General features: G+C 43.7%; 2 protein-coding genes across 7 annotated transcripts; both read right to left on the bottom strand.

Moving 5' to 3' along the window:
- Positions 1-62,544: 62,544 nt before the first annotated feature.
- On the bottom strand, positions 62,545-114,582 carry LOC122935249 (vesicle-associated membrane protein 3-like). The gene is made up of 4 exons (XM_044291011.1): positions 114,518-114,582; positions 91,486-91,558; positions 70,179-70,337; positions 62,545-62,604 (listed from the first exon to the last, which is right to left on the bottom strand). The coding sequence occupies exons 1-4, from the start codon at positions 114,580-114,582 to the stop codon at positions 62,545-62,547; spliced, it is 357 nt and encodes a 118-aa protein (XP_044146946.1).
- Positions 114,583-136,248: 21,666 nt separating this feature from the next.
- PIK3CB (phosphatidylinositol-4,5-bisphosphate 3-kinase catalytic subunit beta) lies at positions 136,249-278,753 on the bottom strand. Of its 6 annotated transcripts, none has more exons than XM_044289237.1 (25): positions 278,678-278,744; positions 277,508-277,568; positions 230,643-230,758; positions 190,959-191,140; positions 189,994-190,219; positions 179,673-179,896; positions 178,515-178,697; positions 176,920-177,087; positions 174,524-174,607; positions 172,802-173,050; positions 172,238-172,337; positions 172,025-172,155; positions 171,425-171,478; positions 167,069-167,257; positions 160,014-160,135; positions 157,814-157,957; positions 154,053-154,152; positions 151,408-151,586; positions 150,865-150,974; positions 150,334-150,412; positions 146,442-146,609; positions 146,185-146,308; positions 144,191-144,336; positions 142,857-142,989; positions 136,250-137,792 (listed from the first exon to the last, which is right to left on the bottom strand). In XM_044289237.1, exons 4-25 carry the CDS (start codon positions 191,103-191,105, stop codon positions 137,655-137,657), a joined length of 3,198 nt encoding a protein of 1,065 aa, XP_044145172.1. In that variant the 5' UTR covers positions 191,106-191,140; positions 230,643-230,758; positions 277,508-277,568; positions 278,678-278,744; the 3' UTR covers positions 136,250-137,654. The 6 variants fall into 6 exon arrangements, with proteins under 6 accessions (XP_044145175.1, XP_044145172.1, XP_044145176.1 ...); XM_044289241.1 differs by having other exon boundaries at positions 172,238-172,334; XM_044289238.1 differs by lacking the exon at positions 277,508-277,568 and having other exon boundaries at positions 278,678-278,753.
- Between the last annotated feature and the right edge of the window lie 9,605 nt (positions 278,754-288,358).

The following is a 288,358-nucleotide window of genomic DNA, read 5'->3' as shown; positions in this document are numbered from 1 at the left end:
TTGCACATCAAGAATATGTTGGGCCCACCTACCAGCAACCAGTTGGCTTCTAACATTTGGGATGTACACTAAGGGCTCATGCACACAAACATATTTTCTTTTCCGTATTTTTTGCGGACCGTATGCGAAACCATTCATTTCAACGGGCCCACAAAACCCCCCCAAAAAACGATGTTACTCCATGTGTATTCCGTTTCCGTATGTCAGTATTTCCGTTCCGCAAAAAAAAATAGAACACGTCCTATTAATGTCTGCATTACAGACAAGGATAGTACTGTTCTATTAGGGGCCAGCTGTTCCGTTCTGCAAAATACGGAATGCACATGGACTAGGGATCGACCTTTTTTTTTTTTTTTTAATAGAGCCGATACCGATAATCTGTGAACTTTCAGGCCTATCTATAGCTGATAATTTATACTGATATTTTATATCTAATAATATATATTTTATTAGTTGGTAGTCACTGAGGTGGTGGAAATTTGCATTTGGCACTAGTATATTATAAATGTAAATTATAAATTAATAAAGCCCTTAGTTGGTAGTCCATTTATAATTTACATTTATAAATCTCAATTTCCACACCATCCCCCCCTCCTCACTGACTATATTAGCGGGCCTGATCAAAAAAGACCAGGGAGGGTGAGTATCGGAAGTGCTCACTAGTATTCGCTTTATATGCATTATCGGTATATCGGCAAGGTTAGATGCCAATGATGTACAAAATCCTGAATATAAGCCGATGATATCGGTTAGGGATCGACCGATATTGATTTTTTTAGAGCCGATACCGATAATCAGTGAACTTTCAGGCTGATAATTTCTACCTATATTTTCTACATTATATTAGTTGGTAGTCACTGAGCTGGTGGAAATTAGTATTTGGCACTAGTATATTATAAATGTACGGTAGATTAATAAACCTCTTAGTTGGTAGTCAATTTATAATTTACATTTATAATATACTAGTGCCAAATGCCATTTTCCACACTATCCCCCCCTTTCTCACTGATTTTATTAGCCCCTATCAGACCTCAGATCAGACTTTAACCCCTAACAGACCTCAGATGAATAAAATAAAACAACTCCTCACATCTCCTGTGCCGCGGCTCCTCTTCATCTCCGGGTCCGGTGTCGCGCTCCCCTGCGTTCTCTGGCCCGCGCTGCACTTGTCACGATAGGTAGGTAAGCGGGGAAATAACCAAACACAGGAAAACAAACAGAACAAACGACTAGGCCCAAAAGCTAGGGAGAAAAGGGTCACCTCCTAGAGATCCCTAAAGCTTTCCCTAAACTTCTGTGCCCATGTGCATACTCTTAGGGTGGATATGCACATGCCCTCGTGCCTAATCCTATACACCCTGGGCAAATCCTAAGCAGCAGGGAAAAGGGAAGAGGCAACCTGCTTCTTCAAACCAGGAGGAAGCAAGCGTCTCCCTAGAGGCCTAGATAAAACACACAAAGGGAAGTAACGGAGAGGACTTATCTTGAGCAGAGCTGGAGCAGACGATCCACCACAAATCAAGAGCTCCCAGGAAATAACTATAACCCGCACAGGCCACTGGGGGGAAGGAGGGATAAATAGCCTCACTAACAATGAAACCCAGTACACCTGAGGGAAGGTGGATCCAGCTCAAACCCAAATCAAACCAAACAAAGAAGTCAGACATGTGCAGCCTGTTTGACAGATCTCCGCACATTCACAGGGCAAAGCGTGACAGCACTGTTACCTGACAGAGTGCAGCGTCAGGTCATAGTGCATGCACTACGTCCTGACGCTGTACGTGGTCAGGACAGTGCAGCGCGGGCCCCATCAAAGAAGACCAGGGAGGGTTAGGATCGGAAGCACTTGCTGCGATTCGTCCCTGCTCCTGGCACCCGATGCATACTGGTGAGCGCTTCCATAAGCGCTCACTAGTATTCGCTTTATACGCATTATCGGCAAGGTTTGATGCCGATACCGATAATGTGCAAAATCCTTAATATCGGCTGATAATATCGGTACTTCCGATAATCGGTCGATCCCTAACACGGACATCATCCATATTTTTTGCGGACCACAAAATACGGTTGTGTGCATGAGCCCTAACAAACATTTCTCTCCTGGACTTTTAGCCTACAAAAACTCAGAGCAAAGTAGAATCCAGCTATGAGATACTGTGATTAAAAGCACTGGACAGATGGGCAGGAGAGTGCGATCTAAGGGCTCATGCACATGGCCGTTGGTCGGACGTTCCATGCATTGAGGACCTCAGTGGGTCACTTTTGCTTGAAACAGCAGAAACCTGACATATTCGGCAGCGGTTGCAAAGGGGTCAAGAGTTTTTATGGCGTTCCCTATGCAGAAAAACTGAACTGTGACCTTCCTTCTCTGCGTCTAGCAATACCATATTTATATAGTTTTTATTGTGTTTTGATACTAAAAAAAATGTAGAAACTGTAGAAATAAATTAATTATTTTTATCACCATATTCTGACCCCCATAACCGGTCAAAAATCTTGAAAGCCCTTTAAATATCTAAACTGCTTGCGATACAGACATTAGATTTTTTTTTTTTAGCTGTATTGTAACTAAAAACACAGGGAAGAAAACAATTCTAAAATGTAAATGAGACAATCATCAACACTCCGGAAGTACGAAAAGGACCATATGGGGCGTACGCACGTCACTGGTGTGACGTGCTTCTCCCAGACTTTGACAAAAGGACCATATGGGGCGTACGCACGTCACTGGTGTGACGTGCTTCTCCCAGACTTTGACAGCCAAAAATAATGGAGAACATATTTTTGGCATTGCAAGGGAAATTGTTACCATAGGAACTCCAGGTTGATCTCAATATTATTAATTCAGCTTTGAATGAACATAAGAAAGGTAACTTTAGAAATTCTTTCAGGCCTGGCTTGATAATTAAGCACATATGACTACTATCAGAGACTGGCTGTCGGAGCTGGAAGCTCCTGGGAGTATGAGGGTAACAGGGGGGTGTCCACAAGTGTTGACATCTGGGGGATGTCCACTTGCAATGACAAGTGCAGTCTATAGACATGAGATAACCTGAGACAGCTCCTGACTCTATCATTAAAGGGCATCTGTCACCAGGGAAAGTGTTATCAAACAGAGCAGTCTTTTCAAATGATTTGCCTACCTCGCTCGCCACAGAGAAAAGCTTATGCAAATTAGTTCCTAAGTGCACTGAGGGCAGGTCTGAGCTCCTCCGCCCTCCTTTCATAGCAATAGCCCCTTCCATTTATTTGAAATGATGAAACTTCTGGATCATCCTCTCGCCTGGCCCTGTCAATGAAGTGAAAGGGGGACTGGCTAGGAAAGGAGAGCAGAGGAGTTACATAGAAACTTAGAAACATAGAATGTGTCGGCAGGTAAGAACCATTTGGCCCATCTAGTCTGCCCAATACACTGAATACTATGAATAGCCCTTGGCCCTATCTTATATGAAGGATGGCCTTATGCCTATCCCATGCATGCTTAAACTTCTCTGTATTTGCAGCTACCACTTCTGCAGGAAGGCTATTCCATGCATCCACTACTCTCTCAGTAAAGGATATTACTTTTAAACCTTTGCCCCTCTAATTTAAAACTATGTCCTCTTGTAGCAGTTTTTCTTCTTTTAAATATTCTCTCCTCTTTTACCTTGTTGATTCCCTTTATGTATTTAAAAGCTTCTATCATATCCCCTCTGTCTCGTCTTTCTTCCAAGCTATACATGTTAAGGTCGTTTAATATTTCCTGGTAAGTTTTATCCTGCAATTCATGTACTAGTTTAGTAGCTCTTCTCTGAACTCTCTCCAAAGAATCAATATCCTTCTGAAGATATGGTCTCCAGTACTGCGCACAATACTCCAAATGAGGTCTCACTAGTGCTCTGTAGAGCGGCATGAGCACCTCCCTCTTTCTACTGGTAATTCCTCTCCCTACACCCAAGCATTCTGCTAGCATTTCCTGCTGCTCTATGACATTATCTGTCTACCTTTAAGTCTTCTGAAATAATGACCCTTAAATCCCTTTCCTCAGATACTGAGGTTAGGACTGTATCACTGATTTTATATTCTGCTCTTGGGTTTTTACGTCCCAGGTGCATTATCTTGCACTTATCAACATTAAATTTTAGTTGCCAGATTTTTGACCATTCCTCTAGTTTTCCTAAATCCTTTTCCATTTGGTGTATCCCTCCAGGAACATCAACCCTGTTACAAATCTTTGTGTCATCAGCAAAAAGGCACACCTTATCATCGAGGCCTTCTGAAATTTCGCTGATAAAGATATTAAACAATATGGGTCCCAGAACAGATCCCTGAGGTACCCCACTGGTAACAAGACCATGGTCTGAATATACTCCATTGACTACAACCCTCTGTTGCCTGTCCCTAAGCCACTGCCTAATCCATTCAACAATATGGGAGTCCAAGCCCAAAGACTGCAATTTATTGATAAGCCTTCCATGTGGGACAGTATCAAAAGTCTTACTAAAGTCTAGATAAGCGATGTCTACTGCACCTCCGCCATCTAATATTTTAGTCACCCAATCAAAAAAATCAATAAGATTAGTTTGACATGATCTCCCTGAAGTAAACCCATGCTGTTTTTCATCTTTCAATCCATGGGGTTTTAGATGTTCCACAATCCTCTCCTTAAGTATGGTTTCCATTAATTTCCCCACTATTGATGCCAGGCTTACTGTCCTATAGTTGCCCGATTCCTCCCTACTACCTTTTTTGTGAATGGGCACAACATTTGCTAATTTCCAATCTTCTGGGACGACTCCTGTTGCCAGTGATTGGTTAAATAAATCTGTTAATGGTTTTGCTAGTTCACCGCTGAGCTCTTTTAATAGCTTTGGGTGTATCCCATCAGGCCCCTGTGACTTATTTGTGATAATTTTAGACAGCTGACTTAGGAGTCAGGACCTCTTCCTCTGTAAAGACACATGCATCAAAAGATTCATCAGTCTTCCTCCCGAACTGAGGTCATTTTCCTTAATTTTCCTTTGTAAAAACTGAACAGAAGTATTCATTGAGGCAGTCAGCTAGTTCTTTATCTTCTTCCTTCCTTCCTTCCTTCCTTTATCTTCTTCCTTCCTTCCTTCCTTCCACCTTCCTTCTTTTGTTTTTAATTTTGTAATTCCTTGTTTTAGTTTCCGTTTTTCATTTATGTATCTGAAGAATGCCTTATTGCCTTTTTTCCCCGACTGAGCTAATTTCTCTTCTGCCTGTGCTTTAGAAGCTCTTATAACTTGTTTGGCCTCTCTCTGCCTAATCTTATAAATTTGTCTAACATCCTCGTTTTTTTAGTTTTTTTTTAATAATTCCTAAATGCTATTTTTTTGTTTTTAATGATTTTGGCCACTTCTGCTCAGTACCACAGTGGTCTCTTCCTTTTTTTGCTTTTACTGACAAGCCTAATGCAATTTTCTGTTGCCTTTAATAGTGCCACTTTTAAGTAGTCCCATTTCTCCTGGACTCCAATGAAACTGTTCCAATCTGATAGGGACTCATATACCACTAATCTAGTTTTAGAAAAATTAGTTTTTCTAAAATCTAAAACTTTTGTTTTTGTGTGGTGTGACTCGGTCACTGTACTTATAGTAAACCACACTGACTGGTGATCAATAGATCCTAAGCTTTCCCCTACAGTAATATCAGATACGAAATTCCCATTTTTATCAATACTAAATCTAAAATGGCCTCCTTCTGGGTTGGCTCCTCAACTACTTGCTGTAGAGATAATCCCAGTAGGAAATTTAGAATATCTGTACTCCTGGCAGAACTAGCTATTTTGGTTTTCCAGTTGACATCAGGAAGATTGAAGTCTCCCATAATGATAATTCCCCCCTTCAAAGTCATTTTAGCTATTTCCTCAACTAGTAAATCATCTAAGTCTTTGAGTTAGGGTGCACCGAGCGACTTGGGCTCGCTCTCTACAAAAGGATACCTCCCAACCATCCCAGATCCAGTGGGACAGTCACAGATTTCGGGGTTGTCCTGGGACAACCGAGGTATGTCCTGATTTCAAGAGTATCTGAATCCTGAGAACGCTAATCCAGTCTCCAATCCAGTGATGTCATTGCACCTACTGAGCTGAGTGGGAGACAGCAAAGGCTGCAGAATTATCCGGCAGGCATCACCACTTCTGAGAAGAGTACAATGTTCTCTCTTCATCATGGGAACTGGGCTAGGTAAGTATTTTTATTTTATTTTTTAGTTATTTTTATTACCCCTACAGGGGCTTCACTACTGTGTGGGGACATAAAGTGGCCTGGGCAGGATTGGGCATGTATAAGTTGGAGGCTTAGTGTAAAGAATAAAATTTTGTCCCTTAGTCTTTTTCAGTTGGGAGGTACAGTAGTGTTTAAATAAAATAGCAGTGAGTTTAAAAAAAAATCTTTATAATAACTTTTTTTCAATAAATGTAAATGTACTGGAAATATAAAACATTCAATTCCAAATCACAAAATTTATCCAGTTTGTGTTACTCCTTTACAGAAAGTAAAGAAAAAGAAATATTATATATCAAATGTAAAAATATGGTAACAGCGCAGGAAAAAAAGACATGAGGCACAATCATATAGTATTAAATACCTGTTCAGCCAAATATGGGTTTGAAAATGCTCCTAGTATTGGCTCAATCTTCATAGCACTAAGCAGTGCGAGATGGATAGCAATACTTCGTGCTCAACTTCAAAAAAGACGTGCGCGTCGCTCCGGGCGGGCAGCTGGCGTGCGTACGTACGAAGGAGCGTGTCGGTAAGGGAATCCGAGAACGTAGCGTGTGACGTGACAGCTGTTGGATGGATACCTCCGTGGGCGAAAAAACAAAGCCTACGCGTTTTGAAGGCTTTTTCTTTTCTGAAAAAATTCAAAAACCGAATGTATAAAAGGAAAAGTATTTGGTGGCATAACCATTGTTTCTAAGAGCTGCCTGGCATCTGTTCTGCACAAGGATAGTTGTGTGGTTGGGGCAACTCCCTGGTAAGTCGGTGGCTGCCAGATTGGCACTCACCCCCAGTGCACACGAGGATCAATTTTATAGGGGGCCAATTTATCTATTTTAGGAGTGTGGGTGGAAATCCACGCAAACATGGAGAGAACATAGAAAATCCATGCAGATGTTAACCTTGATCAGATTCGAACTCAGGACCCCAGCATTGCAAGGCTAACCACTAAGCCACTGTACTGCCACTTCTAGCCCCTCTGAACAGATATTCCAGTCTAGGATGATTGGACTACATTCCACAATTTTAAATTTTTTGGTTTTGCCTCAAAAAACACATTTTTTATGTCATCCCACAAGTTATCTATGGGATTGAGGTCTGGGGATTGGGCTGGCCACTCCATTACCTTAATCTTGCTTGTAACCAAGATGTTTGCTTACTGGTGTGTTTGGGGTCATTGTTGTGTTGAAACGCCCATTTCAGGGTCATTTCTTCTTTGGCATTAGGCAACATGATCTCCATTATTTTGATATATTCATGATACTTTGTATGCAATAAATATGCCCAACATCATGGTATGAGAAACATCCCCAGATCAAGATTTTTGCACCACCATGCTGTATTGTCTTCACAAAATATTTCAATTCAGTGCTCGGGGGTTATCTGACATAGCGTCTTAGGCCACTAGACCCAAAAAGAACATTATTCGTCATTTTTCTCAACAATGCAGGCAACACAGATGCCTTTAGCTACAAAAGTTGTGCGTTCCACAATGGTGCGCAATGGGAATTATATGCTTCATGATTGGACCCATCGAAGATTGTTAGGCTGAAATGCTAAGACTGAATCCTAAAGTATGATGCGTTAATAGGGATAAATGTAAGTGGAAATTAAAGGTGAGAACTAGGGAGCAGATGATAGAAATCATCAAAAGAACCAAGGAGGGGACTGAAGGAATCATCAAACCAATAAAAACAATAACATATTCAAATACATTTTAGAGAAGCATAGTGTCATGAACCAGTGGGTATGAACCCACTGTGCCATGTGACCAACCTCCTCTAAGGGCATTGTCTAAGTGAACCCCTCATTCTTCACAGTACCCCTGATGGTGGGGATAGACTTTCCGGAGGAGAACACCAGGTGCTACCTCTTGAAGTGGATTGGTACATGAGGTAGCTGATCCATGCGGACCAGGGAGTACCAAAGATACAGATGTAGTCAACAGGCCGAGTCGTAACCTGGGGCAACAGTCCATGACTAAGGATGAGGTAGAGGCGTAGTTGTACAAGCAATGGGTCAGGGCAGGCGGCACAGGTCAGGCAATCTGAGTCAGTGACAGGAGAGTTGAGACGTAGAAAGCAAGGATCAGACAGGTGGCAAAATCCAGACACTCAAGCACAGACAAATGCTTCCTTTTCAGGACACAAGGACCTTTGATACTCAGGCATCTGGGATTGGAGCTGGACCACTTATATAGGTGCAGGATGGCTGGGATTGGTCGCACAGGTCATGTGTGCAAAACCCTTAAATCACAGGAAGTGACGCATGCTGGCCCTTAATCAGGCGCTACGGGAGCAGACTGGAAGGTATGCTGTGTCCAGGGGTAGAAGGAAACTGTGGAGCAGATTCCAAGAAGCGCAATGTCTGTTAGAACAGAGCCTAGCACCGTTGCGATAAATGGGAAGACACCAGCAGCTGATCACCACTGCTACCTGCTCCGCAATGCAGCTAGACGAGGACAATGACTGAGGCGGCCAGGGAGGAGAGTTTCTGGCTGAGCACAGAGCCGGGGACCGCGGTGGTGAGTAGGGGAACATCAGTGGTCAGCTGTTACACATAGATAGACCAACCCTAAAGAAGTGGCGGGACAGAAGAAAAATTAAGTTCTCATTTAGAAGGTTTCTTGGTCAAATAGCAACTATTTTCTAAAGATTAATTAGGCCTTGTGGGACCAATTAGCTAAAACTAAAACATCTCCTTCTGACAGAGTTGTTAAAAAGAAAGTAGTATCCGTTCAATGGGATAAGTCTAAGATGGGTCAGGTCACTATTATGGGATAAGGAAAAATGTTTAGATACACTGTGGGTCATTAGCTTCTTCTTTGTTTGATCAGTGTTGGTTTAGCCTTTCTCTTACAGTCTGTGTCATGCGACCAATATATTGTGGGCCACCTTGGAATTGCAACATGTAAAATATATTCAAAGATCCACAGTCCATCCGATGTTGCAATCTTATCACCTCCCCTCTGCGTTTGTGATCATTACCTCCTTAATGTTGAATGTGATACTACAACAATACTTGTACCTAGTGGATTTTTTTCGTTACCTTGAGATGGCAGCTGCATGTAGGCTTTTGTTTGCTGCAGGGACTGGGATCTGAGGAACTGGTAAGCTGTTACGTTTGGGTGTGGGAGGGAAAAACCACACCGAACATAGGAGGTAAAGGGGTGAGGGAAAAAGGCCTGGAAACTAGGGAAAGGAGATGGACACCTCCTAGTAAAACCCTAATCAAAGTCCTGACTAACTACCAGTATAAACAGACCCCAGAGGTAGGTGAGTTCATACACAGACAAACTACATGACAAAATAACATGGTCTTAAGAGCCGGGAAATGCTCAACCCCATTTCCTGCCTCTTAAGACTACGTTATTTTGTCATATAGTTTGTTTATGTATGCCTGGAGATGTATAAAATCCAAATTTCAATATGCCTTGATTTCCATCCATAGGCAGTGGCGTACCGCCCATAGAGGCAGACCAAGCCACTGCTATGGGGCCCGCGACACTGGGGGGCCCGTAGCGCAGAGAAGGCCCCGCCCACACTATTTGGCCCCACCCACTCATGACCTGCTGCTATGCGGCTGCTTTTCTCCCCAGGGCCCAGCCCCAACATCAACTCATCTTCCGCAATCGCCTCGCCGCACCCCCCTTCCCCCTGACCTGACCTCCTCCTGACCGTCTGCCGGAATCAGGATCAAACACCAGCCTGCATGTGGCGCTCATGCCGCTGGCCAATCAGCACAAGGCAACTCTGTTGAGGCAGCTGCTGATTGGCCAGTGGCGCAAGGGGGCGAGCGGGAGAATCGGCTCGAACTTCGCCGTCGGCCCTTCACCAGTGCCTGCCCTGAGCTGAGGAGAGAGAGGGAGTCCAGAGGAAGATTCTGAACTCTGAAGCAGTGAGTAGTACTGTGAGTGAGCACTGAGCAGTGCATCGGTTGTGTCCCTGGCTGGCTGGCCTGAACTTGAGTCTTGAAGTAAGTCACTCGTCTCAGACTCAGTCAAGTGAAGTACCGTTTGTTCGTCCCTGCCGTGTCACTGCCGGCTGCACTCCCTGCAGCAGTGCCTGGCCCGGCCGACTAGTCCAAATTCCAAATATATTATAGCACAATGTACACAGAGATATTTACCACTACTGACTCATGGAACCCCAGAAATAGTGCCCCGGCCCCCAACCATCATGGCTGATGTCCCATGTGACAGGTCCCAAAAATCTAGCAGATGTCCCAATTAAAGGGAATCTGTCACTAGCAATTTACCAATTTTTTTTTTCATGAATCCATGTTTAACAGAGTACCTTTTTTCCATCTGTCTTGTTCTTTTGATTGTGAGTCTTATCATTTCTTAAAAAAATCGATTCTTATGGTATGTAAATGACGCTGTAAGGAGCCCAGAGGGGCGTTATTCTTTCTCCACGGTGCCCAGGAACGCCCCTCTGAAGTGCCGTGCCCAGCTAAATTTGAAAACTAATAACGCCTCCAAGACAAGATAATCTAAATCACCTCCCAGAGGCGCGACTAAGTGCTCAACACCCGTCCTCCTCAGCACCGCGCTCTGCTGCAAACACCCCGATCCTCCTCTCGCCGGCATCCTAAATCCCGCGCAGACGGGAGCTGAGCTGAGCTGCGATTGGCCAGCGCTACAGCATAGGAGAAGGAGACCGCGGCAGGTTCCTCTGGGTGGAGCCTAACTAGGAACATACCGGAGGCTATAACCAGAGAACGGAGCGGCGCCCGGGGATAACAGTAAGTGCAGGGGGATCCCTGGGCGCCGCTCTACACATCTGTATTGTCAGTTTAGATACTTTTTTCTGCTGAAAGGTCCTCTTTAAGCCTCTTCCCTCAGTTGGGCTTGGGCACTGGTACAGCTCCTCTCCAGTATTCTTTAGGTGGGTTCTCTATTGGATTCTGCCTTCCACAGTTAGGCTGGTAATAGTATGCTAATACTTCAAGTTTATATTTCAGTATGTTCAGTGTTACTAAGTTATGGTTTAATAGTCTTAACATCTGTCAGTGCTTGTGTTAGATACAGCTTTGCTTACTCTTTCAGCGGCTGTAGTCCATCCCCCATAATCCACCTGGCCTTCTGGTGCTTCAGAGTCAAGAGGTAAGTTCTGTCTGTGTGAATTCGATCAGGGTAGTTTTTCCACACCCTCCTACCATAAAGGGGATGTGCAACCTGGTTGCTCCTGACCATTTGAAGTACCTAATGCAAGGTTTTAGGAGAGCAGATTAGCGATTCCTAGATTTAGGAGGATCGTTCTATCACTTATTTTCTCTTATAACACTGTTACCAGTATGCATCATCGTGGTGAGGTGCATAACCTCATAAGATAGTTCTAATTGTGGTAGCACATATGCTAAAGCTTTGTTCAGCTGGTCCCTCCGAAGTGCCGTGCCCAGCTAAATTTGAAAACTAATAACGCCTCCAAGACAAGATAATCTAAATCACCTCCCAGAGGCGCGACTAAGTGCTCAACACCCGTCCTCCTCAGCACCGCGCTCTGCTGCAAACACCCCGATCCTCCTCTCGCCGGCATCCTAAATCCCGCGCAGGCGGGAGCTGAGCTGCGATTGGCCAGCGCTACAGCATAGGAGAAGGAGACCGCGGCAGGTTCCTCTGGGTGGAGCCTAACTAGGAACATACCGGAGGCTATAACCGGAGAACGGAGCGGCGCCCGGGGATAACAGTAAGTGCAGGGGGATCCCTGGGCGCCGCTCTACACATCTGTATTGTCAGTTTAGATACTTTTTTCTGCTGAAAGGTCCTCTTTAAGCCTCTTCCCTCAGTTGGGCTTGGGCACTGGTACAGCTCCTCTCCAGTATTCTTTAGGTGGGTTCTCTATTGGATTCTGCCTTCCACAGTTAGGCTGGTAATAGTATGCTAATACTTCAAGTTTATATTTCAGTATGTTCAGTGTTACTAAGTTATGGTTTAATAGTCTTAACATCTGTCAGTGCTTGTGTTAGATACAGCTTTGCTTACTCTTTCAGCGGCTGTAGTCCATCCCCCATAATCCACCTGGCCTTCTGGTGCTTCAGAGTCAAGAGGTAAGTTCTGTCTGTGTGAATTCGATCAGGGTAGTTTTTCCACACCCTCCTACCATAAAGGGGATGTGCAACCTGGTTGCTCCTGACCATTTGAAGTACCTAATGCAAGGTTTTAGGAGAGCAGATTAGCGATTCCTAGATTTAGGAGGATCGTTCTATCACTTATTTTCTCTTATAACACTGTTACCAGTATGCATCATCGTGGTGAGGTGCATAACCTCATAAGATAGTTCTAATTGTGGTAGCACATATGCTAAAGCTTTGTTCAGCTGGTCTGATAAGCAGATGGAGGATCACGTTTTCAGTTATTCTTAGACATGTTGGAGAGGCTTCACTCCTTCCTACATAGAATCAATTATAGGCTTTTTATCAGGAACTCAAAATGGGATCTGTAGGTCCAGGGTTTGGCCCCAAATATTCAGATGATCTCCATTGAGACCTCTGTTCTCCTACATGTCGGGATCTTAGATTACCTGACCTATGATTGAATTCCTAAATAAAAATCAAGTGTATAGTTTACATTATGTGAAAAAGAAAACAAATTCCAGCTCTTCACAATAAAATGCTTCTTTATTCCACTTTTTTAAAAACAGACATCAAGAGCAGAGTAGTATGCTGTGACGCGTTTCGGGCTGTTACATCTTAGCCCTTCATCAAGACAAATATACAAACTTAAAATCTCCTTTTTATACACAGTGAGGAACAACCCCTCCCACTTGATTGGTCGGCTCCCATGCCCTAGAATAGTTTCAGGTGTTCCTGACCTGTTAATCTCAGGAAGAAACAATTCCAATCAGGTGGGAAGTAATCCACAGTTTCAGGAAAAAACACTTCATTTATATTGTAAACTTAGGTCATGCTTCCTATTCAATCCTTTAGGTATACATGTCCCTAAATTAAACATCCAGTATGTTTCACGACTGTATAATTTTTGCCTACGGTCTCCTCCTCTAACTGGAGCCATGACTCTCTCAATTCCCTGCACACAAAACGCAGAGGTATCGCCCTTATGTACTATCGCAAAGTGCGATGTAGCCGCTGAAACATTGCGTGTTGCAATATGTGGGATGTCGCTCAGATGCTTCCGAATTCTCGGATGTACCATCATAAATGCAGAGCTTACCTTCCTTTCAGAATCAGAGCCTAGCATTTCTCAGGCTTATCCATTATGTTTAATGAGCAATTCTCGAATAGTGGGTTCAGATATCTTTTCTAGCTATTGCAGGCAGGAGGTTCAGTCTAGTTGAATCTTGCCAAGGACACATTGTCTGTTTAGACATTGACCTAAATATGGACCAAACAGTAATGGTACATACATATATCACAAGATACCCAAGTAAACCTTCAGTAATCATTAAAGGCTCTGTACACCTTCGGAAGCAATATTTGTTTATGATTGCATTTTCCTAGTTTTTGCTAAGAAAACATTTTTTCAATTGGCCTTTATTAAAAATATTGAGCCATTCTGTCACAAAGAATTAACTCTTTTTCTAGCTGTGTGACTGGTACTTTCACTTTGTGCTGGTCATCTAGTAAACCTTATCTCAAAACTACTAAGAGGTTATAAACACGTATTTAAGCCACAGTCTTATCAGTAAAATAAGAACTGAGCTATAATGAGTGTTTCTATGTCAGAGAGCAGAGATCAGGAGCCCGTCAGCTCCCCAACTGATGGAAAAGAGAGAAAATCCAGAGGCTGCTACTAGAGAAACTCAGCTCTGTACAGAAAAAAAGGCTCCATATTTTTTAATAAAGACCAATTAAAAACATGATTTTAAGCTCAAAATAAGTGCAATGCAATAATAAGAAAAATTGCCCTCAAAGGCCTTTAATGGCTCAAAAAAAATCTACCAAACTTACAATAATAACACCATAAACGGTCTCTAGTTCAAGAGGTACACTCCTCAAAATTATGAATTTACACACACAGAAAGGAGTGCAACCACATCAATTTTCAGGGATTAAAACAACAATATTTTATTTATAACTAGTAAAAGACACATGTATTCAGAGTACATAAATATGTGTACACGGGGACAAATCACAGATATGAATCACCTATTCCACAGACCCATAGCACTAATTATGCCGAGACCAGCCCCCTTGCTTTGTGCTCTCTGGAAAACTCCCGGCAAATTGGATCATGCTGGGGGGATCTGGATCAAGGCAAGCAGTTTGATTGCACGCATGCTGTCTATGTGAAACTATGCCTTACTTATACGGCTCTAATCTGCAGATTTAAAAGAAGCCGAAAAGGTGCACAACATAGCGATGTTACCTACCAAATGCAGGGGCTGCGGGCAAGGTGAGGTTGCTCCTCAACGCGCGTTTCGCGTATCGTTTGCTTCCTCAGGAGGAGTTCTGTGGAATAGGTGATTCATATCTGTGATTTGTCCCCGTGTACACATATTTATGTACTCTGAATACATGTGTCTTTTACTAGTTATAAATAAAACAAACTTACAATAATGTAAATACTAATATATCACCCGTAGGTGATATTGGACATCAGCGCTGGGATTACAAACTAAGCAGCTACTGCCCTTTAAGTAGGTTAGATAAATAGTTAGATGGCACTTAGGAAAAAAAAAAAAAAGGATTGTATGGAGTCACAGTGTGTCAGCCGACTATCTGTGTTAGAAGGTATGTATATATGTGCAGTGATTGCTGGCATGAACATCGGATGCTTAGAAATAGCAATGCTATCTGTACCTGAAATCCTTCTGCTTTACTTTATGGATTTATGGTGTTCCCCTTCCTTCCTTGTCACTTCTTTATTCTTCCTTAACCGTTTTCCTTAGTCTGTATTTGAATAAGAACGTCCTCCTTGCTCACCTACTAGCACGGACACTGCCCCGGCCAGAAGCGCGCGCGGTGCGAGGGAGTTTGTTGTTTTGGTTGCCCGGGAAACCGCTTCGGTGACGTCACCTCTGAAGATACCGTAGCCTCAGTGGGACTAAAAAAAAACTCCTACGCGTTTCGGGGCCTCTCGGGCTCCTTCGTTATCTAACCTACTTAAAGGGCAGTAGCTGCTTAGTTTGTAATCCCAGCGCTAATGTCCAATATCACCTACGGGTGATATATTAGTATTTGCATTATATTTTTATCTTGAGGAGGACAACAACTCCTTTTTATGACATCTAGCCGCGGAATCTCCCTGCACAGGCTGATTTTTTACACATCTAAACAATAGGAGCGCAGGGAGGCCTATCCTTTTATTGTACAAACTTACAATAAACCTGAGCCACTATACTGTATATCAAAGGTACAAATATCTTTTTTGAAAAAATAAAATAAAAATACAACATTCTTAATAAAAAGATGCATAGGATGAATAGCAGGAGAATAGGCAACATCTCAGCTAGCACAGACCATAGGATTAGCCAATCAGCTGTTTAGGAAGCCAGTGGCACACCTGTGAGTGCTGCGCAGCCTTCTCTCTGTTTTCCCTAGGCCAGTGATGACACGTTCATCAATCACGTGGCCTAGGAGCAGCTCAGCCCCGTTCACTTGAATACCAATTTAAACATGTGCTCCATGAATAATGCTACTAAGTGTGTGTCCTCTGCAATGTATGCGTGCCTTGAAGAGCGATTCGAGGGTGAATACATTTGCAATAGATGCAATCATGTTGCATATTTGAAAGCCCAGATCTTGGATTTAAATAAGCAGCTTGAAATACTTAGGGGCATTGCAAAACTGGAGAGAGGCTTAGACCTCACTGTGCAGGCACTGACTGGGGTCAGTGAAATGGAGGTGGGAGGAAGAGGGCAAGATCAGGACTATCAGATCAGCAGTTGGGTTAATGTAGGACGAAGGGGTAGAGGAAAAAATGCCAGGGAGGCTAGTCCTTAACTGGAACGCCCTACTAAATATGCCTGTTTGGCTGATATTAGGGATGAAAGCCCAGGGCCAGCAACACTGCAGCAGGGTGTTTCTCCTAGCAACCAGGAGGATGACGCTGCAGGAAGGATGGGAAAAGGAGTGCAGCATCGGGGTTTGGCATATTGTGGATTGACAGATTGCTGGGTGGGGCTGGGGAAGAACCGGGGTCATGGTACACATTGGCACCAATGATAAAGAGAAGCTCAAGTCCAGGACCTTCAAGGTAGTGTTTTCAGAAATACTACCAGTGCCACGAGTATCACCAGAGAGACAACCGGACCATAGGGAGTTAAATAAGTGGCTCAGAAGCTGATGCAGGAAGCAAGGGTTTGGGCCGGCTTTTCTGTCGCTTACAGTCTCTACAGTAGGGACGGGCGGCACCTTAATGGGGAGGGTGCAACTGCCCTGGGGGGAAAAATGGTTAGACGGCTGAATGACCTTTTAAACTAGGATCTGGGGGGAGGGTAGGGGGTCATATTAATAAGGGGGTAGATGGTGTAGATAGAGAGTGGGATATAGGAAGGGACAGTGCGGATTTAGTAGGTGCTGGGGTTAGTGAGGAAAGTAGGGAGAAGACTGGGCAGAACTGTACACCAATTAAAAATAGAACTGGTGGTAACAAGAACCTGTTACATACAAACATCAACCAAGGTAACCCAAAAATCCCAGATATTTACTTTCCAGGTCATAGTAATTTAAAATGCATTTTCACAAATGACAGAAGTCTAGCTAGCAAAATGGGCTATGGTACTAGAAGAATACATACATATATATATATATATATATATATATATATATATATATATATATACATATGTACATATCAAATTTGTGTTGTTCCTCTAAAAAAAAAAAATAAGAAAAGTGAATATTAGACTGTTCAAAAAAATAGCAGTGTTTGAATTCTTCTTTACAAACTCAAACATTCACTATATAAACTGAAATATGTTTGAAGATTTTGCTTTCCTTTGAAATCACTTAACTGATATTTAGTTGTATAACCACTGTTTCTGAGAACTGCTGTCCATCTGTGTTGCATGGAATCAACCAACTTCTGGCCCCTGTGGACAGGTATTCCAGCCCAGGATGATTGGACTACATTCCACAGTTCTTCTCTATTTCTTGGTTTTGCCTCAGAAACTGCATTTTTTATGTCACCCCACAAATTTCCTATTGGACTAAGATCCAGGGATTGGGCTGGCCACTCCATAACGTCGAACTTGTTGGTCTGGAACCAAGATGTTGCACGTTTACTGGTGTGTTTGGGGTTGTTGTCTTGTTGGAACACCCATTTCAAGGGCAATTCCTTTTCAGAATAAGGCAGCATGGCCTCTTCAAGTATTCTGATGTATTCAAACTGATCCATGATCCCTGATATGCGATAAATAGGCCCAACACCTTAGTATGAGAAACATCCCCATATTATGATGTTGCGCCACCATGCTTCACTGTCTTCACAGTGTACTATGTTTTCTGGTCGTCTGACAAACTGTCTGCGGCCACTAGACCCAAAAAGAACAATCTTACTCTCATCAATCCACAAAATGTCTCTTCAGGCCAGTCAATGTGCTCTTTGGCAAATTGTAACCTCTTCAGCACATGTCTTTTTTTCAACAGCGGGACTTTGCGGGGGCTTCTTGCAGATAGCCTGGCTTCACATAGGCGTCTTCTAATTGTAACAGTACTCACAGGTAACTTTAGACCCTCTTTGATCTTCCTGGAGCTGATTGTTCTATCCATTTGAATGGTAGTTTTACGCTTTCTTCCATGTCTTTCAGGTGTTGGTTGCCATTTTAAAGCATTTGCGATCATTTTAGCCGAGCAGCCTATCATTTTCTGCACTTCTTTATATGTTTTCCCCTCTCCAATCATCTTTTTAATCAAGCTACGCTGTTCTTCTGAACAATGTCTGGAACGACTCGTTTTCCTCAGAATTTCAGAGAGAAATGCACTGTAACCAGCATGTTCAGCATTTGCTGCCTTCCTTCTTCAAATAAGGGCAATAATTGCCACCTGTTTTTCAAATAATTAATGACCTCACTCATTGAGCTCCACACTGCTATTATTTTGAACATGCCCCTTTCAATTAGTGATTCAATTACACAGAATCAGCGGCATGCATGTCATGACTGTTGGGTCTGTTGGATTTCTATTAATTTACTAGCAGGTGTAGTAGAGTATTTGCAATGTAGAAATTTCATTTCTACCAAAATCAGTGATTGATCAGGTTAGTGATGTCTGACTGCTATTATTTTGAACACAACTGTAGATGTAGTTGTTGTGGCTGAGACATGGTTGAATTCCTCGCATGACTGGGCTGTAAATATTTACACTATTTAGGAAAGACAGGGTCAATAGAAAAGGTGGTGGCATGTGCCTGTATGTGAGGAGTGATCTGAAGACAAGTGTGAAAGAGGCAATTGTGGGTGAGGATGGTAAGGGAGGGGAAACCTTATGGGTGGAAGTTAAAAGGGATATAAAAACAGAAAAAATAATACTTGGTGTAATCTATAGACCCCCTAACATCACAGAGGATATAGAAACGCAACTGTATAACCAAATAGAGCGGGCTGCACAGGCTGATACAGTGGTCATAGTTAGTGATGAGTGGCATACGCAATATTCGTTGCATAATATTCGCAAAAATTTGGGAATTCTAGAATTTGTGATCTTCAGTCATTATTTCCGCGATTGCGCAAATCGGCACTAATGATGCGCATATTTTTTGCGCAATACATGCAATTTCACATTTTATCAGATCGGAGTAGTTGTTACTGATTGGTGCACTAAGTTTTGTTGTGACATCACAGCTCTATGTCTGTAGCATGTATGTATGGATAGCAGAACCTATCAGCTACACTATATCACTATCTAACATACACTGACTGTCTCCCACTATCTGTATTACTGTATATATATGAGCTATCTAATGTAAGTGGATAAGAAATAGGATCCAGATGAAAGCACAGGGCACAGCAATGTCACTGCTCTCTCTCTCTCAGAACTGCAAAAAAAATAAAAATGCAGAAAATGGCTGCTGGGGAGTTTCTTATACACTGAACAAAAATATAAACACAACACTTTAGGTTTTGCTCCTATTTTCCATGAGCTGAACTCAAAGATCTGAAACATTTTCTACATACACAAAAGACCCATTACTCTCAAATATTGTTCACAAATCTGTCTAAATCTGTGTTAGGGCCGTTTCACACGAGCTCATGCCGTGCGTGGCATCCGCTCCGTGAAAGAGTGCCAAGACCCGATGCAGACTGCAGAGGCACGGAGCATTGACATGACTGATAATGCTCCGTGCCTCTCTGTGTCCTCTTTACTACGAAATCACAATGACAACTGTGATTTCGTAGTAAAGAGGTCACAGAGAGGCACGGAGCATTATCAGTCATGTCAATGCTCCGTGCCTCTGCAGTCCGCATCGGGTCTTGGCACTCTTTCACGGAGCGGATGCCACGCACGGCATGAGCTCGTGTGAAACGGCCCTTAGTGAGCTCTTCTCCTTTGCCAAGATAATCCATCCCACCTCACAGGTGTGACATCTAAAGGTGCTGATTAGACAGCATGAATATTGCACAGGTGTGCCTTAGACCAGGCATCCTTAAACTGCGGCCCTCCAGCTGTTGTAAAACTACAACTCCCACAATGCCCTGCTGTAGGCTGATAGCTGTAGGCTGTTCGGGCATGCTGGAAGTTGTAGTTTTGCAACAGCTGAAGGGCTGCAGTTTGAGGATGCCTGCCTTAGACTGCCCACAATAAAAGTCCACTCTGAAATGTGCAGTTTGATCAGACAGCACAATGCCACAGATGTCGCAACGTTTGAGGGAGCGTACAATTGGCATGCTGACTGCAGGAATGTCTACCAGAGCTGTTGCCCGTGCAATGAATGTTCATTTCTCTACCATAAGCCGTCTCCAAAGGTGTTTGGCAGTACATCCAACCGGCCTCACAACCGCAGACCGCCAGCCCGGGACCTCCACATCCAGCATGTTTACCTCCATGATAGTCGGAGACCAGCTACCCGGACAGCTGCAGCAACAACATTCAAAAAAGGATCAAGGTCCTCCACAGGTAATTATAGACCAGTTAGTTTAACTTCTGTTGTGGGAAAAATGTTTGAAGGACTTGTCACGGATGATCCGCGAGAATATTGAACTGTCCTCCCAATATTATCAATATTACTCTGCCTTATTAAACAGTAATTATTTCCCTAGGCCCCAGAACCTACAATTTGATTATTCAGAGCGTCTCCTTCTGTTGTACCCAGAGAACAACATAGTCCTTTTGTTCAAGTCAGTCAATAGATGCCCAGCAGATAACGCAATTACAGCTGGCTTTCTATGGTTGACAAAAGAACTTCTCTTCCTGAGGAGATATCACAGCTAGGTGTGAAGACTGCACCTGGGGGGGGGGAGACATTTGGTGTCGCTGCCATAAGGGGTCTGTAAGCTGGCTTGCTGCAGACAGTCCGGCACCAAGGTTTCCCAGATTGCAACATGAATCTGAGATATGATTTTTACCTTTTTAAGAGAGCCCATGCATCTTACGGACGTAAAAATTACATCATCGTGTCACTCAGAATTCACTGGACGTTTACATAGGACAAACATAACTCTAAGATGTACCCAGGTAAAGTTATGGTGTTACCCCATCATAGAACCAGTTATAATAGTAATATTTGGTATCCCTGAACTCCATATTTTGTGGGGAATGTGAATATGTGCTTGTTACTTGTGTACAGCGGAGACATCCTGCGATATGGCACATGCCATATTTCAGAACTGACATTCACCTCAGGAATACAGCCGGCCCCAGCAGGCGGACTCTCAATTCCCCGCCTTGTTTCTGAGACCCTTTATAACAAAGACCTAGAATCTGCTAAAGGAGTTCTCCACTTTTAACAACACCTAAAGAGGGCCTCAGCCAGAGAACCTGTGGGCTGTAGGCATATTACACTGGACAAAGGCTTCTTGGACTTTACCCCTGCAACGGACTATTTCACCAACGGACATCTTTTCTGCGGAAACTAAGTATTTTCTTTCTTTTCTCCCTTTTGTTTATTGGACTATACTTTCCTTTATTATTGTGTTAATAATTCCTGTGCATCTTGATAATTTGTATTGTATATAGATATATAATAAATGACCTCCAAGTCATTTCTCTAGCCATATGCCTGTTTTCAAACACTGCAAAAACTTACCCTAGCCCAGGGGTAGGCAACCTTTGGCTCCCGTAAATATAAGTTCCTTATGGAAATCCTAAACCATTGGGATCACAGACCAACTTTGCAACCTTCTGTCGGAATATTTATGCTGTCTCCGATTGACAGTCTATATGATTTATGTGAATAAATTAAAATCGGTAATAAAGGAGATTCTAACTTATTATCATAAATATCAAGCTAAAACAAGCTCGTGATCTGCGTTGAATTGAAGACAAAACCCAGTTACAGACAAAATATATATGTAATTTATTAATACAATTTATAGTGCAAAATAATATATATAATAAAATTGGCGGTAATAAAATTCACTCAATGATATGCAAAATAGTGGTAAAGACAAAAATAATTGAGAACATATATATATATATACACACAATTATGCCTTCTTATAATAATACCCCTCACTTATTTTAAAAGTCAATTTAATACTTGATTTCTCTCAGCCGACAAATGTCCGATTAAACCCAAATCTGGTTTATCTTTTATCTATATAAATATATATATATTATCAACCATACTGGTCTAGAACTGAATTCAGTTCCTTGGAGATAATACCGTGTTTTCACTAGTATATTTTTAATCTCCCTGTATTGGATTAATTTTCAGGATGATGCTGCAGGTACACCCCAATCTTATTCCAAAACAGATACTATACACAAAGTATGGTTAATTTAATATATCTATAGATATGTATTATATTAATTAATTATCCTATAAAATATAGGTAAGGTTATACTATACCAAAATGTCAGCTAGCAGAAATCAGTTTCAATGGTTCTAAGATGGCTGCCTCCAATGACTGGCAAGATGGTCAAGATGATGTTCAGAGAGAGAGCTCGATTGCCTTCTGTCAGCCCATACCATCTTTTTATCCTCTCTTAGAAAGGGCTTGGCCAAGTTTTATCATTAACTAGTGACCTCACTTTATAATTAATAGAACCTCCCTCTAGGGAAAAATATACCCTAGATCTTTGTTACCCTAACACTAGATGGCACTAGTATTCCATACAAAAATCGAAGCATTAATTTATTTCTCTTTTTCATATACTAGCAATAAAATTTAATCTAAGGTTTCAGACGAAACCTTGAGAAGATCTTAAAGAGACAATGAGTTTTATACTTGGTCAACTAACTTGTGTATCCTTAAGTCTTTTGACCAGACTTGATTAAATCAAAACAAATATGGCTATCTCAATTCATTGTTCTTGGATGAGACAGGGTTTGTTCATGATCACCTGTGTCCACATCCATTCCAGGAAAGAAATAATTAATTCGTGTGTTCCACTGAGACAGATTCTAAACATGACAGAGGAGTTTATACCTCATTTCTAATCTTACAATTGAATATATCTATGAGGACTATACTCTTATATATATACTATATATTCAGCACACCTATTAAAATTGATTATATAAAATCAATCTACTCCTATATTGATTAATATAAAAATCACAAAGAAAGATTAGAGTCTTTCTATTTACTAAAATCATCAGAATTCAAATACATTGTCTTATCTAGGCCATCACATTTCATTAGACCTTGGGACATCTCCTTCTCACAAAACAGACTTAGGTAAACACTTCGGTATATATCGTAAACCTTAGGTTAGCAATTTCAGAGTAAAAAAAAATCCTGAATTCACTCTGCCTTAAAATAAGACAAAATGGTTGTCCCTTAGGCTCATGTCCATTCACTTATATAGGCCTTATAATTATGGACTTTATTCATACTCAATAGTTCTGACAAATCCCCCCCCTTCTTCCCACGTTAGTCAAGGATCCCCTTAAGACCTAACTGGGAGAAGGTCGGAAGAATTTTTATTATTATTTTTTATGTTGGAATAGATTGCCCCCTTTCTACCCATTCTGATAAAGGAGTATTTTTGTTCCTTTTAGGATTTAACTGGTAAATCTTCCTTGATAAGATGATCAACCAAATGAACCATCCTATTGCGAACACGTGCAACATGATTTCGACAATATTAAAATTAAAATTTGATGATAATAGTTGATGATCTTGCAATGAATATCTGACAGTATTTATCGTTATATTATCTTTCTTTACTAATAATTCTATCGTATGGTTAGGTTTATTATCCAGTAGAAACTTTAAATCTGGATTAATGGGAATTTCTTTTCCCTGAAAAGCATCTACAATCAAAACCTCACTTTCCCATACATCATTATCTACGGGATAAAGGGTAACATCCCCAATAACTACTTTAGCATTCTTAGGTACTTGAACTAGAATAACTGAAGTGGGTAATAAGATCTTTCTATTCTGTATTAGTTCCTTATAATACACATTAGCTTCCTTTTCATTGGTACTTACTAACCATTTGTTTCCTACTAAAATGGCTCGTACACTCTTTTCCTCAGTTTTACTAATAGTTACTTTACATTTTTCGGATCCATATTTTACATAATCTAATCCACATAATGCTTGTGATGCATCATACACAAATGGCTTCCCATCACATTGAAAATTATTATCTTTAAATTTTACACATTCATTTAATATAGGTATGGAAAACACCTCGGGTTCGGACGTTCGATAAGCAATGATTTCCGGAGTTTGTATTTTTAAATATAAATCATTTTGATACGTCCCTACATTATGAATGTATTTCATCTGGAATATGTTTTTATCATCTACAACCGGTATTGATAATAAAAAACAAATCTCCATTCTTTCGGGATCGATATATAATGGTAATGCACTTCCCATCTCAAAGGATAAATTAATGTGGAATTCTTCCATGGCTTCTTCACTTAATTCATTAAACATTTTCCTTATCACGTCCCGTGAAACAAAATATAATGGCACACGACCCTGAATTAAGTCACTCATCCCGGTTTGTATTTCATTCAAAAATGATAATGTGTGGAACATAATTGCATCTTTTATAAATAAAAGTTCATATTTAAATCGTTCATGATTCTGATGTAATTTAGTAGAATGTGAAATTAATTCGGAGTGAAGATTTGAGGTCACAATAATATTATTTACGACGTCCATTAATTTTCCCATGTTCGCCTTTTGGACCTCAATCTCCTGATATAGGAGTTCAATATTTTCCTTCAAATTTCCCACTTCTGCTTGTAAAGTCTTAACGGAAATTGAATTAACTGCTGAGGTTGTAGTAGCCACCACCATTCCTAATGTAGTAAAAACAATACTAGCAATTAAAAACCCAAGGAATCTTTTGGGTCGTTCATTCCGGGACATAGTTTGTAGAATAAAGGGTTTCCTTGCATGTTCCAAAATATCCTGTACTCTCATTTGAGCTCGATTCATATGGACCTGGTACCATTCTTGCATCTCTTCCAACTGAAATTGTGAAGTATTATATCTTCTCTCAATAAAGGTTCTGGGATCCAAATTTACAAAAATTTTCTGTGATAGAATCTTCTTTTCTACCAATAAGAATCCCGGAGCATCTTGTAACATTATTCCCGAGGATGGTCCCGACTTGATGATAGGTTCCATCCGAAATTGGTCGCCAAGGATTAATATCATCCACACAATGGCTGTAGTCCTGGTATTCATCATTACTTCAGGGAATCCACGCCTCAGTTTCGCCAATTACTTCCTTTTTCTGTAAAAAGAAATTAAGAGTATAAATATATAGATATCCTTGTCCATTTAAACATGCGGTTTCCTAACTTTATTATATAAAATACTTTGTAAAAAGACACCAGAACTGGAACATCTGTGAACTGAGAGAAATCAGATTAACGCATCCTTATTCATTCTCTTATTCAGCGTCATCTTCTATGATTCTCAATTCTGATCTTGGATGACATACTCGCAGTTGATTTACATGGACCCATTTCTCGATGAAACCATCTTTGGTATTAATTTTTACCTTATAAACTACAGGTGATATTTTATCAATTACATCATACGGACCTTTCCATGATGGTAGAAATTTTCTTTCTTTTACCCGATCCCGGGCAAAGTTATAGAGATACACTCTATCTCCTACCTCATATTCCTTTTTGGTCGTTTTCAAGTCATAATAAGTTTTGTTACTTACGGCGGCTTTCTCAAGATTCTTCTGCGCGAAAGCAAACGCGTGTTGAAGATACTTACGAAGGTCCTCCACATACTGATGTGTCGTGGCTGCATTGATCAGGTTATGATCTGATGTGCGATACAACAGATGTTGAGGAAGTACCATTCTTCTTCCTGTCATCAGCTCAAAAGGTGACATCTGGGTAGCCGTACTTGGAGTAGCTCTAATGGCCATGAGTACTAATGGTAACCTTATATCCCAGTCTTTACCCGACTCCTTAACATATTTCTTAAGGATGTTGACAATAGACTGGTTATAGCGCTCAACGGATCCGCTAGATGTTGGACGATAAGCAATGTGTAATTTTCTCTTCACACCCAACATCTTCCACATCTTCGCCATTACCTCACTTACAAAGTGTGATCCACGATCTGAATCAATCCTTAACGGTAACCCAAATCTGGAAAATACATGGTTAATCAACAAAAATGCACAGGTCTCGGCTGTGTTATTGCGGGCCGGTAGACACTCTACCCATTTTGTAAACACACAAGTGACGGTTAACATGTATTTATTTCCTCGGGATGACCGGGTAACAGGACCAATAAAATCGATTTGGATGTCAGACCATGGTAATGAAAAACCTTTCTTCTGAAGTGGAGCACGATGTTTAGGACCTTGCGGTTGAAATTGCGCACATACCAAACAACCTTGACAATAACTTTGGACATCCTTTAACATATGAGGCCAGTAGGCATAATCACGTAGTGACTCATATGTAATCTTTTCTCCACGATGACCAGCTGTAGGTGCATCATGGGCATGCTGTAACATTAAACCTCTAAATGTAGTAGGAACTACCCACTGCTGAATACCATTTTTAGAGGTTCTCATTAATAACCCATCCTGAATACTAAATTGGGATTTGGATTTCATAAGTAATCGGAGGTCTTCTTTTTGGGTATAATTATCCTCCGATATGGGATTATTATTAGGATCCTCAATATGTTTATAGAAGATTCCCAATATAACATCTTCCTTCTGGCTTTTAATCAGATCCTCACTAGAAGATTCTTGGCTCCATTGAACTATACTATTTTCAGTTTGGGCCTTAGCCTGTTGTCTAGTGATAGCGTCAATGGGAATCATCTCTAGTAAATGATCTATATTCACATGATCACCACTTATGGCTCCTTGTTTAGCTAGTTTATCAGCTAGGTCATTACCCTCTTTATCTTTATTTTGGGTTTTGGAATGACCTTTAGTCTTTTTCCAATAAATGGTTAGATCATTATGTCGGACTAGCTCATCTATGGCACAAAACAACTTGGCGTGTTTCACTGGTTTGTTATTGGACCGTAACATATGACTCCTCTTCCATGTGGGCATATATTCTACAAAGCTGTTCCGCACATAATTTGAATCAGTAACAATGACGAATTCCTTTATATTGTGCTCTATAGCAATTTTAACGGTTTTGTAGACAGCTGCTAATTCGGCTACCTGGCTACTCTTAGCACCAATACTATAACCTATTGAAATACTCGGGCACCCATCTATCCACGTAATTCCAATTCCTGCCACTAGTTTTCTTTCATCCCCTACAATGGCATGGTAAGCACAACCATCTATGTACGCACAGGGGAGTAGAGAGCAATAGTCGTCTTCATACACTTTGTAAGGGGAAGATTTTTGTTCCTCTAGAAAATCATCTATCAGTTCTTCCGTTTGAGAATTAGCAGCGCAATTATGCAATTCAGCAAGTCCTTGGGCTACTGGACACTTTTTATTTTGCTTATACTGAACTTCCAACGGCCATCCTTGTAAAGACAAGGTCCAAGCAGTGATCCTGCTGTTAGACAAGTTACCATCCCTAATTTTATCACTCTGTAGATATTGTAGGGGTTGATGGGCCGTTTCAACAATGATTTTCTCACCCTGTACAAAACTTCTAAAGTTTTGAAGCGCCCAGACTGTGGCTAGTAAAGCTTTTTCACAGTTGCTAAACTTTATTTCTACTGGTGACAGTGATTTACTTGCATAAGCTATAACTTTATGCAATTTATCTTGTTTTTGGCATAGGACAGCACTAATACTAAGATTTGTAAAACCAGTTTCCAGATAAAAGGGTTTACCCCCCTCGGGATAAGCTAGACATGGGGCTTGGGTGAGTCTCCTTTTAAGCTCAGACATAGCTTGTTCCTGATCCTCCCCCCATGTCCAGGGTACACCTTTCTTTAACAATGTCAGCAATGGTTTACTAATCTCAGCATAGTTATCAATGAATTTGCGGGAGTAATTCATCATACCCAGAAATGATCTTAATTCACTAATGTTGGTAGGCGTTTTAGATTTCATAACAGCCTCCACCTTTTTCTTCTGGGGATTCAGGCCTTCACAGGTAACCTCATGTCCAAGGAAATTTACCTTAGTTCGACACCACTGGGCTTTCTGTAAAGAAATTTTCACACCTGCCTCTTTCAACTGATTCAATACATGCCTAATTTCTTGAATATGCTGGTCAAATGAAGTACTTTTCATCAAAATGTCATCTACATAAGTTAAATTTCCTCTTTCTGTGGCATCAGGCATAGCCTTATGTAAAAATACAGCAAATTCATGACCTGAATTTATGTACCCAAACGGTAGTCTAGTCCAGGCAAACTGTTCTTTACCAAAAGTAAAGGCTAATTTGTATTGATCTTCAGGGCTTACTTTGATGGTCCAATATCCCTGAGCGCAATCTAAGGTGGTAAAGATCCTAGCGCCTTGCATTTGTACCAAGCATTGGTCTATATACGGCACGGGCCACCCGGACATATATACACGTTTATTTAGCTGACGAAGATCAGCACATAAACGCCATTGACCATTCGGTTTAAGAATTCCAAGAATAGGATTGTTATAAGAACTGTGCACTGGTCTTATAATACCTCTCTCCTTGAGATTTTGGATTATTTCCGCTAGCGAGTCGTAACAAGCTAGTGGAAGACGATATTGCTTGATATAAACGGGAGGTGCCTCAGGATCAGTCTGGATCCTGGCCATGTGTATGTCAGTCAGACCACAATCAAAGGAATCTTTAGCAAAGATATCCTTGAATTCTAAGAGAACTTCCTTTAGTTGTTGTCGCTCTGGGTCATTGGAGCATCCATCAGCTAATGAAATTTGTTGCTGGACCATTTCCATAAACCCTGGAAAAACTTCTGGTTGACCTATTTCATAGGTTTCCTCCAACCTGTCAGTGAGGTCATGATTTGACTTACCTGCTTTTTCAGCAAACTCATGATATTCCTGGGCTTCCTGCTCATTGATTGTATGATCAAAGGTAAGAGAGGATTCCTCTACCTTACAGGTACCTTCTTCAAGATTAAAAGGATATACTGAACTAATGGTGAACAATCCTTCAGGAGAAGAATAAAATGTTTGTTCAACCAATTGTTCTTCTGTTAGATACGATTCAGGTATTAGGCCAATAATTATATTCTGAAACCCAAAAGTATAATAATCTGAATCTAATGCCATACCAATGATAGTGTCTTTAGACAAATGAACTTCATTTGGCATCCCATTATTCACAATTATTTGGGTTTTAAAGGTTTGTAAATTCACCATAGGGGTATGATTTACTGAAATACCTAATAGTTGCATTCTGTTTGACAGGCATATCAATGCATCACCATTCTTTAATTTTTGGCCTTTTGATACCTGAATGGGTAACAGGAAATTATTAGTACCTGGAGGGATGATTATATCTCGTGGCACTAATACACTGACTGCATAAGGCAGTATCTGGGATGACTTGAGTGCTTCATGTTCATCCATAAAACCTTCAGGATTCCCTTTTAATCTTGTCCACAATGTGGAATTCACTATATCCACATGGATAGCAAAACGATGTAAAATATCATTGCCAATGTACATAGGATATCTGGGTTCATCAAGCACCAGGAATAAATGAGTAGCCGATTTTCCTGCAATAGAAATGGTTAATATACATTTTGCAATTATATTATGATCATCAGAATCATTATCTAAGTCATGTATCCAATTATCTTGTGGATTTGGATATCGAATCACTTTAGAATTGGCCACTTGATTTAGTAGATCCCTACTAATATAACTGTTTTCATGGCGCAAATCCAATTTAGCCCTCTTAGTTCTTCCTAAGTCATTCACCTGTACTGGGAAGAACATCTCATCATCCACCTTTTCCATTCCCACTAGGAATTGTTCGTGACCATTAAACCCAATAGGGTCAGTAGTTTCTGGGTGTAGGTGGATTGTAAGAACATCCCCTTCCAAACAGACATCTTTTACTCGTTCAGGAGACACACATATGGTGTTATCTTCCTGTTCACCTATAGTGGAATTTGGAGTGATTTGCAGGAAAGAGACATCAGGGACTTGGCTATTTCGGAAATGTACCTCAATGGAATCCGGCCTTTCCTCTATCACATGGCAGTTACGCCTATTGTGATAGGATTGTGATTGTTCATAATTAATGGGCATCCTCACTTGAGACCATATCACCTTATTAATAAAATCAATAACTGGACTTAATCTTTTCAGGAAATCGATGCCAATAATTAATCTATCAATGGGCATATCCACGATCAATGTAGGATGGCTAATTACTTTGTTTCCTACTTTAAAATCCAGCCAAGCTTTACCTAAAACCTTGAGGGCATTGCCTGAGACACTTACCAGGTTAGCATTAAAACTTTTTAACTTATACCTGTTAGAAGATACATCCTGCAATTGTTGGAAGTATTTTACAGATAATAAAGTTGCTTGGCTACCTGTATCTATCAAGGCTATTATTGGCGAGAAATTATCAAATAATTCAACTTTCATATAATATCTATTATCTATTTCCTGTATGGAACAAAGATATTTGGCATGATTATTGAAATGGTTTTCCTGCTCAGCAGTTAGACTTGTCCTCAACTCCTCCTCCTTCCTTTTATGAGCAGGATCGCATGTCTTCTTCTGTGCAGCTGAAGACTTTGTGTGCTGTAAGACAGAACAAACAGGTTTCCCCCTCCCCCTTGCCATGTGGCTTTGTAAGGGTTAAATTCCTTTTAAAGGGAAAGACAGTTATATTAGATTGCTCCACTTTACATACATTTAAGTCATCAACCTCTGCAACATTTGACATACTTACCTGCTTCTCCCCCTTTATATTTGGGGAGGATTCTCTATAGGAGGGGTTACCCCTAAAAAAGGATTTTTAGGGTTAGCAGTGATTGTTTTAGACAATTCCTCCATCCGCTGCATCAACATACCAAACTGATCTTGGATTTGATCCATTCGATCATATAGGTTACTTCTCTTTCTCCCATAACCTTTGGGAGATTGATTTTGGTACCGATATGATTGTGATCTCCCAGAACCATCTGACTCAGAACCACTTTGAGCCCTTTCTGGCCTACGTTGATATCCCCTATAATAATTATTCTGATATCTTTGAAAAGGAGGGAACCGTCTATTTCTAAACTCCTTCTGGTGGTTTGGGTTCTTTTCAGCAACATTTGGACCCTTATTCCCATCTGGCCTAGGCTGAATTTTATTTGGCTCGGAAGGTCTAGGAGTTTTTAACACATCAGCATAACTTCTTTTAGGGCTTTCAAATTTTCCCTGATCTCTTTTTATGTGAGTTTCTGCTATTTCCTCACTCGCTTTTTTAAATTTTCTATCAGGAGACTCATCACAATTTTGTATTGCAGCGTACAGAGTTGTACTCTCAGTGAGTAACCAATCCAGAGTCTTTCTGGGATGGTAATCCCTGGCCAAAATAAATTTTATTTTATTGGGCAAAGCGTCATAAAATAACTGGATAAATTCACTACCTTCAAAATTGGGATCTTTTTCAGATAAACTATAGGCATTTTTGAGGACTGACAAAAATTCCCTGGGACTTTGATTATGTCTACATTTCAGGGTAAATAAGGCCCTCCTTGCAGCAGTAGTGGACTTATAGGGACCAAATTCAGTTTTTATTTCTGCGACTACATCTGACCAAGAATCCCTACCCATATCTCTAAGGGAATTAAAGAAATACCGGTGTTTTGGTTCGAAAACCCAGGTAATAAATTCAAGTTTCTGTATGTCCTTTTCTAAATGTAAAGTTTTCATGGCCTCCTCATATATTTCCAAATGACTTATTATGGAGGGTGAACCCTTTTTTGCAAATTGACCCACAGTTTCCTTGAGAAATTTGATCACTTTAGTAGTGTCTATCATGGGCTGATAAGATCTCTGTACTGAACTTTTAGAGGACCTAGGAGGTGAAGTCGGTCTTAATTTAGGAAGAGAATGTTCTCTCAGAGCCAATAATTCTTCTCCATTAAAGGGGTTGTCATATTTACTTTCTGCATCTAATTCCCCCCTGGAATATTTTACCTGCACTCTATTAGAATCCTTAGGCTGTCTGAATTGAAGAGGGTCAAGATCCCGGTTATCTAACTCTGTTTGTAAATTTCTATTGTCCTTATACAACTTTTTACATTCCTCATCTAGATCCACCATAGACAATTGACATTTAGACAATTCATTAGTAGCCTGACTTAATTTCCATTCCAGAGTCCTAATAACTTCTTGCTGTTGACTGTCTCTGTCATTATATTCTGATAATTTAGCAGACCATTGTGCTAATTCACCAGAAACCATGGCCGCCTTATTTTCCATTTCAGATAAATCTTTTTGAAATTTATCAATTTCATATGCCTGTTCAACATTTTTATATTTTGCTTTTTCTAATTGCTTTGCTATTTCAATAACTAAATATACAAATTCAGGCCAAGATTGAAGGATTAATGAATCCTTATCTTTCTTATGTTTAGCTTGGGAAATGTGACAGAGATAATCAGCAAATCGGGATTTATCAGACCAGATATCATCTGCATATTCTACAGCTCTCTTTTCCAATTCAAACCTCCAATCCTTTAACTCTCTCTTAATATCCAACCTGTCATGCATATGACCCAACACAATATATTCAATTAATTCTTGAGTCTTTCTATCATGCATATCAGTCTTTACCACTGCAGCAGCAGCCTGCATGCCTTGGCTAGCCTCGCCATTGTTATCAGACATTTTTTTACTTGTTGCACTACAAGTACCACAATAACTTTATCAAATATATATTTTGCACCCCAAAATTTTGTTTCTATTACAAGCAGATCTCGGTGGGACCTCCAATTTAATGTCGGAATATTTATGCTGTCTCCGATTGACAGTCTATATGATTTATGTGAATAAATTAAAATCGGTAATAAAGGAGATTCTAACTTATTATCATAAATATCAAGCTAAAACAAGCTCGTGATCTGCGTTGAATTGAAGACAAAACCCAGTTACAGACAAAATATATATGTAATTTATTAATACAATTTATAGTGCAAAATAATATATATAATAAAATTGGCGGTAATAAAATTCACTCAATGATATGCAAAATAGTGGTAAAGACAAAAATAATTGAGAACATATATATATATATACACACAATTATGCCTTCTTATAATAATACCCCTCACTTATTTTAAAAGTCAATTTAATACTTGATTTCTCTCAGCCGACAAATGTCCGATTAAACCCAAATCTGGTTTATCTTTTATCTATATAAATATATATATATTATCAACCATACTGGTCTAGAACTGAATTCAGTTCCTTGGAGATAATACCGTGTTTTCACTAGTATATTTTTAATCTCCCTGTATTGGATTAATTTTCAGGATGATGCTGCAGGTACACCCCAATCTTATTCCAAAACAGATACTATACACAAAGTATGGTTAATTTAATATATCTATAGATATGTATTATATTAATTAATTATCCTATAAAATATAGGTAAGGTTATACTATACCAAAATGTCAGCTAGCAGAAATCAGTTTCAATGGTTCTAAGATGGCTGCCTCCAATGACTGGCAAGATGGTCAAGATGATGTTCAGAGAGAGAGCTCGATTGCCTTCTGTCAGCCCATACCATCTTTTTATCCTCTCTTAGAAAGGGCTTGGCCAAGTTTTATCATTAACTAGTGACCTCACTTTATAATTAATAGAACCTCCCTCTAGGGAAAAATATACCCTAGATCTTTGTTACCCTAACACTAGATGGCACTAGTATTCCATACAAAAATCGAAGCATTAATTTATTTCTCTTTTTCATATACTAGCAATAAAATTTAATCTAAGGTTTCAGACGAAACCTTGAGAAGATCTTAAAGAGACAATGAGTTTTATACTTGGTCAACTAACTTGTGTATCCTTAAGTCTTTTGACCAGACTTGATTAAATCAAAACAAATATGGCTATCTCAATTCATTGTTCTTGGATGAGACAGGGTTTGTTCATGATCACCTGTGTCCACATCCATTCCAGGAAAGAAATAATTAATTCGTGTGTTCCACTGAGACAGATTCTAAACATGACAGAGGAGTTTATACCTCATTTCTAATCTTACAATTGAATATATCTATGAGGACTATACTCTTATATATATACTATATATTCAGCACACCTATTAAAATTGATTATATAAAATCAATCTACTCCTATATTGATTAATATAAAAATCACAAAGAAAGATTAGAGTCTTTCTATTTACTAAAATCATCAGAATTCAAATACATTGTCTTATCTAGGCCATCACATTTCATTAGACCTTGGGACATCTCCTTCTCACAAAACAGACTTAGGTAAACACTTCGGTATATATCGTAAACCTTAGGTTAGCAATTTCAGAGTAAAAAAAAATCCTGAATTCACTCTGCCTTAAAATAAGACAAAATGGTTGTCCCTTAGGCTCATGTCCATTCACTTATATAGGCCTTATAATTATGGACTTTATTCATACTCAATAGTTCTGACACTTCACTGGTATGGAAATCTGTGGTATAGAAAACGCACTATGGTGTAGCGAGTTCAGACATCAAACGCACCATGTGAACAGGATATACTCACAAGATTCCAGATGGGTGAGTGCCCGTAGAGATCTAGACGATGTTTCCTATAGGGCTCTGCTAAAAAGAAAACACTATGGTGCAGTAGAAAAGGACACGGTGCACGCCTGCAGGACAAATGTACTTACAGAACTTCTCTGGAAAAATGCAAAAGAGATCCTGACGGAGTCTTCACAAGCGGCCGGGCAGATCGAACGGACAGAAGTCCAAAGACGTCAGCATAGGATTTTTCAATCGACCGATTGAATGCTCCCTTGCCTGGATGGTGACGAACCACAGCCTTCAGAACGCTCTCAATAGAGGAATCGCATGTATAATACACACCAAAGGGTCAGATGAAAAATATTTTTTAATATACTAGATAAAAACAAAAATCACAGCATGAACTGCATATAAAATATCTAAAAAGCCCGACCCGGGTTTCGCAATGCTGCTTCGTCTGGGGCATTGATTGGTAACAGGATACCGCTGAGTTTTAAATTAGCAGAAACACCTCCCCCATCCCACATCATTGGATTAGTAGAAGGGGCATGTAACACACATAGAAACAGACTAAAACTGAACAAATAAAATACAGCAAAAAAAAACAGAAAAACAGAAACTGACAGGGTGGCGAAAATAAATAAATGCGAAAAATACACCTTTACAAATACATTTACAATAAGCATTTAAAATAAGCAAGCATTAACGTCGCACTCAATGTTTAACCCTTGCGGTTGGATGGTGCCCAAAAGGAACATCCATTCCACCTCTTTTTTATTTATCAAGGCAATATAATCCCCTCCCCGAATTGGGTTATGTACCAATTCTAATCCAAAAAACCGCAAACCTTTGGGGTTTTTATTATGATGGATCTTAAAATGCAATGAGACACTACAGACGTGGACAAAATTGTTGGTACCCTTTGGTCAATGAAAGAAAAAGTCACAATGGTCACAGAAATAACTTTAATCTGACAAAAGTAATAATAAATTAAAATTCTATAAATGTTAACCAATGAAAGTCAGACATTGTTTTTCAACCATGCTTCAACAGAATTATGTAAAAAAATAAACTCATGAAACAGGCATGGACAAAAATGATGGTACCCCTAGAAAACACAGAACATAATGTGACCAAAGGGACATGTTAATTCAAGGTGTGTCCACTAATTAGCATCACAGGTGTCTACAACCTTGTAATCAGCCATTGGGCCTATATATATGGCTCCAGGTAATCACTGTGTTGTTTGGTGATATGGTGTGTACCACACTCGACATGGACCAGAGGAAGCAAAGGAAAGAGCTGTCTCAAGAGATCAGAAAGAAAATTATAGACAAGCATGTTAAAGGTAAAGGCTATAAGACCATCTCCAAGCAACTAGATGTTCCTGTGAGTACAGTTGCACATATTATTCATAAGTTTAAGATCCATGGGACTGTAGCCAACCTCCCTGGACGTGGCCGCAGGAGGAAAATTGATGACAAATCTAAGAGACGGATAATCCGAATGGTAACAAAAGAGCCTAGAAAGACTTCTAAAGAGATTCAAGGTGAACTTCATGCTCAAGGAACATCAGTGTCAGATCGCACCATCCGTCGTTGTTTGAGCCAAAGTGGACTACATGGGAGACGACCAAGGAGGACACCATTGTTGAAAACGAATCATAAAAAAGCAAGACTGGAATATGCCAAACTACATGTTGACAAGCCACAAAGCTTCTGGGAGAATGTCCTGTGGACAGATGAGACAAAAATCGAAGTTTTTGCCAAGGCACATCAGCTGTATGTTCACAGACGAAAAAATGAAGCATATCAAGAAAAGAACACTGTCCCTACTGTGAAACATGGAGGAGGCTCTGTTATGTTCTGGGGCTGCTTTGCTGCGTCTGGCACAGGGTGTCTTGAATCTGTGCAGGGTACAATGAAATCTCAAGACTATCAAGGAATTCTAGAGAGAAATGTACTAGCCAGTGTCAGAAAGCTTGGTCTCAGTCGCAGGTCATGGGTCTTGCAACAGGACAATGACCCAAAACACACCGCTAAAAACACCCAAGAATGGCTAAGAGGAAAAAATTGGACTATTCTAAAGTGGCCTTCTATGAGCCCTGACCTCAATCCTATTGAGCATCTTTGGAAGGAGCTGAAACATGCAGTCTGGAAAAGGCACCCTTCAAACCGGACACAACTGGAGCAGTTTGCTCATGAGGAGTGGGCCAAAATACCTGCTGAGAGGTGCAGATGTCTCATTGACAGTTACAGGAAGCGTTTGATTGCAGTGATTGCCTCAAAAGGTTGCGCAACAAAATATTAAGTTAGGGGTACCATCATTTTTGTCCATGCCTGTTTCATGAGTTTATTTTTTTACATAATTCTGTTGAAGCATGGTTGAAAAACAATGTCTGACTTTCATTGGTTAACATTTATAGAATTTTAATTTATTATTACTTTTGTCAGATTAAAGTTATTTCTGTGACCATTGTGACTTTTTCTTTCATTGACCAAAGGGTACCAACAATTTTGTCCACGTCTGTATGTGTCTCAAGACCTTTTTTGATATTGCGGATGTGCTCCTGCACCCGAGTTTTTAAACTCCTTGTGGTTCTGCCAACGTATTGGAGCCCACAAGGGCATTCCAACAGATAGATTATACCAACATTGTTGCAGGAAAACCGGCCTCTAATTTTCAAAGTCGTATCTTTGGTTCTTTTAATTACAACAGTGTCTACAGATCTCGCTCGGTCTTTTAAATTGCGGTTTTTACATGGCAGACAGAAGCCGCACCATGTGAACCTGCCTTTATTAGTACTAGTAAGATTTTTATTTTTGCTAGTAGCAAGACTGGCACTACGAACTAGTTTGTTGGTAAGATTGTCCGCTCTTTTGAAAACTACAGGAGGCCTTGCTGGCAGGTCTTTTTTCAAAATTGGATCATTTTGGAGGATATGCCAGTTTTTTTGGATTATATTTTTAATACAGCCTATTTTGCTGTTATATTGGGTCAGGAATGTATATTTAAAATCCTTATTAAATTCTTTTTTCTTTATTGCCTGTGGCTTCACATTGCTGCGTTTTAGTTCTATTTCATCCTTACACTGATCTAAAAAATCCTTTTCATATCCTTTTTCCAGGAACCTGTTTTTGACCATCTGTCCCTGTTCTCTGTAGTCCTCCACCTTACTACAGTTTTTTGAGATGCGTTGGAATTGGCTTTTGGGAATATTTTTGAGCCATGATGGATGATGGCAACTTGTCAGCTCAATATATGTATTAACGTCCACGCTTTTGAAGAAGGTCTTGGTCTTAAACCTACCCTCTTCAAAAAAGATGGTCAGATCAAGGAAATCTATAGCAGTGTCATTGATATTGCTAGTGAATTTTAAATTATAATTATTCACGTTAATGCTTGCTATAAAAACGTCTAGACCCTCCCTCTCACCAGACCAAATGAGAAGGCAGTCATCTATATACCTTCGCCACACTAACAGTCTCCCCCCCTCTTGATCCTTTTTGAGGATATGGTCAATCTTCTCCCTCTCCCACATAGTCATAAAAAGGTTAGCGAGGCTTGGGGCGAATTTCGCCCCCATCGCCACGCCTGAGTGCTGCAAATAAAAATTGTCTTTATACAAAAAATAATTATGAGTGAGACAGAACACTACACACTCCAAAATAAAAGTTTTTTGTTCTAGACCCATCTCTACATCTTGATCCAATGCTTCCTGGACCCCTCTAATACCCAGAGCTTGGGGAATACAAGTGTAGAGTGATGAAACATCCACGGTGGCTAACCATACCGGTCCATGCACCTCACCCATGTCATCCATGAGATCAATGACATCAGTAGAGTTTTTAAGATAGGAGGGAGCCACTGTCACGTATTTTTGCAAAAATAAATCTATATACTCAGATACCCTACTGTTCAGGGAATTAATTCCTGAAACAATAGGTCTCCCTGGTGGATTGATGGGATCCTTATGCATTTTTGGCAAAAAATAGATGACAGGGGTAACAGGGCTTTTTAGGAAAAGGTATTCAAATTCTTTCTTGTTTAGCACCTCTTTCTCCAAACCCTTCTTTAAAATAACCTCCAGTTGTCCTTTATACAGAACAAGTGGGTTGCTTTTCAAAACTAAATAGGTATCTTCATCAGAAAGCAGTCTATCCATCTCTCTAGTGTATTGCTCGACATCCATTATGACAACCCCTCCCCCCTTGTCAGCCGGTTTAATCACTATCCTATCATTTTTTTCAAGCTGTTTAAGTGCCTCCTTTTCCCCTCTAGAGAGATTTTGTTTTCTAGGTTTATGATCTATTTTCTCTAATTCATTTAGGAGGCTACGTTTAAACGCATCAATGCACTCATTATTTTTATTTTTTGGGCAAAATCTGGATCTATTACGTAGACTGGTGTGTACGACCCCTATACTGGTCACACTATTTGCCTGCAAAGACGGTTGTGAACTTAAATGATACTTAGCTAGATTTAATTTTCTAATAAATCTGTGTATGTCGAGAAATAGACTAAACTTATTAATGCCATTACTGGGCGCAAATTTTAATCCCTTTTGTAAAACCAATTTTTCTTCTTTAGATAATGGATGTCTGCTTAAATTGAAAATTCCTATTGGCTCCCCTTGCTTTTCTTCCCTCCTGGGATGGGATTTCCGTCCCCTGCCTCTACATCCTCGATATAACTTCTTTTTTGAGGTGTTCTGGTTGTTTCTTTGATTAATTTCTCCTGGGGGTGGTTTCTCTGTATCCCCCGTATGCCCTGGTGGGGAAAATTTTCGCTCAGGTCTCTCTCGTGTACATCTGCTATGACTAATATCTTATCCTTACCATCCTCTATCACTATTTGTTCAATGGTATTCTGCCGTGTATTTTTAATCATCCCACATGTTTCCGAAGGAGTGGATTGGTCTAATTTAGTGGTATTTGCTCCATTGATTTTTTTACTATTGTTAGCTATATTTTTTATTATCGGACTCCTACAATTATTAAAGCTAAGTTGATCCCTGGTAGGGTATGTAGGAGCATACCCAGACCTGGGTGGCTGTTGTTGAACTCCACTATTATATGGACGCTGTCTATATGTTTTATGATTGTATTTATTAAAATCACCCTGATGGTAATAAGGTATATGTTGATTTCTACCCCCATAGGGGGCATGATAATAACTATCTCTGCGTTCATCGGGATTATAGCCTTGTTGCTGATATTGTTCAACAAATCTTCTATTATCGTAGGTGTCCCAATTTTCATAAGATTGTAGTGGGTGCTGTAAATTATTTGTAGTTATCTGTTTTCTATTTACTACTTGTGCAACAGATATATCCATACTCTTATCATTAGATCCTTTGTGTTCCAAACTGGTTGGCGACTTCCATTTATAGACTCTATTTTTCTGATAGTCTTCACAAACTTTTAGGAAGAACCAAAGATACGACTTTGAAAATTAGAGGCCGGTTTTCCTGCAACAATGTTGGTATAATCTATCTGTTGGAATGCCCTTGTGGGCTCCAATACGTTGGCAGAACCACAAGGAGTTTAAAAACTCGGGTGCAGGAGCACATCCGCAATATCAAAAAAGGTCTTGAGACACATAGTGTCTCATTGCATTTTAAGATCCATCATAATAAAAACCCCAAAGGTTTGCGGTTTTTTGGATTAGAATTGGTACATAACCCAATTCGGGGAGGGGATTATATTGCCTTGATAAATAAAAAAGAGGTGGAATGGATGTTCCTTTTGGGCACCATCCAACCGCAAGGGTTAAACATTGAGTGCGACGTTAATGCTTGCTTATTTTAAATGCCTTTTGTAAATGTATTTGTAAAGGTGTATTTTTCGCATTTATTTATTTTCGCCACCCTGTCAGTTTCTGTTTTTCTGTTTTTTTTTGCTGTATTTTATTTGTTCAGTTTTAGTCTGTTTCTATGTGTGTTACATGCCCCTTCTACTAATCCAATGATGTGGGATGGGGGAGGTGTTTCTGCTAATTTAAAACTCAGCGGTATCCTGTTACCAATCAATGCCCCAGACGAAGCAGCATTGCGAAACCCGGGTCGGGCTTTTTAGATATTTTATATGCAGTTCATGCTGTGATTTTTGTTTTTATCTAGTATATTAAAAAATATTTTTCATCTGACCCTTTGGTGTGTATTATACATGCGATTCCTCTATTGAGAGCGTTCTGAAGGCTGTGGTTCGTCACCATCCAGGCAAGGGAGCATTCAATCGGTCGATTGAAAAATCCTATGCTGACGTCTTTGGACTTCTGTCCGTTCGATCTGCCCGGCCGCTTGTGAAGACTCCGTCAGGATCTCTTTTGCATTTTTCCAGAGAAGTTCTGTAAGTACATTTGTCCTGCAGGCGTGCACCGTGTCCTTTTCTACTGCACCATAGTGTTTTCTTTTTAGCAGAGCCCTATAGGAAACATCGTCTAGATCTCTACGGGCACTCACCCATCTGGAATCTTGTGAGTATATCCTGTTCACATGGTGCGTTTGATGTCTGAACTCGCTACACCATAGTGCGTTTTCTATACCACAGATTTCCATACCAGTGAAGGTTGCAAAGTTGGTCTGTGATCCCAATGGTTTAGGATTTCCATAAGGAACTTATATTTACTAGAAGATTTTTCTCCTGCAGCGCAATCCTCCTCCACATTTATCTACATAGCGGACTTTTCCCACATCGTCTTTTGGATTTGCAGCGCTAGAGAGAACAAGTATTTCAAACAGAGACTCATATCTTTTTATCTCTTGAACCTTTGGCTCCCAGCTGTTGTGAAACTACAATTCCCAGCATGCTCCATTCATTTCTATGAGAGTTCTTAGAAGAGCAGAGCAAGTATGCATACTGGGAGTTGTAGTTTCACAACAGCTGGGAGCCGGAAGTTGCCTACCCCTGCCCTAGCCTCTCCGAAGAGAAAGCTACTCGGTTGTGTTATCTAGATAGTGGGTTCCTCGCTCCCATAAATTGTGAGGTGGTGGCAGTTAAACTACCCTGTGTGTAGTTCCGGTCGCAGTTCGTCGCACGCTTACTGGCGGTCAATCGGAGGTCCACTCCCTGCGCTTTCAGCCTATCGACTGTACGGACTCAAGTTAGACTGTCGGTGTGCTGAAAGTGGCTGGGAGGCCTGTTTGCGGATTGACCACTAGGGGCGCTGTGACGGTTTTGTGACGTATTGTGGCCGCGGCGGTCGCAGTTCGTCACAGGACTCTTAAGGGACTATATACAGGAATATGTGACTATAAATATTATTATAAGTGATAACCAGCATGGGTTATCAGACTAACCTGATTTGTTTTTATGAGGAGATGAGTAGTAGCCTGGACAGAGGGGCGGCTGTGGATGTAGTGTTTCTGGATTTTGCAAAGGCTTTTGATACTGTCTCTCATAGACGTTTAATAGGCAAAGTAAGGTCTATAGGCTTAGAAAATATAGTTTGTAATTGGATTGAAAACTGTCTGAAGGATCGTGTCCAGAGAGTTGTGGTCAATGATTCCTATTCAGAATGGTCCCAGGTTATAAGTGGTGTACCCCAGGTTCAGTGCTGGGCCCTCTATTATTTAATTTATTTATTAATGATATTGAGGACAGGATTAATAGCACCATATCTATTTTTGCAGATGACACTCAGCTGTGTAGAACTATACAGTCTGTGAAAGATGTCCATAAACTACAAGCTGACTTGAACACTTAGTGATTGGGCATCAACTTGGCAAATGAGGTTCAATGTGGACAAATGTAAAGTCATGCATCTTGGTAGCAATAATCTCTGTGCTTCATATGTAGGTAATGTAGTACTAGGAGAGTCACTTATAGAGAAGGATTTGGGTGTCCTTATGGATGGTAGATTAAATTACAGCATACAATGTCAATCAGCTACTTCTAAGGCCACCAGGATATTGTCATGCATTAAAACGAGGCATGGACTCGCGGGGCAGGGATGTAATATTACCACTTTACAAAACGTTGGTGCTGCCTCATCTGGAATATTCAGTTCAGTTCTGGGCACCAGTCCACAAAAAGGATGCTCTGCAGCTGGAAAAAGTACAGAGGAGAGCGACTAAACTGATAAGGGGCATGGAGGGTCTTAGTTATGAAGAAAGATTAAAATAATTTAGTTTATTTAGTCTTGAGAAGAGACGTCTAAGGGGGGACAAGATTAACCTGTACAACTATATAAATGGGCCATACAAAATATACGGTGAAAAACTGTTCCATATAAAATGCCCTCAAAAGACAAGGGGGCACTGCCTCTGACTGGAGAAGAAAAAGTTCAGTCTCCGGAAGCCTCAAAGCTTCTTTACTGTGAATCTGTGGAATAGACTTCCTCAGGACGTGGTCACAGCAGGAACAGTGGACAGTTTTATAAAGAGCTTAGGCTACTTTCACACTAGCGTTCGGCTGTCCGCTCGTGAGCTCCGTTTGAAGGGGCTCACGAGCGGACCCGAACGCCTCCGTCCAGCCCTGATGCAGTCTGAATGGAGCGGATCCGCTCAGACTGCATCAATCTGGCGGCGTTCAGCCTCCGCTCCGCTCGCCTCCGCACGGACAGGCGGACAGCTGAACGCTGCTTGCAGCGTTCGGGTGTCCGCCTGGCTGTGCGGAGGCGTGCGGATCCGTCCAGACTTACAATGTAAGTCAATGGGGACGGATCCGTTTGAAGATGCCACAATATGGCTCAATCTTCAAGCGGATCCGTCCCCCATTGACTTTACATTGAAAGTCTGGACGGATCCGTCCGAGGCTATTTTCACACTTAGCTTTTATATGCCAATATAATGCAGACGGATCCGTTCTGAACGGAGCCTCCGTCTGCATTATTATGATCGGATCCGTTCAGAACGGAAACACAGGGATTCAGCTCTCTGTATGAGATGAACAGACCTTCGGTCCCTTATACTTTAGGTTAATAACACATTTTAATTAAAGGGTTTCTGTCATGAGAAATAACGTTATGTAGCTGACTGACATTAGCGGTACATAACAGTATGCTCTATAACTCCCTGCTGCCGCCGTTCTCTTAAAATAAAGACTTCTAAAATATGCTAATGAGCCTCTAGGTGCTACTGGGGCATTGCTTCAGCACCAGAGGCTCGGTCTACGCACCCTTAGGCACGCCCAGGTCCAGTTAATTGACTTTCGAGTTCTCTTCAGTGTCCTGTAAATCCCGCACCTGCGCCGTCCTGTTTAGTATTCGGCGCAGGCGCAGTGAGTGAAGGATGCGCTCCTGCTGCCGGCTACCTCACTGCGCCTGCACCAAAGGAAGCCGGCAGCAGAAGCACATCCTTCGCCGAATACTAAAAGAAACGGCGCAGGTGCAGGATTTACGGGACACTGAGGAGAACTTGAAATTAAATCAAGTGTACATGGGCGTGCCAAAGGGTGAGTTTTTTTAAAGTCTTTATTTTTTTGTTATATATTTTTTTCTGTGTTACACAACATCTGTTCATTTGTAATTGTTACCTTTTTTTCATTTATTCCTGTATTTTTTTATTTGTATTTTTTGCTAAAGTAACCTTCTAAAATGAATAAGGTTTTCCAGGAGTTCCATATTTATACCCCATCCTCAGCATAGGTTCAGTGCTGGGCCCTCTATTATTTAATTTATTTATTAATGATATTGAGGACATGATTAATAGCACCATATCTATTTTTGCAGATGACACTCAGCTGTGTAGAACTATACAGTCTGTGAAAGATGTCCATAAACTACAAGCTGACTTGAACACTTAGTGAATGGGCATCAACTTGGCAAATGAGGTTCAATGTGGACAAATGTAAAGTCATGCATCTTGGTAGCAATAATCTCTGTGCTTCATATGTAGGTAATGTAGTACTAGGAGAGTCACTTATAGAGAAGGATTTGGGTGTCCTTATGGATGGTAGATTAAATTACAGCATACAATGTCAATCAGCTACTTCTAAGGCCACCAGGATATTGTCATGCATTAACACGAGGCATGGACTCGCGGGGCAGGGATGTAATATTACCACTTTACAAAACGTTGGTGCTGCCTCATCTGGAATATTCAGTTCAGTTCTGGGCACCAGTCCACAAAAAGGATGCTCTGCAGCTGGAAAAAGTACAGAGGAGAGCGACTAAACTGATAAGGGGCATGGAGGGTCTTAGTTATGAAGAAAGATTAAAATAATTTAGTTTATTTAGTCTTGAGAAGAGACGTCTAAGGGGGGACAAGATTAACCTGTACAACTATATAAATGGGCCATACAAAATATACGGTGAAAAACTGTTCCATATAAAATGCCCTCAAAAGACAAGGGGGCACTGCCTCTGACTGGAGAAGAAAAAGTTCAGTCTCCGGAAGCCTCAAAGCTTCTTTACTGTGAATCTGTGGAATAGACTTCCTCAGGACGTGGTCACAGCAGGAACAGTGGACAGTTTTATAAAGAGCTTAGGCTACTTTCACACTAGCGTTCGGCTGTCCGCTCGTGAGCTCCGTTTGAAGGGGCTCACGAGCGGACCCGAACGCCTCCGTCCAGCCCTGATGCAGTCTGAATGGAGCGGATCCGCTCAGACTGCATCAATCTGGCGGCGTTCAGCCTCCGCTCCGCTCGCCTCCGCACGGACAGGCGGACAGCTGAACGCTGCTTGCAGCGTTCGGGTGTCCGCCTGGCTGTGCGGAGGCGTGCGGATCCGTCCAGACTTACAATGTAAGTCAATGGGGACGGATCCGTTTGAAGATGCCACAATATGGCTCAATCTTCAAGCGGATCCGTCCCCCATTGACTTTACATTGAAAGTCTGGACGGATCCGTCCGAGGCTATTTTCACACTTAGCTTTTATATGCCAATATAATGCAGACGGATCCGTTCTGAACGGAGCCTCCGTCTGCATTATTATGATCGGATCCGTTCAGAACGGAAACACAGGGATTCAGCTCTCTGTATGAGATGAACAGACCTTCGGTCCCTTATACTTTAGGTTAATAACACATTTTAATTAAAGGGTTTCTGTCATGAGAAATAACGTTATGTAGCTGACTGACATTAGCGGTACATAACAGTATGCTCTACAACTCCCTGCTGCCGCCGTTCTCTTAAAATAAAGACTTCTAAAATATGCTAATGAGCCTCTAGGTGCTACTGGGGCATTGCTTCAGCACCAGAGGCTCGGTCTACGCACCCTTAGGCACGCCCAGGTCCAGTTAATTGACTTTCGAGTTCTCTTCAGTGTCCTGTAAATCCCGCACCTGCGCCGTCCTGTTTAGTATTCGGCGCAGGCGCAGTGAGTGAAGGATGCGCTCCTGCTGCCGGCTACCTCACTGCGCCTGCACCAAAGGAAGCCGGCAGCAGAAGCACATCCTTCGCCGAATACTAAAAGAAACGGCGCAGGTGCAGGATTTACGGGACACTGAGGAGAACTTGAAATTAAATCAAGTGTACATGGGCGTGCCAAAGGGTGAGTTTTTTTAAAGTCTTTATTTTTTTGTTATATATTTTTTTCTGTGTTACACAACATCTGTTCATTTGTAATTGTTACCTTTTTTTCATTTATTCCTGTATTTTTTTATTTGTATTTTTTGCTAAAGTAACCTTCTAAAATGAATAAGGTTTTCCAGGAGTTCCATATTTATACCCCATCCTCAGCATAGGTTCAGTGCTGGGCCCTCTATTATTTAATTTATTTATTAATGATATTGAGGACAGGATTAATAGCACCATATCTATTTTTGCAGATGACACTCAGCTGTGTAGAACTATACAGTCTGTGAAAGATGTCCATAAACTACAAGCTGACTTGAACACTTAGTGATTGGGCATCAACTTGGCAAATGAGGTTCAATGTGGACAAATGTAAAGTCATGCATCTTGGTAGCAATAATCTCTGTGCTTCATATGTAGGTAATGTAGTACTAGGAGAGTCACTTATAGAGAAGGATTTGGGTGTCCTTATGGATGGTAGATTAAATTACAGCATACAATGTCAATCAGCTACTTCTAAGGCCACCAGGATATTGTCATGCATTAAAACGAGGCATGGACTCGCGGGGCAGGGATGTAATATCACCACTTTACAAAACGTTGGTGCTGCCTCATCTGGAATATTCAGTTCAGTTCTGGGCACCAGTCCACAAAAAGGATGCTCTGCAGCTGGAAAAAGTACAGAGGAGAGCGACTAAACTGATAAGGGGCATGGAGGGTCTTAGTTATGAAGAAAGATTAAAATAATTTAGTTTATTTAGTCTTGAGAAGAGACGTCTAAGGGGGGACAAGATTAACCTGTACAACTATATAAATGGGCCATACAAAATATACGGTGAAAAACTGTTCCATATAAAATGCCCTCAAAAGACAAGGGGGCACTGCCTCTGACTGGAGAAGAAAAAGTTCAGTCTCCGGAAGCCTCAAAGCTTCTTTACTGTGAATCTGTGGAATAGACTTCCTCAGGACGTGGTCACAGCAGGAACAGTGGACAGTTTTATAAAGAGCTTAGGCTACTTTCACACTAGCGTTCGGCTGTCCGCTCGTGAGCTCCGTTTGAAGGGGCTCACGAGCGGACCCGAACGCCTCCGTCCAGCCCTGATGCAGTCTGAATGGAGCGGATCCGCTCAGACTGCATCAATCTGGCGGCGTTCAGCCTCCGCTCCGCTCGCCTCCGCACGGACAGGCGGACAGCTGAACGCTGCTTGCAGCGTTCGGGTGTCCGCCTGGCTGTGCGGAGGCGTGCGGATCCGTCCAGACTTACAATGTAAGTCAATGGGGACGGATCCGTTTGAAGATGCCACAATATGGCTCAATCTTCAAGCGGATCCGTCCCCCATTGACTTTACATTGAAAGTCTGGACGGATCCGTCCGAGGCTATTTTCACACTTAGCTTTTATATGCCAATATAATGCAGACGGATCCGTTCTGAACGGAGCCTCCGTCTGCATTATTATGATCGGATCCGTTCAGAACGGAAACACAGGGATTCAGCTCTCTGTATGAGATGAACAGACCTTCGGTCCCTTATACTTTAGGTTAATAACACATTTTAATTAAAGGGTTTCTGTCATGAGAAATAACGTTATGTAGCTGACTGACATTAGCGGTACATAACAGTATGCTCTATAACTCCCTGCTGCCGCCGTTCTCTTAAAATAAAGACTTCTAAAATATGCTAATGAGCCTCTAGGTGCTACTGGGGCATTGCTTCAGCACCAGAGGCTCGGTCTACGCACCCTTAGGCACGCCCAGGTCCAGTTAATTGACTTTCGAGTTCTCTTCAGTGTCCTGTAAATCCCGCACCTGCGCCGTCCTGTTTAGTATTCGGCGCAGGCGCAGTGAGTGAAGGATGCGCTCCTGCTGCCGGCTACCTCACTGCGCCTGCACCAAAGGAAGCCGGCAGCAGAAGCACATCCTTCGCCGAATACTAAAAGAAACGGCGCAGGTGCAGGATTTACGGGACACTGAGGAGAACTTGAAATTAAATCAAGTGTACATGGGCGTGCCAAAGGGTGAGTTTTTTTAAAGTCTTTATTTTTTTGTTATATATTTTTTTCTGTGTTACACAACATCTGTTCATTTGTAATTGTTACCTTTTTTTCATTTATTCCTGTATTTTTTTATTTGTATTTTTTGCTAAAGTAACCTTCTAAAATGAATAAGGTTTTCCAGGAGTTCCATATTTATACCCCATCCTCAGCATAGGTTCAGTGCTGGGCCCTCTATTATTTAATTTATTTATTAATGATATTGAGGACATGATTAATAGCACCATATCTATTTTTGCAGATGACACTCAGCTGTGTAGAACTATACAGTCTGTGAAAGATGTCCATAAACTACAAGCTGACTTGAACACTTAGTGATTGGGCATCAACTTGGCAAATGAGGTTCAATGTGGACAAATGTAAAGTCATGCATCTTGGTAGCAATAATCTCTGTGCTTCATATGTAGGTAATGTAGTACTAGGAGAGTCACTTATAGAGAAGGATTTGGGTGTCCTTATGGATGGTAGATTAAATTACAGCATACAATGTCAATCAGCTACTTCTAAGGCCACCAGGATATTGTCATGCATTAAAACGAGGCATGGACTCGCGGGGCAGGGATGTAATATTACCACTTTACAAAACGTTGGTGCTGCCTCATCTGGAATATTCAGTTCAGTTCTGGGCACCAGTCCACAAAAAGGATGCTCTGCAGCTGGAAAAAGTACAGAGGAGAGCGACTAAACTGATAAGGGGCATGGAGGGTCTTAGTTATGAAGAAAGATTAAAATAATTTAGTTTATTTAGTCTTGAGAAGAGACGTCTAAGGGGGGACAAGATTAACCTGTACAACTATATAAATGGGCCATACAAAATATACGGTGAAAAACTGTTCCATATAAAATGCCCTCAAAAGACAAGGGGGCACTGCCTCTGACTGGAGAAGAAAAAGTTCAGTCTCCGGAAGCCTCAAAGCTTCTTTACTGTGAATCTGTGGAATAGACTTCCTCAGGACGTGGTCACAGCAGGAACAGTGGACAGTTTTATAAAGAGCTTAGGCTACTTTCACACTAGCGTTCGGCTGTCCGCTCGTGAGCTCCGTTTGAAGGGGCTCACGAGCGGACCCGAACGCCTCCGTCCAGCCCTGATGCAGTCTGAATGGAGCGGATCCGCTCAGACTGCATCAATCTGGCGGCGTTCAGCCTCCGCTCCGCTCGCCTCCGCACGGACAGGCGGACAGCTGAACGCTGCTTGCAGCGTTCGGGTGTCCGCCTGGCTGTGCGGAGGCGTGCGGATCCGTCCAGACTTACAATGTAAGTCAATGGGGACGGATCCGTTTGAAGATGCCACAATATGGCTCAATCTTCAAGCGGATCCGTCCCCCATTGACTTTACATTGAAAGTCTGGACGGATCCGTCCGAGGCTATTTTCACACTTAGCTTTTATATGCCAATATAATGCAGACGGATCCGTTCTGAACGGAGCCTCCGTCTGCATTATTATGATCGGATCCGTTCAGAACGGAAACACAGGGATTCAGCTCTCTGTATGAGATGAACAGACCTTCGGTCCCTTATACTTTAGGTTAATAACACATTTTAATTAAAGGGTTTCTGTCATGAGAAATAACGTTATGTAGCTGACTGACATTAGCGGTACATAACAGTATGCTCTATAACTCCCTGCTGCCGCCGTTCTCTTAAAATAAAGACTTCTAAAATATGCTAATGAGCCTCTAGGTGCTACTGGGGCATTGCTTCAGCACCAGAGGCTCGGTCTACGCACCCTTAGGCACGCCCAGGTCCAGTTAATTGACTTTCGAGTTCTCTTCAGTGTCCTGTAAATCCCGCACCTGCGCCGTCCTGTTTAGTATTTGGCGCAGGCGCAGTGAGTGAAGGATGCGCTCCTGCTGCCGGCTACCTCACTGCGCCTGCACCAAAGGAAGCCGGCAGCAGAAGCACATCCTTCGCCGAATACTAAAAGAAACGGCGCAGGTGCAGGATTTACGGGACACTGAGGAGAACTTGAAATTAAATCAAGTGTACATGGGCGTGCCAAAGGGTGAGTTTTTTTAAAGTCTTTATTTTTTTGTTATATATTTTTTTCTGTGTTACACAACATCTGTTCATTTGTAATTGTTACCTTTTTTTCATTTATTCCTGTATTTTTTTATTTGTATTTTTTGCTAAAGTAACCTTCTAAAATGAATAAGGTTTTCCAGGAGTTCCATATTTATACCCCATCCTCAGCATAGGTCATCAATAGCTGATCTGGAATGCAAAACTACAACTCCCAGCATGCCCTAATAGCTGCAAGCTGTGCAGGCATGCTGGGAATTGTAGTTTTAAAACAGCTGGAGGGCTTCAGGTTGGACATCCCTGCTCTAAACAATCCCTTCCGTATGCCCTCTGGGAACATATGGTCATCAAGGAGGTAGGTAGCTCCAGATGCCCCTCAATGTTTAGAGCTGCTATGAAAGAGCACCTGACAGACTCTGTAGAACTTAGCCCAACCATGTGTTATATGGTCCCCCATATAAACACCGTGATCCTCTGAACATCAGGGTTTTCTATGTGAGACAACCCCTTAGTAGGATTTATTTCATGTTTACAGAGTGATTGCAGTCCCATATCCTTGGTCATGCAGTGTCAGTATTGATTAATTCTTTCAGCCCTGTTTTCTAGATGATTCTACTATATGTTGAGGCTGTAGGGGTGGATCCTTTCTACTGCAGCTCTCTTCCTATCACAGCTCAGGGGTGGGTCCTTTCTACTGCAGCTCTCTTCCTATCACAGCTCAGGGGTGGATCCTTTCTGCTGAAGCTCTCTTCCTATCACAGCTCAGGGGTGGATCCTTTCTACTGCAGCTCTCTTCCTATGACAGCTCAGGGGTGGGTTCTTTCTGCTGCAGCTCTCTTCCTATGACAGCTCAGGGGTGGATCCTTTCTACTGCAGCTCTCTTCCTATGACAGCTCAGGGGTGGGTTCTTTCTGCTGCAGCTCTCTTCCTATGACAGCTCAGGGGTGGATGCTTTCTGCTGCAGGTCTCTTCCTATCACAGCTCAGGGGTGGGTCCTTTCTACTGCAGCTCTCTTCCTATGGCCCCTTTCACACAAGCATGACTGATTAGGTCCGGATGCGTTCAGTAAAACTCGCACCATTTTGCAAGCAAGTTCAGTCAGTTTCGTCTGTGATTGCGTTCAGTTGTTCATTTTTTTCCGCGCAGGTGCAATGCCTTTTGTTGCATTTTTCACGCGCATGATAAAAAACTGAAGGTTTACAAACTAAATCTCTTAGCAACCATCAGTGAAAAATGCATCGCATCCACACCTGTTTCCGGATGCGATGCATTTTTCACTGAAGCCCCATTCACTTCTATTGGGCCACGGCGGCGTGAAAAATACAGAATATAGAACATGCTGCGATTTTCACACAGACCCAACAAACAGGTAATAAGTGAAGATCCAGCCATTCAGGGTAACAGATATTTTTTATTTCATATTCATTACATTTCCCGTGTATTTTGTCTCTAGACAGCCACACATCTCACACATTTTTGATAAATGCTGAACGATGTGCTGTCACTGTCTGAACATAGCTCTATAATAAATGAAGTCACTATATCCCATCAGACGGAGGAAAGCTGAGGACTGGGAGGGAACGAGGGAGAGGTTCGTTGTACGGAGGATACAAGAGCAGATAATCCCAGCATCAAGTGCAGAAATAAACTGGAAGAAAGGGAAAGATAAGGTTAAGAAAAGGACTACAAATGCACAGTCCATAGTACATAAAGGGCCCGTCCCCTCTCCTGACAGCTCTATTTTAGTAAACATTTGTATGCCCCATGTAATAACAATTTTGGGGATCTTTCCTTATGTCTGTATGTTGTGCCATTCTTCTGTTACTCCTACTCAGATACTGTCCAATCAGTGCTCCCAGCGGAGATCAACCCCCTCCCCCCACACACACACACACTGGTAACACCCGGTTCTTCATAAACCTCTAAAAAAGTGGAACGGCACAATATGAATCATTAGAAAAGATGCTCCAGAATTATTTCAGTCCCCCCCCGCCAATCTGATATTTGGGGAAAGAAAAACCCCTTTAAGAGCTGAATCAGACGACTGTGATCAGCTTGGGAAATACAGTCCATGTTTCGGCCTCATCTCCCCAGGCCGACTGTGGCTCTCGTGACCCCAACTGACTGTGTCATAGTAATTTATGATACAGTCAGTTTGTACCTGATCGTGGGGGTATTGCCATGTACTTACCTCATAATGGGAGTATACTGCAATAGTGCTGTGATCAGATAGAGACTATGATGCAGTCAGTTAGGGTCAGGGGAGCCACGGTGGGCCTGGGAGATGCAGCCGACATATAGACCATGTTTTCTAGGCCGATCACAATCATGTGAATGGATTTCACAGCTCTGAAGCTGGCCTGATAACTGGAGAGAGAGAAATGGATACCTGTGGCAGCGTCTTGTCTTGTGTGAGGAAAAAGAGGATTGGAATCAGGCATGTTGAAATACAATAGACCCATTCCTATCTCTCCTGACATTTGCCTTTGGGAGGACCCAATACATATAACATGGTAGGCCAGTACCTCCAAAATTGTCAGAATCGGCTGACATACTTCTAATGTGTGTAACTCGCTTTAGGCCTCGTTCACAGTTCCAATTTTTACTGATGTGTGCTGTTCGCAATTTCCATGGACAGCACACCTACCCTTTGATTTAAATGTGTCTGTTCACATTTCAGTATTTCTTTACTGACCGTGGGTATTGGAAGTGCTGGTGTGTGGTCTGAGTTCCTGCTCGTCCATTTACTTCAGAAGTTAAGTGTTTCTTCCCTTTTGTATTTTGTTGTTTCCCCTCTGTCTTTTGTTACTAGGCCTCAGAGAGATGCTTGTTCTTTCATATTGGAAGGAACAGGTCATCTCAAGCCCTGTCACTATTCCAGGGCAATTCAGGGTTTCCTGGGTCATAGGTTCCAGTGTATGAACATTCCTACCCTCAAGGTCTGTTCACACGGATAGGAGTCAGGGCAAGGATTAGGGTTTCTATAAGTGGAGTCCGTTTCCATTTCCTTTCCCTCCGGTTGTTGGTGTGGTGTTCCCTCCCACATCACTACGGGACATTATCAACCGCCGAAAACCATCATTTTTGTTTGTCAGTGAGGCTATGGAGTCTATTGCTGCACTGGCTAGACAATTGCAAGGTCTGTCTTTGGAGGTAGCCGACCTCCGCACGCAGATCCAGGGATCAGAGGCTGCTGGTGCCATTAGTAGTTACCAGGCTTATCCTGAACTGCACTTCTGGACAGATTTTCGGGGGGAAGCGATAATTTAATTCGGTTCAGAGATCCATGTAAATTGTACTTTAAGTTACGTCCGCTCTCATCTGGGGATGAGAGTCGAAGAGTTGGTATTATCATTTTGTTCCTTAAAGCGGACGCTTAGTCTTGGGCTTTTTCTCTATTGCTCTGAATTTAGGAGATGGGCTATGGATACGGTGTGGAATGATTCAGCTCTCCGTAGCCAATCTCTGTCAGGGATTATCCGAGAGGCTAAAGGACGCGTTGGCCTTTCACAAAAATCCTGAGTCATTGGAAGCGGCTATGTCCTTTGCCGTACGTATTGATAGTAGACGCCTGGGTGAGATATAAGGTCCCTCCCTCTCAGGACGAATCACTTTGGGTAGAGAGACTCCTGAGTTTATGTCTTGTGACGAACCTATGCAGGTAAGGGGAGCTACCCCTGGGCCTGCTTGCAAGAGTTTTAGTCATAAGAAGCTATTATGTTTTTCCTGCGGAAAAAGGGGACATTTTGTTAATATTTGTCCTTACGTTCAGCGTCAAGGTGAAAAAAAAACGTTTAATCCCCATCTGGTGGCGATGGATACTGACCATTACCAACAGATGTGTCTTGGTCTGTTATCTGAGAAAAAATGCTATAGGACCCTGAAAGGGGACCCTAACGAATCCTTTCTGGTGATTTTAAAGGAAATCCTTGACCATGCACTAACCCGTAAAATAATTGGTTATATGGAATATGAATTTATGCTCCCTAATACTCCTAGCATTGCTACCTTTTATGGATTGCAAAAATCCATAAAGGGGTATCCCTACTAAAAGGGAGGCCCATCGTATTGGGAAGTGATTCATTGACTCGTAACTGTGGGATCTACATTGATAGAATCCTAGGCCAGTTTGTATTGTCTTTGGCGTCCCACACCAGAGACACTATGGACTTTTTGAGGAAAATAGAGACCCTACATTTTTACTCTGATTATATGTTGGCAAGTATAGATGTTGAATCTTCTATATAGTTCTATCCCACACGTCGAGGGCCTGAGGGCTACCTCCCATTTTTTGAAAACCCGAGATGTTCAATTTAATAGCCACAATCAATTTGTGGTGGATTTGTTGGAGTTTGTGTTGACACAATTTTTTTCTATTTGACGGTCGCTTCTACCACCAGCTCAGGGGGACCGCTATGGAGAGCCCTTGGGCACCCTCATATGCAAATCTCCTCCTGGGCTGGTGGGAGCACACTTGTGTCTTTCCAGATAGTCTGGTATGGTGGACAGAGAAGATAGGGTTTTGGACGTGATGTATTGATGTTGTTTTTCTGATATGGAAAGGGAACCTTAGTGAACTGAAGGAATTTGTGAATATCTTAAATATTATCAGTATTGCCCTCTCCTTTACGCATGAACATAGTGACCATAGAATCACCTTTCTTGATGTGGAAATGACTAAACAAGCCGATAGGCTGACCACTACAGTTTTTGGAAAACCTACGGCTACTAACAGTCTGTTACATTGGTCTAGTTACCATCCCCGGGCCAAAGGGTCAGTTTTTAAGGAGGCAAAATTGCTCGTACTTGCAGGGATTCTATCAGGAATCAAGAAAACTTCAGGACAGATTCAAAGATGGGGTTATCCAGCATCTGTCCTGAGAAAAGCATTTAAATATGCAAGGGATCAGGACCGAAATGAATTGTTAAGTCCAAAAATCAAATCGCGGGGCCAGGATAATAACATTATTTGCATTATTTCTACCTTTGATACAGTAAATAAGGAGATTAGAAATGGACCTAGATCTCATTGGTGCGATCCCTCCACGACCGAGCATCACTTTCTGTAAAGGGCGGAGCTTGCGGGACCGTCTGGTGCATAGTCATTATTCCAGCCCTAAACAGGTGGGCACATGGCTTGATTGCAGGCCCTTAGAAATGTTTAAATGCGGCAGATGTAGAGCCTGTAGCTTTATTTCCAATACCAATACCAAAACCAACATTTGTTCTACCACTGGACGTAAATATATAATCAAGGACTTTATTAATTGTAGAAGCAAGCGAGTGGTATATCTGTGCCAATGTTCATGTCCAAAGTACTATATAGAGAACTGCGACGAAGAGTGTGTGCACACGTCAATGATGTCATTAAAAAAAAACAATACACCAGTGGCTAATCATGTGTTAGAAGTACATGGGGGGAAACCTGAGGTCCTCAGGTTCTCGGCATTGGAACTCGTCAAGGAATCCCAGAGGAGGGGTGATTGGAATCGACGGATTCTACAAAAGGAGTCCGAATAGATCTACCGTTTTAGATCCCAGTTTCCTCTTGGTTTAAACGAAAGACTAACTTTTTTGTGCTTTTTGTGATAATATTTTCCAGGTGTTTTTGGTGTGGGAGTGACTTATTTTGGCCAATTTTTCTTCAAATCTATATAGAATGGGGTGCATAATCTGGTCATTCATATCGGCGCGAGAAGCGTCTTGAAAGCGCATTTGCTTTTCACCATTATTGTACCTCAGAAGACGTCTTCACGTTTGTTTTGCGCCCTATCTGGTTTACCCTTTTTCTTGCAGAACGCACATTGCATTCATTTTTTTTGGGAGCGCAACTGTTCTTTCCGTTGGTGGAGCGCAGTTTGCGTTCCACTGACCGGATGTCCAGGATTGGAGCTGCACGTGTACCAGGCGTGCGCTACACTCACCGGATGTTCCACATGCCCATGCACTATAAAGTGGAGGTACGACCCGATATGGGTTGTACATCCATATCGAGGTGGACCATGCCGCAATCGCCATGGCAGTCTAACATCTATTGTACACGTGAGAGGTCCTTGTGACCATCAATTGTAGTTTGAACATCACTTTTCATGTACCGGACTTTATTCATTGCAGCTTTCTAATCAGACCTCCGGTAACCTTGTGATGCATACATATTAGCCGGAGGGTGATTCTATTTGTTTAAGGCCAGCAATTGGATTTATGTTTAGAGCTTTGATATGTACCGGGTTTTATCTATTTATACAGTATGTATTGAGCTTTTATATGTACCAGGCTTCTTGATTATACCCCTATACTTTATTTGTCCCGGGCTAGCAATCTAATATATGTATCCAGCTTAGTGATGTACAGGGCTTAATTGATTGCAGCTTTTTTACTATACCTCAGGTTACTTGATATTGTATAAACATAAACCTGATGATTTTTCTCTCTGTTCTGGGCCAGCTATCAATTATATGTGTGTACCTTTGATTATTGATGTCTGAAACCAATATCTGTCCTTCTCACGTATGTGCTCTAACTGCCTATGGAATAACATCTATATGATCAATCCTAAACTGGTTGATTACACAAGTATTGATAACTGTCTATTGGACTGGGAACTGTTACAACCACTTTTTCCCGAGATTCAGGTTTGATCATGTGTATCGATTGATGTGAGTGTTGATAAACAAATGCTTCAGGTACTCATATGCTAGCAATCAGAGGTATTTGTATCTTCAGCTTTTTTGCGGTTCAATTACCAGTTAATAACCGTGTAGTTCTTCTGGACCAATTGTTGTTTATTATTTTCTACTTTCTGCTCCATATGTTTTCCCCTGATGAACCAATAATTGGGGAAACGCGTTGGCAGCATTTAGGGCAATGAGAGGGTGAGATAGGGCAGGCACGGGACACAGGCCACCCACCATCAGGGTGTTCCTGTGGGTTGAGGTATTAGTTAGGGATTTATTAGGGACATCTCTCCCTAGCGTGTTGGTGTTTTTGGTCCATTATGAGCAATGTTTGTCATATTTTAGAGGAATATGAAATGATTTAATATTAATGTGGTGATTAAAAGTTAAGTTTTATTCCTAGCTTTCTGTTAATCCCCATCTTACTCTTGGTGGTGTGGGTGGGGAGTCAGAGAACTTACTTTTGTCATTTACTGATAGTGGTGGTGTGGGTGGGGAGTCAGAGAACTTACTTTTGTCATTTACTGGTAGTGCCCGATTTCTCCTGTCTGCCGAGGTGGCGCTAAAGTCCAAAACTGTGGGAATTGAGGTATTTATTGACAGTGGGGTTGATTGAGGTATGATTGTCAGTTAATCCGTTGCATGGGTTAACAACAAGTGCATTAGAAAAAGATATTTCGGTGTTTGCAATTGACTCTGTACCACTTACTCACAAATGTTTGTCACAGATGGTGCTGGACATCCGTTTAAGAGTGGGTGATTTTCATCAGGAATCCATTTCGTGTTTTGTGCTGGAGAGTCTGCCTGCTCCGTTGGTTCTTGGTTTACCTTGGTTAAGCAAACATAATCCTACCATTGACTGGCGAGCGGATGATTGTCCTATCAATCTTATTCCCGGAGAAAAGTAGCCCAAATCTAGATTATATAACCTTTCTGAACCCGAAGGGGTATATTGCCGAAAGTTTGGCTAAGGGACATTTGGGTGATGATATAATTTTCATTTCCTCTGATCTGATTCACACCACAGGATGCTACAGGTATAAGACAGATACTGTGCCCACTCCGATACATCTAATGTTTGTATCTTGCTTCTTTCACCTACCTGCATATTAATGGTTTCTCCTAATGTGCATTGTTAGTGGTGCGATTCCATTATGATATGTTATGATGTGATAATAGACGTCATCCTTTAATCATATCACTTTGATATGTGTCATCACTCCAATTTAGAACGTAGTGGTCACCATGCCTTTGTAGATTGCAATAGCACCGCTATGGTTATGTTATGAATGCCTTATTTGCACCTATCCTGTTCCATACATACCTTTTACAGCTCTCCATCAGGTTTCCTGCTTAAGATATTCCTGTTATTGTTTTGGTGGGCAATTCACTGTGTGGGGCGGTGAAACACCGGCGAATGACCGCGCGTTTAGCTCTGCCTCGCTCGGCTCTCATTGGCTCCACCTCTGCCCAACCCCCTGGGGGAGGTGTATCTATCCCCTATTTAATCCGGCTCTTGGCACGGCCATTTCACAGCCGTCATAGCGCCGGACATGCTGTCACACACCAGTAGTGTGGCAGCAGCTGCTATTATTCGTCACTTGCATCTTACACTTAGCTCCTGATTAATCTTTTGATGAAACGCGTCGAGCCTTTTAGGAGACACTCGATGTGGGAGTTTTAGCATTGTTTTGCTCTGGCTGGCAGTTTTAGTGTTAGTGTGTTTGTTTGGGTCACGATATGTGACTATATATTCTTTTGATACGAGGTGTGCACATTTTTGTCAGTTCCCTCTGATCTGGACATATTCCAATGAGGGCAAGATATTGACCACCTCTGTATACACCCTTTACGCTACTGCCTTGGCCATTTATTGTGTCTGTAGTTTAGTCGCTTTATGGTGACAGCAATTTTAATCTATTTTCAATGAAGTATAGATTTTTAGCTCCTTTTTCCTTCCGTAATACTTAATACTATTATAGACGCATACCTATTTCTATCATTAGTTAGCAGTTATTAAGGGACATATTAGACCTTCCAAATCCCCACTGACAGCATGTTTTTTCTTTGTAAAGAAGAAAGACGGAACTCTTAGGCCATGTCTGGACTTCTGTGAGCTCAATCGGATTACGGTCCGTGATCCGTACCCCCTTCCTTTGATTCCTGACTTGTTTAATCAGATTGTTGGTGCCAAGGTGTTCTCTAAGTTGGACTTAAGGGGGGCATATAATCTGGTCAGGATCAAGGAAGGGGGTGAATGGAAGATGGCGTTTAATACCCCAGAGGGTCATTTTTAGAATCTGGTCATGCCATTTGGGTTAACTAATGTTCCTGTGGTTTTCCAGCATTTTGTTAATGATATCTTTCATCATCTGGTGGGGAGGTTTGTTGTTGTGTATCTGGATGACATACTAATTTATTCTTCAGACATGGAGACTCATCAGGATCACGTGAGACATGTGTTACAGATCCTAAGAGAGAATAAGTTGTATGCTAAGATGGAGAATTGTGTATTTGCAGTTCAGGAAGTGCAATTCCTAGGTTACTTACTCTCATCTTCAGAGAAGATCCATGCTGTATTGGACTGGGAACGACCCGAAAATCTGAAAGCGCTTATAAGGTATTTGCGGTTTACCAACTACTACCGTAAATTCATTTTGAACTACTCAATTGTGGTTAAACCTTTAACAGACATTACTAGGAAAGGTTTGGATATCTCAGTCTGGTCTGATGAGGTATTATAAGCCTTTTTTCAGCGGTGAAGGAATGTTTTGCTTCTGCTCCTATACTGGTGCAACCGGATATGTCACAGCCATTCATTGTGGAAGTTTATGCATCCGAGGTAGGGGTAGGAGCAGTCTTGTCGCAGGGTCCTTCACCTAGTAAATGGTGACCATATGCATTCTTCTCTAAGAAACTCTCGGCTGCAGAAAGGAATTATGACGTAAGTAATAGAGAGTTGCTGGCCATTAAGTTGGCTTTTGAGGAATGGCATCATTGGTTGGAAGGAGCAATTCATCCTATTACTGTGCTTACTAATCACAAAAATCTGCAGTCCGCTAACCGACTGAACCCAAGGCAGGCCAGATGGTCGTTGTTTTTTACAAGATTTAATTTCATTGTCACCTATCGCCCTGGGGTTAAGAACATCAAGGCTGATGCTTTGTCGCGTAGCTTTCCTGGGGGGTGATTCGGAAGATCCTGGACCGATATTGTCTGAAGGAGTAGTAATGTCCGCCCTATATCCCAACCTTGAGGCAGAGGTGTTGGAGGCCCAGGGAGATGTGCCAGATTCTTGCCCTCTGGGGCAGTTGTTTTTTCCTTCTGAATTATGTCACAAGGTGTTCAAGGAACATCCCTGTACAGTTCTCACAGGACATCCTGGGAGCAGATCCACTGTCGATCTCATCTTTCGTAGATTCTAATGGCCGGGGTTGCATAAGTGTGTTGAGGACTATATGTCAGCTTGTAGTACTTGTGCATGTGCTAAAGTAACACATACGCGGCCTTCCGGATCTTCACATCCATTGCCCATCCCGTCCCGACCTTGGACACATTTATCCATGGATTTTATCACAGATTTACCGAATTCTTCAGGAAAAACTGTGATTTTGGTGGTTGTTGAAGACTTTAGTAAAATTGCGCACCTTATAGCGTTGCCAGGTCTACGTAATGCTAAAACCCTTGCATAAGTGTTTGTCGCTAATATTCTGAAATTACATGGTATTCCTTCTGATGTGGTGTCTGATAGGGGGCTCAGTTTGTTTCCAAGTTCTGGAAGGCGTTCTGTACTCGTCTGGGGTTACAATTGTCCTTCTCTTCAGCCTTTCACCCTCAGTCGAACGGACGGACTGAATGCACTAATCAGAATCTGGAGACTTACATGAGATGTTTTGTCTTGGAGAATCAGAAGGAGTGGTCTTCATTTTTGTCTTTAGCCGAGTTTGCCATAAATAACTGTAGACAGGAGTCCACTGATAAGTCACAGTTTTTTGGGGCATATGGGTTCCACCCGCAATTCGGCACATTTTCTGGTACTGAGACTTCTGGTATACCTGAAGAGGAACGATTTTCCTCTTCTTTGTCATGTATTTGGTGGAAAATTCTAAATAATCTGAAAAAGATGGGCAACAAGTATAACCGTATGGCTGACAGGAGACGTATGAATGGTCTGGACCCGAGAGTGGGTGATTCTGTGTGGTTGTCCACAAGAAACATTAAGTTCAAAGTACCTTCTTGGAAGTTGGGCCCAAGGTTTATTGGTCAATATAATACCACTGCCATTATTAACCCGGTAGCCTTTCGTCTTGAACTTCCTCAGGCTTTGAAGATTCATAATGTGTTACATAAGTCGTTGTTGAAGAGATATGTCAAACTTGTTGAACCGTCCCCCTTGCCTCCCGCTCCTGTCTTGGTGGATGGTAATTTAGAATTTCAGATCATCAGGATAGTGGACACCTGAGTTCTCCGTAGATCCCTTCAGTACCTCGTTCACTGGAAGGGTTACGGACCAGAGAAGGGGATGTGGGCTCCAGCGGCCGACGTTAAGTCTTTCACAGAGCTCATCCAGATAAAGTCGTCCTGGGTATTCCGAGGCCACCCGTAGAAGTATGGGGGGGTACTGTCACAGTCTCTAACGTGAAAGGTGTCATAAGATCTAAGAGACTGGCTGCACGTGACGTGATCTGACAGCCTCTTTGGTTTTACTTGTTTTCAGTGTTGTTGCTAGTAATGACCACACCTCTTGTCTCAGGTGTAGCTTAGTGGTCATTCCAACTCTTCTATTTAGTCTGGCTTCACCCATCATACTATGCAGTTGATAGCTTCAGTTTGGTATTTGGAAGTGCTGGTGTGTGGTCCTCTTCTGAGTTCCTGCTCATCCATTTGCTTCAGAAATTAGGTGTTACTTCCCTTTCATAATGTGTTGTTTCCCCTCTGTCTTTTGTTACTAGGCATCAGGAAGATGCTTGTTCTTTCATATTGGAAGGAACAGGCTGTCTCAAGCCCAGACACTACTCCGGGGAAATTCAGGGTTTCCAGAGTCTTAGGTTCCAGTGTATGAACATTCCAACCCTCAAGGTCCGTTCATACGGATAGGAGTCAGGGCTAGGATTAGGGTTTCCATAGGTGTCCGTTTCCTTTTCCCTAGCTTTGAGGCCTAATTCCTTTTCCCTTCCCTCCTGTTGTCGGTGTGGTGTTCCCTCCCACATCACTACGTGACACACACCCATTGAAGTCTATGGGTCCGTGAAAATCACTGATACAACACGGATGGCATCCATTTAGTGTCCGTTTTGCATCCGTTTTTCACTGAATACTGATAGGACATTCTTTGGAAATTAATTTCAGCTGAGCAACTTCCGTGCATTACGGATGACACACGGACCAACCATGGATCCTTCACGGACATCTTCACAGATGAAACACACGTACTTTTTTCATGGATCTGACATGGAAATGTGAACAAGGCCTTAGAGTGAACATTTTTGGGGGTAGTTAGTAATGAAATAATTCCATTTCCCATGAGACAATATCTTGCGCCATCTTTTCACTGAAGTGCTATGATCAGTGAAACCCAAGGCCACATTCACATCACTGTGTATTATTCTGATCCATAAGAAGAATAGAAAAAAAACTATCCTTTATTTTGAGCATCCATTGTGATTACTTTGCATCCGTTTTTGTCAGTTCCGTCAGAGATCCGTTATTGTAGATTGGAGAAAGAAAAAGTCCTCCACACAAGATTTTCTTCTGATGGATCAGAAGAACGGAAAACTAAACGGTGATGTGAATGTGGCCTTATTCTACATTTGCAATCATCTGCACTGCTGAAAATGGGAGTCATCCCCCTGTGCACATAGAATTCTATTGGAGGTATCGTTCTGAACCCTGCAGAATGTTACATGAGTGCCGCGGCCTGTTACCTCTGCAGGCGGCAGATTGGCATTGTGTTCTTTACTTATTAATGAGGCATTTACTTACTAATGAGAATGATGAACATCAGTGCGCCGACCGCTCCCATAACAAGCGTCATCTGTAAAGAGAGAAAGCGGTACCATCACTAATTCTTGTCGTCTCAGTTTGACTCCCTTATCACGCAGATTAGGTGTTTGTAGGGGCTATGCTGTGAGTCAGAGGACTTTCCACAGTTCGTTAAGGGGTAAATGCTTTGCATAATTTTTTATTTTTATTTTTTAAACAAAGGTTGGTGCAGAGGCTAATACCTGATGATATTGGTGATTAAAGAGTTAATGATATATCTGCAGTTAAGGGTGGGTTCACATATGCATTGTATATTCCGTTAAAATATAGTCAACAGGACTTTTTTTCCTTCTTACATAGTGGAACAAGACGGAATCTTTTATTTGTGCCCATGAAACTCTATTAGGACGGTGTTCTAACAAAAATCCTTACTTCGTGAATATACCTTACCCTTCGTGATTTCCGTGGGTGTGCGCCTCAGCGTAAGCGCACTACCACGGCACGGGTAAGCTAAAATTACAGGGAGCGCTGACTCACAGACACCGCGTGTGCGCCCTCAGGGGTAAGAAGATCTGACGGTCTTTTCTCCTTACCCTCACACTGCACACGCGCGGATTGTGAAATCTTCTTTTGCTCCCAGCACTCTCAACTATCTAGGGGGTGGGTGGTGGGTGCAGTAAATTGGGGGGGCATAACTCTAACCCGGGTAAGGAGATTTCACAATCCGCATGTGCGCAGTGTGAGGGTGTCATGGAACCATGAACCAGACGTACAACAAGGAATAAGTGGAAAATAAGAAGGTTTTATTGAAGAGCAAGCCGTAAGCAAAGTCCGAACGGATGGCTAAACCGAAGCAGGGTCTTGCGGAGACAGAGGTCAGGAACCAGAAGGGTAGTCAGACGAAGCCAGGAACAGGAACCAACGGGGTAGTCAGACGAAGCCGGAATCAGGAACCAACGGGGTAGTCAGACGAAGCCGGAATCAGGAACCAACGGGGTAGTCAGACGAGGCCAGGATCAGGAACCAGAAGCAGCAGCAGTCTTGGAAGCATGTGAACACAGGAGGACCAAGCAAGGAACTGAAGCCACAGACCTCCTATATATATGAGCTAGGCATCCAGCTCCTCCCAGTGGGAAGGAGGAGCCGCAGGGTGGGAGGCTACAAGAAAACCCAGAAACCAAGATGGCCGCCAGCACATGTCAAACGAAAGGAACAGCAAGGAGGTAAGACCATGACAGTACCTCCCCCTCAAGGGCCCCTCCTCCGCGGAGTAAGGAACGGTTTCTGAGGGAAGCGTGCGTGGAAGGCTCGGAGCAAGACAGGAGCATGGACATCTGCGGAGGGAACCCAGGAACGCTCCTCTGGACCATAACCACGCCAATGGACCAAAAACTGCAGCCGGCCGCGGACCAGGCGTGAGTCCAAGATATTGCTCACCTCATACTCCTCACGATTGCCCACTTGGACCGGACGAGGCCGAGGAATCGAGGAAGTGAAACGATTACACACCAGTGGCTTCAACAGGGAGACATGAAACACGTTGGAGATCCGCATGCCAGGAGGAAGCGCAAGGGCATAGGCTACCGGGTTTACCCTGCGAAGCACTCGGAAGGGACCAACAAAGCGAGGCGCCAGCTTGGGAGTGGGCACTCGAAGGTTGAGGTTGCGGGTGGACAACCATACGCGGTCTCCGACCTGGTAGGAAGGAGCGGGCGCTCGTCTGCGATCAGCCTGGAGTTTCTGGCGCTGCGCAGAGACCTCAAGGGACCTCTGGATCTGTACCCAAGAAGCACGTAGGACGGAAAGGTGATCCTCCACAGCCGGAATATCCTGGGGAGAGAATACCTCCGGTAACACGGCAGGTTGGAACCCATAATTGGCCATGAAGGGAGACGTCCCAGAGGAAGAGTTCACCGCCGTGTTCCTGGCAAACTCAGCCCAAGGCAGGAGGTCAACCCAATTGTCTTGGTGATCGGAGACATAGCAACGAAGGAATTGCTCCAAGGCCTGATTGGATCGTTCTGCGGCCCCATTGGACTGAGGGTGGTAGGCAGAGGAGAAAGAGAGATGAATCCCCAACTGGGAGCAAAAGGCGCGCCAGAACCTGGACACAAACTGACTCCCCCGATCCGACACAATCTCCTTGGGCAAACCGTGCAACCGGAAGACCTCCCTGGCAAAAATCGAGGCCAACTCTTGTGCAGAGGGTAACTTCTTGAGAGGAACACAGTGGCACATTTTGGAAAACCGATCCACAATCATGAGAATGACCGTATGGCCTCGGGATGCAGGGAGGTCCACAATGAAATCCATCCCCAGGTGTGACCATGGACGCTCCCCGGTGGCTATGGGTTGCAAAAGGCCCAACGGAAGGTGCCGAGGGGACTTACTCTGGGCACAAACGGAGCATGCCGCTACATATGCGGCGATGTCGGAACGTAGAGAAGGCCACCAGAACAGACGTGAAACCGCCCAGGACAGCTGATTCTTTCCAGGGTGCCCCGCGGCCTTGGAGTTATGGTAGGTTCGCAACAACCGAGTGCGCAACTCCTCAGGCACAAAACATCTGCCGTTGGGTCTCCCAGAGGGAGCACCAGATTGAGCCGCCAAAATCTGCTCACCCAGAGGAGAAGTCAGGCTGGTGCGAATAGCGGCCAGGATCTGATTCGGGGGTATGACCGTAGTCGGAATCGACTCCTCCCCGGACAGCTCGGAGTACTGCCGTGATAAGGCATCCGCTCTGATGTTCTTGGAGCCGGGTAGGTAGGAGACCACGTAATTAAAACGTGACAAGAACAGAGCCCATCTGGCCTGACGTGGTGTCAATCTCTTGGCCTCAGAGAGGTAGGTCAGATTCTTGTGGTCCGTCAGGATGAGAACCGGAACCACCGAGCCCTCGAGCAAGTGCCTCCATTCTTTAAGGGCCTGCACGATGGCCAATAACTCCCTGTCACCAATCTGATAGTTGCACTCCGCGGAAGACAGTTTCCGGGAGTAAAACCCACAAGGAAGCAGAGGACCCTCTGGTGTTCTACGCTGAGACAGGAGGGCGCCTACTCCCGTCTCAGACGCGTCCACCTCGAGGACAAAAGGCAACCCAGGGTTGGGATGCGACAGAATCGGAGCCGACACAAAGGCGGACTTTAGAGCCTCAAAAGCTCGGATGGCCTCGAGCGGCCAGACCTGAGGATTACTGCCCTTCCTGGTCAGATCCGTGAGAGGCTTGGCTAGCATGGAAAAGTCCCTGATGAACTTCCGATAATAATTGGCGAAGCCCAAAAAGCGCTGCAGGGCACGAAGCCCACTGGGCTGGGGCCACTGTAAGACAGCCGAAACCTTCTCAGGATCCATGGAGAACCCCTCAGCGGAAATGATGTAACCTAAGAAGGTTACCTGGGATCGGTGAAATTCGCATTTCTCAAGCTTACCGAACAGCTTGTTCTCTCGTAAGCGTTGCAACACTCGTCTGACATCCAGAATGTGGGCCTCCATGGATGCAGAATATACCAAGATGTCATCCAAATAGACCACCACACACTGCTGCAACAGGTCACGGAAAACATCGTTGATGAATTCCTGGAAGACTGCGGGCGCATTGCACAACCCAAAGGGCATAACCAAGGATTCATAATGACCGGTCCTGGTGTTAAACGCGGTCTTCCACTCATCGCCCGCCTTGATCCTTACCAGGTTATATGCCGCCCTCAGGTCGAGTTTGGTAAAGACCGTGGCCCCTTTGAGGCGATCGAACAGCTCGGAAATCAAGGGTATCGGGTAAGCGTTCTTGATCGTGATGCGATTGAGACCCCTGTAATCGATGCAAGGCCTCAACTCGCCGCCCTTCTTTTTCACAAAGAAAAATCCAGCCCCTGCCGGGGACGAGGATTTGCGAATGTGTCCGCGTGAAAGCGCCTCCCTCACGTACTCCTCCATGGCCTCATTCTCCGCTACCGACAGTGGATAGACTTTGCCACGAGGAGGAACGGCACCGGATTGTAACTCTATGGCACAATCGTATGGGCGGTGCGGAGGTAGGGCAACCGCGCGCACCTTATCGAATACATCCCGGTACTCTTCGTATTCAGGAGGCAACAGAGAGTCCGAGGAAGTACACAGCAACTTGACAGGCCCATGGATGCAACTAGCCCCACACTGCGGTGACCACGAGAGGATCTCGACCGATCTCCAATCGAAAGTCGGATTATGCTTCTGGAGCCAGGGGTACCCCAAGACCACCGAGTAGTGTGGAGACGAAATAACCTGGAGACAGACCGACTCTCTGTGAACGGCACCAATGGCTATCCCCACTGGAAGGGTCTCATGAGTCACGTGTGGCGGCAGAAGGGGTCTGCCGTCTATCGCCTCAAGAGCCAGTGGGGAACCTCGAGGCTGCAGAGGAATGGAATTGGCGGCAACGAACACTCTATCAATGAACAAACCACCAGCACCAGAGTCCACCAACGCCTGGGTCGTCACCGAGCCCCCGACCCAGGAGAGGACAACCGTGATCAGTGGTTTGTCAACACGGGAAACCGGGGACGAGGAGACTCCACCCAAGATCTGCCCCCGACAGGACCTCAGGTGCGAGCGTTCTCCCGGACGGTTCGGACATGCCAACCGAAAATGCCCACCGAGACCACAGTACATGCATCGGCCCTCGCGTCTCCGGAGTACCCTCTCCCCCTCAGACAGGCGAGCAAACCCCCGCTGCATGGGTTCACCCCCAGACAAGTCATCCCCAGGAGGCGTGGGAGGAGAGGGAGGCACGGGTGGGACAGCAAACGTAGGCGCCAATCTGTTAGGAGACCTCCGCAGGCTCTCCTTAAAGGAAGGTCTCTCCCTGAGTCTGGTGTCAATCAAAATCAGGAAAGAAATAAGAGACTCGAGCTCCACTGGTAGGTCCTTAGCTGCAACCTCATCCTTCAAGGCATCCGAGAGACCATGAGAGAAAGCAGCGACCAGAGCCTCATTATTCCAGCCCACCTCTGCTGCCAGGGTACGAAACTCAATGGCGTATTCAGCTACGGATCGTGAACCCTGTCTGATGGACATAAGGAGCTTCGCAGCAGAGGCAGCACGAGCCGGCACATCGAATACCTTCCGAAGAGAAGCAACAAAACCGGAAAACTCGGCAACCACCGGATTGTTGTTCTCCCATAAAGGGCTGGCCCATGCCAAGGCCTTGTCCGAGAGCAGCGAGATCAAGAAGCCCACCCTTGATCTCTCAGTAGGAAAGGCATGTGGCAGCAACTCGAAGTAAATGCCCACCTGGTTAAGGAAACCTCGGCACTGAGTTGGCTCTCCCCCAAAGCGCTGTGGAAGGGGGGCAGAACCGGTCATACCCTGAAACACCACAGGCGCAGCAACAGGTGTCAGGGTAGACTCTGGCGCAACAACCGGAGCGGCAGTAGGAGCGGGCCCAGGAGCGACAACCGACCCATCGGCAACGGAAGCTAAATGAGCCGTGCGTTCAAGCAGGGTTTGCAACGCCACAGCGAACCGACCCAACAGGTGATCCTGCTGATCAAGTCTGGCAACCAGCGTAGGTAGCGAGGGTGGCCCTGTACCGTCAGAATTCATGGCTTGGTCCTAATGTCATGGAACCATGAACCAGACGTACAACAAGGAATAAGTGGAAAATAAGAAGGTTTTATTGAAGAGCAAGCCGTAAGCAAAGTCCGAACGGATGGCTAAACCGAAGCAGGGTCTTGCGGAGACAGAGGTCAGGAACCAGAAGGGTAGTCAGACGAAGCCAGGAACAGGAACCAACGGGGTAGTCAGACGAAGCCGGAATCAGGAACCAACGGGGTAGTCAGACGAAGCCGGAATCAGGAACCAACGGGGTAGTCAGACGAGGCCAGGATCAGGAACCAGAAGCAGCAGCAGTCTTGGAAGCATGTGAACACAGGAGGACCAAGCAAGGAACTGAAGCCACAGACCTCCTATATATATGAGCTAGGCATCCAGCTCCTCCCAGTGGGAAGGAGGAGCCGCAGGGTGGGAGGCTACAAGAAAACCCAGAAACCAAGATGGCCGCCAGCACATGTCAAACGAAAGGAACAGCAAGGAGGTAAGACCATGACAGAGGGTAAGGAGAAAAGACCGTCAGATCTCCTTACCCCTGAAGGCGCACGCGCAGTGTACGTGAGTCAGCGGTCCCTGTAATGTTAGCTTACCCATGCCGTGCTAGTGCGCTTACGCTGAGATGCACACCCACGGAATTTGAGGCGCACATCCCGGAAGCCACGAGGGGTAAGGTATTTTTTTGTTAGAACAACGTCCTAATAGAGTTCTATGGGCACAAATAAAAGATTCTGTCTTGTTCCGCTATGTAAGACGGAAAAAAAAGTCCTGTCGACGGAATATACAATGCAGATGTGAACCCACCCTTGACTAAAAAGATATTATTAACTCTTTAATCACCAATATCATCAGGTATTAGCCTCTGCACCAACCTTTGTCAAAAAAAATAAATAAATTATAAATAAAAAAATTATGCTAAGCATTTACCCCTTGACGAACTGTGGAAAGTCCCTTGACTTACAGTACAACGGAATGGCTCTAAAGGGTTCAATTTTGCATTCCGTCCTTATATTCCATAATAACCCTGTTATAACGGAACGTAATAGATAGGGCATCCTAAAAAGGGTCTTCTGGAATTTTAACATTGTCAGTTCCGTCAGATGTGCTGGGCACTGAGTGCCACCACCCTCGCCAATCAATTGTTTGTATGGGTGTCACAGGAGAAAATTATCATGAGAGAAATTTTTAAAGTCAGTTTTGCAGGAGCCTGCATGTATGCCAAACTCATCAATGGGGCATGAGGTCTGATAACTTTGGTGCAACTGTTTGCATTTTTATAGTGCATTTCTTCTTACTACTCATTCTAGCGATTGGTGGGGGTGTCAGCACTCAGACCCCTAACAATCAAAACCTTTCATATGTGGCATATGACATATCAAAGATTTTTCTCGAATGTACAGGGCCACTTGGGTTGTTCAGCCTTTTTCCAAGCAACGTGTTGCACCTAGTGAAAAAACTCTACTCAACTACTACCCACCACTCCGTTCCAGTTCCCTGGCTCTGTTCTGCAATCTTCCAGTCCCTGGCCTGTGAACTTCCAGATGGGGTCACTTGTGTCACTGCAGTCAGTGATGAGCATCTATGGTAATGTGTCCCCAATTAAAGACCGGAAGCTTAGAGAACAAGGGTGCCAGAAGCAGGTGCGTATTATCATCCCCAATAATTGGTCCGAAAATCGGGCAGTGTAATAGGGCCTTAATAGGATGTATCTGCGTCTCGTATGGCCAAGCACTACTCAACTGAAAGGCAACTGCTTCTCAACTGCTGCAGAGTGGCTGCATGTGCTTGTCCCCGAGTAGTGTAAAAATACTAAATGTTGCATAATTTTTGTGCAAATAAGCCTAAAAAGCCACAAAGCCCTATTTTGCAACTTTTTGTAGCAAGTTGTTGTTCATCCAGGCACGCAGACTGCCAAGGCACATGCCTCATCATACATTTGTCGAATCCTCCAGCAGAACAGGAGGGAAACAAAGCCGGCGTAAAAAGCCGGTCTTTAAAAATGTATGTTTGTTTATTGCAGTTACTTGTACAAGTGGACCTCACCTTACAGTTCTTCCACCAGTGTTTCCTCTTCAGTTTAGCTGCACTGGTCTCAAACTGGGATGCTCCTGCCTGCAAAGCATCGGCCCTGTTGTCCAGCTCTGACAGCTTCTGATCTCTGTCCAGCACCTTGTCTACATTAACACGCATGATGTCCACCACCTGCCACCACCATTAACATCCACAAAAACAAAGACATGGCAAAAAACATGAGTATATAAAAGAAGTTAATGTGGCGCAAGAAGCCGAGCAGCATAACAAGAACTGTGTGACCTGGAGCGTTCATGTTTGTTGTGTGCCATATGTCAGTGGTCCCCATAACACGGGATCACTACTGTACATTAGGGGAAAGGTGTCAAACAGTCTAAACGTTGTGCTATAAGAAATGTAGTAAATTAGATATTTTATTTTAAAAAGCACCCCCCCCCCCCCCCAAAAAAAATGTTGTTCAGCCATTTATCTTGGTCAACCTTATTCAAGATTTCCAAAAGTGACAACCACCAATGGCAGCTATTACAGTAGTGTTCTGCAGTCCATGTAATTATGTTAATCATGCTTACCAACTTTTCAGGGCTGGGGACACATTGTTCCACCAACATTTTTGGGTTATAGCTTTGACATAACATGCCTCTTATACAATAGTTTTTGCCCCTTTACTAACGACTCTCTCCAGCCATGCCTCTTTTTGCTGTAGGTCCCGCTTCAGTGTATGTTTGGGACTGCTTCTGATCTGATATCCCAGCACTTCACACAATTAAGGAATTTTTGTTTTTGTTTTGGGGGGTGCTGATAGACTCTCAGGAGGTTTGCCAACTCTTCCAGGAGGTCTCCACTTTTCCATGGAGAGTTGGCAAGTATGCCGTAAAGAGTTTTTTCAATATATTTTTACTAATGACCTATACTCTGGATACCCTCTTCCCCTGCTGATCTACTTTTTGGGAAGGCACTGGTGCTCGTAGTAGCTCCGTGGCCTTCCTTTTAGCAAACCAAGCACAGCGCGCCATACATTGTACAGTGGCTATACTTGGCATCACAACTCAGCCCCATTCACTTCCAGGGGTTGAGTTGCGCCTAGGCCTCGTGACCGATGAACATGATGTCACATGGAATAGGCTAAGCTGTGACAAGGCAGTGAAACCTGTGCCTTCTCATACACCTGATAAGCGGGGGTCACTTGGTGTCGTACTCCGGATATTGTAGGTACGACAGGATAGGCCATCAGTATAAAATGCTTGGAAAAACAATTTAATGGAGGGGAAAGGGGGGTCATAAAATTAAAAGAAGCGTTACTTACCTATTTATCCCTCACCATCTTATTGTTGTCAATCTGGCCCATGCTGACAGTTTCTCTATACTTGTCTGTAGCAGTGACATGCTCAGATACCCATATGACCTCTGTAGTGAAGCACTGGTGTTATACGCAGGGCCGTCTTTAACATTGATCGGACCCTGGGCAAGAATTTACTTGAGCCCCCTGGATCCCGCCTTCCCCCACACCCTAGCATGCAATCACGCCCTGCACCACAACACACAACCCCCCCCCCCCCTCCTTCTCCAACCACCCAGCACCCTTACTCACATAAAACAAGTAATATATATATAGCTTACAGTGAATTACTGTAAATACTTACAGTTCTGAAGACTCCAGCAGGCTCAGGACCAGTGCTCTGGGCAGCTGGGCTTAGGGCTGGAAGTGGGTACTGCTCTGCAGTTCAGGAAGGAGACCGGGGCTCGGCTTACCCTAGCGTTGCAGTGCCTCAGCAGGACGTCACTGCGCGCGACGTACGCAAAGGGCAGGGGAGTTCGGGAGGAGCAGCAATCAAGTAAGTCCTTCACTATGCAAGCCATGCCGCTCGCATAGTGAAGGATAGGATCGGGACACGGAGCCGGCGGAGCGGAGGCAAGATATTTTAAGACAATGTCATTGAATTTGTGGGCAGTGGCCAGCGGGGCTCAAGAGGCAGCTTCCCCTTTTGCCCTGCATTAAAGACAGCCCTGATGGGGGATCTATGGATGACACAGTTATGGGGGATCTATGGATGACACGGTTATGGGGGATCTGTGGATGACACACTGCTATGGGGGCATCTGTGGATGACACTGTTATGGACATCTGTGGATTACACTGTTATGGGGGCATCTGTGGATGACACACTGTTATGGGGGATCTGTTAATGAAGCACTGTTATGGGGCATCTGTGGATGACACACTGTTATGTGGGATCTGTTAATGAAGCACTGTTATGGAGCAACTGTGGATGACGCACTGTTATGAGGGCAACTGTGGATGACGCACTGTTATTGGGGCAACTGTGGATGATGCACTGTTATGAGGGCAACTGTGGATGATGCACTGTTATGGGGGGATCTGTGGATGATGCACTGTTATGGGGCAACTGTGGATGACGCACTGTTATGGGGGCAACTGTGGATGACACTGTTATAGGGGCATCTGTGGATGACACTGTTATAGGGGCATCTGTGGATGACGCACTGTTATGGGGGCATCTGTGGATGATGCACTGTTATGGGGGCATCTGTGGATGACGCACTGTTATGGGGGCATCTGTGGATGATGCACTGTTATGGGGGCATCTGTGGATGACGCACTGTTATGGGGGCATCTGTGGATGACGCACTGTTATGGGGGCATCTGTGGATGACACACTGTTATGGGGCATCTGTGGATGACACTGTTATGGGGGATCTGTGGATGACACTGTTATGGAGGGGATCTGTGGATGACACATATACATCTTTTGCCATATATGTGTCCTTGACCGGAAATTGTGGTCCCTAATGCATGGAACAGATGCCCAACATTCGTGTGCAAGAGGCCTTAGAGAGCTTTTAATGAGTTCAGCTGTACCTATATAAATCTGTATTAGTGATGCGCCCCTAGTGGCAGCTGTCAGAATTAGCAAGGTACTATCCATTCCTCCATATTTACAACATGACATTTGGATGGTTTATCCCTCGTTCCTTGCATGGTCAGATCTCACCAACATCATAAAACCCGGACAGCCGCTCAGCAGCAGACTAATTCCATGTTCAACCCCAATTCCACCAAAAGGTCCGGAAGGACTACAACAGCATTTCAATTATCTGCAAACATTCAATTTACTGGATGAAATATGGGATTCTACCAGTTTTTTCTTCAGGTGATCAATAAATAAATTGCTCATATTTTTGAAAATTGTATCCCTAGTATTCAAGCACCATTTCTATAGAAACATGTTGATATAGGTCAAAAAACACTAATAGCTCGTGCTCCGATGGCAGAGAATGAACTGGTCTTTGTCACCTGTTGTGCTACATTAAAATGAATGGGAGTTATGAAAGTGCTGTCAGGAGTAAGGCAGCGTATTAGTGAATGGCTGTATTTCTGTGTCAGGCAGGTGCTGCACGAGCAAATAGAATCACTGGTTGCATAAAAAGGGGCATTGATGGACCACAGACACTGCAGAGCTGACCTAAATTATTTCTTCAAAGTTACTAATGGAAAATACATTGATCGGGAGGCATCTGCTGCACCTAGACAGATGCTTTTTTAATTGCGGTCAGAAGAAAACTGGCATACACTGTCGAGGGGGCTTGTAAGGGCAGACGCACCAGGAGAATTAACAGCAAGCATTGATAGCTTTTTTTTTTTTAAAGGAACCTGTCATAAGACCTCCAACCCTTCTTTTCGGCATAGTACAAAAATTCCCGTTTAGGTTTAGCTCCATTGAATGGAACTAAACCGCAATTATCTGAGAAAATTTATAATCTGTCCTGTAAACTGCAAGGAACTCAAATCAGGTAAGTCAGCACCACATTTTTTTAAGGCTATGTACACCTTTGGGGGCATTTTTTATGATTGCATTTTACTCATTTTGGGCTAAAATAATTTTTTTATTGGTCTTCATTAAAAATATTCTGCTGTTTCTGAGATACAAGCGTTCATGTCAGTCTCAGAATGTTTTATTTGAATTCCATCATCTGAGGACCCATGTGTAGCTCTGATCTCCTGATCTCATAAACATGTATTTTAGCTATAATGAGTGTCTATGAGGTCAGGACATCAGAGATAAGATCTATGTATCAGCTGGTCAGATGATGGGATTCAGAGAAAACTGACTGTGACCCTTGTATCTCAGAAATAACTAAACATTTTAATAAACACCAATTGAATTTTTGGGGGGGGGGGGGGGGGTGTGTGGCTGGATGCTGAACAGGACAGCTGTGTTAGTTTGTTCCCCGCTCCTGACCTACTACACAAACGGCTGAAATCAGGCTAAGACAACCAGCAACTTAGCCCTCAGGCATCTCTAAGATTGGCTAACTCACCCCAGCCTGCGACCATGATATGGGGGAAGCAGAGGAAGACGGAACCTGTTAAGATGACCACGTACTATCAGCTGGCGTCCAACGCCCAAGATGATGCCCGCTCCATGCACAGTACAGGCGACACAGACAGTGGGATGGGTCTGTCCTTTATCTCGGCCACTGCAATTGCTGTGAGATTGCCACATGAGATGCCGAACGGAATACCAAAGCCTGGTAACTAGAGATGAGCGAACACAACGTTTTCAGGTTCGGTGTTTGGGCGGTGGAGGAATTCCGTTATGTATTCCGTTAGCACAGAATAAAACGGAATTCTATGACAGAATACAAAACGGAAGCCTTTAAGACGCATTTCGACATAATAGAGGTCTACGGGCAGCATAACGGATCCGGCTGCCCATAGACTTCTATTATGATGGAATGCCTCTTAAAGGCTTCCGTTTTGCCTCCCGTTATAGAATTCCTCCACCGCCCGAACTCAAAACTGAACCTGAAAACGTTGGGTTCGCTCATCCCTACTGGTAACTCACCATGCTCTTCTGCATCCAGGTCAGTCTTTTCATCACCTAAGTTCCCTGTGTCTATGACTAAGCAGGTTCAGTAGGCAGAAACAGATCCCGCCATTACTGAATCCAGTATGAAAGCCATGTTGCAGGAACTGAGTAGCTCCATCCAGGCAGACTTTCAGGTTACTGTGCAGAATATCTATAAAGAGATGGGTGATAGAGCTGCACATTTGGAGGGAAAAAATGGATGAGTTTTTCAGGGCGCACAACTCATTAGTGGATGTGCAAAATGAGCTATATGTGCAACATTCAACAGTGGCAAGGGGTCCCTTTAAGAGGGATACGTTTTTTCTCACGCCAGTTGCAGTGAAGCAACAATGGGACAAAGTCCCTTTAAGGAATGGTGTTGTTGGTGGTACCCAGGTGTAGCAATGGCCGAGTGGTATAGGGTGGCCTAAAATGTCCCTTTAAGTGTACTTGTGTCATGGTGCTCCTACCTGGATATGCTGGACCCCAGGCGTTGTCATCCGAAGCAGACAAATAGGGTGAATAATTGAGGGATTTGGAGAAATGATTGAGTCCAGACCTTGTGATGAAGTTCAATAACAGATTTACTTTTAGTAAAGGTTTCCACAACAGTTTATAGACTTTCTCTTGGTCCCAGCAGGATTTAGCATATATACTCTGGCAGGCAAACACAACTCTGCTACATCTGTGGCTCTCTGGCTCTACTGTACTGACAGGCTTGCTGTGTAACTTTGCTTTTGCTGTATGCTGCAACTTCTTTCTGTGTAGTCTGTTTCTAGGTTTGTGAAGGGAATCTCCTCCTGGCTTCGGAGGCTTCAAGCTGTGGCCTCTATGTCCAGCAGAGCTGAAGGTGCTCTAGCTGGCTTAGCTTGGGCTTGGCGTTGCCACATCAAACGGTCACGTGCTCAGCCCTTGCTTCCTTCCCCTAGCAGGGGGTAAGCTAGACTGCCTTCTAACTAACTAGTCCCCTTCCCCCCTTAGAGGGAGAGTTTGAATGGAAAGAAGGGTTCCATTCTCTGTAACTATAGCTCTGCCGTGTTTGCTGCCACCTTATGGTGAACCAGGTAAATTACATGAACAATAACAGTTACAAGAAATAAATATGCACAATGTATAGGACCTGAAATAAATGCATTAGATGACACTATATTAGACCATAGGAGATAATAGCAGGGTGCAAAGGTGGTAATGCCACTCTGGGGCGTTACATATGATGATATGGGGACCCTTAAGTTGAAACTGGTAGACCTCAAGGGAATTTTTGACGATGACTTCTCTATATTGCTCCCTGACACTGAACAAAGCGATATGATAATAGATAGGGTGCATATAACCCCCAAACTAAAGCAGTCACACCCATCTGTCCCCAGGGATGTATTGCTGATTTTTATCATTTCAAAGAAACTGTTATGGCAGCTGTTAGGAAAACTAAAGAGTTGCCTGAGATATTTGCTAACATTTCTTTATTTGAAGAACTCTCCGTTGCCATGCTCAGTAGAAGGCGGAAATTCTCTACCACCAAGAAGCTCCTCAGAGAAAAGTGCATCCCATACAGATGGGGTTATCCAGTAAAGCTACAGAGCCACAGAAATAGGACAACTGATGTTTTGTACTCTCCTCAATCAGCTTCTAAATTGATGGTCACATACACACTACAGAAAATCTACTAGCCTGCAAACAAGAAGACTCCAACCCTGACCCCTCAGTGAACCACCGTTGGATCTCCCAAATCCATGCAGAATCCACCTGATTGAGGTCATCATCATCAAGGATTGTTATGGCTACCTCACACTTATTGCCTTGTGAGGCAATTATGAACCAAGCCAACTTCTAGCCAAGTTGCTCAATTGTTATAGTTCCATTGTTTTAGCCTTTATTCTACTTATAACATGCAGGCTAGGTGGGATCCCTGGGTGGTACTCACTCAGAGATGATATCCAACCCCCCAGCTGTACCAATTGTCTGAGTTATGGTGGACTAATAAAGACACTTACTTATTTACTATTAGTTTTAATTGGTCTTTATCTATTTCTAAACCCCTATTCAAGAGATGTAGGCATCATAGGCATGCTATCCTCAGGTCAGGAAAATGTCAGCAAATATGTTTATCACTATTTCAATATGGTGTTCACAGTATCTTCTGTCTTCTAAACAGCCCTTTCAAAAGATATTTCTCGTGGAAAGAAGCTAAATCACTTAAATATTATATCCTTTGTGTGCAGGAGACCCATTTGTACAAGAAATACTCCCATATAATGAAACATAGGCCGAATGCACACGGCCGTGGAACACGGACATCAGTGGTCTGTGGTATCCCGGCCTGGCCTCCTGCTGACAGCAGGAGCGCACCGAGTCATTGGTTGCTATGACGCCGTGCGCTTAATGCCGCCGCTGCACTACAGTCATACACTCGTATGATCTATACGAGTGTATTACTGTAGTGCAGCGTCGGCATGAAGCGCACGGCGTCATAGTAACCAATGACGCCGTGCGCTCCTGCTGTCAGCAGGATGCCAGGCCGGGATACCACAGACCGCTGATGTCCGTGTGCATTCGGCCATAAAGGGGGAGATTTGCCAAACTGGTGTTAAGTAGAACTGGCTTAGTTGCCCATAGCAATAAGAGTCCGCCTTTCATTTTTCACAGCTTCTATGGTAAATGAAAGGTGGAATCTGATTGGTTGCTGTAAGCCAATTCTACTTTACACCAGTTTGATAAATCTTCCCCCAAAGATTTTCATCACATTTTCACTACACCCAATATTGGTGTTCAGTGCAGATATTCTATATAGAGAAATGAAAGATGGAGATGTGGGGTGCCCGTCAGTATCTTCCTATTATAGAGCCACCATCCTAGATCAGGTAAAATCTCTCCGGCTACAAGATACTTTCAAACTCTGGTTTACCATTGAGATGCAGGAGCTGGGTAAACATAGCACAGCTGATAGGTTGACTTTGTTTTGGGGGTCGTTTATGGACTCATGGGGCACTTCGGTTTTTAACCCTTTCACTACCGAGCCACTTTATATGTTATATCCCAGGCCGATTTTTGCAAATCTGACATGGGTCACTTTATGTGGTAATAACTTTGGAACGCTTTTACTTATCCAAGCCATTATGAGACTGTTTTCTCATGACACATAGTACTTCATGTCAGTGATAAATTCACCTTTATTTATAAAATAATCCCAAATTAACCAAAAATTGGGAAAAATTTACAATTTTCTAAATGTGAATTTCTCTACTTTTAAAGCCTCCTGCACACGACCGTATGTATTTTGCAGGCCGCTAAAAAACGGATCTGGAAAAAATATGGATGACGTCCGTGTGCATTCCGTATTTTGCGGAACGGAACAGCTGGCCCCTAATAGGTACTATCCTTGTCCGTTATGTGGACAAAAATAGGACAAGTTCTACAGTATCTTTCAGCGGAACGGATATATTGAAATATGGAAACGGAATGCACACGGAGTGCCTTCAGTTTTTTTTGCAGGCCCATTGAAATGAATGGTTCCGCATACGGTCCGCAAAAAAAAATAGAACGAACATGGAAAGAAAATACGTTCGTGTGCAAGAGGCCTAAGGCCTCTTTCAGATGGGCGTTGCGGGAAAATGTGCAGGAACAGCCGCGATTTTTCCGCGCGAGTGCAAAACATTGCAATGCGTTTTGCACTCGCGTGAGAAAAATCGCGCATGTTTGGTACCCAAACCCGAACTTCTTCACAGAAGTTCGGGTCTGGGATCGGTGTTCTGTAGATTGTTCTATTTTCCCTTATAACATGGTTATAAGGGAAAATAATTGCATTCTGAATACAGAATGCATAGTAAAATAGCGCTGGAGGGGTTAAAAAAAATAAAATTTAACTCACCTTAGTCCACTTAATCGCGTAGCCCGGCATCTCTTCTGTCTCCTTTGCTGAACAGGACCTGTGGTGAGCATTCATTGCAGGAACAGGACCTGTGGTGACATCACTCCGGTCATTACATGATCCATCACATGATCCATCACCATGGTAAAAGATCATGTGATGGAACATGTGATGACCGGAGTGACGTCACCACAGGTCCTGTTCAGCAAAGGAGACAGACGAGATGCTGGGCAGCGCGATCAAGTGGACTAAGGTGAGTTAAAAAAAAATGTTTTTATCCCCTTCAGGTCTATTTTACTATGCATTCATTCTATATTCAGAATGCTATTATTTTCCCTTATAACTATATATATATATTACTCTGATTCTGCAGTTTACAGAAATACCCCATATGTTCCAGCAAACTGCCCTATGGGCACCTTGCAGTGGCCAGAAGGAAAGGTGCACCATATGGATTTTGGAGGCAGATTTTGCTAGAATGGTTTTTAGGCACCATTTTGTATTTAAAGAAACCCTGATGTACCCCTACAGTGGAAACCCTCAAATAGTGACCCCATTTGGAAACTACACCCCTTAAAGAATATATTAAAGGAAATCTGTCACTGGGATAATTGCTATTGAAGTAAAGCCATAGCCTAATAGCACTTAGTACCTTATTTCCTGATGTGCCTTTTTTCCAGAAATAGATGTTTTTTATCCTCTGAAAAGCCAGTTTATTTGGTATGCAAATGACCAGTAAGGTGCCCAGAGGGGCGTCACTGTTGCAGGAAGGAGCTCAGGCACGCCTCCTGCCACAATGTGTCCACCCACCCCTCCTACATCACATTCAAGCCATAACTCTGCCCCCCACTTTCCCTGCTCCCAGCATGAGGGCTGGCTTGGGCACTAGCAGGAGGCGTGCCTGGGATCCTTCCTGCAAGAGTGATGCCCCTCTGGGCACCTTACTGACTCATTTGCATACCAAATAAACTGGATTTTTAGAAGATAGAAAACATTGATTGCTGAAACAAAGGCACAACTCGAAATATGGTACTAAGTGCTATTAGGCCATGGCTTTACTTCAATAGCAATTATCCTGGTGACAGATTTCCTTTCAGGAGGGTACTGAGCACTTTGACCCCCTAAGCGTTTTACAGAACTTGGTAACACTTGGTATTCTTCCAATAAATGTTGCTTTAGCCCCAAATTTTTCATTTTACAAGGGGTAACAGGAGAAAAAGCACCCCCTAACTTGTTACCCATTTTCTCCTGAATACGTCAACACCCCATATGTGGTGGAAAAACTGCTGTGGGGGCACATGGCAGAATTCAGAATGGAAGGAGCGCCATAAGGCTTTTGCAGAGCACATTTTGATGAATTGGTTTACGGGTGCCATTGTTTTTCTTTTTTGGAGTGATTGTCTTATGTGGGGGCTCATTTTTTGTGGGATGAGGTGACGTTTTCATTGGTACCATTTTATACTATGAATCCACAAAGACCTGTCTTATGGTTGAAACACGTCGATTTTATGCAGTAGGATTACTTGTACTCTCCTCTTTCACTATTACATAGGAAATGTTCCTTTTCGATCAGCTTCTAATATGTGCAGGTCCTAATTTTCTTACATACTACAAGTCAAAATGGGAGAGGGACTTCCAAACTACCTTTTCTGAGAAACGATAGTATACAGCCTTCACCGCAATCTCAACTATTTCTAGATGCACAAATCATATTGAGCTCTCCAGAGAATTACTCTACCAATGGTTCATGGTACCTACCAAGCTTTCTCTTTTTAGTGACACTCCTGATTAGTGTTGAGCGAATCGTCTTTCAGATACAAGATCTGAAGTTGATTTGCTTAAAACTTGTTTTGATGCTGTGCGGAGATTCGTCTCTAAACAGCATTCAAATGTATAGGCTCCAGCGTGGGAAATTAGTTATCATTGAAGTCTCGCGAGACTTCAGTGAATAACGTCCGGACTTGATTTTTCAACTTTAAAACCATTTTAAAACAGGGATCCGAAGTCTGCTTTGGTACCGAGGTACAAGCCAAGATTGAAGCTGACTTTGGATTCCTGTTTTAAAATGGTTTTAAAGTTGAAAAATCAAATCCGGAAGTTATTCACTGAAGTCCCGCGAGACTTCGATGATAACTAATTTCCCTCGCTGGAGCCTATACATTTGAATGCTGTTTAGAGACGAATCTCCGCACAGCATAAAAAAAGTTTTGAGCAAATCGACTTCAGATCTTGTATCTCGCAAGACTTCGTGATAACTAATTTCCCGTGATGGAGCCCATACATTTGACTGGTCTACAGCATTCAGACGAAGCTTTGAGCAAATCGACTTTGGATCTTGGATCCGAAGATCGATTTGCTAATCCCTACTCCTGATACTTGCTGGAGATGTCAAGAGACAAGCTTCTTTTTACATACAGTATATGGTGGGAGGATTCAGGTCTTTTACAGTTCTGGAGGAGAATTGGTAAGCTGTCCTACATCTGTGGATTCACTATTCACAATATTAGATGTCCACTAGCCTTGATGAATATTAGTTGTAAGAGATCGTCTCTTTTCAGGGGGTCACACTCACAGATATCTCACCAGACAACGGATTTTCATGTCCAAACTGTGCATTTATTTTGACAGTCTTCTTATAAAGGATAGTCCAGTTATACATCACCTGGTGGGGTGAGGTTCCCGCACCGCCAACACTTAAAACACAAATAAACTCCTGCCCGTCTAGGCGCTACCTAAACACAATATGTCCCTATCTCACTCATAGAGCTCAGTTCACACATGGACATTATATGCGGCTTTCCTCAGCCAACATCAATACTGCAGCCTCAAGGCTGTGGCAACTCCAGTACCTTTTGGGGGAGTGTGGCCCAGTAGTCCTCCAGACGCTGGGCGTGCAACCCTCGTTCTCTAGGTGTCGCTAGGTCCTCCAAACCTCAGGCTATTCAAAGCCTTGTGGCCCCTCAGTCCTCCTGACTGAGACCACACACAGAGCCTCTGCTTCACAAAACAGTCTCGCTCTCCCTCCTCAGACTGACCTACTCTCAGGTGCTTTATGCCAGCCTGATTACAGCAGGCCTCACCTGCGATCACCTCAGGTAGAAAGGAAAACCCGTACTGGAAGCGTGTGGACTGGGAACTCCCTCTACCAAGCCTAGCCACCAGTCCAAGTAAAATCCAGCCCAGAAAATGTATACAGAAATGTCTCAGCAAACTATGCTTTGCTGAGACTACTGCCACTCTCTGGATTTTATCTGTCTCACCCATCTGAGGTACCTGAAGTTGGACAACACACCTTCCAGCACTGCTCACATTACCACATAGTGTTGAGCGAATCGAAGTCCACGAAGTTGCTTGAAGATCTCACACGAAATCCTGTGCGCTCTGACATATGATATCATCAGGAACAGTGCAAGAATTTGCACCAGATCTTCAGCCAGTATGATTTTATTTATTTTTTTACACTATTTCAGGTCAAATTGATTTGCTACCACGAAATTAATTTGCTATCCTGAAATTCAGATTGCTGCCCTTGCACCCACTACTATCTTCCAAAATACTTACTGTGAGTATGTGAATGTATTTATCTTGGACCAATGTCTGACTACATTGTACTTTCTTGTGGTGAGACACTACTTTGTTTATTTCCCTTAAGGCGCCCATAGCCTTTAAAGCAACCTCAAAAATGACATGGAAGATGGTTACCTGCTAATTACTTTCCTCAGATCTTACTCCTTGGATGCTTTTTAGCTTGGCTCCTTTAGAACAGTACTTTGATCCAGCTCTCGCTTTAAAGATGTAATAAGTTAGGTCTTCTGAATTTAGGACATTGATAATGCAAAAAAAATGTTTATTTTAGTTACCATATTTTTCGCCCCCATAAGACGCACTTCCCCCCCCCCCCCCCCCCAAAGTGGAAGTGCTAATTAGTACCGGGGGACCAGGAAGCGGTGAAGGCTATGTGCTCACCGCTTCCTGGTGCTTGGCTGTGCAGGGCTGCGCACAGCGTGAGGGTGCTCTGTGACCTCATGCTGTGCGTTCCGGTTCACAGAGCACAGCCGACGGAGGAGGAAGACAGAGCGCAGGCAGTGAGCAGCGTCCAGGAGCAGGAGAGGTAAGTGATTTATATTTTTGTGATCTGAGGCTGGGGGCTGCTGAAACATGGCTGGGGTCTGATCAAACATGGTTGGGGGGTTCTGAAACATGGTTAGGGACTGATCAAACATGGTTGGGCTGCTGAAACATGGTTGGGGGCTGCTGAAACATGGTTGGGGCTGCTGAAACATGGCTGGGGGATGATCAAACATGGTTGGGGCTGCTGAAACATGGCTAGGGACTGATCAAACATGGTTGGGCTGCTGAAACAGGGTTGGGGCTGCTGAAACAGGGTTGGGGCTGCTGAAACATGGTTGGGGCTGCTAAACCATGGCTGGGGGCTTCTGAAACATGGCTGGGGGCTGATCAAACATGGCTAGGGGCAAAGAAATATGGCTAGGGGTTATGAGATATAGCAGGGGGCTGATATGAGGCATGGGGTCTCATCTGAAGTCTGAATGGGGGGGTATTCTTTATATTGGGCTCTGATATGAGGTCTGATCGGGGTCTTATTAACATTGGAGTCTGATCTGAGGTCTGATTGAGGGTCTTCTTAACATTGGGGATCTGATTGGGGCTGTGAGCTGAAGTCTGATTAATATTGGGGGTCTGATTGGTGGTCTAACCTGAGGTGTAATGAAAAATATTTTTTCCTTATTTTCCTCCTCTAAAACCTAGGTGCGTCTTATGGGGCGAAAAATACTGGTAAATTTTTAATTATATTTGAAAAATTGCTGCTGAACTTATGGCCAGATATTTGCAGCTGTATGCCCAATGTCAAAGATACACGGTGCATATCTGTGTGCAGAAAATCTGCAAGAAATGTATGCCAAAACCGCTCAAAAAACACACATAAATCCACACTATTTACCATGGTTTTTGTGTCATTTTTGTGTGGTTTTTGGTGCTGATTTTCTGTTTCTCTAAACAGTCCCATTGAAGTCTATGGGGAAAACCACTCTACATAAGGTGCGGAATTACATGAGCAATTGACATGCTGCAGGTTTCAAAATCCACAGAACACATAAAATTTCCGCACCTAAGGAAAAAAGCAAAATGTGCATATGCAGCCATCCACACACGGGGAATACGCACGTTTTTTCTGAGTGGATTTCCATGTGAAAAAAAATGCAGCGTACTATAGTACCAGCAAAGTGTATGAGATTAGATATATCTCTTTTTTTTTTTTTTTTTTTTTTTTAATTCTTTATTTATGTTTCAAAAGAATTACAAAGCTTGCGACATGTTACATCACATATCACAAATATGCATAGCCGAAACCCGTCCAGCATACTAATACAGGTGACACACAGGTATCCTGACAATATAATCTTAATATACATTGCCGACGGCAATCATGAAAGCAACCAAACAAAATAATAAAGGACATGGCGGACAAATAGAGACTATACTCCAAAAGTAGCTAGTCTTGAAGAACACCTATCAAGACCTGAGAACAGTAATCAGACCGACAAAAAGGAAAAGACACACCACATACGGAAAAAAGGGGGGGGGGAGGGGAACACACCAACAAAGGGAGACTGCATAGACCAAACAAGCATAAAGGACAGCTCAGGTAAGTAACGACTTGTACTCCGCTGAATCTTGGAAGGTGAACCAAGGGGTCCAGGACGTAACAAAGGTCTTATTGTTGCACCTCAAGGATGCCGTGAGTTCCTCCATTCTCCGGATCTCCTCCACTTTTTGAATCCACATTCCAACGGAAGGTGGAACAGGGGATTTCCACTTCACCGGGACGCAAGACCTAGCCGCAATGACCGTATGTCGCAAACAGGAGCGTCTGAGTAAGCTCATGGGCAAATCCGAATGGAGCAGTAAGAAAAAAACAGGCGAATTCGGAATGTTGAAAGGGAAAATGGAAGATAAAGCCCTATGAATTGAGTCCCAGAAGGGCCTAATTTTGTCACATTGCCAGAAAATATGTAGAAGCGAACCCTGAGACGATTCACAACGCCAGCACAGAGGGGACGCTGTCGGAAACATCCTTTGGAGACGTGTCGGAACATAGTACCACCGTGACAGAATTTTGTAACTAGCCTCTTGATATTTACTGGCAATGGAAGACTTATGAGCTAATTGGAAGATTCTAAGCCATTGGTCAGAGGAGATATCCAGCTGCAGATCCTGAGTCCACTTGTGTACGTAAGAAGGGCAGAAATCCTTGTCAGGCAGTACCAGTGTCTTGTATACCTCAGCGAGAGAGTGGCGATAGACACCTGAACCTATGCATATTTTCTCAAAGGGAGTGAGGGCTCTATCGAGATTAGATATATCTCATGAAGGCCACCTGCATACAAGTGTGGGTGAACGCGCCGTGCGGATTTATGTGTGTTTCTGTAGCATATCCGCACCAAAATCCACAATTTTTTTTATGTGGATTTTGGTGTTGATCAGATGCGGTTTTGCCGCAGCTCTCACCCTTCCGTTGAAAAGGGGGAAATCTGCAGCTAAAACCACAAACATAATTGACATGCTGTGGATATGGATATCTGTAATGCAGGTCAATTTGCACACGGAAACAGAAACTTGGATTCCAATGGAAGCTCCTACAACAGAGCTGCTGAGATGTGTGCTGTGTTTGCTGTAGAACTAGAAGTTTCAGCATGCCTTGATGTCTAGTGTATTCCCACAAGAGCTGAGATACAATATGTTCCTTTCACAGTGTCTGTAATGAATTGAACTCTTAGTAAGGGTCCAGCCACACACTCAGGTTTCCTGATGCAGTTTTGGAAGCCAAAATCAAGAGGGAATTAAAAAAAGAGCAGAAGACGTGCCCGTCCGTTATACCTTCTCTCCTTTTATGATCCACTCCTGATTTTGGCTTCCAAAACTGCATGAGGAATCCTGACTGTGACCGGACCCCAATACTAGCTATAATAACATTTCTGCTCCTCTGTGTAACTAAAGCAGCACATTTTGCAATCCTCTATGTTGGTGCTTTGTCTGATCCATTGTCCAGGTACATTTTACAGTATATTCACGTTTTGCTATGAATCCATGAAGAAGACCTGTCTTATGGTTGAAACGCGTTGATTTTATGCAGGAGGATTACTTGTTTATACATTTTTTTAAATGAAGAAATAAAGAATCATTGATTTTACTCGCTGGATCCATTTGGACTTTTTTTTGCTCCATTTTACAGTATGTCTGGATCTGTGTAAAATTGTGGGTAATAGGGTCTGGCCACATGTGGCAGGTCTGCAGCTGGTTTTACAACAGCTGATTTACTAGTATTTCTGCAACACAAATTGTCTTGCTGGGGATTTAAAATCTGCACCGCATGTCAAGTGTGGCAAATATCCACAGTGTGTGGATGAGAATTGTGCAAATGTCCTCCAATTTTCTACTACTGTAAACACTTTTGATTTTCTACATTCAAATCTGCTGCAGAAAATATGCAGCGAATACGCCACATGTGCTCGTATCTTAAGGTTTTCTAAAGAAAGCGTCAATGGCAAGGATATGGCGATGCCCTAGTGAAGTTATTGGTGGACAAATAAATGGGACTTCAGAAGTGAAACATTTACCATAAAGCAGCCCCTGGCTTATCAAAGCTGCTGATTTCAACTCACGTGGACTTTGCTGCCATCTAGTGGTAAGAGGTTGTATTACCTGACCAGAGATGTCCAGAAAGCAGAACCTAATGTGGTTGCTACTCTGCTATAATGATTAAAGGGGTTCTCTTGGATTTTTATATTGATGGTCTATCCTTAAGGTAGGTCATCAATATGTGATGCTGATCAACTGTATGAAGAGGCTGCAGCGCTCCATGACCGTCTAGGCCTCTTCCTAGGCCATGTGGCCATCTGAACAGTGGAACCAACTGACAGAATTCACTGAATAAAATACACGCAGCATTTTTTTGTCCAGCCGAAAGCCGGCTTATATTCCGAAAGTGGCCTGATCCCTGCCATATCCCATTACAGTTAATGGGAATCTGGCGGTGAACTGTGGTATCCGCAGATGTGAACCCAGCCTAAGCAGATGGCATGCAGGTAGACAACCCCAGGTAAACAATGAAGGCTGCATCGCTTGCACAAACCAGCAGGGAGTGCCGACAGTCAGACTTCAGAATAGGCCATCCATATCCTGAACATGGAAAACCCTTTTAAGGCTTAGAAGAAACAAGTGTGAGCAGAGGTCGCAATAACGCCTGTACAAGCGTCATGGATGCTTGTTCAGGCCATTTTACTCCCTGAAAAAAAGTCTGTCTACTTTCACACTGGCGTTTTGGCTTCTTATCTCTGAGATCCGTTCAGGGATCTCACAAGCGGTCCAAAACGGATCAGTTTTGCCCTAATGCATTCTGAATGGAAAAGGATACACTCAGAATGCATCAGCTTGCCTCCGATCCGTCTCCATTCCGCTCTGGAGGCGGACACCAAAACGCTGCCTGCCGCATTTTTCTGTCCGCCATGTGGTGCAGAGCAAGACGGATCCGTCCTGGCACACAATGTAAGTCAATGGGGACGGATCCGTTTTCTCTGACACAATCGAAAACGGATCCGTCCTCTATTGACATTCTATGGTGTTCATGACGGATACCTCTTGGCTATTTTAAAGATAATACAAACGGATCCGTTCATGACGAATGCATGAGGCTGTATTATTGTAATGGAAGCGTTTTTGCAAATCCATGACGGATCCACAAAAAAACAATACGTCTTACACTTTTCTCTGCTTTTCATAAGTGCAGGGTGCTCTGTGAACGGCACAGGCAACACAGTAATGCTGCCCGTGCCTGCAGTAACCAATAGCAAAGCACTGGACAGCAAGCTCTGCTATTGGCTCAAGCTAGGAGTGCCGGGCGCGCTGTGCAAGGACCCCGAGAAGCATGGCGGCTGAGGAGCTGAAGCCTGCAGCCCAGACATCAAGATGGACCTGCAGAAGAAGGTGACAGGGCAGGGTGTGATGTATCGATGTGTGTAATGTATGTAGTGCAGTGTGTGATCATCACATACTGCACTACATACATCACACACATGTATATATCACATACTGCACTACATACAGTACAGACCAAAAGTTTGGACACACCTTCTCATTCAAAGAGTTTTCTTTATTTTTATGACTATGAAAATTGTAGATTCACACTGAAGGCATCAAAACTATGAATTAACACATGTGGAATTATATACATAACAAAAAAGTGTGAAACAACTGAAAATATGTCATATTCTAGGTTCTTCAAAGTAGCCACCTTTTGCTTTGATTACTGCTTTGCACACTCTTGGCATTCTCTTCATGAGCTTCAAGAGGTAGTCACCTGAAATGGTCTTCCAACAGTCTTGAAGGAGTTCCCAGAGATGCTTAGCACTTGTTGGCCCTTTTGCCTTCACTCTGCGGTACAGCTCACCCCAAACCATCTCGATTGGGTTCAGGTCCGGTGACTGTGGAGGCCAGGTCATCTGGCGCAGCACCCCATCACTCTCCTTCATGGTCAAATAGCCCTTACACAGCCTGGAGGTGTGTTTGGGGTCATTGTCCTGTTGAAAAATAAATGATGGTCCAACTAAACGCAAACCGGATGGAATAGCATGCCGCTGCAAGATGCTGTGGTAGCCATGCTGGTTCAGTATGCCTTCAATTTTGAATAAATCCCCAACAGTGTCACCAGCAAAGCACCCCCACATCATCACACCTCCTCCTCCATGTTTCACGGTGGGAACCAGGCATGTAGAGTCCATCCGTTCACCTTTTCTGCATCGCACAAAGACACGGTGGTTGGAACCAAAGATCTCAAATTTGGACTCATCAGACCAAAGCACAGATTTCCACTGGTCTAATGTCCATTCCTTGTGTTCTTTAGCCCAAACAAGTCTCTTCTGCTTGTTGCCTGTCCTTAGCAGTGGTTTCCTAGCAGATATTCTACCATGAAGGCCTGATTCACACAGTCTCCTCTTAACAGTTGTTCTAGAGATGTGTCTGCTGCTAGAACTCTGTGTGGCATTGACCTGGTCTCTAATCTGAGCTGCTGTTAACCTGCGATTTCTGAGGCTGGTGACTCAGATGAACTTATCCTCCTCAGCAGAGGTGACTCTTGGTCTTCCTTTCCTGGGGCGGTCCGCATGTGAGCCAGTTTCTTTGTAGCGCTTGATGGTTTTTGTGACTGCACTTGGGGCCACTTTCAAAGTTTTCCCAATTTTTCGGACTGACTGACCTTCATTTCTTAAAGTAATGATGGCCACTCGTTTTTCTTTACTTAGCTGCTTTTTTCTTGCCATAATACAAATTCAGTCTATTCAGTAGGACTATCAGCTGTGTATCCACCTGACTTTTCCACAACGCAACTGATGGTCCCAACCCCATTTATAAGGCAAGAAATCCCACTTATTAAACCTGACAGGGCACACCTGTGAAGTGAAAACCATTTCAGGTGACTACCTCTTGAAGCTCGTGAAGAAAATGCCAAGAGTGTGCAAAGCAGTAATCAAAGCAAAAGGTGGCTACTTTGAAGAACCTAGAATATGACATATTTTCAGTTGTTTCACACTTTTTTGTTATGTATATAATTCCACATGTGTTAATTCATAGTTTTGATGCCTTAAGTGTGAATCTACAATTTTCATAGTCATGAAAATAAAGAAAACTCTTTGAATGAGAAGGTGTGTCCAAACCTTTGGTCTGTACTGTACATCACACACATGTATACATCACATACTGCACTACATACATCACACACATTTATACATCACATACTGCACTATATACATCACACACATATGTATACATCACATCACACTGTACTGCATACATCACACACATGTATACATCACATACTGCACTACATACATCACACACGTGTATGTGGCTCAGCCTGTGATGTATGTGGCGCAGCGTGTAGCGAATGCAGGCTATTATAGCCAAGTGATAAAGTACAGGGAAGATCCCCCATATTGGACTGGACTTTATCACCTGGCTATAATTGCCTGATGTTAGACCAGTAATGGTCCCCCTGCATACCCTCCTCTCAGGCCCCGTTCACATCAGCGCTATTTATTTCTGTTGTTCTGCTCATCTAATGGAGCAGAACAATGAAACTAACAGAAGTGGGTTTTTGTCATACATTCAACACACAACAGATGCCATGGAGATCCATTGTAAAAACAAACAAAAAGAAGTATCCTTTTTTTTGCAGAACTGTGCAGGATGGGAAAGCCTAGTGTACCACGTTTTTCCATCCTGCAAAGTCCAGCAAAAAAAAAAAACATGTAGCCTAATGTATAATATATATATATTTTTTTACAATGGAACAATGGTGACGGATGCCACAGTACGGTGTCTGTCTGAGGCGTCTGATAACATATATACGTTTTTTGTGTGTACATTAAATGTATGAAAAAAACGTGGTGTGAACCCAGCCTAGCTGACAGGGAAGAAGCTGAACAGTCTCCGCCGACTATGATGGAGACCGTTCAGTTTCCGTTCGGGTTTTGTCTTTTTACCAGACAAAAAAGTCCTGCATATAAGGCTTTTTTGTCTGGCCTTTTTGACAGAATCTGCAACAGAGGCTCCAAACGCAATCTTCAACGCAGAACCAAGTATAGGCCTATATATCATGTGTCTGAATTACTGCAAATTTCGTACTCCTCCTCGGGTAAAAATACTCAAAAATGGTCAGAGGAGTATTTTTACTCTTCTGGAAAAAATGTAGTGCGACCACTGAGTGTGAGTGAACAATACATACTGTATTTATTGGTCTGGATTCACTTTTTGGCAGAGTTTCACTGTATGCGCAGTGGGTGCAAAAAAGATGGGATGTATTAAATAATTAATGTAATGTGTTATGTAAAAAGTCTTTCCTCAATAATTTTGCTTCTTTTTTGCTGTATTTGGTGCAAAAACTGCGACAAAAACTGCCTATGCAGTATTTATGGGCTGCCATGTAGTGGCCAATAGTAATATTTGTTACTGAAACTAAAACCTGGCAGATCAGCAGAAATCTTTTTAGTGAAGGATCTCCCATAGTTAACAATTAGCTACACAAGAAAATCATCAAACCATCACCATCAAATACCATTCACTTAGTTCCAGATGCAATTACCATTTGAGGGCAATGTATCAGTAGTGTTCATTTATAGAAAACATATGTTTTAATATCAATGACTTTGCAAAATATTTCTGATACCGTCCTTGTACCCAGGGGCGTAGCTATAGGGGGTGCAGAGGTAGCAGTCCCTACCGGGCCCAGGAGCCTGAGGGGGCCCAAAGACCCTTGTGCCACATAAGAAGACACCAGTATTATAGAAAGTGCATGCTGGTCAAGTTACACCTCTGGCTGGAGGAAATGGGTTAGGTCAAGAATTTGGCATGGGGAGGGTTGCCGGTAAAATTTTTGCCTCAGGCAGCAGGAAGGCTATGTGCTTCCCTGCCCTGACCACAAAGCACTGAGGGATGGGGGCCCAGGATGAACTCTTGCACCAGGGTCCATGACCTTATAGCTACGCCCCTGCTTGTACCCATGATTTACCTCATTGACTTGCGCCTGTGTTTGAAGGAGTCTGCGACTGCTGCTTTGCGGAATACCACCAGCTGAGCCGGACCTAAACACAAAAAAAGGAAGGGTCACAAATGTCTCTACTCTGTTAAAAATATACAATTGGAAAATGAAAAAAGAACACCTAGAAGGAGTTAAGGTCAAAAACCTTTTTTAAAATATGTCAGTATGACAATATGGAGGCTGTTACATGTAGTGATCAAAGTTCCAAGATCTTTACTTTTCTTACAAATGGTCCACAGACTTTTTTTTTTGTCTGACAGCACTTTTTTTCATCTTCTCTCTGATCATTTGTGAAATTAATGGATTTTGAATAGGGCCAAATAGTAGGACTCCATCAAGCTGTGTGGTCCATCAATCAAATCTCAAAAATAGTTGGTCAAGAAGTTTCTGAAGTGCAACAGTGCCAGAGGTGTCAACAGTGGTCAGAGGAGGGCACACATAGATAGAGTACTGGCCATTCAAGGCAGACAGATACACCAGCCACATAATCGCAGATTAGTTCTGCAGTGGACCCTGCTGTGACCACCCAGACCATAAGAAACCATCTACTGGAGGCAGGGCTGCATTCATGTACTTTTACCTTGCTATCCACTTACCTCTCATTAAGAGACCCTGTACTGGCGTTACGAGAGAGTCCATTGTAGGCATGAATAGCAAACAAAAGTGTCCAGTGATGAAAGCAGGTTCTGCCTTGGTACTAATTATGGCTGTATGAGGGTTCGTAGGAAGGCCGGAGAGTGCCTACTGCCATAGTGCAGAGACACCAAGTATGATGGTGTGGGGCACTAGTAACAACCATGGCCGTTCCCATCTGGTGTTCATGGAGGGAAGATTTGGCCAGCCTTCAGTATGTCCAGAACATTGTGGAAACATTCATACTCTTTTTTGACTCAGGAGACGTGGTGTTCCAAAAACATAATGCCTACCCACACACTGCCGCACTACACACAACTTCTCTGGCTAGTTTGATCACTAGATCTCTTCCCCCATCAAGAATGTCTAAGAATAGAGGAGGAGATGGATGTCCCATGCATAGCAGCCAACAACCACCTTGACTGAACTACGGGTCCAAGCTGATAGACCTTGGAATGACATACCACAGGAGGAGAACCAGCCTGTACCAAAGCAAGGGAAGATGCCACCCAGTTTTATTGTGTCCCTGCCATAAACACTGCTGCAGAACCCAAAATTATTAATAAGCTCTGGCTGAATGTTTAGACCTGAAGTCTATGGAGGTTGCCACAGTGAGAAGAATAGCTTTCCTGCCAGATACCCAATAAGATTGGGGAGCCATCTTACTCAAGTCATTTGAAGAAAAAAAAAGATATCCAGAATTCTTTCCACATTGGACATTTATTGCATGAATTGACAGTTTTGACAATGTACATACTATTTAACATGTTTATGATGTGCATCAGATAGGGTAATCTATTGCTTGAAGCCTCTCATACCTTTTCAAACCCACCCGATAACTAAGAGCTTGCACAATATAATACATATTAAACACTAATGTAAATCTAAATAGAGCTAGAAATCTATGCTGATGAATTTCTTGATATTTCTTTATAATGCTGCACATATCTCCATTTTTCTGATACACAGCTCCAATTCTTCCTCTCAGACACAGATTTTTTTTTTTTTTTTTTTTTTTTTTTTTTTTTTTTTTATTGGGAAAACTACATAACGTTTACAATAAAAAATTTATTACAATCTCTCAATTCTTAGTAACCCAAGTAATTATATGTGCGTATATTCCACTCATCTTTTCAAAATATTTAGAAAAACCCTCCCCTCCCTCCCTCCCAGTTTGTGGTGCGTCAAAGTAGGACCCCTTATAAATAAAACAACTTGATCTCAGCTAACCAGACCTCCAACCACCCCATATCCTGGTCCATTGGTATTCATTTTCCCTCCGTCTATATAAAATTTTTTCGTAGTTCTTTACCTTATCGATTAAATTTATCCATGTGTTTTTATTTGGAGTGGATCGGGCAAACCAGGTGCGGCTGATCAAAACTCTAGCCAACATGAATACTCTACTCAAGAAAATCTTTTGATAACTATGAATTTTTAATTTGGAGAGATCATTGAGAATAAATACTTGTGGTTCAAAAGGGATTAGAATTTTTAATTTATACATAATATAGTTATTGATACCGTTCCAGTAGTTTATAAGTTCTGGACAGGTCCATATTATATGGAGAAAGTCTGCTCCTACAGTGTCACATTTGGGACAATTGGACGTGTCTCTTAACCCACATTTGTTCATCCACAGTGGAGTAATATATAATCTGTGGCAGATATAAAATTGTATCAGGACATGGTTAAAGTTCTGGGATAGTGAAGATAGATTCCCAAAAATATTATCCCACCCTTCTATTTGTACATTCGGACAGTCCGCCTCCCACGCTTTTTGTCCTGGAGAGTGTATATCACTAAACCGTGCTTTAATTAATAACTTATATATATTTGAGATTTTTATTCTAGAATGTGTACCTCCTACCCAATCATTCAGAAAGGAAACATTATCTATATCCAACAGCCGCTTATCATCCAAGCTGGATAACACAGAACGCAATTGGAAATACCTAAACCATGAAAGATTTTTTAAATTTTGTGTCATTTCCATATAGGATTTAATTTCTCTATCTTTAGCTACCTGTGAAATATATAAAATTTTATTCTTCTGCCAAAATGTGTCAGCTGCAATTTCATCCAGCCTTTTTAAATACAAATTGTGCCAAAGAGGCGTAAATGTAAGTGAACCCTTAACTTTCAACCATGTCCTAGTTGTAGCCCACACCTTAAGGAGTAGTTTTATAGTCTCTCTATAGCCTTGCTCATAACTCTTCAATAGGCCAGATTCCAACAAGGAAAAAATATTATTGTGGGCATGACTAGTTACCAACTTCCCCAGAAGTGCGCTATGCTCTGATTCATAGCACCTCAAGAGCTGGGCTGCAATAAAGTATCCCTTAAAGTAGGGGAGATTTAAACCCCCACACTCCACTGATCTATACAAATACTCCAACTTAAGTCGAACTCGCTTTCTTCCCCATATTAAATCATTAATTAGACTCTCTATAAGTTTAAAATGTTTGTCTTGTATCCAAATAGGTGTATTCCTGAGCACATAGAGCAATTGTGGTAATATCACCATTTTAACTAGTGAAACTCGATCAGCTCTAGATAGGGGAAGTTTCAGCCAAATTCCTATTTTAGCTCTAATCTTTACCATGATGGGAATCAAATTAAGTTCTACAAAATTTTCGACCCGAGGCGATATCGTCAAACCCAAATATTGGAAGGTATCAACAATATCCAACTGTGTAACAGGAATCTCTTTCTGTGGTAGGGGGTCTATTGGAAGCTAGACTAGAAGACGTGATGACGTAGTGGACGTCACGCTCCCGGCTCTCCCCGCTGCTCTGCTACCTCGCTGCCGCTTTGAGTATGCCGGCGTCTGTGTGCCGAATTCTACATCTACCTTCTCTGTGACCGGGACCGCGTGATCTGCGCTGCTGCTCTTTGCCCAAAGCCTGCTACGGTGCCGATATCGGCTGTTGGGTTCAGGCTGCCTCCGGTTCCTTCTTGACTGTGCCGTGTCTGATGCTGCCGCTCCTGCCTCCTCTCCTGCTCTCCATTTCATTGCAAACAGTTTGCTGTCTGGAGGTTTTCTCTCCTCTACCTCCATTGAGTGTGCCTCCGGTTCCTGCCTGATCCGTTACCCCCCCTGGTTCTGATGTCAGTGAGTAACCTGCTGTTCCCTCATATTTTGAGGAAGCTATAAGTTTCTCTCCTCTAGTGATTAACCTCCCCATGACCGCTGACTCCAACTAACCTTGAATGGACTTTGAGTAAGTTGTGTATGTATGGTTACATATGATTATAAGCTGCACTTGATCATAAGATCACAAGAAAGCTAACTTTAAAGTCTAAAATATAAGCTGGAGAAGGGGAAAAAAAAAAAAAGGAAATAAGAGGAGAAAGAGTATAAAGAAGAGTGGACATAAAAAGAAAAATAAAAAAAATAAAAAATAGGGAGGAGCGAAAAAAAAAAAGGGTTTAAAAAAAAAAAAAAAACAAGAACTAAGAAGAAGGCACTGAAAAAAAAAAAAGGGGGGATAAGGAAAAAAAGAAAAAAAGGAAAAAAAAGCAAAAGAAAAGGAACAGAAAAAAAAAAAAAGAAAAAGAGAAAGAAGGAGAGTAAGGAGAGTATAGGAGAGTACAGGAGAGTAAGGAGGCGGAATAAGGGAAAAAAAATAAATAAATCAAAAATCAAATAAATATCCAAGAAAAAAATATTTAAAGAAAAAAATTTACAAAAAAAAAAAAAAAGGAGGAATAAGATATGGGCCCAAAAGCCCCAAGGCGTTCGACCGATCTATCAGGTCAGAAACAGGGGTCTAGAACGGCTGAACCAACAAAACTTGACCAGTTTCTGAAATCCCCAAGGGTCAATACGAGGGGCGGACAAAAGGAATTCTCTGAAAAAAAGAATTATGAATTGGAGGTAACTGAGCGAGAAATACAAAAAGGCGCTAGTTACCCTGAGGAGGAGGATGGAATAATGGGGGAAGTTATCCCTGATGACAATTCGTCCCCGCTGGAAGAAATACTCCTAGCGGTTAAACAGAACGGAGATTTGATACAGGTGGTTACAACCCAACTTGGATCTATTCAAGTTGATGTGGGACTAATAAAAGAGGAATTGACCAAAATGCGAGTCAGACTCAACACCCTTGAAAGCTCTGTTACTTTTATACAGAAGGAATCCAAAAAAATAAATACGGAAGTTTCTATACTTAAAGTGGAAAATAATCTCCTGAAGAAAAAGGTAGTGGACCTTGAAGATAGGTCACGAAGATATAACGTGAGAATAATAGGCATTCCAGAGGGTGAGGAAGGAAAAAATCCAACTGAATTCGTACAGAAATTAATTCTTGAGAACTTTGGTAAAGAATCATTTTCTCCTCTTTTCATGATTGAAAGAGCTCATCGGGTCCCAGGAGGAAAACCAATTCCAGGGAGACAACCTCGGACAATTCTTGCTAAGTCACTGACTTCAGGGGACAGAGATGTCCTCTTGAGAAGGGCGAGGGAATCCTCACCGGTTGTTTATAATGGGATTAGACTGGCCTTTTTTCCTGACTTTTCGAAAGAAATACAAGAAAAGAGACGCACATTCATGATTGTTAAAAAGAAGTTAAGAGAGAGGGATATTAAATATTCTCTTATATTCCCGGCCAAACTGCGGATTATTTTTGAGGATAAAACTTTTTTTTTTGATACCTCAGAAGAAGCCGCGGACTGGATTGACCGAAACAATCAATGACTCAATTGGGTTATGAAATGACGGGAATAACTAGTAATATAGGGGGCTCACACCCCTAAATGAGTCTTCTTTGCTTCAAAATGGCGGCGGGGGGGTGGTTGACTGGGGGGAGGGTCGAGGGTTGGTCTTAGGAAAGAAATCTACTACAATATGTGGTGGGTTGCCTGTGGGAGAGGGGTGGGGGGGGGGGTTGGGTTGTGGTGCGTCAAAGTAGGTGTGGTTCCCTTTTTTTTAGTTTATTATTTTCCCTTTTCATCTTGTCTTCTCCTTTTTCCCTCTCTCCTAATCTTCCATTTAACCACTGGTGATGACGATGATTAGAATTTTTTCCTGGAATGTACGTGGTTTGGGGGAAAGAGGTAAGAGACAAGCGGTTTTTGACTTGACTCAGGTCCATCTACCAGCAATAATATGTTTGCTCGAGACCCATCTTACTGAGGAGACCACTAGAGTGGTCGACAGGGGATGGGCTGTGCATACGTATCATTCTACCCTCTCCAATTACTCGAGAGGGGTTACGGTGCTGATACATAGACTTATTGACTTCGTTTGCGAGGCATCCTCTGTCGACCAACAGGGAAGATTTATTTTTCTATACTGCAGGTTAGGGGGAGAGTTATGTATTTTGGCCTTTGTCTATATTCCTCCGCCATTTTCTCTGCTGGTTCTTAATTCTCTTCTAGTATTCATGGATAAATGGCCAGAATGTCCAACATTGATTATTGGGGATTTTAATTGTGTCATCGATCCTTTACGTGATAGGGTCTCTATGAGTGCTAAGGGGGACAGTACGGTTCAGGGGTCCCCCCTCGCACGATTCTGCCTGGAGGCTGGATTTGAGGACGCTTGGGAATATCTGGGACAGGGGAAAAGGGTTTTTTCATGTTCTAGTAAAGCAGGTAAATCATTGTCTAGAATTGACCTAGTACTGATAAATAGCAAATATATGAAATTGATAAAACGAATGAAATATGAAACAAGGTCAATATCCGATCACTCCCCGTTAGTACTTGAACTATGTTTCTCTCAGGTTAGATATATATCAAAACCTCCCTTTAGATTAAACCCCTACTGGCTATCAGTCATAAAGACACATGAAATAATTCGAAATGAAATAGGCCGATTCTGGGATATCAACGACGGCTCGGCAAAAATTCAAGTGGTATGGGATACCTTTAAGGCCTACATGAGGGGATTGATGGTTAGTAATATCACGAATCTTAGAAGAGAATATGGGAAAAAACAGAAGAATCTAGAGAAACATGTGATCACAGCGACAGAATCCTTTCATATAAATAAGACGGAGAAAAATAGGGAAAATATGCAAAAAGCTACACAAATATATGCTAATTTTTTACTGGATAAAGCTCAACAGAATCTTTTCTTTAAAGGGCAAAAATATTTTACAGAGTCTGGGCGACCCGGTAGGCTACTCTCCAGAGTAATCTCCAATCAACAACCTAAAAAACATATAGAGAGGGTTCGAGTGAGGGATGGTAGAATAGCTATTGGTCAGGGTCCGGTGGAGAAGGCCTTTTTTGATTATTTTCTTGATATGTATAAGGCTGATTCTAATATTACAGACGATAAGATAGATCTTTACCTAGATAGGATCAACTTTTCAACTATTAGTGAGAACCAAAAGAAAGCATTAGAACTGGAGGTCTCAATTAAGGAACTTGAGGGAGCTATTAAATTATGTTCACCCAATTCTACTCCTGGTTCAGACGGGCTTCCATATGAATTTTATAGCAAATATGGGGACTGTATTTTTCCTAGATTACTGGAGGTCTTTGCTGAATCAGTGGAGGATGGGAGGTTGCCGGATTCAATGATGGAGGCTACAGTGATATTAATTCCAAAAAAAGGCAAGGACCCTCTAGATTTAGAATCTTACAGACCAATTTCACTGCTTAATGCAGATGTAAAACTTTTGGCGAGGGTCCTCGCTACAAGGCTCTCTGGGGTCATCTCCTCCATAGTCCATCCGGATCAGAGCGGTTTTATGAAAAATAAGGGTACACATTATAATCTACACCGGCTCTTTTCTAATATCCAGGCCCCTGGGGGGACCGCCCGCTCCATCCTGTCATTAGATGCCTCTAAGGCCTTTGACAGGGTGGAGTGGCGCTTCCTCTGGAAGGTTCTTGCTAGGATGGGCTTTGGAGAGAGGTTTATACGCACTCTTAGGTTGTTGTATGGATCTCCAAGGGCTAAATTGAGTCTTAATGGAATTTTGAGTAGCAGTATCGAGTTAAATAGAGGCACCCGTCAGGGTTGCCCACTATCTCCCCTACTATTTGATATATATATCGAACCCCTTGCGATGGCCATTAGGCAGGACGATCAGATCAAAGGATTTGGTACGCTGGGAACACAAGATCGTATCTCACTATATGCAGACGATGTTCTGTTTTTTATAGACCATACGGAAACCACTCTCCCTAGGATTATTCAAATGGTTAAATTATTTGGTGAGGTGTCTGGTCTTCTTATAAACTGGATCAGACACAGATTTTAAAAGAAAACATGAAGGTTGCCTGGAGAAGCCACTAGAGGGAGCTACTGCATACTGTGATACACTGTACCTAATAAACAACAGTAAGCTCCTATACTCCCTCTAGGGGTTACTGCAGGCAGCCAGATTATCATCTATAGTGGTGCTTAAAAGTTTGTGATTCCTTCAAAAATTTCTATATTTCTGCATACATTTGACCTAAAAATCTGATGTTCACAAAAAATCCTAAATGTAGATAAAGATAACCAAATCAAACAAGTCAAAAAAAATATTAGACTTGTTAATTTATTTATTGAGGAAACCGATCCTATATCACATGTCTGTGTGTGGCAAAGGTATGTGAACCTTTGGGATTAGGAGATAGTGGGATGACAATCAGGTATGTGTGGGTAACCTGTTTTATTTAAAGAAAAGGGAACTTCTATCAAAGTCTGAAGTGTATCATAAAATGAACACAGAAGATTCAGAACAAGAGTTGTTGATACTCATCAGGCTGGAAAAAGTTGGTACAAACAGAGGAAATTCAAGACCATTATTTCCCCCCTCCCCCCCCTCCCCAGGATTGGTCAACCAACAAGGATCACGCCAAGGAAAAGGCATGTATTAGTCTGCGAGTCACAAAGGAACCCAAGGTAACTTTTAGGCAACTAAAGGCTTTTCTCACTTTATTCTTTTGTAACCCTTCTTCGATAGAACACCTTGTGTGTTTAGGTTTGTTATCTTGCTGTGTGACCCTTGTTCATTAGTCCATCATCAGAAGGACACTTAGCAACAATGGTGTGCATAGTTGTAGGGAGAAAACCACTTCTCTCTCAAAAGAACATTGCTGCCTATCTGCAAGATCACCCGGACAAGCCTGAAGGCTGTTGGAACAATATTTTGTGGACAGATGAGGCCAAAATATAACTTTTTGACTTAAATAAAAAGTGCTATGTATGGAGAAAGGAAAACACTGCATTCAAGCACAAAAACCTGATCCCATCTATGAAACATGGGGGTGGTAGCATCATGGTTTGGGCCTGTTTCCCTGCATCTGGGCCAGGATGGCTTTCCATCATTGATGGAATAATGAATTCTGAATTATACCATAAAATGCTAAAGGAAAATGTCAGGACATGTGTCCATAAGCTGAATATCGGGTGAAAGTGGGTCATGCAGCAAGACATCGACCCTAAGCACATAAGTAGTTCTACTGTAGAATGGTTAAAGAATGAATAAAGTTAAAGTTTTGGAATGACCAAGTCAAAGTCCTGACCCTAATTCAATAGAAATTTTGTGAAAGCACCCGAAGTAAGCAGTTCATGGCAGGAGACCCACCAACATAACAGAATTGATGCTATTTTGTATGGAGAAATGGGCTAAAATTCCTCCAAGACGATGTACAGGACTAATCAACAATTACCAGAAATGTTTAGTTGCAGTTATTGCTGCTCAAGGAGGCCACACCAGATACTGAAAGCAAAGGTTCACATATTTTTGCCACTCACAGACATGTGATATTGGATCGTTTTTCTCAATAAATAACCAGGTCTAAGCATTTTGCTTCATTTGTTTGATTTGGTTATCTTTATCATCTTTTAGGACTTATGTGAAAATCTGATGTTGTTTTTGTTCAAATTTATGCAGAGATAAAGAAAATTCTGAAGGGTTCACAAACTTTCAAACACCACTGTATGTTTATGCAAGGGATTTGGACCTCTGACTGCTGTAATGATATTAATCAGCACAGAATGCTGGACCTTAAAATCATATGAGGATTAAAGATGGAGATTCATGCTAAAAGGACGATATAATATATAAATGTAAGTTTTGCATTTTGCACATATTGATCAATAAATAAAATAATGTTTGTTCATGATTTCTTTGATTGCTTTGAAGCTTCTATGCTTACCCTTTGTATAAAGTAAACCATCTTCCTGGGAACTCTACCTCATCTCCGTCCTTGTCTAGGACCTTCCTCCTACAGCAGGGACCAACAACCTGCGGCACTCCAGCTGTTGTCAAACTACAACTCCCAGCATGCTCCATTCACTTTGAGTTATGTGAACAGCAAAGCAAGTGTGCATGCTGGGAGTCGTAGTTCCACCACAGCTGGAGTCCCAAAGGTTGCTGATCCCTGTCCTACAGTATAAATACATTGCAGATATTGGCAGAAAAGCCAGGCAAACGACACAAGAATAAATCTGACACCTACAACTAAACCCTCTAAGGATCCTTCATCACACAGTCACACATTTTACCAGGTGATGATGAAGTCTTCAGCTGAGCAGATTTTTTTTTGGAGAGTTCATTATCAGTCTGTCTAGAATTATAAGCTGGAATAAGTATGACGGAAAATATGAACGCTCTAAGAACGCTCAACACGTATACCTTCTCTTCACTAAATGCTCATACTTCTGACTTTTTATAAAATGCATGCATCTACTGAATTAGAGGTGTCAGTGTACAAAGTGCATATCAACTGGGGCCCAGAAAAGACATCGGGACAATGAAAACACCAGTTGGTTTATAAGGTCTTTGGGTATCTGTCCCAGTACCCAGACCTTACCATAGTAGGACTGATATCTCAGTAGTCACAAAGGCCTGCTCTTTCTCCCCATACATGGTCTCACGTTTTGGCCATTTCATCACTGAAATACTGTGTTGTATATAGACAACATCAATATGGCTCTAGAAATAAGGTATCTGTCACCCAAAAGCTGATTTAGATGATAGTTATATTCCAGACCCTCTATAAACATGCATGCTTGGCTCATTGATCTGATTCCCCATTATGTCATCATTCTGGCCCCTTGGGTGCAGGGTTATTGTCCGTCGACATCATTTCCAGATGTCAGAGTCTGGTCTAGCGGCTATATCATAGAAAGTTGTGTTCCTTGTCATCCAGCTTTTCAGGCAGTAATTTGGATGAAGGGCAAAGTGGGGGCACCAGCCCAGCCAACATTCACAGTTTCTCGCAGTGTCACCTTCCCAGGCCGCCACACAGTGTGGAGAAGAAGGGCAGCCCCATTACCCTGCCAACAGCTAATTCCCACCCAGCTGCCCGACATACAGGGCGCCTCTGTCAGCAGCCATCATCTGTTTTCATGGGCCGGAGAGGATAAGTAAGACGCTGCCGGGGACTGGGCAGACTGGTGGTTACTGCACGCCTCGCCCTGACTCTGGAGCACAAGCTGAAGAGTCAGGCTGGGTTCACACGACTAAAACCCATGTGTAGCTAAAGCAGAGACCAATAAGCTGATCTGCCTCTGAGAGCAGAACGTTTTTAGTGTTGTAAATGCTGACAAAAAAGCCCCACACTAGCTATCTCAGCCCTTATCCATTGACTTCAAAGGGGAAAGCAGCTAAAATCCACTTGAAAAAAGTAGTCACTTCTTTAGCAGATTGGAAGTCAGCAATAGAAGGAAACACAACCTTGTGCGCATGCCTCGGTGGATTTTAGCTGTTTGAACCCAGCCTCAGACTAGGGCCCTACAGTGCTGCTTCCAGATGTGGCCAAAAACCACCTTGAACAGCATGATGGCATGGTTTCCAAGTTGGCTGGCAGTGCAGTTTTGTGGGCGAAGCTGCTTTTTACCTGCAAGATTGTTCAGGCCCCCCAGAGCGTTTTGCTTGGGGGACACATGGGGGCAATGACACCATTAATATGTGTTTTTTTGTATGGTTTTTGCTTGTTTTCTCTCTCTTCCCCCCCTCCTTTTTCTTGTTTTCCCGCTTTTTTATTTCAGGTTTTATGAAAGGGTTAAGTCCTGTCAGAATCAGCTGGTTTTATTTGGTCTTACCTGAACCTTGGATGACATGCAGGGATCCTCTCTGATTGGTGCAGCTGGTTGCTGGGGGAGATTTCTGGACAGCTGATTGGTGTGGATGCCAGCGGCGGGAAAGTTTAGTCCTTAAAATGAGGGTTTCGGCGGCGCTTCTGGGCCAGTTTTATCAAGACCGGATCGTCGCCCTCCCTCCCTCCCTATTCTTTTGCTTATGTTGCTTTGCTTTATTAGAGGGGCTGTATCACCAGGCTATTGCTGAGTGGATTTCGGTAATTATTGGAATTTTTTATGGTTATTTATTTATGAATTTTGAAGTTTTAATTATTTATTAATTTATTTACCCTTAATAAAGCATTGCGGCCATTTTTATTCCAACACAAAGTGTCATGTCATTATTTTTAGTATTTATTTTGGATAAGCTAAGTCAGAAATGGGTTATTTGCCTCCATGAGCTGCAGTTAATGAATAGAATAAAACAAAAATTTTACCTATAAAACCAATAGCAATCAATTTTAAAATAATGCAGCAGAACATTTGGAATTTCTGGCCGCCCAGAAGCTGTCCCGTGGGGCCTTGCGGTCATGTACAGATCCTGACTATGAAAACCCCCCCCAAAAAAAGTTTGTTACATTAAGGGCTCATGCACACGACCGTATGTATTTTGTGGTCCGCAAAAAACGGATCCGCAAAAAATACGGATGACATCCGTGTGCATTCCGTATTTTGCAGAACAGAACAGCTGGCCCCTAATAGAACAGTCCTATAATTGTCCATAATGCGGACAATAATAGGACATGTTCTTTTTTTTGCGGAACAGAAATACGGACATACAGAAACAGAATGCACACAGAGTAACTTCAGTTTTTTTTTGCGGACCCATTGAAGTGAATGGTTTCATATACGGTCTGCAGAAAAAAAAAAACGGACACGGCAAGAAAATACGTTTGTGTGCATGAGCCCTTATTGGTGGACGGAGGGGAAAGGACCTGCTAACTAAGCCTCTCCATGTAACTAGTACAGGACTGAAGAACTGATAGCATGGTGATAAAAAGACCCAAGAGCTCATGGGTCCTGGGGATTTGATCTGATGTTAGAGAAACTAAAGATGTTGGTTTCTGGGAATGTTCCAGTCTCTCCTTGTTACATACACACATTTAAAATGAGCTGTTATAACCACTAAAAATATCCTGATTTGTCAGCCTCCAGTGGAGTTCGGTGTGAAATTTTAATTAACATGCACTTAAAGAGAGAAAATATTATCATGCACTTAGGGAGGGGAAGTAGGGACGCTGTAACCTGCAGAGGCACACAATGAACGGATGCAAGACATGATCTGGATCTGGATGGTGACTTTGTGCACCTCAATTCCTAGTCACGTAATGGGTGTAGTATTGCATTTAGCAACACCAAAAAGAAGAGATGGGATTTCCACCCTGCGGGGCTGCAGCCGTGCCACACACCTGGGTGATTGGTAATTGACATTCCTATGTTGCCCAGGTCAAAAAGTCATTAGACGTATAGGAGGGAATGTATCAAGACTGGTGTTTCTAATGGCATTCTTAATCCAAACTACAAAAAAATAAAAATAATTGTTTTAAATCCCCTGGAAAACTTAATGCGATTGAGCCGAGATTGACAAAGTATAATCTGCTAGGGGTGCTTGGTCAATGATCAGACAAGCAAGGTGGTGCAACCTTTATTTTGGGTTGTGCAGTAAGGTATATGTTGAGGCAGGGTTACATTAATACTGGGTGGCATCTCCACTCTCTGTGGTACAGGCTGCCACACTGGTATGGTGACAGTCATACAGATGCTGATATCCTCCTCTGGTATGTAATTCCATGCTCTTTCAACTTGGACCTGTAGTTCAGCCAAGGTGGTTGATGGCTGGTGATCAAGTTCCAGGGGAACTGCTGGATACCCCCGAAGAGCACAGGCCGTGTGTGGCCATTTCTCAAAAAAAGGCAGTAAAGACCAGTTCCAAGATGTCTTGGACATACAGAACGGGCAGCATGGTGTGCTCAGTAGTTATTACTGGTGCCTTGCAGCGCTGGGGTCCTAGGTTCGAATCTGACCAAGGACAACATCTGCATGGAGTTTGTGTGTTCTCCCTGGGTTTCCTCCCACACTCCAAAGACATACTGAGAGGGACCTTAGATTGTGAGCCCCATTGAGGTCAGTTAGATGCTTATGTCTGTAAAGCGCTGCGGAATATAGTAGTGCTATATAAGTGCATAAAATAAATAAATACAGAACGATGGTCAGTTTTACCTCCACAAATACCAGATGGGTATGGCCGTAGTAGCTAATTGTGTCGGTCCTGTGTGTCTCTGCACTATGCATGATGGCAGTAGGTTCTCTCCAGCCCTCCTGCTAACTCTGATGACAATGGCAAACAGTAGTGTTTAGTAATGAAAGCAGGTTCTGCTGGTACTACTGATGGAGGTATGAGAGTTCAGAGGAGGGCTGGAGAGCACCTACTGTGACCTAGTGACCTGCCTCAGTCGGTGATTGGAAGAGCAGAAATTTCCTGCATGTCGAGAGGAATCAGGGAGCGGACTCCACCGACGACACATGGGAGAGGTGGGGCATCTTTGAATATCACTTCTGTCGGGTTCTTAATGCTATTCTCATTAAAATAATTTCTTAAAATTATTTTACCAACCAAACAACCCCTTTGAAGACGTCACCAAGACATTCTCTGTTACAGATAATGAGAGGAGTGATGGGGTGTCAGAACTGAGTATACTGGAAGTGGGAGGATTGAGGGGTTGTCAGAAGTGAGTATACTGGTAGTGAGAGGAGTAATGGGTTGTCAGAAGTGAGTATACTGGTAGTGAGAGGAGTAATGGGTTGTCAGAAGTGAGTATACTGGTAGTGAGAGGATTGAGGGGTTGTCAGAAGTGAGTATACTGGTAGTGAGAGGATTGAGGGGTTGTCAGAAGTGAGTACACTGGTAGTGAGAGGAATGATGAGGTGTCAGAAGTGAGTGTTCTGGAAGTGAGAGCAGTGATGTGTTGTCAGAACTAAATATACTGGTTGTAAGAGGGGTGATGGGGTGTCAGAACTGAGTACACTGGTAGTGAGAGGAATGGGTTGTCATAAGTGAGTATACTTGTATTGAGAGGAATAATGGGGTGTCAGAAGTGAGTATACTGATAGTAAGAGAAGTGATGGGTTGTCAGAACTGAGTATACTGGTAGTGAGAGGAATAATGGGGTGTCAGAACGGAGTATACTGATAGTAAGAGAAGTGATGGGGTGTCAGAACAGAGTATACTGGTAGTGAGAGGATAGAGGGGTTGTCAGAAGTGAGTATACTGGTAGTGAGAGGATTGAGGGGTTGTCAGAAGTGAGTATACTGGTAGTGAGAGGATTGAGGGGTTGTCAGAAGTGAGTATACTGGTAGTGAGAGGATTGAGGGGTTGTCAGAAGTGAGTATACTGGTAGTGAGAGGATTGAGGGGTTGTCAGAAGTGAGTATACTGGTAGTGAGAGGATTGAGGGGTTGTCAGAAGTGAGTATACTGGTAGTGAGAGGATTGAGGGGTTGTCAGAAGTGAGTATACTGGTAGTGAGAGGATTGAGAGGTTGTCAGAAGTGAGTATACTGGTAGTGAGAGGATTGAGGGGTTGTCAGAAGTGAGTATACTGGTAGTGAGAGGATTGAGGGGTTGTCAGAAGTGAGTATACTGGTAGTGAGAGGATTGAGGGGTTGTCAGAAGTGAGTATACTGGTAGTGAGAGGATTGAGGGGTTGTCAGAAGTGAGTATACTGGTAGTGAGAGGATTGAGGGGTTGTCAGAAGTGAGTATACTGGTAGTGAGAGGATTGAGGGGTTGTCAGAAGTGAGTATACAAATAATTTAATAATAAGGGTAGCAGAGATGAGTCAATAAACAGGGGATGGGGCGCTCGGTGCATAACTGGGTATATAAGGAGAGCAGAGAGATTCCACTGTCAGCCTTACAAGTGCAAAATGTAATTCTAAACAATCTAAATGTGTTCTGAGTAGAAAGGCAATGAGTGGGGATGTAAGCTGTACGAGGGTTTGATGAGGTTTCAGTACTGTGTATAACGATGATGAGGGGCTACCATCAGAAGAAAGGAGTGATGAGGGTACTGGTGCTTATTGCCATAGCTGAGAAGTATATGTAGGAATATGCATTAGAAAAGATGATATCACCCCTGCCTCCATCAGTGGGCGACAAGACAATCAGCAAGGAGTCAACAGGGTTGTCAGCTGGATCTCTGACCATAGGAGTAGAAGACGAGAATGCAACGGGTGATATTTATAGAGGTGTTCCCAGTAAGGCTAATATACAGTAGCATTGAGTATTATATGGACAGAGTAGGGGGATGAGAGTATCATTAGGGAACTTTAGTATCAGTTCTGAGTATGTTAGGGGTGTGACAAGAGCATTAATACTGAGTATATGGAAACAAGAAGCAGATAAATGAGATTATTAGTACTCAGAATACAGACAATCCATACAAGCTAGCATTGGATGCACAGGGTAACAGCACTTTCCCATAGTACAGATCAGCACTGAGGCAGTGGACAGCTCCCCACATCTACTACTCACATGATCTCCTGGAATCTCTGCAGATCTCTTGTCTTCTCTCCTCTGGAGCTCTCAGGGATCTGTCTGATGTGTGATGGTGCAGGCAGCACCAGCCCTGGGAGTGTCTGAGTGAGGAGGTGGGAGAATACATGGGGGCTCCCCAGCTCATGTGTGCAGGTGGAAGAAGCTGGGACTGGAGGAGTGATGGTTATGAAATGACCCTCTACCTTCATAATAGATGCTGGTATCACTGAGGAGCTTCTGTGCAGGTACCTACCTGCACCTACCAGGCATTACTGTCCTGTGTCCTAATAAAAGGAGCTAACAACTTGTGTTTTCTGTGGCAAGACCATTGTACAAAACACTGTGGAAAATGACATTAAGCCATTACACTGTAAGCAGCAGAACGTGGGGGCAACAAGTAGCAGGAGCCTGGGTTGGAGGAGAATCCATCCTGGCCAAAATACAATTAGTAAATTACACATTCCTACTTAGGCCAGTAATTCGATTATAAAGACTGAATGGGCAATTATATCTGAAAATAAGGAAATGAAGACTGATCAGTGAGGAGGACAGGAGGTTGTGCTGGAAGCTCTCTGGACACTTCTGTCTCTTCACTGGAGAACCTGCTGGCAGTCAGATCTGACCACTGTATCCACACAGAGAAGGCTGAACAGGTCAACCACAAAGAAGGTTTGTACTTCTGGGACTTGTCAATTCCTTTGGACACCAGACCGTATGTGACATGACACTGACCGCCAACTGGCCAATTATTTAGTGTAGGGACTTCAGAGGGTGTATTTGTGTTTCCTTGACCTGATGACATGATTGACAGATTACCATTAATGTAGAATGAGAAACTTGTGAAGAAAAAGGATATTATGGCTGGACTAGAAAGAATCATCAAAAAGCATGTGGTTCCACTGTTACCAGATTAGTGGGCAATATAGAGAAACCAGATTAATGACGGAGATTCAAAGAGGGACAGAAAGAACTGATTGATTTCGGGCATTTATAGGTGGTTACCACTATAATACTATGATAGAGGTACTTACTATAGGACTATGATAGGGGTGATTACTATAATACTGTGATAGAGGCACTTACTATGGTACTATGATTGAAGTGTTTACTGTGGTACTATGATAGGGGTGATTACTATCGGACTATGATAGGGGTGGTTACTATAATACTGTGATAGAGGCACTTACGATAGTACTATGATAAAGAAGCTCACTATAGTACTATGATAGAGGTGCTTAATATACTACTACGATAGAGGAGCTAAATATAGTACTATGATAGAGGTGATTATTACATAGAGCAGATTACTATACCACTATGATTGGGGTGATTACTGTAATACTATAATAGAGGTGCTTACTGTAATACTATGATAGACACACTTACTATAGTACTATGATTAAGGCGCTTACTATAATACTATAATAGAAGAGCTCACTATAATACTATAATAGAGGCACTTACTATAGTACTATTATAGAGGTAATTACTATAATACTATTATAGAGGAGACTACTATAGTACTATGATTGAGGTGCTTACTATAGTAGTATGATAGAAGTGATTACTATAACACTATGATAGAGGTGATTACTATAATACTATGATAGAGGTGCTTACTATAATACTATGATAGAGGAGCATACACTAGGACTATGATAGAGATGCTAACTATTGTTCTATGATAGAGATGCTTACCATAGTATTATGATACAAGGGCATACTATAATACTATGATAGAGGTGCTTACCATAGTACTATGATTGAGGAGCTTTCTACAGTACTAGGTTATAGGAGCTTATTATGGAACTATAACGGAGGTATTTATTATAGTACTATGATAGAAGGGGTTATTATAGTGCAATGATAGAGGTACTTACTATAGTAGTATAATAGAGGTGCTTACTATAGTGCTATGATAGAGGTACTTACAGAATATTTTCTGCGCTTAAAGGGGTTGTCCCACGAAAAATATTATACAGTTTTCAAACTAGCACCTGGATCTGAATACTTTTGCAATTGTATGTAATTAAAAATTTAGCATAGCCACTGAGTTATTCAATAAAACCTATCTGTATGGCGCCATCTGCTGTTTGTTTTTATACTTATTTCTTTGTCCTGCTCACTGAGATGGTCGCACATGCTCAGATTGATCCTTCAACTGCCTCCTGAGCTGTGATAGGGAGAGCTGAGACACGCCCCCTGAGCTGCAGCAGAAAAGACACCCCCATGAGCTGTCTGCTTGATATAAATCTAGCAGACCAATGAATGTGGAGATTCATGTGAGGTACAGGGCTGGTTCTAGCTTTGTTAGAAAGATATTGTCATCTACTATTAGTGTTGAGCGCGAATATTCGAATAGTGAATTTTTTTAGCGAATATCGGCACTTCGCTAATTCGCGAATATTTTGAATATAGCGCTATAAAATTTATTATTTCGAATATTCTTTATTTTTATTGTTATATGCTTTTCTTTCCCAATTCCCAAAAGTAGTTCTTACCTGTTCTGAGGATTCCTGGCTTCCTGGCTGCTCCAGTCAGTGCCCGTTGCCGCTTCTGCCGACTTCCGTGCTCATGGAGCGTCCCCATCACCATGGGAACGCCTCCATATACTAGAATGTACTGTCGGATGTGAGAATTAAGTTGAAATCGCAATGCGATTAATATAACTTGAAGTAATCGCATTGCGATTTCAACTTAGACCTGGTTTACTATGGTTGGCTTGGTAGACTTAGCGAAGATGACGAATATGACGAATGTATTCGTCATATTCCTCAAAACGAAGATAACTAAATATTCTCCATCTTCGTTTTAGCTCCATATTCGTCAACTTCGCTAATTCTAGCATTCAAATAGGAAAGTTGACTATAGAGACAGCTAAGTTTAATTCGCTATGCGATAATATTACTTTGCTTTTTTTAAAAATAAATAGAATAATTATAATTATCAAGTATTATAATTATTCTATTTATTAAAAAAAAGCTAAGTAATATTATCGCATAGCGAATTAAAAACTTAGTTGTCTCTAGTCAACTTTCCTATTTGAATGCTAGAATTAGCGAAGTTGTCGAATATGGAGCTAAAACGAAGATGGAGAATATTTAGTTATCTTAGTTTTGAGGAATATGACGAATACATTCGTCATATTCGTCATTTTCGCTAATTCTAGATATCAAACCAATAGGAAAGTTGCCTTAAGTTAAAATCGCAATATGCGATTATTTAAATCGCATATTAATCGTGATAACTAGAATAATGACGAATATTCGATTTCGACGAATATTTTAGCGAATATTTGCGAATTTCGTTATAATCGAATATGGCACATCCCGCTCATCACTATCTACTATATGATGTCTGACTTTCATTTTTTACATCAATCATGGGATAACCCCTTTAAAATAAAGATTTTGAGTTTTCAACCACAAGTGCCAGAAGATTTGTCCAGGATTCGCAGCATAAATTGTAACAGAACACAGAAGTATATAATTATATCAGAATATAATATAGAGAGATGGTCAGGAGAGTTTGCTGCACTGTAGGGGAATGATATTGGTCAGGACAGGTTGTTGTACTGTAGGTGAATTATATGGTCAGGACAGATTATTGTACTGTATGGAATGATATGGTCAGGACAGATTATTGTACTGTATGGAATGATATGGTCAGGGCAGGTTATTGTACTGTATGGAATGATATGGTCAGGACAGATTATTGTACTGTAGGTGAATGATATGGTCAGGACAGATTATTGTACTGTATGGAATGATATGGTCAGGACAGATTATTGTACTGTATGGAATGATATGGTCAGGACAGGTTATTGTACTGTATGGAATGATATGGTCAGGACAGGTTATTGTACTGTAGGGGAATGATATGGTCAGGACAGGTTATTGTACTGTATGGAATGATATTGGTCAGGACAGATTATTGTACTGTATGGAATGATATGGCCAGGACAGGTTATTGTACTGTATGGAATGATATGGCCAGGACAGGTTATTGTCCCGTAGGGGAATGATATGGTCAGGACAGGTTATTGTACCGTAGAGGAATGATATGGTCAGGACAGGTTATTGTACTGTAGGAGAATGATATGGTCAGGACAGGTTATTGTACCATAGAGGAATGATATGGTCAGAACAGGTTATTGTACTTTAGGGGAATGATATTGGTCAGGACAGATTATTGTACTGTATGGAATGATATGGTCAGGACAGGTTATTGTACTGTAGGGGAATGATATGGTCAGAACAGGTTATTGTACTTTAGGGGAATTATATGGTCAGGACCAGTGGCATGCCTAGGGTGTTTGCCACCCGCAGCGGGTACTTTCTCTGGCACCCCCCAATACTTAAAAATGTACCCCCTGACAGTAGTATTGCCCTTATTGTACAACTTTCACTGTAGTTTTGTACAGATGTGTGCCCTCTCACAGTAGTTATGCCCACATTGTGCCTCCCTCACAGTTGTAATGCCCTCTTTGTGCTCCCTTCACAGTAATAATCCCCATTGTGCCCCTTCATAGTAATAATCCCCATTGTGCCCCCTTCACAGTAATAATCCCCATTGTGCCCCTTCACAGTAATAATGCCCATTAATAGTAGTAATGCCTACTGTGCTAGTAATTCCCTCTGTGCCCCCCTCCATAGTAGAAATCCCCATTGTGCCGCCGTCACAGTAATAATGCCCACTGTGCCCCCTTCATTGTAGTAATGCCCTTTGGCTCTGTGCCCCCTTCATAGTTGAAATGCCCATTGTGCCCCCTTCACATTAGTAATGCCCTCTGTACCCCCTTCACCTTGTCCCATTTCTGAAACTCACATACCTCTCTTCCCTGCAGGCACAGATCGCTCTGCAGCTCTGTGTGGTCGTCCTGAGGGAGGGGAAGAGTTTGGGGAGCTGAGCGGTGAGTGACAGGACCGCAGCTCCCAGCGCTCCCGCAATGAGTGCTTCCATCTGTATTGATAGACGCGCTCATTGCTTCTGGCAGCCCCCTGAGAGCCACCACCCGGGGCGGATGCCCCCCTCCCCCCAGTCAGCCACTGGACAGGTTGTTGTACTGTAGGTGAATGATATGGTCAGGACAGATTATTGTACTGTAGGTGAATGATATGGTCAGGGCAGGTTATTGTACTGTAGGTGAATGATATGGTCAGGGCAGGATATTGTACTGTAGGTGAATTATATGGTCAGGGTAGGTTATTGTACTGTAGGTGAATGACATGGTCAGGACAGATAATTGTACTGTAGGTGAATGATATGGTCAGGGCAGGTTATTGTACTGTAGGGGAATGATATGGTCAGGGCAGGTTATTGTACTGTAGGGGAATGATATGGTCAGGACAGGTTATTGTACTGTAGGTGAATTATATGGTCAGGACAGGTTATTGTACTGTAGGTGAATGATATGGTCAGTACATTTTAGTGTACTGTAGGGGAATGATATGGGCAGGGCAGATTATTGTACTGTAGGTGAATGATATGGTCAGGACAGGTTATTGTACTGTAGGTGAATGATATGGTCAGGGCAGGTTATTGTACTGTAGGTGAATGATATGGTCAGGGCAGATTATTGTACTGTAGGTGAATAATATGGTCAGGACAGGTTATTGTACTGTAGGTGAATGATAAGGTCAGGGCAGATTATTGTACTGTAGGTGAATGATATGGTCAGGACAGGTTATTGTACTGTAGGTGAATGATATGGTCAGGACAGGTTATTGTACTGTAGGTGAATGATATGGTCACAGCAGATTATTGTACTGTAGGGGTAGAATATGGTCAGGACAGGCTATTGTACTGTAGGTGAATGATATGGTCAAGGCAGATTATTGTACTGTAGGGGTAGAATATGGTCAGGACAGGCTATTGTACTGTAGGTGAATGATATGGTCAAGGCAGATTATTGTACTGTAGGGGTAGAATATGGTCAGGACAGGTTATTGTACTGTAGGTGAATAATATGGTCAGGGCAGATTATTGTACTGTAGGTGATTATGGTCAGGACAGGTTATTGTACTGTAGGTGAATGATATGGTCAGGGCAGGTTATTGTACTGTAGGGGTAGAATATGGTCAGGACAGGTTATTGTACTGTAAGTGAATGATATGGTCAGAGCAGATTATTGTACTGTAGGGATAGAATATGGTCAGGACAGGTTATTGTACTGTAGGTTAATGATATGGTCAGGGCAGATTATTGTACTGTAGGTGAATAATATGGTCAGGGCAGGTTATTGTACTGTAGGTGAATGATATGGTCAAGGCAGGTTATTGTACTGTAGGGGTAGGATATGGTCTGGACAGGTTATTGTACTGTAGGTTAATGATATGGTCAGGGCAGATTATTGTACTGTAGGTTAATGATATGGTCAAGGTAGGTTATTGTACTGTAGGGGTAGGATATGGTCTGGACAGGTTATTGTACTGTAGGTGAATGATATGGTCAAGACAGGTTATTGTACTGTAGGGGTAGGATATGGTCAGGACAGGTCCACAACTGAGAGCTAATGAGGGAGGATTAAAATGCTACAAAGTGATTCAAAGTACATTTTCAATTGACCGGTCTGCAAATAATATTTGTATATCCTTCATATTCTAATGTCAGAACCTGATGATTATACAGTGCTACTGCACAGGCGCCACTTTTCTCCCACAGAAGTAATCTTTCACCTGTGCCAACCACTGACTGACATTCTGAGCCACTTCTTGCTTTAATAATGGGTTTTACAGCAGTGACATTGTATTATATAAACCTTTATGTCTCAGCTGCTGCCACACAACCGTATACACACCTGAGGTGCCGCAGAGCTTCTTTTCCAAATGGATGAAGTTGTTCTGCAGCACTGGAGTTGTGCATTACAAAATATAACCTACCCTTTACTACAAATGATAAAACATGCAGCAGGCCTGTACTTTTCTCGTTACTTAATTTCTTGGTGCCTTGTGAATATTCTCATAGATTACAGTAGGGGATACATATACAAAGTGAACTGTTGTACTGTAATAGAGAGATATGGTCAGGGTAAGGCATTCTATTTTGGCTGAATTGTAGATTGTCCATAGGGAAAAGCAGTCAGGAGACCGATGTACATATACAAAATTAACCCTGTTTCTGCTGGCTAACAGGATTATCACCGGATACTTGCTGCGCTGGATATGAGCAATCAGAATAAGAAGAAGAATCTTGAGAGAGAAAAGGAGGTGAATGCATCCTTGGACAGGACTTCTAGAAAAAAACGGGAGTGGCTCCTGCGCAAGAAAGTGTCTTCCATCGCTGCAGTCTGTGGATCATTGAAGAATCACAAGTATTATTTCCACGTCTAATAAATACATTCATCATATTGTCATTGGATTAGGCTAATGTTGTTAGCTTTGTGTACAATAACATTGGTAGCCTCTAGATGGGCATGGGTCCATGTCTTCTGATCACATGTACACAGTCCTGCTGTACCTGGTCACTTTTTGGCACCTCATTGTGACATGAAATTCAAATTATGTGACCACTGAGGCCAGTGATTGGCTGCAGCAGTCATGGGGCCAGGTGGTATTCTTTAACATAGCATTTTATCAATTACATAGACTGGTTTCCTATGAAGGCCTTTTTTATATATACATATATATATATATATACAAAGGAAAAATGGCGGCACTGGCTGCACTAGGAGAAAAACGGGTGCACGCTCCTGGGGAATCGACCTTACCCCAACCAATATATCCAGAAAAAGGACGGCACTCCAGCAGGATGAAAGTGAAAAGCTTCTTTTAATCGACCATACGGTGCAACGTTTCGGCTCAACTGAGCCTTTCTCAGTTGAGCCGAAACGTTGCACCGTATGGTCGATTAAAAGAAGCTTTTCACTTTCATCCTGCTGGAGTGCCGTCCTTTTTCTGGATATATATATATATATATATATATATATATATATATATTTATGTATAATTGGACCTCTATGGTGATAGATGCCAATGTATAGCATCCTTCACAGGCTTATTTTGCAATAATTAATTCTGTGTATACACCCAATGATAGGCTCCAGCACCTTAGTCATGATGATCTCTTGGGTGTAGGAGTGCAACTGTAAGGGTCAGTTTACACTGGTGGATTTTTTGCCACAATTCCGTGGCAGAAATTTTTGAGATTTTGCTTTGGATTTGTGGGTACTATAAAACTCTGCAGATTTGCCACACACAGATCTGCAGTGTATACAGCCCCATAACTCTGCTCACGTCCCTACTGCCAGGATTGAAGATAATTTCAATCCTGGCAGTTAATTTCTTTATCATGTCCTTGAAAAGGTAATTTCTGGTCTGGTGGGATAACCACCAAGCTGGTTTCAAATGTATAACAATATTTCATAATATTTATATATATTAGGGATGAGCGCATTTCATATTTTAAAGTTTGTGTGCGGGTTCGTGTTGTGGTATTTACTGAATTGCGTTATGGATTCCGTTACCACAGACCATAACACAATTCCATGATGGAATGCTTTAGAGGCATTCCGTTATTCATTCTGTCATAATAGAAGTCTAGGGCCTGCATAACGGATCCGTCCGGTTTCCGTTATGCTGGAGTCCTCTCCTGCATAACATAAACCGGATGGATCCGTCACGCTCGACTTCGCAAATAACTAACTTCGGCTCATCGGATCCTCTATATTCTAATATTGTACGGAGATGGATCTCCATACAGTATTATTCTGAAGTTTTGAATGAAGCGACTTTGGGTGAAGCATCCGAAGCTTGCTTCACTCATCACTAAATTCCCTTCATTAGAAAGTAAGGCCAGGAAAATCATCCCCAGACCTACTCAGCCAAACTACTGGTGCCACACACTTGGTGAGGAAGCATTTTCATAGCAAGTGCCAATTAAAGGTAGTCTGTCACCTATAAATTCACCAGTTGAATGTAATCGTTCATTTCTAACGATAATTTGTTTTCCCTTAGTCCTAACAGCAGCACAACCGAGGTATTACTGCCCCTGTGAACAATCAGGACAGGTGGAACTTTTATTAATTAAGTCAAACTAAGTGGTAATTAACCAGGAGTGCCCCCTATAAAGCCCACCTCCAACACACAGACTGTGCGAAATAGTAAATATTACCAACAACAAAAATCTAGAGGAGGGATATGCGTGTGCTGCTGTTAGGACTAAGGGAAAACAAATTATTGTTAGAAATTAACGATTCCCTTACATCCAAACAGAAGCACAACTGGAGATTTAGCAAGAAGAAACCCTATGAGGGAGGGTCCTCTAGCTGAACTGAACTCAGGACAGACCTGCCAAAGGCGGCATGTTCTGAACTTCTTAGATGAAGCCTATAATGGCTTACATATGTAGCATGGGAACTCCATGAGGCCGCAGCGCAAATGTGCTCCAATGGTACTAGGCTTCTCTCAGACACCGAGGTAGCGACCGCTCTCGTAGACTGAGCGTGGACAGAATTTGGGGGAGTCAACCCCTGAGCGACAAAAGCTACTCTGTAGCTATCCGGTAAGAAGAGTGTGTATGGCTCCAACGCGGCCAAGGCCTGCAATTCTCCGATTCTCTTTGCGGACGTAATAGCCAGCAAAAAACAGGTTTTCCAGGATAGGAACTTTGAATCCACGCTCTGAAGGGTCCAGAGAAAACGGTTTTCCCAAATTTGCAGACAAAGCGGAGGTATCTACCCTTAAGGTCGATGGTCTGAGACCTTTGTCTAATCCATCTTGTAGAAACTGGAGTATGGACAAAACAGGGGGATTCCCAGAGGACACCATATTTAGGTCACACCACTGCCGAAAAATCCTTCCGATTCTGGAATAGGTTCTGTTGGTAGACTCAGCTCTAGAATGAGATAAAGTCCTCAGGACCCCTGCTGAAAACCCTCTAGATTCTAGAAGGGGGCGATCAAGCTCCAGGCTGTCAGGTTGAGACTCTTCAAGTCTAGGCAGGACCCAGCTAGATGAACTAGGTCCTCCCTCAGGGAAGCTTTCGATATTGTCCCTGGCTCATCTGTATGAGCTGGGTGAACCAAGACTTCCTCGGCCAGAAGGGTATTATGGCGATCACTTAGGTCTGGTCCTGCCTGAGTTTCATCAATACTGTTGGCATCATGGAAACTGGAGGGAATATGTAGGCCAGCCTGAACCTCCACGGAATGGACAGAGCATCCATTGCCCAGAGATTTTCCTCCCTGTATAGGGAGCAAAACTTGGTTATCTTGGTGTTGAACCTTTTTGCCATAAGATCGATCTCTGGCGTCCTCCACCGTTGTGTAATCTGACAGAAGACCTCCTGGCTTAGTGACCACTTGCCTGTAACCGGAAGGTTTCTACTTAGGTGATCCGCCACCACATTGAGAGCTCCTCTGATGTGAACTGTGGTCAGGTGGGTAAGGTTCTTCTCTGCCCAAGCTAGGATCCATCCCACTTGTACTGTAGGTGAATGATATGGTCAGAGCAGATTATTGTACTGTAGGGGTAGAATATGGTCAGGACAGGTTATTGTACTGTAGGTTAATGATATGGTCAGGGCAGATTATTGTACTGTAGGTGAATGATATGGTCAGGGCAGGTTATTGTACTGTAGATGAATGATATGGTCAAGGCAGGTTATTGTACTGTAGGGGTAGGATATGGTCTGGACCGGTTATTGTACTGTAGGTGAATGATATGGTCAAGACAGGTTATTGTACTGTAGGGGTAGGATATGGTCAGGACAGGTCCACAACTGAGAGCTAATGAGGGAGGATTAAAATGCTACAAAGTGATTCAAAGTACATTTTCAATTGACCGGTCTGCAAATAATATTTGTATATCCTTCATATTCTAATGTCAGAACCTGATGATTATACAGTGCTACTGCACAGGCGCCACTTTTCTCCCACAGAAGTAATCTTTCACCTGTGCCAACCACTGACTGACATTCTGAGCCACTTCTTGCTTTAATAATGGGTTTTACAGCAGTGACATTGTATTATATAAACCTTTATGTCTCAGCTGCTGCCACACAACCGTATACACACCTGAGGTGCCGCAGAGCTTCTTTTCCAAATGGATGAGGTTGTTCTGCAGCACTGGAGTTGTGCATTACAAAATATAATCTACCCTTTACTACAAATGATAAAACATGCAGCAGGCCTGTACTGTTCTCGTTACTTAATTTCTTGGTGCCTTGTGAATATTCTCATAGATTACAGTAGGGGATACATATACAAAGTGAACTGTTGTACTGTAATAGAGAGATATGGTCAGGGTAAGGCATTCTATTTTGGCTGAATTGTAGATTGTCCATAGGGAAAAGCAGTCAGGAGACCGATGTACGTATACAAAATTAACCCCGTTTCTGCTGGCTAACAGGATTATCACCGGATACTTGCTGCGCTGGATATGAGCAATCAGAATAAGAATCTTGAGAGAGAAAAGGAGGTGAATGCATCTACATTAAGCCGCTGCATCAAGGAGGCAATCAGAGTAGCTTTTGTCGCTCAGGGGTTGACTCCCCCAAATTCTGTCCACGCTCAATCTACGAGAGCGGTCGCTACCTCGATGTCTGAGAGAAGCCTAGTACCATTGGAGCACATTTGCGCTACGGCCTCATGGAGTTCCCATGCTACATATGTAAGCCATTATAGGCTTCATCTAAGAAGTTCAGAACATGCCGCCTTTGGCAGGTCTGTCCTGAGTTCAGTTCAGCTAGAGGACCCTCCCTCATAGGGTTTCTTCTTGCTAAATCTCCAGTTGTGCTTCTGTTTGGATGTAAGGGAATCGTTAATTTCTAACAATAATTTGTTTTCCCTTAGTCCTAACAGCAGCACACGCATATCCCTCCTCTAGATTTTCTGGAGGAGAGGTTGGGACCTCGTTCCTCCCTGTCGGTTTATGTAAAACACTGTCGTCATATTGTCAGAGCGAACCTTCACTGCTTTTCCCTGGAGTTGAGGTGCGAAGTGCAGGAGTGCCAACCGGACTGCTCTAAATTCTTTTAAGTTCGACGACATCTGGCTGTCTTGGGGAGTCCAAGTATCTTGTACTGGAACTTCTTCCAGATGGGCTCCCCAACCTACAAACCGGATTCCCAAAAAGTTGGGACACTAAACAAATTGTGAATAAAAACTGAATGCAATAATGTGGAGATGGCAAATGTCAATATTTTATTTGCAATAGAACGTAGATGACAGATCAAACGTTTAATCCGAGTAAATGTATCATTTTAAAGGAAAAATACATTGATTAAAATTTTCAAGGTGTCAACAAATCCCCAAAAAGTTGGGACAAGTAGCAATAAGAGGCTGGAAAAAGTAAATTTGAGCATAACGAAGAGCTGGAAGACCAATTAACACTAATTAGGTCAATTGGCAACATGATGGTATAGAGGTATAAAAAGAGCTTCTTAGAGTGGCAGTGTCTCTCAGAAGCCAAGATGGGTAGAGGATCACCAATTCCCACAATGTTGCGCAGAAAGATAGTGGAGCAATATCAGAAAGGTGTTACCCAGCGAAAAATTGCAAAGACTTTGCATCTATCATCATCAACTGTGCATAACATCATCCGAAGATTCAGAGAATCTGGAACAATCTCTGTGCGTAAGGGTCAAGGCCGTAAAACCATACTGGATGCCAGTGATCTCCGGGCCCTTAAACGACACTGCACCACAAACAGGAATGCTACTGTAAAGGAAATCACAGAAAAGGCTCAGGAATACTTGCAGAAACCATTGTCAGTGAACACAATCCACCGTGCCACCCGCCGTTGCCAGCTGAAACTCTACAGTGCAAAGAAGAAGCCATTTCTAAGTAAGATCCACAAGCTCAGGCGTTTTCACTGGGCCAGGGATCATTTAAAATGGAGTGTGGCAAAATGGAAGACTGTTCTGTGGTCAGACGAGTCACGATTCGAAGTTCTTTTTGGAAATCTGGGACGCCATGTCATCCGGACCAAAGAGGACAAGGACAACCCAAGTTATCAACGCTCCGTTCAGAAGCCTGCATCTCTGATGGTATGGGGTTGCATGAGTGTGTGTGGCATGGGCAGCTTGCATGTCTGGAAAGGCACCATCAATGCAGAAAAATATATTCAGGTTCTAGAACATATGCTCCCATCCATACGTCATCTCTTTCAGGGAAGACCCTGCATTTTTCAACAAGATAATGCCAGACCACATTCTGCATCAATCACAACATCATGGCTGCGTAGGAGAAGGATCCGGGTACTGAAATGGCCAGTCTGCAGTCCAGATCTTTCACCTATAGAGAACATTTGGCGCATCATAAAGAGGAAGGTGCAACAAAGAAGGCCCAAGACGATTGAACAATTAGAGGCCTGTATTAGACAAGAATGGGAAAGCATTCCTATTTCTAAACTTGAGAAACTGGTCTCCTCGGTCCCCAGGCGTCTGTTGAGTGTTGTAAGAAGAAGGGGAGATGCCACACAGTGGTGAAAATGGCCTTGTCCCAACTTTTTGGGGATTTGTTGATGCCATGAAATTCAGATTCAACATATTTTTCCCTTAAAATGGTACATTTTCTCAGTTTAAACTTTTGTTCCGTGATTTATGTTCTATTCTGAATAAAATATTAGAAGTTGGCACCTCCACATCATTGCATTCAGTTTTTATTCACGATTTGTATAGTGTCCCAACTTTTTGGGAATCCGGTTTGTAGAAGGGATGCATTTGTGGTCAACATGATCCACCGGGGTGGAATCAAGGACCTCCCATCTTTTAGCTGCTTCCACCACCTGAGGGAGCGGCGACTCCGAGGAGACAGGGAGCATTTCTTGTCCAACCCCGTAGGGTTGCGGTTCCACAGGCCCAACACTTCTGACTGAATATGGCGCAAGTGTGCTAGGACCCAAGGGACTACCTCTGCAGTTGCTGACATGTGGCCCAACATCTTCATCAAGGTTCTGATGGAAACCACACTGGAGACCATTAAAAACTCTGCGGCTCTGATTATCTATTGGAGTCTCTCCGGAGTGAGGGAAAGAGTCATCCAAGAGGAGTCTATTATGAATCCCAAAAATCTTCTTGATGTTGCCAGGACGTTCTCGGATTTTTCCCAATTTATTATCCAGCCTAACTGCTGGAGACAAGTGAGAGCTCGATGAAGATGGTTCTGCACGACGTCTAGAGACGCAGCCTTTAGTAGCCAGTCATCTAGGTATGATCTCTAACCCTTATAACCTCAGGGCTGCCACTACCGCAACCACAATTTTTGTGAAGGTGTGGGGGGCAGAAGAGATTCCAAAGGGCAGGGCAGCAAACTCAAAATGGACTTCGATTGTCATCAAGTCTTCTCCAAAAGACGACGATCTCTTAGGAGAACTCTGTATAGGTCTCTTCTGGGACAAGCATCAGCATCAGCTATGGACTTCCCTACAAATTCCTTTACCCAGGATATCATATCCAGAGACTGGGTCTCTTATTATAGAAATAATCGTCAGGCAACGGAGTCTCACATTCCCAACATGACAGTTGTCTGCATTTGGAAGAAGTTTTGCGTCCCGAAGAGGGCATTTTGCCAGAGCCTGGAGAGGACATCTGTAAAAAATAATGGTTGAATGCTTACAGCAGCAGAGGTGGCAGGACGATTTAATGGGGAGTAACCGCCTGTAGTACTCACTAGACTCCACCAACGTGTTAGCTACTCTCAGCACAAATGTGGCTGAGAGACAGCTGAAGGGAAGGGCTACTTAAATAGGTAAGAGGGAAGGAGCCAACTTTTACTGCCGCTTCAAAGTTCAGACTGAAGAAGAAAGAAAAATAGAGCCTACAGCTGACCAAAGGTGTAAAACCTCCAAACTACCTGTTAGTAGCTGGAACTAAGGATAAGGGACTCCTTAAACCTTTGTGCCGCTCCGCTTCCGGTCCACTGCGACCGAAAGTTGGAGGTTCACTGGAGCCCGACGCCGAGAAGGAGGATGTGGACCGACCTTCTGGATGGCGCGACTTCACCCTATGGCCTACGGTCCTAGAGACACACCGGAAGTATGCACTAAAAGATCACCGAGGCGATGTTAGAGGCGCACAGAGGCACCTTCCCCCCTCACCCCATACCAAAAAGGCTACGGTCGGAGCCAGACAGAGGAGTACCTGATCGTCTCCAAACCCGACACGGGGTAGGGAGAAAAAAATGGGGGGGGGGGGGGGAGCAACGCACAACGGACCCCTGGACTGCAGAAATAAGGTAGAAATTGGTCTCAAGAGACTACCGCAGGGCAGAAAAAAAACACACAGTCTGTGTGTTGGGGATGGGCTTTATAGGGGGCACTCCTGGTTAATTACCACTTTGTTTGACTTAATTAATAAAGGTTCCACCTGTCCTGATTGTTCACAGGGGCAGTAATACCACGATTGTGCTGCTGTTTGGACGTAAGGGAATGATAGTTTTCACTTAGCAATCCGGAGAAATTGTTGTTTTATTCCATATGCAAATGAGCAGTTACGTGCACCGAGTGCTGGCCCAAGCCACACTCTGCACCATTGCTCCTCCTTTCTCTGCCAGCCCCTCCCTCTCCTTCCTGATTGGTCAGGTTCCTGCATAGGCATCTCACCTGGCCTTGTCAATCAAGGAGGAGGGGTTGGTAAAGGAAGCAGGAAGAGCAAAGAGGCATAAAGTAGTTTGGCACCTAACTGTGTATTTTCATACGCGTTAAATGTAAATTTTTCTCCAGAATAAATAGATTTATTCCTAGGTCTTCCCCCTTTTTCAGATGCTCCCCATAGTGACCCCCCACCTTTCTCATACACTGGTCCCAATGGTGTCCCTCTTCTTTCTCACATACTGTTCCCGAAGTTATACCCCTCTTTTACACAGAATGATCCCTATGGCTCTGGTGACCTCCTCCTCTCCGGTGCTGGAGCAGGCAGGACACCTTTATCATATTCTCTTTTGTTGCTTTTTTTTGCCATGACTTGTGTACAGCTGTGTAATGCCTAGAAGTCAACAAGATCCCCTCCAGACTATTGTGTCTATGGACCATGATGCTGCCATAAACCAATTTTCTTAATGCTTTCTATATGCTGTTAAAGGGCACCTGTCAGCAGATTTGTACCTAAAAAACTGGCTGACCTGTTACATGTGGGCTTGGCAGCTGAAGGCATCTGTGTTGGTCTCGTGTTCATATGTGCCCGCATTGCTGAGAAAAGGGAAGTTTTAATACATGAAAGTGAGCCTCTAGGAGCAACGGGGGCGTTGCCGTTACACCTAGAGGCTCCACCTTGTTTGCAACTGCTGCACCCTCTGCAATTTGATTAACAGGGCCAGGTAATGAAAACGTTATCACGCTTCGTCCTGTCAATACATAGATGACATTATTGGTAGTAATCAAAGACAGTAGCAGGGTTAAGAAATGGTAATGCCACTCTGGCGTATTACACATATTATGAATATATCGGACTCTTTGCTGGTGTCGCTGGTCACGCACTGTGAGAAACCCCTATACATTAACACATAAGTAGCAAACTGCTGAAATCAGTATGTGTGTCACTACTTTACTGCACTCAGGCAGGTTCCCTTTAAAGGGTTATCCCTGCAAATGCATCTTCTGACATAAAATTAGTAGGGATTCAAGCAATTGCAATTCTCAATCTATGTTGATGGAAGGAGTCCCTGTGTTCGTCATCATTTTTTATAGAGTTTATTGGAAAAATTAGAAGTTTGAGGGACAAGCGGGCATAGTGTTCAGTCATAATAAAACATATACTGAAAATTAATTTTATGTTGTTAGCAAATCCTAACTAAAAGAAAATAACAACCAAATCTTACCTTCAGAGTGAAGAAACGTTTACCAGAAGATGATAAAAAGAAGCCAATGAGAAGACCTGGACCCAAAGAACCAAAAGTCTCCCATGAGGAATCCTGCTGCCACCAGCCAGGGCGTTCCAAGACAATGTGCCCCAAGTGTGAGATTGTCACTTGCAGAAAATGTGACACTTTGCATGCCAACTCGCTCTTTGTGGCACACAGTTTACTAGATCACTATGATTACTGAGATTCCTAGGGATAGCCATTCCTGGAGACCATAATACATTAGGCTATTTGGTTTAAAGGGTCTGTGCACCTTTGTCACAGAAAAAAATATTTTTCAACATACACTCACCTAAAGAATTATTAGGAACACCTGTTCTATTTCTCATTAATGCGATTATCTAGTCAACCAATCACATGGCAGTTGCTTCAATGCATGTAGGGTTGTGGTCCTGGTCAAGACAATCTCTTGAACTCCAAACTGAATGTCAGAATGGGAAAGAAAGGTGGGCTACAACAGCAGAAGACCCCACCGGGTACCGTTCATCTCCACTACAAATAGGAAAAAGAGGCTACAATTTGCACAAGCTCACCAAAATTGGACTGTTGAAGACTGGAAAAATGTTGCCTGGTCTGATGAGTCTCAATTTCTGTTGAGACATTCAAATGGTAGAGTCCGAATTTGGCTTAAACAGAATGAGAACATGTATCCATCATGCCTTGTTACCACTGTGCAGGCTGGTGGTGGTAGTGTAATGGTGTGGGAGATGTTTTCTAGGCACACTTTAGGCCCCTTACTGCCAATTGGCCATCGTTTAAATGCCACGGGCTACCTGAGCATTGTTTCTGACCATGTCCATCCCTTCATGACCACCATGTACCCATCCTCTGATGGCTAATTCCAGCAGGATAATGCACCATGTCACAAAGCTCAAATCATTTCAAATTGGTTTCTTGAACATGACAATGAGTTCACTGTACTAAAATGGCCCCCATAGTCACCAGATCTCAACCCAATAGAGCATCTTTGGGATGTGGTGGAACGGGAGCTTCGTGCCTTGGATTTGCATCCCTCAAATCTCCATCAACTGCAAGATGCTATCCTATCAATATGGGCCAACATTTCTAAAGAATGCTATCAGCACCTTGTTGAATCAATGCCACGTAGAATTAAGGCAGTTCTGAAGGCAAAAGGGGGTCCAACACCGTATTAGTATGGTGTTCCTAATAATTCTTTAGGTGAGTGTATATCTGTGTACTTGGATATGTTTGATTTGCACTATATCGTTACTGCTTTCTGAATTTATTTTTTCCCTTTCAAGGCATGCTTTCTGTAACCTGTCTATTTGTGGAGCTGCAGGCTCAGAGCTCAGTGGGCCTTCCCTGTGAGGCATGTTTTTTCTCTACTTTTCAATGCTTTAGCCTTTGAACAGGGGTGTAGCTAGGGAAGATGCAGAAGTAGCAATTGCAACTGAGCCCTGGTACATGAAGGGGTCCAAACACTCCTCTGCCACAAAAGAAGACACCTATATTATACATGGCACATAGTAATGGAGGGCCCTATTACTCATTCTGCACTGGGGCTCAGAAGCTTCAAATTACATCTCTGCCCAGGGGTGTAACAAATAACCATGAGGCCCCGTAGCAAAACCTGGAATGGGGACCCACACAACCATACCACTTTTTAGTAGAGAGAGTTCAGGAAAGCTATGACTTCCCTAATGAACACAATGATGTCACAGTGCATGGATAATGATGTAATAGTGGGATGATGCACACTGATGTAATTATAGTGGCAAAATGCACATAGTGATGTCACTGTGCAGAAATAATAAACCCAATGATGTCACTAAGCACAGGGTAACCATGGGAATAAAAAATTTTAAAGGTTTTTTTAATTTTTTTTTTTTGAATTGACAGTTTTCTATGCTACCTTAGTCTACTTTCACATATGCGTTTTGGTTTCAGGTATAGAGGATCTCAAAACCTGACCAAAATGGTTCAGTTTTGATTACACATCAGGATGCATCCGTTCCGTTAGGACTTGGCTTTGTGAAATCGAAATGGAACAAACCGGATCAGTCACTAAATATATTGAAAGTCAATGGTGATGGATCTGTCACCATTGACTTACCGGTATATTGTTTTTAGTGACGTATCTGGTTTGTTCCGTTTCAATGACCGGTCACAAAACGGAAGGCATCGTGATACATCCTGAATGGATCTCTTTCCATTCAGAATGCACGGGAACCGTTTTGGCCCGGTTTTAAGATCCTCTGCTGGATCTCAAAACGCATATGTGAAAGTTTATATATATATATATATATATATATATATATATATATATATATATATATTACCGGCGCTGGCATACAGAGAGGGTAGGGGAGGGTGAGAATTATTACATGTATATACAGGACACTAATTACGAGATCTCTACCTGTATCTGGTGAATAGTCGTTCCGTGATGTGGTGTGATCCCGTTGTTCCAGGAAGCGCTGTATAGATCTGATGGGATGCTTCTTGCTCTAACTGCTTGTGAAGTGCAGATAAAATTCATTTTTATTTAAGTTATCTAAAAATTGGTGCAAGCGAGATTCCCCTCCCTTCCAAATAAAAACCACATTATCAATAAATCTTTTCCAGAGGACTAGATCCGCACCGAGTCCGCCAGATGGGTAGATGGCAAGCTCCTCCACCTACCAACATATAGATTGGCGAATTGAGTCCCCATAGCGGTCCCTCACGTCTGGAGGTAAAATTAATTGTCGTACTTAAAATAATTATGCGTTAAAATAAAGTCAATACATTGTCCTATGAAGTCCACCTGTTCATCGGGTATATTTCCATTCTTCCTTAAAAAATATTCTGTTGCCTCCCTACCCTTTGTATTTTCTATGACCCTATATGACAATGGGCTGGGATAGCATAAAGTGAATAGTGGTGTGCCCCTAGGCTACTAACCAGATACTGCAGGAAAGATTATGGGAATGGAAAACCTATTTAATCCCCAGGACTTGTACCATGAACTATCCCTGACGAAAGAACCCGTAGATTCTGAAACGCGTTGGGTGGAAATTTGTCCCTTGGAGGCACCCAGAGCGAAGTTGTGATGTCACACGAAGACGCTCCTGAACTCATCCCTGCAGGCTCCTCCACTTGTGCGCTAGCTACCGGCCGGGGCAGCACTCAAGGTGAGAGTTAGAGCAAGAAGCGTCTCATCATATCTATACAGCGCTTCCTGGAACAACGGGATCACACCACATCACGGAACGACTATTCACCAGATACAGTTAGAGATCTCGTAATTAGTGTCCTGTATATACATGTAATAATTCTCACCCTCCCCTACCCTCTCTGTATGCAAACGCCGGTATTATATACATATATATATATATATATACAGTCATGTGAAAAAATTAGGACACCCTTTGAAAGCATGTGGTTTTTTGTAACATTTTTAATAAAAGGTTATTTCATCTCCGTTTCAACAATACAGAGAGATTAAAGTAATCCAACTAAACAAAGAAAACTGAAGAAAAGTCTTTTCAAGATCTTCTGTAAATGTCATTCTACAAAAATGCCTATTCTAACTGAGGAAAAAGATAGGACACCCTCACATGTATTCCCTCTTAAATTGGCTCAGATCTCACACAGGTATATCACACCAGGTGCACATAATTAGTAGATCGTTACTCTGCATGTTGAATGAGGCTTGCCCTATTTAAACCTCAGACATGTAGTTTGGTGTGCTCCTGACTGTTGAAGTGAGAGTGAGCACCATGGTGAGAGCAAAAGAGCTGTCAGAGGACTTCAGAAAAAAGATTGTAGCAGCCTATGAGTCTGGGAAGGGATTTAAAAAGATCTCAAAAGATTTTGAAATCAGCCATTCCACTGTCCGGAAGATAGTCTACAAGTGGAGGGCTTTCAAAACAACTGCCAACATGCCCAGGACTGGTCGCCCCAGCAAGTTCACCCCAAGAGCAGACCGCAAGATGCTAAAAGAGGTCTCCAAAAACCCTAAAGTGTCATCTCGAGAACTACAGCAGGCTCTGGCTACTGTTGATGTAGAAGTACATGCCTCTACAATCAGAAAGAGACTGTACAAGTTTAACTTGCATGGGAGGTGTGCAAGGAGGAAACCTTTGCTTTCCAAGAGAAACATCGAGGCCAGACTGACATTTGCCAGAGATAAAGTTGACAAAGACCAGGACTTCTGGAATAATGTTCTTTGGACAGATGAGTCCAAAATTGAATTATTTGGACACAACAGCAGAGGACATGTTTGGCGTAAACCAAACACAGCATTCCAAGAAAAGAACCTCATACCAACTGTGAAGCATGGAGGTGGAAGTGTCATGGTTTGGGGCTGCTTTGCTGCAGCAGGACCTGGTCAGCTCACCATCATAGAATCCACGATGAATTCTACTGTGTATCAGAAGGTGCTTGAAGAACATGTGAGACCATCAGTTAGAAAATTAAAGCTGAAGCGGAACTGGACCATGCAACATGACAATGACCCAAAACATACTAGTAAATCAACCAAAGATTGGCTGAAAAAGAAGAAATTGAGAGTCCTGGAATGGCCAAGTCAAAGTCCAGATTTGAATCCCATTGAGATGCTGTGGGGTGACTTGAAAAGGGCTGTACGTGCAAGAAACCCCTCAAACATCTCACAGCTGAAAAAGTTCTGCATTGAGGAGTGGGGTAAAATTTCCTCAGACCGATGTCGAAGACTGGTAGATGGCTACAAGAACCGTCTCACTGCAGTTATTTCAGCCAAAGGAGGTAACACTCGCTATTAGGGGCAAGGGTGTCCTATCTTTTTCCTCAGTTAGAATAGGCATTTTTGTAGAATGACATTTACAGAAGATCTTGAAAAGACTTTTCTTCAGTTTTCTTTGTTTAGTCGGATTACTTTAATCTCTCTGTATTGTTGAAACGGAGATGAAATAACCTTTTATTAAAAATGTTACAAAAAACCACATGCTTTTCAAAGGGTGTCCTAATTTTTTCACATGACTGTATATATATATAGCTATTAGTCATCTACTATCGGTGAGAGCAGGTTGGACACTCACCCCAATACTAGGCAGCGCCAAACATGGTGAAAACATTAGCCTCAGAGCTATACCTAACGGCAGCGCAAGTGTCTCTGTTCCTCATAAGCATATGTGAAAGTTGCCTTACAAAAATTTCAGCACTAACTGCACATTTTATATAGTGAACCCCAAGTTGTTGGGCCCATAGTAGCTGCTACGTCTGCCACCCCGGTAGTTAGGCCAACCCCCCTGCGTATGTGTGCCTAACCTCCTCCTTCTCCACCAGTTACATGTGGCTCAGAAGTCTCTTTGGAGATATGACATAGTGCGCCTGTATTTCACTGACCTGTCCTGACTACAGCAGTAGAATATAAAGAAGCAAGGTGTAATAAATGACCAAAGGATCAGACTACAGGCAGATGACATTGTCACCTTTATTTTAGCAGCTCCAACATATTCCACAGTGCTTTACTGCTCGGGAAGTATAATGACAAACTATTAAAAGATGTGCTGATGTCATAAAGGTGGTGACATCATAGAGGCGGTGACATCCTAATTAGTGTTGAGCGAAGCGAGCTTTGTATGCTTCATCCGAAGTCGCTTCGTTCAAAACTTCGGAATACTACTGAACGGAGATCCGTTTCCGTACAATATTATAATGTATTGGCTCCGATGAGCCAAAGTTAGGTATTTAGCGAAGTTGCGTGTGACTTCGTTGAATAACTTCAGTTGATTTTTAAAGAGGAAAACCACTTTAAAACTTGAAACTGAGCTCGCCTTCGGTTCCTAGGTACTAGTCGGAATCAAAGCAGAGTTCAGTTTCAAGTTTCAAAGTGGTTTTCCTCTTTAAAAATCAACTACCGAAGTTATTTAACGAAGTCACACGCGACTTCGGGAATAACTAACTTTGACTCATCGGAGCCCACACATTCTAATATTGTACGGAGACGGATCTCTGTACAGTATTGATCCAAAGTTTTGAACGTCTTCGAATGAAGCCTCCAAAGCTTGCTTCTCACAACACTAATCCTAATGGACAATGTCTGTAAGTGGTGACCTCACCAATGGTGCCGCTGACCCAATAAAATGAGAGCTGGGATTTACAGCTGCCAGGTAGATATGATAGTTACATTCCTCGAATGGGTGTCTCATGCTTTTAATGCCTTATAGATGGTGATAATGCTGTGGGTATTACATTGTAATACCACATTTCTCTATTTTCTGTTTTACTACATTTGCCAGAGGCATACCTTGTATGGAGGCAGACCACACAACTGCTACGTGGCCTAGTGCTGAACTCCTCCTCCTCAATGGGAAAACACTGCCATTTCATTTAGCCATCACTAGGGAGCTCAGTGCAAATAGATTATTTAATCTTGTATTTCAGTAAATGGTAACTGTATAACTCCCTATGCACTTAGCTCCCCCTAGTGGTGGCTTCAGGCAGCCAGTTTTATAATAGGTGGGAAGCTGGAGATTTATTAATGTGTATGCCGGTCGTCTGGTGTAAATATATTGAGAAATATGGAGGTCAGAATTAGTCACCTTTTCCACTTTTTCTGATGTAGAAGTCAGGTAAAGTGGGTTAGATGGAGGGTGATTTTTTTCTTTTATAAAAATTTTTTTTCAATTAAAATTTCTTCTGCTTAATAAAAAAAAATAATACATTCTGCAAAAATCTTGGGCATTGTGCTTTGTGTTGCCTGGGAGTGATTGTTGCACACATATTGGAAAACTGGGTGCGGCAGGGGGTCCATACTAAGCTTTACTAGGGGGCCCTATGACATCTGTGTACACCCTGACATTTACACAATAAAAACTATAAAAAATGTGTTATTGTGTTGTTTAATTCTGAGATCCATTACTTTTTTTATTTTTTAGCCAGGCTTCACGATGGCTGATTTTTTGCAGGATCAATTGTACATTTTATTTTTTACTTACGCCTTTTGCAGTACAAATTGAACTTTTGATTTATTTTTTTTTAAGTTGTACCTTTTTATTAACTTTTTACATTTTTTTACAACAAAGAAAACCAAAACAAAATCCCTCTCCCCCTCTTAACACGCAGGAATATTGAAAGTGCACCAAATTCGTAAGAGTCCAGAAAGGCCATCTTGCCATCCACCGCTGATTTCAATCTAAGCTGCCCACCTCCAACAATGCTACCCCAAACAACTTTAAAGCATAAGGATGAAAATACCACAGCTAGTAAACAATAAATGTTGCCCCCCATTATGGCACCTGTCCCTTCCCATTACAAAATTAAACTTCGAACGACGGATCACCGAACCCTGCCCTAGTCCCACAGATGGTATGGGAGAGAAAGAGAACATTAATTTCAAACTAAGTGTGGAATTCCTAGGAGGCCAAGCCTGAGAAGTCAATCCAAAGTGACCTAACCCTCTCAAATTTTGCTTGTTTCCAGTTTGCTGCCAAAAAGATATGATTGGTGGGGGTGAAAGGTGTCAGACCTCACCAATCTGATATTGATGAGGATAGTCATCAATATCTAGCGAATAAAGAACCCCTTTAAGGTTCCACAGTGGATGCCACAGTCACAGGAGCTGCACCGAGTGCCATTAGTGGGAGGTGTCAGCTGTAATATATAGCTGACATCCCGCACCAACGGCCAGCATTGGGGTTATCAACAATCAAACATATCCATGGCATTTATGTTCAATAAAGTGAAACATAAAAAAAGCTCCTCCCTCCCCAATAAAACTAAAGCATTTTTCCATCATTTTTTTTAGCAACAGTAAAAATAAATTATATAATATCGTCACAATTGTAAAGACTTATAGAAAGAAGTTTACATTATATAGAATGCATTTCACAAAATGTTAAATAAAAATGAAATAAAAAAACTATGGTGGAACTGTTTGCTTCCACATTCCCCTTGTAAAAGAAAATTAAGTTAAACAATAAATTATTGTATATACAGTACCTTGAAATACATGTTGTGCAAAAAATAAGCTCCTAAGAAAGTGATGATATAAAAAAAATATTTTTTTCTCAAAACAGTGTTATGCAGCAAAAGTATTAACATAAAAAAAAACCATAAAATGTGGTATGACTAATTGTAGAATCATAGAATAAAAATTTCCAACATTAATCTTTCTATTATCCAACCCACGTCAACACTCCTTGAAAATTTCAAGTGAAACATCAGAGGGGTTCTGATGTACTGGGCGAACAGAGTTATCTTTCTTAGGCTATGTTCATATGGCTAAATTTCACATGGAGTTCAGCATTTATCCCATAATGAAATGTATCCCATTGACATCCATATCAAGAAGCAAAACGTCACTAAATAGGGCTTTTTATCTGCAACTGGTCCAGGTTCTCAGGTGTGTCATGACACCTGCCCAGAGCTGTAGTAGGGTGGAGGAACAGTTAGCAAGAAGACCACAAGGGACCTCCAGACCAAAACAGAACAATTACACTAAATTTCAGGAGTTTTATGCACGTTTTACCACTTCAAGTGCTATCAACAATAATTAGGCAGTGGCTACGTTATTCTGTTATAGCCCCCATGAAATGCTACAAGAGGGAAGCGATCTATTGTTTTCTATAGATACAACAGGACTTTTCTTTATTTATAATTTAAAATCCACAACCAAGGTTCCAGCATAGTCATCCTGCCTGCCCTGTCAATAAAGAAAGAGAGGGAGAAGCAAGGGTGCAAAGTGGTTTGGTCCCACCCATGGTGCACTTAAAGAGGACCTTTCACCACTCCGGACATGCCTGTTTTAATAGCGTCATGCATTGCCCATGTAAGAACGATTCTGGAACATCTATTCTTATGGCTCTATGTTGTGCCATTCCTTTAATATTTCTGCTAGAAGATATGAATGAACTGCTAGCAGTCTGCAGTAAGGGTACAGAGGGGAGGTAACCAGTTGGGGGCGTGTATTCCACCATAGTTTATTAGGGGTCATTTTTACATCGTTCCTTATGTGGTAAAACTAACCTGTTGCCTTCATTCTTCTGTCAGTATGATCACAGAAATACTTAATGTATTTAGCTTGTGAGAGGGCGCCATCTTTAAAGACCAGACGTCTGCCGTACAGCAAATTTTTTTATTTTTTTCCCCCACAAATAATGCTATCTCACCATCAATATTCTAGCAGTATCTTCTATTTCATCCTAACTCATCACCTGTTGAACCTTTTAATTACAGGTGCCTGGTCATGTGACCTCCAGTGTGACCACCAGTCCGGTGCATGCTTTCCTCTGTAAACAGGTAATGAGTCTCCTCTGTGTAGCCTACTTCCTGTGAACCCATCCTGGAAACTCTAGGACACCTACCTTCCCCATCAAGCACTGCGTTCCTTTTTCCTCTGTATGGGCAAGTCAATATTCACAAAAAGGATTGTTTAGCCTTTTGTAAGTGATGGCTTATCCTCAGGATAGGCTATTGGCGGGAGGCCGGCATTCCTGCTCCCACTGAAGTCAATGCCGGACCCCTGCCGATCAGCTATTGATGGCCTATCCTGAGGAGAAGAGAAGTTGTTCAAACCCTTTAGGCTTCATGCACATGATCGCTGCTTGAGTCCGCATCTGATCCACAATTTTTGCCCTTTTCCATGGGTCCGTAAAAAATGTGGACAGAACTCAGATTTCACCCATATGTTGTCCGCATCTGCGCGGCCGTTATTATAGAACATGTGCTAATCTAGTCCGTTTTGCAGACAGAAATAGGCAGTTCAACTATGAAAATGTGGCGTGCATGCAGCTAGTATCCGTATTTTCTGGCTACTTGTGACCAGTGTGTATGTAAGATGGCACTAATATAGTCTTTGTTGATATCATGTGCTGTTTGCTATAGGTCATAAGTCATGCCCCCTGTGCTGTCCATATAGAAGTTCTGTCTACAAGATGGCCGCTAACGGAGGGTCATGTGACCAGGCAGATCACTCAGCCTCCTCCATTCTAATACACTGCACTAAACTCCCAACAGTGCAAGTACAGGTGACAGGTGCACTGTATTGCCTGGTCACATGACCCTCCATCAGCAGCCATTTTATGGACAGCACAAAAGACTTGGCAAACAATGGGGCATACCTTATGAAATATAGAAAATGCTGCAGAATTTCAACAAAGGCTGTATTAGTGTTATATATTCATCTTACAAACAAACTAGTCATCAGTAGCCAGGAAGTGGACAACCCCTTTAAGTAAACAACTGAAAACCTTTTTTATAAATCAACCAAACAAAAAAAAAAGAAAGACACATCAGCCACTGACTACAGAACATCGGTTATGTTTATTCGGCATCTGAATCAGATTTGTGTCCTCTTTACAGTGTAAAATCAACGCGGATACATTCTCATTAAAAAAGTGGAATATTCTGTCTTATGTACACAGACTTGTTTTCCAGTGTAAGACGTGTGCAACAGAAGCATTGAGCAGTCCTGGCGCCTCCTGTGCGGTGCTTGGTATAAAGGAGGACGGTGCCAGGTACACATTCTGTACAAAATAGAACATTCTACCACTGGGAAAATCACAGCAAAGCCGCAACTCCCGGGCTTTAAATAAATAGAGGAGTCGTGCGACAACCGTCAAATCATTATAAAATAGTCTCTTCTCCTTTATAAAAAAAAAAAAAAGTGGAATAAATAAATCTCTCTTTTCCATTATAATCTGCCTTAGGCTACATTCACATGAACGTATTTTGTTTCTGTGCCCGTTCCGTTTTTTTTTTGCAGATAGAATGCGGGGCCATTAGTTTTAACGGGGCCACCAAAAATGCAGACAGCACACCGTGTGCTATCTGCATCAGTATGTCTGTTCCATAGCCCCGCAAAAAAGAACATGTCCTATACTTGTCCGTTTTGCTGACAAGGATAGGCAATGGATCTGCAAAAAAAAGTGCGCCATACGGAACGTCATCCGCTTTTATTTTATTTTTTGCGGACCGCAAAACACATACGGTCCTGTGAATGTAGCCTTATGTAAATCTTAGTCACATCACATTCAGTCTCTATTCTCACAAACACAATAAACATACAACTGGCAGCAGACATGACTCAAAACTTTTACATTGCATATTCATATGAATTGCACATGATCTTCTCAGGCTTTCATCTTTGCAAAAGAACCCAAAGTCAAGCACATTAGACTATGCTCATATATATAAAACTAGATCTCAGTGTGGAACTATGCAGCAATATCCGTCACAGGGAGATCCTGGAGAAGTGCTGCTGCAGAGGTCTTCAAAGGGTTTTCCCCGGGACATAGATACTGATGACCTAGCCTCATGAAAGATCATCAATATCAGATCGGAGGGAGTCCGACACCGCCACTGATCAGGGAGCCGCAGCACTGGAAATTATACAGTGTATATAGCAGTTGAAGAAGGCTCTGTACACTGTGTAGGTTCCAGCGTCTGTGTCGGCTGAGGTGCAGTATCCAGGTACTGCCATTACGCAGTGTATGACGCCGTCTGCTTCCAGCTCTGTACACTGTACAGTTTGCATGCCACGACTGACCCAAAACAGCGGGTCAATGGAGGTGCGGGGTGTCGGACCCCCACTGATCTGATATTCATGACTAGAGATGAGAGAAGCGAGCTTCGGATGTTACATTCGAAGTCGCTTTGTTCAAAACTTTGGATTAATACTGTACCGAGATCCATATTAGAATGTATGGGCTCTGATGAGCTGAAGTTAGTTATTTGCGAAGTTGCGTGTGACTTTGTTGAATAACTTCAGTAGTTGATTTTTAAAGTGGAAAACCACTTTAAAACTTGAAACAGTACTCTGGTCTCGACTGGTACCTCAGAACCGAAGCAGAGTTCGGTACCAAGTTTGAAAGTGGTTTTCCAATTTAAAAATCAACTACCGAAGTTATTGCTTCAAGTCACGCGCGTCTTCGTGAATAACTAACTTCGGCTCATCGGAGCCCATACATTCTAATACTGTATGGAGACGGATCGCCGTGCAGTATTAATAAGACTTCGGATGTAACATATGAAGCTCGCTTCGCTCATCACTATTCATGACCTATCCTGAGGATCCTGGAAAACTGCTTTAATGACAAGACAGCCCCCTCGTTCTCCAGGGCGTGACAGCAGCAGATGATACTATTACTACAATGTGGCACCTAGAATTGCACATTGCAAATATTAGAGATGAGATGCGGAAATGTAGCCCTGGGGGAATTTTTTACCATCTTATTAGTCTGCTTTCTCAGCAATATTAAAATGGCCCATTCTTACCATCATGGCAAGTCGAAGCTTGAGCAAAGCGGGTCTGTGTTATCCTTTTCTAGTAGTCACTAAGTTAACACTGGTTCTCCAGGTCCGGGACAGCCTGCATGGAAGAGCCCCCTTACTAAGAAGGTACAAGAGGTATCGATTTCAGTGTAGTAAGGAAGCAGACTATAAGAACATGTAGTGATCATTCTGCTAAGAGAATTCATAAATGAGCAGAAACCCCAAAATACTGGGAAACACATCCAACAAATTGCTGTAGGCCACAACGGATATGGAATAATGAATGGAAGACATTCATAATCAAGCTCTAAGCACCTGACATAATCCCATACGGCAGTGCAGAGCTGAAACAGTTACCAAGTTTTCAGGAAGACGTCAAATAAAAAATAATCTAAGATCATTTGTAAGGGTTGAGCCACACGGGCGGCACAATATCATAAAAAAAAAAAAAAAAAAAAAAAAAAGTTGATTAAAAAAATTGATTATCAAACAAAGGGCTCAAGTAGGATATCAAAACTGAAAGTGTGCAAAACCACAGACTTGCTCAGAGGCAAGGAGATTCTAGGCCTCAACTCCTGTTCACCAAGCAATCATTGTCCTATCCCTTTTACGTCCATCAGAAGTGTCCTCACCAACCTCTACTGTACAAATATTGGCATTAATGTCTTTGAATTGAACACGTCTGGTCTCACATTCAGTTCTTTCTCACCAGCTGCTCTTTTGCAGTTTCCCTCAGTCAGGAAGAACTACAAGGACTGGTAATGACCTCATACATTCAGGCACCATCAACAATTGGTTACGACATCATACATTCGGGCACCATTTCCCCCATGGTAGCTGCCGGGACGGCCGTTCCATAGTACAGTTGCATCTTTCCAGGACCAGGATACAAACGTAGAGCCAGACCATTACAGACATAGAACAGGCCATCAAGGAGCCGCTAGGACTTGTAATCCTTACGCACAGTGTGTGCCATCCAGTTGACTTTGGTTGACCAGCTCTCCTTCAGAGCCTCATCAAACTTCTGTCGGAACTGCTTAAGTGCGTCTTCTTCTGTCTTTCCCAGAGCCAAGGAGTCCTAGGGGGAAAAACGAGAAGTTTTGTAACAAAAATCTGATGTCAGAGGACATCTCCAGACATAAAGCTAGCTACACTAACAGTTTATGTATCAGACTTCATGCAGTGCGCGCAGAGCGTAACCAGAGGTTAGCACTGTTGTCTTGGCCCTTTTGGGGGCTTGGATCCAGCCAAGTGTCAAAAATATATGTATAACTCTTGTGCGCGAGTTATTAGACAATATCAATGTCGTACTGTATTTCTATTTTATTCTGTTCTTTACACTGCGCTGATGAGCAGACAATTCTTAGGAAGGAAGCGTTCCTTTCCGACAGTTGCATTGTTACTGGGAAGCAGGACGCTGATTACACAGAACCATCTGCTGCCCACAAACGATGATTCGTCCGCATGAAGGATTGTTTCACCCAATGAACAAGAGTTTTGCCCATTCATCAGGTGACCTGCAGCACCTTTAGATGGGCAGATTATTGCTTGTTGGTACGTTTGTTCCTGATGATTGGCCTGAACATTGGGCGGCATAAATTCAGTTCCTGGGCCCCATGTACCTTTAATACCTGAGGGGGCTTCTTATATGTTAGGCTCCATTCACACGTCCACAAGTGTTGTCCGCACCCGTTCCACAATTGTGCGCAACAGGTGCGGACCCATTCATTCTCTATGGGGACGGAACGGATGTGGAGATCACACTATGTGCTCTCCGCATCCGCATTTCAGGAGCGTGGCCCTGATCTTCCGGTTCGCAGCTCCGGAAAAAAAATTCGGACAAGAATAGGCAGTTCTATGAGGGTGCCGGCCGGGTGTATTGCGGATCCACAATGCACTACGGACGTGTGAATGGACCCTTAGAAGGATCTTTGAGTCACCTCAGGCACTAGGGCCCAGATGCAACTGCTACTTCTGTATCCCATATAGCTACGCCCCTGCCATATGTACTAATTACTAATGTTGGCCACAGCGAAACATTGTTGTTACTGCCCCCATCATCCTGCATTTACTCAGGACACTGATCTGTATGGACGGAGGAGGTCTGGGCCGCTCTGGATACTTCTGGAGCTGCTCGGCCAAGGAGAAATCAAGAGCTTCAGCAACTAAAATCCAAATTCTCTAAAAACGAATGAGCAGCAGGATCCTATGCATCGGGCTGACCATAGACTTTAGATAGGACTCTAGTCCCCGACTGTATGACTGCAGTTCTGCTATCACCTCAGAGGCTGGAGAAGCATCAGAAGTACACAGTCCTAACTTTCCGTTGGCTACAATCAATGTCAGATTATCCAGTTAACCAATGTTGGTTTTACAGATTAAGGCTCGATTCACACATCCGAAATTGCGGACCCATACATTTCTATGGGGCCGCAGGATGTGCGGCCCCGATCCGGGACTGCGGACCCACACTTCCGGGTCCGCAATTCCGATCCTGAAAAAAATAGAACATGTCTTATTCCTGTCCGCAATAGCGGACAAGAATAGGCATATCCTCTTAGTGCCGGCAATGTGCGGTCCGCAAAATGCGGAACGCACATTGCCGCTGTCTGTGTTTTGCGGATCCGCAAAATACACACTGATGTGTGAATAGACCCTAATGTATATGACCAGTTCATGGCCAGGGGTGAAACAAATCAGTCATAAGAATTACGTCCGTGTTCGCCTTTAGGGTTTAAGCTTAACCCACAAAATACATAAAAAGGCACAAAATGACCACGTCCAGACTATGATTGAGTTATTTTCCTGTTGTGGTGGGGAAGAGCGGGGGCGAGATGCGTCACAGGACTCCTCTCTCTTGCAGCGCTGGGGCGTGCTGTGATCTGTGGCAGGTCAGTACTGTACAAGTACAGAATGCCATCAGCACTATACCGCCCTCAGTCAGGGTATACAGGAGCAAACATGTTCCCTGTAAATAGGTAGCACGCACAGATGTCTTACACTTTTGCCTCAGAGCAAGCAAACCAAAACTAAGTGCATAAAGGAAACTGCATTGCACCGCGCTCTGGGATCAGCAGCTGAGAGCTAACGGATTTGAATCACGGTGGGTTTTTGGCAGTGGTGAGCCGCAAGGCCAATTACCAACCACATGTGTTTGGCTTCACTGTTTTCACAGGTGAAATGTAAAAAAAAAAATAAAAAAAAAAAAAGGGCCTTGCCTGGCACACTACTGCTCCATGTACACCCAGCATGAGAGGGCGAGACGAAGCTGCAGCTGAAGGCAGTGACGGCGTGTACTTCTACTGTAAACCAGCAGGTGGCTTGGGGCTGCACCTGAAAATACTGTACAGGTTGCATTTGCTGACTGTGATAGGGTCACTCCTCGGTGCGTGGTCCCACTCACAAGGAGAAAATCATCTTGCAGGTTTTTCCTAGCACAGTGTTTCCCTGTCCAGTCCTACAGTAATCCCAGACGGTCATGTTTTAAAAATTTCTTTATTATTTAGATTTTTTTTTCCTTTTGTAAAACTAATTACATTATCATATTTCTGGTATCAAACTGACAGTTTTTCTCTGACTTGTCATTGCATATTGGGTGCTTTCACACTATTTTGCTGGCGTTTTCTGCACTTTTTGGTTTTTGGAAAGTTTTTTTGCAATAATAAAAAATCAGCTCGAGAGGGTCTATGGGAAACGCGGGGACTCCTTGCGGGGAGCTTATTGCACACAGACGTGTGCGCCCCGTTACCGTATTGTAGACCACATTTGCGGATCCGCAATACACGGGCACCGTTCCGTATGCATTCCGCATCACGGATGCGGACCCATTCACTTCAATGGGTCCGCAAATCCGGAGATGCGAAACGGAAGCATGGAACGGAACCCTACGGAAGTACTACGGAATGCTTCCGTGGGGTTTCGTCCCGTACTTCCGTTCCGCAAAAAGATAGAACATGTCCTATCTTCTTGTGGAACGGCCGGATCGTGGACCCATTAAAGTGAATGGGTCCGCGATCTGCTGCAGCTGCCCCATGGTGGGTGTTCGTGCATTGCGGCCCACAGCATGGCCACAGGGCGCACACTTTCGTGTGCAAGAGGCCATAATCAGCGTGAGGAGACTTATAGACCATACATGCTCCTCTGGAGTTCTGGGAAGAAAGGGATGCAAATGAGCTCTTAACAAGCTCTACCTCTGATGCCACCAGATGGAAGGCAGCTATCCTATAAGGCCTCATGCCCACGACCGTTGTGTTGACTTGGGCCTCTCACCCAGTTAAGGGCTCATGCACATGACTGGTTTTTGTCGGCATCCAATCTGCATTTTGTTTTTTTGCGGATCAGATGCAGACCCGTTTGCTTCAATGGGGCCGCAAAAGATGCGGACAGAACACTGTGTGCTGTCTGCATCTGTATGCCCATTCCGCAGCCCCGCAAAAAAAAAAAATATAGAACATGTCCTATACTTGTCCATTTTGCGGACAAAGAGAAGACATTTGTGAAGGAGTGAAAAAAATGTTTGCAGGCTCTCGGCTGGAATCTGCATTTTGCGGATCTGCAATTTGCAGACCGCAAAAACTGCAACGGCCATGTGCTTGAGCCCTAAGCCAGTACTATCTACTCTGCACTGTTTCACTCCGAAACAGCCGTCTGCAGATGAGATACCGGCTTATTATCCAATTCATGTCTCAAGTCAAACACTGACTATTAGGATAGCTGCCTTACATCTGGTGGCATTAGAGGCAGAGCTTGTTATGAGCTCATTTGCGTCCCTTCTTCCCTGGTTTCTTTACAAAAAAGCAGCATGATGTAGCTAATTTTGTCAGGCATCTTCACATCATCTTATGTACAGGGAAAAAACGGCAAGAAAAAAAAAAACGTCAGTGATAAAACTGCAAAAAAATTAATAAAAAAAGCACAAAAAATGCTTGCACTTATGCTGGATTTACATGCCCGATAATAGGGAATGAACATTCCTAAGAACACTCGTTCCCGAATTGCTTGTTCATTGGGTGCAATGATCTGAGGTGCGTTCCGGGGCAGTAGATCCTGCTGTCTATACAGCAGTCTGCTACCCAGGAACAATTATTTTGTATGTGGAGGAGTCAGAGCAGCAGCCATCACTCGTCCTCATACTGAGGAGGTGATCGCTGCATATAAAAATACAAATACATCGCTCCCCCCCCACTTAATGGGCAGCCGATTGTCGGGAAGGAACGCTGCCTTCCCAACAATCAGCTGCGCTTTGCAGCATCCAAATGCACCTTTATTCTTGGCCTTTTTTTTTTTTTACTGGTAAAAGAAATAGATTTTAATCTTTCAGCATAAAAGTACAGTTCTAAGGTAACGCACACTACCTGTGAATAGTATGTTTATAGTGTGATGTGTATTGGTATCTGCTTCATCTGGGCACTGTGCACATGCTGGATGCCACCTGGAACTGGCCTGCAAGCCATAATGGCATGACTATTCCCGAGACTGGGACCTCCCACATATTTATTCACAGGCAGTTAGTCTGCCCACTCCATATAAACTTTATATTTTTGCGAAAATGAAATAAATAAAAAAAACACATCTTTTCAAACCTTTTGCCATCCTGTACAACATAGGAGCGTCATATGTGATCAAAGGTTCCCTTTTTTATTTATATTTGTAGATGTTCTCTATGTAATTGAGAAAGTTACTTATATGTCAAGAGATGTAAAGTTCTTAAGGGCCCTTTACATGGACCAAGAATCCCACAGATAATTGCTAACAAGCGTTCATAGGTGTAAACGTGCTGCCAATTACCTGATGAACGAGCAATGAAGATCATTCATGTGGTCACAAAAATCGTTTGTCAGCAGCAGATTGTGCAGTGTAAACAGCATCTACTGCCAACAAACTAGTCAGTATGGGGACGAGAGATGGCATTAGCGATAAGGGGAAAGGGGGGGGAAGATTGATGCATGAAAATGCAGTGGCCGTTCTCACCGACAAGCAGGCGCTTATCAAGAAGGAATGCTTCCTTCCCGACAATCGCCTGCTGTGTCGTCCCGTGTTAAGGGACATTTAGGAGTGATGGCAGTGTCTTATCAGATTGGTATATGCTCTACTTTGACAGAAGAAAGCTTTGTATTGTGGATTAACACATTGATCAGATTACCTTGACATACTGAATATCTTTTACAGAGCTAAGTTCTGGCAGTCCAGCGGTCAGCATGAGTGCAAAGAGTGTGATGATGAGGTTTCCATTCCTACGCAGGATCAAGTACGCATCCTCACAGCACTGTCGAAACCTGTATGGAAGCAAACAGAAACCAGAGAAAGCCTTGAACACTTTGCAAAATACTGAGACAGAATGAATACAGACGAGGCAATAACACATTTGCCATGTCAGACCAATTCTTATTAAGTTTTATTGCATGGCACTGTTTTCTCACATATATATTCTTATTAGTATAGCCAAATTTACCACCCTAACTCCTCCCACAGTTTTTACACTACATAAATAGTAATATACCGAAACGTGCGCATTGTTCCCAATTGGTGTGCTATTACTTTGTGGGACATTTCGCCGAATGGTTCAAGAAATATCGGCGTTTTTGTGGCGAAATTGGTCCCATAGGAATGAACGGCGGAATGTTCAAAACTAGAGTGGGAGCTGAAAAATCAGGACATCATTTCCAAACTATGCATCAAAATGTAGGTCTGGGTGTTGTGATTCTCCCTTCGCTGTAGGATTTATAATTTTTAAACTACAACCGTTTAAAGATGGCAACCACCAGTGAAGTGAACAAGTTGGAGCAGTTTGTTTTTAACCGCTCTTCTCTGCCCTTGCTGTAGAGTGAGTTGCCATAGGAACCCAGGTGTGTGAGCAGCCAGCAGAGTGACAAAAGCTAGAGTGTGAGCTGAAAAATCAGGACATGATTTCTAAACTGCCACCACTCCATCATATTCAAGCCCACCTGCACAAATCGGCTGCTAATGTTTTTAAAAATGTATGTTTTAATGTAACTGTGAAGCACTTTGGGCAACAACATTGCAATTAAATGTGCTATATAAATAAATAAAAGTTGAAATGCATTTCTCACTATCAAGCTTGCCATGCGCACTTTTTAAATTTGATCAATCAATTGGTTAGTGTAATGTTAACTACCTTTACTCTGCCCACTCCACACAGTTACTCTGCCCAGTCCAATCTTTCCATAGTTACTCCAGCCACTCCAACAGTTACTCCAGCCACTCAAACCACACAACAGTTACTCCAGCCACTCCAACCACACAACAGTTACACTTTTCCTTTTCCCAGAAATTGTAGATTTTCTAGTTCACTATTGACTTCTCAAAGACATTTCATTTTTTGTTCAATTCTCGCTCAGCATCAAGATGCATCCATTCTCCGTCATACTTCACAATGGAGCAGGCGGCAGGGTTTTTGTATAATATAAACTCGTGGTTAAGAAGTCTTTATTTGTGCTGAATTTTTTGCACACTTACCTGCCAAATTTTTCCGTGTTCCCTGGCTTCCCTTGTTGGATGACATGGATGAAGTCATAAGTAAGAATAAAGGGGCCACGCTCCCTCTTAATTTTAAACTTGGACTTGAAGTTCCCCAGAATGTGACCAAAGTCAATGTGGAACAGCTGAAGGAAGACAAGACAATGATTTCCAGTAAAAATGCATTTATCTGTATTTGTGTCTATTTTCCATATCGGTCTACAATCTTAAATAATGCTGCATCTGCAGATCGAGCTCTTTATTAACAGGGTGTTCCAGTACCCAAACTCAATTATTAAAAACTGCCCTATCCTACCCCTAATCCCATTCTGAGTTACGCCAAATAACGTTATCAGTGCTGTAGGTGGACTTCCTGGTTCTTTTGTTTCTTACTTCCCAACCCCATTAGGCTTTGTGCTGACTGTTCATCCAGCACTAGCCCCCCCGATCCATTAAACCCCCGCTAATTCTACTCTAAGCTTCTGGCCTGCGATGGACATGTAAATTATGATGCCCCCACAGTGCTCTAACCAGAGGACAGCAGACTGGGGTCTTGAGATACATATATATATATATCTCAAGGTTTTCTTTTTTGCAGCAAGCTGTCTTCTAGCGGCACCAAAGTAGCCTAAATTCCTCAACTTTTCCCAAACTCATCATCACAATTGTATATGGGGGGCAGGAGGAAGGAAAGACTATAAAGCTGCCTCATTTAGCTTATATACAAATTTTCTATGTTTCATTTTTTCCATGAATGTTTAGTAAGGGTCTCAATCCTTTGAAGAGTCCAGCCCTCAGCACCCCCACTGATAAGCTGTTTGCGCTGTCCCCGTCATTGTTTAAGTAGAAGTTGCGTCTGGCATTCTAGCTTCGTCCCATTCAAGTGAATGAGACTGAGCTGCAATACCAGGCACGGCCGCCACAAATAGCATGGAGCTGTGCCGTACAGAGCAGAGGACATGGAACTTCCTGGAAGTTCACTTCAAACAGCTGATCAATAGCGGTGCAGAGAACTGAACCCCCACTAAGCCAATATTGATGCCCTTACCGTGATGGCTAACCTCCGGCACTCCAGCTGTGGTAAAACTACAACTTCCAAGATGCACACTTGCTTGGATGTTTTCAGAACTCCACAGAAATAAATGGAGCATGCTGGGAGTCGTAGTTTCACCACAGCTGGAGTGCCGAATGTTAGCCATCACTGCCCTAACCTAAGGGCAGGACATACATTTTAAAGAACCGGAAAACCCCCTTAACAGTACAGCTCTCTCCTGTGAATACCAGTTTATATTCTGGTACCTGTTACATCTCTGTAATGTGACATTACTGTGTGACATCACTCCGTTATCCCTGTGCTTACCAATGTGCTGTGACATCAAAGCAATCACTGTATATTATACTTGTCCTGTGACATCACTGTGTGCATTATTCCTACATTATATTACTGTTTATTATACTTGCACTGTGTCATGACTGTGTGAATCATCCTTACATTATACCGTTTATTATACTTCTGCTGTGACATTACTGTGTGCATCATTCTTACATTCTAAGTCTGTTTATTTTACTTTTACTGTGACATGACCGTGTGCACCATCCTTACATTATTATTATACTGTTTATTATACTTGTACTGACATGACGGTAGGCGTCATGCTTCCATTATTATACTGTTTATTATACTTGTACTGTGACATAATGGTGTGCATCATGCTTCCATTATAATTCTGTTTATTATACTTGTACTGTGACAACGGTGTGCATCCTTCTTACATTACTGTTTATTATACTTCTGCTGTGACATCACTGCATGGTCCTTACATTATATTACTGTTTTTTTGTCCCCGTTCTGTGACATCACTACGTGCATTATTTCTGTACAATACCTTTCACAAAAGCAATGTGGGTTAGAAATACTTGGCCCATAAACGCTGGTGCACATGTACATCTCACTGGTCAAATAACTTCAGCTAGAAGATACCTCAATGTCTTACCTGTCCTGTTTTTCTGACCATTATGTTGTCATTGTGCCTGTCCCCGATCCCAAGCACGTAAGTAGCTACACAGTAGCCGGCGCAGGACAGGGTGAACTCCTCAATAGCTCGCTCCAGATCATCTCTGTACCGAAAAGCAAGAATAGCATAATGAGGGTTAAGGGGGTTGTTGCACGTAACAATATTAAATGATATTAGAAATTGATCTGAAAACATAGTGCACTGACAGCAATGAAGATCAGAACCAGAGAACTTACCCTGCAGTGCACTCCTTGATCCAGTTCAGAAGAGCGTCTTTGTTGAAGGCAGCTGCTGCCGCCAAGTTGCTGGAGTCAAGCTGGATATCTGCAATGGTCTCTGCTGCGGACACCACTTCTATCATGCCACATCGATCTCCTGTTGCCAGGCATCCATAAGGTATTATCCTGAGACACAGATGTGTATTGGTCGTAAATAATTAATCTCAAGAAGCATGCGGTTGTGAATGGCATATATAGCCACTGCTGCAAGTATTGTATGTGTGACATTCTATCAGCCACCACCAGGGGGCACTGCCGCACCAGGTGTACAGGGGATGGAGATGATCAGAGCACTCTTCTCATACATGTAAGTGGAGACGGCCGATTTAGGAATTTACTCTTTGGCTTCCTTGAAGTTGTGCTTGAAGTTGAAACTGTAATGCTAACTGAACACAAATCATTCTAGTCTATCTTGTGTCTTGGAAGGTAAAGGGGTTGTCCAGGATCAGAAAAACATGGCTACTTTCATCCAGAAACAGTGCCACGCCGGCTTATAGGTTGTATCTGGTATTGCAGCTCGGCTCTATTGAAGTGAATGGGCCTGAGCTGCAATACTGAACACGACATGGGTGGTGCAGTTTCTGAAAGAAAGCACTAATTCTGGACAACCCCTTTAAGGGTTATACTACCGGTAAACATTACATTTCACTCACTACAGCTGCTATATAGGCGACAATATGGCTGTTCGTGGTGCGCAGAAAGGAAGAAGATGAGAATTTGCCAAGTTCCCTTTTTTGGGATAACGTTCTGAGAACAAAAGGTGTCAGCGCAGCAAGCATGAGACCGTGCTCTGCAGGGGTGACAACCCGGGGCTAAGTGTGGCCAGGGTCATTGGGTGACTTGGCCTTATTCCACAGTCATTTGTCACACCCACACTATGGAGGTTGTGGGCGTAAGGCCAGTTACTTCCCGTCCAGCGGACGAGCGCTGACAGCCGGGCTCCCAAGAGAAGCAGCAGGAGGGGAGTATAAAAACATCCTTGTCAAGAGCAGCTGACAGGAGTCAGCGGGAGGGCAAGCCATACACGTGGGGGTGAGAAGGCTGAATGGGCTGAGGACACTTCTCACCTGTCAGGTTATTACAGACTTGGAAACTGCTCTGTGTGCATGGACAGCATGTGTCAGGCTACGGAGAATGCAACTGATAACCTCACTGTATAAACAGCAAAACAGTAAAACTATTATGACCCTTAAATATGTCACCAATCACAAAGTCACCTTTAGGCTACATGTACACGACCGTATGTGATCCGTTTTTTTTTTTTGCGGATCCATTGTTACAATGCCTAAAACGTAGGACATGTATAGGACATGCTCTTCTTTTTTTTTGGCGGGGCTACGGAACGGACATACTGATGCGGACAGCACACGGTGTGCTGTCCGCATTTTTTGCGGCCCCATTGAAATGAAAGGGTCCGCATCCTATCAGCAAAAAAAAACGGAATGGACATGGAAACAAAGTTCGTGTGCATGTAGCCTTATCTGGAGAAAAACACACAATACGCAGTGCACACAGCCCGGACTTATTAACACTTCCTTGTATTCAGTATAAACCACTTTTGGACTATGACATCTGTGAGTTACAAACAGCATGCAAATCATTGACTCTCCAAGGGAGTCTGTCCCCAACAAAATTGGTTTCACAGTAAGCATAACGCCATGCAGGTAAGGTTCAGAACGGATCCGTTTGCATTATTCATTAAAGGGTTTCTACCATCAGAATTTCTCTTATGTAGCTGACTGATATTAGCGATGTGCTGATGTCAGTACTACATAACAGTATGCTTTATAACTCCCTGCCTGCCGCCGTTCTGCTAAAATACACACTTTTACAATATGCTAATAAGCCTCAAGTTGCTATGTGGGCGTAGATTCAGCACCTAGAGCATGGATGTCAAACTCATGACCCTCCAGATGTTGCAAAACTACAACTCCCATCATTCCCTGATAGCTGTAGTATGCCCAGGCATGATGGGAGTTGTAGTTTTGCAACAGCTGGAGGGCCACGAGTTTGACATCCCTGACCTAGAGGCTCCGTCTACTCACCCTTTATCCCGCCCAGGTCCTCCGTTCTGCCTGTCCAAGTTCCATGCATCATTGAGGAAATCCCGTGCCTGCACCGTTCACTTCTGTATTGCAGTGAGTGAAGGCCGCGCTCTTGGTGCCGGCTTCCTCACTGTGACGTAGTCGGCGCAGGTGCAGTGAGGAAACCGGCACCAGGAGCGCGGCCATCACTTACTGCGCCAAATATAGAAGTGAACGGCGCAGGCACGGGATTGCCTCAACGATGCTGCGAACTTGGACATCAATCAAGAGGAGCGGGGAGGGCAGAACGGAGGACCAGGGCAGGATAAAGGGGGAGTAGACGGAGCCTCTAGGTGCTGAATCTATGCCCACATAGCACCTAGAGGCTCATTAGCATATTGTAAACGTGTGTATTTTAGCAGAACGGCTGCAGAGAGAAAGGTAAAAAAACACACTGTTATGTACTGCTGACATTAGCACATCGCCAATGTCACTCAGCTACATAACAGAAATTCTGATGGTAGAAACCCTTTAAAAAAAAAAAAGTCTAAGTCAAAACAGATCTGTCTTGACTTACATTGAAAGTCAATGGGGGACGGATCCGTTTTCAATTGCACCATATTGTGTCAGTAAAAAACTGATCCGTCCCCAATGACTTACATTGTAAGTCAGGACGAATCTGTTTGGCTCCGCATCCTAAGGCGGACACCAAAACGCTGCAAGCTGCGTTTTAGTGACCGCCTCAAAAATGCAACGGACACCAAATGCAGCCAAATTGATGCATTCTGAACGGATCCTTATCTATTCAGAATGCATTGGGGCTGAACTGATCCGTTTTGGGCCGTTTGTGAGAGCCCTGAAACTGATCTCACAAGCGGACCCAGAAACGCCAGTGTGAAAGTAGCCTTAGATAAATCTGAAAAAAACAAAACACACCTATAACTTTCTTGTGAAAATCTGGTATCTAATCCTGAGAAATGCTTCTTTTATATTCAAATAAAGTTTTTGGGATACAGTGGCTAAGGCCACTTGGCTTGGTGCACCAACGCTCCGCGAGCAACCCCACCCAGAACCTGCCCTTGTTTGATTGACAGTCCCTTAGACTCCAGAACCAGTAGAGATGACACAGGGGAACGCCAGGTGCACCGAATAAAACACCCTACCCTTATTTGCATTAAAATTAAAAGAAGCATTTCTCAGGAGTAGAGGCCTGGATTTTCACAAGAAAGGTGTGGTTGTGTTTTGAAGCACCTACACGTTGGTAGGCTTACTTTAATACGGATTTTGGAGGTGCCAGACTCCTGATCAGCATATATATTAATGCCAAGAATGGCATAGACCCATCTTGACCCAGGTATAATGTGTGTATTAAAACTTCACTTTTAATTTGACATAAGGATAAAACGTCTGTGAGCCATAACAAACAATTAAAACACTTTGTTTCCACCCCAAGGAGTTGACGACTTAGTGCACATCTCCCTCACCTTGGCAGCAACTATCTCCTGTTCACCACAACTATATCTGCAGAGCTTGAACATAGGGGGGCAATGTGTGGATGGACTAATGTAAGCAAACTACCTCTAGTTGCCTGCAAAAACTGATTAAATGGAATGGGTAACTGTGCTCCTGCACACAAAGGTTCACTGCACAGCACACTTGTCTGACACTATGTCAGTAGCTGTCAAGACGCATTCACACACTGCACACACGCTGCTAAGCGCTCCACCTACACAAGGACTTCTAAGCTAATAAGCAACATTGGAGTGGACAACAATTGTTTAAAACAATCAACTGCCCCCCCCAATCGGGATCAGGAAGTAGCTTACCGTAGATCCAGCCCAGACTCCTTCCACAGCATGTCCATCAGTCGAAGTAGCTGGAGAGTGAGCATATCCTGACGCAGATCTGTGCAGAGACACACATGTAAAATTAAATCTACGGTGGAACATCTGTGCCGTAAATGGACATGCTCTGGGTATAAACCCACAATGCATGTCAATGTCCGTGCAGACTTTGCAGTTCATCTCTCATGCACTTTGCTGCTACTGTAATATGATGTACTTCAGGCTACACTAAAGGCTGTGCATGGATTTAATCAAGGAACACATACATACAGTATACACACAGGGCCGAATTTATCGCACATTGGTGACTTTCAATGGTACTTGCGCAAATATTTTTGCGCAAGTGGCGTTACTCCCGCCACATTTACCATTTATTTCTCCAGTTTTCTTGTGAAGAAGAACACTGAAATCGATGCCAGCCAGGAGCTGGCGTAGATGGATGAGGTGCAGCATCTGGCAGCACACCTGGTTATCATTGCCCATGATAAATCTGTCTTACAGTCTTTGGCTCACCATCTCCGTTTTTGAAAATGATCCCTGTATAGTCTCCTCCAAAGCCTTTACTGTTGTATACAATCCAGAGAGGTTTCATCTTGGAGTCCATGTACTTGCACTTGTCTATACTGTCCATGTTAGAGAAAAGAGATATGAGCAGCAAATATTAGGAAACTCTGCCAATGGTGTTGTCTCCACCAACCCAAACATGATAACTATATACGGGTACAAAGTGACAAAACGTTACTCATCTCTACTACTTACTGATTACTAATTCAGAGAGAATAATGTGGTTGCATAAATCTATGCAAAGAGAAATTTATGTCTAAACTCATTTTCATTTGTGGCTCTCCAGCTATTACAAAACTACAACTTCTGGGAAATGATGGGAGCCATAGTTTTGCAACAGCTGGAAAGCCACCGGTTGTAGACCACTGGTCCAAACCATAAAGAGATGCACAAAACATGACTTCCCATAGTCAATACTCCAGCAGATGCTTATTTACTCCCCTGGGTCTACTTCTGTGAATCCATCTACGCTAGAAGAAAGTGGGCACTCACACGAGTTCAGAGAGGGTAACGCTGGGGTTGAGGGGTGACTGGAAATTACTGAGGGCTTCCCTGTATGCATTTTGCTTCAAACAGGCATGCATGGTTTCCTTATTCTTCACCTTGCTTTGCTTCATTGCATTCAGCTTAATCAGACTGTTTAACGTGCGCAGCTTGTTCAGAGCTTCCACCTAAGAACAAAAGCAAAATGACATGTTATCTGAAGAGGGAACAGGTCAGCCAATTCCTTCCATGAAGGAGAGATCTAGTAAAATGTGCCGGCCATAGAGAAGTGAATACAATGCTAATGTGTCGGAGGGCTTTGGCTAAAGATGCAATGACAATATTAACATAAAATACAGTGGCTATAAAAAGTCTACACACCCCTGTTAAAATGTCAGGTTTCTGTGATGTAAAAAAATGAGACAAAGATAAATCATTTCAGAAATTTTTCCACCTTTAATGTGACCTATAAACTGTACCACTCAATTGAAAAACAAACTGAAATCTTTTAGGTAGAGGGAAGAGAAAATATAAAAATAAAATAATATGGTTGCATAAGTGTACACACCCTTAAACTAATACTTTGTTGAAGCACCTTTTGATTTTATTACAGCACTCAGTCTTTTTGGGTATGAGTCTCAGCATGGTACATTTTGACTTGGCAAGATTTGCCCACTCTTCTTTGCAAAAACACTGCACATCTGTCAGATTGTGAGGGCATCTCCTGTGCACAACCCTCTTCAGATCACCCCACAGATTTTCAATCAGATTCAGGTCTGTGCTCTGGCTGGGCCATTCCAAAACTTTAATCTTCTTCTGGTGAAGCCATTCCTTTGTTGATTTGGATGTATGCTTTGGGTCGTAGTCATGCTGAAAGATGAAGTTCCTCTTCATGTTCAGCTTTCTAGCAGAAGCTTAAAGGTTTTGACTGGTATTTGGAATTGTTCATAATTCCCTCCAGCTTAACTAAGGCCCCAGTTCCAGCAGAAGAAAAACAGCCCCTTGGCATGATGCTGCCACCACCATGCTTCACTGTGGGTTTGGTGATGTGCAAGTGTTGTTTTTGCGTCAAACATATCTTTTGGAATTATGGCCAAAAAGTTCAACCTTGGTTTCATCAGACCATAACACCTTTTCCCACATGCTTTTGGGAGACTTCAGATGTGTTTTTGCAAAATGTAGCCTGGCTTGGATGTTTTTCTTCGTAAGAAAAGGCTTTCGTCTTGGCACTGTACCCCATAGCCCAGACATATGAAGAATACGGGAGACTGTTGTCACATGTGCCACACAGCCAGTACTTGCCAGATATTCCTACAGCTCCTTTAATGTTGCTGTAGGCCTCTTGGTAGCCTCCCAGACCAGTTTTCTCCTCATCTTTTCATCAATTTTGGAGGGACGTCCAGTTCTTGGTAATGTCACTGTTGTGCCATATTTTCTCCACTTGATAATGACTGTCTTCACTGTGTTCCATGGTATATCTAATGCCTTGGAAATTCTTTTGTAACCTTCTCCTGACTGATACCTTTTAACAATGAGATCCCTCTGATGCTTTGGAAGCTCTCTGTGGACCATGGCTTTTGCTGTGGGATGCGACTAAGAAAATTTCAGGAAAGACCAAGTAGAGCAGCTGAACTTTATTTGGGGTTAATCAGAGGCACTTTAAATGATGGCAGGTGTTTGCTGACTCCTATTTAACATGATTTTGAATGTGATTGCTAAAGGCCTCATGCACACGACAGTTGTTTTTCTCGGCCTCCGTTCCGGTTTTTTTGCCGATAGGATGGGGACCCATTCATTTCAATGGGTCAGCAAAAAAATGCTGATAGTTCATCCGTTTGTGTTCCGCGTTTCCCTTCAGCAAAAAAAAAAAAAAAATAGTGCATGTCCTACTTTTTTCACATTTGCGGACAAGGATAGGCATTTATTACAAGGGAACTGTGGGAAAAAAAAGGATCCTACCAAAAAAACGGATGCCGAATTTTTTAGCGGACGCACAATTTACGGTCGTGTGCATGAGGCCTAATTCTGAACACAGCTACATCCCCAGTTATAAGAGGGTGTGCACACTTATGCAACCACATTATTTTAGGTTTTTTTCTTCCCTCCAACTAAAAGATTTCAGTTTGTTTTTCAATTGAGTTGTACAGTTTATAGGTCACATTAAAGGTGGAAAAAGTTCTGAAATGATTTATCTTTGTCAAATTTTTTTTTCATCCCAGAAACTGGACATTTTAACAGGGGGGTGTAGACTTTTTATATCCACTGTAGGTGACAATTTTCTTGGGAGGTTTGAGGAAATTCAGCAGAATTTAGGAACAAAAATTGAGGTATGGAGCCAGCACGTCCTTCGTGCGAAGTTTATTTCAGGTGCAACGTTTAAGCTTTTTTTCAAGCTGGCTTATTGCCGAAACGTTGCATCTGGAATAAACTTCACATGAAGGACGTTCTGTCTCCATACCTCAATTTTTGCATATATCAATTTCCGGCTTATTAAGGGAAGCTCCCCACTTCCCTTGTAGATGCGCACCCGCTGCTTTTTTCAAACAGGAGTGCTGTCTATTCTTTTATTTGGATTTAAGAACACGACACACTATGTGGGAGTCACAGAGGTGGAGCTGATTGTATTCTGTACAAGCACTCCTCGTGCTGGTTACCTGCTTGGACAGCACCTTCATATGAGCTACGCTGCCCCGGCAATAAGCTTCCAGCAGCAAACCAAACTGCACGGACACAGCGGGGATGTGCATTTCAGCCCTATAGCCAGGAATATCAAAATGAGAAAGACTTAGAAAAGCAAGTACAAGACCTGATATCCTTATGGCTATCCAATAATATCATACCCATGGGCCATGTTCTCTGTTTCTAGCTTCACACAGGTTATATATGCAGCTCCATTTCATCCCTTTCCCATGTGTGCTAAGAGGCTTATATGTCCTGCCAAGTCAAGCACTAAGAGGCATTTCTTGAATTCCTTGTACAATGATTATGTGGGCTTCCTATAGGGGTCTATCCATCAAAGTCACAGGAATAAACTGCAGACTACATGGTGATGGGCACACTTCGGTTACATGTGGGCTGCTGCAATAATCTGCAGCATTTATCAGCCATTAAATTTGGATATGCAACGCAAAACAGGCATGTCAGATCATCTCAACTTAACCTTCAGAAGGCAAAGAAAGAACAGAGATAGGGATGAGCGAACTTGTGTTTCAAGTTCGGTGTACAAAGGTTCAGGTTCGGGTTATCTAAGAATTCCATTATGGATTCCGCTACCACGGTTTATAACGTATGGTCCATGGTAGCGGAATCCATAATGGAATTCTTAGATAACCCGAACCTTGAAACACAAGTTCGCTCATCCCTAAACAGAGACCTTCAACAGTAGTTAAGACAGGGGCATGTATATAGGGGTACCTAAAAAAAACTGCTGCCACATAGGCGGGCACTATTATAAATGGCACATGGTAGGTGCAGGGGTGCCCTTTACATTGGGGCCTGAGCTTCAACTTACTGCTCTGATTTCTGGCTATAGTAATAAAAACTTGGCTGGACATACAAGTCTCTTTGCACACACGGGAAAGGGATGAAATGGAGCGGCATAATAGTAATTTCATATAAAGATGGCGAATCTACGGAAAAAAAAATAGCATGTAATGCATAGCAACCAGCAAGAAACATATACACACACAGGCATTGACAAAAAACAAAACAAAATAACATAAATCTCACACCAAGAATTTAATGAAACGAAAGTAATGACGATATATGTAAGTGACCGACACCACTGCAAACAAAGGTGACGCTGTCAGACAAGCGCGGGAAACGCAATTGGCACGGTGACTCCAAATGTCTTTCTACTAAGAGGCTATGAATGGTCCAGGCAGAGACAGGGGTATGTAATGAAGTATCTGGATGATGGACAACAAGACTGTGGGAACTGCTCGTGATGTCTGGCCCATCGCCGAGTCTGTTCGCTGTGTGCGTGCCCAAAACACCTGCTAACAGCTAGGTTACAATGGCCTAGATGGCGGACAATTCGTTAAAATGGCCATCCCATTTTTTTCTGTCCAATAATGTCTTTCTGTTGTAGAGGTATGTCTAGCAGTAAAAAATCTCTCACCAAGAGGTACACTACCTAAAAGTAGCCTCTGAGAGCCTTTTTTATAAAGCAGTGGAACAAGCACATTTACGCCCACTTGTGGCAATAGCTAGGGTCTAGACCACACCTGGAACCATTTACATATCTGCCGGAGACCTAACTGCATGCCGAGCTTTGGAGTTCTTCTTCTGAATGAGTGAATGTAAAGGAGTAGTTGGCAGAAATAGTTTATATCATGTGTCATTTGGATATAACAGCAGTGTACATATAAGTGAGGAAGCAACATATTCAACATCAAAATGAGCTCCTATTATACTGCTATAGCTAGATATATGGTCAGCAGAGGCCTAGTCCATGGAGAGTTTTATGTCTCTCCATTATATTGCCAGTCATAAAAGAAGTATGTTATAAATCATAGACCCTTCAGTATAAAATAATCCCATCTGAGCAAATAGACCATTCTATTATATAACGACAAGATCACTGGATATAATAGTCATTCTGAAAGGTGGTTTTCTTATAAATTCAGAGAAAATCAAGACCAGCCGCTGCGTTTCCTTCCCAAGGCACTACAATAACTACATCTGCGTCCACAAATGATTCCATATTTATACTGCCTGAGATCTAACCTCTCATCGTATCCTCAGAGGAATGGCTAGAGGCAGAGGAACCCCAGCTCACAGAAAATGAGCATGTCTGAGTGACTAAAACCTCAGATTTAAAAAGGTATAAACTGGTATTTTTACTCCAGTATGTTTGATACCAGACAATTGCTTTGACAAATGCTCTATTGGAGAGCAGCTACAAATAACATCTCCTTCTGGAGGACCTAACACATGCACATACTTCACAAAAAGCTGGGGGGTTTAAATGAGAGGGGTGTAATGCTTCATTTGGTCTGTGATGGCGCTGCAGGAGAAGCGAACATTTGCTTTTAGATTCCCTACAGATTACAATCGATTGTGTGGGGTCCAAGCTGCAGGACACCCTGTGAGCAGCTGAACATCAGGACAACCTTCTAATAAAACTGGATCATCCAAAGCAGAAACCCCTTGGACTATTAGGCAATGCCTATTCGACATTTCCCAACTACTGCACATAGCCCCCTTCTGTCTTAAAACAAGTACTGCACATACTTCATCATACAGCACCCAGTACAGCTCTTTCTTTAAAATTATACATTATTTAAGTTTGGCAGAAATACAGATTAAGATGGAAATAGGGATGCAACTATAACAGGAATGCCTTGAAAATATTAGAGAAATCAGCAAAGACTCATTTTATAAGATTCCATTGTGGTGAACATTTGACCTACCTGGAGAAACTTAAAGAGGCTATCCAGTTCTTTAAAACGGATGGCCTATCTTTAAGATATTAGGGGAGGCAGGCCTGGCTCAGTCATTATTTTCTACGCCTGTTTTAGGTGTAGAAAATGGTCTAAATGTAAGACCGCTCGGAAACTGTCTTACATTTAGAACTGGTGGAGGATCTGCCCAAGTTATGTAGAGGCCGGAGCCTCTTGATAACTTTGGCGGATCCACAGGGGTTATTAAGACCGGCATCTAAAATGCTCGTCTTAATAAATGTGCCCTATAATTTATAAGACTGAAAAAAAGACACCTGTCCACCCCGGTTCAGCCTGTTATCCTGCAAGTTGATCCAGAGGAAGGCTAAAATCTACTCGAGGTAGAAGCCAATTTTCCTCATTTTAGGGGAAAAAATTCCTTCCCGACTCCAATCAGACAATCAGAATAACTCCCTGGATCAACGACCCCTCTCTAGTAATCTAATAACTATAGCCTGTAATATTATTACACTCCAGAAATACATCCAGGCCCCTCTTGAATTCCTTTATTGTACTCACCATCACCACCTCCTCAGGCAGAGAGTTCCATAGTCTCACTGCTCTTACCGTAAAGAATCCCAGTCTTTTCTTTTAGTAGTGGCTGCGCCTGGTATTGCAGGTCGGTTCCATTCAGTAAAATGGGATGGGGCTGTAGTAAACTGTAATACCAGGCACAGCCGCTACTAAAAGCGCAGAGCTGTGCCTGGTAAACAATGAAGGGAATGTGACGTCCCCCCTTCAAACTGCTGATGAACCCTCACAATCTAATAATGATATCCTAGGCTTTCAATCATTATAAAAATCCATTTAAACAAGAAAAAAAAAACAACAACATAAAAGACATTAAATATTGCAGCACAATATCAATTACAGCTTTGTGACTAGGTTGTGTGCATAACCCAATCCATCATTTCACACTGGCTATGCTGCGATGGGTAATAACTACATTGTAAATATATATATAAACCAACCTGAGATGCCAGAAAAGGAACTGCCCGATTCTGCGATTAGCCAGCGCCCGCTCAAGCAGGAAACGCGAGAGTGCGCAGTCCAGGAAAGGCTCATACTTGAGAACTTGGACCAGCTGCAGCAAGTACTGGGATAATTCCTCATCACTGATAACACACAGGAGGGTGTAAGAAAAGGGACCGTCAAGTTCAGAAAGTGGAGCATAACAATCCATGTAACATACAGGGCCCAGGCTCGCTGAGATGTGGGTCATGAGCTACTCCTCGCAGACTTGTTTTTTCCTCTCAGTAAATGCATATAATCTGTAGTCTATTGCTAAGCAGTGGTTGAAGGGTAACTTTAAAGGGGCTGTGCAGTGATTTATATTGATGACCTATTCTCAGGATAATTAGTGTGAGTATAAAGCTTGGCCTGCTCCCCCTCACTCACTGGAAGCCATTTGGCACCAGGAGAGGTATAGTGTGGACTCTCATTGCATTCATTGGTGGCCATTTGGCACCAGGAGTGGTGTGCAGTGGGCCCGGCATGCATGTTGGTACCTGCATTCCCTGGATATAATGGAGGCCATTTTGGCACCAAAGATGATAAAAATTAAAGCAGGCCCAGCATGAATGTGGAACCTACACTCCTTGAATTGTATAGCAGCTGTCATGGCACATAACAGGTAGAATTTAGTGTTAGGAACCCGTCTTACAGAGATCGCCTTGACGTGTGGCAGACGGGCTCAAATAATTTTGTACTAAACGATTTGCCAAGCATCTCAAATTTATAAGCATAGAAATAATAATGCATTTTTGTACTTTATTTGGTTTGCAGAGAGCTGTTGCATTGCATGTTCTATTCTCAGGATGTCATTCATACCTGATCGGTAGGGGTCCGACAGCCAGCACCCCTGCGGATCAGCTGTTCGTCTCAGAAGTGCAGTGTAATACTTGAATTCACTTGAATGGCGTGAGTAGTGTAATGACACTACGCCGTACCCCCCTAGAGGAGACAACAGGTAATGTAAAGACCAGGAAGCGAGCTTGCATGGAGTGCCGCCTCCTCGTCAAACATATGATCGGCGGGGGTGTCAGGTGTCGGAACCCCAACGATCAGATATGGATGACCTATCCTGAGGATAGGTCATCAATATCAATTGCTGCACAACCCCTTTAAATGCTGGTGCACGAAACCTAGAAAGTAAGGGCTTACCTACAAAAGCATATCTACGGCTGTCTAGCTCAGGCTTTTGTATATTCCCGAGGCTACTGATATATGAGTGACACAGATCTTCTATCAAGGTAAAAGGCTCTTGTTAGGCGGAGTTCAGACTTCAGTTATTTGGTCAGTTATTCCCATCCGTTATTGTGAGCCAAATCCAAGTGCGGGTGAAAATACACAGAACAGGAGCAGATCTTATCTCTGAGTGGGCTTCACAATAACTGGTGGAAATAATGGACTAAATAACTGAAGTGTGAACCTGGCCTTAAAGAGGACTGTTTTAGTAACTACTTGTATAAGAACAGATGCTCCAGAATTGTTATTACATGGGGGTTGCAATTAGTTACTAAAACAGGTACTGTAGTATATGGCAAGTCTGTCATGGCATGTTATAAGTGGAAATACCCAAAATGATACTATGCAATACAAACCATGATCTTGTATGGTCTACATTGGTCTGACGGCTGGTACTGTTAAATATCACACACAGGCAGTTTCCATATACAAGGATATGTGGACCAAGAAAACAATTTCCTTTGCTATAACTTGCAGATTACCACCTGGTAAACAAATGGAAACTTCCATCCGTGGTAAGCATTTTAAAGGAAACCTTGCACCATAATCTGCAGGCAGAATGTTATAGAGCAGGAGGAGCTGAGCAGATTGATATATACTTTTGTAGGGCTTTGAGTGAAGGAGGCGGTCCCATCAGTGATTGACAGCCTGCCCTCTATGACTGTGTATATCTGTCAATCACTGATAGGACCGCCTCCTGGACTTCAAAAGCCCAGAATGAACACGGAAATAATTGGAAAAATTACAAGTTATACTGAACCTTTTCCCATACAACTATAAGTCAATCTGCTCAGCTCCTCCTGCTCTATAACATGCAGCCTGCACCTCAGACATCATGTTCAATGTGAAAGGTTCCCTTTAAGATAATAGAGAGTATCTATTGATGAACTGCATGTATATATCTCAGACTATGAATTGACCTACCTCATCAACCTCAGACAGTTGACAGCGTATTCCCTTACATACTGGTCAGGGTAGTTGAAATCAAGCAGCTCTAGAGCATCTCTGGGAGGAAGCTTGGACCAAATCTGCAGCAAGGCCTGAAGCTGCAAGGAGAAAATTACCGATTAAAGGGTTATTTCACTTCGCAGGTAACTGGGAGCAAACCATTCCCAATAAATGACCCCTTAGGATGGCATGGTCACAATTGACCACAGCACCTGAGGGGCTAAACATCAGAGAGGAGTTCATCGTCTGTATGAAGAAGGGGTTTACCTCCAAAACACGTCACAGTTTTGGAATTAAAGTTGACGTTATTCACAGAAACTTGGAGTCCAGCGCTGGTGGTTATTTTAACCATTGGTTTGAGACATTTTTGTGCCGCGGACCTCTGATCTGCAATTACTTGACGCCTGGCTTCTGCCTGGTGAGGATCCATAACCTGCAGTCATTGTGACTCCGTCTGTGCACTATGGGGCACATTTATTAGGACCGGCGTTTTAGGCGCTGGTCTTAATAAAAGCCCATAGCTGGCGGTGAATCGAAATTATGAAGAGGCGCCAGCTTCTCCATAAATGACCCCTTATATGCATATCTAGCGGTGGGCGACTGTTCTCAAACTGTAAAAGGTAACGCTGACCAAGTGTTATTACGCCTGGCTTTACTGTACTACCCTATGTGGTGCTCGGAGTTGCATTTTTCTATTAGTTTTGGCAGAGAAAGGACTTGTCTCTGATCATGGACACTGGAGGTGGGTGTCTTCTACGTAAGGCTACTTTCACACTAGCGTTAATATTTTCCGGTATTGAGATCTGTTATAGGGTCTCAAAACTGGAAAAAAATGCTTCAGTTTTGTCCTCATTCATTATCAATGGGGACAAAACGTAACTGAACAGAACAGAATGTACCAAAATGCATTCCGTCCCATTCTCATACTGGAGAGCAAACCGCAGCATGCAAAAAATAGAACATGCCCTATTATTGTGCACATTACGGACAAGCATAGTACTGATCTATGAAGGGCCAGCTGTTCCTTTCCGCAAAATACGGAATGCACGCGGATGTCAAAATGCATACGGTGGTGTGAACAAGCCCTTACTCTGGCGTGCCAGTTCAACACGGAGTTAGAGCCAATAGACATCTCATATGTAGGAAAGTTATGGCCAAGATACACAAAAGACTGCAGAAACTACATACAGCCTAGAAATGTCTACCATGTATTACAGATGTAGTAAGGTGGCTCAGTGGTTACCTTGCAGACCTGGGTTCGAATCTGACTTGGGGTAACACGTGCTTAGAGCTTGTATGTTCTCCCTGTATTTGTGTGGGTTTCTTTGGGTATTCATGTTCCAAAAACTTCACCATGCACTACAGCCATAGCCTACATGTCCCCATCAGATCCTACCACCACAACCTTGGTATGTCCATTGTGTACCAGTGCTAAAGTCCCAATCACATATTAATGCCAATATACCTGGCCAGGTTTTAGCCTAGATATCCTGCTATATACACCACGTTGCACTGGTTCCTGAATATGCTAAATGTACTATGGAGTCCTGCTATGGAGCGGAGGGAATTTTCCAGAGAAAAGTTGATTGACCCCATTCTGCGTCTTCTAACTTCCCTGTTTATCGGTTCATTGTCTGGATGTCTAATGGCAGCCCGGTCAGGAAGTTGTTGTGTATGAAATGTGGCCACACTTTCCTCTCATTGCACCTGGATATCTAGATATAGAACCACGCTGCATCTAAAATAGGGCACAATATTCTGGTCCAGGTCACCGCTAACCGTTCCAACTGAACAAAATACAAAGCAATTTTCTCTGCAAAGAAGGTAAAAAAATAAATAAAATCAATGCGACATACAGACAAAGGCTGCGCGCAGCAATCCAATAAGAGAATGACTAGGGTAAACGTTATCGAGTTTCAGATCAAATAAGAGTTACAAAACTCTTAATCCCACCAGAAGGCGGTCATGAAACCGTAATGTATGTTAATCATACTTCTAAAAACACTTAAAAGCTTCCAAGGAATTGAAATGGGTCTATGGTTACCTTCTACACCCCCCCCCCTATACAAAACTGAGGCAAATTGTGATTGGAGGAAATGGTTTCTTACGTCTTTTGGAAAGCAAATTTGCAAGCCGTGGTTTGGAAGGAAGCAGAGGTCTAAGTGACCTGACAGGCGCGAGGAAATTCCAAAAATACAGCTTGCAACATGTTTACATTCCTCTTCTGCAAATCTGGAAGGGAAGTGAAGGCTACAGAGGAGCTCTGTGACCAGCAGAGATAATCAGCCATCAAAACGCGACGCCCAGAGACCAAAGGATGTCTAAAAACAGCTCTGCACCCATACGACCTCCAATCATTGCGCGCAGACAGGAAACCATCCTATTAAAGCCTATTCCAGCTGTGTTTTCTTTTAATGTAAAATGCCAATTTCTTTGTTTCTGCTGCCATCAAATCCTCTGAAGAGTTTTAGAAACAGAAAAGTAAATGTGGCTCGTTGAGAATAATCCACAAATATGATAAGCGGGGAATATAATAAGAAATTATGTGCTGTTGGCCTCATGCACACAACCATGTCCGTTTTTAATAAAATACGGATGCAGCCTGCATGCCGTCCGCATAATTTTTTTTGAGGACCCATTGACTTCAATGGGTCCATGGTCCGCATATTCTCTCTTTTTGCGGAACTGACATGCGGATGTGGAAGTCAATGGGCCGAAAAAAATGTGGATGCAACGCGGCCGGTATCCACAATTTGTTGTGTGCATGAGGCCTTACAGTATGTACTAAAACTCTGATATCAAGTCATTCACCAAACACGGTTACATTCATGCTACCATAGTGGAATGTGTCACGCTTGAGGTAAAGGAATTGGCATATGGTGATATAATATGGTTCCCGCATGGAAGAGTGAAAACCAAGAAACCAGATGACTGACTAGGGCCAAAGACAATGCTGGCCAAAAGATAACAGATTTCCTCGTGCGTGTTAGGGCCCATTTACAAGGGCTGATACACACCGCAATGAACCTTTCATTTCCATGCGGCAAGCTTCCCCTCTGTACTATGAACGATCGTTCGCCCCTATACAGGGGGCAGCACATTTTGTTCGTTTGTCAGCTGCACATTTCCATGGGGCAGTTATCGAGAACAAGCACTCGTACAAACGTTCATTCCCGATAATTGGTCCGATAACCATGTAATGGGCCCTTAGTCTAAAGGGGTATTCCGATTCATTGGACTGGGTCGGCTTTGAAAGCACTGTGCAGGTAACAAATGTCTAATATACTCTATATTCATTTTTGCACTGTTCTCTAATAATGTCTAGTTACTTCTTAGTCTCCCTCTGCCTTGTTTACGCTCCTGCCTCCCTTCGATACGACCGGTCTGCTCTCTCCTGCTACTGGTCGAGCATGCTCAGTTTCTCTGCTCTGTGAATGAGCTCTGGTCGGGGCTTCTCTGCTCTGAACCTCCTGACAGCGGATTCTACATCACCTGAGGCTTGCTGAATCTTCCCGACATGTAGCAGTAAGCCGAGGTTTTGTTGCAGCTTTTTCGGTTTCTTTTCTCCACTTGCCTGTGCAGATCTTGCTCAGTGTCACTTGGTCCCTATCTGCTTCATCTGTTACTTGCTGTTTTAAACTGCTCTCTGGGTCTTTCTGCTGGTAAGTTTCTGCCTTTTACATAGCCATCTGTCTGTATTTGTCGGTTTCTGTATTTCTGCGTGTCTGTCAATCTGTCTGAGCCTGTCTGTCTGCTTTTCACCATGTATCTCTCACTATTTTCCATATCCCTCTCTGTATGTATGGTCCCGTCTTTCCCACGAATATCACATGACAGAGGATGCGCTCTACTGTGCGTTTCAAGAAAGAGAAGCTGACCTGGAAGAAGAGGGGGGCATCATTTAAAAACCGAGTCACTTCAGAGGCTGATGTGCACCACGTACACACCAACGCTGCAGGAGTTACATAACCAGAATACCCCTTTAATTCTATGGAGCCAGGAAGAAAAGAGACTGCCTTGATGTGTCATTTTAAGGTGACGGAACCTACAGAGAACATCTGATTCCTCTTCCCCAGGGCTCAAGCATTAGGCAAAGGACTGGTGACCCCAAAAGACTTTAGATCAGTTGGCGGATACTGCAAAAATCTGCAAAATCTGCTAACCCCTATCTAATGGTCCTCTGTTTAGGGACAGCAACAGGGTATCCTTTAAAGGTAATTAAAAAACAAACACCAAAGTATATTTTTAATAAGAAGGCAGTCTAAAGGCAGCCATTCCACACACCCTAGATACTCCTTCCCCATACACACGTACAGTCTGCCAAAGTGTGCCTGTGTTCTCAGTAGGCAAAGTGAGAACAGAAAGATCGGCCCCGACTCTTCGGGACACCCCCACACACATCAGATGGTCGTCCGAAATCAATGCGTTTGGCCCACATTCATCTAACATTTATGACCACTTTTAGGCCTGGGCTACACTGCAACTTTTTGTAGCGCAACTGATTGTTTTTAACTATTAAACCACAGCTTCATTCCAATCCTGTGGACTGCAGCTGTCATTTACTAGTTATAATCAATCCGTTGCGCTACAAAAAGTCGCAGTGTAGCCCACACCTTAGCTTCACAGGTTTCCGGGACTAGGGCTACACCTAAACGTTCACAATACATATTTCACTGCGGCATCCGCACGGTTTTCTTTTTAGTCTGGTTTGTTTTTTCAACTTTTTTTTTTTTTAACCAATGGGTGCATTTTCAGCCCATGGTTTTTGGTGCAGATCTGTGCCAAAAACCATGCAAAAAACACCAGAAAATGTACAGAGCAGTTTTTCTACACTTCTAATTCTTTTCAATGGGAGATTCTGTGTGGATTAGATAGGGCATGTGGTTTCTCTTTTCCTTGTAAAAAACAACACAATGCTGCTTGTCACAGAAATAAATGGGAGGCTAATGGAATCGCGGCCAGATCAGCGCCAAAAAACTCCATGCGAGCTGGCTCAAATATTTTGTGGCAGGACTCTTTTCTATAGAGTAATCCAAACATTAACACGAGATTCTCAATATTTCCAAGCGATTACCATGTTCCTCTATGGAGGAAAAAAAGTACTCACTACTAGAGATGAGCGAACTTCTGTTTTAAGTTCGGCGTCTAAAGTTCGGGGGCGGGTTACCGGAGAATCCCGATCTGGAACCGGATATGGATTCCGACTTCCGTTGTGGTCCGTGGTAGCGGAATCAATAATGGCCGATTATTGATTCCGCTACCACGGACCACAACGGAAGTCGGAATCCATATCCGGTTCCAGATCGGGATTCTCCGGTAACCCGCCCCCGAACTTTAGACGCCGAACTTAAAACAGAAGTTCGCTCATCTCTACTCACTACTCTATCCGACCTCTCAGAAATCCCAGTATGTAGAAATGGAAAAAATTAAATAAAAAAAATTGCTTTTGAGAGATTTTCAAGCTACTTGATGTATTCCTATGGAAAGCAACGTCACAGCCATTTTTTGGTAGTGAGAAAGGAAAAAAATCCTGTCTTATCCGTGGGTCCTAGACATGCAGGAAGGCTTTGTATACATTGGCGGTATATGCTCCTAGTGTATACACCAGTGAGAGGCCATAGAGAGCCACCTAGAATAATTGTGTACTCTGCACACCTTGGATCCAGTGTGGGTGCCTGTGAGAGTGGTTTAGACAGTATAAGTTAAATCCACGGCACTCCAAGAGTTGATGCAAAAAAAGTAATCTCATTTAATTCTCAATAAACAGAATGCTGTTTAGTATACATCCAGTGCAAATAAATATACATATAGTATTTATGCCATATCAGATAAAGAAATATATCCCGAACATTTCGGTCTGTGCGACCTTCTTCAGCGGGATCTGAAGGCAAGGAGAGTGTAGGCATGCGCTGGATGTCATGCCTACACTCTCCTTGCCTTCAGATCCCGCTGAAGAAGGTCGCACAGACCGAAACGTTCGGGATATATTTCTTTATCTGATATGGCATAAATACTATATGTATATTTATTTGCACTGGATGTATACTAAACAGCATTCTGTTTATTGAGAATTAAATGAGATTACTTTTTTTGCATCAACTCTTGGAGTGCCGTGGATTTAACTTATAGAGAGCCACCTGTCACCCATAGGCTTCGGGTTTTAATGAATGTACTGTGAAGCATACTTTCTTTTGCAGTGTCCTTAGTCTTTGGCCTCAGTTGGGTAAAAGGGGGGCCTACAGATACATTTTATGTATACTCCAGGGGTCTAACCTTTTCCTGGGCTATAGGTAAAATGGGGTGCTCAAACTCTATACGCACTTACTGGTCTCTCTGAGTGGCACTAGATGTGGCTCCACAACTTTAGGTAATCGGGGAACAATCCTCACCCTAGGGAGGCACATATGACAAGACCTTAGCTGTAACAGACAACCTCTTTAACCCTCATTTTTGGGTCAAGGACTAAAATCAAGTTAAAGGGGTTTTCTGACTTGAGTTAATGGCATCTATCACATAGTCAAAGTTAACACTTACTAATGTATTGTGATTGTCCGTATTGCCTCCTCTGCTGGCTTGATTCATTTTTCCATTACAATATGCACGTTCAATCCCCTGCAATCCAGCAGTGATGGCTGTGCTTGCACAATATGGGAAACACAATAAGAGTTGGCCTAGGCACACTCCTGCGGGTCCAGCCACCGGAGAGGATGCCACTTTTTCCTATAGTGTGCAAGCACGGCCACTGCTGCTGGATTGCAGGATTGTAATGTGTATAATGTGATGGAAGAAAGAATCCAGCCAGCAAAGGAGGTAATATGGACAATCACAATACATTAGTAAGTGCCTTGTACTAACTTTCTCTACATGATATGTAAATGCCATTTGCTTAATGAAGATAATAAAGATTTTCCATTTTGACTTAAGGATGATAAACCAAGTAAACCCAATGACAGAAAACACAGAAGACTCAAATCCTTGTAAAGAAAATCACAGTCACCTGGCTGTCTGTGCCCGCTCGCTAAGCCTCTTACCTGGGCAACATCTTCCAACTTGTTCCATTTGACAGACAGTAATAATTTAGGGAGCGAGCAAGGGAAATTCTCCCGGCAGTCGTACCGCAATGTCCAAATAAGATCCTTCTCGTTTTCACATAACTGGCACAGTGGATCCCTCTCCATGATCTCCTTCAGCTCTATATTAAATTTTTTTCCTCCACGCCCCTGTAATATGGACATATCAATGTTTTAGGATCATCTCAGCTTATATCCAACCACTGAAGGTTCATTAGCTCTGGACAACATACTACATACTGAAATGGGCAACCTTCCTTGGCCTGATGAATCACAGGCCAGGATTTTTTATTTTTTTTACACAGTATTATATTCAATAAAGTAGTTTTTTTTTTCTTTGAAAATATGTCGGCATTTTTTATTAAGAGAAAACCAAGCTACAATAGTAACTAAATGGGTATGTACTGTACAGAGTCCATTTATTCTGCTGTTGTTAATGGTGCATTCCACTAGGTGGCAGTATAACATTATGGCTGCAGGACTTGCACCAAAGACAAATGTTTGTATCTCTCCTATAAATCAACCATGGGAAATAATGGGTAAAAATAATAAGCAGAAATGTAAAGTTCTAATCATGATTTGCAATTTTAGAGTTAGGCTACTTTCACACTTGCGGCAGATTGATCCGGCAAGCAGTTCCGTCACCGGATCCGGCAAAACGTATGCCAACTGATGGCATTTGTAAGGGTCCATTCACACGTCCGTTGTTTCTTTCCTGATCTGTTCCGTTTTTTGCGGAACAGATCTGGACCAGTTGCGTACCCATTCATTTTCAATGGGTCCTGAAAAAAATCGGACAGCACAATGTGTGCTGTCCGTTTCCGTTGTTCCGTTCCGCATGTCCGAAAAAATATAAAACTTGTCCTATTATTATCCGCAAAATCGGATCCTGGTACAATACAAAGTCAATGGATCCGCAAAAAACGGATGACATACGGAAACATTTTCAGGACCAACGGATCCGCAAAAAAAGGACCAAAATTCGGGATATAAGACTGATCAGGATCCTGATCAGTCTTAAAAATGCCTGATCAGTCAGAAAAATGCATTGAAATGCCAAATACGTCTTTCTGGTCCCGGATCCGGCATTCAGGCAAGTCTTCCGTTTTTTTGGCCAGAGATAAAACCGTAGCATGCTGCGGTTTTATCTTTTACCTGATAAGTCAAAAAGACTGAACTGAAGACATCCTGATGCATCCTGAACGGATTTCTCTCCATTCAGAATGCAGGGGGATAAAACTGATCAGTTCTTTTCCGGTATTGAGCCCCTAGGATGGAACTCTATGCCGGAAAAGACAAACGTTAGTGTGAAAGTACCTTTAGTTTCTACATGTGGGTACAATATAATATATCTTCTATTCTGGGAAGGGATCACTGTACATCTGTACATAACCTCAGAGCTGCTGGACTGGTCAGAATTTTAAAGGGAATGGGTCATCAGAAAATGACCTGCTGTTTAAATCACCTTTTTAGGTTTAACATATTTTTTAATAATTTGTGGTGTTATTTTTAATTTCCGATTTCACTTTTTATATTTAAACTAAAACAAAAAATCCTGCAGTTCTTGCACTGGCCACTAGGTCTAATAACTGGCGCCACTTCTTGGTCTGTACAGATCACTTTACTGCAGTTAACTCATTCTAATCCTGCCTTTGATGATATCACCTCTGTGTATAGATAAGACAGGATCCACCATTCACAATAGGTGATGTCACATCTTATTTCTTCTCTCCTTGTACAATGGCCTCTGCACCAGACATGCCTAGAAGACTCTCCCATAGAAGTCACTGAGGTCCCCTCCTGTCCATTGTGTCTATGGACCATGTCTGCCGTAAAGCAATTGTTTTAATGCTTTGTAAATGCTGTTAAGAACAGCTCAGGCAAGATGGCCGCCCCCATAATAATGTTCAGGAAATAGAATAAAAAAATAAATAAATCTACAAATCAGAAAATAAAAACAGATTAGAAAAAAGGGGATGTTACTGGTTTTCTGGCAGATAACATTTTTGGTAACACATTTCCTTTAAGATGACATTCACCCAACATATGGGTGCAGTTTTTCTTATATTGCTTTTGTAACCGTGGGTTCAAAGTGTGTCCGATTTTTCTCATGAGGAACATTAGAGGGCTGTTCTACTTTACTATAGATGCCAAGTGTTCATCCGAGATTCTGAAGCTTCAAGGTGATGCAATGCTGAGACGCACCACCAATAATCTAACTGCAGATGTTCAATAGGATAAAATATGGTGAGGCAGATATACTATGGCGGCCGTTACATAGGCCAGCCTTAGTCTAAAGTCCATTGGAGCAAAATGCGCCAAATTTAATAAGAGGCACGGGTTGTGTCCCCAAGTCAAATCTACACCATCTATCAGTTGGCATAGATTTGAACTATGATTTACACTAGCTTCTTGCGTAAATCACAGTAAATCAGACGAGCCTTAGAGGGCACACCCCTCTTACTAAACCCTCCAGCCTCTTGTGCAAAACCTCAAATCTGTTATTCAACTGGCACCTAAACTCTGTAATGTCTTGCTACCTGCCATGTTCTGAGGATGTGGACTCTTCGTTAGTCATTAGATACTGACTTACCATTATCAAAAAGAATTTCCCTTCGGCATTGTAAATGTCAAAACCGTAACCTCAGCCTGAGAAGCTCAGCAGGGCTTACACGTTTCCAGCACTAAACTCTCCCCAGGCCATGTTACTCATTAACTTTCTGCTTTGCCATTAAACACCGCCTTTATCTGGAACCAGGAGACTCGTTCCTGCCGTGTACTAGTCCCTGGGACCCGTGTGTCCTTTGTGTTTGGATGTAAAGGAGTGTGACCCATTAAGATACAAATGGGCTCCCTCCGTTCCCCCATTGTCAGGACTGCTGAGCACTTGCACAGGAGTCCTCTCCATTACGTTACAGCAGCATAGCAGGGCAAACTGGGTATTTCAGCACAGCTTGGAGCATAGACAATGAAGGAATGAGGGCTGGTAGGAAAATAAAAAATGGCAATCTGGACACCTTATCTGTCGTATTATTGCAGATAACAGTCCATAACAGTGGTGACAGATTCCCTTTAAGTACAGTGGGAGTTAACGGCAGATGCTTGCACACCACGTGTACGCCCTTGACCTAGTGTGAACGGAGCCTAATATCTTCAGAGCGAATCCTGATCTTGTCCAGAGCCGCATTCAGCAGGCTTCTGAGCTGAACTCTTAGGCTTCTTTCACACCGCTGTTAGTAATTCTGGCAGAGAAGCGTTTTTTTCCTGTACAATACCGGGCATATTTGCCGGTTAGCCGCCAGATCTCCGCCAGAACCCATTGTAGCCAGTGGGGCCGGCGGGCATTCCAGTAACACCCAGAGAGCTCCGGCTGTTCTCTGCTGGAACTACTAACCTCAGTGTGAAGCTAGCCGAAGATCTCTCTGCTTGGACCAAGCTCTCTGTGGCCATTTACATGCTGGACTATGAAACCTGCTGTAGGGTCCATTTACACATCCGTATATGTTTTGCGGATCCGCAAAACACGGACACCGGCAATGTGCATTCCGCAATTTGCGGACCGCACATTGCCGGCACTATAATAGAAAATGCCTAATCTTGTCCGCAGTTGTGGACAAGAATAGGACATGTTCTATGTTTTTCGGGAACGGAATTGCGGACCCGGGCAGCACACAAGTGTGGCCCCATAGAAATGAATGGGTCCGCAATTCCGTTCTGCAAAATGCGGAACAGAATTGCGGACGTGTGACTGGAGCCTAACTGTTGCCGTGATGAAGAAATGTCTTTACACAGTTACAGGAAGATCTATGTAGACTGTATATAGTATATACTGTATACAGAAACACACAGGAAAATCTCACGTCTGCTCCTATTTACAACTTTCCACACATAAAATTCTGAATACCCTACAAAAAGGTCATTTCTCTTTTACAGTCTTATTCCTGTCACGCTCTCCTCTGTTCAGGCACAAAGTTCAGTTCTGCTGGGTTCCTGTGGGGCAATATACCTCCATACAGATTCCAAGGAGGAACCAGCAGAATCTGTATGTTCACTTTGGGTGTGAACGGCAGAGACATACGGCGGCTGTAAATTAGTTGTAGATAAGTATTTACCAAGTTACTCCATTTTTTTTATTGGATTTTGACTAAAAAGCTGTTCAAAAAGGGGTTTATATATTTTAATGCTCCGTCTTCTCATGTCGGTAAGAAAATAAAGGCAGATATCTGACCGGACACCAGGAATGTGGCTGTTTTCCCATTCTGGCAGCTTCCATCCCCCTCCATGCATGGAATGTTAATAGAACGTCTGACAACTCACCGACATACTGATGCTGTCACTCTGACGAGCGATCTCTGCGGCTTTTTCAAGTATCTGCTCAAAAAAATACTTTCATTTAGACAATGAGCTACATATAAGTCTACAACATCTGATTAGATAGAATGAATCTAGAGATACACAGAATAAAGAAGAGATACATGACCATTATTAATTAGATATGAGGTACGGTAAGTAATGCCTTAGATACAATCACTTCCAGCAAACATAGGCGATGCGTTGGGGCCATCAGCACAGAAAGTACTGACATCACATATCTGTCACGCAGAAGTCTCCCTTTGGGAGCTGTAATGGCAGCTCTTCCAGGGCACACATATTGTATGATCACTGTATATGGGTTTATATTCTTTGTAACCCGCTTTTCCAGGCTCCAGAAACTGAATATTTAACAGTTATATAGAATACGACAAAGCGAGGATCGCTGCGGAGGGGAAATGCCAATGAAAAAACTCACATCACTTGCTCATTAAAGTGCCACCCATTTTTACATAGGACAGACCTTCGTAGTGACTTCAATTATCTTTTTACAGTAAGGGGATAGACAATCCCTCATAGCAGAAAATGGGAAACCGAAATGATTACCTTGTCAAATGGAGGGTAATAAATCCCTACTTTAGAGTACTCAGTGAATTTAATATGCAGCGCTGTGGCGTTCTCAGTGAAAGGATTGGTCCGGACGGTTCCCATTGGGTTTAGCATTTCTTCAAGTTCGTCTGGAAGGAAAAGCGACACATGAAAGTTAATTAGTTGGGCAAACGAGGGCCTGACAATATTCCCAGGACAGGTCCTACTTACCGGGAAACGATGACCAGCCGTGCAGCACGTGGTCCCCCGTCTTCAGCTGTCCCTTATAGTCAAACACCATGGTGTTCACCCAGGCCACAGGAGAGTGCTGCTAAAGGCATACGACATCCATTAGAAAAAAATACCAATACCCTCCCCTACCTTTGAAATCAAGACTGGCAATAACATCCATGACACAGTCACCGATAATGTGCCATACAGTGACTTGCAATAGTAATGGCGATTTTCCAGTGCTGCATGCATGCATATATATATATATATATCTATATCACATATGTATGATCTCTGGGATCACTAGAATGAGAACCCTGAACCCCAAGTTCAGCCAGGAGGAGTCTGAGGGAGCGGAGGTAATGCAAATGCCAAGTCTATGGGGGTGACGGAGACGGCCAAGTATAGGCTATCGGCTCCATAGCCACTGAATGGGGCACAGCATGGCGCATCTCTGAACCCCGTGGGATTCAGACTCCTCCTGGCATATTAACAAGCACCTCTGGATTGGCAAAAACGCTGAATCAGTTTCAGGTTAAGATGTTGGAGATAAGAGACCATTACCATTTTCCCTGCTTTCTTAATGGTTTGGTATTTGGGGTTAGAAGCTTTGTTGCCTTTCTTGTTCTTGTTCTTGTCCAGTACGGTGTAGATAGCCAAGCAGAGGCGAGCCATACGTGGCAGGTCGCACACAAAAATGTCAAATTCAAGTGTCTCATTCCACAGATGGTCACTTTTCACGGGCACTTCAGAACTCATAAAGGATTTGCACAGCAGTTCAGTGCCGTGGAATAAGCCTGCCCGCACCACAACCTGGGGGCACATAATAGAGCTCATTATTTAGTATCGGCTTCCTCCTCTAGGAGCAACAAGGGCGTTGCCATTACACCTGGAGGCTCTGCTCTCTCTGCAACTGCCGCACCCTCTGCACTGTGACTGACAGGGTCAGGTGTGATGATGTTTTCACTGTCTGGTCTTCTCAAAGTTCAGAAGGCGCAGCAGTTGCAGAGAGACCAGAGCTTCTAGGTGTAACAGCAACGCCCCCGTTGCTCCTAAAGGCTCATTTGCATATAGTTGAACTACATATTTCTCAGCAATGCAGGCACATATAAACATGGGACCAACACGGATGTCTTCAGCTGCCAAGTGCACATGTAACAGGTCAGCCAGTGTCATAGGTACAATAGGGCACCCTGTCAGATGAATGGTCTTCCATATAATACAAGGATGGATCATGTCTTCCAGAGCAGCCTGAGGGACCCCTCCTCTCTGACATCCATATGTTCTAACAGGGTCACAGACTTCATTAAATAATGACTTTAACCCTAAGTTCACACCTGAGCGTTTTACAGCGCGTTCCTACGCGCTGTAAAACGCTCAACAAGGAGAAACCAATGCTTCCCTATGGGAATGGTTCTCACCTGGGCGTTTTACAGCGCGTACAAATTGCGCTGTAAAACGCCCGACGCTCAAACAAGTTCTTGAGCTTTTTTTTGGGCGTTTGTCGCGCATTCCCGTACATAGATATTCGGGAACGCGCGACAATGTGTGCACGCCTGTCTCTGTATGCGCGATTGTAAACGCCCGTACAATCGCGCATACAGAGCGCTCGTTTCAGAACGCTCAGGTTTGAACCCAGGGTAAAGGAGTATATCGCTATGACCTGTGAAACCCCTGCTTATCTGGACAATGAAGGAGCAGCAGCACTGATTCAGTGCATATTTTCTCCCTGCACAGTGGCGCCCCCGACCACCTGCTGTGCAGTGGTACTGCAGCTGGCCCTATTCATCTAAATGGAGCTGTGCTGCAGTTCCCCTGCACAGTGGGCGGCTGGAGCGCTGCTGTGCCGGGAAATACTATAAAGCGAACCAGTAATGTTGCCCACTCCGTCTCAATATTGTGAGGGTCCCAAAAGATCAGACCCTACATCGATCATACAGTGATGACATATGAAATGGGTGAGAACCCCTTCATAAAAGCTGTATTTAGCTGTAAGTGAAGTGGTTCCTAGTGGTGACTGTGTGCCAATGTGCACCAAGGCTCTGGATGGACTGGAGCGGGAGACTGCAAGCTGCGGAGTGGGGAATGGGAAAAATATCCATGGAAGGCTATTCTATGCATTGTTCCTCTCATTTTTTGCTATTTTTGGTAATGCAGACAAATAAAAAAAAAATGAAACTGGAGGTTCCCTTTAAATATCACAGAACAGATTAGAATACCAAAAGACAAAGCAACCAACTGATTAGTCTACTAACGAATGGGGGAATAAAATGAGGCACGTCTTACTGTATCTTCTGTGTTCAGTTTGCTCCCCTTTATCAGGGTAATCTTGTACGTTTCATTTAAATCCCACACACTCTTGGAAATCACCTACAAGAGAAAGCAACCCGAGCGATTGGAAAGTTTCATTTTTGCAGCAATGAAAGACGTCACGTGAATAATTCAACAAACCATGCTACATTCTGAAGATGATGACCTACACTAAGGACTGGTCAGTAATCAGTGGTGGGCTGACTCCCAGTTTGAAGGGGCTGCAGTGATGGCGCAAGTGCTGCGTCCTCTTCGCTGTTTACTTGCACGCCGTCTCCCTAGTAGTGGCGGTGCAGTGAATGGGAGAGGAAGCCGTAATTACACTGCCCACCCGCTACACCGTAGACCTGAAGAGGACGCAGCACTCGCGCGATCACTGTGGGAGTATGGGCCCTGTCAATCTGATATTGATTAATATAGGTATTCCAGACGACCCCTTTAAACTGGCCATACACAGATTATTATCATATATTTAAATGGTGCAAAAATGACACCAAAATTATATACACGTGTATATGTCATATATACAGTATAAACATATATATATACACAGTACAGTGAACAGTGCATTTATTTATAAAGCAAATATCCTTCCAATATCCAGTGACCGCAAATGTCTGATACAAACATCTGGTAAAGAGGACTCATCACCTCTTGACACGTCACTTAGTACATGGGTGTATTACTCAGGTATTGTGCCAGTTCTTTATAACGTAGTAATAACCTGAGTGGGTGTTACCAGTTTGGGGCGTCTCTACATTCTCTGACACTGTCCAAGTCCGGACACACCCCTCCGACAAGGCGAATAGCAACGTCCACAAGTTCAGCATTAGGAATAACCACTATATGCTGCATTTAATTAAAGAGTACCTCCAATATTGCTGGCAATCTCTTCTCCAATTCTGAAGGGGGAAGGCACAGCTGGGACGATACTGCTGCTGCAACCAAAAGGAGCATTCTCCTAGCACATTTATGGCATATCCATAGACTATGCCAGAAATGTGTGCTGGGCGCAGGTCCCGCGTTTAGGGCACGCACCTATTTAGAACAGTGGTCCCTCAGCCTGCTACCTCCAGACAGAATGCAGGGGGGGCTGTGCCTATGTGTACGGAAACAGGTACATTTCATGAATATGTACCCGGTACATGAATTGTAAGGTTTTGGGATGTGTACTGATAAAAGATACTTCACTGTGGGAAAAGCCCATTTACATGTGAAGACTGGGCAGGCAATTATTGGGGATAACCCATTCTTTCCTGATAATTGCCTGCTTTTCAGAGGAAGCGAAAGCTGTATTTCCATGCGGCAATCACCTCATGCGGGTGTGAGCGCTCACTACAACGGTCACTTGTCCCCATACAGATCCATTGTTTCTGGGCAGCATTTACACAAGATAATCTGCTGCCCAGAACCAATTATTTTGGGTGCCCCATCAACAAAGCTTTTACCCAATGAACAAGTGTTTGCTCCTTCAGTGGCATCTGGTACATGCGTTCATCCAAATATTAGTTCCCGATAATCGTCCAGCGTAAAGGGATCTTTACGTACGTTTACCCAAGAAGTGACTGTGGTAATTCCCACCTATTAATAGTCAGTGGTGTGATAATGAACCCGACCGATGTGTAACCAGCACTTCCCTTTATACATAAAGCCGAAAAACAGAAACCCGTTATGATAACTCACTTCCTATTGAAGTTCTTAATTTCATTCTTCATATACTAATGTTGGAGACTAGTACAAAACTTTGGCCATGTGGAAAGAAGGGGTGTACATGCCCTGACTTCTAGGAGACAACAGCGCATGCGCAAGATTTAGAAAGGCTTGAGATGATCGTACTGTAGTGTCAGGGATGTAAAAGCCAGTATAGGTGTTATAAGGGAATGGAGACCATTACTCTTCACCCTAATGGATCCAAATCCATACCTCCAAGAACCTTGTGTGCATACAGTCCACGTGGCATTAAAGTACAACCTTTTCAATGTAGGTTCTGACTATCCATATAGACACATGTGGAGCCGGCTGTTTGTAGACATTACAAGGCAGCGGTGGCCTAACAACTGCCGACAGGTCCAACTTCAAACTCTAAAGGGTCGTCTCATCAAGACTATTAGGTCACATGGATGTAATCCACAGGGGTCCCCCCACTCAGGACTCCCCTCTACTAGCCAGAATGGACAACTGCTTCAAACAACAACTCTCTTTCTCTGGCGGACCAAGCTGTCTATGTACTACATGACTGGCATTTTGGAGTTGGACCTGTGGCTACTGCCTGAGCATCTGAAAGGCAATATGTGAATGGTACGTGAAGCCAAAATGCAATTGATTTACTCAAACCAAGAGCATCAATACATTACAATCATCAGGTTACTCACAGAGGCACCACGGGTTTTGGGGGGCAATGGCAAGGGTGGCCCAGAGGTTTTCCTCTTCACTGCTAGTTCGATGGCATTCATTTCTTGGTCAAACATCTTCTTAATATTGCAGCAGTCAACTAGCAGGAGCCTTGGGAGCGTCTTATTCACGGCACAGTTTGCGATATACTGGAAAAGAGATGGAGACATACTGCTGAAGCATCAAGGAAGGCATGAAATGTCATTAGTGCAAATCATTTAAAAGAAATTAACTTGATTATTTTATGTAATTATTTTTGAAGATAAATCCCAAGAAATGCCCATCTCTCACTGTAAGGGCTCTTTCACATGAGCGGATCCAGTGTGTGGAATCCGCTGCGTGAAAGAGAGCCAAGCCCCGTTCCGGAGAGCAGAGACACGGAGCACTGACATGATTGATAATGCTCCGTGGCTCTCTGATCTTTTTTACTACAAAATCACAGTGAGATAAAAATGTCACCGTGACTTTGTAGTAAAAAGATCACAGAGAGGCACGGAGCATTAATCAATCACGTTACTGCTCAGTGTCTCTGCTGTCCGGAACGGGACTTGGCTCTCCTTCACGCAGCGGATTCCACGTACGGGATCCGCTCTTGTGAAAGAGCCCTTAAAAGGTACGTTCATGCAGTCTGGATTTTCACTAGGCCATGGATTTTGAAAAAAATTCTGTTAGAAATCTGCAGCGAAACTCTGTGAACTGCCATGTGGATCGGGACAAGGATTATCCCCACTGTAAATAAATGGTGCCGATTCGTGGCTTTTCAGAGCAGAGTGTGCACCAATAATGAACAGGTTGTGGAGTTTAAACTTTGCGGCACATCTGATATTCCATGTGGATTTATCCAGAGCATGTGAATGGGTCATAAAACACTCACTTCACATGCACTGGCTGCAGAGTAAGTGGGTTCTTCAGGTCTTGGGTGCAGAATCCAAGCCTAAGCCCTGACAATTTAAACAACTCAGGGGTTGTGTGAATTATTAAAAACAATAAATGAAGACTTTAAGGGGGTTGGCCAGGATTTTTTTTTAATTCCCACCCAGACAGACCTATGCTATACTTACCCACTCCCCACCACTCCAGTCTTTGCCCGTAAACTTCCTGCACGGATGGGATCACATGCGCTGCTGCAGCCAACGACTAGCCTCAGGACACTTGGTAATGTGTCACTGTTGAGGCCAGTCATTAGTGACAGCGGCGGACATGACCCTGTCCATGCAGGAAGTTTACAGGTGAGGACCAGAAGTCTTATGAAGGCAGCCTGCCCGAATCGAGCGTCAAGGAGAAGGTAAGTATAGGTCTCTTCACAGGTCCCGCTGAGTAAGGGGGAATATAAAATAAATAAATCCTGGGCAACCCCTTTAAAAAGAGGTTGTTTTATCACAGACAACCCTGTAATACTGGATGCACTTCTGCTCATCCGTTTCTCAAGACCGCCAAGCAAGTGACTGATTTTGTTGGGGGAAGCAGCACCAGCCAGATGTTTCTTCTGCCGCAGCCATCAGAGAGGAAACGTAGCTCTATAATGTGGTCATTCCGATATAACCGAAGGCTTTACATCACATGCTATCACACTCACCTGGAACTGTAATAGAGGATAGTCCCCAAATACATATTCCAGTCTCCCAATGACCTGGAGTACATAATCTTCTGGATCCACATCGTTATCATCTCGGCCATGGATAGTTAACCGCTTGCGAATAGCTAATTCAATCAACTTTACAGGGGTTAGGTTTGGGGAAACCTGGAAGCTGAAGACATCCTGAATAGATAAAAAAAAAAAAGAGACAATAAAACAGTGGCACTCTTGTCAGCAGGCAAATGCTAAATTTTACCAAAATTGCATCCTGATGGACCAAAGACTTCAGTACACAGAATCTATCAAATATATTATGACTATGGCTAATCTTGTGTTAGGCTTTTAACACTCCTTTAGAATAAAAAAAAAGTCAGGGCCACATCACCCCTTTTTCAGTAGAGCGCACATGTTCTCTAAAGAGCCTGAACATCACACTAATAACATCACATAGGCCTAAAATTCCAACATACTGTAGAATGATATATGATGAGAGCTGGGAACTACATGTAAAGTTCTCTTTTGGGACACCCTGCCAAGTGGATTTTGTACAGCTTGAAAATTATTCAAGAAAAAAAGAAAGTCTATATACGGAAACAATATGAGGGTTCTAAGCCCATCTGTCAGCAGATTTGTCCCTATGCCACCGGCTGACCTGTTACATGTGCGCTTGGCAGCTGAAGGCATCTGTGTTGGTCCCATGTTCATATGTGCCCGCATTGCTGAGAAAAATGATGTTTTAATATATGCAAATGAGTCTCTAAGAGTAAGAGGGGCGTTACCATTACATAAAAAGGCGCTGCTCTCCCTGCACTTTGAAGGACAGGACCAGGTGTGATGATGCTTTCACTGCCTGGTCCTGTCAACCAATGTGCAGAGGGCATGGCAGTTGGAAAGAGCAGAGCCTCTAGGTGTAATGACAACGCCCCGGTTGCTCTTAGAGGCTCATTTGCATATATTAAATATTATTTTACTGAGCAATGCAGGCACATATGGACATGGGACCAACACAGATGCCTTCAGCTGCCAAGCACACATGTAACAGGTCAGCCGGTGTCATAGGTACAAATCTGCTGATAGATGCTCTTTAATATGACCCAGAATATAATGCCGATTTGTACTTCTTGACTGTGGGATTCATAATATATTATTTAGTTGTACCTGGCAGTTTTCAAAGTGGATGGCCACCACCAAGTTTCTACCAGAAGTCTTGTCCTGAACTTTGTCCTGTATGGAAGGATCGAGTTCAGGAGGAAAAGTGCATTTAAGCCATTCCAACCAGGTCAAGCTAAGCATGGACTGGATCTTGTCTTCGCTGATCTTCCTCATCTTACTCCGAAATTCCTTGACCTCATTATCCTGAAGGGCATCAAATTCCTGGAGTCCTGTATAAAAATAATAATAATCAATCCAAAACTAAATAAAGATAAATGAGACAAATGTATTTTTTATATATATATATATATATATATATATAGGGAGTGCAGAATTATTAGGCAAGTTGTATTTTTGAGGATTAATTTTATTATTGAACAACAACCATGTTCTCAATGAACCCAAAAAACTCATTAATATCAAAGCTGAATATTTTTGGAAGTAGTTTTTAGTTTGTTTTTAGTTTTAGCTATTTTAGGGGGATATCTGTGTGTGCAGGTGACTATTACTGTGCATAATTATTAGGCAACTTAACAAAAAACAAATATATACCCATTTCAATTATTTATTTTTACCAGTGAAACCAATATAACATCTCAACATTCACAAATATACATTTCTGACATTCAAAAACAAAACAAAAACAAATCAGTGACAATATAGCCACCTTTCTTTGCAAGGACACTCAAAAGCCTGCCATCCATGGATTCTGTCAGTGTTTTGATCTGTTCACCATCAACATTGCGTGCAGCAGCAACCACAGCCTCCCAGACACTGTTCAGAGAGGTGTACTGTTTTCCCTCCTTGTAAATCTCACATTTGATGATGGACCACAGGTTCTCAATGGGGTTCAGATCAGGTGAACAAGGAGGCCATGTCATTAGATTTTCTTCTTTTATACCCTTTCTTGCCAGCCACGTTGTGGAGTACTTGGACGCGTGTGATGGAGCATTGTCCTGCATGAAAATCATGTTTTTCTTACCTTGCAGACTTCTTCCTGTACCACTGCTTGAAGAAGGTGTCTTCCAGAAACTGGCAGTAGGACTGGGAGTTAAGCTTGACTCCATCCTCAACCCAAAAAGGCCCCACAAGCTCATCTTTGAGGATACCAGCCCAAACCAGTACTCCACCTCCACCTTGCTGGCGTCTGAGTCGGACTGGAGCTCTCTGCCCTTTACCAATCCAGCCACGGGCCCATCCATCTGGCCCATCAAGACTCACTCTCATTTCATCAGTCCATAAAACCTTAGAAAAATCAGTCTTGAGATATTTCTTGGCCCAGTCTTTCAGCTTGTGTGTCTTGTTCAGTGGTGGTCGTCTTTCAGCCTTTCTTACCTTGGCCATGTCTCTGAGTATTGCACACCTTGTGCTTTTGGGCACTCCAGTGATGTTGCAGCTCTGAAATATGGCCAAACTGGTGGCAAGTGGCATCTTGGCAGCTGCACGCTTGACTTTTCTCAGTTCATGGGCAGTTATTTTGCGCCTTGGTTTTTCCACACGCTTCTTGCGACCCTGTTGACTATTTTGAATGAAACGCTTGATTGTTCGATGATCACGCTTCAGAAGCTTTGCAATTTTAAGAGTGCTGCATCTCTCTGCAAGATATCTCACTATTTTTGACTTTTCTGAGCCTGTCAAGTCCTTCTTTTGACCCATTTTGCCAAAGGAAAGGAAGTTGCCTAATAATTATGCACACCTGATATAGGGTGTTAATGTCATTAGACCACACCCCTTCTCATTACAGAGATGCACATCACCTAATATGCTTAATTGGTAGTAGGCTTTCGAGCCTATACAGCTTGGAGTAAGACAACATGCATAAAGAGGATGATGTGGTCAAAATACTCATTTGCCTAATAATTCTGCACGTAGTGTATACACACACACACACACACACACATATATATATATATATATACACATACACACACACATATTATACACATTATATCTGAAATCAGTTTTGCTGGAGGCAACGTTGCCGTTATTTGCACCAAATTTATCAAAATGTTGATAAATGTGTTGCACCTTTAAATACGTCCAGAGCTGTTTCTTCAGCTTTCATTTCACCCAACTACTGCAGGGAGATTGCTTATGTGAATTGACACATCTTATAAAGTCACATTCATAAATGTGTCAATTCTGGCCAAGAAGCAAGCCACCACCACTTTTACAAACTGATGTGTATGGCTGTCATAACCCAGCACCCACTATACTTAAACCCCTTGTCGAATGCCCGCTGACTATATACGTCTGGTGGTCGGCACATGTCAATGGACACGCATTTTAAATAGTTATTGCAGAGACCACAGCTGTGCGCTAATTGTGCAGCTGCAGGAGCGGAGAGCCCGATGATGGTGACAGCAGGGCTCCCCATAGGCAAGGCAGGAATGTGTTTTCACTGTCTCTGCCTTCCTCATCGCTATATACACAGCAGTCATGTGGTCACCGGGAATTTGGAGTGTACAAGAGTTGCTGGGTCTCGGCAGACCCAGATCAGCTCTGTACACAGGTTGTACATCAATGCACAACCATTATGAGGACTGTATTCCCCCTCTAACTGGGGCTAATATGTCAGCACCAGTTACAGGACAAATGAGAAATAAATTTAAAATTAAAATGTAAAAAATAAAAAGTAATGATAAATGTCCCCCCAAAGTTCCTGTATAACCTTATGAGGGGGCACAAAGCATAAAATAGAAAAAATAAAACAAAAACAGCTTCCACACGCCACAGCGCAGCTTCTAGCAATGCTCCCAGCCACCTTTACCCATAAATCCCATATATCAAAATGACTGTTATGGAAAGGAGACATAATTTAAAAAAAAAAAAGTTTTTGTTGCATTTTTTGCTATTAACATAAGAAAAATAAAAAATGTAAAAAAATAAAGAAATACTAGTATAAAAAAATGGCATAAAAATAAAACCCCATGTATTACTCAAGAAAAACAAAAAATAGTTACATTACTGAATGGAAGAAAAAAGTTATGGCTTTCAGACACATGTACTTAAAAAAATAAAAAAAATTATAACAAACCAAAAAAAATAAAAAAAATTATAACAAACCATGAAAAAAATGTACACCGTCAGGAAAGGGGGTAAATGACCCAGTAAAGTGAATAGAGTTCCTAAAATTCTTCATTTTTGGATAACTGTATTAACTATTCATATATAAACCCCCATAAAAACCATTGTGTAATCGGGTTCCAGTCTTACTGACAGGCCTTATGAGTAATAGCTAGTCTGTGATGGTTTAAAGGGTTAGACAGAAAGGGCATTTTGCTTTGGGTCCTAAACTTCAAAGGGGTTTCTTGGACAGAGTTTTTATCCATATGGTTACAATACACAACCAAAGATATTAGCAGGGGGTGACATTATAGAAATGTCTAAGACATTTTTTTACTGTACTTCCATTGTCTTAATATTAAAGACATTTATGAACTTTAAATATGACAATGTTTCATGAAACCATAGAAATACAGGTCATGTCCTCTACAATTGGAGCCTATAAAACATTTTCCTGGGTGACAAATAGGGCAAACCGTACTGCTTCCACAGTGGACAGCTGCCAGTTTTCCAGGCTTCTAAAAGTCAAAAACGGCCTAGATACACATGCCTGCCTGTATCACATCTAATGAAAAAATAAAGCAAGCATTTTGGACTTTAAACCCCACCACCACTCCCTTCACATTGACCATCTCGAACAGTGTTCAGGCAGGAAAGGACAAGACTGTTTTGAACACCATTTGGGGCTGTGTGGCTACAGAAGAGGAGCCATTTCTGAGGACTATTTAGACTGTGTTTGGGCTACAGCCACGATGATATAGCAATCATCTTTTTACTCCTTTTCTGGAAAAAAGACCCCCATACGTGACAGAGAGCAAGTATAGTCTCTGTATGTTATCATTCCCCCTACTCCCCCTCAAACAAACAGACAGGTCAATGTTAACCTCCCTCTGGGATCATTTACAGTTACACAGGGAGAGAGAAGGCTCTTTCTGCAGCCTGTCAGCATGTCCTTTCTAAAGGGGGGCAGGGGGGCTACTTTAACCCTTCATAGCTCAGGCTTTGTTGTTTCAGCTATAGATGTAATCCTGGTCTTTTTCTAAAGCTGACAATCTAATCTTTAAGATAAAAGCACTAGCCACCATACATCACCAGTTACAGCCATAAGAAACAAGTCCTAGTGAGAACTGCATACACCTCCATCTTTTAATCCTGACCTCATTTCTAAAGGCTGTATCTCTCAAAGTAGCTCATAGTACTGCAATCTTGGTCTTGTTTAAAAGCATAGTACTGCAATATTGGTCTTGTTTAAAAGCATACATTGTCAGCTTTCAAACAAGACCAGGATTATATCTACAGCTGAAACACAGCCGGAGATATGAAGGGTTAGGAGGGACGTGCTGACAAGCTGCAAGAAGAGAGATGATACACATCCTTCTCTCTCCCTGTGTAACTGTAAATGATCCCAGGGGGAGCTTAACATTGACCTCTATGGATGTTGTCATTCTCCCTACTGTATAAAACAGAGACTATACTTGCTCTCTGATTGTCAGGTATGGGGGTCTTTTTTTTTTTTTTCCAGAAAAGGAGTAAGGATGATTGCTTTTTCATCAAATCAGCTCTCTGACCCTAATTAGGATGTTTATTAATGTCACGACCCACATGTTTACCAGCATCCAGATCACAGTGTCAAATCAGTGGCACCAATCATCTGTGCCCTACAACCACAAACATTTATAGAGTTCCCATATGACACGGTCCTTCCTGTCCATACTGCATCTTTAGCATAAACCTTTGAAGCAATTCTAAAGCGATACTCATTGCATTATTAGTAATAGCAACCATCACTGGATAGGAATATCCAATACATTTCTGAAAGATGGAAAATATTTCAGTCAGCAAGAAAGACTCTCTCTCTCACGGACTGTAGCCATAAACAAACCAGCATAACAATCAAACCTTGGAAAACTGGGCTCCTGGAATGAAATAGGTATAGAGTTTTTTGTTTTGTTTTTAATTTACCCCCCACCACCCCTTCCACTTCCCCTTTCTGCAAAATTCAAGGTCTCATACAGCTAAACTGAGAAAGATCTAAAACTTATGACTGATGAAACATATAGGTAAGAAAATGACATATTGTTTAAATAACGTTTCTATGTTAAACCGATTTTTATTTTTTAGAATTTTTGGTGATTTTTTTTTTTACATTTTTCATGCCACTATCTGTATTTAAAAAAGAAATACAATTTTCATACTGGTCACTGGCAAAGCCTGGGCCTGGCAGTGAAGTGAGCAGAATCCGTGACATAAGGGCACTGGGCTCTTCTTCCATGTAAACATAGGAGAAGAAATCAATGGCAGGGCATGGGCACTTGTATTCGGGGAAGAACGCCCCTGGGCGCTTGCAAGTCATTTGCATATATCTTCAAACGTCATTTTTTTCAACATCAAATACACAGAAGGGAGAAAGAAAGGTACGATCTGTTAACCGTTTATATCACCTACAGGGCAGTGATAACAGGTTTGTGTGTGTAAAGTAGGTGACAGGCTCCCTTTAAAAAACTAAACAAAAAAAACTCTTAAGAAAATATGTCTAACCTAAAAACGTGATTTAAACAATAGGTCATTTTCTGATGAGACATTCTCATTAAGGCAAAATATAGTTATGTTGCTAAGGGGATAAAATGCAGTTCAGTCACCCGAGCCAACTATACTGACTGACTTGAGGCATAAATTCAAAAGGTGTCATTTTCCAGAAAGGTTTTTACAATTATTGGGGGTATAAGGCATGACAGGGTTAAAATTGCTAGAGAAAACTGGCCCACAGGTGCAGGTTCCTAGTGGTTCCAGGCCCTGGATCTCCATGGTTTGGAGCATCTGGGGACCTGATCTATGCATTCCTGCATGTGATCCCTGACAGCTCGGTGGCACGGCTCTGTAATAAACCAAACCCAGAGCTGTGGATAACCAGCACCATCTCTCTCTCAGGCACAAAGAGAGATCACAAGCTCATTTCCATGAAACGCGTTTTAAGTGATTTCAAACATCTGACAGCACCCTGAAGGTAGAGGAGGGTGGGGGGCTGGACAGAGGAAATAGGCATTTATTAAAAACAAATGAGTGCTCTGTGTACTGGGAGATGACGCTCCAGCCTCTAATCAATAACATCTCTAATAGACACGCCAAATAGAAACCTCTTCCTATAGACGCAGGCTTGGACTGGCCCACAGGGGTACAGGGGAATCCCCCGGTGGGCCCCTGAGCAAGGTGGGCCCCTAGTCTCCCACCCCCTGCACAAGTGACACATAACACAGTAGGTTTAGTGCACTACATACATATATTCCATGTACAGCACCTCAACCAGCTGATGTTCATATAAAAACTTGTTAGATTATTTATTATATTTGAATGTATCCGTATGGTGGGCCCCCAAAATAAATTTTACTGGTGGTCCCTAGGTACCCCAGTCCGACACTGTATAGACGCCCCATATACCATACCGTTTTCACATTTATTTGCACTGCGCTGCACATAATCTGCACCGAAAACAACAACAATCCACTATGTCTGAACATGACCCAAGGCCAATTAAAGTGGTTCTCCGAATAAAGATAATTATGACCTATTCTCAAGAAAGGTCATCATTATCGGATCAGCAGGGGTCTGAATCCTGACACCCTGCCGATAAACTGTTCGAATGAGCCGCTGCGCTTACCGTAGCTCTGGTGAGTGAAGCGGGTCCTGGCAGCTTTTCAAGCACAGCGCCATACATCTTATGGCGGCTATGCTTGGTACTGCAGCTCAGACCCATTCACTTCAATGGAGCTGAGAGTCGGCCATGTGACCGATGTATGCTAAAAAGTCTAAAAAGGAGGAGGAGCACCCGGCCTCTTTTAACTGGGAGTCAGACACTCGCCAATCTGATATCCATGACCTAGGATAGGTCATTAGGAGTAATACCCGGATAACCCTTTTAATAATCTTTCCACATTGTCCGGTGCAAAGCTGCATTCACGTGCCCTTCTGTGGATACATCAGCAATCACTGCTGCAGCAGATCCTTGATTACACAGGGCGCTGTACTGCCAGCAAGCAAGGATTTTAAAGGGGAACTAAAGCTGGAATCTAAACGCACGGCTTATGTATGGCAAACCTTATGACTTTTCCTCACTTATGCCACTTTTTAAAGTGGTAAGAAAAGGTGGGTTGGCGTAGGCAGGGAAGCGCATGGACGGGCTCAGTTAATTTTCACGCAGGTTTTTGGCTTTAATCTACTCCAGCAAGAGGGCTGGCGTAGAGTTAAGTCTGTAGCCACGGCCTGCCAGATGAAGCGCCAAACTTATGTAAAGGTCTGCGCCTCTACATAATTTCGGTGATTCCTCCGGCAGCGCAGAGGGGCCAGTCTTAATTATTGTCCCTCTTATTCTTTATGCAAGCATAGCCTAGCCCCTCAATGCACCTCAGCAGCTTAACTAGTGAGAAAACAATAGAAATGGACTGGAAAATCCAACCCAATTGCTATTCCCCAGGAATAGTCACCTACTATGTGCGATCGAGTTGTGATGGCATCAACTGAATGTGTACAGAGTATTAGCTTTAAAGGGTAACTGTCATGTCCTCTTTATTATGCATAAAGCAATCTTTAGTTTCTTCACATACCACTGTTTTTCCCTTAGTTACGGCGGTCTTGAATCCTACAATGTGAAGACCTTCTCAAGATGGCTCCTCTGCCAGTTCTCTGAGGCCAAAACTGCCTTCCCTCACATCCCATACACACTTGCTGTAGCCAGCAGCTTCCTGCCAGCCAATCAGATTGGATTACTGAGAGACACGCCTCCTCACTCTGAAGCCTAATGCAGGCATGCAGTGGGAAGGACCGCCCCTCTGTCTTCCTAGCCGGAGACAGACAAGCCCTAGTAATGGTCTTTTAAGGGAGCAGTGGAAAGGGACAGGAGACATTAATAAAAGCTGTTGTTATAGGGTAATTACAGATCTTTTGACAATCATTGACAGACTAACTCAGGTATACATGCCTAGCTCTAATAAACTAGCAAATAAAAAAAAAATGACAGTTACACCTTGGCAAAAATGGGGACATGGGGGAAATTGAGCAAAATGCTGAAACTGTAGCAACACACAAATGAAAACCATAACATTTCTCACAGGGCCGATGGTCACAAAGTCTATTAGATCACACTTATTATGGCTTATATATAAGACCGCACGTCACTCATTCTGTGCGAAGCTGAGCCAGGTTTAGAAGTGGGTTCCAGATTTCAGGGGAGATGGGGAAAAAAAAAGAGGCCATCTAAAAGGGAGAAGAGGTTTGTGAGAGGAGCATGCTGAGGTTTGGAAAGTCAAACGTTCTCTTCTTCATCTGCCAAAGTCAAGTCAAAGCTTGTCATTTAGGGCAGGGCCTGCAGATCTCAGGGAGACCGCGGGATATGTGCCAGAGTTATTTCACTGCCTTCCACTAACCTGAAAAGTCGCTGATGCAGTACACAATAAACTAAACTGTTTATAAAGATTTGAATTTCCCTGCAGCGCAATCACATGGGAAATGGATTATTACATGGTGCCCATTGAAATCAATGCGCTGTCCCATGTAAGGTGTGAAGGGTGGTCCAGAGATATCTATCTAACTAACAAAACTACTGCTTATCCCTCAAAACAGCGACACGTATGGCCCACCGGGTGTGTTTTGTATTGGAGAGTCACATCGGTTTTAACATTCTGGCCAGCCTCATTCATTTTTAATACAATCACCTCTATAGCTAGGGCAGGGATCAGCACTCCAGCTGCTCTGAAACGACAACGCCCAGAATCCTCCTTTTACTTCTATGACAGTTATGAGAACAGCCAGGCAAGTGTGCATGCTGGGAGTTGTAGTTTTCCAGAAGCTAGCGTGCAGAGGGTTGCTGATCCCTGGTCTACAGCCTAACACCACTGAAGACTCAGTTGTAACTTCAGTAAACTCTGGTATCCCACTTCACTAAAGCCATATTCCCAGGAGTGCTGGAAGATAGGAGAAATTGTTTGGGAGGGCTCCTGTAACCACTATTGCACAGTTATTACCCACCTCTGCTACAGTCCTGAACTGAAGATCTGAATATTAATCAAGCAGTACTGAAGTGGGTATATGTTTTTAGGCATATTTGGCCATTCAGGAGTCCGAGAGATTTAAAGGGATCCTCTTGCGCTGAGAATGCAGTTAGTTACAGTGTATGCTGTAGAGATGCCTTAAGGCTGGGGCCACACAGCAATTACATTACAGGACTCTGATGATTGTCCATAAAATCTCAATGTGAGGCGCCATGACAGACCGCAATACAAATCGCTGTGAATTTCCTGTGATTCGGCTGTGTTTTTACAGCCAAATCAAAGCTCTAACTTTTTGAGTTTTTCTGTCGTGTGGCACATGTTAAACTTATGACCTGAGAACGTCCCTTAAGTGTACATCTGCAGTGTAATTGTTAGGAATGACGTTAAAGGGGTTGTGTCACTTCGGCATGTGGCATTTATCATGGAGAGAAAGTTAATACAAGGCACTTACTAATGTATTGTGATAGTCCATATTGCCTCCTTTGCTGGCTTGATTTTTCCATCACATTATACACTGCTCATATACAGGGGTTATGTAATTCAGTAGTGGTGGTCGGTATAGGAAAAAACAAAAACACCTTTTTCTACCATGTCTGTCTGATTGCCAAACAATTTTGATCCTAGCCTTTCTCCCCAGCAGACCAGTGCCAGTTGGAACCCCCGACCATGTCAGATGTTCGGTTTTATAATGAGCTGCAATCCTAGTCAATGCAAAGCTTTGGATACTGGACAGTGGTGGATCTGAAAAGACAGACCAAGGCAGACTAATGGACATGACTAAACCAAACGGGGCTGTCTTCGGCTTCTAGTCCGTGATATCTGGGATCTAACTCAGCATCACCAGCAGTCAGTGCTTTTCAGTTCTTGCTGGGTTTTGCCAAAAAAGACAGAGTGAAAAAATGCCCCTTGGTAAGAAATGCTATTTCCAGCAGGATCGCTGATATTATGCTTTACAGCACGTCATCATTTACTGCAGCTGCAATAAAAGAACGCCTTGAAGTTTAAAGGCTACATTTTGCTGTCACATGTATAGAAGAGATCAATAGAAAGGTTAAATACAGAAATATCACAAGATCCAGCACACTCGAGGGGAAGTGTGGACTCATTACACCAGCATGGCACAATAAAGGCCATTGTTACTCTGGTATGACCAGCAATATGACCGCACCCTCTGTAATAAGCGAGAGGATGCCAAGAAGTGACGCCTGGTCACACAGTACCTTTTCCTATCAAGACTCCTATCTTGGAATCTAGCTTCTCCGCAGGATTGCAGCTCCTGGTCACCAGCTTAAGGACAGGCAGGAAGGGTCGTACGTCACAGAGCCGCCGGCTCTCATCTTCCAGTTCCTCATGTACAGCTGTCTGGTTGACACACTGGAACATATAGGAGTCGATTTCCAGGAGCAGATGGAAGAGGGGGTAGCTTTGTGCATCCTTCCACACAAGCTGTGAACAGAACAGGACACATAGAGTAACAATGTTAAGGTGTTAAAGGGGTATTCCAGTTAGATAAAGTTATAACCTATTCACAAGATAGGGGATAGCTATTAGATAGGTGTGGGGGGGAGGGTTCTAACTGCTAAGACCTCCACCAGTCACAGGGGCCCCGTATCCCTAGCAGAAGGTAGCTCCATTTATTCTCTATGGGACTGCCAAAGATAGCCAAGTGCAGTGCTCGACTATTTCCGGCACTCTCATAGAGCGGAAGAGAGCGGCGGTGCTCATACTCAACCTACCATTCCGTTCATCTCCGAGGTACGCGCCCTGGTTCTGGTCATTGGTAGGGGTCCTAGAGGTTGGACCCCCACTAACTAACAGTTATCCCTTGTCCTGTGGATAGGAGATCCAAATATGCTTTTAAGTCAAGAAAACAAAGAAAAGCAAATCCTCCCAGAAAATATAGCACTACCTAAAAACAATCAGTAATGCTATTCCTTGGAGAAAATGTGAGATACTGTGACCATGGACGGTGTTCAGTGCAGACTCTGTCACTGCATGTGAGGAGGACACCTCCCTGGGCACTTGCGATACCCGGAACAGAAGCATTAAAATGTAGTTTTGCAGTCACGAAAGAAGCACGGCTCTCATGGTTGCATACATAGCTCTGTCAGCAGTTTTGAAGGGTCAAAACTGCTGACAGATTAATTTTAAAGACTAGATTTTTATTATTTTTTATTATTATTACCTGTTTAATCTGTGATATGGAAGCATCCCGTGGCACCTTCATCTGCACATAGATTCCAGTGGGGAGTAAGACATCCACAGACACTTTTGGAGAATGCTGTGAATCGTCCGCCCAGATGTCCATGGGATCCGACAGAGTGGGAGGCATTTTATAGGAGGAGGTACTACCTGTGAAACATGGCCCTGGAAGAAGACTCACAACATTAGTGTCATTGTGTGGTACGGCGTGTTTCATTAGACAGCTCCCCCATTAAGTGCACACATCGTGAGATTATGCATGTGATGTACAGAGTTTGCGCAAAAGTCTGGACACAGCCTTTCAAGTCGTGTAATTTTCTTCCAATGTGTGAAAGTATTTATTGGCAAGGAGGCTACGTTATTTAGTGGGCATCATTTTGGGCCGCCATTTTAAAATACGCAATATTGAATTCAGCTCAGGTTTTTCCGATGGGAAGGGGGTCATGTGAAATATCAGTCTTGGCTAGAATTTACTCAGAAACGCACTGGAAGGGTCAGTTGTGACCTAACTTTACCTGCTTATGAGTTGAGCAAGGTCAAAATTTCCTACGGGTATGTTCACACGGCTAAAATCCACAACACAAATTCATAGCAGATTTTTAATCTGGTGGAGGTTTTAGAAGAGTTTTTACAAGGGGTATTAGAAGAGTATTTCGTTGTGGTCTAACAGCTTCCCCATTTGACTTCTATGGAATCCAGAATACAATCTACTTGCAAGAAGTAACATGTAACTTCTCAAGCGGTGTCCATGCCTGAGAAAAACTTAAAATAGATACTCTTGTGCTTGGTATCGCGCTCAGCTCCATTCATTTCAATGGGGCTGCGCTGCTCCGAGGCCACGTGACACATGAACATGTCGTCACTCAAAAAGCAAGAAAAGCAGAGAGAAGGCAGCACCGCTCACAGGAGTGCTGATGCCTTATAAAACAGCTGATCTGTGGGGGTCCTGAGTGTCAGACCTCTATTGATCAGATACGGATTACCTATCCAGAGATCAAAATTTTTGATAATTTATTAAAAAGGAAAAAACAAAATGACCCTTTGCTATGACAATTGTAATTTAGTTCTGAGGGCCTCCTATTTCTCTTGATTATCTTTGAGATGTTTGTACACGTTGACTGCAGTCCACCTGTGGTAAATTCAATTGATTTGGAAAGACACACAGCTGTCTATATAAGGTCTCACAGTTGACAATGCATATAAGAGCAAAAACCAAGCCATGAGGAGGAAAGAACTGCCTGTAGCGCTCAGAGAACGGATTAAGAGGAGGTAAAGATCTGGAGAAGGATAAAAACATTTTTTGTTGCACTAAAATTTTCCAGAGCACAGTGGCCTCCATAATTGTTAAGTGGAATTAGTTTGGAACAACCAGTAATCTTCCTAAAGCTGACTGCCCCATCAAACTAAGTAATCAGGATGAAAAGCCTTGGAAAGAGAGGTGAACAAAAACCCAATGGTCACTGTGGCTGAGCACCAAAGATCCCGTGTGCAGAAGGGAGTAACTTCAAGAAGGTCAACCATCATCACTGCAGCATTCTACCATCCTGGGTTTGATGGCAGAATGACCAGAAAGAAGCCTCTCCTCAGCAAAAGAAACATGAAAGCTTGCAAAGAAGCACCTAAAGGACTCTCAGACTGGGAGAAACAAGATTCTCTGGTCTGATGAAACCAAGATTGCAACTTTTGCACCTCAATTTATTCAAGTGTGGTGTGTGGAGAAACCAGGCACCCCTCATCACCTGCCTAATACCATCCATACAGTAAAGCATGGTAGTGGCAGCAACATCCTGTGGCGGTGTTTTTCAGTAACTGGGACAGGGAGACTGGTCAGGGTTGAGGGAAAGCTGAATGGAACAAATAAAACCTGATCCAGTGTAGTCTGGACTTCAGACTGGTCCAAAGGTCAACCTTCCAAAAAGACAATGTCCTGACTTAATCCCAATTGAACATCTCTGGAGAGACCTGAAAATAGCCGTTTACCGACAGTCCATATCCAACCTGACAGAGCTTGAGAGGATCTGCAAAGAACAATGGTAGAAAATCCCCAAATCCAAGTGTGCAAACCATGAAGCATCATACCCAAGAAGACTGAAGGCTGTAATCACTGCCAAAAGGTGCTTCAACTAACCCTGGGTTCAGACCTGAGCGTTTTACAGCGCGTTCCTACGCGCTGTAAAACGCACAACAGGCAAGAACCTGGGCGTTTTACAGCGCGTACGATCGCGCTGTAAAACGCCCGACGCTCAAACAAGTGCTTGAGCTTTTTTTTGGGCATTTGTCGCGCGTTCCCGCACATAAATATTCGGGAACGCCCGACAATGTGTGCACGCCTGTCGCTGTATGCGCGATTGTAAACGCCCGTACAATCGCGCATACAGAGCGCTCGTTTCAGAACGCTCAGGTCTGAACCCCCTGTAAGTCCTAAGTAAAGGGTCTGAAAACCTATGTTAATGCAAGATTTTAGTTTTTCCTTTTCAATGAATTAGCAAATTTTTATTTTATTTTAGTAAAAGGCAGCAACAAAATGTGAAAAAAAAAAGGGATTGAAGACTTTCCAAAGGCATTGTATATATTGCAGAATAGGCCATTATTAAAGAATAAGACATAGGCTGTTGTGTATTCCTGTTTTATCTAATGTGTAATTTGTAGATTCTCAGCCATCTTGATTCCTTCTCTCTTCAGATATAGTATTCCTAATGAATCCTACATTTCCCATCATGACTGGCTTTGCAGAAACAGACATGGTTTAGCCTGACCACACTGCACTGCGTCCTCTGAGGGCAGCCATGACAGATTAGTTATACAGCTGCTATCCCCTCACACTGCAAGGTCTCCAGGTTCTCCTATGTGACGCAGCTTGAGCCTGTCTGCCCTCTCATCTCTCTCCCGTCTGCCGTTACATGCAGGAGCCAAGGAGACCAGTGTGAAGCTACATCTCAAAGAATTACAATGGAGAGTCAGCACGCCCAGATAGTACAGGCAGGCAGTGCGAGTAGGGATTACATAGCAGCAGCTAATCAATGTATACACCCACCTGCTATATATCTGTACACCTGGACCTTTTAGATAGGAGGGACATTATATCATTAACAAAATACAGCGAAATACATAAGAACATCGAGGCAGCGGAGGGGCCTGAGAGCTGTCGGGATGGATATGATTGGTGATGTAGTTCACAGGAAGTCAGCCACAAAGAGAGACTTTAGTTCCTGTTTACACATTAGAGCACGCAGTATGACTTGGACTCACATGTCGAGGTTCCCATAGCAAAAAGATTCAAAATGTATGGATGCAACCATTAGGTTGTAACAAATGATACTGCTGAAATACTGGTGGGGAGTTAGTAATAAATGTAAAATAAAAAAAATACAGTCTTTGTGAACACGCTCAGGAACCGCAGATGATAATTCTTCACAGTACTGTAGGATTTGCCATTTCAGGTGGACCTTATTGCACAATACGTGGTAGGGATCGACTGATAAATCGGTTTTACTGATATTATCGGCCGATATTCTGAATTTTGAACGTTATCTGTATCTATTTTGCCGATATTCCGATAACGAATCGGAAACACGGATCACGCTGCTGTCAGTGCTCTCTGTGTTCCCTCAGCAGCACAGGGGAGAAGGAAGCAGTGTCTCACTCCCCCTGTGCTGCTGCTGCTGCCACCAATGAGAGGAGGGAGGAGAAGAGGGGCTGTGGCCACTGCGCCACCAATGAAGATACGTTTCTCATTAATTCATATACAGGAGGCGGGAGCTGGCTGCAGAATCACATAGCCGGCTCCCGACCTCTATGAGCGGTAGCTGCGATCTGCGGCAGTTTAACCCCTCAGGTGCGGCACCTGAGGGGTTAACTTCCGTGGAAGTTCCAATCGGAGCCCCAGCAGTGTAAGCCTGGGGCTCCGATCGGTTACCATGGCAGCCAGGACGCTATTAAAGCCCTGGCTGCCATAGTCAGCTACCTTGCTGCTGTGTTCACAAAGCACAGAGCAGCAGGGACAGTGTGAGGTCCTATTCACCCTGATAGAGATCTATCAGGGTGAATAGGACAAGGGTTCTAGTCCCTAAGGGGGCTAAATGTTAGTAAAATGTTAGAAAATAAATAAATAAAAAATATTAATTATAAATGAAAAAGATTTACAAAACAAAAAAATACACGTTAACAATAAACATTCATTTTCAGCAGATGTGTAGGAATTTTTTATTTTTTCAAAAATGAAAATTCACAGGATAATCGGTATAAATTATCGGCCTGAAAGTTCACAGATTGTCGGTATCGGCGCTATAAAATCAATATCGGTCGATCCCGAATACGCAGTATGGATCACCTGGTGAATCCTACAGGGCTGTGAAGTAGTATCATCTGCAGTTCTTCAGCTTGTTCATGAAGATTGGATGAAACGTTTAACCTCATGCATCCAGCAGCATGGTGGGCAGATAGAACACGTCACATAAAGCACTTTAGGAGTCTTTGGCCTTGTTTAACTACTAAACGGGTGAAGATAGGTGAAAACTGACACTTCCAGTGCATTTCTGAGTAAATTCTACCAAAGAGTGATACATCACATGACCCCCTTCACATTGGAAAAACATGAGCTTAATTCAATATGGCGGATTTCAAAATGGCAGCTGCCAATTAATACTTTTACAAATTGGAAGTTAATTTTTTACTACGGTAATTACAGCAGTCAAAAGGAGGAGTCAAGATGTTTTCCTAACCATGTACAATAAATCATTGGGTCTAATTGATACGTCCACTGTGCAACCAATTGTTTGTGAGTACTAGATGCTCAGCCATTAGCCACTTCCACCTAAGAAATCCTGTGTCAGGCTGTAAGGTAACTGGCTGAACAAGGAGCCTTGCTCAGATTGCAACAGAAGACACAGATTGGAAAACTCCACCACGCAGAAAAGTTCCCATTTGCATCTTTTGATTCAGTATAATTACTATCATCTAAATATTTTATCATCAACTACCCACATTAACAGAAAACAAAGAAGGGCCTCATAAAAAATCAAAACAAAAAAAACTGAATCTGGAAGGAGTTCAAGTTTCATTTTCTTACCTACACGCACAAAGTAAATCATTAATCTGGTTACTTAGAACAGCAGAACAACCGTTCTGATAAATCAACTCCTCAATGTTATGCCTTATTCACATGTCAGTGTTCGGTCAGTGATTTCCATCAGTGATTTTGAGCCAAACCAGGTGCGGCTCTAAACACAGAACAGGGGCAGATCTTTCCCTTATACCTTATGTCTGTGGAGGCTCCAATCCTGGTTTTGGCTCACAATCACTGACGTGTGAACGAGGCGTGAGATACTGCAGGGGTCTCTTTAATCAAAAATGGGTATGTTTTTTAAACTCAATAGTCAAGAATTTTTATGTATTTTTTTTTCTATTTCAGCAGTATTATTCCATTGAGAATTGAAAATCCTTCTGTAGCAGTCAACACAAATCATAATTCCATAATGAAGGCGCAAATACTAATGGGCGCCTTCATTATGGAATTGATTAGATTAGTACATAGTAGGACCAGGAAGTGCGGAATACAGTGGCTTTTCGCATCACTCCCTGGTCTTCTGCTGGCACCGCGCTCTGCTGTGTCCCTATGAGCTGATGCTGTGCGACGTCAGGTCACAGTACAGCGACCCAGCGCTACGCCATCCAGAGCAGGAGAGGTAAGTTATTGTCTTTATGTTTTGTCTGATCTGAGGTCTTATAACATTGCGGGGCTGATTAACATCCGGGGGCTCTGATATGAAGTCTGATTAACATTGGTGGGGGGTGTTTGATCTGAAATCTGCTTAACAGCGTTGGGGAGTCTGATCTGAGATTTACTTAATATTGCGGTGGGAGGGGGGTTCTGAGCTGAGATCTGATTAACATCGGGGGTCTGATCTGAGGTCTGATTAACTTTGGGAAGGTCGATAGCCAAGTGCTGCACTCCACCATCTCTGGCAGTCCCATAGAGATGCATGCTCGACCATTGTTGTGTTCATTTGGGAGGGACAAAGGACCCCACACGTTCATGATTGTGCTGGTCCCAGACCCAAACCAAATAGCAGAGCCAGAGAGCTCAACACACTAGCTCTAGGTGACAGTAATGAACTGGGAATAAGTAGATCTTACGTAATAGCTGGTTGACATTAGGCTGGAAAGACTGGCTGATGTTGACATGTTAAACAGATCTGCATAAGAGTTAAAAAAGAATACAGTAGCATAAATGTAATAAACTAACAGTTGTCACCACTTAAAAGGTGTTATCTTATGGCTAATGTAAAAAACGAAAATCAGACTTCATATAGGACACGACAATCTCTTTCTAGCAAAGCTAGAACCAGCCCTGTACCTCACATGGATCCAGAGATCTCCCCATTCATTGCTCTCCTAGATTTATATCAAGCTAAAAGCTCAAGGGGAGTGTCTTTTCTGCTGCAGCTCAGGGGGCGTGTCCATGTTTGAAGGATGAAACTGAGCATGTGCGGCCTTCTCAGTGAGCAGTACAAAGAAACAAGAAAAAGAACAAACAGCAGGTGGCACTATACAGATATATTTTATTGAATGACTCAGTGGCTATGCTATTTTTCGTATGACAACCCCTTTAAAAGGGTTTTTTGACCACCCTCACCCTCCAAAAAAATAAAAAATTACCGACTGCAGGGAATCGGCTTAAAATAAAATAAAAAACACACACACTCTTGAAAGCACTTTATTCCAATGCCAAGGGTCCCTGCTGTTTATGCTCCCTGTAGACTGGTAGTGATGACATCCTGTCCCTGGTCACGTGGAATGCCGTAGCTACTTACTGACCTCAGTGGTGACAAATCCCCAAGTAGCTGATGACTGGAGATGCTTACTGAACGGCTGTTGCAGTCCATGTGACCGGGTATGAGACATAATCATTTCCGGGCCCCGAGAACTGGAGCAGTGGGGACAGGACTCTCAGTACTGGAACATGGAGGCTTTCAAGAGGGGAATGTGTTTATTTTTTTTTTAATTTTTTTTTTTTATTGCTTTTTAACAGATTCACCGCAGTCAGTAATTTTTTGAGGCTGTAGGACAACCCTTTTAAAATGTCCAAAGGATCCAGCAGTGATGCTCTAGTGGTCAGGCCAGTCTTTACGTCCTAGGGTGCAGTCAATGGTGTGTGCTACTTACTGGCATCAGAGCTCAGGTGAGGACTGTGTGTCTTCTATACTCTAAGTTACTGTTTCGCTCTACAATGCGCCTGTCTGGTTCCTTGATATTCGATCTCAAGTAGTATACCATTTTATAATTTGGTATATTATATATGTACATAAAAAAATACAAATTTGTGCTCAGGTGTAAATTAAAAAATACATACTTGGAAAACATGGATCTTTTACTCACTGAACCATAGTTGCCCCTCACTGACCACCCAAAAATCTGGTACGCTTTTTATTTATCGCGTTTTTTGTTTTTGTTTGCTTTTTTAAACTTTTAGACAACCTCTTTAAGAAAACACAATCTGAAATTCCAATTTACTTCATACAATAAGGCACGGCTGAACCCTCCATAACCTTAGATGGAGAGAGCGGCTGAACTTGCTGCTGCCTGATGTGATGTGGCGAGGGTTAATGCGTCACACAGTCATGAGGCAATACTAATAATATCACTTCCCTTAATTGTGTACAACAACAAACGAGATCATGTCAGCCGAACACAACCGGCATTGTCCTAGACTAGAAGACGAGGAGTGATCCTGGGCCGGGGCCAAGCTCCCACATAGCAAACCTCATACAATCAGAGGCAGCGCTGGAGTGAAGACGTGAGATTAAAAGTATGGACCACGGGGGCGTCACAGGAAAGACACAAAATGATAGCATTCACTGTAGAAGCAAGAGCCCCCTCCACCCCCATCCTCATCCGACATGAAGTCTCCCAGTATACGCTTTACGCGAGTGTCACAGAGACTGTAGAGATGGGGGGCGTCACCTTACAATCCATTGCTCTTCGAGTGGACGATCATCATGGGTGAAAGCTCCTAATCTTCTCCGAAAAGTAGTGAGTGAGTCACCTCCCTATGGGAATCCCATGCATATTAATCACTGCCTCGTTTCAGGTTTGTGCAAGCACAGTCCCCTCCTGCCTACGTAAGAGTACCTGCTGCCTGTTACATAACTACCGGGGCTGAATGGAAGCAGACAAGTGTGAGGAGCAAGCATGAAGAAGCTGCGAGACGCCCACACTGATGCCGTCAATGCCCCATGGTTGGCCATCCTCCACTAACGTCTACCTGAACTGATGCCCGCTGGATGATTTTTGCATAGCATGACATTTTTGGCAACCTCTGCATTGGTTTCCAGCCTGTGGCTCTCCAGCTGATACAGAAATAAAACTGCCAGCATGCTCTGACAGCTCCGTCCGTGATGGCAATGCATGCTGGGAGTTGTAGTTTTGTAACAGCTGGAGCTACAGGTTGGACAGCACTAGCAGAGGCTCCTGGATTCTTGTGCAGGGACTCAATGTGCATCCCATGGAGCAGGTGGCTACTTTTCATGACACATGGAGGTACTCTACATTTTGGGCCCATGCACCAGCTCCATATAAGCAGTAATCCAGACGTGTGCATGGGGAAATATTTTGTAGTACATTTGATACCATCACTTTCCCCTTGACAATAAACTGTGAGAAATGTATCCCAGAGACGTATTATAGCACCAGGAAATTAAACTATTAATACATTGTAATGAATACCCAGAAGATAAACGTAATCGAGAAAAGCAATGTACAACTGAAAGCACACCCAGTACACATGACCTAAGTTATATCAGGTTACAGACGCGCAAGATGTTCCCGCTTTAAGACATTGTCGAGTTCAGGACTTTTCCACGACACTAAGGAGAAGTTCCCATGATCTTGTTGACCAGATCCAAATAAATCCACTTCACCACTGCTAGGTCCTAGAAATGAGGAAAAATGGTAACCAAACATTTAGGGCTTTCCGTCTCCATTCCGTTTTTTTTTGCGACCCGTATGCGGAAGCATTAACTTCAAATGGGGCTGCAAAACGGAAATAACTCAGTATGCATTCCATGTCCATAAGGCCATTCCAGAAAAAAACAGAACATGTCCTAATATTGTCCGTATTACAGACGAGGATAGGACTGTTCTATCAGGGGCCTGCCCTTCTGTTCTGCAAAGTGCGGAACACATGGCCGGGATCAGTGTTTTGCCGATCACAAAACACCCAACGGTCGTGTGCATGAGCCCTTGGAAGGTAGATGCAATAGTATGGCATGAGCAAAAGCCTTCCTCATGCCATGAAAGTGCATAAAAATACATTTCATAGGAGTACTCCAGAATGCTTATGGGTCCTTTGATGGCTTTTATACAGGAATTTCGCTCCGCTGTAGTTACTGTACATGCTTGTGTGGGGTCTATAAAGAGGACCTCTCACCTCTCCGGACATGCCTGTTTTAATAGCTTCATGCATTCCCCATGTAATAACAATTCTGGAACGTCTATTCTTATGGCTCTTTGTTGCGCCATTCCCATATTATTTCTACTAGAAGTTACGAATAATTGCTAGCAGTCTGCAGTAAGGGTACAGCGGGGAGGTAACTAGTTGGGGGGGGGGGGGGTGTACCTGTACAGTCTGAAAATGGCAGCACTGATTGGATAGAGTGAGCCTTTGCAGGGACACCCCACCAACTGGTTACCTCCCCTCTGTACCCTTACTGCAGACTGCTAGTAAACAGCAGTGTGTGTGTTGCCGTACAAGCTCCTTACGGGGCCCCACGTACATAGATTTCCTTCCCTAGAAGCAATGGCCCTGATTTATCATTCCTTCACTCCAGAATTCTGGCATCAAAAAGTAGCAAAATAGGGCTTTTGCGATTTTTTGCACTTGCGCAAACGGATGTGGACCCAGAAATACAGGAATCTGAATGAGCCCTAAGAGGACCAAGCAGTAATGCCTACACTAAGGAGTAAGTATGAGCTTAGAGCCCCCATACACATTACTACTGGACGACTCTCACCCAACAGTTGACAGAGTATGGAAGGCTTGTGAAAATAGAATTTTTTCACTCAATCCTTTTGTTCTCCTGGGAGAAAACATACACATGGCCGAACCGAGTGTATACATGTATAAGGGAATTGAGAGAGATGTCGGACGTCCATAGCTACTACCAATTCCAGAAGGACAGGTTGACCCTCTAAGGTGTATGATATGTCCCTACTCTTCCCCGATGGCAGAGGTGAGGGAAAGATGGGTTGAGCACATTGGATTTCAACATGCAGGTTCCCTTGATTTTCAAGGGTTGGAAACCACTGCCAGAAGGATCTGACTACAGCATTCTCCCCACCCACTCTCTACTAAGAACACTGGAGGAACGGTCAGGAAGAATAGCTTCAAGCTTAGATAAGTGTAGCATGTTAAAGGGGTTGTGCAGTGGCTTAATCCTGAGGACAGATCGGTGGAGGTCTAAATCCCGGCACCCCTGCAGATCAACTGTTTGAAGGGGTAGAGGTGCTTGTGTGAGCGCTGGTGCTTCATCAAAATTTATTGAGCTTTGTAGAGGCAGCGCAGGGTAATTAAGACTGCTCGTCCCATTCAAGCAACAATCAGGAACAAACAGTTTGTTCTCGATCAGTGAGCCTTGTGCAGCGGCCCACCCTTAATATTAGGCACTGATATTACATGTACAAGTCATGATTAGGTGGATCGTGAGAACAGGCGGCCATGGTTAGTTCACCTTGTAACCACAGTAGAGGCCCACGCAGTTGGACGCAGGCCCTGGGCTTTCTGCAGACTCGGGTCTATGATGGCACAGTTCTCCATATCTCAACAAGCCGGCAGAGAAGGGAAAACCACTCAAACCACAAGATCCAGGTCCTTTGTTGCAGCATCAAAGTGCAAACATCAAACAGCACGCTGATTTCTCAATTTGGACGCCGCTTGTCAGTAGAGCTAATTGGTTGCAGGAGAACACGGCAAATAGCAGCCCAAATGATGATTAGATGAGCTATAGAATAGGACGCTGTGACGGCCCGCTTCCTCTCTATTGTGTAGCAGATATTTTTAGTGTTCCTGCAGACGGGGCTGTGACATTTCATTATCTAATTACCAGGCTGATTAAAAGAAGCAAAAAATGTACGTCAGGTGGGTGTCAGGTCTAAAAATACAAGAAAAATGGCTTCTAGTTACTGAAAGGACAATACTTTCTCCACCGTTTTGGATTTTGTGATAAAGGGGTGGCCATATGGACTTCATGGAGCAATGGGGTCCCCTGTCCCCCATCCTCCTCTAAGAACCCTAGCAGAGAACCGCTAAGGAAATACTACATTCCTCCTGCAGTGGCAGCTACAAGGGAAACGTCTGGCCCGCCATTGCTTCTCCTGGTAAAGCAGCTTCTGCTGGGGTGGCGAGACCCCGATCTGTGGAGATGAGCGGATAGCCATGAGGCTGTCAGTAGTAAGACGATGAAGCCGTACAAATCAAAGCTGGGAAAATGATCCAAAACGCCATATTGTCCTCTTCAGTCTAGTTGGCAGAAACGCTATTCAGCCATTTCTTACTTACATCCATATCTGGAGAAAGTGGAGTGACAACCAGTAATGTTATTACAGCTCCCGCAATGGTTGTCAGCCATTCCAAATTCCTGAACAGCAAATTTTCCAGGTAATGTCCTGATATATTCCAATTTACCAATCAGCAACTGAGAAAGGCTGGGGGTGACCGCATTTGGTCGCTGTAATGGGGCCATCTTAGTTGTCTTACCCAATCACAGATAAGATAAATAACTAAAGTGCCCGTTACACAAGCAGACAATTGAACAGATTATCGCTAACGAGTGTTACTAGTAATGCTCGTTACTGATGATCTGGCGGTGTAAATGTACTGCCGTTTACCTGATGAACAAGCAAAACGCTTGTTCATCGGTTAATTGTATCTTTTGTGCTGTGTAAACACAATCTGCTGCCAGGAAACAACGAGTCTGTATGGGGAAGAGTGATGGCATTAGTGATCGCTCCTCCCCATACTATGGAGGAGATCGCTGCATGTCAATACACCGGTGTCCTCCACTAGCGATAAGCAGATTGTCAGGAAGGAACGCTTCCTTCCCGACAATCTGCTACATCGTCATGCCGTGTAAAGGGACCTTAAGAAGGAGCCGGCATATGGGGAGGGGACTGCGATATCTCCTGACAACCATGATGCTGCGCTGTGGCAGGTCACCACAAAACGTAGTGCAATCTGCGCTGAGCAGACTGATACACTAAATCTTTTCCCATAAAACTATAACTTGTATTTTGTTCATTTAAAACCCTGCTTAGGAGTCATGTGGGCGGTGCCACTTGCTGCTTATTCTCTATGCTTAGTCATGCAGAGGTAGGAGTTACTCAGTGGGACCACCCTCTTGACTCTTCCTACTGTACCACCCTCATGACTCTTCCTACTGTACCACCCTCTTGACTCTTCCTACTGTACCACCCTCTTGACTCTTCCTACTGTACCACCCTCATGACTCCAAAGCATAGAAAGAGCAAGGATTTAGATGAATAAATGACATGTTTTACTCAGATTTTCTCCATAAATCTATACAAGAGTCTGCTCAGCTCCTCCGGCTCTATAACATGATGCCGCAGCTCAAACACCATGTTCAGCACAACAGGTTCCCTTTTTAGGAGTGCTCTGTAATAATTTATTTCCTAGTAGCTGATTTAGAGGAACACTTAATCTCCAAACGCTCCAAAGCCTGTCTCACTGACAAATATATTACCTTACGCAGCGTGAGGATTACATGCATCTGTCAGCAGATTTGTCCCTATGACACCGGCTGACCTGTTACATGTCATGTGCACTTGGCAGCTGAAGGCATCTGTGTTGGTCCCTATGCTCGTATGTGCCCTAATTGCTGAGAAAAACAATGTTTTAAATATATGCAAATGAGCCTCTAGGAGCCACAGGGGCGTCGCTTTCTCTGCACTTTGATTGACAGGACCAGGTGTTCTGGCATTTTCACTGCCTGGCCCTGTCAAAGTGTAGAGGACGCAGCAGTTGCAAAGAGAACAGAGCCTCTAGGTGTAACTACAAATGCCTCTGATGCTCCTAGAGACTTATTCTCTCTTTAACAGCATTTAGAGATTCGCTTTACTGCAGCCACCTGGGCCACAGATACAATGGTCAGGATGGGAACTCATTGACTTCTTTTTTAGGAGAGTTTTCTAGGCACGTTCTGTGACCTGTGCAAAGCTTGGAAGGGAGTAGATAAACTCTGATATCACCTAATGTAAACAGGGGATCCTGTGTCATCTATATAGAGGTGATATATACCGTATTTTTCTCCCCATAAGATGCCTCCCCCCGCCTTTGGGGGGAAAATGCCCCTGCGGCTTATGGGGCGAATACTAATGAGCTCACTGCAGTTGAGTTCACTGCACAGCCGACAGCAGGAGGAGGAAGATCGCGGGCGGTAAGGAGCAGCGGCGTCCAGGAGCAGGAGAGGTTAGTGTTTTTATTTTATTTTGGGGCTGATCTGATTTGGGGGTGGGGGGGCTGCAATGGGGGTGATGAGAGGGATAAGGACTGAAGTGGGGGCTGATGAGGCATAGTGGTTATTATGGGAGTGATGAGAGGCATAGGGGCTGATATGGGAGATAATGAGAGGCATGGAGGCTGAAGAAAGGCATGGGGCTCTTATCTGAGGTCTGATTGGGGGTCATTTACATTGGGGTCTGAGCTGAGGTCTTATTGGGGTCTTGTTAACATTGGGGGGTCTGATTGGGGCTATCAGCTGAGGTCTGATAAACATTGGGGGTCTGACCTGAGTTGTAATGAAAAATATTTTTTCCTTATTGTCCTCCTCTAAAACCTAGGTGCTTCTTATGGGCTAAAAATACGGAATACGGTATTATATTAAAAAAAAATATATATATTTTTTTTTAACTATAGATATTGATTTAGGGAATTAAAATAACGATCAAAAATTCTCCAAAAACATGTTTAATGTAAAAATATAATTTACAACATAAGTCACATGTTCCCTTTAATAGAGTTGGGCCTATAACAACACTTAGTAAGGGCCTGTGAGATTTTGGACACATTCAAATTTTTCCTTTTTTCACAAGAGGAATTTTATAAACACAATGTCACTCTGCCGTCCTCTTTACCCGACTAAATGCAATGATAGATCTCCCCCATACAGATCAATACCCTCTGCTTCCCCTCAGATTGTATATTATAAAACGGGCTGACTATCTTATACGTTCCTATACAAGTGTATACTACAGAGCCGTCCCATAGAAGTTAATGGGATGGCTTCTTGTAATTACACTGCTCCCGCTGCGATGTGAACAGGTAAAAAATGAAGAGAAGACGATAATCGGTGGGGGTGCCGGCTGTCAGACCACTGCCGATCTGATATTGATTACTTATCCTGAGGATAGATTGGACAACCGCTTTAAGAGGCTTCCTGACAACCCTAGTGCCACTTGTATCCAGGGTAAAAATCTAACCTGATGAGGTTGTTTGTCACATTGAAATCTGTCGCATCTGCCTCCAAAAAAGCCCATCGTCTATGGCCTGCGTCCAATCTTTTAGAGAGATCTAGAGAACAAGTCCTTCTCAGAAGTTTGCATGAGAAATCCTTGAAGTAGTTGCCACATGATTGGGTAGATCCGATCTGGAGTCCAGAAGTCCTATGTGAACTGTAATAGAGTCCAGATTAATCCTAACTTTTATACAGTGTATTTTTCTATTTCTCATTCTCTTGGCGTGATCCATGATGCCATGGTGTATTCAGTATTAGCATGCCAGGCCTGCAGCTGCCCACAAGATTCTCATTTTCTAGCTGGTGTCTTGGCATGTAATGCACGTTTTTCATAGTAATTAAAGGGAACCTGTCATCAACGTTATGCTGTCCTCACTGAGGGCAGCATAAATTAGGTGACAGAAATGCTGATCTCAGCAGTGTGTCACTCATGAGCTAAAAGTAAGTGGTTGCTGAGAACCAGCATCATAATCATTGCAGCTCAGGCCTGGAAAAGAGTCAGATCTACCTGAGAAGAGTCCTGGTTATACATAATCTCCTGCTCTCCCCGTCCATCTGCTGATGATTGGCAGTTCTCTCCTAGAGAGAAAGGGAGGAAACTAGGTAGAAGACTGTCAGCCATCAGCAGGTGGGCAGGAGAGCAGGAATTCATGAATAACCAGGACTCTTCTCAGGCGGCCGGGACTCTTATCCAGAGCCAGTCTGCAATGATTGTGATGTTGGTTCTCGGCAACCACTTACTTTTAACTTATAAATGACAGACCGCTGAAATCAACTCCGGTTACGTTCACACCTGCGTTAGGTGCGGATCCATCTGGTATCTGCACAGACAGATCCGCACCTATAATGCAAACGCTTGTATCTGTTCAGAACGGATCCGTTTGCATTATTCTTTTTAAAAAAAGTCTAAGTCAAAACGGATTGTCCTGACTTACATTGAAAGTCAATGGGGGACGGATCCGTTTTCAACTGCACCATATTGTGTCAGTGAGAACGGATCCATCCCTATTGACTTGCATTGTAAGTCAGGACGGATGCGTTTGGCTCCACATCGTCAGGCGGATATCAAAACGCTGCAAGCATCGTTTTGTTGTCCTCCTCCAGAGCGGAATGGAGGCTGAACGGAGGCAAACTGATGCATTTTGAGCGGATCCTTATCCATTCAGAATGCATTGGGGCTGAACTGATCCGTTTTGAACCGTTTGTGAGACCCCTGAAATAGATCTCACAAACGGAATTCAAAACGCCAGTGTGAAAGTAGCCTCACCTGTCTCTACTCTATTCTGCCGTTAGTATGGGCAGTATACAGTTGATGACAGGTTCCCTTTAAGCATCGTGTGCTGAAAGCTTACACACTTCCCACTTCTCCTTTCTGACACTGACAAGCTGTCATCTGGAGCAATGATTGCTGAAATGTCTGAGAAGAAGGAGCCGCGTTCTTGTAACTGGCAAGTGTTTGGTTTGTGGTTTGCAGTCATATTCAGGATCCTGCCTCTTGATCAGGTTATGAATGATACGCTCCGCCGGACACCATTGTTCATCATCGTGCATCTGATACCTTCTTCCTTTTTACCAGGAAGAAATGTTCCACTTCCTGGAAATATGTCTGCAACCACTTCAGTGGATATAACACGAGTCTGGACTGGAACGTATCCCAGGAGTCGGGTCTTTCTGGGTTATATCCCAGGTGTGTCTGCAATATTGTGACTTCAGTCTTAACCCTTTAAGGCTCAGAGGTTTTTTTTATTTGCGTTTTCGTTTTGCACTCCCTGCCTTCCTAGAGCCATCCCTTTTTTTTTTGTCTGTTCACATAGCCATCTGAGGGCTTGTTTTTTGTGGGACAAGTTGTACTTTCCAACGCCAGCATTTAATATTGCATATGATGTAGTGGGAAGCGGGAAAATAATTCCAAATGGGGTGAAATTGCAAAAAAAAAAAAAAAGGCAATTCCACCATTGTTTTACGTTTTTCTTTTATTTACGACGCTCGATGTGCCATAAAACTGACCGGTTACTTTTATTCTACAGGTCAGTACGAATCCGGCAATACCTTGTATTTATAGTTTTTTTGCGTTTTGATAGTGATAAAAACATTAGTAGGGGGAAAAAATGTTTTATTTTTTTGTCGCCATATTTTGACCCTATAACCTTTTTGTAATTATGTGTACGGAGCTGTATGAGGGCTAATTTTTGGTGGGGCAATCTGAACTTTTCATTGATACCATTATGGGGTGTGTATGACTTTTTGATCACTTTTTATTTAATTTTTTTGTAGAAAATGAAGCGGACGAAAAAGGCGAAATGGCCATTTGGATGCTTTTTTCCGTTTTGCTGTTTGCCATATAGGGAATATATTTTTATACTTTTATACTATGGGCATTTTCGCACAACCCATGAAGTGCATTTTTTTTAGTTCTTTTATTTTTATTTTGGGAAAAGGGGGGTGATTTGAATTTTTTTTATATACTTTTTATAGTTTCCATAGGGAACTATAACATGCAATCATTAGATTGCTATTATCATAGACTCCAATGCACTTGCATTGGAATCTATGATCATTTTACTAGTTTCCTATGGGGCCCTATTACAGGCAAGGGCTCCATAGGTAATACTATGCAGCAGCCTCCTGTCATTCATAAAAGATGGGGGCTGCTGCATACATGCTCCGGCTCCTCCGATCGCCACACGGGGGAGCCAGAGCACATCGAAAGTGCGCACTTTCGGTTTCAGCGCGCTCAGATGCCATGGTCAGGATTGACCAAGGCATCTGAGGGGTTAAATGTGCACGATCGGCATTACTGCCCGTTGCGGACATGAGCCACGGGTGTCTGCTAAAAGAAGCAGGTGGCCACCCGCGGCTATAGTGCCTGCAACGGGCAGGAGTAGGCGCTATCTTTAAACACCCGCCCAGCGCCGTACATGTACGGCGCTGGGCGTGAAGGGGTTAAAGGGCATCTGTCAGCAGAGAGAGCAGAACTAGTAGTAATGACAACTCCCCCGTTGCTCCTAGAGGCTCATTTGCATATATAAAAAACATCTTTCTCAGCAACGCAGACACATATGAACATGGGACCAACACAGACGCCTTCAGCTGCCAAGAGCACATGTAACAGGTCAGCCGGTGTCATAGGTACAACCCTGCTGACAGCTGCACTTCAAGAACAGCTTAGACAAGATGACTGCCCCCAAAATCATAGTTAGGAAACAGAATAAAAATAAATTTAAAAAAAGCTGGAATCAGAAAATAAAATCATTAGAAAAAAAATTATATGTCACTATCTGGTTTTAACTGGCAGAAAAAAAATGTTGGTGACATTTCTTTGATGGTGGAGAAGGGGGGGGGGGGGAGTGATTATTATTTTATGGAAAAACAGCTAATGGCTTTGGCAAAAGAGGACAATCCAAGGATTTACAATATCAGGTAACTATCACTGATTAAAGGTTGCGGCCATGCACATAAGATTAATCGCAGATTTCGGCCATTCCAGCTGACTGTAAAGGCCCACAACTGGCATCACGCACTATCCTATCCTAGCCGTGTACTCAGAGCCAGAAGGAAAGACAAATGATGATGAAACAGGATAAATGATCACAGGCGCCCACAAGGTCCTCATTCACTAGTGGCTTTAGTGCATCAAGACTTGGCATTTTATCAAATGTCCTCCCTGCGGCTGTATCACTGAGATCAATACCAAAAAACCAACAAAGACGTGATGATGAGGATGATGTGCAGTCTGAAGTGATGAAGGCTTTGGTGCTAGTCACTTATACATGAAGGGAACATTTACAAAGAATGTATAAGATGTAATAGGAAGAAAATATCCACATGTGGATAACTATTAAACCAAACACCCGAGTGTTCTCATGTGCGCCTCATTAAAGGCCCTATTACACAGATTTGAGACGAATATATATATATATATATATATATATATATATATATATATATATAGTGTATATGTATATATTAGGGGGCAGGCAGTTTAAATTTGGACTCCTCTGACCAGTTTTCACCATGTAAACCAATACAATGTTCATTGTTTCCATCCTGTATGTATCACTTCCTGTTCATGTATCCAAACAAACCCATGATGCACTTTCACTGCCACAGCTCCAGCACCGCCCCTAACATCCAGCTAGTTTATATATCCTCCCACCCAGCTAGTTACATAGACACGCCCCTAAAAACACCCAGCTAGTTTATAGCTCCTCCCACCAGCTAGTTTATAGCTCCTCCCACCAGCTAGTTACATAGACACTCCCCTATTAGCGCCCAGCTAGTTTATTGATCCTCCCACCAGCTAGTTACATAGACACTAACCCATCACTGACACGCCCAATCACAGGAAATAAGAGCTGCATGGACATGGTCATGTGACCACAGCCCAGAACGGAAGACAGGAACAATAAAGGTAAACTAAATACATTACAAAATTACAGCTACCTTCATAAATAATTATTTTACAATAATACAAACTGGAAAGCCCCTTTAAATCGACCTAAGAGTTTTCTGTTGATATGGCACAGAAAAGAGATTTGGACCATTTAAGAGCTGCTGCCACGTTCTGAAAAATAGTGAAGGTCCAGAATCATGGAATCAATTGTCTATGATCTTCTGATGTGTATACCGATACTGCAAAAAACACCAGAAGAGAATAAGAGACACGCTGTACTGCCCCCTGTCTGCCCCAGGGTGAGCTGGGTGTCCGGTCAGGGAGGCTGTCACTCATCATCGAAAGTGGTTTCCAGCTTCCAGCAGCTATTCCTGACTGTTAGATGTAAGGACTAGTTATCTGCTTATTTTTCTTAAGGGGATGTCCCACGGACCGGCACCTGGATCATGTGGATGCAGACTGCACATGGGGTGCTGTCCGCACTTTTTGCGGAACCGTTGAAATAAATTGGGTTCACATTCCACCCGCAAAAAATGCGGATCAAAAATACGGTCGTGTGAATGAGGCCTTACAGCGTTTCAGCTAGCAATAGTCATTCCAGAACAGATTAATATTGGTATACATATGGTAAAAACATACATCGCAGATAAGGAAACAAGAAAATGGTTATAAGAATTAAAATAATAAGTAAGACCCCGAAAGATACATATTAATGGCATACCAATCACACCACAATAAGGGCTCATGCACACGACTTTTGTTTTTAGGTATTTTTTGTGTTGTCTGCATCCGTTGCTCCGTTCCGTGGCCCCGCAAAAAATAAATAAAAAATTGTATGTATATATATATATATATATATATATATATATATACATACACATATACATACACACACACACACACATACACACACAGAGATAGGAGAATATATATATATATATATATATATATATATATATATATATATATATATATATATATATATATATATATATATATTCTCTTATCTCTATCATGTCCATTTTGCAGACAAGAACAGGCATTTCTGTCATGGGCCACCCGTTCTGTTCTGCAAAATTGCGGAACTCACACGGACAGTATCTGTGCTTTGCAGATCTGCAATTTGCGGACTGCAAAACACGGCGCGGTTGTGTGCATAAGCCTTAATAATGAATAAATAGTAACAAAAATTCCTCCAAAAAGACAAGGAGAGCAGGCAAGGCTACTTTCACACCAGCATTTTCCGCTATTGAGATCCTAAGACATTCATTGTCAATGGGGACAGAACTAAATGAAACATAGTGCACTCCGTTCCGTTTGGTTGCGTCCCCATCATGGGCAGAATAACGCTGCAAGCAGCATTTTTCTGTCCGCAATGTGGTGCGGAGCAAGACAGATATGCCCTGGCACACAATGCAAGTTAATAGGGACGGATTAGTTTTCTCTGACACAACAGAAAACGGATCCGTCCTCCATTGACTTTCAGTGGTGTTCATGACGGATCCGTCTTGGCTATGTTACAGATAATACAACCGGATCCGTTCATGACGGATGCAGGTGGTCGTATTGTCAGTAACGGAGTGAAAGTAGCCTAGGATGCGACAAGGATAAAGCTTCCTGTGGAGTACTGTGCACTAGAGCGGGCTGTACCGTACCTCAGTCTAAGTGCCAGGCGGTCCCCTCGAGACGGAGGTGCACAGTGACCTCAACACCGAGCTGTTACTGCATTTTGTGGGGGCAGAACTTTGCTGAACAAGATTTCCAGGAACCAAAAATAGACGTGAGTCACGGGATGTTTTTTTGGGATCAGAAAAGCTGAATAAGAAAGCGAACAACACACAGTCTAGTCACAGCCGCACATCGGTGACACGGCTCTGCCCTTAATTTAGAATGACAGCGGTCACGAGCCGCTGGTGTGAAACTGACTCACCGGAGGAGAGGAAGCCAGGAGGCATCAGGGCCAGTGATCTGTGAAACTACAACTCTCAGCATGCTTTGCCAGTTTAGAAAAGCTACAGGCTGAAAAGTAATGTCTTAGTAGAACACTATAAGGGGTGCTTACGGCAATAATCTGGGCTCTGGAATAGTTTATGGATGCTTCATGTTGTCGGAGATTGCAGGGTCCGCACCAGAACGGTTCTAGCAGGTGTGTGGTCTTCAAAATGGGTTCCCCCCCCCCCCCATGTTTTTAGCTATGAATTGTAAGGTGTGATGCAATTAGGATGTGTATACAGATGTACAATGGGCAAGTCACATCACACAGGGATGGTACTTCTCATTAAACTGCGTTAATAATGGAAATATTAAAAAAAGAAGTAAAAATTAGAAAAAAGTGTGACAGAATAGATGCTGCAACAAAGCTCCAACCACTAGAGGATGCTGCGGAGCACTTCTTATACTCCAGCCGCATGTATAAAAGATAATACCCACGGGACAGAACTGAATTTCCATTTTTTGTGTGTTGCACTGGGGTCACTCTACGAGGCCGCAGTAGTTACAATAAACCATTTAAAGAATTTAAAAAGGGAACTAACCTTTACCAAACTTTGAAGAAAACAATAGCACGTACAAATACAAGAAACTTTGTTAAATATCTTATCAGATTTTTTTTAATGCCTCTCTCTCCACCTTTCAGCTCCTTCCCTCCCAGTTTCTAAACTAGATTTTACTCATAATTTTCTACTAATTTCATTTTGCAAAACCAAAACTGATTGTCAGCTTACTGAGGGATCAGATTACAGTTGCCCACAGAAATGTATGGAGAGGGGAGGTAAGAGGAGGAGTAAGCTGCACAGTGAGACAGTGGCGAGGCAGAGAGAGCAATACCGCAAGCAGCTTATATGTTATAACTATGCTTCTCTCTAACGCCCTCTATATTGGATGTGAATGAGAGTTAGAAAACAGACTTCTGTGTATTCATCATATGTGAGGTGACATCATGACCGCCTCCACAAACTAGTCCAGGGACAACTACCAGCGGAGGGAAAACCGCCAGGCCTCCTTTACACCATGCTACTCAGCGTGAAACAAGGCACAAAAAATATAACCCCCCCTGCAGGTGATACTCGAAAAATTAGAATATTGTGTAAAGTTCATTTTATTTCAGTAATGCAACATAAAAGGTCATCACATGGTGATGGATCATGTGATCAACCATGTGATGACCGGAGTGACGTCACCACAGGTCCTGTTCCTGCACACAGCAAAGAAGAAGACAGAAGAGATGCCGGCTGCACGATCAAGTGGATTAAGGAGAGTTAAATTATTTTCTATTTTTTCTTAACCCCGCCAGCGCTATTGTACTATGCATTCTGTATTCAGAATGCTATTATTTTCCCTTATAACCAAGTCATAAGAGAAAATAATACAATCTACAGAACACCAATCCCATTTTTCTCATGCGCGTACAAAACGCATTAATGTTTTGCACTCGCGCGGGAAAAATCACGCATGTTCCTGCAACACACCCGCACCTTTTCCCGCAACACCCGTCTGAAAGGGGCCTAATGCAACTCCTTTTAAGTTGCATTACTGAAATAAAAGGACTTTTGCACGATATTCTAATTTTTCGAGTTTCACCTGTATATTAACCCTTTCACTGCCGGTCTATGTACAGTTATCCCTGCACTGCCAGTCTTTATAGTCTTGGTATTTTTTTCAGTTTAATTAACAAAAATAAGAAAATCAAGATTCAAATCAAAAATCGTCCACAGGGTTGAAAAACAAAAACAGATTTTTATTTTTTTGAAAAATCGCCAAGACCTATTTGAAGGTTAGCGTCAGGAAGATCAAGGGTTGCGGCATTGCCAGAATTACTTCTTTCATTGCCACACCTCCTATTTTAGGCCCTTTCCTGTTTTTAGTGCTGAGGCTGCAATCCCAGCGCCACTTAGGGGGTTGTCACACAGCGCAGTTGTGACGCAGTTACTGTATCAACCAATTAAAGTTCTGCATAGATGAAATTATCTATTATCTCTGATTTAAATTCATTACAGCTGGGTCACATTTAAAAACTGCGGAGTGACTTCATGTTTGTCGATGCATCCCAACTGCACCGCGCGACAGTACCCTTAGGGTGCAATCACAAGACCGTATCAGTTTTGCGGTTGGCAAATTGCGAAACCCCCAAAAACTGATACCAGTCATGTTCATTTCACATTTAGCGGACCACCACATCCTCCCCATTGTTAGAAATGCCTATTCTTGTCTGCAAAACATACAAAGAATAGGACAGGTTCTATTTTTTTTGCGGGGCTGTGGAACAGACATACAGATGCGGACAGCACACGGTGTACTCTCTGCATCTTTTTGCAGCCCCATTGAAATAAGTGGGTCCGCATCTGATCCGTAAAAAAATGCAGATTAGATTGCGAACTCAAAACACGGTTGTGTGAATGCCTCCTATACAGGCAGCAGTCCTCAATACTATGCCTGGAAGGTCTGTATTCTCCACACTTCCAGGAGGTCCCTCCTTTTTCCATGAGCCTCCCAAACATAAATGTTACATAAATGTGAGTATTCGCATCTGGTTTTCCAATATACACAATGACTAAGGCCTAGTTGTAACGCTCACGCCTTTGTACGCTACCAGTAACTCGAATGATAACAGTGCACTGTTCATACAATTTCTCAAAAGAACGGTATGTGCAAAGCATGAACATTATAATCTCCTGTGTCCGCTGTACTGCATGGAGTCAGCAGTTCCCTAGCCCGTGTGTGACCTTCTCCATCAGAAAACACTGACAAATGCTATAAAATCTCTACAACAAAGACACGGATACCGAGAAAAAGCATGGAAATTGCATTTTCTATAAAATGAGAAATAAACAAGTAGCCTCTAAGGGATATTAATTAACATTTATTAAAAACCAAGGAGCGTTTTCCGCCACGCGCTGCTGGAGGATGCGCCTCAGTTTTGATGAGAAACAGCCCTCCGGAAGTTATTTACGGCAGTAAACTGATGAGTGATGGCAGCATGCACCTAAATTTTAGGAGCAGTGGCGTTCAAAAAGTTGCAAACTACTGGATTGCTACTTTTTTATGCCAATTTCTGGTATAGGGAGTCATAATAAATTACCTCCCCATCGTATTTGCTCTTTCCATAGGTTTTTACAAGCTTTCTGTAGGTGGCATTTTTAATTCATAAATCTTTTTACATGCTTTTTTTCAGGCGTATGTCAAGTCATATCAAGTTCTATAGAAAAAAAAGCTTACGGTGAAAACACTTAAAGTGTGACTGTCATTCTTTTTTTTTTTTTTGTAATGTATCGGGGCAGTGATATTGACCATTTTTGTAATATACTTTCATTACTGAAATCTTACATTTCTATAAGAAAAATAGCTGTAAAGTGGCCCATTTTGAGCCTTAGCAGCGCTCCTCTGTCTTCTGTTTACATAACACGGTCAGTGTTGAGCACAGTCTCCCCTGCTATGTAAACAGAAGACAGAGGAGCGTTGCTAAGGCTCAAAATGGGCCACTTTACAGCTATTTTTCTTATAGAAATGTACGATTTCAGTAAAGAAAGTATATTACAAAAATGGTCAGTATCACTGCCCTGATACATTACAAAAAAATAAAAAAAAATAAAGAATGACCGTTACACAAAAAACACCCAAAAAATATGTATTAACTAAAAGAGAAAAAGTCAGGAATCCCCAAAATGCAGTAAAAGTGATAAAAACCCATGGGCTTCTCTGTGCTCACCAAGCACAGCTCCGTACATTATGTAGCGGATGTGCTTGGTATCGCAGCTCAGCCCCATTCACTTCCATGGGGCTAAGCTGTGCGTAGGCCATGTGAACAATGAACGTGAGGTCACATGGTTTAGGTAAAGACCATGGTGCTACTGTGAGCGCTGCTACCTTCTCAAACAGCTGATCGTCAGGGGTCCACAACCATCAATCAGATGCTAATGACCTATCCAGAGGTCATCCAGAAGATAAGTCATCAGTATGTAAGTCTCAGAAAACCCCTTTAATAACTAGTTTTCAGGTAACATAACCACGTCCTTGGCTTGCAAAAAAAAAAAAGAAAAGAAGAAAGTATATGGGATCAGGGGATAGATACCACATCTGGGAAACCTAGATGGTAACTGATCAGAATTCTATAATAATGGCCAGTAACCAGCAATAGAACAGACTCCTAATTAAGGGTGAGTGAGGAGAGGAGGAATCCAGTTAAGGATTCCGTTATAACAGAATTCATAGAATGCAAAACGGATGCCTTTAAGAGGCGTTCCGTTTTGATCTCATAATAGAAGTCTATGGCCAAGCATAATGGATCTGTCAGATTTCCGTTATGCAGGACGAAAAACAAAAAAAAGAAAAGAATCAACATCTGAACGTTTGTTTGTATGAAAAACAGTCGGATTTGAACCCATGGCCCCAGCACTACAAGGTACCAGTGCTAATAACTGTGCTTAAAGGGGTTCTCTGGGAATAATGACTTTATGTGATGCTCGCACCCTACCCAATATATAGAAAATTCATACTTCTTACCTACTCCCCACTGCTCTGGTCCTCCATGCTGGCTCCCGCATGTCACAGTTTCAGTCCCCGGACTACTTGCATCCTACGTTAAATGGGCATGGTCAAATGCCTAACTAAAGCCAATAACTGGCTTTAGCATTGATGTGGCCTCAAGCAGCACATCGCTGCTGAAGCCAGTCACTGGCTGCAGTGCCAGATGTAAACAGTCCGGGGACAGGAACACGGACAAGCAGGAGCCAGTGGGGAGCAGGCAAGTATGAATTTTCTATTCACGGGGTAGGCTGCGGGCATTAGATAAAAAAGTAATTCCCGGAGAACCCCTTTAAAAGGGTTGTCTGGGATACAAATATTGATGACCTACTTGAAACCCCAGCTAATCAGCTGTTTCGGTCAGCCATGGCCCTGGAAACTATAGTGCAGGGGCCAACTCGTGGCTCTTTGCTTCTTCAAGTACAGCTCTAGCTGTGGAGCTGGGAAGCAGTCAGGCCGGCTCACCCTCCACCCCAGGCTCAGATCTCTATTCCTGATCGGGCACTGTTACTACTTTGCAGCTCCAGCTCACTCTCCACTATGTCCTGATGCACACAGTGTGAGAACGTAGTACGTGGAGACACGCACTATGACCCGACGTTGTGCTCATCAGGTCACAGTGGAGAGCGTGTCAGACCTGCAGAGTAGCAGGAGCCCAGTGCCTGATCAGTAGAGGGAAGAGATTTTTTTATTTTTATTATAGAACTGAGCATGGGGGTCTGATTTAAGCATGGGAGGTTATAATCTGAGAATGGGGGGAGGGGGGTCCTTATCTGAGCAATGGGGGGGGGGGGTCCTTATCTGAGCAATGGGGGGGGGGATCCTTATCTGAGCAATGGGGGGGGGGTCCTGATCTGAGCAATGGGGGGGGGGGTCCTGATCTGAGCAATGGGGGGGTCTGATCTGAGCAATGGGGGTCTGATCTGAGCAATGGGGGGGTCCTGATCTGAGCAATGGGGGGGGGTCTGATCTGAGCAATGGGGGGGGTCTGATCTGAGCAATGGGGGGGGGTCTGATCTGAGCAATGGGGGGGGGTCTGATCTGAGCAATGGGGGGGGGTCTGATCTGAGCAATATGGGGGGGGTCTGATCTGAGCAATGGGGGGGGGTCTGATCTGAGCAATGGGGGGGGGTCTGATCTGAGCAATGGGGGGGGTCTGATCTGAGCAATGGGGGGGGTCTGATCTGAGCAATGGGGGGGGTCTGATCTGAGCAATGGGGGGGGTCTGATCTGAGCAATGGGGGGGGGGTCTGATCTGAGCAATGGGGGGGGGGTCTGATCTGAGCAATGGGGGAGGGCTGATCTGAGCAATGGGGGGAGGGCTGATCTGAGCAATGGGGGGAGGGCTGATCTGAGCAATGGGGGAGGGCTGATCTGAGCAATGGGGGAGGGCTGATCTGAGCAATGGGGGGAGGGCTGATCTGAGCAATGGGGGGAGGGCTGATCTGAGCAATGGGGGAGGGCTGATCTGAGCAATCGGGTACAGCGCCGTACACTGTATAGTGGCCACGCCATGGTACTGCAGCTCAGATCAATTGGTAGTATAATACATGTGAATAAAAGGTTTGAAGACCCCATATACATGCAGTGACAAAAATTAATGCAAAAATCTGGACATGATGTGAAATCATCTATTACTTCTGGGCATAGTCTGATCAACACACTTTGCATATCAGGAGCGAAGCTACTGCTACATTAGTGACATAGAAATGCACCAGCAGCACTTTATAGATCCGGGTCGGCACTCTGTGGTAGGATACCATCCACATAAAATCAGAATGAACCATGCTATACATTATGTGTATTGCTAGAAGGTTTAATGAAGGATATCTTGGGTCCGTGGTTCATTCTGATACATAATGCACCAGACAATGCCCCAAAAAATATTTAAAAAAATTCTTTATAGTGCTGCCCACTGCTGCCTGCACTGCCTTGCACAGAATACCTACCAGAAACCACTATGACTGCATCTATCACATGGTGTGCTCACCGATACAGGATGTTAGGGACAGCTGGGGGAAAGGGACCACGAGAATATGCTCTGTGGGAGAAATTTGGCCCACTCTTCCTTGCATGCTTGTTGCAATTTGGCTACATTGGAGAGTTTTTTTTTTTTTATTTAGCACAAAATTGCCCATTTAAAGAGGACCTTTCGTGGCTTTATATTAAATGAGATAAATACCTTTTTTTTTTTTAAATATCGCTCTTACACCCCGCTGTGCCCCCTGGTATTTTTTGCACTCAGTATGCCAATACCGAGCATCGGTACAGGGAGGAGGAGACGCCAGGGTTTCTCAATGGGCGTCTCCTTCTCCCTGGTTGTGCCGCGATCCAATCACAGCAGAGAGCACCACAACCAGGTGAGTTTACTTGGGGGGGCCCCGCTGTGCCCCCCTGTAGTTTCCGCGCTCAGTATTATGCCAATACCGAGCATCGGTACAGGGAGGAGACAACGCCAGGGTTTCTCAATGGGCGTCTCCTTCTACCTAGTTGTGCTGCAATCCAAATCACAGCGGAGAGCGTCACAGCCAGGAAGAAAAAATATTGTGGATATGCTAGCGGCCATCTAGCAACTCATGTCCTCAGCTCTATACACAAAATCCCGGTGACAGGTTCCCTTTAAAGTGTTCTTATGGTGAAATACAGCGTTTTAAGCTAGATGTAGAGGGACCCTCAAAGTTTTGGGGGTCATCTAGAAGTTTTCTGGCAAATGTGCAACGGGTCTTTATGTTCTTTTTGGTCACCAGTGGTTGGCGTCCTTCAGGTCTCCCATAGATCCCATTTTTACCTGGTGTCTTTCTTATTGTGGAATTGTGTACACCAACCTTAAAAGGGGCTGGCCCCTCTCACCCATTGGTGGTATATCGCTCATATATGCCACCAATGTCAGATAGGTGCAGGTAGGGCTGCAACGATTAATCGATGTAATCGATTATAATCGATAACTGGATTCATTGTCGACGAATCCAGTTATCGAATAATCGCCGATTCGTTGCTATGCGGGCGGGCGGTCACTGCATCTTTATTTTACCTTTTACAATGACGCTCCTGTAACAGCCAGGCAGAGCGGACGGCGGAGTAACGTCACTTACTCATGTGACACGCCTGCTCCGCCTCCTTCATTCATGAAGTGGGTGGAGCAGGTGCGTCACGTGAGTGAGTGACGTTACGCCGCCGTCCGCTCTGCCTGCTACTGGAGCGTCATTGTAAAAGGTAAAATAAAGATGCAGTGATTAGTCCGACTAAGCATCGGGGCCGGGGCTGTGATGGGGAGGGGGGAGGATCTGTCTATGGCACTGCTATGGGGAGGGGGGTCTGTGTATAGCACTGCTATGGGGGGGGGGGGGGGGGTCTGTGTATAGCACTGCTATGGGGAGGGGGGGGGTCTGTGTATGGCACTGCTATGGGGAGGAGGGGGTCTGTGTATGGCACTGCTATGGGGAGGGGGATCTGTGCACTGTTATGAGGAAAGGGATCTGTGCACTGTTATGAGGAAAGGGATCTGTGCACTGTTATGAGGAAAGGGATCTGTGCACTGTTATGAGGAAAGGGATCTGTGCACTGTTATGAGGAAAGGGATCTGTGCACTGTTATGAGGAAAGGGATCTGTGCACTGTTATGCCCATAACAGTGCACAGATCCCCCTCTCCATAACTGCGCCGTCCACAGATCCCCCTCTCCATAACTGTGCCGTCCACAGATCCCCCTCTCCATAACTGCGCCGTCCACAGATCCCCCTCTCCATAACTGCGCCGTCCACAGATCCCCCTCTCCATAACTGCGCCGTCCACAGATCCCCCTCTCCATAACTGCGCCGTCCGCAGATCCCCCTCTCCATAACTGCGCCGTCCGCAGATCCCCCTCTCCATAACTGCGCCGTCCGCAGATCCCCCTCTCCATAACTGCGCCGTCCGCAGATCCCCCTCTCCATAACTGCGCCGTCCACAGATCCCCCTCTCCATAACTGCGCCATCCACAGATCCCCCTCTCCATAACTGCGCCGTCCACAGATCCCCATAATAGTGTCGTCCACAGATCCCCCATAATAGTGTCGTCCACAGATCCCCCATAATAGTGTCGTCCACAGATTCCCCATAATAGTGTTGTCCACAATTTGTTTTAATATGGCCTTGGAACATAATTTTTCAAGTAAGATCATATAAACCTCTCTGTTTTGTAATTTTGTCGTTTTTCCCGATTAATCGTAGAAATTAATCGGCAACTAATCGATTATTCAAATAATTGTTAGCTGCAGCCCTAGGTGCAGGTCACACATCTGAGACCTGTACCTCACTGAAAGGGGTTGACCCATTTCATACATTGATGGCATTTCACGAGGAAAATAGCCGGAAATAGCAAAGCGCCAGCTCAACTTTTCTGGAACTCTCATAAAGGTCTTTAGTGACCTCCCGGATGAGTAGAGGAGCGATCAGCAATCAATGATTATTTGGAAAGGTTGAAATCTCACTATAAAGACTGCAAACAAGTATAAACAACAATTGTTATAGGAGCAATGTGCGAGTTCTTCATTTCTTATTCATGCTGTGATCCATAGAGCAGAAAACAAACAGGAGGAAGATGACTCCACAACAGATCGATAGCCCGTCCCTGGGCGTCTGGTGGCACAGAGTCTTCTGCGCCAGTTATTTCCACAGCTCAGTGGTAAGCACTTAGTGGAGCAATGCAGAAAGCTATCGCTTCTCCTGGGATGTTTTTCCCCCATTTCCCTGACTGGAAAAGTCAGTTTCGTACCAGGAGACGTGTAATTATCTCAGCACAGAATGGGCGGTAATCACCTCCGCAGCGTTTAGGAGGACCAGGCTAAATGAATACTCAATAGCAGGACATCTTGGGGGAATTACAGAGTTGCAGCGCATAGTCTGGGTCGTTGAAATATCCCTTTCAGTGAGCCTAGCGGTAACAAAGAGGCCCTGTGTGCACAGAATAAACTCCGCAGAAATGAATGGCCATTTAAAGGGTTGCATAACCTTACAAGTGTGCTGGTCTAACTGTGGAGGGGTCACAAGGCAGTCAAGAGGTTAAACACCCTAGAAATAATGGGATCCTTCATGACACTGTAGTGATACAGAGACCCCCGCTGTGGGGTACAGATCGCAGCACACAGCAGGGCGCTGTGGAGATACTAATAGAAGGAGAATCACATTAATGTTTCATGATGTGTTATGGCGGCTCTAGAGGATACGTTTCTCCAGGAGGACTCTGCATCGGACAGAAACGCGATAGTATTTTGGAGTCCTGTATTACTAATGGATTTATATGGGAATAATTCTATTTAGCATCAAGGAGAAACCAACTATGGAAAAAAAAAAATATTTCCATGGCATGAAGATATTAAAAGGGGCTTTTTCACTCCAGCGAATAGCATTTATCATGTAGGGTAAAGTTAAAGAGGTTCTCCAGGCTTTTAATATTGATGGCCTATCCTCAGGATAGGTCATCAATATCAAATCGTCGGGGGTCTGAAACTTAGCACCCCCATCGATCAGCTGTATAAGGAGACGGGGCGCGCAGTGCGCATGTGCCGTCTCCCATCTCTCTTTCTGTTCACTGCAGTTAGAAAGAATGGAGATGGCACTGCGCACGCGGTCTCCTTATACAGCTGATCGATGGGGGTGCCGAGTTTCAGACTCCCGCCGATCTGATATTGATGACCTATCCTGAGGATAGTAACCAAAAAGAAAGTGATGGCAGCATCTCCAATCCAACAAGGTTTATTCACACATGGGGCATGAGACATGGGGCAATGCAGGAAGGTCCGTCTGTTCCCTGCCAGAAGAGCCTGCTGGATCACTAGCGCTAGTCTGAAGCTAACCTAAGATATAAAGCCATAATATGTAAGGATGTCTGGAGGACACTGCCAATTCAGCCTCACTTGAAACCTAGGGTAATTAATGCCCAGGCATTACATTAAATTACTTATACATATAGGGGTTTTAATAAAATTCTGGCCTCATAGACATCAATACAAGAGTTGTATGCGGCTGCTATTGATATCGACGGGGCCTGAATACATCACAGTGCACTACAATGACTAGCAGAAGGCAGACCTAACATACATGCGGTGACGCTCCACATGTATCTGAAGTAGAAAACACTTGAGCTCATCATTAACCACTTATCCGTGCGTGTCCCTTTACATAAGACAGATGCGGTCCGAGCAGAACCGTGCGCACTGGTACCACACAACTCTAGCTGAAAGTGATGGTATTATACCAAATACATGGAAAGAGAAATGCTAAAATGTTCATAGGAAACCAAATAGGCACAAGGGTAGAGGGTACTGGACGCCTCTCATACAGTGTGGCCGGTTACAAAGCTCTTGTTTCTGCTCTCATATTAATGGTAATGTTATGTAGTCTGTTATTACCCTGTGTTTACTTAAAGGGAATCTATAATAATCAAGCTTTGCACTAAACGTCGTATGCCAGGAGTTAGTAATCCTCCGGGGAGCATGGGCAGGAGCAGCAATGTGCGCTCCTTGCCCGTACTCTCTGCGCTGCTGCTGCCCATTCATAAATTTCACAGTCCGTACTCCGCTGAGCTGCCAGCGGTGTACCGATAACTGAGTTTTAAGTGCACAGTAAATAGTGCACTTTAGGGAGGTAAAACACTAAGAAAAATAATAAGTACCGTCTTTTTCACCCCATACGCACCTGCGTCTTATGGTGCGAACACAAATGAGTGCTTCTATTATGGTTAGTACCGGAGGACCAGGAAGCGGTGAAGGCTCTGTACTCACCACTTCCTGGTCCTCGGCTGTGAAGGCTGCGCACAGCGTGAGGGCGCTCTGTGACCACAAGCTGTGCGCGTCAGTTAGCACAGCACCCGACAGAAGGCGGCAGAGGATCGCGATGTGAGGAGCAGAGGCGTCCAGAAGCAGGAGAGGTTAGTGGGTCTTTCATTTTGTGATCTGAGGCTGAATTATGGCTGGGGGCTGAGTACCTATGGCTGGGGGCTGAGTACCTATGGCTGGGGGCTGATATGGAGGCATGGGGGTCTCATCTGAGGTCTGATTGTGGTGTCTTTTTATTGGGCTCTGATCTGAGATCTGATTGGGGGTCATTCACATTGGGGTCTGATCTGAGATCTTATTAACATTGGGGATCTGATTGGGGCTGTGAGCTGAGGTCTGATTGCTGATCTGAGGTTTAATGAAAAATATTTTTTTTCTTATTGACCTCCTCTAAAACCTAAGTGTGTCTTAAGGGCCGGTGCGTCCTATAGGGCGAAAAATACAGTATATTGGAAAATGTTTTTTTAGGGCATCATATAAAAATTTTATTCAAAAGTTTAGTTACTCTTTAAAGAATAAAAGTCTATTTTCTCGGCAATGCTACAACTGATTTTCAAAAGTCAGGTATCATCTTAATCAGAAGGGTCAATCCTACCAGGCAGTACATCTGGTTGCTTGTATTCTGTTTTTTTTTTTTTTTTTTTAAGAAAAACAAGCGAACAACTGTTTAATAAAAATTATCCGATAAAAAAAAAAAAAAAAAGCATGGCATAAATCAATATCACTTGCCGGTTTTGTGAATCTACTTGAAGGGAGCCTGTCTGTGGACTTTCCATGGCTACAGCACCGGCTGACTACTGGAGGGCACCGACGGCAGTTCTAGAACTTCTTTCTCTCCCTCCTAGAAGAACGTGTGATTTCCAGAGGCCTGTCTACAAAAGTATTCACAAGCACTGGCAGCCAACTATAGGGGTTGTCAAAGTTAAAAAGAAACTCGGGCAGACCCTGAAAGTGGTTGAAAATAACAAAATAATCAATACTCACCCCCTTTTTTCCTCTGCTTCTTCCAGCGCTGCTCTCCAGTCATCTCCACTGCTGTTCGTTTTCCTGGCTGCAGCAGTGACGTTCCACATACTGCTGGGGCCAGTGACTGACTGCATGGCAACCTACAGTTAGGTCCATAAATATTAGGACATTGACACAATTCTAACATTTTTGGCTCTATACACCACCACAATGGATTTGAAATGAAACAAACAAGATGTGCTTTACCTGCAGACTGTCAGCTTTAATTTGTGGGTATTTACATCCAAATCAGGTGAACAGTGTAGGAATTACAACAGTTTGCATATGTGCCTCCCACTTGTTAAGGGACCAAAAGTAATGGGACAGAATAATAATCATAAATCAAACTTTCACTTTTTAATTCTTAGTTGCAAATCCTTTGCAGTCAATTACAGCCTGAAGTCTGGAACGCCTACACAACACCAGACGCTGGGTTTCATCCCTGGTGATGCTCTGCCAGGCCTCTACTGCAACTGTCTTCAGTTCCTGCTTGTTCTTGGGGCATTTTCCCTTCAGTTTTGTCTTCAGCAAGTGAAATGCATGCTCAATCGGATTCAGGTCAGGTGATTGACTTGGCCATTGCATAACATTCCACTTCTTTCCCTTAAAAAACTCTTTGGTTGCTTTTGCAGTATGCTTTGGGTCATTGTCCATCTGCACTGTGAAGCGCTGTCCAATGAGTACTGAAGCATTTGGCTAAATAGGAACAGATAATATTGCCCGAAACACTTCAGAATTCATCCTGCTGCTTTTGTCAGCAGTCACATCATCAATAAATACAAGAGAACCAGTTCCATTGGCAGCCATACATGCCCACGCCATGACACTATCACCACCATGCTTCACTGATGAGGTGGTATGCTTAGGATCATGAGCAGTGCCTTTCCTTCTCCATGCTCTTCTCTTCCCATCACTCTGGTACAAGTTGATCTTGGTCTCATCTGTCCATAGGATGTTGTTCCAGAACTGTGAAGGCTTTTTTAGATGTTGTTTGGCAAACTCTAATCTGGCCTTCCTGTTTTTGAGGCTCACCAATGGTTTACATCTTGTGGTGAACCCTCTGCATTCACTCTGGTGAAGTTTTCTCTTGATTGTTGACTTTGACACACATACACTTACCTCCTGGAGAGTGTTCTTGATCTGGCCAACTGTTGTGAAGGGTGTTTTCTTCACCAGGGAAATAATTATTTGGTCATCCACCACAGTTGTTTTCCGTGGTCTTCCGGGTCTTTTGGTGTTGCTGAGCTCACCGGTGCGTTCCTTCTTTTTAAGGATGTTCCAAACAGTTGTTTTGGCCACGCCTAATGTTTTTGCTATCTCTCTGATGGGTTTGTTTTGTTCTTTTCAGCCTAATGATGGCTTGCTTCACTGATAGTGACAGCTCTTTGGATCTCATCTTGAGAGTTGACCGCAACAGATTCCAAATGCAAATAGCACACTCGGAATGAACTCTGGACCTTTTATCTGCTCATTGTAATTAGGATAATGAGGGAATAACACACACCTGGCCATGGAACAGCTGAGAAGCCAATTGTCCGATTACTTTTGGTCCCTTAACAAGTGGGAGGCACATATGCAAACTGTTGCAATTCCTACACCGTTCACCTGATTTGGATGTAAATGCCCTCAAATTAAAGCTGACAGTCTGCAGGTAAAGCACATCTTGTTCGTTTCATGTCAAATCCATTGTGGTGGTGTATAGAGCCAAAAATGTTAGAATTGTGTCCATGTCCCAATATTTATGGACCTGACTGTATGTTCATGAAATGTCACCGCTGCAGACAGAAAGCACTGGAAGAAGCAGAGGGAAAAAAAAGGGGCGAGTATTGCTTCTTTTTGCAACTGAACTTTCAAAAAACGTTTAATATGTGACAGCCACATATCAAAAGTTTGGCTCTATGGGGGTTTGAGTGCTGAGGCCTCCACTGATCGCCAAAAACGGGGAGAGAGAAGATCTCACATCACCCTCTCTCTCATTGCTGCATGAGACGTAATCCACACAGGCTGATAGACTTTCTATTGAGTGAGACGAGAGAGTGATACGTGAGCTCTTCTCTCTCCTCGTTTTGGCAATCAGTAGTGGTCCCAGCCCTCAGACCCCCCCCCCCCCTTCATCGATCAAAACCTTTAAAATAAGATCCGTCACCTATTATTTGCTGCGCTATATTACAGGGAGATGTGGAGCAGAATTGCGCATTTATAGCCCCCCTACAGCTAGTGATTGATAGACTTGGCTGTACACAGGAGGAGGGAAGGCCGTCAATCACTAGCTGAAGAAAGAGTCAGGCAGACTGCTGTAAAGTATCAAGCTGAACTGGAGGAAAGGAACTGGCGGACATGTAAACCTTGGCATATACATGTTCATACATATGGCGGCCTATAGTGAAAATTAAAGTAGTTAGGAGCTGCCACTGCCATGGGAATGTATCAAAGGTAAATACTACATTTTACCGAGTTCCATTTGCTGAAACAAAGAAATGGATTACTGCTAAATATTGTTTCTAAGTTATTTTTTCCGAGTTAGGTCATTGAATCAGACTCACAAACCAGAATTACACTGCCTACCTCTAGGAGCCAAGAGGAAGCAAAACAGACGTACAAACATATTGTACCTGGAATATACCGTGATCTTATGTAATAGAGCTCTGTACGTCAAACCTTTCTTACTCACTTCATGACAGTATACTTACTCAGACGCTGCATATTTAAAAGGCGTCTGCAGAGTCATAATGTTTTACTAGCCGCTAATTGGTTATTATGGAATTAAAATGGGGCCCCCTGCTGGCTCCCGTCATAACACAGTCTTTGCATCTCTTGCCCGAGACTAGCTTTACCCTTTGGCTGTTTGCCCATGAATTTTTTTGTATAGGCGGATGTGGAGGTGTGGGAAGCTTCTGGTACTGAGCCCACCTACGGCACTACATATCCTGTTCCTACAGGATGGATGCCCCATGCAAGATAATCAGGTCAGAGCCTCTGGTTTACAGCAGTGACAATGACGTCACCACTCGCCTGACCATCCATCCAGTCCAATCAGTATCTTATTTGTGAACTGCACATGTGCCAAAGCTAACCATTACCCTGCCAAGCATGCACAAAGACAGGCGACACTGAAGCTTGATGGGACATGCATTTTAAACATGTCCTATGACAAATGCTACCGACCTGTGCAGGTATACTAAACCTTTAAAGGGTTTCTACCACTTAGGTGTCACATATTTGGCTGTCAGACACTAGCGATCCGCTAGTGTCTGCTCTGGCCAACCATCCTAATATAATTGCTTTTGGGGCGGTGGTTTGGCTAAAAAAACTACTTTTATTAATATGCTAATGAGCCTCTAGGTGCTATGGGGGCGTCATTAGCACCTAGAGGCTCCGTCTACCTTTAGAAACTGCCGCCCCCAGCGCGTCCCTCCAGCCCGCCCATCTCCTCCTGAATGCGATCCTCGTATGTATTCTGCGCATGCGCAGTGAATGTCTGACCGCTTCCTTGCTCAGACATCTCCACTGCGCCTGCGCGATGACGCCATAGTGCTCCGAGGAACAGGCGCAGTGGAGATGTCTGAGCAGGGAAGCGGTCAGACATTCACTGCGCATGCGCAGAATACATACGAGGATCGCATTCAGGAGGAGATGGGCGGGCTGGAGGGACGCGCTGGGGGCGGCAGTTTCTAAAGGTAGACGGAGCCTCTAGGTGCTAATGACGCCCCCATAGCACCTAGAGGCTCATTAGCATATTAATAAAAGTAGTTTTTTTAGCCAAACCACCGTCCCAAAAGCAATTATATTAGGATGGTTGGCCAGAGCAGACACTAGCGGATCGCTAGTGTCTGACAGCTAAATATGTGACGCCTAAGTGGTAGAAACCCTTTAACCAACCTATACAATATACAGTAGCTAAAAAGCACAGAATAAACCAAAAGACATATAAAAGAATTTGGATGTTGATGTCTATGATTTAATCCTCATTTAAAGTCACTGAGACATATCAGAAGATCAATGTAGGACCCATGACCCCCATTTATCACTAGAAGAAGGAATAGCACGCCTCTAAGCTATATTCCCCTTAATCGTCTGGTTTCAAGATGCTTCTGTGCATTACAGCCCCATTATAGTGAATGGAAGAGTCAGACAGGAGACACTTTTTACCCAATAGTGGTGACCACAGGCCACAGACCCCCACTGATCACATATTCTAATACGTCAAAAAGTGTTTCAAGGCAAACCTTACTGTTAAAGGGAGTCTGTCATCAAAGTTTTACCTTTTTAACCCTTCCCATAGCTTTCTAGCTGCCTTACATTTAATAAAAACGTTACCTTTATAAGCAATCCTGGACTTATAAAACAGGCTAAAAACATCTTCGTAGCATATGCAAATGAGCAAGTGCCCAGAGGCGGTGTTACCTTCGTAGGTGCCCAGCTAGCTCAGCCTTATCGTCGCTTCCCCCCGCCCATTCTTTCCCTCTGCCCGCCCATCTACTTCTTGTTTCGCCGAGATCCCGCGCCTGCGCACCCAGTCATACGGCATCACAGTAGTTAATGTGCATGCGCCGGCTAACGGCGTGAAAACACCACAAAGGAGGCGGTCCATCGGCGCATGCGCATTAATTACTGTGATGCCGTACAAGGAATGGGCATCGCAGTGCGCATGCGCCGGCCGACGGAATGAGTGCACAGGCGCGGGATCTCGGCGAAGAGAAAAGTAGGCTTGGATGAAGTCCTGAGGAGGGTAGGCTTGGATGAAGTCCTGCTGTGACTACAGAGAGACAAGTAGGCTTGGATGAAGTCCTGCTGTGACTACAGAGAGGCGGGTAGGCTTGGATGAAGTCCTGCTGTGACTACAGAGAGGCGGGTAGGCTTGGATGAAGTCCTGCTGTGACTACAGAGAGGCGGGTAGGCTTGGATGAAGACATGCTGTGACAACATAGAGGAGGGTAGGCTTGGATCACGTCCTGCTGTGACTACAGAGAGGCGGGTAGGCTTGGATGAAGACATGCTGTGACAACATAGAGGAGGGTAGGCTTGGATGAAGTCATGCTGTGACTACAGAGAGGCGGGTAGGCTTGGATCACGTCCTACTGTGACTACAGAGAGGAGGGTAGACTTGGATGAAGTCCTGTTGTCACTATATTTTTTTTAAAGGTGTATCAAATGTTTCTCAATGGGGGTGCATGGACCTGGCATTTCAGCATGCTGTTGCTGCTCCTAAGCTTTTTTTACTTTCCAAAATGAGAAATAACTTCATGACATCATCAAAACAAGAAATGTGGACAAGACTTTTAACCTAATTTCGATGCTGGAACTAGAATCACACGGAGTGATTTATGAGAACATTCCTTAACCTGTTACCTTGTAACAAAGTGTTCTGGATTCTGGAGCACATTCCTATAAACTAACACCAGGCAGCAGGGAATGGATGAGTGCGTAAGACCTGAGAAGGTCTTCAGTGCTGCTTGCAGTGTAGATCAGAATAAGCAAAGGAAAAGCATATAAACCCCTAGATGCATCCTAATAAGTAGCAAAGGTTCTGTCATATTTAGGCAATGACATTACCTACACTACAATCCTATATAACACAACATAATACAATGCCACAATGCAGTGACGCTCCAGCGCACCCAGCCTGTCCATGTATTACATAGATGGCTATTCAATTGAAAGGATAGCATGTAAAAATACATTTTCAGCGGCTGTTATCTAGCCATACGCCGAATGCTATGCCGACTTCAATATGTAGAGGGTTTGTCTTCAAGAAACCACCCATGTAAAAAAGGGAGCATTCACACAACTGTATTTTAAGTCCACGCACAATCCACATTTTTTTGCGGGTCACACGCAGCCCCAATCATATTTATGGGGCCGCAAAAAAATGCAAACAGCACAAGGATGTCATCCGTGTGCAGTCCACATCTTTACGACCATGACCCAAATGATAGGACATGTCCTATTCTTGTCTGTTGTACTGACAAGGATAGGCATTTTACAATGGGGCCAGAGAAAAAGTTTAGGACGCACATGGACTGAATCCGCAATTTGCAGACTACAAAATAGATACCTTCATGTGAATGTAGCCTAAGTATTAAAGGGCTTTTCTGGGAGTAGATGTTGAGGACCTGTCCTTAAGATGGGTCATTAATATCAGATCAGTAGGGGTCCAACAACAACCCATACCCCCAATCAACCGTTTGTAGAACTGAAAGCACAATGGCTGTGCCAGGTTACTGCAGTTCAGTCCTCATTCGAAGGCCAAAGGATGAGGATGCTGCTAAAGCCAGTTGTCTTACAGCCAGACACAGGATGGTAAGTAGAAGGGACATGGTTGAGCTCCTGGGACTCAGAGATGATGAGACAAAACAGAAGGAGATGAAGGGAAACCCCTTTATCAGAATACCAATCTTTAATCAGACTTACAGTTTGCATTTGTTTCTGGCTTCTCTTCAGGACATATTGCATCTGGTGTCCATTCTACTCAACATGTCTTGTGGTCAGCTAAGCATAGCAGCCAGCTCCGCTCCAGATACAGGGATCTGTATAGAAGGAAAACAAACATGTAAATGCATTTTGTCAGAAAGGGTTGTTTTTTTATTTTTTTTCTTATTTCAAATAAAACTCAATATTCATAGAAAACAAATACCCTATTTTCACCATATAAGATGCACTTTTTCCACCCCAAAAGTGGGGGGAAAATGTCAGTGTGTCTTATAGGGCAAATACTAATGAGCGCTTCCATTACGGGAGCGCTCATTAGTACAGTAGGACCAAGAAGCAGTGAATACTGCACTCTCTAGCCTTCCCCTGCAGGCGATGCACGCTGTGCTACATCGGGTCACAATAGAACGCAGCAGAAAATTGTTGGATTTCAGGAGCAGCGGCATCTGGAACAGGAGAGGCGAGTTGATATTTTTTTTTGCCTGATCTGAGGTCTGATTCTGATCTTAAGTTTTTTTGGGGGTATGAGCTGTGGTTTAATTACCATTGGAGGTCTGATCCGAGGTCTGATGAAAAAAAAATGAAAAAAATGTTTTGTTATTTTCCTCCTCTAAAACCTAGGTGCGTCTTATAGAACGAAAAATCCTGTAGTTTTTATAATTTTTTGCTGGTTTTTCCTTTTCATTTCGGCAGTACAATGCCATAGACAAATACAAAAAAATTGTCCTTCTGTAGCAGTCAGCACAGAGAGAAAAAAACGTCTATATAGATAATAAACCCAATTCTAGTTTGCCTCTCAGATTGAATCAGATGGAGTGAATGGCCTTGACTGAGAAAGTCAAGCAAGGCTGATTGTCATGCTAAAACTACAAACAAAGGAGGAAGTTAAAGGGGTATTCTTATTACATTAGAGGGATTTTCCAAGATTTTAATACTGAAGACCTATCCTCAAGTTAGGTCATCAGTATCTGATCATTTGGGGTCCAACACCCCTGCCCATCAGCTGCTCGAGAAGGCAGGTGAGCTTGCAGTAGCACCACGGCCTTCTCTCAGCTTCTCCCAGGCCAGTGACGACACGTTCATCAGTCACATAGCCTAGGCACGGCTTAGTCCCATAGAAGTGAATGGGGCTGAGCATGATACCCAGCACAGCCGCTATACAATCTACAGCGCTGTGTTTGGTGAGCAGGGAGAAGGCCGTGGGACTCAAAGGAGCACCGGTGCCTTCTCAAACAGCTGATCAGTGGGGCTCCAAGGTGTAAGACCCCCACCGGTCAGATACTGATGACCTATCAATTGGATAGCTCATCAGTATTAAAATCTTAGTAAATCATTTTAAGTTATCCCCTATACTCAGAAGTACAGCTTGTAAAGGTGCTGGAGCAGTCACAGGAGGCCATGTCCCCAGAGTGAGAAGTCTTCACCCTGACAGGTAACATATAATACTATCTGTGCAGTGTTATCTGTGGTGTTACATAGGACTGCGGGCAACATCTCCTGCTTTCCCCACTTCCTCTAAGTTGCTGTGTCCCTTAACTTATCATCTTGTTGCCCATGCAGCATATCAACTTCCGCTGTAATTTAGGCTGTAATTGCTTGAAAAGTGGGGTTCCAGTGCCCCCGACAGTCATCACACTGAAGGGGCCATGATGCTCCTGTGAGTTCAGCATCCAAAATGCAGTAAGGGGACAGAGGGGCGGTAACCAGTTGGGGGCGTGTACCTGTACAGTCTGAGAATGGCAGCACTGATTGGATAGAGCGAGTCTGTGCAAAGACACCCCCCAACTGGTTACCTCCCCTCTGTACCCTTACTGCAGACTGCTAGCAGTTCATTCATAACTTCTAGTTGAATAAAAGAATGGCACAACATACAGACATCAGAATAGAGGCTCCAGAATTACTACTACATGGGGAATGCATGAAACCATTAAATCAGGCATGTCAGGAGCGGTGACAGGTCCTCTTTAAGAGAAGATGCAGTGATCGGCACAGCCGTCTTATGGATAAACCCAAAAAATCTGGGTGCATGACTTGGAAGAATGTGGAGCTCATTTCATCGTGATGATATGTGGGGGACCTGGAGTTCAGACGGCCATGATCAGGGATCAGCAACCTCCTGCACTCCAGCTGTTTTGAAAGTACAACTCCTAGAAGCTATCATTACAAGAACAGCCGATTAAGGCTACTTTCACACTAGCGTTCGGCTGTCCGCTTGTGAGCTCCGTTTGAAGGGGCTCACAAGCGGACCCGAACGCTTCCGTCCAGCCCTAATGCATTCTGAGTGGACGCGGATCCGCTCAGAATGCATCAGTCTGGCGGCGTTCAGCCTCCGCTCCGCTCAGCAGGCGGACACCTGAACGCTGCTTGCAGCGTTCGGGTGTCCGCCTGGCCGTGCGGATCCGTCCAGACTTACAATGTAAGTCAATGGGGACGGATCCGTTTTAAGATGACACAATATGGCTCAATCTTCAAACGGATCCGTCCCCCATTGACTTTCAATGTAAAAGTCTGGACGGATCCGTTCAGGCTAATTTCACACTTTTTTGACAATATAATGCAGACGGATCCGTTCTGAACGGAGCCACCGTCTGATTTATATGAGCGGATCCGTTCAGAACGGATCCGCTCTGAACGCTAGTGTGAAAGTAGCCTTAGTGTGCGTGCTGGGAGTTGTAATGTCACAGCAGCTGCAGAGCTGAAGGTTGCCGATCCCCAGCCTACAATACTGATGTATGGCAGTGCACAATACAGTTCTGTTTAGTGCAATGTTCAGGTGTGTTAGGCTGGGATATTGGGTGCGACACGACCAAGGATCGCAGTGCAGCCATAGAAATGGATGGGGTCAATGTCACACAGTGTGATTTGCAGGTTGCCATAACCGCAGATTTGCAAAAAACCCAACCCTTCTGGTTATTTCATATTCATATGTGTTATATGACCAAGTGGGAGGGAGGTTGCATGGCTAGCATGAGCGATCTTGACTAGCCGCAGGAGTGGGGGTTGCAAGGGAAGAGGGGAATGTGGAGAAATAGCTGGGGGACCCCTTCAAAAATTTGTTATGGGACCTGTCATTTTTAGTTACGCCCCAGTCGAAGTTTATGAAGAGTGCGGTGGCTGAGAATCAGTGAACCTTACCTGTGGGTATGACATAAAGAACATAGAAGGGGCACGTGGTCATCAGATTTCATGGATTTAGGCCTATAAATCCAGGAAACCACATCCCAGCGCATAACACGGATCTTAAAGAACAGTTCTCACATTTTATTCTGGTAGTTTTGTTAAAGAAGATTTCTCACTGCTTACATGGGAGCTGCGGCCCTTTCACACAGTTAATCAGTGGGCTGCTGAGTTTGGGACCCTCAATGACCTGACAAGGATAGCCTGACCTGAAGATAACCTTGTGACTCGGCCTGTGACAGACACACATAAAATCCCACGGGTCATAGGCTCTTTTGACTCAACAGCATCTGAAGTGAGGGACATCATAGGCCACTACTGGTAGATCCTGTTGATGGATCCGGATCTAGTGGAGGTACTCAGCCCCAACCATCATTGACATATAGGAGGGGTGCCAATTTGAAGGATCACCTTGTTCACAGCCACCCATGAAACCACGATCATGGCTGGAAAAAACAGTCAAGGGCTGTTGTTTCAGGTGTGGTAACTGTAGTTTCTGTGGCAAATCCTTTAGTGACACATCCACGGGATATGCGCACTATATACGGGATTTAATCAATTGCCGCACCACGGGCATAATATATCTGATAACCTGTGAGTGCGGCATGCGATATGTTGGAAAGACCCCCAGGGAATTCCGCAAATGCATGGGTGAACATTTGAGTGACATCCGTAACAAAAAGGACTCACCGGAGACCAGACACGTACAGACCACCCATGATGGATGGGTGTGAGCCATTAAGTTCAAAAGGATCGAACATGTTGGGAGATCACAGCGAGGGGGTGATTGGGACAAGCGCATTTTGCAGAACGGAATGCTGGTGGATCTTTAAACTGATTACCTCCAGCCCCTCTGGCCTCAACGAACAATATAACTTTGGTTGTTTCATCTAGATGGGCCCGGCTTAATTTGTCATCAACCCCCCTTCTTTATCCCCTGGCTATAATGTTTCACTTTCACTATTTTGCTGAAGGTGTTACATTCCTTTATGTTATTTATGTCATTCTTGTAATGCGTTCTTTTCTTCCGGCATAGAGTTCCGTCGTCGGGGCTCTATGCCGGAAGAATCCTGATCAGTTTTATCCTAATGCATTCTGAATGGAGAGAAATCCGTTTAGGATGCATCAGGATGTCTTCAGTTCCGGACCGGAACGTTTTTTGGCCGGAGAAAATACCGCAGCATGCTACGCTTTTTGTTCCGGCCAAAAATCCTGAAGACTTGCCGCAAGGCCGGATCCGGAATTAATGCCCATTGAAAGGCATTAATCCGGATCCGGCCATAAGCTAAACGTTGTTTCGGCGCATTGCCGGATCCGACGTTTAGCTTTTTCTGAATGGTTACCATGGCTGCCGGGACGCTAAAGTCCTGGCAGCCATGGTAAAGTGTAGCGGGGAGCGGGGGAGCAGCATACTTACCGTCCGTGCGGCTCCCGGGGCGCTCCAGAGTGACGTCAGGGCGCCCCACGCGCATGGATGACGTGATCACATGGCAAGTATACTGCTCCCCCGCTCCCCACTACTACTATGGCAACCAGGACTTTAATAGCGTCCTGGCTGCCATAGCAACACTGAACGCATTTTGAAGACAGATCAGTCTTCAAATGCTTACAGTTCACTTGCGTTTTTCCGGATCCGGCGTGTAATTCCGGCAAGTGGAGTACACGCCGGATCCAGACAATGCAAGTGTGAAAGAGGCCTTATGTTGTATATGTACCCTTCTGTATTATTCTACACCCTGTGTTCTCTTACCTTTTCTTTAGCATTTGGCACGTACTTTAATCCTTGTCAGCAGTCAGGGATCATACCTATAAAGTCCCCCTTGCATGCCCTTAATATATTAGGGGACCCTGACTCTATATTTGGACCCCTTATTCTGTATATAGGTGGAGGTGGGGAGCTGTGCACACCTATTTCATGGCTCTACATACCCTCCTCTCTCACACATCCCCGCAATCCGCGCCCCCCGATAGTGGTGCATAGAATCTACTCACTATATATGCAGCGCATGCGCAGATTTTCCTTCCTGCAGGCACGGGCATACGTCACGGCGCACTGACGTTAGTGTGTATGTGCTCGGCCCCGCTAGCCTTTCAAAACACACGTGGTAAGCACGCTCACCGCTGCCATACCACCAAGCCCTGCAGGGACACAACTTTTGTTGGGCGCCTCTGCGGACTGGAGCCCAGCCATACGCTTGCCTCCAGATCAATATATGTAAGTACCATACTGGTTATCTTCACTTTGATTACTCTAGGCAACTAGATAGTTTATACATTTTGGACTAGGGCTGCACGATATGGGAATTTTGTGTGATTGCGATTAGGGCCCTAAAAATTGCGATAACGATATGCGATGCGATATTTTAAAGGAATTGTGCTAGAGGTCTATTTGCTTGGATTTTCCCATATGAGCCGCTGACGCGGCTGGGTATGACATAGTTGTGGGGGATCTGTGGATGACGCCGAGTTGTGGGGGATCTGTGGATGACGCATAGTTGTGGGGGATCTGTGGATGACGCATAGTTGTGGGGGATCTGTGGATGACGCCGAGTTGTGGGGGATCTGTGGATGACGCCGAGTTGTGGGGGATCTGTGGATGACGCCGAGTTGTGGGGGATCTGTGGATGACGCCGAGTTGTGGGGGATCTGTGGATGACGCCGAGTTGTGGGGGATCTGTGGATGACGCCGAGTTGTGGGGGATCTGTGGATGACGCCGAGTTGTGGGGGATCTGTGGATGACGCCGAGTTGTGGGGGATCTGTGGATGACGCCGAGTTGTGGGGGATCTGTGGATGACGCCGAGTTGTGGGGGATCTGTGGATGACGCCGAGTTGTGGGGGATCTGTGGATGACGCCGAGTTGTGGGGGATCTGTGGATGACGCCGAGTTGTGGGGGATCTGTGGATGACGCCGAGTTGTGGGGGATCTGTGGATGACGCCGAGTTGTGGGGGATCTGTGGATGACGCCGAGTTGTGGGGGATCTGTGGATGACGCCGAGTTGTGGGGATCTGTGGATGACGCCGAGTTGTGGGGGATCTGTGGATGACGCCGAGTTGTGGGGGATCTGTGGATGACGCCGAGTTGTGGGGGATCTGTGGATGACGCCGAGTTGTGGGGGATCTGTGGATGACGCCGAGTTGTGGGGGATCTGTGGATGACGCCGAGTTGTGGGGGATCTGTGGATGACGCCGAGTTGTGGGGGATCTGTGGATGACGCCGAGTTGTGGGGGATCTGTGGATGACGCCGAGTTGTGGGGGATCTGTGGATGACGCCGAGTTGTGGGGGATCTGTGGATGACGCCGAGTTGTGGGGGATCTGTGGATGACGCCGAGTTGTGGGGGATCTGTGGATGACGCCGAGTTGTGGGGGATCTGTGGATGACGCCGAGTTGTGGGGGATCTGTGGATGACGCCGAGTTGTGGGGGATCTGTGGATGACGCCGAGTTGTGGGGGATCTGTGGATGACGCCGAGTTGTGGGGGATCTGTGGATGACGCCGAGTTGTGGGGGATCTGTGGATGACGCCGAGTTGTGGGGGATCTGTGGATGACGCCGAGTTGTGGGGGATCTGTGGATGACGCCGAGTTGTGGGGGATCTGTGGATGACGCCGAGTTGTGGGGGATCTGTGGATGACGCCGAGTTGTGGGGGATCTGTGGATGACGCCGAGTTGTGGGGGATCTGTGGATGACGCCGAGTTGTGGGGGATCTGTGGATGACGCCGAGTTGTGGGGGATCTGTGGATGACGCCGAGTTGTGGGGGATCTGTGGATGACGCCGAGTTGTGGGGGATCTGTGGATGACGCCGAGTTGTGGGGGATCTGTGGATGACGCCGAGTTGTGGGGGATCTGTGGATGACGCCGAGTTGTGGGGGATCTGTGGATGACGCCGAGTTGTGGGGGATCTGTGGATGACGCCGAGTTGTGGGGGATCTGTGGATGACGCCGAGTTGTGGGGGATCTGTGGATGACGCCGAGTTGTGGGGGATCTGTGGATGACGCCGAGTTGTGGGGGATCTGTGGATGACGCCGAGTTGTGGGGGATCTGTGGATGACGCCGAGTTGTGGGGGATCTGTGGATGACGCCGAGTTGTGGGGGATCTGTGGATGACGCCGTGTTGTGAGGGGATCTGTGGATGACACTTATGGGGGACCTGTGGATGGCACTTTTATAGGGGATGTGTGGAGGACACATAGGGCCATGAGGGGGGCCAGCTTAAGACATATAGCATCTTATGCTGGTCCCCCTCATGTGTCCTAAACTGGGCACATAACTGCCTTTTGCGTGTAAAGCGTTTTACTAGTGTGTGTGAAACAATCTCTCTCCTAACAGGTTCGGCCTCTGTACTCACTATGAATGCAATGCTCTGCAGCGAGCGGCAGCGAGGTGGCCGGCCGGCTCGTGACTGACGTCACTTAGTAACGCTCCTGCTTCCTGAAGTGGGAGGAGCGTTACTAAATCTAAATGACGTCAGTCACGCGCCGGCCACCTCGCTGCAGAGCATTGCATTCATAGTGAGTACAGAGGCCGGACCTGTTAGGAGAGAGATTGTTTCACCCACACACACACACTAGTAAAACACTTTATATGCAAAAGGCAGTTATGTGCGCAGGGCCCCTTTATATATAATCGCGACATTTTCGGGTCGGCCAAATCGCCATATCGCATTTGCCGATTGTCGCGATTCTATTATTTTTTCGATTTATCGTGCAGCCCTATTTTGGACCCTGACTGGTCCCCCCTTCCCTTCTTGCTCCCACTAGGAACCCGGTGAGCATAGTCACCTGTATCGTTCCTCACCAGTTCTCTCAGCCCTGTGTCCCATGATGAGTCGTGGGGCTTATTCTAATTGATGAAACGCGTTTGTAACTGTCTTTTACTGTGGGAACTTCTCAAATTTCAACAAGATTTCAAAGTCATCTTAAGAGGTACTCTGGTGCCAATTGGCCGAGTCTTGCGGTAATCATCCTCAGCACGCCCTTTTTTTGGGGTACTCTAGGGCCGTTAGCTCAGGGGTAGGTTCCCGACGGGGCCACCCTTTTCAGGGCGATGATTCCGTGTTAGGAGGAAACTAGGGACAGCATAGTCCAAGTAGGGCACATCAGGGATAGTAATCTTTCCCGCTGCCCGGCCCCGGTTCGTGACCTACACCGAGACAAACGAGTACAATCAAGTTGCCTCTACATTTCCACGTGAGAGCATTCAGCCTGACTGGTAAGATCCACCCATATAGATCTTGACTTTCATAACGTCTGTGTTTATAGGTGTTACCAGCAGGTCACCATTACGGTGTAATTTGGATAATCTTCTCTCTATTTGTATAACATCTGTAACGACGGGTGTTACAGCCAGTCACCCTTAGGGTCCATTCACACGTCAGTTTTTTCTTTCCTGATCTGTTCCGTTTTTTGCAGAACAGATCAGGACCAGATCTGGACCCATTCATTTTCAATGGGTCCTGGAAAAAAAAACAGACAACACAATGTGTGCTGTCAGTTTCCGTTGTTCCGTTCCGCATGTCCGATTAAATATAAAACTTGTCCTATTCTTTTCCGCAAAAATCAGATCCTGGTACAATACAAAGTCAATGGTTCCGCAAAAAACTGAAGACATTCGTATGTCATTACGTATGTCATCCGTTTTATGCGGAATCCGTTCCTGGAAATTAAATCCTGCCCACATAAATCACTTATTCACTTTTTTTTTAAAAAAAATTTCCATAGAAATCCAAAACAACTTTATTTGCTTTGTGAAATTTATACATGTTTCCGTTTTTTGCGGATCCGCAAAAAACGGATGACATACGGAAATATTTTCAGGAACAACAGAGCCGCAAAAAACGGACCGAAATTCGGGATATAGAAAAATACTGACGTGTGAATGTAGCTAAATTTTGGCTAATTGTTTCCAGTTGTGGCCTTTTGTTGGGCTCCATGTCTAGCGCCCGGAGACCTAGGTTAGGTCCCAAGGGCGCAGTATGTGGTTTTTTTTTTTTTTGCCTATTTTTTTGTCAGTGCTTGTAGGGGCTACTCTTTACGCGATTTCCAATAAAAGGTTATGTTTTATTTATGTTACTGCCCTTCGCATTAAATATTCCTACCCTGAACATAAGACATCAAAATTCTGAACTGGGAAAATCCCTTTAAAAGCATATCTGGTGGTTAGGCCTGAAATGCTGGTGGATATGACAGAAATGCTTGAAGAGGCCCTACCATGAAAAAAAAAAATTTACAGCGAAAAGAAAGAGGAAAAAAACAAAACAAAACAAAAAAAAAGATCCACTACACAGGGTTCTTTAAGGTCATGTATAGAAAAATCTTTGACCACAGTCAGTTTTTCTTTTTGTGCAGTGTCCTGTGAAGGCAGACAGGAACAGTGTGACAAGTGCAATAGATAGTGCCCTCTGTGGTCTAGAATCACGTCCGCATTTCCCCAAAAACCACACAGCATTTAACAGCAAACTGTGAACAATTTAAAAAAAATCATATTAAAGGGTTTCTGTCACCAGATTTAACCCTATTAATCTAGCTGACATTAGCAATGTGCTAATGTCAGCTAAACCTAACTAGCCTAATCCTACTTTTATCTATGCCCCCGTTACTCCAGAAATCTAACTTTTATATTATGCTAATTAGCCTCGGGAAGGGGGGGGGGGGGGGGGCGTTGTTCCTGCTCCTATAGGCTCTGTTCACCCACCTTTGTCGCCTCCCTCCAAGTCCTGATTGACAGGGCCAGGCAGCGCTCGCATCTGTCTGCCAGCCCTGTGATCTGGTGAAATCTTGCGCCGTTCAGTATTCGGCGCAGGCGCGGTGAGGGACAGACGCTCGCAGGCTGCCAGCTTCCTCACCGCGCTTGCGCCGAGATTTCACCAGAGCACAGGGCTGGCAGACAGATGCGAATGCTGCCTGGCCCTGTCAATCAGGACTTGGAGGGAGGCGACAAAGGTGGGAGAACGGAGCCTCTAGGAGCAGGAACAACGCTGTATTTTTCGTGCGGACTAGCTCTAGGTTTAGCAGGAACAACGCTGTGGGTTGTCATGCGGACTGCCTCTAGGTTTAGCTCTACCGAATGGACCGCACCAAGAACGGACCAGTACTTTCTTGGTGCAGTCTTCAAAACCGCACGGCAAAAATCCTCCGCCACATGAACTGTGACGCAGTGTCCCACTGAAAACAATCACAAGCTATGGCAGGAATGGCGCTGTCTGGACGAGAAGACAACCTTTTTATCCTAGAGCTGAACAATCCCTTTAAGAGAGATCAGAGTCACCAAGTGATATCGTATCAGTTTTCAGTATCACTGCCTTCCAAGCACACCTGGAGGGTCATTTACTATAGTTCTGCACCAGTTTTCTGGAGTAGAAAAGTTGCAGTTTGCCACAAGTGCCAAGTTGCGACAAAATGTGTGATAAAAAAAAAAATATATATATATTTTTACAACACCCTCACCGCTTTTCCAAAAAGTGGGCAGGAGGAGATGGACTGCAGGCCTGACCTCTGCTGCCGGACTCATTTAAACATGTACACAAAAAACTGATTTCCGTTCATGCGCACAGATAGCCAAAAATGCAAAAAATTTAGGAAACGGCATGTGCCTCTTAGGCCTCATTCACACGACCGTATGTATTTTGCGGTCCGCAAAAAACGAATCTGCAAAAAAAATACGGATGACGTCCGTGTGCATTCCGTGTTTGCGGAACGGAACAGCTGGCCCTTCATAGAACAGTACTATCCTTGTCTGTAATGCGGACAATAATAGGACATGTTCTATTTTTTTGTGGAACGGAAATACAGACATATGGAAACGGAACACACACGGAGTAACTTCAGTTTTTTTTTTGCAGACCCATTGAAATGAATGGGTCCGTATACGGTGTGCAAAAAAACCTGAACGGACACGGAAAGAAAATATGTTCGTGTGCATGAGGCCTTAATGCGATCAGGACTCTTTCCAGCAAAATGCTGACTTTCGGACAGACAAATACCATTGCATGCAACAGATTTTGTCCAGCAGAAAACTGGCTCTTATGCCAGAAAGTGGCCAAATCCCTGCCGGATTCCATTATAGTCGATGGGGTCCGGCGATGGCTGGATCCGGTGAGCTCTGGCAGACTGTTCTCTGCCGGGACAGTTAAACGTGGGTGTGACCCCTCATTCCCATTGCGGATTTCTCCTGTCTGCCTGCCCCTCTCCCACAGAGCTCTATTCTTATTGCAGCACACTAGATTTTCTCGTATATTTTTCTCTGTATACAGCGGTGTGCAATCTAGAAGAAAAATGCACAAACATCACAAAATCCACAATGTGACATTCAGCGAGTCAGCACAAAGCAGCTTTCTAGCCCACCATTAACTGAAATCCCCCTAATTGTTTCTTAATGGCTGTGCAACATAAGCGCGGAGGCTTTCTCTAATGACCTCCTCGTTCCTGGGGCTCCGCAGAGCATTTCACCGCTCATTCCTGGATAATAACCAGCTGATGTGTGGAACATCTTCCGCTCCATTACCTGGCACACGGCATCGATCAGAATCGCTTCTATCCCACAGCTCCCTATAGACTTGTGGAATGATCAATAAGTACGGCACGTCTGTGTCCAGGCCTTGTGCTAGTAAACTACACCAGCCAAAAGCAAAGCCTCGACTACAGGAAAGCGTTCAGCCCAGTCTTAAAGGGGTTTTCCAAGATTTTGATACTGATGACCTAGCCTCAGGATAGTTTATCAGTATCTGATCAGTGGCGGTCCCACACCCGGAACCCCTACCGATCAGCTGTTTGAGAAGGCACCGGCATTTCTGTGAGCGTTGCTGCCTTCTCCCTGCTCACCAAGCACAGCGCCGTACATTGTATAGCGGCTGTGCTTGGCATCGCGCTCAGAACCATTTAAGTGAATGGAGCTGCGATACCAAGCACATCCGCTATACAATGTACGGCGCTGTCCTGGGTGAGCTGTGAAAATGCAGCGGCACTCACAGGAGCGTAGGTGCCTTCTCAAGCAGCTGACCCCCATCGATAACATACCGATGAATTATCCTGAGGATAGGTCATCAGTAAAAAAAACTCCCGGAAAAAAGACCTTTAATTCTATTTTCGGAACTATTTTAACGCTACCTATATAAAAGAGACAGAAGTTCAAAAAAATTTTGTATTTTTCCTTTCCCGAGCCATAACTTTTTTATTTTTCCATTCACATAGCCATTTTTTTTTATTTTTTTTTTGTGGGACAAGTTGTGATTTCTAATAGCACCATTTAATATTGCATAGAATGTAGTGGGAAGCTGGGGAAAAAAAATAATTTCAAATGGTGTGGATTTGGAAAAAAAAAAAAAGAAGAAGTTTTTCGGGTTTTGTTTTTATGGCCTTTATTTTCTGGGTCAGTAAGGTTTCAATGATACCACATTTATAAAGTTGAATAAAAAAAATAAAAATAATTTTCATTATTATATTTACATACCTTTTTTATAGTTATTTCTATGGAGCTGTGTGGGGGCTCATTTTTTGTAGGACAATCTAGTTTTTATTGACACTATTTTGGACTGTGCATAACTTTTTGATCACTTTTTAGATGGGATAAATATTTGTAAATTTTAATAGTACAGGCTTTTTTGGACGTAATGCCTACGAGGTTTATTTTTTATTTATTTTTCTTCTGGGTAAAAGTGGGGATGAATTTAATTTTAATAAATAAATTACAGTTTTCAATACACTAAGACAAACATTTACAGAGCGCAGCTTGTGCCACTATCATATTTTCCCACGTGTCGGAGCCGCGCTGCCAGCTGGTTTGGCTTTCTGAGTGATCCGCAGCTTGTGCGGATCATTAAATTAGCATTGAGCGGCCAATCTTGTCTGGATGGTCGTGTGCAGACCAAGACTTTGCAGCTTACAGTGTGTCAGCATTAGTCTAGTGACCTACTTACTGTAACCATCGAGAAACAAAAGGTCACATTATATGTCCGGAATTTTATTGAAGCCGCTTTGGTCTCCGGACAATCTGTTGCTTAGTTTTGCCATGTGGATCTGCACAGCCAGTACATGTGCCTGCTGAGGTATGTACGGCAAACTCCTAGAAGGTGCCGATACAGTGGTGTCCTACCAACTAATATCCAGAGAAACCGCCGTGTGCAGCACGGACAGCAGCCAGATGGACTGGGAGTGACTCAGTAAGGCTCTGGTAGGTGGTCACCAGTATCTGGAGCCATGCTGACTGCAGTCCACCCCACAGCTGGTGGATGGGGCGTGGGAGAGGACCTATAGAGTGAACATAACGATCGAGGTGGCCCCACAGATACACAACTGGGTTCAGGTCTGGGGAATTAGGGAGCCAGAGTAATGCTTGGAAGTCTTGGTCATGCTTTTCCACCCTATGTCGGACATTTCTAGTGTGACATCATCATGTTGCATTGTCTTGCTGGAAGATCCCATCTGCCTTAAAGGGGTTTTCAGAGATTTCAACATTGATGACCTACTGTATCCTCAGGATAGGTCATGAGTATCTGATTGGTGAGGGTCCGACACTCGGGACCCCCGCCGATCAGCTGTTTGAGAAGACACCGGCGCTCCTGTGGCCTTCTAACACCCTTGCCTAGGCCATGTGATGACACGTTCATCTGTCATGTGGCCTAGGCACAGCTCAGTCCCCTAAACGTTCTCAAGCTATAAAGGGGACATATCAAGAAAAATGTCACCAACATTGCTTATTACGAAGTTATCACACCTGCTAGTGCCCTAAAGGACGCCAGCCATTAACAACACCTCAGATGACTTCATCAATAGTGACATCACCGGGTAGTGTCATCACCACTATAAATAATTAAGCGAAAAAAGTATTCTTTTAATGCGAAACTGATTAACAGGTAATTCAAAATTTCAAAATGGCAAGAATGTGAAAAAATTAATAGCCGGAAAACACAAGACAGGGCAAAGCATAGCAAGTCTGAGGCCCGTCTGCCACGGAGAACGTGAGAGGGTAGGAAGTTCCAGGCAGCTGCTATACAATGTCACGCACTTTATATGGTATGGAAATCTGGGCCATCTCACAGGAAGCAGTTCAGTCTTCAGCTTTCCATTCAGAATTTAGGAAACTGTAAAATCTAAACGTCATCAGAAACTGGATGTGCTAAAAATGCTGATAACATGAAAAATAGCCCCTGGACGACGAATACAAGGCTGAGCTTCCTGGTGCACATCATACATAGTGGACTCGCTTCTCTTCCTTATGTCACTTCATGGTTTTCTTTCATGCACTTACAGGGTGTAGGTCAAAAATACATTTGGCACAACCCTCACCGTTTGTTCCCCTTTCATGCATAATTTTTACGGTAGATGCCCCCTGAACATTGGAAAATGGACTCCAAGTGACAATAGGCCTATAAGAAGAGAATAACGGTCCAAAGGGCAATACCAAGGAACACGATTCAGATTAATCTTATATTTAGTACAAGATATCTAACATGGAGAAAAGCTAGTAATATGTACTTAGGCTACTTTCACACTAGCGTTCGGGACTCCGCTTGTTAGTTCCGTTTGAAGGCTCTCACAAGTGGCTCCGAACTGATCCGTCCAGCCCTAATGCATTCTGAGTGGATGCGGATCCGCTCAGAATGCATCAGTCTGTCCTCCGCTCCGCTCAGCAGGCGGACACCCGAACGCTGCTTGCATTGTATAGTGACTGCGCCTAGGCCATGTGACCGATGAACGTGACAGGCCTTGGAAAGACCACCACAGCTCACCAGAGTGCAACAGCCTTTTCAAAAAGCTGATTAGAAGGGATGATGGGAGTCAGACCCCCACCGATCAGATATTGATGTCCTACCCCTATTCCTCAGCCAATAATGCTGACGATTAGGAGAAGGCGGCCTGCTGATGGCTCAGACTGAGGAGTCTGCAGAAAGGTGATAATCTCGTTGGCAAATTTGTTGCCGAACATTTAGCAACTATCCCATTCATGTGGGTTTTTTGGAAAACTCTGTACGTGCCGCAGAAACAACCCCATTCAGATGTGCGGATATGTCTCAGCTGCAGAACATACTGCAATAAATCGGAGGCATGAAAAATATACCTCTGCAGCCCCGAGCGGCACGCGAGTGCTGGCTCATGTGCCATTTGGAGGCATGTTACCACTGGAGCCAGTGACTGGCTGCAGCGATGCATGTGAACCTGCATGGAAGTTTACACACTGAGGACCTGTGGGAAGAAGACTATACTCTCAGCACTCTGTTCCAGCGCCAGTTGGACGGGTTCACTTGGCTTGCTGCAGCCCCGAGCGGCACACGAGTGCTGGCTCATGTGCCATTTGGGGACATGTTACCACTGGAGCCAGTGACTGGCTGCAGAAGCACACGTGAACCTGTATGGAAGTTTACACACTGAGGACCTGCAGGAACAGGACCAGACCCTTGGTACTAAAACAGAGCAGCGGTAAGCAGGCCAGTGCCATTTTTATGTTAATTACAGCGCTGTCCAGGTCATAGAAGCTGGACAACCCCTCAAAGGGGTCATTCACACAACCGTATCAGTTTTTGTGGTCCACATATGATCTCGTTGCATATCATATCTGCACATCTGATGGCACAGCCCACATCAATAGAGACCAAAAGTTTGGACATACCTTCTCATTCAAAGAGTTTTCTTTATTTTCATGACTATGAAAATTGTAGATTCACACTGAAGGCATCAAAACTATGAATTAACACATGTGGAATTATATACATAACAAAAAAGTGTGAAACAACTGAAAATATGTCATATTCTAGGTTCTTCAAAGTAGCCACCTTTTGCTTTGATTACTGCTTTGCACACTCTTGGCATTCTCTTGATGAGCTTCAAGAGGTAGTCACCTGAAATGGTCTTCCAACAGTCTTGAAGGAGTTCCCAGAGATGCTTAGCACTTGTTGGCCCCTTTGCCTTCACTCTGTGGTCCAGCTCACCCCAAACCATCTCGATTGGGTTCAGGTCCGGTGACTGTGGAGGCCAGGTCATCTGGCGCAGCACCCCATCACTCTCCTTCATGGTCAAATAGCCCTTACACAGCCTGGAGGTGTGTTTGGGGTCATTGTCCTTTTGAAAAATAAATGATGGTCCAACTAAACGCAAACAGCAAGATGCTGTGGTAGCCGTGCTGGTTCAGTATGCCTTCAATTTTGAATAAATCCCAACAGTGTCACCAGCAAAGCACCCCCACACCATCACACCTCCTCCTCCATGCTTCACGGTAGGAACCAGGCATGTAGAGTCCATCCGTTCACCTTTTCTGCGTTGCACAAAGACACGGTGGTTGGAACCAAAGATCTCAAATTTGGACTCATCAGACCAAAGCACAGATTTCCACTGGTCTAATGTCCATTCCTTGTGTTCTTTACACCAAACAAGTCTCTTCTGCTTGTTGCCTGCCCTTAGCAGTGGTTTCCTAGCAGATATTCTACCATGAAGGCCTGATTCACACAGTCTCCTCTTAACAGTTGTTCTAGAGATGTGTCTGCTGCTAGAACTCTGTGTGGCATTGACCTGGTCTCTAATCTGAGCTGCTGTTAACCTGCGATTTCTGAGGCTGGTGACTCGGATGAACTTATCCTCCGCAGCAGAGGTGACTCTTGGAGTCGGTCCGCATGTGAGCCAGTTTCTTTGTAGCGCTTGATGGTTTTTGTGACTGCACTTGGGGATACGTTCAAAATTTTCCCAACTTTTCGGACTGACTGACCTTCATTTCTTAAAGTAATAATGGCCACTCGTTTTTCTTTACTTAGCTGCGTTTTTCTTGCCATAATACATATTCTAACAGTCTATTCAGTAGGACTATCAGCTGTGTATCCACCAGACTTCTCTACAACGCAATTGATGGTCCCAACCCCATTTATAAGGCAAGAAATCCCACTTATTAAACCTGACAGGGCACACCTGTGAAGTGAAAAACATTTCAGGTGACTACCTCTTGAAGCTCATCAAGAGAATGCCAAGAGTGTGCAAAGCAGTAATCAAAGCAAAATGTGGCTACTTTGAAGAACCTAGAATATGAGATATTTTCAGTTGTTTCACACTTTTTTGTTATGTATATAATTCCACGTGTTAATTCATAGTTTTGATGCCTTCAGTGTGAATCTACAATTTTCATAGTCATGAAAATAAAGAAAACTCTTTGAATAAGAAGGGGTGTCCAAACTTTTGGTCTGTACTGTATGCTCGGGTCAAACTCCCAAGGACATACGTTAACAGTGACAGTATGGTTAGTCACAGCACTGTAATGGAAGAATCTTCCCCGCCACTCCGCAGTAAACACGCAGTCATCCATTAAAGTTACACAGGAGAATTTCACACCTCACAGGTCGGCTGCAAACTTTGGATAGATGCAGATAAGGACTCCTGGCCTGATTCAGATGACGCATGGCACACGGACCCATAGAAGGAAATGGTGCAATTCATACTTCAGAAACGTGTACCATTCTTATCCAATTATCCATCTGAGATTCATACAGTCAAGTGAATGGGCCCTGAAAAAATGGGCGCACCTGGAGGTCATAAGAGTCTGCAATTTGCAGGCAGAAATCAGGGAAGCTGCCCGAATCCAGCCTAAGGATAGAGAATACTCTCCACAGCCATACTGCTCCGATCTCTTTTCCTCTCTGTATTAATAGGTGTATATATGGGGGAGGCAAATGTCCGGATTGTGCAGTATGGCTCACCTGAAATGGCGAATCCTACAAGGCGGTTCTTCAGCGTGTTCACAAAGACTCATGCATCCGGCAGAATGGTGGACACATAGACCACGTCACGTGAAGCACTTTAGGAAACGCCGATCCCGGTAAAGATGAAAACTGACACTTCCAGCGAGATTCTGATTAAGTCCTACCCTAGACTGATACATCACATGACCCCCTTCCATTTGGAAAAACTTTCGCTGAATTCAATATGGCGGATTTCTAAATGGTGGCTGAGAAAGTTCTCCACCAAATAATGCAGCCTGCTAATTATTACTTTCACACATTGGAAGTCGGTTTTCTACAAAATTACAGCAGTGAAAGAGATGGGTCCAGAGGTTCGCCTCCCCCTGTATAGTGCATATCAATCACCGGTGACCTAATGATTGCATTCCCACTAACAGATTAATATGGAGAGAGAAAGGAGGTCCAGCCATAAGAGTTGGTCATTTATGTAAAGAGTACTGAGAAAGGCAAGAAAAGCCTTCAGAACAAAGCCAGGTGTGTGCTCGAAGGGTCCAAACCACATGGAATTAACGGGCATCTGTCAGCAGATCTGTACCTATGACACCGGCTGACCTGTTACATGTGCGCTTGGCAGCTGAAGGCGTCTGTGTTGGTCCCATGTTCATACGTGTCCACATTGCTAAGATAAATTAAGTTCTAATATATACAAATGAGCCTCTAATAGCAACGGGGGCGTTGTCATTACACCTAGAGGCTCAGCTCTCTCTGCACTTAGATTGACAGGACCAGGCTCATATTACTTGGCCCTGACTTCTTCTAAAGTCAAATCAAAGTGGAGAGGGAGTGACAGTTACAGAGAGAGCAGAGCCTCCAGGTGTAACGGCAACGCCCCCGTTGCTCTTAGAGGCTCATCTGCATATATTAAAACATTTTTCTCAGTAATGCGGGCACATATGAACATGGGACCAACACAGATGCCTTCAGCTGCCAAGTGAACATGTAACAGGTTAGCCAGTGTCATAGGAACAAAACTGCTGACAGATGCCTTTAAATAATGTGTTATTCACTGGGTCTTTACAATTAGGCTAGGTTCACACTAGCGCTAAAGCAGCAGGCTGTTCTCCAGATCCAGCATAGCCAGATAGTGCCGCATGCCCGCCTGATCTCATAGACTAATGGGATCCAGCGGAAATTCAGCTGCTCCCCAGCATAGCAGCCAGGTCCCCGCTCCTGCCCATTATAGTCAATGGGCTACAGATCTGGAGAACTCTGGCAGGCTGTTCCTCTGCTTTAGTGTAAGGCCTCATGCACACGACCGTTCCGTTTTTTGCAAACCGCGGATGCACAAAAAACGGAAGCCGCCAGTGTGCTTTCCACAATTTGCGTAACAGAACGGACGGCCCATTGTAGAAATGCCTATTCTTGTCCGCAAAACAGACAAGAATAGAATAGGACAGGCTATATTTTTTTTTTGCGGGGCCTCGGAACAGAGCAACGGATGCAGACAGCACACGGAGTGCTGTCCGCATCTTTTGTGGCCCCATTGAAGTAAATGGGTCCGCACCCGAGCCGCAAAAACTGTGGCTCGGATGCGGACCCGAAAAAGGGTCGTGTACATGAGGCCTAAGGGTGAACGTAGCCTAACAGTAATAGTAATGTGAATTTTTTTTTAAACTATTTTCTACAATATTAGCACTTCATTTCATGGAAAAAATAAGTTTAAGCAACAAAAGCCACATTGCAGCACAATATGTCTCACCAGCAGCACAAAATAAACCCAACAGTGCAGAACAAAATGCCACCAGAGCAGTGCCCAAAAAATACAACAGTGCAGCACAAAACTCTGCCCCAGAAGTGCCAAGCAAAACTGTCAAACAGGAGGAATTATGGATAAGATGTGCCACATAAGAAATGATAGGTGGGGGGGCAGCACATGAAGGGTATTAGGCAGATATAGGGAGAATGACTCAAGTTTTGTTCTGTCGAATTCTGTCTGGAATCTAAAGCCCCCATACACATTAGTGTACGGTCGGCCAAACCCACCATGAGTGGCAGGTTCAGCCAGCACTCTCCCCTGACAGATGAAGTTGGGGGAGAGAAGGATCAGGTGAAGTGAATATTTTTGCTCTATCCTTATGTTCTCCAAGGAGATAAGCCACCAAGGTATCTGGCAGCGGCTTTCTCCGCTCTCCCTATTGAATAATGGGGAGCCAGGAGGGAGTCGAGAGAGAAAGATGTTGGCCAGCAGCTATTGAATGTGTATGACCACCTTTCAGCATACAGAAGTCCAATATGTTCCAGAGGGATCTTAAACTTGACAGTCGTCTAGAGCCAAAATAAGTGGAAGTAATAACCAGGTCCCTCAGTATGGATGCCCATACACGTTGCGGCCAAGCATCCGGGTTACCGCTAACTGCTGGGCTGCACCGCTACTTGCCTTGGATTCACGATATAAGTAGAGGTGCAGCGTGGTAATCAGTGGTGGATAAGGGGGAGCTCACATCACCGGTATTTTTCCATTCTTCTAATTCGTCAGAAGACTTAAAAAATAAAGTAGAAATCGCATCCTGTGCATGTTATGCACATTTGGCATCCGTTTCTGCCATTTCCGTCAGAGATCCGTTATTTCAGAAGGAAAAAAGTACTGCATGCAAAATAACAGATCTCTGATGGAAATGGCTGCGTCTATGGCAGCGTCAGGCGGGCGCCGTCTATGGCAGCAGTGGTCTTATGTTTAGCGTATGATGTTGGATAAATGTAAAATTGTCAACATTTATTTCTACATGGGAGACTAGCAATGGTTTCCCTGCAGAAATATCAGCCTCATTACGTTATGCGGGCCTATGCATTATATATGTGAATTACCGCAAAATTCGTACTCCTCCTCGGCTAAAAATACTCCTCAAAATTGTTAAGATGAGTATTTTTACTCTTCTGGAAAAAATTTAGTACGACCTCTGGTAATAATATCACAGGCTATAGCTACTAGAGAGGGGTCGTTGATCCAGGGAGTTATTCCGATTGCCTGATTGGAGTCGGGAAGGAATTTTTTTTTTTACCCCTAAAATGTGGAAAATTAGCTTCTACCTCACAGGGGTGTTTTACCTTCTTCTGGATCAACTTGCAGGGTAACAAGCTGGATGGACGAATGTCTTTTTTCAGCCTTATAAACTATGTTACTATGTTTTTAGAACAGGAACAACATTGATGTGAACCCCCACAGCGCACATGGACATCCTCGTGTGCGAAGCATTCAAGGAGATAAAAGCGGAGATTGCGGCCTCACCTATCAGCACTGAGAAGCGATCTCCACAATGTTTTCAGCTATCATTTCCCTATTTTCAGTTCAGCAGAGAACAAGCCGTCCACATCCTAATTAACAATAAACACTGGCATATTAGCGGTCTGATGGCAGGCGAGCCAGGCGCCGGCTGCCAGCTGCTGCCCAATGCTGATTGTAAACAAGAATCACAAATCCTGGGACTGGGACAAGGTGTGAGTAATGCTGTGGCCGGTAAACAGGCGGCTGTTGCTGTCACACACACAGACCTGTGAGCTGTAGGTGATTTCATGGAGTCCTGCCATGATAGGTGCAAAACTGTGTGCCAGACAACAACGTGGTGTGCAACTCTAATATGAGATCCATCAACAGCAGCTCGCCTTCTCCTCGACATTTACACAAAAGAAAGTCATAAAAATGAGTAAACGCAATAGAGACCTCTCCAAAAGACCACCACCCTATGATACATTATGAGCTCTACCATATATTATACATACAGGCCCTGGACCTGCTCTGTTCCAGTGCCAGTCCCCGATGTGTAAACTGTTGGACGGGTTCACTTGTGCTGCTGCAGCCCCGAGCGGCAAGTGACTGCTGGCTCATGTGCCATTTGTAGACATGTTACCACTGAAGCCAGTGACTGGCTGCAGCGATGCATGTGAACCTGCATGGAAGTTTACACACTGAGGACCTGTGGGAAGAAGACTATACCCTCAGCACTCTGTTCCAGTGCCAGTCCCCTATGTGTAAACTGTTGGACGGGTTCATTTGTGCTGCTGCAGCCCCGAGCGGCACACGAGTGTTGGCTCATGTGCCATTTGTAGACATGTTACCACAGGAGCCAGTGACTGGCTGCAGAAGCACACATGAACCTGTATGGTAGTTTACGCAGTGAGGACCTGCAGGAACAGGACCAGACCCGTAGCACTAAATTGGAGCGGTGGTGAGCAAGCGAGTGCCATTTTTACATTAATTACAGCGCTGTCCAGGTCATAGATACATTTGGGGTTGAAGCTGGACAACCCCTCTAATTAGGGTGTACTTACACACTGCTGTCACATTAAGATCTGTTTGCCCAAATTTTTCAAACATTAAAAACGAAAACACTGCAAAAAAGGCAAGTGAACTGCAGAAGATGTGTAGGGAGAACTGGTGTCACCCACCTACATGCAGATAATGGGGGTGATTTATTAATAATGTCATAGGGTGCATCAAAACTTGATACCAAATTTATCAAAAAGACACGTGGCCTAATAGAGCAACCTGCTGGCCACGTGCACCACCTGCAATTTGTGCTAGAATTCTGGTCTATAGTTTAGTACATCTCCTCCATGAGAGTCTTCTAGGCAGTATAATCCATGGCTTCCATACAAGTCCACGCTGGAAGACTGCGCTGTACGCGAGAATATCTGGGCAAGACCAGGCAATTATGGGAGGCGATCACACACAGGAATCCGATAAAAAGGGAAATGCGTAAAGTAGACTTTCCCCACTAAATACAACCTGACTGTATGGTAGGAAAATAAAGACTACAAGACCGATGAAAAGCCATGGACAATACAAGGTCTCATGTCTCCTGGCAGTATCGGCACAAAGACAGGCAACCTCCAGCTGTTCTGAAACTACAACTCCCAGAAGATGGACAGATATGAAAAATTGGGCAATAAACGTCCTCTATCCAGCTCTCTACATATATATTATTATTTTTATATAATGTCTGTATGTGCAGCATTATAAATCATAGAAGGTAGTTCTATGAAAATATATTACATAAAATTGGCTAGCTGGGCTAAACATCTGCTTGGAAGAAAAAGGGTAAATGCCAAGTCTTCACGGCAGCTGCCAGGCACTTTGCATGGTGCTGAATCTGTACCACCCTGTCCCCTTGCCAGCCCGCTGCAGTCCTGGACAAAGCAGTGAATAGATAAATTCTCTTTACATGCTCCTCTCGTGCAGGGTATCTGACCCATGAATACTTAGAGATAATCGCAGCAGCGGATTCCCGTGCCATGTGTAATGCTGAGGATTTCAAGGATAGTAAAAAAAAGTGCGGTCCAATATAAAGTGACTTCTGCCATACAACACGATGCCACCATGGCTCATATATAAAAATAAGGCAAGGACATCATGGACACGTTACTAATCTCAGACTATTTATTCTGGGTACACCAAAGCATCTATACATACAGAGCTCTGAACTATAGACATGCTGCCAAGCCACGCTGGCAAAGTGGTGTTACAGATAGGGACTAGTGATATATAAGAATCCAACAGTAAACACAATGTAACAGAAGGCAAGTGGTATTTGGCGGCTCACCTTCCCTATCGCTATAGGTTGGTGCTCTGACTAGTATGACTCCACCCGGTCATATAAGTGGGTGAGTGAATCGCGATTACCGGGTGGGACGCCACCGGAATCGCCTTCAACTGCACATCACCCACAAACTGAGTTACCATAGATGCGCACTCGCCATAAGTAAGATATTACATTTACGGGACAGAGGAAAACTACAAACAATTGTAGGCACAAGCAGATGCACAGATTGCAAGCTAATAATCATCACTTTCACTTGCCGCTGTTCCAACACTAATTGTTCAGCAATTTTCTACATCTATGACACTAACCATCGTGCTTTTTGTGCTGCCGCTTTAATACAAACTGTTCAAGATATTGTTTTATTCGCTACAAATGAACTTATCTGCTGTGAACTAGAACAGTTGCGGCACATACCATTTCCCACCACCTAATCAACGTTTAATGGGAATACATTGATAAATATATTTCTGCAATTCTTCTTTTGTGAACATCTTTTTACATGAAGAGATAACCACCCAACCAGGGGCTGTTTCCGAAGCTTATTCACCGATATCAATATATTACTATATTTCATCCCATCATGAAATATCCAATTTTTACCTATTGATATCTTTAGGTATTTTTTTTTACTTTTTTATATACTATATTTTTATATTCTTTATACTGTTACTAATAAATGCATAATTCTTTTATATACATATCTGTGTCTTGTCAGTTGATGAGTGCCTGACTAATACTATTTCGACAATGTAACAGCACTGTGCTTACACAAAATATATAAAAGAATGCTATACTCACTATATAAATGAATTATAAAGGGACTTGACAAAAATATTTTGATCAAAATTATATGTGCCCATCCACTACGGCAAGGTGGCCTCTCTTAGACGGAAACCTATGCGAAATGTTACCTTTTCTGGTGCCAACAGGCCTCCAATGAATTCAGGGCAAGCAGATTCCACAAGCAGTACATACTGGACCTACCCTGTATGCTAGCAGTCGGAATCTGCTTGCCCTGAATTTTTGGAGGCCGGTTGGCACCAGAAATGGTAGAATATATCACAGGTTGTCGTCCAAGAGAGGCTACCTTCCTGTGGTGGATGGGCACACATAATTTTGATTGAAATCTATTTGCCAAGTACCTCACACTTATTAGGTGTTGCCATTACACCTAGAGACTCCGCTCTATCTTCAACTGGCGCGCCCTCTCCACTTTGACTGGGCAGGGGTGTGAAAACATCATCACGTCTGGCTCTATCAAAGTACATAGGGTGCAGCACAAGATTAAAGGCTATAGACACCTTTGGGGCAAAACATTTTTTTAATCATTATTGCAGTATACTCGTTTGGGCTAAAAATACTTTTGCTGTTGGTCTTTATTAAGTTTTAAATGTTCTTTTCCTACAGCTTTCAGTTTCATTGCATTTGCAGACTAGCAAGCTCTCATCTTCACACTGAATCGGTCAGAGAACTGCTCTGATTGCTGGATGTGTAGGCCTTATCGCTGAACAGCAGGAGACATAAACAAGAAAAACAAACGGTCAAGTAACGAGTGAGGTCCATGCATGTAAGAGCGTAAAATGTAAATGGAATGAGAGGAGCAGCACAATATGTATCTGGAGCTCATTTAGTCCAGAGGGCCTCCCCTATGTGCTGGCATGGGGAACATAAATAAAGCTGTGCAACCCTGTCAGCCACAAAAGTATCTGAGCCAACACAGACAAAGAGCAGAGTAACATAACAAGGATGGCTGGAGTGGAGATATCTGTGCATAGGTCAGGTTGTGTATGGGGGCCATGTACTACAGTTATGTGACAAATGCTAAAACAGGTTGGCCACCTTTGTAGAGCTTTAGCAATCCCTCTTCCTGAGAAGACCCAAAATCAGTAAAATGCAATAATAAAAAATAAAAAAATCTTGGGATCGGTGGGGATCCTAATGTTCAGATCCCTAGTGATCAACTAACTATCTCCTATCCTGTGCAGAGGGGATCACTTATAAACTTGGCAACCTGGATAGCACCTGGACAGAAACATCACCCATCTGGGACCACCCTCAACGTAATGGGAGAGTCCTCTTCTCCATGGGACTGTCACAATCAGTCCACATTAAACTTAGGAGGGAAGGGGGAACAGTAACTGGGCCTGGAAACTAGGGAAGAAACAGGTCACCTCCTAAATAACCCTATATGAACAGACCTTGAAGGTAGGAATATCCTAGGCCTTTATATCCTTATAAGGCCCCCGGAATGAGGTTAGGACCATAGACAACCCATTCCTCCCCAGATGGACGAATGGAAGTCTCTGTCTCAGGCCCAGATACAACAACAGGGAATATAACAAAAACAAAACAATAAGAAAAGACTTATCTGAAAGTTGAAAACTGGCAACTCCAGAAGCACCACAGAGTACAACCGACCAGCTAGTTAGAAGGCAGGAAGGAAATCTATAAACTGCACCTCCAAGAGTGAGAAGCGGCTACTTATGGGAAAAGTAGTTTACCAACAAGCAACACCTGAAGCAAGGGGTGTGGCATTCACCAAAACACAGACACAACGAGATCCCCAGGGAACTTGTCAATTTAACCCACAAGTTGCCAATTTCTCCGATCTCCTGGTACCTGCCATGGGAACGCCCATGACAGGGACGTATTGTGCATAGTACTGCAGCTCTGCCCAGCTGAGCCACATACACCCCTTTTAGAAGATGTATACCTTAGTTTCCATTAGTCTACAGCTCCAATGGGGCAGAGCCACAATACCCCATACAAGCCGTGAACAAGCATGGTGTAGAAGAAATCAGCCAGGTTTAGTTGCATGGGGGCCTATGTATAAGTATGAAATGTGAAAGACACTAGGTTTTCTCTTACCAACTAAAACTCCAGGATGTGGCTTTTAACCGGTGACATTTATTGCATAAATCTCCTGTATACAGTATAAACAGCCCAGCGCTTCATTCCATGTCTGACACTTAAAACCGTCAACAACCAAAACGTGCTAATGGAGTGGATGAGGTCTCGTTGTGCGGAGGTGTGCCACAAAGGTAAAGTACAAACAGACGTTTTTAGGGCATAAAAGCTTGAGATCTTACGGATAAAGCTTGAAATGCACCAGAATCCCTTAGAAGAGGGTGTATGACACAATCACCCTCATATCAGTAAATGGAGGGGGTGCGAAACGCAGGAAGTCTGGGGTGCAGCCTCAGCCAGTATCGGCAATATTCTGGAAGCCCCTGCAGCACAGCCCCGCAGCAGTAGCTGTTCTGTCCTGTACTATTACTCATCATGTACAGATCAGCTTGGAAACTTGCATTTGAGGACCCAGCATGAAAGTGTTAACCACCTTAGTATGTTGCATGATCCTAGTAGCGTCATTAGGCTACGTTCACACCAGCATTTTCTCTTTCCGCTATTGACATCCATCATAGGATCACAATAGCGGGGGAAAACGCTTCCATTTTGTCCCCATTCATTGTCAATAGGGATAAAACTGAACTGAAGAGAACGGAGTCACCAGAATGCATTCTGTTCCGTTTCATTGCGTTCCCATGGCGTACACAAAAGCGCTGAAAGCAGCGTTTCTGAGTGCGTCCTGGGATGCGGAGCAAGACGGATCCTTTTTCTCTGGGACAAAAGAAAATAGATCCGTCCCCCATTGACTTCCAATGGGTTTATAGACGGATCCGTCATGGCTATTTTAGAGATAATACAACCGGATCCGTTCAGAACAGATGTAGACGGTTGTATTACTGTGATGGAAGCTTTTTTGCTGATCCATAACGGATCCACCAAAAACACTGGTGTGAAAGTAGCCTTAAACGGATGATGAGTTTCACCAGCATTTCACTTTCAGGTAAAACTTGACCGTTTTTGGTAACGGAAGGAGAGGATAATAACCCCACAATGATATTTCTAGGTTAGACACTCAGGCCACTGGTATTCCTCCCCCTTCAACTTCTGCCCTATTCATGGGCTAAGCATCTCATCGGTGGTGTCTGCCGGGCGTTGGGGGGAATGGGACCCTCAACAATCAGATGCCTATTCTGTAGAGGAAGGGGGGATAAGTTAATAAATTGGCACAACTTAAGGAAGGAAGGTAGGTAGTCTGCCACCAATATCTGGAAGTCACATGCTCGGATGCATCCGTGTGTCATGGTATGTTATCAGTACTGCACCCATACTTCACAGGTAGATCAGATTGCGGGTGCATTATGGATCCGTAACTGATCTGTAATACAGGCGTACTGCAGTCACTAATAATTTTGGAAAATCCAGTCTGACCCTGGTCTCATTTCACAGCGAGTGTGGAGCGTACTCCTCTCCAAAACCTAGGCACATCCTTTTTCCCACATCCAGCAGGAGAAGGAGGTGGTGATAGGAAAATATGCTGTGGTTAGAGACGGATAGGGAAATTCCTGCACAATCCATTGTGAAATCCATTACACACCGCCAATGACTAACAACCCACCTTATGCACAACTAAAACCTTCCCGTCCTGTTATGGACGGCCCCGAAACATAACTTATGACCAAATGTGTCTGAATGACACAGGATGGACCCATTAAAGGGGTTGCTGCCAAGTACTTACCTCACAGATCCCGTGCCACCACTGCAGTTCTCCCAGCTGAAGCGGTGACGTCACATCGACAATATGTCATTGCTGCAGCCAGTCAACTTACAAGGGCGCCGATTGGCTGCAGCAGTCCCATGCTGGCGACATGACGTCACTGCTGCAGCCAAATAAAGAGGGCCGGGCTGGGAGAACTGAAGCGGTGGTGCAGGATCTACCAGGTAAGTACTTACCCTTTCTTTATTTCAGGCAAATCCTGCTGGGTTTTGTCCGGTTTCCTCCTTTCCACCGGACGACCCCATTATACCGTCCAGAGGACACAATACTAGTCACTCTGGCCAGTAAACACAGTGTATATGCTGTGAAAAATATATGCATATTCTGAACACACAACCACATGTGCGGGAATATTTTGTCTGGTGAAATGCTGGACTCCCTAATGGAGCGGAGACCCAAGAGACTATTATAGTCACTGGGGTCCGTCTGGTGCCGTTAGCGCCCAGCACTTCTGTTGTTGTCATTGTGCTGCTCCTATAAAGGAGTAGAAAAAACTGAAATAGAGAACACCAATGTGAACACGGCCCTAGCTTTAATATATCAGTGCACATGACGCAGCCCTGTGGAACGAAGAAATACGTGGGCAAGCTTCGAGCATATCCAGACTGGTGGGTTATAACTGGAGATTCCATGCTTTCCGTCCTTCTGTTGGGATCATAAGATTGATATATGCAGATCCTTCACTCATTACCAAGGGCTTTAAACATAGTTCATATTATGACCAGTCAGTCCAAAACACCATAAAAAAGTCAGATGAGTGGTGGCCCCAGAGCGAGAGCCCCCAGAGGTTTCCAGGACTACCATCAATTTCTATGGAGAGTGACTGTGCACCCATGGTGACCCAGCAAGGGGTTCCCCTCTGGTGACTAAAAGGCTGAGAAATAGGCCTCTTTCACACGACCGTATGGCTTTTTCAGTATTTTGCGGTCTGTTTTTCACAGATCCGTTATTACGTTTTTTTGTTTCCGTTGCGTTTCTGTTTCCGTTCCGTTTATGGCATATACAGTAATTACACAGAAAAAATTGGGCTGGGCATAACATTTTCAATGGATGGTTCCGCAAAAACGGAACAGATAAGGAAGACATACGGAGTACATTTCGTATGTGTTCCGTTATTTTGCGGACCCATTGACTTGAATGGAGCCACGGAACGCGATTTGCGGGCAACTATAGGACATGTTTTATCTTTCAACGGAACGGAAAGTACATTCCGTTTTTTTGCAGAACCATTGAAATGAATGGTTCCGTATACGGAACGCAAAAAGCGGCCGGCAAACGAAAAAAATAAAAAAAATAAAAAATAAACACGGTCGTGTGAAAGAGGCCATGATAGAAGGGTACATTCACATGTGGCAGATGTGTCGCAGAAATCCATGCCCGAGTTACAGAAAGAGCCCCATTCAGATGCACAGTTGCAGAAACTTCTGAAACAAATCTGCCACACGTCAATTCACTACAAGGCCTCTTTCACACACACACATTTTATTTATTTTTTTAATAATTTTTAAAAACGTTTTAATAATGGCATGAATTTCAAGTTTTTTTTTTAATGTTATGTTTTTTTTTATATTTCTACATCCGTCTTTTCAAGTTCTATAAAGAAGCCTATGAGAAAAAAGCCCCCCCCCCCCCCCCCAAAAAAAAAATCCACACTGACTTCTTCCCCATCCGTCAGTTCTAATAAAAAAATTAAATAAAAAAAAAGGGAGAGTAACGAGGGTGGGCCTGTCTTTTATCAATTTCTACGCCTGTTTTAGGTGAAGAAAATGATCTAAATCTACGGCAGTAAGGTAGCTGGCGTAGATTTAGGCCGGAGGTGGATGTGACTAAGTTATGTAGAGGCAGCGCCTTAACATAACTTTGGCGCATCAAGCGCCAGGGTTAAGTTGGGTGTCTAAAACGCCGGTCCTAATAAACAGCCCCGTTTGTACCCAACTCGTTTTAACATTTACAATAGACCAGAGCGTAACACGTGGCCACGGCCTGCAGTTCTAGAGAACTTCTCTTACGATGGCAGCAAAACCAAGTACATTTAAAGGGATATTCCAGCCTGAATATGACCTGTAAATAGTTAAAAAGAAAATAATTAAATGAGATTACAGTATATTTAGGTGATGATGCTCATTATGTTTCTTTCATTTTTTTATTGTTTGCAGGACATTTAACACGTGGTTCTGCCAATGTGGCTGCACACCACGACATACAGCTAAATGCAGAAACTGACAATAACAAAGCAACAATACATAAAGACACACACAAAAGCTATATAAATAGATGAATATAAATTTCTTTATCTATACTTCATATTAGTAAGAAATAGAGGTCCCAAGACTGACCCGCAGACATACGTGCCTCTCCTACACCTGGTCCCCCGGCACAGCTCCTCAGCCTTGTACTTTGACGCTCCGCCAGCTAAGCGATCACCTTTGATCTATTATTATTATGACAACGCTCAGAGTGTGTGCTATCCTGATGCCAAATAAAGTAGGGCAGGCAGACGGGGCTGACATAAGAAGTCACTAGGGCAGTGTCACTGTACAGGAAGCAGCAGGCGGAGCAGGTGGCAGCGGCGACAAAGGTCAATGGAGGGAAAGGCTATTTAAAAGCAGTGATGCCTGTTCAGCAGCTGGAACAGAGAAGTGAAAACTCCACACCAGCAACAACCCTTCGCATCAGGCCCGAACACCGGTCTACAGCCACCATTCCCCTAGCATCCAGTCATGGGTGTTATGTAACTGAAAGAACTACAAATCCCAAGGAAAGTTCTGTCAGGAGCGCTCAACATATCGTAGATCTCACCAACCTTATAGGTCTACTCCATAATGGAAATATTCTATACCGACATGTTTCAGTTCTATACGTTCCCACCACGACTGGCTTCCATGATGGCTCCACAGAGGTTGAAGAACATCATACCTGCCCAGCTAAACACAGCTTTGGAAGCGAGTATTAGATTGAAGGATGACTAGTCAGATTTGATCTTCACGTGTCAGAAAGCTGGATGATAACCCAAGAGGAAGCTGCATCACCGACACATAGTGATGTCACATCAGCCCACGTCCGATCTAGGATACAGTCCACGGGAGTAGCCTAAGGTGCAAAATCTGTAACAGGTGCCCCACATACCACGTGCCATATATTTATGGTGTCTTATGACGCAAAGGGTCCAAAGGGACGTTGGTTTTGCATTCCACTCTATTCTGAAGGACACGTGGACAGGTCTTCTGGTGGAAAAACCTACAAACAGGTCTCCTTCAGATAGTGGCACTACTAAAATGGCTTATCATCAATTGGTGGAGACTTACCGCCAGATGGGCCAATGCATGTCATGTTCAGAGATCTAAGCATTTTTTCAGCACCGATTCTGTGCTCATTTTGCCAACTACGAACTAATTTCCAAAGCGTCTCCTTACAATGGTCCGTGAAACACTGACTGAACATGGATGCCATTCGTGTTGTGTCAGTGGTTTTTCATGGACCCATAGTCTTCAATGGCCATGTTTGGTCAGCATCACAGACCAAAGTACTGCATGTGTCTGTGATTTTCACAATGATCCATGGTCAGTAGACCATCACTGATGTGTGAACAAACACAAACGTCAATGGGTACGTGTGCTGTTCATGGAGAAGACGGACAGGACGTCTGTGATTCACTGTAGTGTGAAGGAGGCCTACTTAAAACCATACCCCAAAATGACATTCATAGATAGAGATTAAAGACAGAGGCGGCATACACATGAAGGAAGAATAAGAAGAGCAGAACGATGCACGTGTGCACTAGAAATGGTTCAGCTTTCATGGTAGGCCCATGCTGTCCTCTGACTAAACCAAAGTACTGTAACATCACGTACATCCCGCGGACTGCTGGCAGCTGTAGTTACACCTGCACCGCACATTCACCACTGCTGTCTATCATAATGTAAGGACTATGAGAAAATCATAATCATTAGTGACGACACCAATCCAAGTACAAATCATAAAATGAACAATGTAAACTGCTAAAAAAAACACCACTATTGTGAACCAACCCAAACTAGCAACATTAAAGGGGTACAGCAGCGAGATCTCCCAACAGATGAGGATCCCGGCGATGGGGTGCGCACCTAAAGACATTTATGCTATATTCTTACGACATCAACGGCCAAGACTGGAGTACCGCTTTATAGGACTGCAATTCTCTTTTGTAGTTGATATGTTTCCAGCAATCACTTTGAACACTAAGTTTTCCTTCTGGTTACCACGGTTACGTCCAGTCCCCCCGAACCCCCCCCGTGGCTACGTCCAGTGACCCCCCCCCCCTGTCTCCACATGGCTACGTCCAGTGACCCCCCCCCCCCTGTCTCCACATGGCTACGTCCAGTCACACCCCCCCCCGTCTTCACGTGGCTACGTCCAGTCACACACACCCCCGTCTTCACGTGGCTACGTCCAGTCACCCCCCCCCCCGTCTTCACGTGGCTACGTCCAGTCACCCCCCCCCCGTCTTCACGTGGTTACATCCAGTCACCCCCCCCCCCCCCCGTCTCCGTGTGGTTACATCCAGTCACCCCCCCCCCCCCCCCCCGGCTCCGTGTGGTTACATCCAGTCACCGATCCCCCGCCCCCCCCCCCGTCTTCACGTGGCTACGTCCAGTCACCCCCCACCCCGTCTTCACGTGGTTACATCCAGTCACCCCCCCCCCCCCCCCGTCTCCGTGTGGTTACATCCAGTCACCCCCCCCCCCCCCCCGGCTCCGTGTGGTTACATCCAGTCACCGATCCCCCGCCCCCCCCCCCCGTCTTCACGTGGCTACGTCCAGTCACCCCCCACCCCGTCTCCTTGTGGTTACATCCAGTCATACCGCCGCCCCCCCCCATCTCCGTGTGGTTACATCCAGTCACCCCCCCCCCCGTCTCCGTGTGGTTACATCCAGTCACCCCCCCCCCCGTCTCCATGTGGTTACATCCAGTCACCCCCCGTCCCCCCGTCTCCGTGTGGTTACATCCAGTCACCCCCCCCCCCCCGTCTCCGTGTGGTTACATCCAGTCACGCCCGTCTGTGTGGTTACATGGTTACATCCAGTCACACCCGTCTGTGTGGTTACATCCAGTGATACGTGTCTCCACGTCGCTACATCCAGTCATATGTATCGCTGTTATAACTGCAGTGATACACTTTCCACATTTCATGAATGTAATGTTTTGTACATGAGACCAGGGCAGGCGGTGTATTTTCACGTATACACAGTCATCGCCCTGGAAACATACACAGTATACATTTCAGGGTGAATTCAGAGAACTGTGCAAACCAGAAACAAAGTCCATGTCACATAGTCAGATCACACCTGCATCATAGCGTTGGAGTGGCGGGACCCCTGTATGGGTATACAATGCGATTCCGCTATTCTTCTCTACATTAGGACTGGAGCGGTGGGGTACTTTGTATGTATATTTCTGTGTGGATTGCTAATCAATTACTATATACCCCAATTAGCATTACTTACCTGCTTGCCTCTTGTACCCCATTTCTATTTGCTTGGCCTAGTCAACGTATGCTACTAACAGGTTTTGCCTAGGTGTCCCTTCTTCTGTGTGGACTTCTAGGAATTTTTCCTGGTTTTTATGCAAATAGTTTTCAATATGTATTAAAGGGGTTCTCCAGCCTTAGAGCCAACAACCCCTGGGGTCCTCACTTGTACTCCTGAACATAAAAAACCCACTCATCTGTCCATGGTCCTGCTGCTGCTCTGTCCCCAGCCTCTTCAGGTCCCCGCAGGACCAGGAATCAGCTTGGTCCCATGACTGCTGTGGTCAATCACAGGCCTTAGCGGTCACAGCGGTTTGAATGCTACGTCAAGGCCGCCATTGTTTGCCAGCTGATTGCATCTTTTATGCCACAGTAAAATTGACTGTCCGCAGCGCATCGCCTCATGTGAGCAGGGATGTACTGTGAACCACAATACAGCCCTCCCAGTGTAAAAGCTCTGACTGACCCGCTATATCATCGATCGGCGATAATCTGCATTTACACGTTCCTGTGGCTGTATGCACGCGATAATCATCCCACCGTGGCCACCACTGCCTGCACGATTTTGCAGGTAAAGCCAAGGTCTTGCCTTCAAAATCGTGGTGGGTAGAGTTTTGTCTGCAGAGCGTGTAAACAGGGCCTTAATCTACACAGACCGTTAATCGATCATCCACAGAGCGGCACAACGCTGCGGAATATGTCGGCACTGCAAGGCACACAGCTACCGTAACATTACCAGACAGAAAATGTACATTTCTCGGTCAGATCCTCTTAATAAGTTCTGCCTCTGACGCCACCAGATATAAGGCAGCTATCCTACAAGTCATGGAAGCCCAACCTGCGGCCCTCCAGCTGTTGCAAAACTACAACTCCCAGCATGTCCTAATAGCTGTAGGCTGTGCAGGCATGCTGCGAATTGTAGTTTTGCAACAGCTGGAGGGCCGCAGGTTGGGCATCCCTGCTATAAGTCAATGTGCCCTGAGACAGGACTTGGACCTAGCGATAGGAGAGACAGTACCCCCCAAACCCGTGATCTGGGCACTGGGTGGGGGAGACTCTTTCTTGACACAGGACCTGGCAGAGGAATCTGGAATGTGAGGAATTCCCAGATAACATCATTCTGCTGGGGGAAGCTCCAGGTAAAACAACAATCCAGCTGCCAATAAACTGCAGGCGGGAGGCTGACACTCAAAAAATCCCCCACCATGTCTGCCGTGTTGTCATCAGCAGTGTTTGCCAAATGCCTTTACCCTCTTCCTGCCAGAGATACTGGAAGGCATTGCACCATTCAGGAAGCTTCAGTTACACAGGCTGTGTACAGGTTGATAAAGCCAAATTCAGGGCAAATCACACACTCTGTGCTCAGCAAGGGGTTAAAACAAATCAGATATACTGAGAGCAGGCATGCGGCAGTAGTGCAGAGCTGAACGCAACACATCCATATGGTCATAGAAAATTAGGAAGCCAGAGTCATAGCATGGCCTTCCTACGTGCAAGGCGAAGAGTCAGTGTGTTGCCCTGTATTTAAAGGGATCCTGTCACCATGAAAGTACAAGGTAAGCTGCCGGCAGCAGGTTATAGAGCAGGAGAAGCTGAGCAGATCGATATATAGTTTTGTAGGAAAATTCATTTAAATTCCTGCTCATTCTGGGCTTTAAAGTCCAGGAGGCGGTCCTATCAGTGACTGTGCGGCACCTGAGGGGTTAACGGCCGCTGATCGCAGCTTCCTGTCATATAGGCTGGGCACCGCCTCCTGTATTTCTATTAGACGTTATTTATCAGTGCGCCGCCCCGCTCTCCTCATTGGCAGCGCGGTACAGGGGGAGGGAGAGAGTGACTCCTTCTCCCCCGTGCTGCTGAGGGAACATGGCACGCTGACCGCAGCGCGCTCATGTTCTGTCATAGCGTGCTTGACGCATTATCGGCAAGGTTGGATGCCGATAACTTTAAAAATCATGAATATCAGCCGATAATATCAGTAACTCCGATAATCAGTCCAACCCTAATACAGAGATAGCTGTCAATCACTGATAGGGCCGCCTCCTGGACGTCAAAGCTCAGAATGAACAGAAATTAAAAATGTGTAAATTAAAAGTTATACTGAATCTTTTCCCATAAAACTATACATCAATCTGCTCAGCTCCTCCTGCTCTATAACCTGCGGCCTACAGCTCAGACACCATGTTCAACGTGACAGGTTCCCTTTAAATACTCTGTCCAGGGTAGAGGGGATTGTTAGCCTCCGTCTGGCACCATGGGGCGATATTGGGGAAGACAAAACATGCATGCAATATATATTTGAGGTTTACCTGCGAATTTGCAGCAAAAGCAGCAACTGTGAATTTCAAAACCATTTTTACTTATTTTTCTCACAATTCACAGGAAAATCTGCAGTGGTAAATCCGCAAGGTCTGTCGTGTGCAGGAGGCCTGATGCACAGCAAAATGGATGAGGTTTTACAATTCTCAACTTATGCTGCGATAAACCACAGTGGCTACACCGAGTTCTGCACAAAAAATGCAGGCTTTGCTGCTGCAGAATTCAAGCAGTACCCCAAAGGAGCGCAACACTGCGTATCACAGCACCAGCTATATAAAGGAGCTGACCTGCAGCAAGCAAATTGTTTCTATGGATTTCACCCTCTGCAATGTAAATCCACGGCAAAATCCTTAACTACACTGCCATGTGCGTGTACACTAAGGCCTCTTTCACACGTTTTTTTTTCACGCAACGCAGGCCCCATTGGCGTGAATAGGGCTGTGTGAAAATTGCAAGCATCCACAAGCAAGTGCGGATGCGGTGTGATTTTCACACACTGTTGCTAGGAGACGATCGGGATGGGGACCCGATCATTATTATTTTCCCTTATAACATGGTTATGGGAAAATAATAGCATTCTGAATACAGAATGCATAGTACAATAGCGCTGGATGGGTTTAAAAAAAAATATTTAACTCACCTTAATCCACTTGTTCGCGCAGCCCGGCTTCTCTTCTGTCTTCACCTTTGAGGAATAGGACCTTTGTTGACATCACTGCGCTCATCACATGGTCCATCACGGACCATGTGATGAGCGCAGTGACGTCACCACAGGTCCTTTTCCTGTGCACAGCAAAGAAGACAGAAGAGATGCCGGCTGCACGAGCAAGTGGATTAAGGCGAGTTAAATTATTATAATTTTTATTTATTTTTTACCCCTCCAGCCCTATTGTACTATGCATTCTGTATTAAGAATGTATTATTTTCCCATGGTTATAAGGGAAAATAATAGCAATCTACACAACACCTAACCCAAACCCTAACTTCTGTGAAGAAGTTTGGGTTTGGGTACCAAACATGCAGATTTTTCTCACGCGCGTGCAAAACGCATTGCAATGTTTTGCATTTGCGCAGAAAAATCGCGCATGTTCCCGCAACGCACCTGCATCTTTTCCCACAACGCCCGTGTGAAACCAGCCTAAAGCTACCTGTACATGGATGCCAGTTTAAAAAAATAAAATAAAACTGTTTTTTTTTTAAAATGAGGATTTCTGTGCATTTCTGCACCAAAAAAAAGCAAGTGTTACTTTTTAGCTTTTGGTGCGGTTTTGCCACAAATCTCACCATTGCATTGCCGAGGGTGAAATCAGCACAAATTATTATTTTTTTTTAAATGGCACAAACAACTGACATGCTGCAGATTTCAAAATCCACACGGCAGGTCAATTACCGCACATCTAATCCCATCCACTTCACTGCTACTGTGTTTGGGCTCGTTTACACGAACGTGGGCTGCCCGTTGCCATATCGCGGCCCACATTTGCGGATCCGCAATACACGGGCACCGTTCCGTGGACATTTATTTCAATGGGTCCGCAAATCCGGAGATGCGGAACCGAAGAACGTAACACCATGGAAGCACTACGGGGTGCTTTCTGGGGTTCCGTTCCGTGCTTCCGCACTGCAAAAAGATAGAACTTGCTCTATCTTTTTTGCAGAACGGAAGGATTGCGGACCCATTCAAGTGAATGGGTCTGCGATCCCCATGCGCCTGCCCCTTAGGCTGTGCGTTTTCTGCACGAGAATCCACATTGGGAAAAAAATATAAATAAAGCATGTAATCTGCATCGTGTGCAGGCATGCATGGAGAGTCCACCGCAGATATTTCTCAGGCCTACAGATTAGCCGTAGCGTCAGAATCCACACCAAACTGTGCAAAAACTTTGCTGCAGTTTTTGGCACGCAAACGTTGCAGATTTCACCCTCTGTACTGCCACGGGCGAAATCAGTGATATCTGTAAAGTCAGACTGGCATGCAGCTATCACTGCTGCCGATGGACGAGATCTCCTCCTCTTTGCTGTTCTTCGCACGGCGTGAAAGTGACCACAGGTCCTGTTCCTGCACACAGCACAGAAGAGATGCCGGGCTGCGCGAGCAAAAGGATTAAGGGGAGTTAAAAAAATTATTATTTTTTTATTTTTTTTAACTCGCCTCCAGCGCTATTTTACTATGCATTCTGTATTCAGAATGCTATTATTTTCCCTTATAACCATGTCATAAGAGAAAATAATAATGATCGGGTCTCCATCCCGATCGTCTCCTAGCAACCGTGCGTGAAAATCGCACCGCATCCGCACTTTCTTGCGATTTTCACGCAACCCCATTCGTTTCTATAGGGGCCTGCGTTACATGAAAAACTTACAATATAGAGCATGCTACGATTTTCACGCAACGCATAAGTGATGCGTAAAAATCACTACTCATGTGAATAGCCCCATAGAAATTAATGGGTCCGGATTCAGTGCGGGTGCAATGCGTTCACCTCACGCATCGCATCCGCGCGGAATACTCCCCCGTGTGAAAGGGGCCTTAGAGAAGGTAGATACCCTTAGATGCTTCAGAGGAAACCTGTACCACGTATGAGGGTCAGAATGTACTCGCCTGGACCATCAACACAAGATCCTAATATATTTGGCATATGGTGAATTCGTGGCTTGGGTTTTGCAGCTGGTGAAAACACTGATTTTATCCACGATTCTGATTAAAATAATGTAATGTTTAGGAAGCAGCTCACTTGGTTAGGACTTGTTCACACACGCTTTCTGCTCCTCTGGAATGTGCGCGGAGAGGCATTTTGCTGGGAGTACAGGATCTGCTATGTGATGTGGAGTGCACGCTCTGGGTTACTGAGCACATGAACTTCAGAATCTGCATTTTTAGGATCCAGTTTCCACCTTTTTTTTCTTATGCACGCCACTGCCGGCCATCACATTTACAATAAGCATTGGTTACCAGTACAGGAATCATCACTAGAGCCTCATTCACATTGACACGGTAAGGGGACTTTCACACTTGCATTGTGAGGAACCGTCAAGCAGTTCCGTCGCCCGATCCGGAAATCCGTATGCAAACCGATCCAGATCCGTCTGACAAATGCATTGAAATACTGGATTTGTCTCTCCGGTGTCATCCAGAAAAATGGATCCGGTATTTATTATTATTTTCACATTTTTATGTCAATGGGGCAATTTTAATGCTGGATCCGGCGTTCCGGCAAGTGTTCCAGAATTTTGGACTGAGAAAATACTGCATCATGCTGCGGTATTTTCTCCGGCCAAATACCGTAAGAGGTATTGAACTGATGCATCCTGAACGGATTGCCCTCCATTCAGAATGCATGGGGATAAAACTGATCAGTTTTTTCCCCCGGTATAGAGCCCCTGTGACGGAACTCAATACCGAAAAAGAAAACCGCTAGTGTGAAAGTACCCTAAGGGTGCATTCACACAGCCGTGCCCGATCACAAACAGCGAATCCGAAAAACACAGACACTGGCCGTGTGCACCCCGCCTCGAGATACAGACTTATTGATTCTAATGGGTCCGTGAACTACGTTGCAGCCAAAGATAGGATAGGCCTTTTCTTTTGCAGCGTGGCCGCACAGACTCAGAAGCACATGGAAGATAGGACATGTCCTATATTTGGCTGCAGAATTCGGATCGCAGACCTACTGAAGTCAAACGGTCCTCCTTGTGATGTGGGGTGTACACGGCCAGTGCCTCTCTTTTGAAGATCCACTGTTTGTGGTGCACAAAATGGACACGGCCGTTTTAATACACCCAGATATTTTCTGGAGTTTACCCGAAGGGGCTTAGGAAGCGGTTTTCACACGTAAACTCTGGAATATCAGCCCTGAGGTGCTCCATGTCGGACACGTTCTCCCTACAAAGGAAATGTTCTGGGTGCCGAGGCATGGGGCCCACTGTGATTGTACAGAACACTCAGGTCTGGATAAAGTCCAGGACAGATACCGCAGATGTTTGCACTCACGGGTAAAAAAAAAAAAAAAAAAAACGCCTGAAAATATCCGGGTTAGAGCTCATGCACACGAACGTTGCCCGGCCGTATTGCAGCCCGCATACGGCAGGTCCGCAATACACGGGCACCGGCCGTGTGCATCACGTATGCGGAATAGGTCCGCAATCCGGGAGATGCGGTCCAGTGCGGAACGGAGGCACGGATCAGAAGCACTACGGAGTGCTTCCATGGGTTTTCTGTCCGTGCCTCCACACCGCAAAAAAGTAGTGTATGCACAACTTTTTTGCAGTGCGGACAGATCACAGACCCATTAAAGTTGAATGGGTCTCGATCCGTCCTGGCCGCCGCACGGATGTTGCCCATGCATTGCGGTCCCCAATGCACAGAACGGCAGCACGATGGCCGTGTGCATGAGCCCTTACCCTGTAAAGTGTGAATGGGGCTTAACAGATAGATTTTTCAGTCCGCTGACAACCAGAGGTAGATTTACTAAGCTTAATGTGCCAATTTGTGCCAAAATACTGGCGTTCATGCCTGGTGCCAGATTTAGGCCTCATGCACACGACCGTATGCATTTTGCAGTCCGCAAAAAATACGGATGACGCCCGTGTGCCTTCCGTATTTTGCAGAACAGAACAGCTGGCCCCTTATAGAACAGTCCTATCCTTGTCTGTAATGCAGACAATAACAGGACATGTAAAAAAAAATCCGGAACAAAAATATGGACATACGGAAACGGAATGCACATGGAGTAACTTCCGACTTTATATTTTTTTGTGGACCCATTGAAATGAATGGCTCTATCCACAAAAAAAAATTAATGGAACGGACACAGGAAGAAAATACATTTGTGTGCATGAGCCCTTAGAATGTGTTTTAGGCACTTTTTGTTCCTCGTTAGAAAAGGGGAGTTGCTCAGAGGAAATTGGGTGCGACATACCGAAAACGGTTGTGGCCTAAAATGCACCACAATTTTAATCTAAAGCAATCGGTGGTACTGTCCTCTATGTAGAGCAGCATCAAAGCAACCAAAAATACACTATAAGAGCTGGCGCACGTCCTAAACCAACATTTACAGGGCGTTTCATGAATTGGTGACTGTAATCCTCCGTCACCTCAACCCCCACCGCTCCCTGGAGGATAAACCGCAGCATGTGCCATCTTCATCTGTTTTTCCAAGTCAATGGGTCAGTGATAAAAAACTGACAGAACACGGACGTTATCTGTGTGTGGTCTCTTTTTTGATGGTTTCTAGGAGACTGGGAGAGTATTCTTCAGGTTTTTTTCAGCTATACAAAAAACTGAAGACAGACTGAGGCAACACGGATGGAAAAACTAACAAACTGAATGCAGTGTGAGACCAACCAGATTCAACAAGGATGGAAAATCTTCTGTCGTTTTCACTGACAGAACTCTGACAAGTTTTATATTGTTTGTCATAAAAGATATCCTAGCATCCCATTCCCAACTTTATAGCACGTATTTGGCCACTTCCATCCAACTTTATTGATACGGACGGTGCATGTACCTGCTGATAGTGGATAAGTAAGGTCGGGGGCCCAATTAGGAGCCCCTTCTAAATACTGTCATTAATAAAAGTTCAGTATTAGGCTTTTCTATTCCACATACATTTCTACTGTCTTAATTATCCATAATTCTGAATATCGGATAATCTGGCACCTATCCAAAGTATGCAGTATCCAACATCAATCACCCTAATAATATCATGGGCATCAGCACCCAGCTGGTGGGGTGTATGGGCACCTCGTGCTGCAAGCCCATGTCATACATCTGTTCAATACAAGACATCAGTGCCACATGCCAGCCATACCTGCTGCTACCCACCTGATAACTGGCACCTGCAGTTGGCGCTGTACACAGAACCCGTCCGCCATCTAGGAGGCAAACAAGCCACTCACACAAGATAAGCAGCCATTAATCTGCCTGGCACGGACTTGACGACCACGCTTAGAAGAAGCAGGCGCAGCGTGCACCAGTTATAGCGACCCATAATATCAAATACAAAGCTGACGTTGTGGCAGGCCTATCATCCAACAGTAATACCAGCAAACAAGCCTGAAAGACAGGATGGAAGGCATCAGGGCTCCTGACGGGGTACGGTCTGTATTTTAGGAAATACTTGTGTTCCCCATTAAATAAGTTCCATGAAAATATTTTATGGGGAAAAGGCTGGTGACTTTGGATGGCAGAACGGCGGTACTTGATTAAAATGCTGATCTTTCTGATCACAAACCCAAGAAGATAGAAATGATCACAGATACATGATAGTGGTACACGCATGTCCAGGGTTAATATCCAAGAAGCAGAAGGGACAACAGCCTCCATCATCCATCACATACAGAATAATGCAGCGTGTCAATCAAGCCCTTTTAAATTGACGGGGGGTCTCTCAAGCTCAGGGGTCGGCCATTGTAGGGGATGAGCATGCAGCAGGTTCTGTCTGTAGTTGGATTAATGAACACTGGGTTCACATCCGGCGCAGTAATGGGTCCGAAAACTAAACAAAACATCAGCGCCCAATGGACCCCAGTGACTGTTCTGCCACAGACGGAGGTCTAGTAATGGAGGATGGATGAGGTGGTCTCTGCTGCTTCATGGACTGACTGGTGGGAGTAAGCAGGGGCGGTCCTTACCACTGGGCAAACCAAGCAAATGCTGGGGCCCCAGAGATTCAGAGGGCCCCCTGCTGGCTTTCGGAGGCTGGTTCAAACAATGAATAAAAAGGTCTGGGCCAGGGAAGCCCTTACCAGCCATAGGAGAAGTGCCCAGGCTGCACTGCTATGCTGACAATGGGGTGGTGCAACAGGGGCCCCCCCAAACATGCCAAATCTGCTCCTGGGAGTAAGGGCCATGCCCCTTTGGCGTATGTGCATTCACTGTCTTCACAGTGATTTGGTGCTGTCCTATACCCACTGCTAGTATTGGATTTCTGTTAAATAATATGTGATATAATATTAATTGGTATTTAATATAAAGGATGTCTTACACTACACACTGACACCATCTAGAGCAGGGGTGCACAACCTGCGGCCCGGGGGCCACATGCGGCCCTTGATATTCTATGCGGCCCCCAACCATCTGGTGACAGACATGTATGTCTATGTCTTGTGGCTGCTCACACGCATTTTTCATGTATTCTCCCATTAAATGGGAATCCTGTAGGTGTAACCAGACATTTATAGTATATACAGTACGTACAATACGCCATAAATACAGTATTTCAGTTGGTAATACCCCTTTAACTTTTATTTTCGGCCCTTGGGATTACTTTAGTCTGATAATGTGGCCCCCAACCAGAAAAGGTTGTGCACCCCTGATCTATAGTGATACACTTGGCAATGGGAGGTCTGTATGGGAACATCAAGACCTATATTTGAAGTCTACCATATATGACAATGTATAAGCCCATACATTAGAAAGACACGCCTGTATCTATGGTATAAATGATTGACAGGGACAGACAAGGGGTCGTCTTCTCACTCTCACATCTGTTGGGGGTTGTTTGCTGAAGAAGATGGAAGACATACATGGAGCCTGAGAAGGTTCCTACCCTACAGAAAGGATACTTTACGGACATTCATATTCACACAGACAATAGAATAAACTTTTTTTTATATATTTTTATGAACACCAATAATAAATCGCATTATTCACTTTTTATAGAACTTGTTGAATCCTGGTGAGGAGTTCTCCGGGGGTTCCTTACTCCACATAACGCATACACTACATATGGAGAGGATTACCAAAACAAGTTGTTATATTTTTTATACAAATTTAGTACCATTTCTGAAATAAAACCATGCCAACTGGAAATGTCCAACACATCAGACTGTATTTTACCATCTGTCCTCTGAGACCAAACTGAGATTCACTGGCCATTTGCTAAAAAGTCAGTCAAGAAATGTGACCACCCATGTGCCCAGGGACAGCACACTGACCCAATAAAGCCAATGGATTAGTTCACACACACCTGTCTTTCTGCACTGATTACCTGACCGGAGTAGTGATCGCATTGGCAGGGCCAATCGGCACAATACTGCTGGACACTACTGGAATGATGGGACTAGCAGTCTCGGTGCCAATTCAGATTATAGGCACAAAGATTTGTCATACTACATCCTACTTTTCCTCAGTCGCTAAGCAGCAGACTGAGCAAAAGAGCCAATAAGTAGCTGGACGATTCTCTAATGTATAAATAACAAGGAAAAGTCCATTGTTTACAATTTCACCTTTAAAGAGCACCTGTCAGCAGTATCAACCCTACCAAACTAGGCATACCGCTTGTGGCAGCTTTGGACGGAAGAGTTGAGCAGAGCTGCTGGAGGGTCTACTTGACTCCTCCATCCGAAGCCACCGCCTCCCACTTCTGGCTGTACGCTGACATCAGCTTAAGAAGCAACAGCAGATCCTCTGCGCATGCGCAGACAGCTCTATGTCCCCTGATGAAGCCTGTTTAGGTGACACACGTTGGGAGAGCGCACATAAGGTGTCCCGCATACAGTCGAGGCAAAGGAACTGGGAATCAGGCCAGGGGGGTGCCCAGCGGGCGAGTCCTGGGTCCTGATGAGGCAGGAATACTGATACACATTATCATTAGCAGGTTCACTCACATTACCATCCTGCCTCTCTGCTCCACGTCATAATAAAGTAACCATAAAGTGACAACGCATCTGGTGTCTCCGCGCTACCACAACAGTGGCAGCCATGTCAGCATCAGAAGCAACGCCAGGTAAGTACTATCTGTGTGAGGGGCATTACCAGGTCTTGGATAAACCCTTTAAAGAAGGCATTATTTGAATCTGTGCACGTCCACCTTGCCAGAGGGCATGCTTGGTTGATCCAGTCGGAGATCCATAGTATCATATTGTGGGGATGCCCTGCATTGCCAATAACCCAAGTTTATCTATATATGCAATGTCTAGGTTTTTTTATTTTTGTGATTACTACAAAAAGCACATTGAACACCCATCCCCTGGTTCCAACTACCACATAGGTCACCCTGGAGCCACATCCAAATCATGACTACATCTACTGGTATTAACCTGGTGAAGAGGATGGCCCCCTCCTTGAACTGATCATGAATGGTCCCACTACTGGTATCTGTGTAGCGAGGCAATGCCGACAGCACTCTAGTCTAGAGCGTCAGCTCTTTGCTGTGGTTAACTGATGCTGGGCTTGACTGTGGGAATCCCCTCAATTACCTCCATGTAGAATTCAATTGTCCAAAGTGAGCATAGCCCTGTGGTGGTCTGCTCCTAGGCTACAGTAATGCAGCTCCTGGTGGGGGATGGAGGGGGTGACTGCTCGTTCCTGCTCCTCTTTCTTCAGCGATCTCACTCCTCTAATTACCCAAGACGTATGTTCACTGAAAAGAAGAAGTGTGAAGAGGAAGTGCAGGAGCGAGCGGAGGAGAAGCACTTGGTAACGCCACCTTATCCTGTGTGACAACCCTGCCAGGACTGCAGTAGGCACGGCACAATGACTGCCCACTATTCTCTGTCTGGGTGGGGAGCAGCACCGCCGCCTCTGCACCTCCCCGAAAATCTATGCTGCCCAAAGTGACAAAGATTATTATCCCCTAAAATAATAAAGCCCTTAAACTGCCCTCATGTCAAATTGTTAAAAAAAATATTAAGATTCCAAATAAAGAATAAAAAAGTTAAAATTCCTAGTTATGTTTCGGGCAAATATTTATACGGATGACGTTCGCGAGCATTCCATATTTTGCGGAACAGAACAGCAGGCCCCCAATGGAACAGTACTATCCTTGTCCGTAATGCGGACAATAATAGGACACGTTCAATTCTTTTGCGGAACGGACATACGGAATCAGAATGCACAAGGAGCAACTTCCGTTTTTTTTGTGGACCCATTGAAATAAATGGTTCCGCACATGGTCCACAAAAAAAATAAAATAATTTGAACGGACACAGAGAGAAAATACGTTTGTGTGCATGAGCCCTAACGGAAAGATCTGCACCTGTTCTGTGTTTGTGACCCTCACCTGGTTCGGGATCACAATAAGGGTGTATTCACACGTCCGCATCCGTTCCGCAATTTTGTGGAACAGGTGCGGACCCAGTCATTTTCAATGTTGCTGGATTGTGCTGTCCGCATCCGCATTTGCGGATCCGCACTTCCATTCTGCAAAAAAAAAAAAATAGAACATGTCCTATTCTTGTCCGCGATTACGGACAATAAAAGGAATTTCCTATGAGAGTGCCGGCGATGTGCAGTCCGCAAAATGTGGAACACACATTGCCGGTGTCCGTGTTTTGCGGATCTGCAAAACACATACGGACGTGTGAATGAACTTTAACTGATGGAAATCGCTGACCAAATAACTGAAGTGTGAACTCGGCCTAACAAAAACATTAAAGGGGTGTCCGAATTATGTTTTTGTTCTTTGTATGTTTCTAACTAGGCAAATGTAAGGACTTTACAATTCACTTACTTTATCTCCAGTTGCTCCTTTCTCAGCTGCTGCTCATTGCTCTCTCCCTGGATTCTTGAGGAAAAACCTTAACCCCTTTAGCTGCACAGACTCAGGGCTGCAGGCTTTACTGAGTAGCTGCAGGCAGTAAGGAGACAAATGCTGGGCACAGGAGTTCTGCAGAGCATTGCACAAGAACAGGTAGGGGGAAGATCCTGCATGTATCAGCAGTGTCATTGTACAGCTGGGACTTGTAGTCCTACACATACAACATGCTGCTGAGTATCCCAGCAGTCAGATGTCACTCAGGGCAGAGCAGGGGGAGGGGCACAAATATTCATGATGAAAACCTCAGAGATTGTTGTTATTGCAGGTAAACAAAGGGCCAGAAGAGAACCAGGGAAATGAGGAAATAGAATTCTTTTACCTAAAACTTGCTTAGCTCGGTTATATACTGCCGCCCATCAGATTTACAGTGCTATATTTTTTTTCATAACTCGGACAACCCCTTTAATAGGAAAAAAAAACACTTACCTGTCATGTATTCTATATCACACATAGGCTTTCAAGCTCAATGCAAACGATACACCAAAGGCTGCAAAGGTGCAGAAAGATGGCATTAAAAACCTGATAACCCCCATCCTCCGCAACTAAATCTGACATTCAGGATTGTAGGGACAACTCTTCTAGGGCTATACAGGCAGCCAAAAACAGATGCAAAAATCCAGAATTTCAGCATTAGACGTCCATGGTCACAGTGGCAAATCGCACCCAGGAACATCACAAGCTCGCCATGAAAGAAGCGACGGACATGCAGGCGGGACCGCCCCTCCATTCAGCTCTATGGGACCGATACAGTACATGCCTGCGGCTATCTCCAGTGAGCATGTGCGTCCACCACTCCATTCAAACAGGGGGACACCGGCCCTGGTTTCTGTTACCGTGGGGGCCCCCAGGTCCCCTATCCTGTGGGTAAAGGATAAGTTGTTGTGATAGGACATGCCCCATTACTGACCGCTACCGCATGCTTCCCCATAGGAAGGGGCTGCAGATCTAATAAAGAGGGATGAAAGGCCACGGGATGGGCACAAGCTGGCGGCACAAGACCCCATGTGCGGTACTGGGCGCCTATTCCAGATGTAGCTAAACCCATGTGAACAGAGCCCGACCGTTACAGGTCATAGGTCAGACGTAAAGCTGTAGCCCATACCCTGCATGGTGGGCCGCAGGAGGCGGCGGTCTACCTCCAGCGCGGACTACACCGGGGGCGTGAAGCGGATTCTTTTCTTGATCCGTTTACGCCGGTAACATGACGGACACACATCACCTGTCTGAGGTGAGTTACCACTGATGGGGGTAACAATCTGATCAATTCTCTGGCTGAAGCCTACTCCTCCTATCATCAACATGCACGATGTTGGGAGTGATGGTTCCCCTTCCCATCAGCAGAAGACAGCAGGAATGCGGATCCGCACAGGACATGTGGAGGCACATCTATAGACAAGCACCGTGCACCACAAGTCCCAGCAGTCAGGCACAGGTCTGTACTTTACATACAATCACAGCCGGGCGTGAAACACACGCGTTATATGTCACCTGACACTTCCAGACTGAAAGTTCACACTCGGGCGAGAAAACAACCAGCCATGAACATAGAGAGAGCCCGCGAGCCCCACACCACGGCGACCCCGGCTGTGTACCTACCGGCAGCTGCGGAGACCGGAGCTCAAGTGCCTGTGCGCGTCCCCGCCCGCACTCTCCTCAGCAGGCGCGCTCCCGCTCCTCCCCTCCTCACGCAGGCGCGCTCCCGCCTCTCCCCTCCTCTCTCGTCTTGCTTCTTCGCTCCGGTCTCGTCAGCTCCTTCCTGGTCACCATTGTTCCCCTTCCTGCTGCCCTCACCGGCCGCGCTAGAGCCGGAACCATGTACGGTCCCCAGCCCAGCGGCCTCCTGAGGGGTCCAGCTGATACCAGTGCAGGGGCTTCTGCAGACCTCACAAGTGTCCCCCTTTAAAGGGACAGTCCCTATTTTGGACCCAAGTCCCTCTTTTTTCCTAAAAGGCAAGGGATTTTGTGTATAGAGCTGAGGACATGGGTTGCTAGATGGCCGCTAGCTCCTCCGCAATATCCAGTCCCATAGCTCTGGGTGCTTTTATTGTGTAAAAAAACCGATTTGATCCATATGCAAATTAACCTGAGATGAGTCCTGTCCCTGAGTCCAGCGTGAAGGAGCCCAGCACCGCCCCGCATCCTCCGAATCTCCTCCTTGCTCCTCAACGTCAGAAAGCTAGAGCGCAGTAATCTCTAGCATCGTGAGATTTCGGCGCTCTAGCTTTCTGACCTCGGGGAGCAAGGAGGAGATTCGGAGGATGCGGGGCGGTGCTGGGCTCCTTCACGCTGGACTCAGGGACAGGACTCATCTCAGGTTAATTTGCATATGTATCATATATTTATTTATTTTTTTAAAAGCACACCGAGCTATGGGGACTGGATATTGCAGAGGAGCTAGCGGCCATCTAGCAACCCATGGCCTCAGCTCTATACCAAAAATCCCAGTGACAGGTTCCCTTTAAATATCCCCTTTTTTTGATCCGAGGTGTAGATCTGCGTTATTACATTTACAATATGGATCCAGAAAGTATATTAGAGCCGCCTTCTATATTTCATTATTTGATGCAACTTGGATTTTAGAAATTTCTATATTCAGATAATTTTTGCATTATTGTGGGCTAAGAAAACCTATAAATATACAGGGAAAGTGGATCTTTCACACAATGAACCATAAGTGTCCTTCCTCTGACTGTCCAAAGAGATGGGAGGTGTGGGAAGTACTCAGGACTCGAGGAAAGCTGGGTGACTGCCCTTGTGGAGCTGGATTTTTTCCGCGTGGGTGCAACGTGTTTTGATGCATGAAAAAAAACCTTCCGTTTACAAACAACTTCTCTTAGCAATCATCAGAGAAACATGCATTACATCTGGATGCGATGCGTTTTTCACTGAAGCCCTATTCGTTTCTACGGGGCCAGGGCTGCGTGAAAACCGCTGAATATAGAACAGGCTGCGATTCCCACGCAACGCAGAAATTATGCGTGAAAAAAAATGCTCATGTACACAGACACATTGAAATGAATAGGTCAGGATTCAGTGCAGGTACTGTGCGTTCACGTCACACATCGCACCTGCGCGGGGAAACTCGCTCGTGTGAAAGGGGCCTAAGGTGGGACTCTGAGTGCGGATTTTACTCCAGCGCAGTTTGCGTTCTCACCCACTTCAGTGGGAGGTTTGGATGTGGATGCCACGCAGAATCCGCACCAAGAATCAACCTGTCACTTTTATTTTTTTTCGCCTACAGTTTTAAAAACCATGTGTGGGAAAAAACAGGTCTGTGTAAATTAACAAGCAGGTTTCCCATTGAAATCAATGGAGGTAATTTGCAAGTGGTTTCGACAAGGTTTTAGGGTGCAGAATCCGCACCAAAATCCACATAAAACTATGTGAACCTGCTCTTAGGGTGGGTTTTTTTGGTGGTGTTTTTATGCACTTTTGTGGTTTTAGTGGCATTTGGGGGTAAAAACTCGAGCTAGCTCAACGTCTATGGGAAGTATGAACGCAGGACAGACAATAATTATTTTGCTTTTGGGGTATTTGTTAATTAGGTGGTGTTTTTAGGTCTCTGTCATTTGTTTAACCCCTTCCCGACCCCCTAACAGAAATATACGTCAGCGGTCGGGTATTTAAAGAGGACCTTTCACTCGAATAAAACATCTAAACTAAGTATACAGACATGGAGAGCGGCGCCCAGGGATCTCCCTGCACTTACTATTATCCCTGGGCGCCGCTCCGTTCTCCCGGTATAGGCTCCGGTATCTTCATAGTTAGGCTCCACCCAGGGGAACCTGCCGGCGTCTCATTCTCCCAGGCTGTAGCGCTGGCCAATCGCAGCGCTCAGCTCATAGCCTGAGAGAGAAAAAATCTACCATAGATTCTGGCGTATATTTAAGTCATTGTGGCAAAAAGTGGCGTACAAATTGATGAATGAGACAGGTCTGCTGGCCTGTCAATGACCTGTCGGGAAAGTGGCGTAAGTGAGAAAAGTCGCAGATTTTGTCTCAAAATGGCCTGCGGCAAAATCTGCAACAGGTGTACGCCATAAAAGTGACTTATATCAGTGCATAAATAGGCCCCATAGTGTAATCCACATAGGCTCCAATGCTAATGCATTGGGCTCTATGATAGAAGCAATCTGATTGTTTGTTAAAGTTCCCTAATGGAACTATTAAAAAAAGTGTAAAAATAAATGTTTTCAAAAATATTTAAAACATCTAAACATTCACCTAAAATTAAAATAAATACATAAACAATTAAAAACTAAACATTATGGGCATCGTTGCATGCAAAAATGCCGTACTATTAAAATTTTTTTTTTTTTTTGCGATAAAGAAATCATTATGGCTGTTTTTTTTGTTTTTTTTTGGGTCGCTTCCCTTTCCACAAAAAAAATTAACAAAAAGTGATACACACACAAAATGAATCAATGAAGAGTACAGATTGCCCTGCAAAAAATTAGCCCTAACACAGCTCTACATTTTAAAATAAAAAAGTTATGGGGGTCAGAATATGGCAATACAAAGAAAAAAATGTGTTTTTTCCAAATTTTTTATTTTCTTTTCAGTATTAAAATGCAAGAAAAACTATACATATGTGGTATCATTGTAATCGAACTGACCCAGAGAATGAAAGTAACAACTCAGTTTTACTGCATAGGAAACAGTGTAAAACCCCCCCAAAAAATTTACATAGTCGCTTAGAAAACAAATGCTACAAAAAAAAAACACCATAACTGCACACCAAATGTAAAAAGAGGACATCAAAGGCTCTCGTAAAATGCTGATAAATGACCCCCATTGTTTTTAGTGGCGTTTTTCAGGACTAGCATTTCTGATGTTCAGATAGCTGAAAGTCTATGGAAAATATGAAATGCAGGCCGCACATTTTTTCTACTTGTGTTTATTTTAGTTAGTTTTTTTATAGAATGCAACATGTTGAAACAATGTCATTTTTACATGTTTTTTGTCCTCTACTGTGTAGAGAAAAAAACCTTTTAGGCTACATTCACACGTCAGTATTTTCCTATATCCCGATTTTCGGTCCGTTTTTTGCGGATCCGTTGTTCCTGAAAATGTATCCGTATGTCATCCGTTTTTTGCAGATCCTCAAAAAATGGAAACATGTATAAATTTCAATAATCAAATAAAGTTGTTTTGATTTCTTTGAAAAAAAAATTGAAAAAAATAAAAATAAAATTTGTTATGTGTTTCCAGGAACGGATTCCGCATAAAACGGATGACATACGGAATGACATCCGAATGTCTTCCGTTTTTTGCGGATCCATTGACTTTGTATTGTACCAGGATCCGAATTTTGCGGAAAAGAATAGGACATGTTTTATATTTAAACGGACATGCGGAACGGAACAACAGAAACGGACAGCACACATTGTGCTGTCCGATTTTTTCCAGGACCCATTGAAAATGAATGGGTCCAGATCTGGTCCTGATCTGTTCCGCAAAAAACGGAACAGATCAGGAAAGAAAAAACGGACGTGTGAATGGACCCTTAAACATGTTAACGCAAAAACATCACTTAGAGTAAAAAAAAATAATAATGTGGTATGAGAAAAAATTCAAGCATGTAAGACCTCTTTCAGACGGGCGTTGCGGGAAAATGTGCAAAACATTGTAATGCGTTTTGCACTCGCGTGAGAAAAATCGGCATGTTTGGTACCCAAACCTGAACTTCTTCACAGAAGTTCAGGCTTGGGATCGGTGTTCTGTAGATTGTATTATTTTCCCTTATAACATGGTTATAAGGGGAAATAATAGCATTCTGAATACAGAATGCTTAGTATAATAGTGCTGGAAGGGTTAAAACAAAATAAAAAATAATTTAACTCACCTTAATCCACTTGATCGCACAGTCGGCATCTCCTTCTGTCTTCATCTTAGCTCTGTGCAGCAACAGGACCTGTGGTGACGTCACTCCGGTCATCACATGATCCATCACCATGGTAAAAGATCATGTGATGACCGGAGTGACATCACCACAGGTCCTGTTGCTGCACACAGCTAAGATGAAGACAGAAGGAGATGCCGACTGTGCGATCAAGTGGATTAAGGTGATTTAAATATTATTATTTTTTATCCCCTCCAGCGCTATTTTACTATGCATTCTGTATTCAGAATGCTATTATTTTCCCTTATAACCATGTTATAAGGGAAAATAATAATGATCGGGTCTCCATCCCGATCGTCTCCTAGAAACCGTGCGTGAAAATCGCACCGCATCCGCACTTGCTTGCGGATGCATGCGATTTTCACGCAACCCCATTCATTTCTATGGGGCCTGAGTTACGTGAAAAACGCACAAAGAGGAGCATGCTGCGATTTTCACGCAACGCACAAGTGATGCGTGAAAAGCACCGCTCGTGTGCACAGCCCCATAGAAATGAATGGGGCAGGATTCAGTGCGGGTGCAATGCGTTCAACTCACGCATCGCATCCGCGCGGAATACTCGCCCGTGTGAAAGGGGCCTAAGGCTACTTTCACACTGGCATTTTGGCTTTCCGTTTGTGAGATCCGTTCAGGGCTCTCACAAGCGGTCCAAAACGGATCAGTTTTGCCCTAATGTATTCTGAATGGAAAAGGATCCGTTCAGAATGCATCAGTTTGCCTCCGTTCTGTCACCATTCAGCTCTGGAGGCGGAAACCAAAAGGCTGCTTGCAGTGTTTTTTCTGTCCGCGATGTGGTGCGGAGCAAGACGTATCCGTTCTGACACACAATGTAAGTCAATGGGGACGGATCCGTTTTCTCTGACACAATCTGGCACAATAGAAAACGGATCCATTCCCCAATGACTGTCAATGGTGTTCAAGACGGATCCGTCATGGCTATTGAAGACATAATACAACCGGATCCGTTCATGACGGATGCAGGCGGTTGTATTATTGTAACGGAAGCATTTTTGCAGATCCATGACAGATCCGCAAAAATCGCTAATGTGAAAGTAGCCTTAATGATGTTGTTTTGCCATATCAAAATTGCGCACAGCGGAAGGGGTTTTCCCAATGATAATTATATTTTATTTAATGCCCCCTGCCTGCCTCCTGAAAAAGAAAATTCATACTTACCTGCTGCAGGTATCGTAGCTCAGCCCCATTCACTTGAATAGGACCGAGCTGTGCCTCAGCCACGTGACCAAAGAACGTTGACAATTCCGACACAGTTTTTTCAGTTTTGTTTTTACTGCATTCCAGCTGTGGTAAAACTGACCAGTTACCCTCATTCTCCAGGTCAGCACAATTACGGCGATACCACATTTATTTAGTTTTTCTACAGTTTTGATACTGAACAAAAAAACTTTAGCAAAAATATTTTTTTTATTTTCATCGCCATATTCTGGCTCTCATAACTTTTATATAGTTATGTCTCCATTGCTGTATGATGGCTTATTTTTTGTGGGATGATCTGTAATTTTATTTTACTTTTTAATACCATTTCAGCGTGTGTATGACTTCATGATCACTTTTTCTATTCAAATTTTTTGGGGGTGGTGAAGTGAATGGCGAATTGGCCATTTTGATATTTTTTTCCTATTATGACGTTTGCCATATGGGATAACAATTTTTATATTTTAATAATGCAAGCGATTTCAGACAAAGCAATGCCCAGGATTTTTAATTTCTGTATCTTTTTTTATTCTAGTATCCAGCTGAAAATAATCTCCCAATCTCCAAATAATTTCAATTCTCCTCCCTCCCACTTCCACATGCTCTCTCTCCTCTTTTGACCCTATGGTGTTCAGGTGATGGATCATGTGATGGACCATGTGATGTGCGCAGTGACTTCACCAAAGGTCCTTTTCTCCCAAGTCATCAAAGAAGAAGAAAGAAGAGAAGCCGGGCAGAAAGAAGTGGATAAGGTGAGTTTAATAAAAAAATAAAAATTAACCTCTCCATCCCTAATTTACTCTGTATTAAGAATGCTATTATTTTCCCTTATTACCATGTTATAAGGGAAAATAATAAAATTTACACAACACCGATCCCAAACTCAAACCCGAACTTCTGTGAAGAAGTCCGGGTTCGGATCTGGGTACCAAACATGCCGATTTTTCTCACACGCGTGCAAAACGCATTAAAACGCTTTGCACTCGCGGGGAAAAATCGCACATTTTCCCGCAACGCACCTACATCTTTTCCCGCACATCACCCGCAACGTCCGTGTGAAAGAGGCCTTACAATCTGCCTTTCGCCCTTTTCACTCTACAGAAACTGCCCTTACTAAAGTGTCTAACGATCTCCTAACAGCAAAAAGAAATGGTGATTATTCTCTACTGATTCTTCTGGATCTCTTTGCAGCGTTTGATACCGTAGACCATAAACTCCTCCTCACCATGCGTCACTCAATTGGCCTTAAGGACACTGCTCTCTCTTGGTTCTCTTCCTATCTCTCTGGCCGCTCCTTTAGTCTCCATTCACTCGTCCGTGGTGTGTTGCGGATCCGGAACACACCCGCCCGGCACCCCTATAGAAATGCCTATTCTTGTCCGCAAGCTGCGGACAAGAATAGGACATGTTCTATCTTTTGCGGAGCTGCGGACGCGAAGATCGGGGCCCTGCTCCGCAAATGCAGATGCGGACAGCACACTGTGTGCTGTCCACATCCATTCCGTCCCCATAGAAAATTTATGGGTCCGCAACCGTTCTGCAAAATTGCAGAACGGATGCGGACCCATTTGCGGACGTGTGAATGGAGCCTTAGTGTGTCATTCGCTGGCTCTACTTCTTCTTCGACTCTTCCTCTTGATGTTGGCGTTCCTCAGGGCTCAGTACTAGGTCCTCTACTCTTCTCCCTCTATACAGCCCTCATCGGACAGACTATCAGTAGATTTGGCTTTCAGTACAATCTCTATGCTGACGACACCCAACTATACACTTCATCCCCTGACATCACCCCTGCTTTACTCTAAAACACCAGTAATTGTCTGGCAGCTGTCTCTAACATCATGTCCTCTCTGTATCTAAAACGGAACCTCTCAAAAACTGAGCTTCTTGTCTTTCCTTCATCTACTAACTCACCTAAACTTGATATGTCAATTCCGGTCTGCAGCACTATCATAACTCCTGTGCAACATGCCCGCTGTTTTGACGCCACATTTTCCTTCGTTCCCCATATTCAATCACTTATACGCTCTTGTCGTCTGCACCTCAAGAATATCGCCAGAATCCGCCCTTTTGTTACGGCAGAAACTGCAAAAACTCTTGTTGTTGCCTTGATTTATTCTCGTCTTGACTACTGCAATTCATTACTAATCGGTCTCCCTCTCACTAAACTCTCCCCCCTTCAGTCTGTCCTAAATGCTGCAGCCAGGCTCATCTATCTATCCACCCCCTACACTGATGCCACTAGCCTGTGCCAGTCACTTCACTGGTTGCCCACCCACCACAGAACACAGTTCAAACTTCTCACCCACAAAGCTCTCCACAGTGCTGCACCTCCATACATCTCCTCCCTCCTCTCCATCTACCACCCTTCTCCTGCTCTCCGTTCTGTTACCGACCTAAGATTAATATCCTCCATAATTCGTACCTCTCACTCCCGTCTTCAAGACCTTTCTCGAGCTGCACCTACTCTCTGGAATACTCTGCCCGGAATATCAGGTCAATTCAAGACTTCTCCACTGCAAACGTGCCTTAAAAACACATCTTTTCAGGCAGGCTTATCAAGCTTGCTAAACTGACTATTCCCCGACTAAACCTCTCCCCCACCAACTCCTCTGGCCTGAACTCAATCCTCTAGTAGTCCCAAACCCAAAGAAGATCGGCCGGCACCACTCGTTTCGGTTCAATAATGGCTCGAATCCTATATGTCACAATCAACTACCTTATGTGTCACCCCAATTCCTCATAGATTGTAAGCTCTTGCGAGCAGGGCCCTGACTCCTAGTGTTTCAGTTGCATGTTAGCCAGTTACTTTTGTTTTGTACATGAACCCTATGAATTTGTAAAGCGCTACAGAATATGGTGGCGCTATATGAATAAATATTATTATTATTCTAGGGAAAGGGGGGTGATTTATTTATTTTTATATTTTTTTATGTTTTTTTATATATTTTTATACTTTTACTTTTTTTTACTTTCTTTAAGTCACCCTAGGTGACTAACATGCACTCATTAGATTGCATCTTGTATTTTATCATTTATATCTATCCATCACAGAACATTGAATTTAATATATTCCGGTGCACTGCTGCCACCTGCAGGCCTGCATTGGAATATACTATCATCTGGCCTGGAAACCTTGTACAGGCTCTGGCCTATTACTAGGGGAAGGCAGCTCGGGCTGGGCAGTGTCACATTTCTTTCAAAACTCTTTTTATTGATCAGCAAAAATTATGTCTTCAATCTGAACAATATGGATTACCATATACACTCACCTAAAGAATTATTAGGAGCACCATACTAATACGGCGTTGGACCCCCCTTTGCCTTCAGAACTGCCTTAATTGGACGTGGCATTGATTCAACAAGGTGCTGATAGCATTCTTTAGAAATGTTGACCCATATTGATAGGATAGTATCTTGCAGTTAATGGAGATTTGAGGGATGCACATCCAGGGCACAAAGCTCCCGTTCCACCACATCCCAAAGATGCTCTATTGGGTTGAGATCTGGTGACTGTGGGGGCCATTTTAGTACAGTGAACTCATTGTCATGTTCAAGAAACCAATTTGAAATGATTTGAGCTTTGTGACATGGTGCATTATCCTGCTGGAAGTAGCCATGAGAGGATGGGTACATGGAGGTCATGAAGGGATAGACATGGTCAGAAACAATGCTCAGGTAGCCCGTGGCATTTAAACGATGGCCAATTGGCACTAAGGGGCCTAAAGTGTGCCCAGAAAACATCCCCCACACCATTACACCACCACCACCACCAGCCTGCACAGTGGTAACAAGGCATGATGGATACATGTTCTCATTCTGTTTACGGCAAATTCGGACTCTACCATTTGAATGTCTCAACAGAAATTGAGACTTATCAGACCAGGCAACATTTTTCCGGTCTTCAACAGTCCAATTTTGGTGAGCTTGTGCAAATTGTAGTCTCTTTTTCCTATTTGTAGTGGAGATGAGTGGTACCCAGTGGGGTCTTCTGCTGTTGTAGCCCACCTTTCTTTCCCATTCTGACATTCAGTTTGGAGTTCAGGAGATTGTCTTGACCAGGACCACAACCCTACATGCATTGAAGCAACTGCCATGTGATTGGTTGACTAGATAATCGCATTAATGAGAAATAGAACAGGTGTTCCTAATAATTCTTTAGGT

The sequence above is a fragment of the Bufo gargarizans genome, chromosome 4 (genome assembly GCF_014858855.1).
Source record: "Bufo gargarizans isolate SCDJY-AF-19 chromosome 4, ASM1485885v1, whole genome shotgun sequence".
Lineage (NCBI taxonomy): Eukaryota > Metazoa > Chordata > Amphibia > Anura > Bufonidae > Bufo > Bufo gargarizans.
The sequence above is the reverse complement of the archived record's forward strand: the minus strand, read 5'-3'. Positions and strand labels throughout refer to the sequence as shown.

Bases quoted from the DNA above. Each gene is read 5' to 3' on its own strand.
- LOC122935249 (XM_044291011.1), bottom strand. From the start codon at position 114,582: ATGCACAACTCCAGTGCTGCAGAACAACTTCATCCATTTGGAAAAGAA. The intron at 91,559-114,517 runs GTGTGTATACGG...TTTTGTGTTTAG, and splicing joins GAAGCTCTGCGGCACCTCAG to GTCCGGCTCAGCTGGTGGTA. The intron at 62,605-70,178 runs GTGAGGTCCACT...CTCTCTTTACAG, and splicing joins ACTGGTGGAAGAACTGTAAG to ATGACGCTTGTTATGGGAGC.
- PIK3CB (XM_044289238.1), bottom strand. From the start codon at position 191,105: ATGCCTCCCACTCTGTCGGATCCCATGGACATCTGGGCGGACGATTCA. The intron at 190,220-190,958 runs GTAATAATAATA...TTCTGTTCACAG, and splicing joins CCATATCACAGATTAAACAG to CTTGTGTGGAAGGATGCACA. The intron at 167,258-171,424 runs GTGAGTTGTCAG...TCCATATTACAG, and splicing joins GTGACAGCATCAGTATGTCG to GGGCGTGGAGGAAAAAAATT.